At 42.8% G+C, this 277,815-nt stretch overlaps 7 protein-coding genes across 11 annotated transcripts; 5 read left to right on the plus strand and 2 right to left on the minus strand.

The window, feature by feature from the left end:
- The first annotated feature begins 15,939 nt into the window (after positions 1-15,939).
- LOC110524491 lies at positions 15,940-24,776 on the plus strand. Of its 2 annotated transcripts, XM_021604197.2 has the most exons (5): positions 15,940-16,173; positions 17,073-17,273; positions 21,005-21,225; positions 21,339-21,471; positions 23,580-24,776. In XM_021604197.2, exons 2-5 carry the CDS (start codon positions 17,206-17,208, stop codon positions 24,106-24,108), a joined length of 951 nt encoding a protein of 316 aa, XP_021459872.2. In that variant the 5' UTR covers positions 15,940-16,173; positions 17,073-17,205; the 3' UTR covers positions 24,109-24,776. The 2 variants fall into 2 exon arrangements, with proteins under 2 accessions (XP_021459872.2, XP_021459874.2); XM_021604199.2 differs by lacking the exon at positions 17,073-17,273.
- Positions 24,777-26,144: 1,368 nt separating this feature from the next.
- Positions 26,145-40,438, plus strand: echdc2 (enoyl CoA hydratase domain containing 2). The gene is given in 4 exon segments (XM_036979054.1): positions 26,145-26,269; positions 37,574-37,630; positions 37,976-38,126; positions 40,411-40,438. Coding segments are annotated over 4 exon segments (336 nt in total). The 5' UTR covers positions 26,145-26,169.
- A 486-nt stretch (positions 40,439-40,924) lies between these two features.
- Positions 40,925-51,216, minus strand: zyg11 (zyg-11 homolog (C. elegans)). The gene is made up of 18 exons (XM_021604200.2): positions 50,783-51,216; positions 49,168-49,333; positions 48,784-48,995; positions 47,083-47,400; positions 46,762-46,875; positions 46,544-46,660; positions 46,312-46,452; positions 46,003-46,179; positions 45,782-45,846; positions 45,555-45,654; positions 45,397-45,447; positions 45,071-45,232; positions 44,887-44,934; positions 44,498-44,695; positions 44,365-44,417; positions 44,172-44,269; positions 43,879-44,058; positions 40,925-43,792 (listed from the first exon to the last, which is right to left on the minus strand). Exons 1-18 carry the CDS (start codon positions 50,783-50,785, stop codon positions 43,776-43,778), a joined length of 2,220 nt encoding a protein of 739 aa, XP_021459875.1. The 5' UTR covers positions 50,786-51,216; the 3' UTR covers positions 40,925-43,775.
- An 18-nt stretch (positions 51,217-51,234) lies between these two features.
- On the plus strand, positions 51,235-52,935 carry LOC110524493 (cytochrome c oxidase assembly factor 7). The gene is made up of 3 exons (XM_021604201.2): positions 51,235-51,669; positions 51,871-52,011; positions 52,279-52,935. Exons 1-3 carry the CDS (start codon positions 51,564-51,566, stop codon positions 52,719-52,721), a joined length of 690 nt encoding a protein of 229 aa, XP_021459876.1. The 5' UTR covers positions 51,235-51,563; the 3' UTR covers positions 52,722-52,935.
- Positions 52,936-61,125: 8,190 nt separating this feature from the next.
- Positions 61,126-195,651, plus strand: ralgps2 (Ral GEF with PH domain and SH3 binding motif 2). 3 transcript variants are annotated; one of them, XM_021604204.2, is made up of 19 exons: positions 61,126-61,281; positions 98,098-98,209; positions 98,545-98,646; positions 102,461-102,511; positions 118,881-118,964; positions 122,440-122,529; positions 122,677-122,769; positions 124,045-124,171; positions 173,772-173,909; positions 174,001-174,091; positions 174,221-174,424; positions 174,597-174,748; positions 182,890-182,944; positions 183,370-183,447; positions 184,464-184,569; positions 185,693-185,785; positions 190,566-190,671; positions 191,205-191,296; positions 191,380-195,651. In XM_021604204.2, the coding sequence occupies exons 2-19, from the start codon at positions 98,162-98,164 to the stop codon at positions 191,407-191,409; spliced, it is 1,740 nt and encodes a 579-aa protein (XP_021459879.1). In that variant the 5' UTR covers positions 61,126-61,281; positions 98,098-98,161; the 3' UTR covers positions 191,410-195,651. The 3 variants fall into 3 exon arrangements, with proteins under 3 accessions (XP_021459879.1, XP_021459878.1, XP_021459880.1); XM_021604203.2 differs by having other exon boundaries at positions 61,127-61,281; positions 98,542-98,646; XM_021604205.2 differs by lacking the exon at positions 183,370-183,447 and having other exon boundaries at positions 61,128-61,281; positions 98,542-98,646.
- On the minus strand, positions 129,646-169,937 carry angptl1a (angiopoietin-like 1a). Of its 2 annotated transcripts, none has more exons than XM_021604206.2 (7): positions 169,574-169,937; positions 151,656-151,915; positions 151,247-151,575; positions 150,703-150,994; positions 132,221-132,414; positions 131,192-131,462; positions 129,646-130,980 (listed from the first exon to the last, which is right to left on the minus strand). In XM_021604206.2, exons 2-7 carry the CDS (start codon positions 151,861-151,863, stop codon positions 130,793-130,795), a joined length of 1,482 nt encoding a protein of 493 aa, XP_021459881.2. In that variant the 5' UTR covers positions 151,864-151,915; positions 169,574-169,937; the 3' UTR covers positions 129,646-130,792. The 2 variants fall into 2 exon arrangements, with proteins under 2 accessions (XP_021459881.2, XP_021459882.2); XM_021604207.2 differs by lacking the exon at positions 169,574-169,937 and adding an exon at positions 169,232-169,501.
- Positions 195,652-204,364: 8,713 nt separating the features above from the next.
- Positions 204,365-218,223, plus strand: fam20b (FAM20B glycosaminoglycan xylosylkinase). The gene is made up of 9 exons (XM_021604208.2): positions 204,365-204,511; positions 206,304-206,633; positions 206,727-206,974; positions 207,188-207,274; positions 207,390-207,499; positions 207,674-207,845; positions 207,921-208,112; positions 216,296-216,355; positions 216,487-218,223. Exons 2-9 carry the CDS (start codon positions 206,505-206,507, stop codon positions 216,716-216,718), a joined length of 1,230 nt encoding a protein of 409 aa, XP_021459883.2. The 5' UTR covers positions 204,365-204,511; positions 206,304-206,504; the 3' UTR covers positions 216,719-218,223.
- Positions 218,224-277,815: the final 59,592 nt, after the last annotated feature.

Genomic DNA, 277,815 nt, shown 5'->3' on the forward strand with positions numbered 1-277,815 from the left:
CAGGAAAATCTAGTTGCCTGCAGTAATCCTTTTGATTGCTTGTCCTCGGGTGGGCCTCAGTGGAGAAAAAGGGAAAATGGAGAGAGAGATATAGAAAAGGAGAGATGAGAGGAACCACTATAAAATTGACTTCACAATATACAGTATATGCTGTAGGAATGAAAAAGTGAAATGAATGTCCATTACGTAGCAGTGTTTTTCAACTAAATGATGTTATTTCATGAAATAGCACATTTGGTTTGTATGGTGTGAACCTGAGTATGGAGAGGAAGAGAGAGAGAGAGAGAGAGAGAGAGAGAGGGCTACCCCTTCAACTGCTAACACCACAACGGTTATTTGACAGGCTTACAGAATCTTCTTGTTACTGGTGATGTACAACCTGTACACACGCTGTCCTTACCAGTAGAAACCAGTACCCACATAGACACACACACACACACACACACACACATATACACACACACACCACTCTACTACTGTATGACTCTACACATGATTGTCTTTTGTCTACAGCAGTTCCAGCTATTTAAAACTGCAGTAACTTATATTAAGTCATATTGTATCTTTTACTATTATTAAAGGATGTTTATGAACGTGTTTTCTTTTTTTCCCTTTGTGGATTCTGTCGTTTCTTAACTTGTTGAGTGTAGGGGGCAGTATTTGGATGTTTGGATGAAAAACGTACCCAAATGAAACTGCCTATTTCTCAGGCCCAGAATCTAGAATATGCATATAATTGACAGATTATGATAGAAAACACTCTAAAGTTTCCAAAACTGTCAAAATATTGTCTGTGAGTATAACAGAACTGATATTGCAGGCGAAAACCTGAGGAAAATCCAACTAGGAAGTGCTGTTTTTCCTGAAAGCTCTCAGTTCCATTGCATGCCTTCATTCCATTTAAAGGGATATCAACCAGATTCCTTTTCCCATGGCTTCTACATGGTGTGAACAGTCTTCAGACATAGTTTCAGACTTTTATTTTGAAAAATTAGTGAGAAAGATGACATCGCAGCAGTGCATAGCTGGGTGCCAGCAGCGTTTTGCATGCGCAACAGCTTGGAGCAGACATTTTCTCTCTCTCCTATTATCGATTATATATTGTAAAAACAACCTGAGGATTGATTATAAAAAACGTTTGACATGTTTCTACGATCTTTACGGATACTATTTTCGTCTGCCTCGTCGGGACCGCTCGAGTCTGTGGATTTCTGAACATAACGCGCCAACCAAATGGAGGTATTTTGGATATAAAAATAATCTTTGTGGAACAAAAGGAACATTTATTGTGTAACTGGGAGTCTCGTGAGTGCAAACATCCGAAGATTCATTTTATTGCTTTTCTGACGTTTGTGACCAATCTACTTTGCTGCTAGCTGTTTGTAATGTTTTGTCTGCTGAAAGCTGTCCTCACATAAACGCTTGGTATGCTTTCGCCGAAAAGCTTTTTTCAAATCTGACACGCCAGGTGGATTAACAACAAGCTAAACTGTGTTTTGCTATATTGCACTTGTGATTTCATGAAAATTTAATATTTGTATTAATTTAATTTGAATTTGGCACTCTGCAATTCAGCGGATGTTGACGAAAATTATCCCGCTAACGGGATGGGTGCGTCAAGACGAATGTGAAACTACCACTATGTCAGCCCAATGTGGCAAGGAAGGGAGAGAGGGAGTGAACAGAGGGCAGAGGCATGATTGATTTAGCCTTTTAACACCCTGGTACTGGAGAGTGTTAGAAATGTGGAGGGACGGGAGGGGAGGGGGACCTGAGTGAGGGGAGGGCGGGAGGTAGGGGAGGAGAGAGAGTGAGAGAAGGGGTCTGATGAATAAGGGAGAGAGAAAATTGGAGAGAACAAGAGGCAGAAGGGATGTAGAGAGAAAGAGAGGGGGGAGGGAGAGAGAGAGAAGGGTATTGGCTGCCTTCATAAAGGTAGTGAGAGGAGCTGTTGTCCTCTGTCTCTACACATACACTCATCCCTCTCCCCATCCTTATCTCTATCTTCCCCTCTCTCTGTACTTCTCACACTCCCTGTCTTTCTTCTCCTTCTCCTGCTCTCTCGTACTCTATATGTGTCTGTATTGATACCTTTACTGCACCAAAGGGATTCTCCCTCACATTATAAACCCAGTTACCCCTTATCTCTTCTCCCTCTCCCTTGCTCTCTTTATCTCTCTCTCTCGCTTTCCTCTCTTCACCTGTCTGGCAGCATCTGTATTTTTATTATCTAGCGTCACCTGCTCCAGGATGGGTCAGACACTGCAGTGGAGCCTCCTCCATCCTCACACACACACACCCATCCAACCACACACACGTGTGGACACACACACACCCACCTGATCATGCGGACACACACACACACACACCACACAATGTGAAGTATCTGCAATCCTCTTACACACACTCTCTCCACCATTACTTCACCAGTATACACAGCCATCCTTTTTCTCTATTACGTGTGTGTGTGCGTGTGCGTGCGTGTGTGTGTGCGTGTGCGTGCGTGTGTGGGTGTGTGTGGTTGGGTGGGTGTGTGTGTGTGTGTCGTGGCCCTTTGTCAGTGTGTGATGTATCACTGAGACTGTAGGCTGTAAAGGAGGAGAGAAGACCAGACATGACAAGCCAATGCCAGAACGCCAGGCCTGGGATGTGCTGTCAGATAATCATCATGCTCTTTATGCTCCCTGACAGCTGGATGTGTCACCAGGGCAGAGACCCAAAACAATGCAGGGCTGCATCTCTATAGTCTAACATTCTTCTCCTCTCCCCTCTCCTCTAATTCCTTTACACTGGATCTGACAGAACTGAACAGCAAAATCCTGGTAAGTACACCCATCAAATTGTTTTCTTCTTGCCTGAGTTTTCAGATCAGCGCAGGTGAAGGAGAGGAGATAAGAAGAGGAGATGAGGAGAGGAGACCACTCTGGATGATGGACACCATCCCCGCTATAGATTTGGAACAGCCCATCAGTAACCTGGTAGCCATTGACCCTCCAGGACCAAGCCATTAAACCCGAGGGGAGAGGGGACCGTGGCGGGTCAGTCATACTGCAGTGAGGGCTGGCATACAGCACCACAGGGTTATCTGGAAGCCCCATAAAATATTAAAAATACAAATGCGGTAGGCTTTGTCATGTGGAGTGTGGGGGGGAGAAAGGTTGAGTTTGTTCTACTCTAACCCCATCCGATTGTCCCAGCAGGATTCTTTCTCTCCTGTCTCCTGATTTATATCTACATATCCTTCCTTCAGCAGACCCCCCATTCTGGGGAGTTACTGCACTCACACAGACCTGCATTTCACAGGTAACATACACTAGCTAGGTGTCGAGCAGTAGAATTGTGGGAGGCTACTGACAGACAGAAACCGGTACCTGTAGAATGGGGGCTGTTGAGCTGAGGAAGGTGAGCATGTCACAGATGGCATCATCATCATTACCATCATCATCATCATGGTGTTTCTCTGACCCTTATTATAGCAGCTCTGTCCTATTAAAGAGCCTGAGTCCTACTGTGACCTCCGACTCATTATCATCACAGGACACCCCCTGGGTCCCCTCTACCTCACCCTCCTCACCCCTCTGCCTCCTCCCTGCCTTACCCTTATCCCTCTGCGTCCGCCATCATGCACAAACACACGCGCACACACACTCACACACACGCATACAGACACACCTCCCCCTGCCTCCCTCTCTCAATTCTATTGCAGGTTGGCTCGTGTCGACACCTTTCCAGATTTGGATGCCTTTGATTGAGAATTCCCCACCTCAATCTCCTCAGTTCCCATACTTAGCCCTCCCAAGGGCTCTCTGGAGCTACTCTGACGCACACACACACATACATAAGCACTCTTGCACATGCACACACCTTTCTGTTTCACTGTGACCTTAATGAGGTCTAATCATGCCTCTCTCTCTCTCTCCCCCTCTCTCTCAATTCAATTCAAGGGCTTTATTGGCATGTTAACATATTATTATATTATATAATGTTAACATTGCCAAAGCAAGTGAAGTAGATAATAAACAAAAGTGAGATAAACAATAAAAATGAACAGTAAACATTACACTCACAGAAGTTCCAAAAGAATAAAGACATTTCAAATGTCATATTATGTACTGTATATACAGTGTTGTATTGATGTACAAATAGTTCAAGTACAAAAGGGAAAATAAATAAGCATAAATATGTGTTGTATTTACAATGGTGTTTATTCTTCACTGGTTGCCCTCGTGGCAACAGGTCACAAATCGTGCTGCTGTGATGGCACACTGTGGTATTTTACACAGTAGATATGGGAGTTTATCAAAATTTGATTTGTTTTTTCAAATTCTTTGAGGATCTGTGTAATCTGAGAGAGGTATGTGTCGCTAATATGGTCATACATTTGGCAGGAGGTTAGGAAATGCAGCTTAGTTTCCACCTCATTTTGTGGGCAGTGGGCACATATCCTGTCTTCTCTTGAGAGCCAGGTCTGCCTACGGTGGCCTTTCTCAATAGCAAGGCTATGCTCACTGAGTCTGTACATAGTCTTAAGTTTTCCTTAAATTTGGGTCGGTCACAGTGGTCAGGTATTCTGACACTGTGTACTCTCTGTTTAGGGCCAAATAGCATTCTAGTTTGCTCAGTTGTTTTGTTAATTCTTTCCAATGTGTCAAGCAATTATCTTTTTGTTTTCTCATGATTTTGTTGGGTCTAATTGTGCTGCTGTCCTGGGGCTCTGTAGGGTGTGTTTGTGTTTGTGAACAGAGCCCCAGGACCAGCTTGCTTAGGGGACTCTTCTCCAGGTTCATCTCTCTGTAGGTGATGGCTTTGTTATGGAAGGATAGGGAATCACTTCCTTTTAGGTATTTGTAGAATTTTACGGCTCTTTTCTGGATTTTAGCAGTGTCGTGTCTTTGGCATCATTAAATTGAAGTCTGTTATTTTATCAAATCGATTCTCTGTAATTATTATTACGTGATTAAACTAATCATGTAAATGTAATTAACTAGGAAGTTCGGGCACCAAGGAAAATGTTCAGATTACCAAGTTATAATTTTCCTAACATAACTCTTCAGATATTTTAATATCTGATCAATTAGTCTTCTAATTAATGAATTATTCCTAACCTCACGTTAGTCTCACTCCAAACATCGTAAATTGTTGGTTATCTGCATGATCCCAGCCTTCACTATGAATCATCCAAACACCAATTGTCTTAATCATTTATTTACTAACTAACTAAATAATCACAGACATGCATAAACAAACAAACAGTAGATATGGTTACAAGGAAATGATAGGGGAGGTTCCCTAGTGGGCTAAACCGATATGACGGCTTGGTGGACAAAGGGAAGTGGGTGTGGACTGAGAAGGGCGCGAAAGACAAAAAGGAGTCACCTCAGTTGATAATTATATTAATTGAAATGCTAATCCTTTGCACATGAATGCTCACTCATTCGGGAATAATTGCAATCAATATATATTTACGCTCAGTGTGTCGTCGTGATCTCTGTTGGAATCATCCGTCTTTCTGTCGGAAAGTTCATCCGAGCGTCTCTCTGCTTCCCTGAAGTCTTTCGTGGTTAGAATGGATACCTCAGAGTACCATTCAGAAATGTTCTTATAGAATAGATGTTTTGGCGGTTGTCGGTCTTCGCATCCCAGGTTGACATAATTTCTAGCGGCAGACTAGTAATTAGTATCTAAAATTTGCTCTTATTCTGTCAGGATCGATAGTCTCAGAGTTGAACCATTTCCACCCGTGTAGCCAATGTTCCACGTGGTATGGCTAAGAATTCGACAACCATTACAACCTTAGCGTAAACTGAGGTTTTTGTGGTCTCTAATCAAGCCTTTGCCCCCTCAGCTGACCGAGGTATGCACGGTCTGAAGAGGATTTCTACAGGTGGGGGTTTTATGCGTAACAGTAGAAAAGGGCTGTCCCATGAGCCAGATCATGACTGTGCTGATGGGGGCGGGCCAATGACTTAGTTCAACTTGAAAGGGAATACAATTCTCTCACATTAACAGTTTAAAATCACATTACATAATTTCACAATAGTTTCATCTTTACTCATTCATTTTATACAGTAATTAGACGCAAACCTCATAATGGAGGCTCCTGTATAAACAGAGTTATGGTAATGCTGCTGTATCGTCTTTCATGAGGTCACAAACATGAAACAAAACGGACAGGTTCTCTGCCGACCGTTTACACATTCTTCAAAACATGGATATTGTTCAGTTCTCAAGTTCTGCGATGTAGAAGAAGTTCCTTTGTTCTCTCTATGTGTCTCTTTCTGCATGGCCAGGGGGAGAGAGTCTCCTCCAGGAACTTACGACCTGAGATAACAGAACCTGGGTGTAGGAGAGGAGAGAGGAGGAAGCCACTAGCTATACCCAAAGAGGGCCACGTCATGACAACGGGTATCGGCCTAATTCTGCTCTGCATGCATTATTTGGTGTTTTACGTTGTACACAGGATATTTTTGCAGAATTCTACATGCAGAATCTCAATTTTGTGTTTGTCCCATTTTGTGAATTCTTGGTTGGTGAGCGGACCCCAGACCTCACAACCATAAAGGGCAATGGGTTCTATAACTGATTAAACATTTTTAGCCAGATCCTAATTGGTATGTCAAATTTTATGTTCCTTTTGATGTCATTGAAGGCCTTTCTTGCCTTGTCTCTCAGCTCGTTCACAGCTTTGTGGAAGTTACCTGTGGCGCTGATGTTTAAGCCGAGGTATGTATAGTTATTTGTTTGTCTGTCTCTCTCCCTCTCTCTCTCGCACACTCTCTCTCTTTCTGTGTCTTCCTCTCTCTTTTGCTATCTCTCTCTATCAAGAGATAGCTCTCTCATTCAAAATGTTCCTCAGTAGCCTACTGTATCTATGTGTCTCTTAATTCTCATCCATTTATGTTTGATTAATTAATGTCTGTCTCATGAGCTTCTACTGTTGTACTGGTTAAATACACTAGGACAACAACAATATTGCTCATTACAGATTCATTCCACAACAGAATGCATCTAAGCAAGCATTATGAAAATAAAGTGACAAAGAACTGAAGGAAGTACAGTTTTTACTCTAGTTAAATAATTACCTTTTTGTTGAAGAAAATTGTAATATGAAATCACACTGCCAGATTATAATGAGTTTTATGGCATTTTTTCACACAGATTTGAACTATTTTGCCGCATGAAAATGTCACCCCAGATACATACCATACACACAAAAAGGAATTCCTGTCACGAGTCCGACCGAGGTTGGCTTCCCTTCCCGGTCGGGTGGCGGTCGTCGTCACCGGCCTATTAGCTGCCACTGATTGTCTTTCCTCCCCCTCCTTGTATGTTTATTGGTAGCACCTGTTGGTGAATGATTAGTTGGGCTTTATTAGACAGCCGGCCCGCCTGTTTGTTGTGCGGGATTAATTATTGTGACCTTCGGTTCTGTAGTAGAGGAACCTGTTTGTTCCTGGTCGTGTATTTCAGTTGTACATTTTTCGTCCCCCGTGTTTGGGGACGTTATTGTTGTGAGCACCCTGTGGTGCGTTTGTGCATTAAAGAGCACAGCATTGCACTCTCTGTCTCCTGCGTCTGACTCCACACCCACGACACCCGGAGCGTTACAATTCCAGCCATGTCACATGAAGAGAGAGGGGGAGAAAAAGAAAGAGAGAGACAGAGGTATAGAAGAGGTCCTGAGTGAGGAGGCTTGAGCGCTGAGAGAAGAGCCTGAGAGTCTGGGTCAAAATACAAAGATGAAAAGTAAACATTGTAAATGTGCTGCTGAGCCAGAAAGTCAGTGAGCTTAGGAATATACTGCTGTGTGATGGATGAACTATTGATGCAACATGCACGTATGCATGCATGAACACACACACACACACACACACACACACACACACACACACACACACACACACACACACACACACACACACACACACACACACACACACACACACAGAGAGAGCCAGGAATAGTGTTGTAGTGTGATGGATGGGCTCTTTATCATACAGGTGTAGTTTTAGTCCTCCCAGAGGAGGCTGGATAAAGTGGCCATTTACAATGGTGAGCATAAAACACACACACTAAAATGCAGCTGGCACCTCTAAGGGTTTCACATCTGGACTCACATTATGGTGTGTGTGTGTGTGTGTGTGTGTGTGTGTGTGTGTGTGTGTGTTTGCCTAGACTGCACCGAGGGTCCTGCAGGACACTCACTGTAAAGTTTCCTCTCTGTTTCTCCCCATCCATCTCCGTCCTTCCCCCTTCTCTCTACTAGTCTCACTGACCAAACACACCTCTGGCCCATTTCCTCTCACTCTTTTGCTCTCGGTCTCTCTCTATCTATATCTCCCTTTCTTTCTCCTTCTCTTCCTCTCTATCTCTCTCTGATAAGACTACTGCAGCGGCAAACATTCTAATTATCAGTGCTCATTCAGGGCAGGTGGAGGAGAGCCCAAACATTTTGGGGGGCTTGTCTGTTTTGCATGTTATTTTGATATTAATACAAATCACATATCAGTGGCAAACAATGTAAAAAAAAATACATTATTGAGTTATTAATAAAGCCACATACAAACATGGTCTCTCTTTTGTTTTCTTGAGTAAGGCAGCTCCAACATGCAGGTGTTTCAGCCTAGCTCAGTGCTTTCTTTGGTTGTGGGGCAAGCCAGCAGAAAATACAGTGTTGCACCATGATTGGCTCAGTGTTCTGTCACTCATGGGGACACTACGTCACCGCCAACTCTAAGGGTTGACATCAAAAATTCGATCCCCTTGGGTGCTGCCGTAGAGTTACATTGGAAGTGCCCATCCAAGAAGGCTCAAGGTAATTTGCCACAGATAAAATGACGTCAAATCACGTTATATGTACAGTAGCTATGATTGGACTGATCATGTCAATATAGTACTTTCGAAATCTTAGCTAGCAGTCATCATCATGAATCAAGTCGACAATCTACTGGCAAATGTAGAATTAAAGATAAGACAAATTCAACAATGAGTGGTTTGGAAGGAATCCGTGATAGAGGCTGTATGGTCCCAAATCTGGGAATAAGGGACTCTTTTCTAAGATTAGAATTATAAGCATTCAACATTGACCATGCTGTCAATGAATTATGATTTGTGCCGCGCTCAAAACAACTGTTAACCCGGAACTGCGAAAACTTGACTTCAGTGAGTTCAAGACAACTGGGAAGTCGGGAATAAACAAGCCCCGACTGGGAAAATGTGTTTTGAACGATCATCCAGCATCTTCCTAGAGCAACGACCTGAAGGTCAATGACGCCATCATGATTCAATCTTGGTTTTTCAAAGATACTTATTTTGAAAACACCATAAATCCAGAGAATGCCAGACTTTGATGACAAAATTTGCCCACAAAGGACCGCCACGCCACCTTCCTGTTCAAGTGAGCACAGCACAACTAGATGAGTCCAAAAAGGCATTGTATGCTGCTGCATAAATTATGTAATATTCCAAGGAGATATGTATGCTGTAGCTAAGAAAGTAATACTAAGTGTATGTTGTGTAGTAAGATGTTAAAAGCCCATGTGCCTCACCCTAATCATTGGTCTATTTACTCCTCTTAATTTTGCTTACTGTTCTGACTTGGTGGTGCACATGTAGCCTGTAACCTATTTTAGAAAATTGTAATCATAGAATATTGTAAGAGCTTTCATTGTCTGCAATGCCCCCTTTATTTATCCTACGGTTCTGACTTAGTGTACAGAGAGAACACTGTAAGAATGACCAATGTTCTAAATCCTGTCGCTGTACATATCAAAAGTGATAAGCAAATAGTTATTTTGATTATGTCCGTCCTAGCTTGCTCATTAATTTCTTAATCGAAATTACACATCTCTTATTCATTTGTCATCCCCTTATGCCATAGTTTGTACATCTTAATTGTCATTAGAAACCACATTTGTTTAAGCAAGTCAGCCATATCTGCTATGTTTATATATATATATTTATATACAGTGCCTTGCGAAAGTATTCGGCCCCCTTGAACTTTGCGACCTTTTGCCACATTTCAGGCTTCAAACATAAAGATATAAAACTGTATTTTTTTGTGAAGAATCAACAACAAGTGGGACACAATCATGAAGTGGAACGACATTTATTGGAAATTTCAAACTTTTTTAACAAATCCTAAAACTGACAAATTGGGCGTGCAAAATTATTCAGCCCCCTTAAGTTAATACTTTGTAGCGCCACCTTTTTCTGCGATTACAGCTGTAAGTCGCTTGGGGTATGTCTCTATCAGTTTTGCACATCGAGAGACTGACATTTTTTCCCATTCCTCCTTGCAAAACAGCTCGAGCTCAGTGAGCTTGGATGGAGAGCATTTGTGAACAGCAGTTTTCAGTTCTTTCCACAGATTCTCGATTGGATTCAGGTCTGGACTTTGACTTGGCCATTCTAACACCTGGATATGTTTATTTTTGAACCATTCCATTGTAGATTTTGCTTTATGTTTTGGATCATTGTCTTGTTGGAAGACAAATCTCCGTCCCAGTCTCAGGTCTTTTGCAGACTCCATCAGGTTTTGTTCCAGAATGGTCCTGTATTTGAATCCATCCATCTTCCCATCAATTTTAACCATCTTCCCTGTCCCTGCTGAAGAAAAGCAGGCCCAAACCATGATGCTGCCACCACCATGTTTGACAGTGGGGATGGTGTGTTCAGGGTGATGAGCTGTGTTGCTTTTACGCCAAACATAACGTCTTGCATTGTTGCCAAAAAGTTCAATTTTGGTTTCATCTGACCAGAGCACCTTCTTCCACATGTTTGGTGTGTCTCCCAGGTGGCTTGTGGCTTTAAGAAATGGCTTTCTTCTTGCCACTCCTCCATAAAGGCCAGATTTGTGCAATATACGACTGATTGTTGTCCTATGGACAGAGTCTCCCACCTCAGCTGTAGATCTCTGCAGTTCATCCAGAGTGATCATGGGCCTCTTGGCTGCATCTCTGATCAGTCTTCTCCTTGTATGAGCTGAACGTTTAGAGGGACGGCCAGGTCTTGGTAGATTTCCAGTAGTCTGATACTCCTTCCGTTTCAATATTATCACTTGCACAGTGCTCCTTGGGATGTTTAAAGCTTGGGAAATCTTTTTGTATCCAAATCCGGCTTTAAACTTCTTCACAACAGTATCTCGGACCTGCCTGGTGTGTTCCTTGTTCTTAATGATGCTCTCTGCACTTTTAACGGACCTCTGAGACTATCACAGTGCAGGTGCATTTATACGGAGACTTGATTACACACAGGTGGATTGTATTTATCATCATTAGTCATTTAGGTCAACATTGGATCATTCAGAGATCCTCACTGAACTTCTGGAGAGAGTTTGCTGCACTGAAAGTAAAGGGGCTGAATAATTTTGCACGCCCAATTTTTCAGTTTTTGATTTGTTAAAAAAGTTTGAAATATCCAATAAATGTCGTTCCACTTCATGATTGTGTCCCACTTGTTGTTGATTCTTCACAAAAAAATACAGTTTTATATCTTTATGTTCGAAGCCTGAAATGTGGCAAAAGGTCGCAAAGTTCAAGGGGGCCGAATACTTTCGCAAGGCACTGTATTTGGCACTATATGTATATTACCCATTTTTTCTCCCCAATTTCGTGGTGTCCAATTGGTAGTAGTTACAGTCTTGTCTCATTGCTGCAACTCCCGTACGGACTCGGGTGAGGCAAAGATCGAGAGCCATGCGTCCTCCGAAACACAACCCAATCAAGTCGCACTGCTTCTTGACACAATGCACATCCATCCCGGAAACCAGCCGCACCAATGTGTCGGAGGAAACACCGTACACCTGGCGACCTGGTCAGCATGCACTGTGCCCGGCCCGCCACAGGAGTCGCTAGTGTGCGATGAGACAAGGATATCCCTTCCGGGCCAAACCCTTCCTCACCCGGAAAACACTGGGCCAATTGTGCACCACCCCATGGGCCTCCCGGTCGAGCCTGGCTCGAACCCAGTGGCCTTAGACCACTGCCTCAGACCACTGTGTCACCCGGGAGGCCCAGCTATGGTTTTTTTAAAGGCAGTAAATGAGGCTGAATGAACTGTTTCGCTGCTAGACAAGGCTCCACTGATAACCAGGTGTAGCAGTAGTAAGATGTTGGGACTGCTGTTGGGCCAGCTTTACAGTATGTGCTGTAGGCCCAAACAGTTTGTGAGCACCGTTTGTCACCGTTATAGTGCAATTAATGTATTGTTTAGTGTTGTGTTGTGTAGTGCAATTAATGTATTGTTTAGTGTTGTGTTGTGTAGTGCAATTAATGTATTGTTTAGTGTTGTGTTGTGTTGTGTAGTGCAATTAATGTATTGTTTAGTATTGTGTTGTGTAGTGCAATTAATGTATTGTTTAGTGTTGTGTGGTGTAGTGTAATTAGTGTATTGTTTAGTGTTGTGTTGTGTAGTGCAATTAATGTATTGTTTCGTGGCTTTGCTGGCATGCATCCCACTTCTTTCTTTTTTTTTTGCCCCACCAAGGTTTCCATGTTAAAATCGCCACTGCTTATTACTAATCTCATTATCATAATTCATACTAATGACTGCATATAATGCACCACCCCAGTCTACTACCGTTATTGTTGCTCACGTTCTTAAGTTTTGTTTTTGTGTCTTTTACTTTCGTTTTTTACAGCAGCTTCAAACAGCTGAAAATACAATATTTTTGGTTATGGAAAATATGTTTCGCAGCGGTTTAGATGGTACAATGATTCTCTACACTATACTATCTTATTTTGTCACATAAACTGAAATTAGGCAAACTATTAGAGCTTTAGCAACCAGGAAATTACAGAGCGATTTAATAATCTCTGTCCTCCTGATCCCTTTTACATATCTCTCTCTCTCTCTCTTTCTCTCTCTCTTTCTCTCTCTCTCTCTCTTGCTCTCTTTCTCTGTCTGAATCACATACAAAGACACACCGATCAGTGGCAGTCAGTGCCGTTTAAGATGGGGGACAACGATTTTTATTTTTATGAGCATGGTATTATTTCTATTACAGCATATTAGATGACTGTCATTCATATTCCATTCCCCCAGATCAATGTAATAGCGATAGCTTTAGGCTACTACATGATACTTACATTTAACCTATACCCATTATAAGGTTGCTACAACTTAGCCTATGAATGAAAGTTTACAAGGTATGCTAGCTAAACAGGTCAAGAGAAATTTGAATAGTCAAGGTGACAGACATGGACACATTCAATACTGCCTTATGCACGCTTGTCTGCATCTAGCTGATCTACGATGCAATCTTTAGTCAAACAGTTGCAAACTTGAGTTTCTATTGGACAAATTCAGGTATGTTTATCCCCATTTCATTCCGTTTGCTTCCATTTAAGAATTTTTTTTCAACAGAATCGGTGGAATGAATACATCTCTGATCACACGCAAACACAGTTCACTTTCATAGCAGACACAATACATATAGCATGATCCCTTTGATTGTTGCATAATTTCTTCTTGCATCTACACGCTCTCCTCCTCGCTCTCCTCCTCTCACCTTTTCCCTTCAGTGCACAACACATCAGCTGTCTGTGACCAGGTGAAAAAACCTTTCCAAGCCAAACCTTCATACCATAACCGCTACACACAGCCTGCATCATTATCACCATATTATAACGTCATAGTCAACATAGCTACTAGAACTAACGCGCTTGTAAACATGCTACAATCATGCAGTACAGTGTACAGTCAGCAAGGATTTTAGCTGTTACACTGGCGGGCCCGGTTGGCAATAAATTAGTAAAACCAAAAGCTTACCTTTACTTGGAAGACATTCAGTGTTGGATAGCCAGCTAGCTAACATATCCCTCTCTGTTTGATCAGGGTGTTTGAGTAGGCTTAACTTGCTCGCTGCATTCGCTAGCTAAGTAAGTGAAAGTGAAAATGAAAAAAAAAAGAATAAAGTTAGCTCTCTCTCTCCCACTCGCTTCTCCTTCATTTCTTAAGAAATTAATTTGTTCAAACTGTTAAACTATTGTCTTTCTCTCTCTCTCGCTTTGAGCCAACTACTCACCACATTTTATGCACTGCAGTGCTCGATTCATTCTCTGATCCTTTGATTGTGTGGACAACATGTCAGTTCCTGATGCAGAACTCTGAGGTTGGAGGATGTCTTCTGAAAGTTGTCATAATTACTGTGTAAGTCTATGGAAGGGGTGAGAACCACAACCCTCCTAGGCTTTGTATTGAAGTCAATGTAATGTACCCAAAGGAGGATGGACGGAAACAAGCTATCCTCCGGCTACACCATAGTGCTACCCTACAGAGCTCTGTTGAGGCTACTGTAGACCTTCATTGTGAAACAGTGTGTTTTAATCAATTAATTGGTGATGTGAATATATTTAGTATAGTTTCACTATTTACATTTTTCTGAAATTAACTGAGGAGGATGATCCTCCACCTCCTCCCCTGAGGAGCCTTCACTGACACACACATACACACATAACAGATAGCCCTGCCTGCGACTCCAAAACCAATGTCACCCTCGGCCTAAGACGTTGGTTTCTCCTGTGGGAGACCAGAGTTCTGATCCCGCCCTTGACACACACACACACACAGCACAGATAACAGGCAGCAGAGTGATGGTGTGTGGTTCAGAGCTGAACAGAGCAGGGTCAGGTACGGTGCTAGAGGCAGCAGCTAAAAACAGCAGTTTTACCGATCGATATGAGATAAAGAAGAGGAGAGATACAAGTCTGTGTTTCATCTTTTCCTCCATATGGGCCTCCCTCGTTCCTCCTCTCCTCCCGAGATGCTTCGCTATCGATTCGACATGAGAGCAGGGTGAGGGAGTTTGTGTGTTTGTGTGTATTTGGTTTTACTATCCTTGTGGACACAGAAGTCCCACAAGTAAAACAAGTACAATTCTGACAAATCTGGACATTTTGCCGGTCCCCACAAGGAAAAGGGCTATTTTAGGTTAGGGGTTATGTTTAGGGTTAGGGTTACAATTAAGGTTATGTTTACAATTAGGGTAAACATTAAGGTTAGGGTTAGGGAAAATAGGATTTAGAATGGGAATCAACTGTTTGGTCCACACAAGGATAGTAAAACAAGTGTGTGTGTGTGTGTGTGTGCATGTGTGTGTGTGCATGTGTGTGTGTGTGTGTGTTTGCGTGTGCGTGTGTGCGTGTGCGTGTGCGTGTGTGTGTGTGTGTAAAACAAATTAAATACTGTGGAACTTGTGTCATTCCAATAATTTTCTCTAAATAACTTACAAAACGGGTTTCCCTTCCTGGACAGTTTGACATCCCATCACTGATCACCCTAATCCATCCATAAACCCCATGGCCTGCCCTGCCTGGGTTAGAATAGAACCACAGCCTCAGCCTATCACCCAGATTACAAGGAAACCCCTCTGCAATCACAGCATCTGTCAAGAGGTCCTGATCCTTATAGCACACTGCTGTTAATACAAGGTTGCTGGTTCAAACCCTATCCTTGCTGATTGATTCCCCTACATTTCTTATAACAGATGCATCTGACCGTGATGACAGGTGATGGTTGGTTGCAGTTTAGCACACAGCCCTAATTGGGGCGGCAGGTAGCCTAGTGGTCAGAGTGTTGGGCCAGAAGCCAAAAGGTTGCTAGATTGAATCCCAAGCTGACAAGGTATAAATCTGTAGTTCTGCCCCTGAACAGGGCATTGAACCCATTGTTCCGAGGGCATCATTGTAAATAAGAATTTGTTCTTAACTGATTTGCCTAGTTAAACAAAGGTTAAACTACCCTTATTTTCCCATGCCAGCATAACGTGATATAGGCCAAGGTCAATGCCTAGCGTTGCACTAGTCTAATAGTGTTTTCAAACCACTATCAAGTATTTTGCATAAATCTCCTAACTCTGTTCCTCTCCCTCTGGTTTCCATGGTGATCTAGAGACTGACACTGGTTAAATAGCTTTGTCCCGAGACCTCGTTACGGATAGTTACATCATGGTTGGTAAAGGGTGCGGGAGAAATCCTCGTTCTCCCCGCAGAAATACTGACATTCTATCGGACATGGTTCTTTCATAAACTAGGTCTATATGTCATAAAACAAAACGCAGTTATTTTTGCAGTAATTCCGGAATATACACTACTATCGTGCATATCATCTGTTATGGATACAGAAACATTGTAATTTTCTTCTGGCACAATCTGCCCTCGAGGAAGTTATCATGTGAGTTTTACAGAGTGAAATCCTCCTTTGTTATTTTCTTTCCTTGTGGTTTTGTAACAAACGTTTTATTTCCAACAGCAACATATGTGAGTATGGTGGAGAGATATTGACAATTTTGCTGTGTGTTACACCTTACATTTTGGATCGCCTGGCTGATGGGTACATTATATACGGTACATTTTGAAGGATCCGCGCAGTGGCGCGCACTTTCTATTTGGGCAATTCCCTCTTGTAGTGTACATTTGATTTATCAAAGCCTACACCATGTATAATTGAAATAATTTCTAAATGGTAACATCGCTTTTTTATGCTTGTGCTTGATGGTGTAATGTAAGAGTTCGTACAGTGATTCTGTGTGATGTGAAAGTTTGAAGTGTAGCCTACTCCTTCCTGTAAGTGCTCTCCAGTTGTATCCTGCTCTAGCTCTCTGGTAGAACCCAGATTGAGGCGTGGGAGTCCAGCATACAATACTACAGAAGCCTGTAGAACCACTTTGTGTGTGTGTGTGTGTGTGTGTGTGTGTGTGTGTGTGCGCGCGCGCGCGTGTGTGTGTGTGTGTGTGTGTGAGTGAGAGAGAGAGAGAGAGAGAGAGGGAGAGAGAGAGAGAGAGAGAGAGAGAGACAGCCATCCATAAGCGAATTGAAAGAATATGAACATCTCCACTGCCTCTCTGCCATAATTATCACCATTTAAAATGCTAATTTCCTCTCTCCTGCAGGTGCCCAGACAGTGTATGAGACTAAATTGCTTGTCATAGCCGGTCACTCAAAGCTAATGACTGCCTCTGCTCTCTCATTACGCCTGTTGATGGTGAATTATGGCCGCTGTTGATACAAAAGGGAATTTATGCCAGGAACTCAACTCTTTCTAAGCAGATTCTCCTCCTCTTCCTTGTGCAGGGTTCATTCCAGCCCACTGGAGCTAATAGAAGCAGAGAGATGGAGATGATTGTGTCCTGCTAGAGCCTTCTTGCTAATGTAGCCTCCCTGTGTGTGAGGGTACTACTCCGTCTACTAAGAGGTTCAGACTTTTATGGCACAGGTGGTAGTGCACTTACCTCACAACCATAGTGTTGCTGGTTCAAGCTCTGAGTGTCAGAGGTGGGTTTTCTGAGATATTTTTTGATTGTTTATTTAACTTTTGTTTATTATCTATTTGACTTTCTTTGGCAATGTAAAAATATTTTTCCCATGCCAATAAAGCCCTTTGAATTGAATTGAATTGAGAGAGAGAGAGAGAGAGAGAGAGAGAGAGAGAGAGAGAGAGAGAGAGAGAGAGAGAGAGAGGGGATGTGTAGATGCTTATAGCCCATGGGTCTGGTTAGCTGCGACAGTGTGTGAGATACCCATGGTGCACTTGGGGAGAGGTAATGCAAAATACAGTGGGTGGACAGTACTGCACACACACACACAAACCCCACAAAAACCCTGAGGAAGTTGACTGCTTTGATGGGAACATCAGTCTCACCATCAGACACTGACCAAAGCAGGCTGTGCTACGTGGGCAGAATAAGCTGGGCTGTAGATACACACACACACACACTTTGATAAAACACAGGCCATGCATAAATCTCTTGCTCCTTCTTTATCTCTGTTCCACACTCACACATCTCTGCTTTCAAACTACAGCACCAAAAACACTATCTGGCGCGCGTGCTCTGTCTCTCTTTCGAGAAAGGGCCACACACACACATACACACACTTCCTGTTGGGGTGAGTCAGACCCCATGGAGAGTAATAATGGGCAATGATTACATTGAGTCAGCAGTCAACATGATCTAACAGCCCAGCATAGCAACACCACAACACAAGAAACATATATATAGAGAGTGGGTGGGGGGAGAAAGAGAGAGAGAGAGTACGAGAAGGGGAGGAGAGGGGGAGAAAGTGAGAGAACAAATACACACGCTCCGTGTTTGGAACTATGTCAGTGATGGTGATATGTCTGTGTGTTTACTTGGGTGTTACATGCAACCATACACAATATAGGAGTGTAAAGCATGTTTTAACATGATCTGACTGTAATTCATAAAAAAGAGAAGGAAAACTGCAGTGAGAAAAGGATTAAAGAGACGAATGACATGAATGAAAGAGACAGATGAAATGAATGACGCTTCCATACAGTGTATAGACTGTATTATAGACTAATTGTATAACTGACGTGTAAGAGTTGATGGAAGTGGCACATACAGTATAGTGTTAATTGGCAGGCCTGATGTTTTGCCCGTCCATAACTTACTACTGAGACCTACAGGAGCCAGGCCCCTAGTCCCTCAGTCCCCCAGGGCCTGACCAGGGATGTTACTGATGCAGCTAATGGTAAACATACAGGAAACACCATCAAGGCAGAAAAAAAAACATTCAATGCAACACCTTAGACCCATTGGACATCAGATCAATCTGGAGGGAATGCTATTTGAGTCCGAAAAGGATGTTCATATGATAGGTAAGATAAAGAAAATCTTGCAGAGAGCATAGAGAGAGGCGGCAGGGTAGCCTAGTGGTTAGAGCGTTGCAAGTTCAAACCCCCGAGCTGACAAGGTACAAATCTGTCGTTCTGCCCCTGAACAGGCAGTTAACCCACTGTTCCTAGGCCGTCATTGAAAATAAGAATTTGTTCTTAACTGACTTGCCTAGTTAAATAAAGGTAAAAAAATAAAAAATATCCAACTGACAATCTCTTAGAAAAAAAATATATGAACTATTGGAACCGCAACTTATAAATAACTGATATTGGCACAAGATGGAGGGAGTGTTGGAACATAACTAATGAAATTACAGTTAACGAAAATGTATGTTTAATCCATTATAAACTAATGTATAGAATTTATTATACAAGAGACAAATTTCAGAAATTCTACAGCACAACGGCAGAGTCATACAGTGCCTTGCGAAAGTATTCGGCCCCCTTGAACTTTGCGACCTTTTGCCACATTTCAGGCTTCAAACATAAAGATATAAAACTGTATTTTTTTGTGAAGAATCAACAACAAGTGGGACACAATCATGAAGTGGAACGACATTTATTGGATATTTCAAACTTTTTTAACAAATCATAAAACTGACAAATTGGGCGTGCAAAATTATTCAGCCCCCTTAAGTTAATACTTTGTAGCGCCACCTTTTGCTGCGATTACAGCTGTAAGTCGCTTGGGGTATGTCTCTATCAGTTTTGCACATCGAGAGACTGACATTTTTTCCCATTCCTCCTTGCAAAACAGCTCGAGCTCAGTGAGGTTGGATGGAGAGCTGACTCCATCAGGTTTTCTTCCAGAATGGTCCTGTATTTGGCTCCATCCATCTTCCCATCAATTTTAACCATCTTCCCTGTCCCTGCTGAAGAAAAGCAGGCCCAAACCATGATGCTGCCACCACCATGTTTGACAGTGGGGATGGTGTGTTCAGCTGTGTTGCTTTTACGCCAAACATAACGTTTTGAATTGTTGACAAAATGTTCAATTTTGGTTTCATCTGACCAGAGCACCTTCTTCCACATGTTTGGTGTGTCTCCCAGGTGGCTTGTGGCAAACTTTAAACTACACTTTTTATGGATATCTTTAAGAAATGGCTTTCTTCTTGCCACTCTTCCATAAAGGGCAGATTTGTGCAATATACGACTGATTGTTGTCCTATGGACAGAGTCTTCCACCTCAGCTGTAGATCTCTGCAGTTCATCCAGAGTGATCATGGGCCTCTTGGCTGCATCTCTGATCAGTCTTCTCCTTGTATGAGCTGAAAGTTTAGAGGGACGGCCAGGTCTTGGTAGATTTGCAGTGGTCTGACACTCCTTCCGTTTCAATATTATCGCTTGCACAGTGCTCCTTGGGATGTTTAAAGCTTGGGAAATCTTTTTGTATCCAAATCCGGCTTTAAACTTCTTCACAACAGTATCTCGGACCTGCCTGGTGTGTTCCTTGTTCTTCATGATGCTCTCTGCACTTTTAACGGACCTCTGAGACTATCACAGTGCAGGTGCATTTATACGGAGACTTGATTACACACAGGTGGATTGTATTTATCATCATTAGTCATTTAGGTCAACATTGGATCATTCAGAGATCCTCACTGAACTTCTGCACTGAAAGTAAAGTAAAGTAAAGGGGCTGAATAATTTTGCACGCCCAATTTTTCAGTTTTTGATTTGTTAAAAAAGTTTGAAATATCCAATAAATGTCGTTCCACTTCATGATTGTGTCCCACTTGTTGTTGATTCTTCACAAAAAAATACAGTTTATATCTTTATGTTTGAAGCCTGAAATGTGGCAAAAGGTCGCAAAGTTCAAGGGGGCCGAATACTTTCGCAAGGCACTGTATCTCAAGTGTAAAACTAACAATGACTCAATAATCCATGCCTTCTGGGAATGTTATAAAGTCTAAAAGTTATGGGCGGAGATAGAACGTTGGCTGTCATAAGTATTACAATGTAAATGTACTTTTAATCTGTCTGTCTGCATATTTCAAGACATGGCATATGAGGGTGCAGTTAGATACCCTATGGGTTGGATAATACTTGTCTTGTCAATCATCTTGAAAAATGTGTACTTTCCTCTGTCATTAACACAATGGAAAGGTCAAACGCTTTTTTATCTAAATGTTGAAGGTGCATGGGTGATGCTGGAGATGTGGGTGTGAGCATGTGGGTCTGGCCAGGTGGGTCTGGGCAAGATATAATGCAAAGAAAAAGTCTTACAAAAAATGTTAACATCGTACAAAATAAATCCTAAACTAACACCTTCAACAGATGTAGGGATGCAGGTTGTCACCCAGGTGATCTGATCTTTCAGTTGTACAGTAGCAGACAGTATCTAACTCTATGTATTTATGTATGTCAGGAGGTGTGAGAGAGCCATGCGTGGTGGTGGTGGTGGTGGTGGTGGTGGTGGTGGCAGGGGGCTGTGGCAGGGCAGCGAGGCCCAAAGGAGAGAGGAGCACAGAGCTCAGGCTCGCCTGCAGGGGGGGTTACAGAGACTGGAGCAGGCCACGAGCTACCACCTCAACACACTCACCACAGAACAACGAAGACTACACAGAGACCTGCTCAACATCAAGACCGGTGAGAGAGATGCTTGTGCGTGTGTGTACCTGTGTGTGTGCATGTGTCTGTGTCTGTGTGTGCGCGCGTGCATGTGTGCGTGTGTGAGCTGACCTGTACCTGTGTGACCCCAGGTAACCCCTGGAGGAGGAGACTTCACCCTCTGGTGTTGCAACCTGTCAACCCTGACTCCTCCCATCTCTCCATGCCCTGCAGGACTACCCTACCCACAATCCCACGGGCCACCAGAGACCCAAAGAAACACAGGTGAGCTCTTCACATCAGAGATAAACCAAACATGTTTAAATCACTGTGGGTTCCTGTCTCAGGCAGACTGTGTCAGCTCAAAGCCACACAGGGCAATTGCTTTACTTCACGAGATGAAACAGCATGAAGTTTTTGCTGTGCAGTTTGCTTATTTCTTTATGATGACAGCCTTACAGCCTACAGCCCTACCCCAGTTTATTACAGAGCTACCACAACACTGTCAACTGTACAGTGAAGCTGGGACTCTTTTTGTTAAAGGGTTAATGTAACATGTTCATAGAAGAATGAAGCTAATCTGTGGAGTGCTAGATTATATAACAGGACCTTCATAGGGCTAATCTAATCCTGGCCCAGATGGTTGAGAGAAGAACTGACAGGCTGTCAGGTTAACCTTGGCATTAGTACTTGTCCTTTCAGTTTCTTTGATAATTTCACTTTAGTTGCTGTGAAAAAGCCAAGTAATAACAAGTATAGAATGTCAGTGTTGACTAATCAAACCCCTGATAATAAATTATCTCTGGAGATGGCCAACCCTTCTTCAGGAGATCTATTTTGTTCTATCCCTGCTCTAACACACCTGATTATTCTAATCAGCTTCTCACCAGGATGTTGATTAGCCAGAGCAAAAGCCTGCACAGTGTTTAACCAGAAGGGGAAGTGCTTTCCAGGTGGAATGTTAGCCAGCCCAGCAGTTGGCCAACTGAAAACATTTTGCAACATTAACATATATTTATTTTTCCAACTCAATGAATGCACCAGAAATATCTATAGAGTTTGAACTTTAAAGAGAAGATCACATGCCATTCATGGGTTGCACAGCAAGATCAGTGAGTGGATGTGCACATTTTTCAAGATTACAGTATATCTCCCTGTTCTTCCATGCAGAAACTGTATCCATGTGTTTGCACTGTTATTGCATATCTACACATGTAAAGTTACTCATGATGTTTGTCATGGGATGGTAGTGTGTGTGTGTGTGTGTGTGTGTGTGTGTGTGTGTGTGTGTGTGTGTGTGTGTGTGTGTGTGTGTGTGTGTGTGTGTGTGTGTGTGTGTGTGTGTGTGTGTGTGTGTGTGTGTGAAGTAACTTCCCTGTATGTGGGAATAGGATATTTCTGTGTGCGTTTGTGGGGAGGATAGGGTGATGGTGTGTCTGCCTGACTGTATGCTTGAGTGTGTGGTTTCCCCCCCGCAGCAGGCTGATTGGTGGATGGGGATTTTAAGCAAGCGGACTGGTTAATTATTCTAATCAAGGGGGCAGATAACGAGACGCTTAAAACCTCACTCTGAGATACACACAAACACACACACAGCTCTCTGTCAATGTGGGTTTGACTATCACCCTCTTGAGAGAGAGAGAGAGAGAGAGAGAGAGAGAGAGAGAGAGAGAGAGAGAGAGAGGGAGAGAGAGAGAGAGAGAGAGAGAGAGAGAGAGAGAGAGAGAGAGAGAGAGAAATTAGTGTGTGTGCGTTTAAGAGACATTCACAATTATAGCTCATATCCCATATCTATGCATATTCTATTGCTTCATACCCCCTTCCCCTCTCTCCTACTGGTAGGCTGCTGGGCTTTCCCCTCTCTTACTGTTAACTAGTGTATGTGGGCGGTTTACAAACACTGTTCTATACTACTCTACATACAGATACTGCTTCTCCAGTGATGTTTGTCTGTTTTTCTCTGTGCTGTGGCTTGGCAGGGATCCATGCTGGCTCTTTTAACAGACTGATTCTAAACTCATTTTCTTTTATGATGTGCATCCCACTGCCAACTTCTAGTGGATTTATAGTCCCCTTCCTGGTTTCATTTTTTTCTTTCTCCCTTCCTCTATCTCTTTCTTTGTTGTTCAATGCAGCATTTTACTGAATCCACAAAGCAGGCCCCTTGTTTGTTTGTGTGTGTGTCTGGGTATGATTGTTTTGTTGTCCAAAAACATTTGTTATAGACAATAAACAGACACTGAGTCACAACATGGTGACACAAGGTGGATACTGATAGTTTGTTGTGTGTGTGTGCGTACGTGTGTATGCATTTGTGTGTTGTCTGACTGATTATCTCTATTTCTCTCTCCCTCTCTCTCTCCCACACTCTGTCTCCCCCCTCATTGTCTCAGGTCAGTGAAAGCTGTGTGTGGGGGAGTGTCTGGTCTGGCTCCACTCCAGGCTCGGGTCCATGACTTCCTCTGCAGCTCTGCAGACCCACAGAGACAGGGGGCAGAGAGCTCAGTGGCGCCACTCTGCCTGCCAGACCTCAAACTGCAGCCTGCAGCAGAATTGACCAGCACTGGGCTGGGAGAGAGAGGGGAAGTGGAAGGGAGGGAGGGGAGAGCTGAGAGAGAGAGAGAATATGTGAGGGGGAGAGAGGGGAGGGCAACGAGAAAGGAGGAAGAGAACGGGAGGACAGACAGAGACAGAGAGAAAGAGGAGTATTATCCTCTCCCTCCTCCCCCCTCCGATGTCCTCGCTGCTGATGGTCGGCCCAGAACGCTCCACCTCCTGCCTGATTTCAACCAATCACTGGCCGAGGCTCGTAAAGCTCGCTACATCCGTTACCGAGGTCGACCCCCCTGCGAGAGGGAGCTGTCAATCACTGAGATATTCGCCAGGGGCAACACAGGTTCCATCCACAGATTAACTCTGTAAGACAGAACAAGTGTGGCTAGTAGTGTGTGACTTTTCTTTTAACCTGGGACCTCCGCGCATTTGCTAGTCCATTAAGCAAAAGCCTTAGTATTTGCTCGGGGAGCTATAGCAAGTCTTCAGGTCTCAGGCAAGGTTACTCATCGTGCGAGCGTGGTTCAGCAAACCACTTCCGTTATATCATGGACACCTCCATAAACATTAGATCCATTCCAACCTAGTATGTTTGGACTACATTGTGTCATACTGAACAGGGCTTTGGTCGCTAATACACTTGTTCTGTGCCAAACTGACAATGCATCTTATTCAGTGTTTCTATTTTATTAGGCAAGTTAGTTAAGAACAAATTATTATTTACAATGACAGCCTATCGGGGAATAGTGGGTTAACTGCCTTGTTCAGGGGCAGAACAACTGATTTTTACCTTGGGGATTCAATCCAGCAACCTTTCGGTTACTGGCCCAACGCTCTAACCACGAGGCTACCTGCCACCCTGTGAATGTATATCTATGAATGTAGCATTTGAGATCTGCTCAATGTGAAACATAATATCTATTGTGTTAAATCATGTACCTGATTGAAATTCTCAATGTATGTAAAGTATAATGTTAAAAACTGTTGGCTCATGAATCATGACTTATCGTAATAAAATAGAGGCCATGAGGTGGTTGCATCAGTGTCTCTGTAGTGTGTGTGTGTGAGGAGAATGCCCCCTGGCGACAGCTATAGATATTGGTTTACATTTATTGCCATTCAATGACCATAAATACTTTAAAGAATAATGTAGGCCTATTTAGTATCACAATGTTATGATAAACCTATATATATATAAAAAAAGGTATGTGCTGTGGTATTATTAATCTTGTATGAAATCTATAGTTTTAAGCCATGGACAACTCAGGCTTTATGCTTAGTCGGTGTTGTGTGTCAGTAACCAAGGCGACGAGTGCGTCCAACAATGAAAAGAGAGAAAAAGAAGAGGAGGGTGACCAAACAGGTTGGAGTACGATTTAGGAGGCTCAAAGTTTCAACTTTGAACTTTTATTAGTCGTATGTACAGGGTACACATGGTATACATAGTCTAACGAAATGCTTACTTCCAGATTCCTTCTTGACAATGCCACAACAATAAGAAATACTAAAACCTAAAAATACAAACAGCTCAGTAGACTAGAATAAACATTTTAGCATAAATTTATAGTCCAATATTTCCATGTGTTTTGGGCAAGGGGGTATTAGGGGACAAGTGTTTAAATTGTGCATTATTTACCAATAATAATAAGGCTGGTAGCAGCAGAACATGGTGGGTGTAACATGAATGCATATGCATATGCGTGTGTGTGTGCGCGCACCCGTGTGTGTGATGTCTTCTGTTTCTGTGTGTCTCCCATAGGAACTGATCTGAAGGAGAGAGCTGAGATGAACCACTCTGACTCCGATCTATTTGTTCACGGACTACTCTCACTCCTGACTGAGATGGGTGGGTGGTGTGTGTGTGGGCCAGGGGCTTCCCCCAGTCTAGTTCAGCCTTCAGCCTGTTCTCATCCTAGTACATCTCACCCCCATCCTCATAATATGTAATATTATGATATGGGGGTAGTTTAGTGTTAGCACACAGTTAGGCAACACACGGCCAGGATACACTTCCACACTGCATGAGGCCTTTTGTTTGTTTTGTGTTTGGGCATGTCTTTGGTATTTTTCCTTTTTTGTACATATTTAAGTTTCGTCACCATCTGAACAAATAATAATCTGCTTGGACTGGCCGATTAAGAGGTCAAAAAGGACCTAAGGTACCTAAGGTAAGGTGGCAGTCGCTTACGCTTATTACTCACATTTATGCACATCAAATATATTATATTTATGCACAGGATGAGCCTGCAGGAAGGGTACCACCTGAGGTTGGAGGATGGCTTCCCTGTAATGCACATTGTTGAGATTGCCTGCACATCAAATATATTAACAGGCTATTTATTGGTTTCATAACAATAACTAGATCTGTCTGATCTCTACACATGGTGTTCTACTCTCTGGGTGTTACGTTGCTATGGACATTGCATTGCTATGACAGCCACTTTGCCCATGCCAACGGTTGTCATGGTGGATGGCTTCGCCCTAGGAGGGGGTCTGGAGCTGGCGCTTGCCTGTGACCTTCGCACTGCCGGTCAGTGACCTCTAACCTATCTCCATAAACCAGGCTGAAACACAGTTCCATACCGACAGGGGTGATAGTAAGCTGGTCCGGTACAGCGTCCAGGCAACTTAACGGTAAAACATGAGCCTATCACAATAATTACACAAAATGCCAAGAACTATAGACTTTAACACCATTAACATTACTTCATGTCAAAGGCATGAAAATGTGCGAATTGACTTGAAACCGAGTGGTATACGCTTCAAATTATGTTGTGGTTCGACAAGAACACTTTGCCAAGGCGGAGATGAGTGGCCCATACCGAGACGCGCACGGACAGCAGTGGACGCATCAATTTAGACTACAAGTGTACGCCTAATGACAATCGCAGAATGCCATTACAATACACGTTTAGGTGTTTTGTAATATGCTTCTTTCCCGTCATCAAATTGTGGGTGCACAGTGCACGATTTGGATGCTTGAATTATTTTGTGAGTGAAAAAAGATTCACAGGTAGTCTAGAGAGCACTTTTTTAAAGTGATTGACAATCAGATGAGAACATCATTCATTAATGGTTGTTTGTTCATCTTTACTCGTCCCACAGAGATTATAAGAAATTAATTATATATGTAATTCTCTGACTACACCTAGGCTATGAACAAAATGTTTATAGGGAGAGGCCCATACCAATAAGACATGTTATCTACCTTCACCCCTATATACCGAGATACTTTGCTCACTTCTGGCCATGTGATTTATTAGAAGAACATGGCGTTATGTGATTTACAACAATCATTTGATATTATGGGGAGAAGGGATGCATGTTATTTAGATTAGGGGAAATCAATAGCCCGATAATAAACATGATAACCTGAAAAACAAAGTACACAAACAAAACTGAAAATAGAAAAAAACAACCATTAGAGGGGTATAAATCGAAGTCTCCAGTCTACTTACATCTGCTGCTTCTGCGACAGACTATCCTTAAACCAAAGAATTGAGGTACCGTGTCGACAAGTTTTTTTATATATTTTTTTATCTGACTCGGCTAGCGATAAATAAAACGGTTATTTTGATATTTTTTTTATTTACTATTGACCGCTGATCTTGATTAATCTATAGGAAGAAATTAGTTGGTGATATGTAGTTGGCATACAAGTATTTATAGGCTACTGTAAATCATAGTCTTGATCTTGTGAATTAATGATGCACTCTGTCAATCTCTCTGCCAATTCCGGGTTGCTAAAATTCGAATAGTTCACCTAATTTCAGTTTGTGACAAAACCAGCAAGTGTAGAGAATCATTGTACCATCTAAACCACTGTAAAATATATTTTCAATAACCAAAAAATATTGTATTTGTAGTTGTTTTAAAGCTGTTGTAAACAAGTAAAAGAAGCAAAAAATAAACTTCAGCTTGGGAAGCAACTTTTTTCTTTATTTACACATTTGTACATTCAGGTCTTTTAGGTTCATATTTGTGGTGATCTGTCTAGTACAATCACAGAGATGATCAAATTAATCACAAATTCAAATCAATTAAATTAAACATTTAAGCATTAATTGTGTGTTGGTGAAGCAGCCCACTAAACAACAGACTGAACTGACCCTGACCCTGAACCCAGTAGTTTCCCCAGAATGCCTTGGGCAGCGCAGTGAACCAGAGTTCAGTGACGTGTCAGAACAAAGTGCACAATCGAATGTCTGATTCTGACTAGTAACTCTTTAAATTGTATGGCAATGGGGGACACTAGTCAAAGGTGAGAGACACCATTACACCTGTATCACTATGCATTTGTCCCATTTCAAATGTAATTTTAATTGTCTTGTGTTTGACATTCAGAACCCCCCCATCTCTGAACTAGCCTGGCTGACTCGACCCACATGACTCACAGCGCAGGGAGAGCTTTAATCACACTAGGCTGGAAATTAGGCCGTTCATGCAATATTCGCTCAGAAATTGTGCAACTGGTTTGATTGGTTCTTGCAAATGTTTATTTTCTGAGGCTGAGAATTTGAAAGGATTTGAAAATCCAACCGTTGAAATGGAAGTGAGGGGGGGGGGTGTTACTCTGGGGCTGTGCATGTGGGTGTTTGAATGAGAAAGACACAGCGGAGAGCCAACCAATAATTATTATTATTTTCTTGTCTGTATCAAGCAGCTCACTTAATGTCAGACTGAACTGTGACTCTGAACTTGTATCCATGTGTTCCCAGTAGGGCTGAGCTGACGAGTGAAGTGTCCACACCAATTTTCATTATGGGATCGGCTGAGAACCCCAGTGAATTGTGAGACTCTACCACAACTGTATCACAATGCATGACATATTATATGTTGACAGTAAAGTACCAGGGCACATATATGTAAAGCGTAGGAGTGCTGGAGTAGGATTAGCCCTCCCCCTTCTGAGACGCTAGGATCAGCACTGCTACTGCTGAGACTCTGAGTACGGGCCAAATCCTATTTCAGTGTTCTTGTTTTTGACTCACTCAGACAATTAGGTAACTCCCCATCTCTATTTTACATTTGTAAGTATTCAAGGAAATTGTCTAATAGCGGAGTGAATGTAAAATTACAACGCAATAATATTCCTTTCACAGACATTAGGTATAACATTTATTGGATATTTGATAGTCAATTCTTACATTGATAAGTGTCTTTATTGACCAGTGTTCTACCCAGCTAAACTCCCTTTTTCAGGACCCTGTCTTTCAAAGATAATTCATAAAAATCCAAATAACTTCACAGCTCTTCATCGTAAAGAGTTTAAACACTGTTTACCATGCTTGTTCAATGAACCATAAACAATTAATGAACATGCACCTGTGGAACAGTCATTAAGACACTAACAGCTCACAGACGGTAGGCAATTAAGGTCACAGTTATGAAAACTTTAAACACTAAAGAGGCTTTTCTACTGACTCTGAAAAATACCAAAAGAAAGATGCCCAGGGTCCCTGCTCATCTGCGTGAATGTGCCTTAGGCATGCTGCAAGGAGGCATGAGGACTGCAGATGTGGCGCGGGCAATTTATTAACATGTCCGTACTGTGAGACACTAAAGACAGCACTACAGGGAGACAGAACGGACAGCTGATCGTCCTCACAGTGGCAGACCACGTGTAACAACACCTGCACAGGATCGGTACATCCGAACATGACACCTGCGGGACAGGTGCAGGATGGCAACAACAACTTCCCGAGTTACACCAGGAATGCACAATCCCTCCATCAGTGCTCAGACTGTCTGCAGTAGGCTGAGAGAGGCTGGACTGAGGGCTTGTAGGCCTGTTGTAAGGCAGGTCCTCACCAGACATCACCGGCAACAACGTCACATATAGGCACAAACCCACCGTTGCTGGACCTGTCTGGTCTGGCAAATAGTGCTCTTTACTGACGAGTTGCGGTTTTGTCTCACCAGGGGTGATGGTCGGATTTGTGTTTATCGTCTAAGGAATGAGCGTTACACCGAGGCCTGAACTCTGAAGCGGGATCGATTTGGAGGTGGGGGGTCGATTTGGAGGGTCCGTCATGGTCTGGGGCGCTGTGTCACAGCATCTTCGGACTGAGCTTGTTGTCATTGCAGGCAATCTCAACGCTGTGCGTTACAGGGAAGATGTCCTCCTCCCTCGCGTGGTTCCCTTCCCGCAGGCTCATCCTGACACGACCCTCCAGCATGACAATGCCACCAGCCATACTGCTCGTTCTGTGCGTGAGTTCCTGCAACACCGGAATGTCAGTGTTCTGTCATGGCCAGCGAAGAGCCCGGATCTCAATCCCATTGAGCATGTCTAGAACCTGTTGGATCTGAGGGCTAGGGCCATTCCCCCCAGAAATGTCCGGGAACTTGCAGGTGCCTTGGTGGAAGAGTGGGGTAACATCTCACAGCAAGAACTGGCAAATCTGGTGCAGTCCATGAGGAGGAGATGCACTGCAGTACTTAATGCAGCTGGTGGCCACACCAGATACTGACTGTTACTTTTGATTTTGACCCCCCCCCCCTTTGTTCAGGGACACATTTCTGTTAGTCAAATGTCTGTGGAACTTGTTCAGTTTGTCTGTTGAATCTTGTGTAAATATTTGTATGAACATATGTTAAGTTTGCTGAAAATAAAAGCAGTTGACAGAGAGAGGACATTTCTTTTTTTGTTGAGTTTAGTTACACTTATCTAATGTATTCTAGTACAATCATTCGTGATTGAATTGGTCAAATTCTATTCACCAAGCCCAATGTTCAGCTATGAATGACGGAGTACTGTATGTGCTCAGAGTAAAGTATCAGGTCCTTATCAGTGTCACACCCTGATCTTTCACCTGTCTTTGTGCTTGTCTCCACCCCTCACCAGTTGTCTCCCATCTCCCCTCATTATCCCCTATGTATTTATACCTGTGTCCTGTCAGTTGCTAGTTTGTTTTGTTCGTCAAACCTATCAGCGTCCCCCCCCGCTCCAGTCTGTTTCTAGTTCCTGTTTTCTAGTTTTGACATTCTGCCTGTGTTATGACTTCTATGAATGGTGAGTGGAGGAGTCAAGTGCAGAGAGCAGGTAATTCCGTACGTGGATCTTTTATTCCAAAGACAGCGGAGACAAGGACATGCAAAACACAAGGGCGCATGAAACAACCCGTCCAAAATACACAGGACTAAAACTGTCTGGAAAAATATAGATCACACTAATACACCAACACCAATAAACAGAGAACAAGCCCGCACAATACCCAGCGGGCCTAGTGCCCTTAAATAGCCTACAAACAAAACTAACTCAAAACAGGTGTAACCAATTAGACCCAATTAACAGAAACAAAAGGAAAGGGAATCGATGGCAACTAATAGGCCGGCGACAACGACCGCCAAGCGCCGCCCGAACAGCAAGAGGCACCATCTTCGGCGGGATTCGTGACAGCCTGCCCTGACCCTGAGACTGCCTGTCGTTCTGTACCTTTTGGACTCTGATCTGGATTAATTACCCCTGTCGTTTTGCCTGCCCCCTGTTCTAGTAATAAACGTTTGTTACTTCAACACTGTCTTGGTCTTCCCTAAAACGTGATAATCAGTCCCATTTCAGTTGCTTTCTTTTTGATTTACTCAGGCACATCCCAATCTCTGAAAAGTTAGGAATTCTGAAGTGTTAAATAATTGTGATGCTGTCAAAACATTTAAGCCTGAGTGATATGCATTTGATTTCCAAGCTACCATCTTCTTGTTTTTATCTTCTGGTGTGTGTTGGTGGAGCAGCCCATTTAACACAAGACTGAAATGTGTTCCTGGCCTTAGCCTGACTGGTACCCATTATTAGCCCACAATATGATCTCCCTAAGGACGCAAAGGTGAGAGGTTCTACTACACCTCTATCTATGCATGATGTTCAGCGTAAAATGCCAGAGGCGATTTTAATCCCATTTCAATGGTCTTGTTTTTAACCAAAACTTCCTTCGATCTTAAATGTGAAGTGTTTTAAACAAAACAAACATTTCTTTCAATTTGCAGAACGGATTTGAGGAAAAGATCTAGAAGACTGAAAATGCTGTTCTTTGTACATTTTTACTTTGTTATTAATCTTATAGACCAGCAGATGTCACACTCATTGGCATCTTTAGGATATTTGATAGTCAAGTCACACATTGATAAGTGTCTCTTGGTGCATTTCAATCGATACGTGTTAACTCTTGTTTTACTGATGTGTTGGCTATTGATCTGTTTTTTTTCTTCTATCACTCCAGTGAGAAATTCATCGCTGATCTTTTGAGGGATGTGAAACATGTCACATCAGTTAGACATCATATCACTGAGTATAATTTCAATCTGCCTTTCCCTATTCTAAATCCAGAACGGCATCATATCCTACATAGAGTGTGGTACACCATTTTCTAACTTCTAAAACATCAGGTCTCAAATGTAAACTTTACCCTCTAGTATTAATGAATGAACACCATATTTAAGTTTGGTTTTATTTTATTTGTTGACAAGCTTGCACTAGTTCAGACCATATAGACTGAGTTTTATGTAATTGTGGTTTTGTACTGTCACATATGTTTTATATTCTATGAACGCAACATGTAAAGTGTTGGTCCCATGTTTCATGAGCTGAAATAAAATGTTCCATACCCGCACAAAGCTTATTTTGATAACTTTGTGCACACCTTTTGTTTACATCCCCGTTAGTGAGTGAGAAATGTTCACTAACAGGGATGTAAACAAATGTGTGCACAAGGTTTTATTGAAATAAGCTTTTTGTGCGTATGGAAAAATGTATTAAAGCTTTGCCAAGATAAATCATCCAACTGACAGGTGTGGCATATCAAGAAGCTGATTAAACAGCATGATTATTACATAGGTGCACTTTGTGCTGAGGACAAAAGGCCACTTTAAAATGGGCAGTTCTGTCACAACACAATGCCGCCGATGTCTCGTTTCCAGGGAGTGTGCATGCAGACTGCAGGACTGTCCACCAGAGCTGTTGACAGAGAATTGAATGTTAATTTCTCAACCACCATTGTTTTAGGGAATTTGGAATTTGGGAATTACGTCCAACCGGCCTCACAAATGCAGACCACTTGCAACCATGCAAGGACCTCCACATCCGACTTCTTCACCTGGTAGATCGTCTGAGACCAACCACCTTCAGATCCATGCCCCAACCTTTTTATTATTATTATCTTTTTTAAGGTGTCTGTGACCAACCGATCCATATCTGTATTCCCAGTCATGTGAAAACCATAGATTAGGGCCTTATGACTTCGTTGCATGAACTGTAACTTAGTAAATTCTTAAATTGTTGTGTTTTGTATTTTTGTTCTGTATATGAATGTAGGCTTGGAGTATGTGTCTGTTTTGCTCAAGACAATTTGCATATACCCCAGAATGTTATGAAGCGTGATCAGATGAATTGCAATTAATTGCAAAATCCCTCTTTGCCATACAAATGAACTGAATCCCTACCCCCCAAAAAAATCCGCTGCATTTCAGCCCTGCCACAAAAGGACCAGCTGACATGTCAGTGATTCTCTCGTTAACACAGGTGTGAGTGTTGACGAAGACAAGGCTGGAGATCACTCTGTCATGCTGATTGAGTTCAAATAACAGACTGGAAGCTTCAAAAGGAGGGTGGTGCTTGGAATCATTGTTCTTCCTCTGTCAACCATGGTTACCTGCAAGGAACACATATTTTATTTTTGTTTAGTTTTTTTGAATTTTTACCCCTTTTTCTCCCCAATGTCGTGGTGTCCAATTGTTAGTAGCTATTATCTTGTCTCATTGCTACAACTCCCGTATGAGCTCGGGAGAGACGAATGTTGAAATTCATGCATCCTCCGATACACAACCCAACCAAGCCGCACTGCTTCTTAACACAGCGCGCATCCAACCCGGATCCAGCTGCACCAATGTGTCGGAGGAAACACTGTGCACCTGGCAACCTTGGTTGGTGTGCACTGCGCCCGGCCCACCACAGGAGTCGCTGGTGCGCGATGAGACAAGGATATCCCTACCGGCCAAGCCCTCCCTAACCCGGACGACACTAGGCCAATGGTGCGTCGCCCCACGGACCTCCCGGTCGTGGCCGGTTACGACAGAGCCTGGGCGCGAACCCAGAGTCTCTGGTGGCACAGCTGGTGCACCACCCGGGAGGCCCACGTGCCGTCATCATTGCTTTGCACAAAAAGGACTTCACAGGCAAGGATATTACTGCAAGGATATTGCTGCCTGTAAGATTGCACCTAAATCAACCATTTATCGGATCATCAAGAACTTCGAGGAGAGTGGTTCAATTGTGAAGAAGGCTTCAGGGCGCCCAAGAAAGTCCAGCAAGCGCCAGGACCGTCTCCTAGTTGATTCAGCTGCGGGATCGGGGCACCACCATTACAGAGCTTGCTCAGGAATGGCAGAAGGCAGGTGTGAGTGCATCTGCACGCACAGTGAAGGCAAAGACTTTTGGAGGATGGCCTGGTGTCAAGAAGGGCAGCAAAGAAGCCACTTCTCTCCAGGAAAAACAGGAAAAATCCAGGAAAAATCCCCCTATTGTGCAAAGCAATGATGACGGCTAATGGTGATCGTAATGAAATATTAAATGTTTCAGTGTCAAGTGAATTTTGGGTAGAATCAATCCACACTGCTCTAGGCTACTGTGGACTGTGGAGTAGTGCAAGATTATATAAGGTTAGGATTCAAGTAAATGTAAATCACTTACAAATACACAAAGGGGGTAGCAGGAATTGACAGAGCCGGACACTTAAGGCAGGGAAATACCCCCTCATGATGTGTTGAGTAAACCACATTTAAAGGATGTGCCAAGTAGGACACTAGCAAAACCCTGCTTATAAGTAGGATCCTCCAGAGCAGTGGTGGTCAGTTTCTTAAATTGTTTTTAAAACTTTCACGACTTTGTCGGAGACCTATTGCTTATCTTGATCGACGCTTGTGATGATATGGTTGCTGGTCTCAGGGACATAGTTACCCTCCTTATCAGCCTTCTTCCATAGAACAAGGTAGGTTCCTAGGGAGCCACAACAAGATGTGTCAAGAGGAGAATAATGAGTCTCTGTCCACATACACCCAGTGCACTGTATTAAAAAGTAATAGGCCTATACTGGCTCCCTGCATTGTAACTGACTTAAAAAGAGGCTATTCATGTACATAATTTACCCCATAACAAGCAAGTCAAGCTGAGAGGGGCTAGCCATACAGGGTAATGAGGGGTTGTGGTAACTACACAAGATCTGTGAGAAACAACCATGTGGTTGATACCACTCCAATGACTCAATTTCAACCATTATTATGAGCTGTCCTCCCCTCAGCAGCCTCCACAATTCTAATGTACAATATATTAAATTTATATTCTGTAGCATCTGAGTTACACGCATACATATCAGTCTAAATACAGGTAACTGCCAAAATAATAGGAAAGCTTGAGTAAATGAGTGAAACAAATTATATTGAAAGCAGGTGCTTCCACACAGGTGTGGCTCCTGAGTTAATTTAGCAATTATCATCCCGTCATGCTGAAGGTTATGTTTAAAATGCTGTCATGGCAGAGGATGACAATGCCCCAATCCACAGGGCATAAGTGGTCACTGAATGGTTTGATGAGCATGAAAACAATGTAAGCCATGGGGGTCTGTCACCAGATCTCAAACCAATTGCGCACTTATTGGAGATTCTAGAGTGGCACCTGATTTTATTAGTCACTCTCACTCCGATATATTAACATGGCGTAAGTCATGGAAAAATGTGTAGAATTGCAGGAAATTGGCTTCAAAACTGCAAAAAATAATAATCCACCCTATGGCTAAATGTGTATAATTGCATCAGACTTGCTTTAAAACTGCAAAATTTTCTCTACGCCCCATGGCAAAATGTGTAGAATTGCAGGAAATTATATTTCATAGTTGATATTCTTCAAAGTAGCCACCCTTGATGACAGCTTAGCACACTCTTGGCATTCTCTCAACCAGCTTCATGAGGTAGTCACCAGGAATGCATTTTGATTAACAGGTGTGCCTTGTTAAAAGTTAATTTGTGGAATGTTTTTCCTCACGGCCAATCAGTTGTGTTGTGACAAGGTTGGGGTGGTATACAGAAGATAGCACTATTTGGTAAAGACCAAGTCCATATTACAGCAAAAACAGCTCAAATAAGCAAAAGGAATCGACAGTCCATCATTCCTTTAAGACATGAACGTCAGTCAATGCGGAAAATGTCAAGAACTTTTAAAGTTTCTTCAAGTACAGTCGCAAAACCATCAAGCGCTATGATGAAACTGGCCTCCATGAGGACCGCCACAGGAAAGGAAGACCCAGAGTTACCTCTGTTGCAGAGGATATGTTCATTAGAGTTACCAGCCTCTGAAATTGCAGCCCAAATAAACGCTTCACACAGTTCAAGTAACCGACACATCTCAATATCAATTGTTCAGAGGAGATTGCATGAATCAGGCCTTCATGGTCGAATTGCTGCAAAGAATCCACTACTAGAGGTCACAAATAAGAAGAAGAGACTTGCATGGGCCAAGAAACACGAGCAATGGACATTAGACCAGGGGAAATCTGTCCTTTGGTCTGATGAGTACAAATTTGAGATTTTTGGTTCCAACTGCCGTGTCTTTGTGAGACACAGAGTAGGTGAACAGGTGATCTCCACATGTGTAGTTCCCACCGTGAAGCATGGAGGAGGAGGTGTGATGGTGTGTGGGTGCTTTGCTGGTAATACTGTCAGTGATGTATTTAGAATTCAAGACACACTAAACCAGCATGGCTACCACAGCATTCTGCAGCGATACGCCATCCCATCTGGTTTGCGCTTAGTGGGACTATAATTTGTTTTTCAACAGGACAATGACCCACCACACCTCCAGGCTGTGTAAGGGCTATTTGACCAAGAAGGAGAGTGATGGAGTGCTGCATACCTGGCCTCCACAATCACTCTACTTCAACCCAATTGAGATGGTTTGGGGTGAGTTGAACCGCAGAGTGAAAGAAAAGCATCCAACAAGTGCTCAGCATATGTGGGAACTCCTTCAAGACAGTTGGAAAAGCAGTCCAGTTGAAGCTAGTTGAGAGAATGCCAAGAGTGTGCAAAGCTGTCATCAAGGGTGGCTACTTTGAAGAATCTAAAATATATTTAGATTTGTTTAACACTTTTTTGGTTGCTACATGATTCCATATGTGTTATTTCATAGTTTTGATGTCTTCACTATTATTCTACAATGTAGAAAATAGTAAAAATAAAGAAAAACCCTTGAATAAATAAGTGTGTCCAAACTTTTGACTGGTACTGTGTACTTAACTGAAATTTTGAAGCTTTTTTATTTTGACCTCATTTGGTTTGTTATTTAGGTGAAATGCTCGTTTATGATTTGGCATATTTTGGGCATTTTTTTGACAGTCCAATTTTTTTTCTTCATTGAGTTTTTTTCTTACTTTTTTTTATAGCACTTTTACATGATTTTATCATATGGAGTGCAGCTGTACATGCTAATGATAAGCACAAACAATCTTGATTTATTTGTACATCAATTAATTTAGTTACCAGCAATGTGCAAACTATATGTTGTATGTAAATTCTGAGAGAAATTTGCATTTTTGATAACTCTGAGTCTATTATTTTATATAATTTGTAAAACAAGCATATTTAGTTGCCATTTGTTTAACATTTTGTATACCAACGTATTTAATTGGAAATAATGTTTAATGTTTGAATGCTAAATGTATTCAAACATTTAACATGATTTCACTCTCATTTTGTGTTTTTCGCTCTGACCGACACATCAGTTAGTCTATACTCCCACCGTTGCTTAATGACAAAGCCAAGCGGACCTTCAACTGTCTTGTGTGTGTTTCAGCCTACTCTGCACAGATGGTTTTGATTGAGAAGACACAGGGGCTACTCCCAGGGGCTGGTAAGATGACCAAAGGTCAAATGCATGCACACATCACACACACTCTCCCATCACCCCCCCCCCCCCCCCCCCCCCCCCACACACACACACACACACACACACATACTCCCAGAACGAGCTCGTGGTAATGGCTGGAGCGGAATGAGTGGAACGGTATCAAATACATTAAACACATAGCTTCCATGTGCTTGATGCCATTTCATTTACACTGTTCCAGCCATTATTATGAGCCGTCCTCCCCTCAGCAGACTCTACTGATCCACACCCATAATTTAAAATCATGAAATCGTGTTTTTTTGCATGTGTTCAGCCTCATTCTCTCTCTCCCTACCTCCTCTCCTGTAGGGGGCAGTCAGCGTCCCCTCAGAGCGGTGGGCTTTGCCCTGGCTAAAGAGCTGATCTTCACTGGTAGGAGAGTGGATGGATAGAGGGCTGTGGACATCGGACTGGTCAACAGAGCTACAGAGTAGAACTCAGATGGAGACGCTGCCTTTTGGTACTACTACAGGTTAGACGCACGCATACACGGGAGATGCAGTAGAGGCTGCTGAGTGGAGGATGGCTCATAATAATGACTGGATAGTCAGTTGGCTAGCAACAAGGACAAGAAGCTGCCATGAGGGTAAACATATTCGGCTGGTTCCAGCTAGTTGTATCTTGTTCTTGATACCATGTCTTGTTTTGACTGATTTAATATCAATGCTAATATGGCAAAGAAACAACCCTTCTATAGCTAATCTCATGCTTTCTGACACATTTTGCCAAGCGGCTGAGAGAAAATATAGATGTTTTAGACTTAATTTCCTGCTAAGGCAAAATTTCAGGGGTGTGTGATACGCCAGTGCCCTTCTCCTCCTCTCCAGGCATCTGTCACTCCAAATTTCTCTCACTTCATCTCAGATGCCAGCAGTTGACAGGGGCACCTCGGCAGTCAAGTGGAGAAACAGTCTACAAATAACATATGCACACACACACAAACTAGTTATTTGCAGTCGCACGGCTTGGAGGACATATTTATGTATGTGAGAATGTTTTAGGACGAAAAACCATACTGATTGTTTTCTCCATTCCACAGTGATGAGTGATTGACGGCTATACTGAGAAAAAATATGAACGCAACATGCCGCAATTTCAAAGATTTTACAGAGTTACAGTTCATAGAAGGAAATCAGTCAAATGAAATAAATACATTTGGCCCTAATATATGGATTTCACATGACCCATGAGGCAGGGGTGCAGCCATGGGTGGGCCTGGGAGGGTATAGGCCCACCCACTGGGGAGCTTGGCCCAGCCAAACAGAATGAGTTTTAACCCACACAAATAATTTATTACTAACAGAAATACCCCCAGATTTGAACCGGGGTAACCTGCTAGTTAAAGTCTTGCCGTTTGTATGCCTTCAGAAAGTATTCTTACCCCTTGACTTATTCCACATTTTGTTGTTACAGCCTGAATTCAAAATGGATGAAATATATTTTATTTCACCAATCTACACACAATACCCAATAATGACAAAGTGAAAACATGTTTTAAGAAATGTTTGCACATTTTTGTAAAATTTAAATACATCTTATTTACATATGTATTCACACCCCTTTGCTACGACGCTCCTAATTGAGCTCTGGTGCATCCATTTTCCTTTGATCATCCTTGAGATATCACTACAACTTGGAGTCATGTGGCCAATTCAATTGTTTGGACATGTTTTAGAAAGAAACACACCTGTGCATGTCAGAGCAGAAATGAAATAAATCTCAGAGATAGAATTGTGATGAGGTATATATGTAGGGAAGGGTATAAAACCATTTCTAGAGTGTTGAAAGTTTCCAAGAGCGCAGTTGTCTCCATCATTGGGAAACCGGGCAAGAAGGACCTAGGTCAGGTAGGTGACCAAGAACCCAATGTCTACTCTGACAGAACTACTCTTTGACCTGAATGCAAAACGCCATGTCTGGAGAAAACCAGGCACAGCTCATCACCCATCTAACACCATCCATACCGTGAAGCATGGTGGTGGTAGCATCATGCTATGGGGATGCTTTTCATCGGCAGGGACTGGGAGACTGGTAAGGATAGAGGGAACAATGAATGGAGCCAAATACAGGCAAATCCTTGATGAGAACCTGCTTCAGAGTGCAAAAAGACCTTAGACTGGAGGCATAGATTTACTTTCCAACAGGACAATGACTCCAAGTATACAGCCAAACCAATGCTGGAATGGCTTCAGAACAAGAATGTGAAAGTCATTGAGTGGCCCAGCTAAAACCCAGACTTGAATTCCATTTGAAAATCTGTGGAAAGACTTGAAGATTGCTATTCACTGCTGCTCCCCATTTAATTTAAGAGTTTGAGAAAATCTTTAAGGAAGAATGGGAGAAAATCCCTAAATCCAGATGTCCCAAGCTGATACAGACATACCCAAGATGACTCAAAGCTGTAATCATCACCAAAGTATTGCCTCGGGTGTGAATACTTATGTAAATGAGATATCTGTATTTCTTTTAATACATTTGCTAAAATTTCTAAATATGTTTTCACTTTGTCATTACGGGGTATTATGTTTAGATGAGTGTAGAAAAAACATTTCATCCATTTTGAATTCAGGCTGTAACGCAAACATTTTTGGAATAAGCGGTGTGAATACTTTCTGAAGGCACTGTAGACTCAGAAAAAGGGTTCTCCCTCAGGGACAGCCGGCGAACCCTCTTAGAACTATTTCTCACAAATGGTTACGCATCATCACACGAGCATTTCTGTGGTCCTTCGTTCTCACCCCCAGTGTGGTCTCCAGGCCCCCATCGCTGTGAGGATGGCCAAGGAGGCTCTGATCAGAGGCATGGAGGTGCATCAGCTTCTCAACACAACCTTGTGTTCTAAATGGTCTTAATGATTGATCGATCAATTAATCATCAGTCACACACATCCCAGCTCTCACACCCTGTTCATTATCTCTATGTGCTAGTGGCAGTTATGTCTGTAACCTGTCTGTGTGGGTCTGTATCTCTCAGGTGGACGTCACATCAGGGATGGCCAGAGAGGATGTGCTAAGCCAGGGTAAGAGATCAACTGGTAAAATGCCCATGTGCATTGTCCGTGGTCAAACTGTAGTGGTATATCATGTCTCTTTCTCCAGCTGATCCTGACACGAGGGCATGGCTGCCTTTATAGAGAAGAGACCCCCACTCTACAATGGAGAGTAACACAGCCGTGTGTTTGTTTTTTAAACTGCAGTTGTAATATATTTTAGCATATGGATCAAGGATGGCTTTTAAAAAAGTAAAACAGACTGCCAGTTTACAGCCGATGGGGGTGTACATTCTTTATTTCAGAAACATGAAAAAATGACCCTCAGCAGCAAAATGGCATTCCCTTTAGAGCCACCCCACTCCCAGTTTCATGAAATACCCATACAGAAAGAGGAAACTGGCACATTAGGGGAATGCACAGACAAGACTAAACTTTCCCACAGCTTCAATCATAGTGAGAGGACAACTCAAATGTAATATTCTATCAGTATAAATGTAGAAAATACTGACTTTAGTTTACAGTTCAGTTTGTTCTGTGCATTTCTCTTGATGCCATAGAGAAGAGATACTTTGACCCATGCAGTGGTAGCATGCACATACAATGTGTAGGCTGATTTGAAATCAAGCATGTGGAGATTGCCAGCAGGCATGAAATGTAGTTTCAGCCGCCATTGCATAGAGAATGAAGACGAGATCAGTAGCATATATCATTATTAGTCACAACCAGGCTCATGCTCAGGAGGGTGCAATGTACAGACCGTTGCAGATTGACAATTTTGTCATTTTGACGGCAAGGAAATAACATTTTTAGTGCGGCCCTCAAAAAGCGAATGCAGCCCCGGGGCAAAATGAGTTCAACACCCCTGGGATAGGCGTCTTTTTGGGATTGCGCTACTCTCGCTGCCTCTCCCCTTAATCGCAGAATTCTCAACTCAGTTTTGCCTCCTACGTTTTCTTAAGTACCTCCTTTTGAAATAAACAACAACACATATTATATTGTTTCCAACACTTTAAACCAATCGTTAAAGACTGTACTTGAATATGGGAGATGAGAAACTACAAACACTTGTCTGGCTATAGTGGCTAGCACTTAACTCTAAGTCCTCTTGACTTCAGAGTCTGGAATGGCTCTTTGAGGTTGATGGCACAATGCGTCGATAATGAAGGGGGCTGTGATTTTACTGGTTGGTTCTCCTCTTTCTCACTCAAACACCCAGATGCACAGCCCCCGAGCGTCACCCCCTTCAACTACAACAGTTGGATTTTCAAATCCAAACGAGGTCTCAAACCCAGAGGGAAAAAAAACAAAAACATTGAGAAACCATAAAACCCGTCACACAATTTCTGAGTGAATATTGCATTAACGAACGGCCTCCTTTCCAGACCAGGGAAGTCACAGCTCTCCCTGCGCTGTGAGTCATGTGGGCCATGTCAGTACAAACACTCCCCCCTAGCATCAAACACACACTCACCTATACACTGATCCAAATACGCAAGCATGCAGACAGACCAGCAACCATGGAAGCACATAGAACTCAAGAAAATACGTTTTCTTCCTACTGTGCAAAGTTGTATATGTACTCTTGTCTTAATGTTGACCAGTATATTTATTGCCATTTTTGTCCACAAGGGAAACAACATTACTATTAACATCATTTTTATAAACCAGGAGAACTCAAATCTTGTCCTGGAGGTCCACAATCGTGCTGGTTTTCATCCTAACCCTCTAATCAGGGACTGATTCAGACCTGCAACCCCTGGTGAGTATACACTGTGGCAAAAAATGTATCCATAAATTAATTCATACATTTATAATAATCAATTAAACTACCACAGAGAAAATAACGAGGGACTGTATTGTGGACCTCCATGTCTGGATTTGAATAGTCCTGCTACAAACTGGGCGAATCAAAAGATCATTCAGACAAACTTGAGCATGCTGGGAAATCACACCATCATGTGCATATATTAGCTAATCAGCCAGAGGGGCTGGACTCTCAACCCCAGAACTGAGCTTTAAGGCTGCTACACACTTTACGCAAACGCAGCAACAGCGTCGTTTTCTAGGTACTTCTACATACTTTTGTGCGGATCCAATTTGGGAATGGCCCGTATACGACGCCCCATCGCTGTTTGCGTAGGGTATGTAGTGCCCTTTAGGGGCCGAATCCAAACTTGGTGCGCCTGCAGAACTCCAACCATGAATCGATGTCAATGGTGTTAATTGATGTCGATTAGTGTGACTCTTCCAAGATGCGTGCAGGATTCTTAAATAAGGATTCGGCCCTTTCAGAGTCCAACAGGAAAGAAACAGTTAAACCATATAGTTCAACTGGTTTTCTATTCATGCTATGGACGCTGTTAACCAACAACTCATGCTTGTCTTAAGGTTTATTTTTCTTTAGTTAAATTAATCATAATTTCCTTATCCCAACAGTAGCACACTTAGTCATACTGTTGCTTTTGAACCAAACAAGAAAATAAATAACAGCAAGGTATGTGTGCAAAGAAATGCGTAGTTTCTGTTCTCTCATTCACTTTACAGCACCACCTTGTGACAGGGTGTCTTTCCTCACCCCAGTTTAAAGGCAACCACATACTAGGTTTGGTTTACGCCAAGTAGAACTCGGCTAGGCGAAGCAAACGTCTGTGCCTCGCATACTCCCTTAAGACCTTTGCTTGAAAAATGAGAAAAGAAAATGCAATATTACCGCTTCTCCCTCTTGAAACGCCGTAGCAACATAGCCACCTGCTCAATAGTCAGAATTAATCTACGAAGAATCAAGGAATCTGTAAATCATTTTGATAAATTTGGTGCAGTATTTCTCAAGTGAAAAAACTAGGTTCACTGAATGACAAACACTTCAATGAAGAATCCCGTAGTACTGTTGACTTTGGCTTGCCTCAAGAACACATTTGGTACGCGAACAACTGGAAAAAAAACCTGCGAACTCCAATATAATCAGAAAAGTAAAAATTTGGCGCAAACTGTTTCGACTGGGAAGCATGCGACAGGCTTAATGAACATGTGTGAACACACACACACACCTCTTCCTGGACTCTTCCTGGACACCTCTTCCTGGACTTGTCTTGACATTACAGGTGGAATGGGTTCTGATCAGGGTGTATCACTCTCTGGAGGAGAAAGACAGAGCAGTTTTATTGACTTTTAACATGTTTTGAAATTACACACACCAGAAATCACTGTGTGTGTGTCTCACCTTTGTGTGTGTGGGGGGGTGTTTGTGTGGTCTGGCCGGTGCGAGCCTGGTGGCGCTGCAGGCTCTCCAGGATGCCATCAGTCAATCGCATGACATCTGCGTGTGTGTCGGGGTGTGTCTGGACCTTTTCCAGCTGCTGCAGACCTCCCTCCTCCAGCAGCATACTGCAGTACCGAGGGGCTGCAGGAGTCCAGAGAGAGTACACTCACATTGATGACGCACAGAGCAGAATATACAGAAACGTAGGACAGGTAGAAAACTATTAAGCTCTATATGGAGTGTGTGTGTTTCACCGTTCTTGCTGCAGACATGCTGCATGGCCCAGGCTGCCCACAGCTGGACTCCTGGGGTGTGGAAACACTCCAACAGGGGGAAAAAAGGGTTAAAGGACCTACAGAGGGGGGAGGAGATCATTAATACTCAGGCTGCATCTTAATAGTTTACAGTGGCTTCCTCTCCTTGTGTGTGTGTGCATGGAGGTCTTACCTGTAAGCCACCATCTCACACTCTGGGGTCTGCCACTTCAGGATGGCAGAGTGCTGGAGGAGAGACACAGAACACGAGACAATTATTACACACACACAGGTGGTATAACAACTCACAGACCTCCCCCACGTACCAGTTGTTCTAGCAGGTCAGACCTCAGTGTGATACTGAGTGTCCATGCAGCCTTTCCTCTGGAGGTGAGGTGGGCCAGTATCCCAGCAGCGAAGTAGGACACCTCCACCTCAGGGCTGTGGAGCAGGGAGCAGATGTGATCCAGAAAGCCCTGAACCATCAGCTCCTCATGCAGCTCCCCAACCTCTGCTATGTTGTTCTGGAGCGAGACAGAGCCACACAGTCAGCTCTTCCACCACTTCAAATGGGATGATTCAAACATAAAACAAATCGGTTTCATCAGTAGTTTGTCTCTGCTGAATTCACTACGTCTAGCCCCTACGACCACAAACCAGGGTTACTGACCAGCAGAATAAATACACTGTCAGTCAACGGTTCACTATGACTCACCAGCAGCCCCAACACCTTCTGCTGGATGGAAGACTCCGAGGGGAACGACTACAGAGAGAAAGACAGGGGACAATAAAGAGGCGTGAGTGAGTCAACTTGCACTTCAGGCAGTAAGAACGTCAGAGAGAGAGTGTTGTAACTAGCACTTTGATGAACAGCTCTAGGGTCTGTGAGTGTGTACTACCTCCAGAACTTTAATGAACAGCTCCAGTCCCTGGTTCTCTATAAAATGGCGGCAGGTGGTTGGTGATTCGTCGGTGAGGTTCCAGAGCGCGCTCAGTGTGAACTTGAGGGTGGCATCCACCCCGCCCTGAGTCGCCTTCTGACGCACAATGTGGAGGAGTTGCTGCAGAGAGAGAGAAAGAGGGAAAGAGAAAGGGGGGGGATAGACAGAGAGATTGTGACAATTACTGTATTTATTTTTAAACACTGCAGACAGCGATTCTTTTGATTGGGAAGGCATGTGCCAATGGCCAGCTGTGTGAATGGAGGATGTTTGAACAGTCTCACCTTCACTATGAACAGCTCTGCTCCCAGCTGGGCTGTCTGCTCTGTAGATAACTGTATAGGAAAACACACACATCAGCAAAGACCAAACCTCAAACACATTTCTAATACCATATTTGACACACACTCAGACATGTAGGCACACACACACACACCCCTACCTTGGCAGCCAGTATAGAAATGATAGCCACAGCCATCCTCTGCATGTTCTGGTCCTCATGGTTACATAGCCACTGCATCACCAGCTTAGCAGCCTCAAACCTGGATTATAGACCACACACATACACAGTACAAAGGATACATGCATTGTACATACTACGTCTCTCATGAGACACAATCTTAAAGGATGAATACATCAGTGTCAAAGTCATTCAATGTGTATATATACCTGTTGAAGGGGACCTCCTGCAGTATGCGGTCACTGCACAGAGAGAGAAGGCAATTCTTTTGCAACTGGAGAAAAAGGATCCAAGATGGTGGTTAGAGCCAAAACAAAAACCCCACTCAAGCCTGGTCCAGAAACAGCTCCTAGCCAGTCTGTGTTTACAGATGGGACGAACCTGGATATGTGTAAACAATATGGAGGAGAAGGTGAGAGTGTGTGTGTACCTGTTGGTGGTTAGGGAAGGTCCTCATGGCCTCCAGCAGTAGTTGAGTGACTGTGCCAAGCAGTCTAACAGGCATGCCCGCTGCCAGGTCCTGCTTGGTCAGGTTAAACACACACGCACTGGCTGCCAACTGGACGTTCAGGGTGGCAGGATGGTTCTTCATCCCCAGTATTACCAACTAGAGACAGAAGAATCGAGGAAGAAGAGGGAGTGACTCATTACTTTATAAAAATGTGGACACAGAGCCATGCTGTTGTAAGATGTATTTTGAGGTGAAGGGTAGAGTAGACATTACACAATGTGTGTGTACCTTGAGTATGTCAGGCCGTGGTTTCTCCATGACGTGAGTGAGACTGAACAGATGAAACAGAGCCTCTCTGACAAAGCCGTCTCTCTCACTGTAGCGAAGCAGCGACTCACAGATCTGAGTCTCATTGGCCTCTCCTGTCACCTGCCAAACAGAGGACACATACATAGCGTGGTGCTCAGTCAGTATTGCTGCTTCCTCTACAAAGACAGAGAAGAAAAACAGTGAAACCCACCTTGAGGATGCCCTCTCCATTGAGGAAGTCAGAGAAGCCAGCATCTGTAGCCAGCAGACCAACAAAGGTCATCCCTGGACGTTCCTCTACAAACGCCTTGACTGCTGCATCTGTCACCTGGCATAACACACACACACCAGGTAAACACTCTACACACTCAGCTGCAATACACACACTCACAACTCGAGCCAACTCCACTCATACTCTGTCTCCAGTACCTGTTTGCGTCCAGACACATCCAGAGAGACCAGAGCAGGCAGGATCCCAGGTTCGCCCAGCAACTGACGAGCCACGTCTGATGTGAACTGTTTATCATCACTGATGTCCAGGTGCTGCATATGTAGGTTTTCACACATCCACAAAAGCATGAGTATCAGAAATAACACTATTCGAGCACCACAAGTAAACGTCAGGGATAGCGAACAATCACAGTGCCGGAACTAGAAAAAGGTTTAAGAAACTTCACTCAGCGATATATATGTTTTTTATAGTGGAGCAAATGAATACAGAACTTGAGCATTAGAGTTGTCCCCACCCACCTGCAGTGCCTCCAGTTGTCCAATGACGGCCAATAGCTGTGCGGTGCTCATCTCCAGCCTCTTCAGCTGGTGTAGTGTTAGTGACCTCAGCCTCTCCCTGAGGCCCAGTAGAGGACTGAGGTTGGTTACTGAGGTGTTGGACAGGTCCAGGCTCTCCAGGCGGGGTAGGGAACACACGTCAGCCAGCCCAGCGTCGTAGAAGTCCACATTGGCCAGGGAGAGGGAGCGGAGCCCCTGCAGAGAGCTGAAGCGGTGATGAGATGGTTCCTCCAGAGAGGACATGGTTAGACCTGTCAGGACCAACCGCTGTAAGCTCTCCTGTGGGGAGGAAGAAGTTGGAGAGTGAGGGAGGGAGAGTGTTTGCGGTTGTCTGTCCCTGCTGGAAGCTCTCTTATCTGTGTACACTGCATTCGGAAAGTATTCAGACCACTTGACATTTTCCAAATATTTTTACGTTACAGCCTTATTCTAAAATTGATCAAATAAAATGTTTTCCTCATCAGTCTACACACAATACCCCAGAATGACAAAGCAAATGTTTACCTATTTTATATTTTAAAAATATATATAAATAATACACGTATTTAAGTAAGTTTTGAGAATCTTTGCTATGAGACTCAAAATTGAGCCCAGGAGCATTGTTTCCATTGATCATCCTTGAGATGTTTCTACAACTTGATTGGAGTCCACCTGTGGTAATTTCAATTGATTGGACATGATTTGGAAAGGCACACACCTGTCTGACCAAGAACCCGATGGTCACTCAGACAGAGCTCCAGAATTCCTGTGTGGAGATGGTTGTCCTTCTGGAAGGTTCTCCCATCTCTGCAGCACTTCACCAATCAAGCCTTTATGGTAGTGTGGTCAAACGGAAGACACTCCTCAGTAAAAGACGACAGCCCGCTTGGAGTTTGCCAAGAGGCCTCTAAAGGACTCTGATCATGAGAAACAAGATTATCTGGTCTGATGAAACAAAGATTGAACTTTTTGTCCTAAAAGCTGAGCGTCACGCCTGGAGGAAATCTGGCACCATCCCTATGGTGAAGCCTGGTGGTGGCAGCAGCATACTGTGGGGATGTTTTTCAGAGGAAGGGACTGGGAGACTAGTCAGGATCGATTAAAAGATGAACAGAGCAAAGTACAGAGATCCTTGATGAAAACCTACTCCAGAGTGCTCTGGACCTCAGACTGGGGCGAAGGTTCACCTTCCAACAGGACAACGACCCTAAGCACACAGCCAAGAGAATGCAGGAGTGGCTTCAGGACAAGTCTCTGAATGTCCTTGATTGGCCCAGCCAAAGTCCGGACTTGAATCCGATCGAACATCTCTGGAGACCTGAAAATAGCTGTGCAGCGACGCTCTCCATCCAACCTGACAGAGCTTAAGAGGAGCTTCAGAGAAGAATGGGAGAACTCCCCAAATACAGGTGTGCCAAGCTTGTAGAGTCATAACCAAAAAGACTCAAGGCTATAATCACTGCCAAAGGTGCTTCAACAATGTATTGAGTAAAGGGTCTGAATGCTCCTTTTTCACTTTATAAATGTGCAAAAACCTGTTTTTGGTTTGTCCTTATGGGGTATTGTGTGTAGTTTGCTGAGGAAAAAAAACAATTGAATCACTTTTAGAATAAGGCTGTAATGTAACCAAATGTGGAAAAAGTCAAGGGGTCTGAATACTTTCTGAATGCACTGTATGTTTACCTGGCAGTGTTTGTTGGAGGCCAGTCCCTGTAGTATGTCAGAGATGGTGAGGTCAGCGTTGACCCTGGCAGCGTCCAGCTCCAGCAGGCGGTGAGGACAGAGAGCTCTCTGGAACGCCTCGGCAGAGATACGAGCAGTCCGGATACACGCACGACGCAGCCGTAGGTACTCACAGCTACGAAACACTCCCACTGTACTGTCATTCAACAGACCTGAAAACAACACCCACACAGGGACAAATATCACCCAATGACTGGAAATAGCCCATTACTGCTCTAGACACTGAATTAAAGGCCTGTTTCGTATTTTTGTACTAATAATCAAGGTAAGGATCTGAGCTTGGATCTGTGACCACTGACTACTTCATGTTCATTGCTCACTTACCTTCAGTGGCCATCTTAGCTAACAGCTGGTCAGCTAGCTCCTGGGGGAACAGTAAAGAGTCTCTGAGACAAAGAGATCCATCGGCGTGCTTCGCACAGAACTTCTCCAGGTTCCCACTCACGTAGGACAGACACAGGTCTGTCAGAGATGCCGGGGACGCCTCGTCCTGGAACACACACAACATTAGACACTTACACTACATGACCAAAACTATATTGACAACTGCTTGTCAAACATGGGGATTAATATGGAGTTGGGATCCCCTTTGCTGCTGTAACAGCCTCTACTCTTCTGGGAAGGCTTTCCACTAGATGTTGGAGCACTACTGCAGGGACTTGCTTCCATTCAGCATTAGTGAGGTCAGGCACTGACATTGTGCAATTAGGCCTGGCTCGCAGTCGGGATTCCAATTCATCCCAAAGGTGATCGATGGGGTTGACATCACACCACACTGATCTCAACAAATCACTTCTGTATGGACCGTGCTTTGTGCACGGGGCATTGTCATGCTGAAACAGGAAAGGGCCTCTGTTGCCACAAAGTATGAAGCACAGAATCGTCTAGAATGACAATGTATGCTGTAGCATTAAGATTTCCCTTAACTGGAACCAAGAGACCTAGCCCGAACCATGAAAAACAGCCCCAGACCATTATTCCTCCTCCACCAAACTAAACAGTTGGCACTATGCATTGGGGCGGGTAGTGTTCTCCTGGTATCCATCAAACCCAGATTTGTCCGTCTGACTGCCAGATGGTGAAGTGTGATTAATCAATTCAGAGAACACGTTACCACTACTCTAGAGTCCAATGGCGGCGACCTTAACACCCCTCCAGGCAATGCTTGGCATTGCACATGGTGATCATAGGCTTGTGTGTGGCTGCTCGGCCATGGAAACCTTGAAGCAACATCTGCACAATAACTGTTCGTCATGAAGCTCCCAACTAAACGTTATTGTGCTGACATTGGACAGACGGTTTTTACTCGCTACGTGCTTCAGCACTCGGTGGTTCTGTTCTGTAAGCTTGTGTACACTGAGCCATTGTTTACAGTTGACCGGGGAAGCTCTGGCAGGGCATACATTTGACGAACTGACTAGATGAAAAGGTGGCATCCTATGAAGGTGCCACGTTGAAAGTCACTGAGCTCTTCAGTAAGGCCAATATTTGTCTATGGAGATTGCATGGCTGTGTGCTCGATGTTATACACGTGTGTCTGAAACAGCCGAATCCACTAATTTGAAGGTGTGTCTTACTTTTGTATATATAGTGTATGCCAGCACTCCCAAATGGCATACCAAGCATATGGCCAAAGTTAAAATGGTCGCCAATGAGACCTGATACCCATAACTCCCAGGAGGTAGAGTATGTCTGGAGTGGTGGGCTGTTGTCAAACCCCAAAATAACGAGCAATGATCGCTAGATAATTATCCATCCTCCTGAGCTAAAAAAAAAAAAAGAAGGTTTAACTAGTTAACGACGTAGATCAAATTTCAGCAGATATCTAACGAAGACTAGTTAGCTTGCTACTGGTATGCATTGTTCGATGCCTTGCTGATCCTTGTCGACAATGCACGACAATTGAATGCTAGACATTGATATCGAAAACAAAACTCACCATTTTCAAGAAATTGCAGGCTTGACTCCCGACCAAAGATCAATATCGCTATTGGTCTCTACCTACGCCGAGTCGTCTCGGTTTGCCTTGTTAACTTGCTACTTAGCTAGCCTAATCTTGCTGGATTATTTTTTGCAAGGTGATAACTAGCTATCTAGCGTTCTAACGTTAGCTACAAGCTAGCTAACTTGTTGGTACCGAACTAAGATAGAAAATCGATGTTCCTGGAAAACGATTAATATAGTTGTGAAAATGTTTCGACTTCATTTTCAAACCATGTCCGTTAGTTAACCTAGGCTTAAGGCTGACACTAATCTAAATTTACACACATACTTGTTTTTAACGATAGCTTTATTTTTTAAATTTAGGGTGCTAAATCAGCTTTAACATTGCAGATAGATTGTAGCTTTATTTTTGTTGACAGATCGTTAAAAAAAAATGACACAGGAAGGACATCACCGGTCGATGGGGCGGGACTACGGAAGCCCTTTCGTGTATATTACAAAACCAGGAAGAAAGTAGCAGGAATGAGCATCTCTACCTTTTTTTTATTTATTTCAAACGAAAATAGATTATAATTCACTGCATGTCCGTCACATTGTCCTCTATCAAGGTGATCTCTAAATACGTTTAAATTGTTTTTCAACGGGACCAGACGAGCTCTTTCTTAAATTGTTACCTCATCAGTTCAACACCAAGGTCACAAGGAAGTTCTGGACTTTTCAACACGTGTTGTTTTTAATAAGACAGTGTATTTTTCGGACACTGCACCGTTTGAATCATGTCTGGACTCATAAACTTTGAGGACGAAAAAGAGGTGAAGCAGTATTTGGATAACATAGGTGTGGAATTCAGCTACCAGTGTTACAGAGAGAAGGACCCTGAAGGTAAGGAGCGAAGTGCACTGTCCTATACAGTGCTGAAGGGAGTGATGTTAAGCAAATGGTCCATCATTTGCTGTCCCCTAACTGGGGGTCTGAACCACTGATTGTGCTTGGTGTTAAGGTGTCTTTATGCCTCATGTAGTACTATAACCTTCACACCGTCTAACTCATTATTGTGTCTAACCTCGTGTATTCTGCTGCCAGGGTGTCAAAGGCTTGCTGACTACATGGAGGGAGTGAAGAAAAACTTTGAGTCTACAGCCCAGGTGCTCAAACACAACTGTGAGACCTATAAACACGGTGAAAGCTGCTACAAGCTCGGGGCTTACTATATCCAAGGCAAAGGTACACAGCTACACCACTCTAAACTTAATCCTATTCACTAGCAGATCACAACAGCAAAGCCTGAAACAATTTGCGTTTCTCAACTAGCCAAGTACAATATTTAAAGATTTGATTAGAGAAAGAGTATGGCTTTGGCTTGACAAATGTTTTAAGACAAGTCATCTTATTAATTAGAAATATTAGGATGATAAAGTACTAATAGACAGAGAGACCCTGAATCCATCCCCCAAGTGGTCAAGCGCAACATGTTCTAAATCTCTCTACCAGGGGGATTTGCAGAGAATCTGAAAATGGCCTACTCCTGCTTCATGACGGCCTGCAGCAGTGGCGGTAAGAAGTCTGTGGACGCGTGTCACAACGTGGGTCTCCTCGCCCATGACGGTCGAGCCATGGAATCCGGCCCTGACCCAGGGGTGGCTAGGCAGTACTATGAGAAGGCATGTACAGGGGGGTTCGCACCCTCCTGCTTCAACCTTAGTGCCATGTATATCGAGGGCTCCCCGAAGCAGAGTAAGGACATGGGCCTGGCTCTGAGGTATGCCACAAGAGCCTGTGAGCTAGGACACGTCTGGGGTTGTGCCAACGCCAGTCGTATGTATAAACTGGGTGACGGGGCGGAGAAGGACGAGAAGAAAGCAGAGGAACTTAAGAACAGGGCGAAAGAGCTTCACTTCCAGGAGAAAGAGAGGCAGCTCAAGTTTGGGGAATGAAGGGGTTGGTCAGAGGGAAGTCGCTTCAATAAATCTTTGTTCCAAAGGGGCAGTTTGTTTTGAATGAATGTCCAGGGTCATGTGGTGCTTCCTATTGGGCTGTGTGTGTAACCTGACATGCTACATAGACATGACTGCTTAGTGCTGGCCAAAGGTTGAAGAATTCACAACATTGACAACAACTTAACCTCATTAAAATTAGTTCCCGCAAACAGCTCAGTTCATGTGGCGTCATTATAGTTAGGAATCCATGATGGAGAGTATCTCATCCTATATGGACAGTGAGAAAAGGGTGCCGTTCATAGTTGAGCGTGGCACAATGCAGCAATCTGGGAAGTAAATTGGTTTTGCCACTAGATGGAGTCAAAGTCAAGGAAAATGAGTCTGCTATGGGGTATGGCAAATCTACTTTATTGGTTAATCAGTGCTGGTGTAGGAGTTTTATTTTCTTATCTTTCATTTGCTCATGTTTTTCTAGTTTTAGAACATACATAAACAACAGCGTAAACAACATAAAGCAAACGTTATCCCTTATGTCTAGCACACCAAATACATCAGTTGTTTACGCATATGTTAACAAACCGTGATTACATTTTTTTTTTTTTTTTTTTTGAATATTGACCAAAAAATATGGACTCTTATCGGTGACGGAGTTGACAACCAATACTCAAAACAGACATTTTTGCCTCTAAAACTAAAAGCTCAATATAAACATTTGTAAAATATGGAGAATTATTCATTTAAATATCCCCAATTAAAAACAACCATTCTATCAGAGCTTTCACCACTGACAGAGTTGACAACTGTTTCATTTTTCTTAATTTGAGTTTATTTATTTTTTACAGGGACTGCACAGTAATCAACGTTCCAGTAAAAGTGCCGGTTTTAGCTAGCCGGCTAGTTTTCAACCGCAGTCTCTGGGCAGGTTATTAAAAACAATTAACAATTGAAGTGGTATACACAGAAATGTTTTCTTCGGTTGCTTTAGGAAAACCTAATTAAGTGTAACATATTTTAACCAAAATTCATATTGTATCTTTATTAGCCATATGGAGTTGACAGTTTATGGTTGTGCCATTGGTGATTCCAGTATTGTTAGTTTTTAAATCTTTCAAAAATAGAACACTTTACAGACCATGAGTGGTCTTGTTGCATGACATGTATGGTATAGCTGACCCTGCTCATTCCTGATTAATTTATGATTTTAGACAAATTTGACAGAGTTGACAGTCTTTTAGAAATATTCTATAAAGTCACAGGGAGCTATTGCAAGAAACTACAGGAGATCATTTTTCAGTTAATATCCATTATTGGAATTAACTTTATTTTTTTTAACGCTTTTTGGGATCTGTTGCCCCGGACAAGAGCATTTCCAGGGATGGAGCTGACATGGAAATTCATAATATTGAAAGTATTTTGAAAATTAAATAAAGTAATCTTTTTCCTTATAAAATGACCATAAATGTAAATTTTACGGTCAAATAATGCAACAACAAAATAACTATACAAATAAAGTTTTCCTGCCGGACAAGGATTGTTCCGACTTTCAAGAATCTCTGAGCTAATTTACTGCGATTGTACACATTTTGTCATGAGACTGAGAGAAATTTTGCAGTTTTCAAGCTAATTTCCTGTAATTCTAAACATTTATTTTATGGCAAATCAAATTATATTTGTCACATGCTTTGTAAACAACAGGTATAGACTAACAGTCAAAGTGCTTACTTTCGTACCCTTCCCAACAATGCAGAGAGAAAAAAAATAGAAAGTCAAAAAATCTAAAATAATAATTTGAGGAATAAATAGAAAAATAACACATGGAATAAATACACAATGAGTAACGATAACTTTGCTATATACTCAGGGTACCAGTATCGAGTTGATGCAGTGGTACAAAGTACAGTGCCTTCAGAAAGTATTCACACCCCTTAATGTTTTCCACATGTGTTACAGCCTGAATTTAAAAATGTATTAAATAGTTGTCACTGGCTTACTCCCACAATACCCCATAATGTCAAAGGGGAATTATAACAACAGTCTTTCCATAAAAAGTGTCTGTCCTTTATTTTTATTTTTTTACATGTACTTAACCCCTTATTTTTGGCATTAAATAGTCTCCATATATACTGTGCATTCGGAAAGTATTCAGACCCCTTGACTTGGTCCACATTTCATTACGTTACAGCCTTATTCTAAAATTGTTTTCATAGCCCCCCCCCCCCCCCCCCCCATAATGACAAAGCAAAAACAGGTTTAGACATTTTTGAAATTTTATTAAAAATAAAAAACTGATATCACATTTACATAAGTATTCAGACCCTTTATTCAGTACTATGTTGAAGCACCTTTGGCAACGATTACTCCTTGAGTCTTCTTGGGTATGACGCTACAAGCTTGGCACACCTGTATTTGGGGAGTTTCTCCCATTCTTCTCTGCAGATCCCCTCAAGCTCTTTCAGGTGGGATGGGGAGCGTTGCTGCACAGCAATTGTCAGGTCTCTCCAGAGTTGTTTGATTGGGTTCAACTCCAGCCTCTGGCTGGGCCACTCAAGGACATTCAGAGACGACCTGAAGCCACTCCTGCGTTGTCTTGGCTGTGTGCTTAGGGTCGTTGTCCTGTTGGAAGGTGAACCTTTGCCCCCGTCTGAAGTCCTGAGCGCTCTGGAGTAGGTTTTCATTGAGGATCTCTGTACTTTGCTCCATTCATCTTTCCTGACTAGTCTCCTAGTTCCTGCCCTGTAAAACTTCCACAAAGCATGATGCTGCCACCACGACTCACCGTAGGGATGGTGCCAGGTTTCTAACAGACATGGCGCTCGGCATTCAGGTCAAAGAGTTCAATCTTTGTTTCATCAGACCAGAGAATCTGGGGTCTTATGGTTCTTTAGGCACCTTTTGGCAAACTCCAAGCGGGCTGTCATGTGCCTTTTGCTGAGGAGGGTCTTCCGTCTGGCCACTCTACCATAAAGGCTTGATTGGTGGATTGCTGCAGAGATTGTTGTCCTTCGGGAAGGTTTTCCCATCTCCACAGAGAAACTCAGGAGCTCTGTCAGAGTGAACATTGGTTTCTTGGTCACCTACCTGACCAAGGCCTTTCTCCCCCGATTGCTCAGTTTGGTCAGGTGGAAACCTCTTGGAAGAGTCTTGGTTGTTCCAAACTTCTATTTCAGAATTGTGCTTCAACACAATCCTATCTCGGAGCTCTACGGACAATTCCTTCGACCTCATGGCTTGGTTTTTGCTCTGACATCCACTGTCAACTGTGGGACCTTATGTAGACAGGTGTTTGCCTTTCCATGTCCAATCAATTGAACTTACCACAGGTGGACTACAATCAAGTTGTAGAAACATCTCAATGGAAACAGGATGCACCTGAGCTCAATTTCGAGTCTCATAGCAAAGGGTCTGAATACTTACAGTTGAAGTCGGAAGTTTACACACCATAGGCAAATACATTTAAACTCAGTTTTTCACAATTCCTGACATTTAATTCCAGTAAACATTCCCTGTCTTAGGTCAGTTAGGATCACCACTTTATTTTAGGAATGTGAAATGTCAGAATAATAGTAGAGAGTGATTTATTTCAACTTTTCTTTCTTTCATCACATTCCCAGTGGGTCAGAAGTTGACATACACTCAATTAGTATTTGGTAGCATTGCCTTTAAATTGTTCAACATTTTGGCTAGCCTTCCACAAGCTTCCCACAATAAGTTGGGTGAATTTTGGCCCATTCCTACTGACAGAGCTGGTGTAACGGAGTCAGGTTTATTGGCCTCCTTGCTCGCACACGCTTTTTCAGTTCTGCCCACAAATCTTCTATATTATTGAGGCCAGGGCTTTGTGATGGCCACTCCAATACTTTGATTTTGTTGTCCTTAAGCCATTTTGCCACAACTTTGGAAGTATGCTTGGGGTCATTGTCTTGAGATGTTGCTTCAATGTATCCACATAATTTTCCTGCTTCATGATGCCATCTATTTTGTGAAGTGCACCAGTCCCTCCTGCAGCAAAGCACCCCCACAACATGATGCTGCCATCCCTGGTGCTACACAGTTGGGATGGTGTTATTCGGCTTGCAAGCCTCCCCCTTTTTCCTCCAAACATAACGATGGTCATTATGGCCAAACAATTCTATTTTTGTTTCATCAGACCAGAGGACATTTCTCCAAAAAGTATGATATTTGCCCCTATGTGCAGTTGCAAACCGTAGTCTGGCTTTTTTTAGGCGGTTTTGGAGCAGTGGTTTCTTCCTTGCTGAGCTGCCTTTCAGGTTATGTCGATATAGGACTTGTTTTTACTGTGGATATAGATCATTTTGTGCCTGTTTTCTCCAGCATCTTCACAAGGTCCTTTGCTGTTGTTCTGGGATTGATTTGCACTTTTCGCACCAAAGTACGTTCATCTCTAGGAGTCAGAACGCATCTCCTTCCTGAGTGGAATGACAGCTGCGTGGTCCCATGGTGTTTATACTTAATTACTATTATTTGTACAGATGAATGTGGTACCTTCAGGTGTTTGGAAATTGCTCCGAAGGATGAACCAGACTTGTGGAGATCTCCAATTTTTTTTTCTGAGGTCTTGGCGGATTTTCTTGTGATGTCAAGCAAAGAGACACTGAGTTTTGAATGTAACCCTTGAAGTACATCCACAGGTACACCTCCAATTGACTCAAATTATGTCAATTAGCCTATCCGAAGCTTCTAAAGCCATGACATCATTTTCTGGAATGTTTCTAGCAGTTTAAAGGCACAGTTAACTTAGTGTATGTAAACTTTTGACCCACTGGAATTGTGATACAGTGAATTATAAGTGAAATGATCTGTCTGTAAACAATTGTTGGAAAAATAACTTGTGTCATGCACAAAGTAGATGTCCTAACCGACTTGCCAAAACTATAGTTTGTTAACAAGAAATTTGTGGTGGTTGAAAAACTAGTTTTAATGACTCTAACCCAAGTGTATGTAAACTTCCGACTTGAACTGTATATGTAAGGTCCTTTAGTCAAGCAGTGAATTTCAAACACAGATTCAACCACAAAGCCCAGGGAGGTTTTCCAATGCCTTGGAAAGGGCACCAATTGGTAGATGGGTAAAAAAATGAAAAAAGCAGACATTTTAATATCCCTTTGAGCATGGGGAAGTTATTAATTAAACTTTGGGTGGTGTATCAATACACCCAGTCACTACAAAGATACAAGCATCCTTCCTACTTCAGTTGCCGAAGAGCAGGTATTCCCAAACTGGGGTTCGTGCAATGCCGTCAGAGTTAAGCCAAATAAAAACGTGATTCACATTTAAAAAAAAAAAAAAAATATATATATATATATATATATATATATATATATATATATATATATATATATATATATATATATATATATATATATATATATATATAATTTAAAAAATTCTTCACATTTTCAAGCAGTCCGTTTAGTAAGGCCTGCGTCCATAGAGACACATACCAGCTCTACTGGTAGTACTGCCACTACCAGCAGTACTACACCTGCACCTGTCGATGACACAAGTTGTTCTGCTTCCACGAGCACATCCAATGCTAGCATCAGTAATTATTAATTTGTTGTTAGCCCAGCTAGCATGAACACTGACAGTTGTGAATCTCATGCAGCCGAAGAGCTACTGCCCTCTTACCCGGGAAAGCACTGAACAACAGACAGGGATGTTGGACCATCGAAGAGGTGCAAATATGATGAGAACTGCATTGATTTGGGGTTCACTGATATTGGGAGTAGTACCTTTCCTCAGCCACTGTGTTATATGTGCAAAAGTACTATCTCACAACTTGATGAAACCTTCACTCTTGCGCAGACATTTTAGAAACAAAAACATGCCAATTTGAAAAATAAGCCACAGGAGTTTTTTGAGTGAGAATTAACACAACTTTCGAGTAGTAAGACATGTATAAAAGCAACAGATACCATTAATAAGAAGCGGCTAGAAGCTTCTTATATGGTGAGCTACCGAGTGGCTAGGACAGGCAAGCCCCACACTATTGTGGAGGACTTAATTCTTCCTGCTGCCCTGGATATGGCTGGGACAATGCTGGGGGAAAAGGCCAAAAAAACTATACAATGTCTTCATCAAACAACACTGTTTCACCACGCATCAGTGACATGGCAGGAGATGTTTTGAAACAATTACTGCTTTGCATACAAGTCAGTGAATTCTATGCACTACAACTGCATGAGTCAACAGATGTGGCGGGCCTGGTACAGCTCCTGGTATATGTCCGTTACGTTTATGGGGGTCAAATAACGAATACATCCTCTTCTGCAAACCACTGGAAACCAGGACAACAGGAGAGGATATTTTTTAAAGTACTGGGCAGCTTTGTGACATCAAATGGACTTTGGTGGTCAAGATGTGTTGGTATCTGTACTGATGGCGCAAAAGCCATGACAGGGAGGCATAGTGGAGTGGTAACACGCATGCAGTTTCTCCCGACGCCACTTGGTTACACTGCAGCATCCACCGAGTGGCTCTTGCTGCCAAGGCAATGCCTGACAGCTTGAAATATGTTTTGGATGCTACAGTGACAATGGTTAAAGGCCCCTGAACTCTCGTGTATTTTCTGCACTATGCCTTGATATGGGCAGCGACCATGTAACGCTTTTGCAACATACAGAAGTGCGCTGGTTATCTAGGGGCAAACTATTGACACACTTTTTTAAATTGAGAGACGAGCTTAAAGTTTTCTTTACTGACCATAATTTTCACTTGTCATTTAATTTAATTTTTTCTCGTCTGAATGATCTGAATCTAGGGACTCTCCGCAACTATATATAATGTGCGGGACAACATTCTGGCTATTATTAAGAAGTTGGAGCTCTTCTCTGTCTGCATTAACAAGGACAACACACAGGTCTTTCCATCATTGTATGATTTTTTGGGGGGCAAATGAACTCAAGCTTATTGACAACGTCAAATGTGATATAACGAAGCACCTGAGTGAGTTGGGTGCGCTATTACACAGGAACTTTTCTGAAATGGATTACACAAACAACCGGATTCGTTATCCCTTTCATGCCCTGCCTCCGGTCCACTTACTGATATCTGAACAAGAGATCATCAAAATTGCAACAAGCGGTTCTGTGGAAATTTGATTTAATCAGAAGCTACTGCCAGATTTCTGGATTGGGTATCCTGCCTTGGCAAATCGCACTGTTAAGACACTGATGCCATTTGCAACCACGTACCTATGTGAGAGTGGATTCTTGGCCCTCACTAGCAAGAAAACTATATACAGGCACAGACTGTGTGGAAAATTATTTAAGACGGAGACTCTCTCCAATACAACCCAAAATTGCAGTTATGAGCATCCTTTCAAGCACACCCTTCTCATTAACATGTGGTGAGTTATTCACAATTGTTGATGAACAAACAAGGTTTTAAATGTAAGATGGTTAAATAAAGAGTAAAATGATTGATTATTATATTATTATTTGTGCCCTGGTCCTAATAAGAGCTTTTTGTCACTTCCCACAAGCCGGGTTGTGACGACAACTCACACTCAGTTTTAGGTTTCAAAAACACATCGTATAGCGTGTGTGGCAGGCTTACAATGATGGCAAAAAACAACATTTGAGAGTGCGTTGACCATGGTGCTAAAGAGGGTACGCAGCTGGAGGTTGAATGCTTGAAGGGGTACGGGACTATAAAAGGTTTGGGAACCACTGCTGTAAAGGAAGGAAACCGGTCAGGGATTTCACCATGAGGTCAATGGTGACTTTAAAACAGTTACAGAGTTTAGTGGCTGTGATAGGAGAAAACCGACGATAGATCAACAACATTGTAGTTACTCCACAATAGTAACCTATTTGACTGCATGAAAAGTACAAATGTGATAAATTAACTTTATGTCCTGAATACAAAGTGTTATGTTTGGGGCAAATTCAATATAATACAGCTGAGTACCACTCTTCATTTTTTCAAGCATAGTGGTGGTTGTATCATGTTATGGGTATGCTTGTAATAGTTAAGGACTGGGGAATTTTTTGGGATAAAGAAATTAACAGAATGGAGCTCAGCACAGGCTAAATCCCAGAGGAAAACCTGGTTCAGTTTGCCTTCCACCAGACACTGGGATATTAATTTACTTTTCAGCAGGACAATAACCTAAAACGTAAGGCTAAATCTACACTTTAGCTGCTTACCAAGAAGACAGTGGATGTTCCTGAGTGGGAGAGTTTCAGTTTTGACTTAAATCTACTTGAAAATGTAGGGCAAGACCTGGAAATGGTTGTCTAGCAATTAGCAACAACCAATTTGACAGTGCTTGAACAATTTTGAAAATAATAATGGACAAATGCTTTACAATGCAGGTGTGAAAAGCTGACTTTAAAAAAGCTTGTGGCACCAGAAAAGGCGAGGGCGGGAGAACTAGCTAAACACCTCCCATTTGCCGTGTCTGCTCAACCCTCATTCAAAACAGATCACAGCTGTTGCGAAGCACACTGCCTTTAGGCGCTTCTGAAATCTGCTGCCACAACGAAACGAGTGTTTCACCCGAAAAGAGGGACCTGGCACCCATCTCAGTGTGGTGAGTGTTTGTCTGTTTTCGTAAGCTATTATAGGTCTAGCAGCTTCCCTGAATCTACATCAATTTGCGCAGAAGATTAGCTAACGTTAGCAACTGGACTAACGTAAGCTTTCTATTTTGAAGGTTAAAGTAAAGAGTTGAATAGTATTATCTGTCGCAGTAACTAACTAGCTAGTTCTCGCCCTCATTGTCTTATACAATGTTCTCGTTTGTCTTGTCACACAGTATTCAACGTTTTTGCAAAGTTAGCTAGCTAGCCTGTGACCTAACTAGTTAGCAACCGCCATCTAATCTCGTTGCAATTTGTGCTTTGTAGGTTAGCCAGTTAGCTTGTTAATAACGGTGATTTGCGCGTGTTGTTCCCGGCGTGCTGTTAGCGCTTAGCTAATGACCACTGAAACGGCCTCGTAGCTCTGCTCGGGACTCAGAACCCGCCCAGATCCGGGGAGGGTATTGGGTGGGGCGTTCATTGGGGTTTTATTCACACCCTTGGATTTAAACATAACTAGTTATCGTTTTATTTTTTATTCACTCCTGCTACGTTAGGTTACTGCTGTGGGAGGATAGTCTGAAAAGCCACAACACTTTGTTTAGGGAGATGCAAAGGCCTTTAGTTTATACACGTGTAAGAATCATCAACCTAGTCAGACAGCCGTTTCAATACGAATTGATTAATATTTAATGGCGGGTTGGCATCAACATCGTGGTGTCTGCCTCTTGTAGGATATGTCGGCATCAGTGTTTCTCTCGCTAGCTAGCGCTACAGCAATATACCAGTTAAAAAGCATGACCGTGGGTCAATATAATTGATCCCAAAGGGTGATAGTGTTCGTTGGCTAATTAATGTTATTTGTAATGCACAGTCAATGACATCTTATGTCCCACATCATTAGCTATATGAGCCATGTTTCATTGTTGCCTTAATTATATTTAATATATTGCTAGCCAATAGTCACTCTGGCTGGGCAAAGCCAAAGAGACTACATAGCAACACATTTCAGTCAAGCCTACACAGGCCATGTTAGGCCAAATTCCGTTTACCCAGTAAAAACCATGCCTTCATCTACTCGCATTTTCATCGAAAAGGACCCATGTGCACCAACGTATGAATTTCATAGTAGCATATCAAATTGGGTGTCAAATGACGGCTAAATCTATATTATTGGGAAATGAAGATGTAGATAAAAAAAATATATATATTTTTTTATAAATCCAAGATAAGTGTATCATTAGTAAAGACTTGATTTCTGGATAAACGGATGCAAAGGGGGTTTCAGAAAGTATTGACCGGAAAGCCTTTAAAGGTATCAGAAATGTATCAAAACATAATAATGTTAATGTAAAGACCCTTACCTACCATTATCAAAACTTTTACAAATATTTAGTTTATTTTAGTTTAGAAGTTGTTTATCTGATGTAAATTCAGGAAATATTGCATTGTACCTTCTAATTCCATTACAAAAACCCCACATCTTTAAGATCATTTCTAATTTCTCTCCCTCATGAGGAGGAGGATAATGAAAGTTCAGAATTAACAAGAAATGGTATACCTACCAATTAGTTAGTGATTTTACTTAATTATATGAATTAAGTGATTAAAACACATAATTCCATTACTGGTAACTAAAAAAATCTGTAACGTAATTACTGCAACTGAATTGGCTACATTGGGAAATCATAATAGTCACAAACCACAGTTGGGTCACTTGTAACTGTCCTCCCCTCCACTGGCATACTGTTATCTTCAGCAGATAACGGTTTTCTTTCTGTTGTCTGGTGGTCAAACGAGTAGTTTTAAAACAGTCTGGACAATCCCTTCTTCTCTCTCACGCTCCAATTAATGTCACCTCTTACTGACACTTATCCATGAGCCCCCTTTCCATTTGCTTTTACCAGCATCACCCACTGCGCACTGACTGATGTTGAAAAGTAGTTCACTCTGGCCGTGATGTTAAGGTTCAGACGGACCAGACTGGACCAAATCTGAACCTGTTATGTTTCACAAGTTTGGACAGCAGAGTACTGTACTGTATGCTATTGTGCTCTGCTGTGATGTCCAAACTTGTGAAATATGACATTTTCTATCCATAATTATGCATTTCTGTGTAGTACAGATCAGGAACCCATGATGTAATTCCATTACCGGGTGTAAATCCACTTCACTTAGTAAGCATTTCACCGTTAGTTTAAACATGTTGTTTTTGAAGCAGAGGACAAATACAATTTGATTTGTAGTTCAATAACCAAAAGGGATATTTTCAAACTCAAGCTGCCATGTCTGCAGAAAAAAAGGGATGTCAACAATGACATCTTTGAATCTGAATTCGGAGAAGATATATTTTTTAAAGTGTTTGAATAAAAACCTGAGTGAAATTTTACCGCAATATCGTTACCAAAGTTTTCATCTGCACAGTTCTACTAAATTAGTTTTTGTACATTTATTTGTGTGGAGGAGGGAGTGGTCATGTTAGAGTTCAGAAATCTGCATTTTAAACATTTTCACCTGCATTTTATATTGAAATTCAAGTGTTTTGTTTTTGCTTCAATAGAGTTATCAGGGCCATGCAACTATACTTTTCCTTGACAGAAAATACATTTGTGCAACACATTCGTCAGAGAAAATCTTCATTCATCCCAAGTGGCGCAGCGGTGTAAGCCACTGCATCTCAGTGCAAGATGCATCACTACAGAACCTGGTTCGATTCCAGGCTGTATCACAACAGGCCGTGATTGGGCCAATTGTGTGCTGCTGGGACTCCCAGTGTCGCCTGGGTTAGGGTTTGGCTGGGGTAAGCCGTCATTGTAAATAAGAATTTGTTCTCAACTGACTTGCCTAGTTTAAATAAAGGTTAAAAATCACCAGCTGCCACAAGTAAATGTTCCTACAATAAAAAAGCATGGTGTTTTTTCCAAGAATGATGCATGGTCATCATTTCTGTTTATCATAGAAAGAATGTAGACAGCTACATTTCCTAACTTAGTCTCTCCATTTACCAGAGAAAAGTAGACTGCACTGAGAAGAATAGTGGAGAAAAGTAGCAACACACAGCGTTCTGACCGATCTGCTGATAGAATGCCCATTCCTGAATTCTCATCAGTGGAGGAGTGAAACTGAAACACAGTATTAGTCTGAGCAGAAATTGCAATAAGTATGATTTTAGATCTGCCTTTACAAAACGCAGCAAGATATTTCTTATGCAATTTGCTTCTACGTGAAACGCGATCTGATAAAAATAATTAGGTATGTTCTTGTTTGTCTGGTTTGACACATTTTACTCATGTATATTTTACTTGTGTGAAATGTATTTCTTGCTCATCCCAAGTCCCCCTGAGACCCCATTAGAGAGTGGGGTCACAGCCAAGGTCAGCCATTATCAAAGGTGACCCTGGAGCAAGTGGGCTTGCTCATGGGCACATCAACAGATTGTTCACCTTATCTGCTCTGGGATTCGTACTAGCACCCTTTCGGTTACTGGCCCAACACTAACTGCTAGGCTACCTGCTGACTCTCGTTTACAGTGACAATGGAGTAGACAAACTGTGTGAGATGAGTAAAGGGTTTGTGTAAAGATGGAAAATGTCCTTTAGGCCGCACCATGTTAAATAGCCCACCTGCTAAAGTGTTCACTGTATATAAAAATGTAAGACGTGCAGTTAAACAGTGTTCCACTCCCTGGGCAAGGAATGAGTTGCTTTGGTCTCAGACATGAAGAATCAAAAGTTAGATTTTTATCAAGGTGATTGAGATGTTGGTTGTTTACAGAAGTGATCCCAAGTTCCCATATCTTTGAGACAATCAGAAAGGGCTTTAATATTCTCCTGTTTGTTTCTGCTCCCATTAACGCATGCGTCAAACTGAATGTCATGATAGTTTGTTAACACAACAGAGTGAGCATCTGGCAGAAGGCTAATCCACAGTTACTCTGCTGCTGCCCGCAGGACTGTTTGACAGCTGCCATTCTTTCTATCTGTAATTCTAAGTGTTGGTTTGACACAGGATTATTACAGATAAAAGCTTTGTTTTGCTGGCCAGTGCTGATCTCATGCAGAAGGTGGCTGCTATATAGTGTACACTGTGTACAGTATAGTCAGAGCAGACATAATGGTCACAGTCAGAGATTTGATCAAGCGTTAGTAAATTAAAGTTTCACCGGAATCTCTATCTTGCATCAGTGTCTCATCAATTAAACGGACTTGTTTGCTTGAATTGGCCTTTTTCCGATCACATTTTTGCACAACACCCATGTGTGTATGCGCTACAAGACTTGCGTCAGACTCAGATGTCTGCGCCCTGGTCTGTCTCAGGTTTCTGGGTTTTGTCCCTTGTCGGAGGGACTTTCTCAAGTACTTTACGTGTCCTCCTGGTCCATGTGTGTCTGTCTGTGTCTCTGTATTGGTATTTTAAGTTAAGCTGGAGGCTGGCTCGTCTATGATGGCTTTAGCCGACATCACAAATGACGCACGCTTTTCAATGGGGCAGTAGTCCATGAGTTGTTGTGATTCTGGATGGCCAGATAGCGACAAACAGTAGTTTCATCTAGTTCTTGATACCAACTGTGACTGTATTTGAGACATTGTGCAAATTTGACGAAAAAAAGTTTACATGTTGTCAACAATCTAAGCCAACCCTGTCTATCTTGCCCTCTAGTTTTGCGTGTGTTTGGTTTTTGTTGCTGAACAACCAACCCGTCTATTGGCTGGGGACGGGGCAGCCTTATGAGACTGACAAGACAGATTGCAGAGTAGGCATACAACTGACTGACTGAAGACATGAGGGGGATCTTCATCCTACTCAGTCTTTTTCCTTCTGGCCTGTGTCATTAAGTCTAACTAGACTCAATGGTCCAACAGCAGGAGGTTTCTCTCGCTATCTCTCCGCCTTCGTCTGTCTATTCCACTGACTGACGCTGCCTGTCCCTCCTGTCGCCCAAGTAACGTCTGGTGTCAGGTAAAGACAGAGAACTCACAAAGCACCTCTTGTTTTCTTATGATCCTACAATGTTCCATCATGTCACTTTAAAGCCCGTTTTGGACTACTCATATCTGTGGGAGACTGGGAGGTTGTGTGACTGGGTGTATGTGGGGTGTCTGATGGTGCTGGCTGCCTACTGAAGTGGGTGTCTGTATTGATAACGCCTGACTGAATGAAGGGGGGTGTATGTGTGCAAATGTGTGGACCGGAATGTGTCACTGTGATAGCAGAAGGTTACGTCTGTGCCCATGCCCCGTGGTCGAGGGCCCATGGGGTCCTGTACCAGTCTGTCTGCCAGCTTAGCCGTTGGGCTGTCACTCAGGAGAATGTTTATCGACTTTCACTTCCACATATCACAGTAGGGTGGAGACTAATCACGGTTTACATTGAGCAATGACAGACCAGTCTGAGCAATTAGGATAGTCTGTCGGCTTTGAAGAGCCCAGGGTACTATCTTCCTTCCTACGTCAGCAAGACAAAGGATCTGATCGTGGACTACAGGAAACGTAAGGGTGACCACACCCCCATCAATGGCGCTGTGGGTCAAGAGCTTGAAGTTCCTCGGTGTCCACATCACTAAGCAATTAACATGGTCCACACAGTTGTGAAGTGAGCACGACAGTTCCTCTTCCTTCTCAGGAGGCTGAAAAGATTTGGCATGGCCCCTCAGATCCTCAAAGTTCCACAGCTGCACCGCTGAGATCATCTTGCCTGCCTACATCACCACCTGGTACGGATACTGCAAGGCACCCGACCGCAAGGCGCTATAGAGGGTGGTAAGTACGGCTCACAACATCACTGGGGCAGAGCTCCCTGCCATCCCGGACCTCTATACCAGGCGGTGTCAGAGGAAGACCACCCAAGGCATATACTGTTCTCTCTGCTACCGCACGGCAAGCAGTACCAGTGCACCAAGTCTGGAACCAACAGAGCACTGAACAGCTTCTACTTCCAAGCCATAAGACTGCTAAATAGCTAATCAAATGTCTACCTGCTGCTGCCTTATCTATCCTGTTGGTTGCTTGGTCACTTTAACCCTACATATGTACATACTGTACAGTGCCTTCAGGAAGTATTCCCATCTCTTGACTTATTCCACATTTTTTGTTTTTACAGCATGCATTAGAAATTGGATTCAATGATATTTTGTCACTGGCTTACACGCAATACCCAATAATGTCAAAGTGGAATTATGTTTTTAGATAAGTTTACAAAATGAAAAGCTTAATATATTTTGGGATAGGGGGCAGCATTTTCACTTTTAGATAAATAGCGTGCCCAGAGTGAACTGCCTCCTACTCTGTCCCAGATGCTAATATATGCTTATTATTAGTAGTAGTATTGGATAGAGAATACTGAAGTTTCTAAAACTGTTTGAATGATGTCTGTGAGTATAACTGAACTCATATGGCAGGCGAAAACCTGAGAAAAATCCAACCAGGAAGTGGGACATTGAGGTTTGTAGTTTTTCAAAGCTTGGCCTACCAAATACACATTGAGATATGTATAAAATTGCACTTCCTACGGCTTCCACTAGATGTCAACCGTCTTTAGAAACTTGAATGAGGATTCTACTATAAAGGGGCTCATGAGACCTCAGTCAGTGTTCTGGCAGAGTGCCTTGGTCTCATGACGTGCGCTCTCGACAGATTTACCTCGCGTTCCAGTGCTTTTCTACAGACAAAGGAATTCTCCAGTTGGAACATTGATGTTTTATTGATGTTTTATTGATGTGTTATGTTAAAAACATCCTAAAGACTGATTCCATACATCGTTTGACATGTTTCTAAAGGACTGTAACATAACTTTTCGAGTTTGTCTGGACATAGTGCCTGCACATCATGAAGATGGATTACTGGGCTGAACATGTTAACAACAAGTGGCTATTTGGACATAAATTATGGACTTTATGGAGCAAGTCATTTATTGTTGAACTGGGATTCCTGGGAGTTCCTTCTGATGAAGATCATCAAAGGTAAGTGAATATTTATGGTTTTATTTCTAACTTTATTCACTCCAAAATGGTGGATATTCCTCTGGCTGTTTTGGGTTCTGAGCTCCGTTCTCAGATTATGCTTTTTAGGTACATTTCTTTTGTATTCTGATACAGCGGTTGCATTAAGGAGAAGTCAATTTTTAATTCTGTGAATAACAGTTGTATCTTTTATCAATGTTTATATGAGTATTTCTGCAAAATCACCGGATGTTTTGGAATCAAAACATTACTGCACATAACGCGCCAATGTAAACTGAGATTTTTGGATATAAATATGCACATTATTGAACAAAACATACATGTGTAACATGATGTCATCTGATGAAGATTATCAAAGGTTAGTGATTCATTTTATCTATATTTGTGCTTTTTGTGACTCCTCTCTTTGGCTGGAAAAATGCAGTGTTTTTTTTTTTTTACTTGGCTATGACCTAACAATCATATGTTGTGCTTTCACTGTAAAGCATTTTTTAAATCTGACACGATGGTTGGATTAACCTCTCTAGGGTATGTGGGACGCTAGCATCCCATCTGGCCAACATCCAGTGAGGTTCCAGAGCGCCAAATTCAATTACAGAAATGCTCATTATAAAAAAACAGAAAAGAAAACAACATATTTTACTTAGGTTTAAAGATTAACTTCTTGTTAAACCAACCACAATGTCATATTTATAAAATGCTTTTTGGTGAAAGCATACCTAGCCCAGAACATACCTAGCCCAGAACATAGCCCAGTTAACAAATTATTACAAACAGTAACCAGCCAAGCAGAAGCGTTAAACTCAGAAATAGAGAGAAATTTAATTAATATGGTGTTAATCAGAAGACATTAATTTACTCAAATATTCCTTTTGTTCGATGAATTATCTTTATATCCAAAAACCTCAGTTTTGTTAGCGCGTTTTCTTCAGTAATCCACAAGCTCAACTCGGTCAAAAACATCAGACAAAAAATCCTAATTGTATCAGTAAAGTTCATTAGAAACATTTCAAACAATGTTTATATTCAATCTTCAAGTTGTTTTTAAGCCTAAATGATCTATAATATTTCAACCGGACAATAACTTCGTCAATATAAAAGGTAAACGAGAAATGCACATGTGCCTGAAAAAACTCAGCGTCACGTAAGGGTCCACTCGTTCAGACTGGTCTTACTCCCTCATTTATAAGAATACAAGCCTGAAACAATTTCTAAAGACTGTTTACATCTAGTGTAAGGCATAGGAACTGCAAATGGAGTCCTATGTCAATGGATACTGTAATAGCATTGAATAGAAAACTACAGAACCAAAAAATAAACTACTTCCTGAATGGATTTTTCTCAGGTTGTCGCCTGCTAAGTCACTTCTGTTATACCCACAGACACTATTTTAACGGTTTTGGAAACTTTAGTGTTTTCTATCCAAATGCATATAACTGGTAGATATCATATCTTCTGGGCCCAAGTAGCAGGCCGTTTAATTTGGGCATGCTTTTCATCCAAAATTCCGAATGCTGCTACCCTAGAGTTTAACAAGATGTTTGTCTTTCATTTGCTGTATTGGACTTGTTAATGTGTGAAAGTTAAATATTTCTAAGAAATATTATTGAATTTCGCGCGCTGCCTTTTCAGCGGAATGTTGCCGAGGCTGCCCTAGAAAAGGTTAAAGGTCTTAAGTCATGTATTCGACCCCTTTTGTTATGGCAAGCCTAAATCATTTCAGGATTACACATTTGCTTAAGTCACATAATGGGTTGCATGGACTCACTCTTTGCAAAGTTTTATTTTAATGAGTATCTCATGTCTGAACCCCAGGGCCTAAAATGTATATATTATTTTGGTCCTCCAGCCCCTGTAGCATGTAGATCAAAACAAAAATACTAATATAAATTAATATATTTATTTCACACTAAATATTGTTGGAGCCATAATTACATTAAACACGTTTTAAAATAAGATGACCATGTTTTGTAATGTTTCTAAAACAAGAATGTATTAGTAAGAAGTAATGTGGTGTATTGATCAATTTTAATTACATTTTTTTGTGACCAGTCTTTTAATCAAAAATATCAGAGACCACATGTTCAGCTTCCTCTTTTAGGGTGGGAGGTTACCGTGTGTGATTTGGGATCTGACTAGGTCGTCTCATTCGCTATCAGTTGAAGGAGAAAACTCAAACTAACATTGGAAAAACAACAGAGCCTGTGAAAAAAAACAATGTAAATGGCTAAGAACCACAACAGTCTCATTTTGTAGACTACCGAGTAAATTATACCAACTTTTATGCCTGTGCATGCGCAGCGCCTCAAAGTATATCCATCAGCACTTCACTCATTACACACAGCTCCCCTGCGCGAGGTGGAATATAGGATTTGTATTTCTTTCTGCAATTAGCATCTATGAAACAAACTAGCAGAAATACTTTGAAAACAGCTGTGCTCATACTTTTGACTTTATATTTACAAATGTAATATTTTCTCTGTACAGCCTTGCAAATTGACCACCCGCCAATGTGGCTGTTGAAATGGACATTCTTAACCGCCCCCTCCTGTACTCCCTGTTCACTCATGACTGCATGGCCTGGCATGACTCCACCATTTAAGTTTGCTGATGACACAAGCCTACACCTGACCAACGATGAGACGGCATATAGGGAGGAGGTCAGAAACCTGGCTGTGTGGTGCAAGGACAACAACCTCTCCCTCAACGTGCTCAAGACAAAGGAGATGATTGTGGACTATAGGAAAAGGACAACCGAGCATTCTCATCGACAGGTCTGTAGTGGACCAGGTTGAGAGCTTCAAGTTCCTTGGCGTCCACATCACATCATTCCTATTTCGCAACAAAGCATCCTTCACTCATGCTGCCAAACATACCCTTGTAAAACAAGGTGAAAATCTGTCGTTCTGCCCCTGAACGAGACAGGTAACCCAAAGTTCCTAGGCCGTCATTGAAAATAAGAATGTGTTCTTAACTGACTTGCCTAGTTAAATAAAGACTAAATAAAGCTGTAAAAAAAGAATAGTCAAATCTGCTCCCAAAAATACCAATTTCCGATTTATGGAAACTTGAAATCGGCCCTAATTAATTGTCCATTCCGATTAATCGGTCGACCTCTATTCTCCACTATGGCCTTTTTATTGCCTTACCTCTCTACTTCATTTGCACAAACTGTATACATATTTTTATATTGTGTTATTGACTGTGCGTTTGTTTATCCCATGTGTAACCATGTATATAGCCATGCTATTTTTTTATTTTTATACTTGTCATTGCTATTCGTTATTTACTTACAACCTCATGCTAATCGCATTATCCTACGTTAGCTCAACTGTCCTGTGGACGGGACACTAATCCCAAAGAAGTTTTAACCAATTTTGGTTTTTAATTCGGGGCCGATAGACAAGTTCCTTACTTTCTTCCACTTGCCTCATTCAGTTTTTTGTGGTAATGCTGTAATTACAGTATAGGCTTAACGCCAGTCATATTTTGACAAATATATATAATGGAGGATAATTAATATTAACATCTAAAGGCTTTATTCTGTCGCACAGATGGGTGAGAAAAGCCAGTGCCTGTTGCACACCACAGCATCATTGCAATCTGAGCAGAGGCAGTCTACATTTTGAAACTATTTAACCGTAAACTTAATTGTTTAAAACCTTGCAAATTCCTACCATAGGAATGCAGAGGGAATTATTTTATAAACCCTTCCTCATATGTCATTGAAACCAGTAGGTTATTTCTCTCATGTCCTATTGGTTTTCAAATAACTTTTTTTTGTTGTCCAGCAGCCGTAGACACGATCTTATTCATATTAGCCAGTTGTTTCATCTTTATCTTCCCTTATTCTAAAATATATTTTCATTTGTCACATGAAACCTGGGCTTTTGAGAACGGCTTTTTTCGGCAATTGCATTTGGGAACATTTGCATGTATAGCCTACTGCGGTGCACACATTCACTGCCAATGTGAATAAATAATTTATGAACATTTTAAAGCTAAACCTTCAGCTCTGTTGCAGAAGCCTCATTGCTTTTAAAGGTATTGTTGATGTACAGTGGTTGTATGAGTTTGGAATCTATCATCCCACAACTCTCCCAGAGGTCTGTTTTCGGAATATTTAATTCTGACACAGAATGACAAGCTGACCAATAGATAATGTTGGGTAACTATGGGGGATAGTAGATTGACATGGGCTAATGCTCTTTCTGTTCTCTACTCATCTTGTTGCCAGAGGAAATGTGTAACTTCAATATGCGCCTCGGAATTTGATAAGGACATGCACCGTTCCATCCCTGACGTGTCGGTCTGCACTTGTAGGCCTTCTTTGGCGCTGCGACGCCTGAGGACACGATCACATGACGTGCATTGGCTAATAAGAATTGAGATCTGAGAGAGCCATGTGTGATAAGTGCTGCGGAGCAGGGCGATTGGCAGCCGGGAGAAGCAAATTATAATTATTATATTCAGTCCAAAAACATAATGGCCACTTTGGCTGCAAAGCATGGATTATTTTTTATATGGGCATTACTGCCGCCGGGAATTTCGGGACCTGGTAAGGAATCATTTCACTGTTAGTCTACACAGCATGTAACAAATAACTATTTTATTTGTGTAGAAATGAACCTTGGTTTAAACATTTATTTTCCCCAAAGAGAACCAAGCCTGGAATACTACTCCTGTGTCTTTATCATTAGAGACACTCTTGGCTTGCCCAGATTTCCCTTTTAGAGCCTCTGCTTACCCTGTGAGTGAAGTGCACCTTTTTGAAGTGAACTGGAAGCCCTTTTCTCCAGATTTTCTTTGTTGTACTACTCTACTCAGTCTCCCTGGCCTGTGTAGGAGGCGTCAGTTTATAACATAAATGTGTGCTCCATCTGTAGATATCTTCACACCCCAAAGAGCACACAGACACACAGTTGGGAGGGAACCTGACCAAGATGGTGAGTAACATGTTTTACATCCTGATGGGCACATGTCTAGCAAGGGATTCTCCAGGGACCTGTGATGCCACTGTTCACACTCAAGACCAATGGGTGGAAGTATAACAATCACTTTACTGGGCATTACTACTCACTGCACTGACCTTAGCTTGGGCTCTGAAACGCAGATGACTGCAAAAACCCGCAGTGGGAGAAAGAAACACTTGGGATTGAAAACAGTTAAGCTTACTCCTGTATTGACACTTTAATCTCCCTCCTTCTAGAACCCATGAAGGCCTTACCTTGGGTAGTAACCACCCAGCCCTCTGTCACCCTGCAGTGTGTCTGGTCCTTGTGGCTCGGCTCAGCATGGTTGGCCTGTCCGGGTGAGCTGAGCTGTTAGCTGGTTGTGTCATGGAAAGCTGTGAACTTGGTCCAGAGCCCTGAGAGAGGATCATCAGATAAAAGCTCAGCTCACTGTCTGCCCTATAGAGCCAAGGAGGACGCACGCACGTGTACACACTACGCTTTATCCTCTTCTTCCCTTGTAATATCCTCTCAGGTTTACTATGGGCCTGTGATTTTAAAGAATACAACACTTACCACCCCTTTCCCCACCTCTTTCCCCACCTCTGTTCCTTCCCACGCTTTCTCTCTGCCTGTTGGGTATAGACATGCAGTGAATGTTGATGGTGTGTCAGAAACTTGAGATGACTTGTGTGTCAGTGAGATTCATTCTGAATGGAGCGAGACGAGATGGCAGAAGTGTCTATCACAGGCATGACCACTGAGTGTGTGTGTGCTTCCTCTACAACTGAGACAGGTTTGGACATGCAGGGACCTGGATAAACATGCTCTTCCACTCTGAGGAACGTTTCTGGAAGTTTCTTTAGTATCCTTTTTTTATTCCTTTTCTATTTTGCCATATTTTTAACTGAGCTGTTTCACAAGTTCTGAACCTACAGTGCATTCAGAAAGTATTCAGACCCCTTGACTTTATCCACATTTTGTTGCAGCCTTATTTTAAAATGGATTCGAAAAAAAATATCTAAATTATTCTACATTATGACAAAGCGAAAACATTATTTTTTTGCAAATTTGATTAATAATAAACAAATTATTTACGTAAGTATTCAGACCGTTTTACTATGAGACTCGAAATTGAACTGAGGTGCATCTTGTTTCCATTGATCATCCTTGAGATGTTTCTACAACTTTATTGGAGTCCACCTGTGGTAAATTCAGTTGATTGGACATGATTTGGAAAGGCACACACCTGTCTATATAAGGTCCCACAGTTGACAGTGCATGTCAGAGCAAAAACCAGCCATAAGGTCGAAGGAATTGTCCGTAGAGTTCCGAGACAGGATTGTGTCGAGGCACAGATCTGGGGAAGGGTAGCAAAACATTTATACTGTATTGAAGGTCCCCAAGAACACAGTGGCCTCCATTCTTAAATGGAATAAGTTTGGAACCACCAAGACTCTTCCTAGAGCTGGCTGCCCGGCCAAACTGAGCAATCGGGGTGAGAAGGGCCTTGGTCAGGGAGGTGACCAAGAAACCGGTGGTCACTGACAGAGCTCCAGAGTTCCTCTGTGGATGGGAGAACCTTCCAGAGGACAACCATCTCTGCAGCACTCCACCAATCAGGCCAGACGGAAGCCTCTCAGTAAAAGGCATGTGAATGCCTGCTTGGAGTTTGCCGAAATGCACCTAAAGGACTGACCATGCGAAACGGGAATTCTAAAAACCTGTTTATGCTTTGTCATAATGGAGTATTGTGTGTAGATTGAGGGGGGAGAAATGTTTAAATAATTATAGAATAAGGCTGTAAAAAAAATGTGGAAAGAGTCGAGGGGTCTGAATACTTTCCGAATGCATTGTATATACATTTTACGGACACAGTATTAGTTGTTTTTAATCCCACCCTTGAGCTCCACTCAACCCCTCCCACCTATCTCTGAACACCATCCATTTTTTTTATTTCTGTTTGATATATTTTTCAACTTCTTTAGTTTCCTTTGTGTGGAAGGGGAGGGGAGGCTGGGAGACACAGGTGGAAACAATGCCTTGCCTATTTAAATGTAAAAAAAAAAATTCAATAGAAATGAGGGTTTGGAAGGCCATGCGTCCTGTATGTACTTGTCTTCTGTGAGGAGAAAAATACATTAATATTGTGTGCGTGTGGCCCCTGGCCATGTTGCTCTGTAGGAGAGGTGGCCCAGAGAGAGGTTTGAGCGGCTCTTTCGGGGAGGGAGAGAAAGAGCGAGGGGATGAGAGGTGTGTAGCGGTTGAAGAGATGCAACTGTTTGTTCAGGCCGCAGCTGTTGCTCCTCTTCCATTAGACAGTGTCTCCCCCCCCCCCCCCCCGCACACTCACTCACTCACTCACTCACTCTGACAGAAGCGTACAATGTAACATTGTTCTGTTCTTTGTGGGAAAGAAGAAAGGATCAATCCATCATGACTGTGTGATGGAAAAATAACAGCCCATATATACTGCCGCCCTCTGCTCTGCCTGCTTTTATTCCAATGAGAGGGGGCTCTACTGCTCTCGCTCCTCTTCCTGTTCTCCTCTTTTCTCAGAGGTTTTATACAGATCCTCTGTGTGTGTGTGTGAGAGAGCATGCATGAGCATTTGGGTGTCAGGCTTTGTTCCTTTCCAGCGTGCAATGTGCACTCTGACCCAGTGAACTCTGAGAGCAAACACGTGTGTGTGTCTGTGTTCCCCTCCACGCGTATAATAATAATAATACCCCTTTTGTACACAGACCCTAATCTCAGTCATTTACCATGCCTGCTTCTTTTTTGTGATTAGTGTATCTGAAAAAGGTGCCATGTCCTCATTGGTTATACCCACATGGGTGATTGAAAGATTAACTGTTTTGCCGGTCGTTGTGGTAATACTATGGAAGTTTAGATGCCAATCACCATATAAGTTCAATGATGAAAAAGCCGGGAAGGAGGAGAGATGACTAGAAATTATTTGGTTGACCGTTTTATGTGTGGATTAATTGTCGGAGTAGAGGACCTTGTGCATTTCAGGTAAAATAACAACTCCATGTTTATATCCCAGGACAAATTAGCTAGCAACAGCAAGCTAGCTAAATTGGACAAATTAGCTAGCAAGTGCAAGCTAACTAGCTAAATTGCCATACATTTTTTATGCTTTCTGACCTGTCCCCAAAATAATGTACCTTTTCCAACAATGCAGAGGTAAGATCAATTGAAATAGACACAAGGAATAAATACACAGTGAATACCAACTAAAACGAGTAAAAGTAAGATTGCTATATAAAGGGAGAACCAGTACTGAGTCGATGTGCAGGGGTACGAGGTAACTGAGGTAGCCATGTACATATAGGTAGGGGTAAAGTGACTAGGCAACAGGATATATATTGTGTGTGCACAGTCCGTGCAAGAGCGTTAGAGCAAAAAAAGGTTCAATGCAGGTAGTCCGGGAAGCCATTTGATAGCTATTTAGCAGTCTTGTTTTAGTAGTCTTATGGCTTGGGGCCTTTTGGGCCTTCCTCTGACACCGCCAGGTATAGAGGTCCGGGATGGCAGGAAGTTCGGCCATCTGTAGAAATTGTTGTCCTGGCACCACACTGCCAGTCCCTATAGGCTGCCTTGTCGTCGGTGATCAGTCCTACTACCATTGTCATCAACAAACTTGATGGCGTTGGAGTCCTCCTAGTCCGTTTGTGAATGTTAACCTGTTTTAAAGGTGTCACTCACATCAGCTACAGTAAGCAAGGTCACCCAGCCGTTCGCGACAACTGGTGTTCTCATGCATGGTTCAGTGTTGCTTGCCTTGAAGCAAGCATAGAAATTTGATAGCCCTGCTACATCCGTCGAGCGTCGGAGCTGGCATAGGATTTGTACTTATTCTTGTTTGGACGCTTTGCCTGTTTCACTCATCAGCGGTCATAGCGGTTTTTCTTATACGTGTCCGGATTAATGTCCCACTCCTTGAAAGTGGCACTTCTAGCCTTTTAGCTCTGTGTGGTTGCTGCCTGTTATCCATGGCTTCTGTGGGGACAACATTGTCGATGCACTTATTAATGAAGCTCGTTACTGATGTGGTTTACACAATGTTATCAGATGAATCCCGGGACATATTCCAGTCCTGCAGTTTAGTAGAAAAACCAAATAGTTGTATAGCCATGTCTTACTTCCACTACGTCTTGGAAACATAGACGTTTTACGTGTTACAGTTTTAGGACCCGTCGGCGGGAAAGTCTCGAACTGAGCTTATCCAGTTTGTTCTCCAGTGACTGCACTCTCGCAAGAAAAACCGAGGGCAGTGGCGGTCTACATGCTCATTGACCTAATCTCGTCTTGAAGCTGCCTCACTTGCCTCTTGCACCGCTGCTTCCTCTTTCGAGTCCCGTGATCAGGGTCTGGTCTGAGGTAAGCAGAATGTCCGGAGCTGCAGACTTGTTGAAGTAGAAATCTTTATCTAAATCAAGGTTAGTGATTGCTGTTCTGATGTCCAGAAGCTGTTTTCGTCATAGGAAATGACGCAGTATTGGTCAGGAGCCCGTGACACTGGAGCTATCCACCGCAGCGCTATCTCTCTGACCCAGAGTTTTGTTTAGTGAAGCAGCTTCAAAGAGGAGTTGCTACACATTGTAGAGTCTCTGTTCCACTGCTTTGTTCATACGCCTGACTAGTGTCAGTACTGTTGCATAACTATTTTGCGCATATGTCAACACTGCTAAACTAAGTAAACTCTGATAGTGCAATACATACTGCTGTATTTTCCTATTTTTAAAGACGTGCACAGAAACAAGTGCAAGTCTTAAGTTTGTTACTTAGTAGTTGTGTGTGACTAGAAGTGTAAAACATCACCCTTAGCCTTTCCAATGAATGTGTAGTTGGGACCATCTGTGGCTATTTAGCTGCTCCACTACCTCCCAACAACGTGGGATAGAAAATAAATAACAGAAGAGGGGGAGGGTGCTGAGTTTCAAAGGAGCTCAGAGGGAAGGATGAGTGGAGGGTCACACACACCGCTTATCTTTCTCCAGCTCATAAAGCAGTCCTAACCCAGCTCTTATTATAGACCCATGCAGAGATAGGGCCAGCAGGATCAGAGCTCTACATGCTTCTACAGTGCTGCGTGCTGGACAGTTTTGGTCAACATGGAAAACACACAGGAGGTTCAGCTACATCTCTCTTGTTTTCCTTTGGTCATGGGCACAGATTTGCAGATGTTATCGCAGGTGCAGCGAAATGCTTGTTTCTAGCTACAACAGTGCAGTAATAACACCTAGCAATCACATAATCCCCCCCCAAATAAATTAAGAAATATCCGAATGAGGTGTGTGTGTGGACAGTATATGAATATAAGCAGTAGTTGTTGAGGATGAACCATGACTAGAATACAGTGTATATACAGTTGAAATTGGAAGTTTACATACACCGTAGCCAAATACATTTAAACTGTTTTTCACAATTCCTGACATTTTAAATCTAGTAAAAATTCTGTCTTCGGTCAGTTAGGATCACCACTTAATTTTAAGAATGTGAAATGTCAGAATAATAGAGAATTATTTATTTCAGTGTTTTATTTCTTTCATCACATTTCCTGTGGGTCAGAAGTTTACATACACTCAATTAGTATTTGGTAGCATTGTCTTTAAATTGTTTAACTTGGGTCAAACGTTTCGGGTAGCGTTCCACGAGCTTCCCACAATAAGTTGGGTGAATATTGGCCTATTCCTCCTGACAGAGCTGGTGTAACTGAGTCAGGTTTGTAGGCCTCCTTGCTCGCACACACCTTTTCAGTTCTGCCCACAAATTTTCTATAGGATTGAGGTCAGGGCTTTGTGATGGCCACTCCAATACCTTGACTTTGTTGAACTTAAGCCATTTTGCCACAACTTTGGAAGTATGCTTGGGGGCGTTGTCCATTTGGAAGACCCATTTGTGACCAAGCCTTTAACTTCCTGACTGATGTCTTGAGATGTTGCTTCAACATATCCACATCATTTTCCTGCCTCATGATGCCATCTATGACTCAAATGATGTCAATTAGTCTTTCAGAAGCTTCTAAAGCCATGACATCATTTTCTGGAATTTTACAAGCTGTTTAAAGGCACAGTCAACTTAGTGTATGTGAACTTCTGACCCGCTGGAATTGTGATTATAAATTCAATAATCTGTCTGTAAACAATTGTTGAAAATATTACTTGTGTCATGCACAAAGTAACAAACTGTAGTTTTGTAGCAATAAATTTGTGGAGCTGTTGAAACACTTAGGTTGGAGTCATTAACTTGTTTATGTAAACTTCCGACTTCAACGGTACATATAAAGTGGGAAAAACGGTATGTGAACATAATTATAGTGACCAGTGTTCAATGACTATGTACGTAGGGCAAAGCAGTCTAATGTTCAAGGCAGGGTATTGGGCGGAGGCTGTTTTAACAGTGCAATGGCTTGGAGATGGAAGCTGTTTATCAGTCTCTTGAGCCCAACTTTGTTGCACCTGTACGGTCTCCTCTTTCTAGATGGTAGGGGGGTGAACAGGCTTTGGTCAGGTGGCTGAGGTCCTTTATGATCTTCTTGGCCTTTCTGTGACAGCAGGTGCTGTAGATATCCTGGAGGGCAAGCAGTGTGCCCCCGATGATGCATTGAGCTGACCGCACCACCACCTGTAAAGCCCTGTGGTTATGGATGGTGCAATTGCCATACCAGGTAGTGATGCAACCCGACAGGACGCTGTGCATCTCTAGAAGTCTCTACCGTTTCCTGTAGTCCACGATCAGCTCCTTTCGTTTTGTTGACGTTGAGAGGTTATTTTCCTGGCACCACTCCGCCACGGGTTTCACCGCTTCCAGTAGGTTTTTTTCGCCATTGTTGGTAATCAGGCCTATCACTGTGTCGTCAGCACACTTGATGATTTGAGGTGAACAGGGAGTACAGGAGTGGGCTGAGTGTGCACCCCTGTGGTGCCCCTGTGTTGAGAATTATCGTAGCAGAGGTGTTCAGGGCTCAACATTTTAAGGTGTGTCCAGGGCAAGTAATAATATAGATTTCAGTTGAATGAATGGCCAAGTAAAAAAACAAATCACACACACACATCAAACAATTACTCCAATCAGATTTGAATCAGATGGCACGGCTGTGCATTGTTGATGTTGCCTGTATTCCTATTTGCTCCAGCCTTTTTCAATAAATGTTATATTTACACAAAGCAAGAGAACAATGTAGACGGCGCTAAGAGTCCCGCAAAATATCTGGTCAAAAAACAAATAATGTATCGAATGGTCTGGACCAATAGCCAGTCGATTTTTCTCTCCATTTGATATGAATTTGACTTTGCTTATTAAGCCACCCTTTCAGTTTAATGCATGCTAGGTTTCTTCTACCAAAGAAAGCCTAGAACTCCCGTTTGATAAAATCTGTTTGAATGTTTTTGAATAAGGCCTAAAATATTAATGAAAGGTTAAGAACAAACAATAGCCGATATAAAAAATCTAATGAGACATTAGAACAATTATACGGCAGGAAATTATGCATAAGAATAGTTTGGAAAATAAAAATTTTCATAAGTGTTCATAAGTGTTTAATGTTCTAAAGATGCAGCTTTTAAATGTTAATAATTATGAAAGTCAGAGTCTAAGCTAATCTCAATCACAGATTTATTTTTAATGACATTTTAGGCCACAAGAAGTGAAATTGAGCAAACAATATCAAGATGGAAAAATCTGGGGTGTTTAAAGAACTGAATCTTAAACTTTTTCCTCAGCTGACAGAAATGATGCATTGTTGGTCTAGGCCTATTAACATATTCTAGCAATGTGAAACCTGCCAAGGCCTAATGAGATCGCAGGAGGAGGCAACAATCCTTATCAGTTTATAATTATCCAGTTCTGAGGACGACAGTTTCTTTGCAGCCCATGATGATTTACAACGATCACGATACACAGCCAGCGAGGTTCAATCTCCACTTTTCAGCGCACACAGAAAGCCAGATAGGCCTAGGCTACTACACATCTCTTTTGTGCCACAGCTCCAACAGAGTAGAATCGGCTATTGGCAAATATTTGTCTCCACTAAATATATTTTGTCACTAGCTAGGTTTCCGTCCAATGGCGACCAATTTTGTTTTTTTGTGTGACTATTCAAAAATGAACATAAAACCAATATGCACATTTTACCACCAGAAATGTTTCCTTCCAACTGACCAGTTGCAGCTGAAGGTTGTGCATGGTGACTTAGTGCCCATAAAAATACCTTTTGCAGTTAAATTCCCATATGCCAAAATAAAAGTTAAATATGTTTCCATCACATTCTCAACTCTACTGATGGGTCTCACAAAAAATGTTGCGTTATATAGGCAGTGTGCCCACTCTGGTATTGGCATGTACGCTCTAGCCAACAGCGATATCTGAGATGTTGTTGGCTAGAGCGCACGTATAGCCTGCAATATCATGGACAAAAGAGCAAGATTTATTTGTCATAAAAAAAGTATTTACCTTTTTATTTAACTAGGCAAGTCAGTTAAGAACAAATTCTTATTTTCAATGACTGCCTAGGAACAGTGGGTTAACTGGGGCCGAACGACAGATTTTTACCTTGTCAGCTCAGTGATTCGATCTTGCAACCTTTTAGTTACAAGTCCATTGCTCTAACCACTACCTGCCGCCCCAAGCAAGGGGCGTCAAGCTCGTCACCTTGCACTTTCACCACTCTCATAATTTATTTAATCTATAACTTAATGAACTGCATGCTTTCCTGATGAGTCATAACGGGAGGACAACACGTCATCGCTTGACTTGAAGTTTACTTCGATATGGTTATTATATAAATATTTGCACAAAAGCTTTTTCATGTTCATTTTACCGACACAAAAATAATCACACCCTATTAGCATATTTAGTTTTGTTTACCAAACATGTTTCGGTTTCCATCAGGCCTGTCATTTTTTAACCAACGTGTACTTCAAGTAGGTCTGTCCCCAACTCAACTGTTTAAAAAAAATTGTCGACCAAGAGTCTTCTGTTCTTTCGACTAATCAATTGGTCTAAATTTTAGTGTATTTTTCCATATATAGACACCCATGTTCGAATAAAATCAACTATAATATATATATATAGGCTACTTTGCCTGATGCTTTAAGCACTGCAATTAAACATCAAGACCCACAAATTACTAAAGAAGGAGCCAGAGATCAATATAGCCTAACCAGAAGAACCTGTTTCCGAGTCCTCCTGCTGCTACTGGCCTTCGCAGTTTTTGTCGTTACTCTCTTGGAGTTGCTGGTAATAGGCTACACCAGCAGTCGGCAACAATTTTCGATTTGGAGTGCCAAGTTATTGTACCATTTCTACTGATCTGTGTGCCAGTTATGATTTTCACATGCACATTTTTGTGGAACATTTAATTTATAAGTCTTCATATCTCAAACTCAATGCCATGTGGTTAATGAAAATTCGATCTAAATGAAAATGATACAAATAGTAACTTCTATTGCCATTATGTAAAAAATGCTTACATAAAGCCAACATATAAAAACATTGCAGCCCGTAGGTAGAAAATATCCAGATTATTTCAATTCTATTTTTTTAAATAAGAATCCTATAAATCACATTTGTCTATGCATGACCGGTTTGCAAGGAACTTGAAGCATATTAACTTGGATCTGGGAGCAAACTTGCAACATTGTATTCTGGGCCCTCAGTTTCTGACACCAGTGAGCTCTGGACAGACAGCTGTAGGCTATTTGCGCAAGGGATAAGAGGCAATCAGGTAGGTCATTTCAGAGCATGACATTTCTTCCCCTTTCATTCTGTGTGGTTATCAAAAGTGAAAGCTGGAAAGATGTTTCTCAATGGATGTAAAAACAGATTTTGTTTGACCTGCTTTTTGCGGCAAATAAAAATACTTTGAGAGGTTCCACAGTGATTGTTAGTTAAGACAATCAGAAATAGTATCAGATCCCCAAATGGGCACATTTTATAAGTCTACATTTGCGCACAGACCAGGTGGCCTAGGCCTAGTTCTATACGTAATTAGGTGCGTGTCCTTACTCAAGATTGACAGGAGCGCTCCAAACTAAAGACAATAATTTTAAACTCCTAAATGGAATAAAACGAACTAAAACGTTTTCCTCAAGTGTAGCCTAGGTTGTGTCCACTCCTACAATGACAACGACGGTAAGACTAATAATAAGAATACTATACTGAATTCATTAACAGAAATATTAGTAACCACACTAACATTGAATATTAGAAATGATGGTATTTAACAGTAAATGTGTTACTGGTGATACTAGTGTGCCATCCCAGCGGCCTCCGCAATGGATTAGTCCTTCATATTTCTTTTTTGGTAGGATGGTTGCTAGGGGACGAGAACATCGTCTATGGGTGGCAACCTCCTGTGTAGGTCACTCATTTTCAGTCACCCTTTGGCTGATGGTGTTACACCTCCCTTATTTTTTTTAACTTAAGCTTGAGGACAGATTTTTTATTAAAAAATATTTTTGTTATTATTTTTCTTCCCATAGGGCAAGTGGCAAAGAAAGTAAATGTCAAGCCCTGGTGTTGTTTCCTACCTTCACAACTTGGGGTCGGCCCGTCAGGAAGTCCAGGACCCAGTTGCACAAGGAGGGGTATTTACATAATACCCTGAGCTTGAGTGATGATCTTGGAGGGCACTATGGTGTTGCAAGCTGAACTCTTTCTCTTGTCCAGGTGTGCAGTTCAATGGCGATTGCGTTGTCTGTGGATCGGTTGGTGCGGTATACGTATTGTTTTCGGGTAAGATGTAGGTGATATGATCCCTAACTAGCCTCAAAGCACTGCGGGGCGATTTAGTTCAGTTACCTTCGCTTTCTTGGGTACAGGAACAATGGTGGACATCTTGAAGCAAGTGGGGACAACAGGCTGGGATATGGAGAGATTACGGACACTCAAACACTCCAGACAGCTGGTCTGCACATACTCTGATGTGTGTGCCCAAGCTGCATTGGAAGGGAGGAAATGATACCGCTTCCACAGGCTTTACCGTGCCTGTCAGTACCAGAGCCATGGCATTGTTCTAACCCAGCCTGTGAGTAGGGAGAGATGGTGTGTGTGTTTGAGAGAAAGGGAAAGTGTCTGTTACACAGAGAGAGAGTGTGTGTTTTAGACGGGTACCTGTGCTTTGTCAGGTTCCAGCACGTCGGCCCTCTAAAGGCTATTCCACCCAAAATCCCTGGCACCTTCTCCTGGGAAAAGGATGGTGTGGGTGTTACCCAGGTAGGGTGTGTGCTGTTTCACGTTCAAATAGCTACCAAGTGTAAGGCCAGGCTATGGTTAGGTTATTAGAGATAAACCTATTTTGCTCCAGCGCGAAGCCCGTTGTATCTATTCCTTGACAAAAGCACACACGTGCGGTCTGTCTGTCTTCTTGTTAGACACACCAGAGTTAAAATGTCTGTTAGCTAGCTAGTAGTGTTGAGCTATTAGTGCTTTTGAGGTCCATTCAGTTTGGGTTAGATTATTAAAAAAGAATTGCCGGTGTCGATAATTTAAAACAATAAATGAACTATGCATTATTTGGGTTGACTGTTGTAACACAATGTTTTTTTTAATACTCGTCCAATGAGGGTATTGACTGCCCATTACTGCTATTCACTTACTAACCATAATTTATTCACATTACTTTAGTTTAATACAATATTTTAGTTATATTATGTTTGTGTGCTGTTCCGATTTAACACGTTTTTCCCCGTTTAGATTATAAGCCTGAGAGAAAGAATAACATGTTTTGCTCAGGCACCTGTGAGAGGCCCATTGTAGCTGTTCCTTGACAAAAGCAGACACACCTGTTGTCTGTCTGTTAGCTAGCTAGTGAACTTAAGGTGTGTGTGTCAGCTAGCTAGTGAACCTAAGACCTGTCTGATGAGTTATCTGTATAGTTGCCAGTTTTCCCCCTGTGCTTCCTACTAGTGTTTTTTCCCCCCCACTTTTGCTCAGTGTACACATGCTGCTCTTCCTTCAGGAAGACATGCATCAAAACCTTTATTAATTTGCACAATTTCTCATTTTATTTGATAAATGACTACACATCAAAAATGACATTTGGTAGCAACTAGCTATGCTTGTATAGCTTTGAGCTGGATTTGTCTGTCTTTGCTATTTTATATTTGTTGTCGCTCGTTAGCATTGAGCCAACAGTATCTGTTTTCTCTACTTGTTTGTGCTAATTTTGTTAACCCATGGGCCTCTGACCAGAAGGCTTTCTTGCGTTTTTAGCGCCCCCTTCTGTGCTATGCCATTAATACAGTAAATCCCAGGATGAGAGAAGGATTGTATGGCCACCATGGCTATGGCTTAAAAATATAAATTTCACTGTGACCTGCTGCTCCTGACTATCAGGCAGTGACGCAGCCTGTTTCTGATTGATTAGGTAGTAGGGAGGGCCGAAGGGGTGTGTGTGTGTTGACTGAGCGATGCAGCTGAGTCTTGAGGAGACAGCAGCATGCACGTTTTACCAGTTGTAGGTAGGCTATTTGTCATTATGGAGACACGTATTTCCAACACTTTTTCCATTAAACATATTAACACACTAGAATAGATGCGTGTCTAGAAATGACTGTGACAAAGCACAGGAAAACGACTAGGAGCTCTTAGAGTGCATTGCAAATATTCCCTCGGAGGTGGATTAAACCACATTCTGTTTGTTGACTTTCCTAATGGAAAACCATATCAAGTGAAGGGTTTTACACATGCTAAATTCTTGGGTTTCGAGCACAGTGCGAGTGGAAATTTGAAATGGAAGTTATGGAGCTCCCTCGTGTGCGTCTAATAGGGAGAAGTTCACAAGGAAACTGACATTAAATGTGGATAATGATACAGTTGCATCTCTTGGCCATCAATTAGCATATTAATTCCTATGCAGGCTACTGTAGCCTACCATTTTATACAATAAATATGTTGAAGAGATGATGATATCACTGGAGGCATTGCAAATCAATTTGTGCCACTTGTGTAGCCTACCTGGAGCTGGCAAACATATTTAATAAATAGCCTTTAACTTCAGTTCATTGTTGTTGTATCCTTGCGTTATTATGCAATTATTAGTGGCTATATTTATTCAGTGAAATTGTAAGTTAATGTGACCATGATCACAATTGATATGTCGCAATGGCCGATCAGTTGTTAGACTGCATGAAATTGAAGGTAAATCAGTCAGATTATGCTACAGGTAAAAATAAAATAAAAACACTGGCTGTTGTTGACAAGCATAGGCCAATTCAGTTCATATCCATATTTGTATATTTGATTAGGTGATTTGAAATGACAACCCCATCCTCAGTAGTCTGTTCCAGCAGGCTATTGGGCAATGGAAGCACTTCTCACCTCGAAGTTGCCTCGCTGTTCATGTTGAAAAAAATGATTCGGTCAATTGGAACTAAGCAAGCTGCTACGTCATTAATCTTACATCTTGCCTAGGCTTCTGCAGGCTTTCTGACTTTACCATCAGGCCTATCAGGCGCACTATGCTACCTGCATTTAGCTAACCAAATTGAAACGTTGGTCAATTTAGTAGTTTAAAACCTCCCAAAATAACCAACATTTCGGTTAATCGCTCAGCACTACTAGTTAGTGAACCTAAGGTGTGTCGGTCTCTGTTAGACAACTTCGGTTCCCTAGTTGGCTAGCTAGTAGGGATGTGCATAAATCTGCCTTTCAAGACGATTCGATCCGTATCTAAATACATGGGCTCCGATACATACAGGAACAATACATTTCAGTTAGAAATTCGGTTTGAGTAGAGGAATGAATTGGTGCGATATGATTTGATGCACTCACATTTGTTGCATAAACACATTATTTTCTTTAAAAAATCTGCCGCTCATGAGCTGGGCCTCTGAGTTGGCTTCTGTGTGTGTGTGTTAGGGCTGCACAATTAATCAAATTCAAATCAAAATGGCAATTTTGAGATGTGCAATATCCATATCGCAAAAGGCTGATTGATATGTTCTCTTTTCTTTGACACTGTTAATACAACAAAAACTAGACGATGGTACAACCTCCAATGAGAGACGCTGGATTCTGTTCTGTTCATGCACAGAGAATGCTGACCAATCACAAGCGGGCTCTCTCACTTTGCATGTGCGCGCCAAGCGTCCCCGTTTAGTGCATAGTGTTGCCAATTTATCGACACTGACGCTTGATTTCGCAAGTTAAGTCTCCCCCAGATAATTTATGTTTGATTTAGCAACATCCTTGTTTGTGTGTGCTCGGTCTGCTGTGCTGCTCTGCAGTCTGTTGCCTCTCAGCGGCGCCGCCTCCGCTGGCTGCTGCGTGTGTGTGTGTGCACCGCCTCTCCATGCTCCTTCCCTCACCACTCTTCCTTCTAGCCTCTGGGTCCTTTCCCCGCTGCTGCTGCAGAAGCGAGTGAAGTGAATTTATTAAACCAGTTCCTTGTTGTTAAAGTTGCAATATGTAACTTCTTCACCGACCTGACCAAATTCGCATAGAAATGTGGGGTTTATAGATCTGTCATTCTCATTGAAAGCAAGTCTAAGAAGCGGTAGATATGTTCTGTGCGCTATTTCTATGCTTTCCGCGTTTAAGTTTGTGCTCCTTTTACTTTCGATTTTGCACACCAGCTTCAAACTGCTGAAAATGCAATATTTTTAGTAATTACCTTTAGTAATTTCACAGCAGTTTAGATGGTACAATGATTCTGTACATGATGGATCTTTTTCACAAACTGAAATTAGGCAAACGATAGACACAGCGAGGCTTAATGTAAGGCTACTCCCATGTAATGTCTTACCTTTGGCAGACTACTGACACGTGTCGTTTCAATAAATGTATTCAGCGGCGTCACGTGTTATTAGCATACTTGGCTGTCACAACAAATTATTTGCATGGTACTTATTCTGCCACTGTGTTACTCAACCTGCTAACACTGCCAGTAAAGCTGTTACATTATACTTAAGTCACTGTTTGTTTACCCCAAGTTTTTCAGCGGTTAACTGATGCTAGTTGAAGTTAATCTTGATCTAATTTGCTAGTCTTAGATATGTCTTGAAACTATACTGAACAAAAATATAAACAACATGCAACAATTTCAATGATTTTACTGAGTTAGAGTTCATATAAGGAAATCTGTCAATTGAAATACATTCAGTAGGCTCTAAACTATGACTGGGCAGGAGCCTGGGAGGGCACTGGGGAGTCGGGCCCAGCCAGTCAGAATTCGTTTTTTCCCCACAAAGGGGCTTTATTACAGATAGAAATACTCCTCAGTTTCATCAGCTGTTCGTGTGGCTGGTCTCAGGCGATCCTACAGATGAAGAAGCCGGATGTGGAGGTCCTGGGCTGGTGTGGTTACACGTGGTCTGCAGTTGAGGCCGGTTGGACATGTTGCCTAATTCTCTAAAATGACGTTGGAGGCACTGTCCACAAAAGGCATGGATTTTTTTATTGGGCATTACAGCCACACACAGGGGATGCTGCCGGGAAATTAGAGACATTATACATTTCTTGTCAATTTGTGAATGAGAGGTTGAAGTGTGTGCATCCTGAGCAAATAAAGCAGAACTCATGCCTTTTCACGCAACTTTTTTCAAATCATCATTAGTCGCATCATGCATTGTTAGAATGTATTAAAAATCCAAACGTATAGGCCAACATTTTTATCACAACTAAAGTTGCATAATTAACTAAATTAATTAAATTTAAGCATAAATGAGGACTTGTATCCGCATCTGCACACTCCCTCAAATCGTTTGGAGAAAATATCCTTTCCATTTTATTCATCTTTGTTCAATTGTTTTTTTCATACTATAAAAGAATGTTCTAAGCAAATCTTGTCTTCTAAATTAACTAGTGTTACCCACAGCCATACGGAATGGCCAGATCAGGGCCTAACATAAGGACAGATCAGTATGCTATTCTGTTCTTCTGAAATAGACTACATTTTCTTCATTTTTCTTTAGACCTGTCTAAAATAAGTCATGTATTTATTGTGATGGTGTAGGCATTATTACATGCATTTATTAGACAACATTTCATGACCGCCCTAGGTAGGACACACACATTCCACACTCTCTGCTTTGAACTGTCAATTGATTTCAGGAATCAGTCACTGATATGGGGTAACCACTGCTTAGTCTGTTGGTCTATGTTGAACAATGATATTACTGTATCTGACTATGAAGAGATGGTGACTGACTGATTTTGTCAACTGCAGTCCAGGAGAGGTTGTTCCTAATCTATAGCGCCATGGCTCAATATGGGATCAATGATGTGTCACACACACTCACACCTTTGTGAAATTTCAGGACGTTTTGGGGAGTAAAAATGTTTGACAATTAAGTCCTATTTTCCCTAACCCCGTAAGTTTTTTAAAATGCCATTTAAACAAATTCAGGACATGAAAAAAAGTTTTCATACCCTTTCAGGACATTGGAGTGATTTGCTAGGACATTGGGCTAGGACATCCGGATAAGGTTGGAAAACAAGTACACGCACCAGGGTTTCCGTCAAGAAAATTTGGAGCCAGACAACGTGACCGAGAAGATTTTGATTTACTGGGTATTTGAGAAATATACCAGACATCCATATGCTTTGGGTGCGAAACGCATTAGAGCGTCCAGCCACTGTGCTCTAAATCACATTTAGATTATTGTAATTCATTTTAACAGAGTAGAAATTAGTCTGTAAATATGACAGGTGTTATTGAAAAGCAAAACATTGCCTGTCTTCATACCTGTGATAAATAAATGAATATCATTTAAAAAACAAAAAAAAACATTTAGCCCAGAAGAACAAGTTGCCTATGCAGTAATAAAACTTCAAATATAATAGTTGTATATCTTCTGCGGGAGTAAAAATGGAAACGCGTGCTCACACAACTAACACGTTTCCAAGCATTATTAGCCTATGAAGTATATTTGCCTTTGAAGTTGGAGCATATCAACTGTTATAGTATTTCCATCAATGACTAAAAAGCTTTATTTTGCAATGGGTTTATTTATTTTTGTTGGTCCAAAAGCCAGCATTTACCGGCTAACGGAAACCATGACACACACACACAGAGGATCACAATGGCCTTAATAACGTCCCTGCTATTGGCATTCATGTCAGCTGAGCCTGATAGCTAGAGGCAATATGCATTTAACGTTGTGATGGGAGTGGGATGGGGTAATGCTGCTGTTATTAACCCACATTATTCTAGAGGTAAATAAATATGAATTAAGTGACTTTTTGACAGAATCCCTTTTGATTGAAACAAACCTTTCCATACATGTTTGCCCATTTTGACCAACTGGTCAAAGTGACTTTGGACCTGAATGCCAGAACTTTCTGGAGATGGAGGTCCTCAAAGTTGACCCATTTTGCATACCATGCCATGAGACATCAATGTCTTGATCACTGGAATAGTTCAACGGTTAAACGGTTTGATATCATTTAAAAGCTGACAAACAGGGTTATCAAACTATAATTTATTTCTTGATAGAAAAAATTAAAGATTTGAGACGTTTTTAGATAATTGACATAGTAAAAAAGTATTTTTTTTTTGTATAAAATAATGAAATGGTGACAACTGTAAGCTTTCTAAATGATTTAAATCGCAACTGTTTATGTAGTGATGAAGACATGGATATGGTGGGGAATGCAAAATAGGTCAACTTTGAGCATATTTTATCTCTTGAATGTTTGGGCATTCCGATCCAAAAAGTAACTTTCTGACAACTTCTACAATGGACAAATATGTATGGAAGGTTTTGTTCAAATCAAAAAGGGTGTGGTCAAAAAGTGATTGAATTCAGATGGATTTACCCCTAGTTGTAGCTTCACTTGACAGTTGACTGTCTCACTGATATGATTTAGGCTTGGAACGTTGAAGTTGGATGCTTAAGGATCCTTGATGTCCTGCGTGTCTATAGTGTAGACAGATAAAACCCTTTTAAGACTCATAAAGGAGCAGATGGAGATCTCAGCCGGTTTCCTATGAGTACGATTCAGTGACCGCTCTTCTGGCTATTGTTCCCATGCCTTATTACTTTACACATTACCTGACTGACTCTCCACAACAATCTGTACTGACTACTGCTGCTGCTGTACCACATTTCCTCCCTCTATTCCTTCTTGTCTGTCGCTGAGCTCCGGCCTCCAGTCTTCAGCAGGAGAAGCTGGGATGAGGCCAGGCTGGCTGCTCTCCTGTGACCCACAAATCAGGCCAGACTTGTGCACATGTTACACACACACACACACAGTGTGCACAACTCACACGTGACAGCCTTCTGCTCTGGGACCCTAACCTCTTCCTCTGTCTGTCTGTCCCTCTGCATCTATTAGTTTTCCCCCTCCATAGGCTGCTGGTGTCAGGATCTGTAGAAAGAACCCGGTTCTGGTCTGAGTGTTGGTGTCAGTGTTGGTTTATCATAGATGCGGCTGTGTCTGTCTCACTGGCGGAATGTGCCACTGCCAGGCTAGGAGAGGTGAGGAGAACAGACTGGCTGCACAGCCTGAGCTCTAATTATCAACTGGAGAGGGGGACCGGGAGGGGATAGGGTGCCTGTGTCTGTGTGCGCATGCATGCGGCTAAAAAAAGCCATATCTCACTACCAAGGTCAGAGCTACTGATTAGGGACCAGTGTATTTTTCGCAAATGGGCTGGAGCCAGGCTAACAGCAAGCATGCCGCCTCCTGTGTCGGTGTGTGTACATCTACGTGCTCGTGTGTGTGTGTGTGTGTACATCTACGTGCTCGTGTGTACATCTACGTGCACATCTGCGTGTGCGTAGATAAGTACGTAGATATGCGCACACACATGCGTATGTAGACACGCGCACACAAGTAGGTAGGTCTACCTGGGCAGGCGGGCGTGGGCGTGTCTACCTGGGGTTGTTTGAGTGTTGTGATGGTGTGTTAGAGCAGCACAGACTCTACTTCTCAATCTCCATCACCATCATACTTTTCATTCAACACCAGGGACTGAAACTTCACCGCCATTGTGATTTTTACCCAGCATTTGACTGGTTGTGGCTTTATGCCCTGATCATTTCCACTATCAGCTGTCAATCATCCATCTCTGTTAATGTTCTCCAGTGACCTCCTGTTACTCCCACTCAGTCAATAGGAACTCTCCCCTGGGGTTGGCCTTTTTAAACCGTCTGTCTGCCCTTGGCCAGTCTGCCCTCCCATTGGCTCTTGCCGCCTGTCTGTTGCAGATTATTAATAATCATGTTTCACTGGGATGCTGAGGTGTTTGTGAGGCAAAGTCGTCATTTGGTTTTCTGTCTGTAGAAAAGCACCATGGTTGCTAGGCAACCAAGATGCAGGCAGGTGGCGTGAGCTGCCTTGGCAAATGACTGGATTCTGCAAACTGTGTGTGTCCCCTCTAGCTGTGTTGCCATAAAACGCTCACGTAGATGAGACGGCCTACTTGATGAGGGTCTCTCTTGGGACCAGCAGCCCCCTTTTCTAATGTGAATCTGAGCTTCCTTCCCCACTCTGAGCTTCCTTCCCCCTGGCTCAGGGGGAACCAATGGCATGTTAAGTGATGGTGTGAAGAAGCTTTCACTGTGGATGGCGTGTGCTCAGACACCGTCCTGAATAACAGGACACTCACACCTCTCTTGTGCCACTAACCTGCTGTGTGACAGTGTGTATCGACCTGCTTACAGTGGCAGGCATGCAGCCACATGCTGTGTGTTTGAGTCATTATTGTGTGTGACTGGCTCAGTGGCCCCTCTCAGCTCCTGTTCAATACCCCCCCTGAGTTTGCCTAGGCTACATGTTAATGTCACCATTACTAACTGATCAGCAATGGCACTTGATGAAAATGGACTAATGTTAATGCTATTCGCTCTGGCTGTAAGACTATAAAAGAGATGTATGCTATCATGTGTTTCTCAGTGTGCTCAGCATAGTGAGCACACTGACCCACTTTGGGCCTGTGCAGTCTGCACAGTTTATAAATGCATGAGACTGGCTGGCATAGACACAACACAGTGCTGCTTTAGATGCTCAATGTTTCTACAACTAGGCTTATCTGTCTGCAGAAATGAAAGCTTATTAGAGATGCATATGATTTACTGTGATCTGTAGGATTTAGCTTAGCATTAGTGTATGAGAAAAGCCACACATTAAGGGTGTCATAGACCCAGTCCTGCACTGCTGGGGGACTGCTGGCTATACTACACTCACAGCTTTTCACTGACAGGCATGACCTCACACTGTCACATGCCTGTTCATTTACTGGATGCAGCAGCTGACCCCGATCTCTCTCACACTCACACACACACACACACACACACACACACACACACAGCTTGTCTCATAAGCAGTGGCACTGCACAGCTAACTGTCACACACCTATTTGTCTGTGGGGACTCGTGACGCATCACTGAGCCAGACTGACTGACTTAAACTATAGAATGTGATTGTTGGAGAGATGAGATTATAGGACAGCTCACATTGGGTCAGTGACTGGCCTGACCCTTTCTAGGTGGAATGAGTCAGTGAAGGTGGCAGAATGCTGTGGCTCTGCTCTTTCCTCAGATCAGTGTTTGTGCAGTCCGTCAGTGGCTGTTATTTCTCTGTGGGTGTGAGGCATCTGTTGCTCTCACGCACATGCCCCGTATTTGTAAACACACACACCCTGAGTAGAGGCAGATGACCATATGGTTTTCAGTTTCAGCTACTTTCTGTTGTAGATGAGCTCCCTGGGGCTTAGAGGACAAGATGGGCACATGAGAAGGAGGGAGGAGACCGGGCCCACTGGCTGAAGAGTTGAGGGTGAGGAGAGAAGGTTTGTTGAGTGACAGGTCAACAGGAGAGGGAGTGAGGCAAGGTCAGCATTTTAAAACGTGTATTTTTCCATATAGACACATGCACTGAGATTGTCTGATGCTTTCAAATGCACTGTTTGATTAAATAATTAACACACAAACGACGAGTGAGTCCGACCGCAATAGATTTGATTGTGTCGGGCTGAAATGACTGTGACTGACTAGCACCCGTTGTCGTCTCCTGCTGCAGCGACCACCACAGAACATCAACAGTGTTTATAGTGTTGTGTCTCTCCTCCCTGCTGCAGCGACCACCACAGAACATCAACAGTGTTTATAGTGTTGTCTCTCCTCCCTGCTGCAGCGACCACCACAGAACATTAACAGTGTTTATAGTGTTGTCTCTCTCCTCCCTGCTGCAGCGACCACCACAGAACATCAACAGTGTTTATAGTGTTGTCTCTCCTCCCTGCTGCAGCGACCACCACAGAACATCAACAGTGTTTATAGTGTTGTCTCTCCTCCCTGCTGCAGCGACCACCACAGAACATTAACAGTGTTTATAGTGTTGTCTCTCTCCTCCCTGCTGCAGCGACCACCACAGAACATCAACAGTGTTTATAGTGTTGTGTCTCTCTCCTCCCTGCTGCAGCGACCACCACAGAACATCAACAGTGTTTATAGTGTTGTGTCTCTCTCCTCCCTGCTGCAGCGACCACCACAGAACATCAACAGTGTTTATAGTGTTGTCTCTCCTCCCTGCTGCAGCGACCACCACAGAACATCAACAGTGTTTATAGTGGTGTCTCTCCTCCCTGCTGCAGCGACCACCACAGAACATCAACGGTGTTTATAGTGTTGTCTCTCCTCCCTGCTGCAGCGACCACCACAGAACATCAACAGTGTTTATAGTGTTCTCTCCTCCCTGCTGCAGCGACCACCACAGAACATCAACAGTGTTTATAGTGTTCTCTCCTCCCTGCTGCAGCGACCACCACAGAACATCAACAGTGTTTATAGTGTTGTGTCTCTCCTCCCTGCTGCAGCGACCACCACAGAACATCAACAGTGTTTATAGTGTTGTCTCTCCTCCCTGCTGCAGCGACCACCACAGAACATCAACAGTGTTTATAGTGTTGTGTCTCTCTCCTCCCTGCTGCAGCGACCACCACAGCACATCAACAGTGTTTATAGTGTTGTCTCTCCTCCCTGCTGCAGCGACCACCACAGAACATCAACAGTGTTTATAGTGTTGTGTCTCTCCTCCCTGCTGCAGCGACCACCACAGAACATCAACAGTGTTTATAGTGTTGTCTCTCCTCCCTGCTGCAGCGACCACCACAGAACATCAAGAGTGTTTATAGTGTTGTCTCTCCTCCCTGCTGCAGCGACCACCACAGAACATCAACAGTGTTTACCACACTGTCCATGTTGCTGAAGCTGCAACGTAATTACAAGTTCTGATACCAAAATCACTCATTTGTTTAGGAAAAACAATCCCTCAACTCTTGCTCTCTTTACGTGACATGTATGCATCACATGCATGTGACCAATAGGCTATAGGTCAGGCCCTATCATAATCGCATCAATAAATTGGTTATAATAAACTCAGAAAAATTACACATTGACAGAAAAATGGATGCAGAGGGCGTGACAAACTCAAAACGGGGGAATGTTCACTGGTTGCTCGGGAGGTAATGGGGAAGTCGGATGTGTGGAATAAATTTGACTAGTTGTGGAAAATACTGGAGATCAAGAAAAAGGACCAAGCACTGTGTGCATATTATGTGTGCCAAACGGGTGCTGTTAAATTATATTGTCATATTTCTGACCATTTGGAACAATGTAAACACATTTATTACAGCAAAGACTAAAAACATGGCATAAATTCCTATTTATTGTTTACGCTAATTATTCAATTTATTTTGTTTTAAAACTAAAATGCTTGATTGCATTTAAAATCATGACTGACTCATGCTGTGTGATGCCATGAACGAATGAATGATTGATTGGTACAGTAGCCTATATAACCATTGAAATATAGGCCTAAGTGAGTTACGGTATGCAGCCCGGTGGTGGTTTTTAAAGGCTGCTATCCTAAGCCTGCTAATTATGACATGACTTATGGTAATGATGATCATAATAACAATGAGATAAACAAATGGAGGGTTATTATAAATAGTTTTTCTGACAATTTGGAACAGTGTAAACAACACTAAATAAAAGTATAAATAATACCAGAGAGGCTGTTCTAATGGGGGGGGGGGGGGGGGGGGGGGTATAGCCTTTATTACAGCACAGCAAAGTATAACAGTAGACAGATTTGTGAAATAGTTTATCCGGCATGTAGTTGTGTGAGGCTTGGTGCTCACAGAATCAGTAGGCTATTAAACAAACTCAGTCTTTATTTCTGTATTTATTTATGGATGATTTATAAAGGCACTTTTGAACTTAAGCTATTGATTTTTAGACCTAATTAAGTTGGCTTCATCTCTCCTCACTTTGACAATCAAGGCAAGGGCTGTTTTCTCGTCTCGTAACTCTGCTGCTGCCTCTGCCACATTGTTCTCAACACCATTATGCTGGTTAACTTTGCTATTGTTCACACAGCGCATGGATGTTTCAGAACGGGGAACAGCAATCCAATGAGGGAGAAAGCAAGTTTTTAATCAAATAATATCATTTTTGGTAGTGTTTTCGCTCCAACCCCAGTTGTAACAAACCAGATTCAGTTTATGAACCAGCTAATTATTATAATGTGCTAGATTAGGGTTGGAGGGAAAACCTACAGGATAGTAGCTCTCCGGGAAGTGGGTTGGAGAGCCCTGGGATAGAGAACAGGGGAGGGGATTTAGAGGGACTTGTTAGGCCTGGCTGTTGAGTCAGGATGATGAGTCATTGTGTTTCCAGGGGCCCCAATCTTTCCTCTTCAACACTTCCCCTGCTACATGCCCCAACATGAGGCTTCATCCCTCTACCCCTCCTCTTCTCCATTCAGGAGCTGTCTGGTTCATCTCCGGATTGCTCAGAGGCAGGAACATCAGCTGATCCACACATTCCCAAATACAAAGCGCATTATCCAACAGTCTAACAGGCGATGCAATGTCGCTCGACCAACTGGGATCTAGGAGGGGGCGATGTGTTCATCAGAGCTCTGAGATGCTGTGTTAATGTGGACTCATCTCTGTGTGTGGCTCTACTTATCAGCAGCCAGATTAATAAATAAATATTTTTTTAGCCCTTTTCCTCTCCAATCTCGTGGTATCCAATTGGTAGTTAGTCTTGTCTCATTGCTGCAACTCCCGTACGGACTCGGGAGAGGCAACGGTCAAGAGCCATGCATCGCCCGAAAACACAACCCATCCAAACCCCACTTCTTCTTGACACAATGCCCACTTAACCCAGAAGCCAGCCGCACCAATGTGTCGGAGGAAACACCGTACACCTGGCAACCGTGTCAGCGTGCACTGCGCCTTGCTCTCCACAGGAGTCGCTAGTGCGCGATGGGACAAGGAAATCCCTGCCCGGCCAAACCCGGGTGACGCTGGGCCAGTTGTGCGCCGCCACATGGGTCTCCCGGTCGTGGCCGCCTGCGACAGAGCCTTGACTCGAACCCAGAATCTCTAGTGGCACAGCCTTAGACCACTGCACCACTTGGGAGGCCCAGCAGCCATATTTGTGTTTATGACGTGTGTTATAAAATATTTTTATGATGTCAGGAAAAGTGTATTTAATCAACCGGGTGTATTTTCTACACATTTTTCTACTCTGAGCCTTGGAGTGGTTGTTTCCCTTGCTCTGCATGGGTAACGCTGCTTCGAGGGTGGCTGTTGTCGTTGTGTTCCTGGTTCAAGCCAAGGGAGTAGCGAGGAGAGGGACGGAAGCTATACTGAATATCCAATAGTCAAAGGTTAATGAAATACAAATGGTATAGAGAGAAATAGTCATATTTATACCGTAGCAACAATCTTTCTCGTCTCTGCTCATCCTTCTCGTCTCATGTGTTTCTCTCTCGTTCTCGTCTATCTCTCTCCACATCTGAAGTGAATTTCTTACCCGTTTCATCCACAAGGTGGCACTGTTGATCCAGGGTCTGATAAATTTAGCATTAGATTTTTACATTTTAGTCATTTAGCAGACATGGGTTTACATGTAGTTTCTCCTTGTCATTGTAATTGTTTGTGTCTCCAGAGTGCGCACACTGAGGATGAGGATGAGGAGTGGTCTCCTGCACTAACAGACTGATGGTGTGGGAATGATGGACCTCCCCAATGGCCAATCAGGCATCACAACTGCCTCTGAGGTGAGACACACACCTTTTATCCCCTAAACTCCTTACATTCTAATTATAAATTTTGGCAATGAAGCCCTTTATCTACTTCCCCAGAGTTAGATGAACTCGTAGATACCGTTTTTAGTACATAAAGGAAGTAGAAAAGGCCTCTTGCCAAAATCCTGAAGTATCCCTTTAATTTCTGTGTCCGTGCAGGGCTTGAACATAAGTGCACTGTAGTGTTCCCCCAGGAGAGTGTTTGGGAAACACTACTATAAAGAGCATTGTGGGTGTCAATCAAATCCCTATTCCTTTGAGCTTTTAGTTTCCCATGTTCCCTGTCCTAACGTGCATGTCTCCAGAAGAGCAGCAGCTCAGAGTCTCTCAGTGAGAAGGGTTCTGAACTAAAGAAGAGTTTTGATGCCGTCGTCTTCGATGTCCTGAAGGTCACCCCGGAGGAGTATGCAGTAAGTAGCTACCTATCCAACATATTGTGTTTGTGTGTGTAAGGAATATGACTTATGTGACCGTGAGACACGAGGGAAGGGGAATGACAATGATGCATCTTGGACAGTCTTTTAGAAGGTGGTGTAAGTGGGTGAGTTCAGTAAGAATTGATGTGTGTTGGCAGGAGGGGACACTCGCCCTAATTTCCTCTGACATGCTCAATAGAACAAGGCCTATCTAAAAGCTACAGCTCCCAGCCTCAGATGGATCAAAACAGTCTGCCTTAATATCCTAGACAGTCAGTTTCCATGACGTCAGACAACATAAACCAGCTCACTGCGTATTATAGACGATCACTCTGTAGAGTATAACGAATGGCCTGTCATTTACCTGCTTTTCCCTGAAAAGCCAAAGCGCTGTATATTATTTATTGGAGATTTAAATCCAATGTCTGACTGTTTTTTCTGCAGGCAGTACGGTTAGAGCATTACTGCAACGCAGCTGTTTTTTGATGTGATTTAGTGCAGCAGCTCTTTATTGCTGACACAGGTCCTCTGGTTAAGTATTTAGGAAGGTTCCATACTCTATGTTCTAGGCATAACTCTAGTTTGAGCCACTCTTCTCACTGTTGGGAGTCCTCTCCCCTGCCTTGCACTACCCAGCTAGACAGACAGGGAGCACTACCCTTTCATGTTCAAAGATCAAATAGGGGGTGCTTATATTTGTCCTGTTTCACAAATGTGAGAGTGTGTAACCTGTACGAGTGTATGGTGTGAAATGGAAATGTGTTTTTTGTATATCCCACTCTACCTGAGACACCGGAGCAATGCCACGGTAGCGAAATTACGATTTAGGAGCTCTAATGCTATAATTTTATAACCAGCCAAACTGCCAAACTGTCTTAATCAGGGTAATTGTTTTAAATGTATTTCAAACAAATTTCAAAGTTTAACAAACCATACAAGTACTACTTTTATAATTTCCACTGAAAAATGTACATAAACTAATTTAGTGGAACATCTGTGCAGAATTAATCTAAAATCTCTCTCCGGGTTGTATGCGACCACGTTTTCCTAAAACTAGATATCCGCTCCGAATTAAGATTCATAGGTGTCTGCAGAAAGAATGGGGTGTCAACTATGACATGGCACCTTGAGTTTGAAAATATATATTTTGATTATTAAGGAAGTGAAGTGAATTTACACCCGATAATGGAATTACATCATGGGTCCCTCATCTGTACGATACCGAAATGCATAATTATGAATATCAATGACATTCTCAAGTTTGGATAACACAGTAGAGTACAGTACAATCCAGCAGAGTAGAGTTCAGTGCTGTAGATAATACACTTATGTGAGAACAAAAATATAAACGCAACGTGCAACAATTTAAGATTTTACTGCGTTGAAGTTCATATAAGGATATTAGTCTACTGAAATAAATAAATTAGGCCCTAATCTATGGATGACTTGGAGTACAGATGTACATCTGTTGGTCACTGACCCCCCCCCCCCCCCCCGAGGCCCATGGCTTGACAATGGGCCTCGGGATCTCGTAACGGTATCTCAGTAACTAACTGGTCGGTCAACCATTACTTGTTATTTCTGTAAACTTTTAACCTCTCATGAGAGAGAGAAATGAGAAAATATCTTAAAAATGCTAATGGAATTACAAGGGAATCTTAATCTTAAAGAATGTGAACAATTTCTCAAACTAAATAGAAGTGTTGATAATAGTTTCACTTCATAATTATTGTTTTGATGTATTTCTGATAGCCTTTGGCTTTTTCTGGTAGATGTTTTCTGAGACCCCTTTTCCATCTGTTTATCCAGAAATCCAAGTCTTTACTTAAGCCACATTTTTTTGGTATGGAAATGGTTGAAAAATGTATCTACAGTTGAAGTCGGAAGTTTACATACACTTAGGTTGGAGTCATTAAAACTTGTTTTTCAACCACTCCACAAATGTCTTGTTAACAAACTGTAGTTTTTGCAAGTCGGTTAGGACATCTACGTTGTGCATGACACAAGTAATTTTTCCATAATTGTTTACAGACAGATTATTTCACTGTGCCTTTAAACAGCTTGGAAAATTCCAGAAAATGATGTCATGGCTTAAGACGCATCTGATAGGCTAATTGACATAATTTGAGTCAATTGGAGGTGTACCTGTGGATGTATTTCAAGGCCTACCTTCACACTCAATGCCTCTTTGTTTGACATCATGAGAAAATCAAAAGAAATAGCCAAGACCGCATAAAAAAAAATTGGAGACCTCCCACAAGTTTGGTTCATCCTTGGGAGCAATTTCCAAACGTCTGAAGGTACCACGTTCATCTGTACAAACAATAGTACGCAAGTATAAACACCATGGGACCACGCAGCTGTCATACCACTCAGGAAGGAGACGCGTTCTGTCTCCTAGAGATGAACGTACTTTGGTGTGAAAAGTGCAAATCAATCCCAGATCAACAGCAAAGGACGTTGTGATGATGCTGCAGGAAACAAGTACAAAAGTATCTATATCCACAGTAAAACAAGTCCTATATCGACATAACCTGAAAGGACGCTCGGCAAGGAAGAAGCCACTGCTGCAAAACCACCATAAAAAATCCAGACTACGGTTTGCAACTGCACATGGGGACAAAGATCACACTTTTTGGAGAAATGTCCTCTAGTCTGATGAAACAAAAATAGAACTGTTTGGCCATGATGACCATAACAATGGAGGAAAAAGGGGGAGTCTTGCAGGTAGAAGAACACCATCCCAACCGTGAATCACCAGGGGTGGCAGCATCATGTTGTGGGGGTGCTTTGCTGCAGGAGGGACTGGTGCACTTCACAAAATAGATGGCATCATGAGGAAGTAAATTATGTGGATATATTGAAGCAACATCTCAAGATGTCCGTCAGGAAGTTAAAGCTTGGATGCAAATGGGTCTTCCAAATGGACTATGACCCCATCCATACTTCCAAAGCTGTGGCAAAATGGCTTAAGGACAACAAAGTCAAGGTATTGGAGTGGCCATCACAAATCCCTGACCTCAATCCTATAGAGAATTTGTGGGCAGAACTGAAAGCATGTGCGAGTAAGGAGGCCTACAAACCTGACTCCGTTACACCAGCTCTGTCAGGAGGAATGGGCCAAAATTCACCCAACTTATTGTGGGAAGCTCGTGGAATGCTACCTGACACGCTTGACCCAAGTTAAACAATTTAAAGACCTTACACTCAATTAGCATTTGGTAGCATGTAAACTTCTGACCCACTGGAAATGTGATGAAAGAAACAAAAGCTGAAATAAATCATTCTCTACTATTATTCTGACATTTTACATTCTTAAAATAAAGTGGACATCTGAACTGACCCAAGAACTGGGATTATTACTCTGAATAAATGTCAGGAATTGTGAAAAACTGAATTTAAATGTATTTGGCTAAGGTGTATGTAAACTTCCGACTTCACATGTATGCCTTCATTTCCCAAAAATGTTTTTTTTAGCATTCATTTGACACCCAATTTGATATGCCCTTATTAACTTCACGTGTTGGTGCTCGTGGGTCCTTTTCGATGAAAATGCCCTTGAGTGCCTTTCTCAATGGCAGATCGACATATTTTTGAACTAGCTGTAACCGCTATGCTACTTCTCCCCAAAATATGGGATTTCTCCTGGTTATTCTGGAAATATTGAATAAAGTTTGGAAAGCACTGCAATGATGTCTGGTCAACTCTTCATTCCAAATCTGTGGCCCAAATTACAGCTCCGCATCTCCCATTCTCCCCTCTCTCTCTGTCTTCTTTCTTTGTCTTGTCTCTCTGTCTCTTTCTCCAGGGTCAGATCACACTCATGGACGCTCCAGTGTTCAAAGCCATCCAGCCTGAGGTGCGTTACAGTACAGGACCGTCTGTTTTTTCCCTGCTTCTCCTCTTACACACTTCAAACACACACACACACAAGCATATGTTTTACTATCCTTTTGGGGAACTGTTTTCCCTAATCCTAACCTTACCCCTAAACTTAAATAGCCTTTGTCCTCGTGAGGATGTGCACAATGTTTAACTATCCTTGCGGGGACTTCTGGGGATTTCCAGTACCCATGAGGATAGTAATACATGCCCACACACATACACACACACACACACACACACACCAACTCTCTCACCCTTAAATGGCCTCTGTGAAAGCCGGTGTGTGCGTGTATGCGCTTCCTCTCTGTAGCCTTGTTAAAGGAGTTGACAGGCCTCAGGGCTAACAAGTGTTTAGGTTTGGCCACAGCCGACCAGTTGAAGCAGCAACCACACCACCACCGCTGTGGCCAGATGCAACTAGGAATCACTCTTGGTTCTGATTGGTTAGCAGTGTAGGCCTCTTCATTCCGCCTATGCTCAAGCTACATTTGGCCCTTGTTTAAGTTAGAAATTGAAGTAAGGATTTATTTCAATCCTTAAAGAGTATACCTCTTCGGGATTGGTGTCCCGTCCATGGGACGGTTCAGCTAATGTAGGCTAATGCGATTAGCATGAGGTTGTAAGTAACAAGAACATTTCTCAGGACATAGATATATCTGATATGGGCAAAAAGCTTAAATTCTTGTTAGTCTTAACTGCACTGTCCAATTAACAGTAGCTATTAGTGAAATAATACCATGCTATTGTTTGTGGGGAGTGCACAATTTTGAACATAAAGTTACAAATAAACAAATTAGGCACATTTGGGCAGTCTTGATACAACATTTTGAACAGAAATGCAATGGTTCATTGGATCAAGTTAACACTTTGCGCATGCACTGCGGCCATCTAGTGGCAAATCTAAATTGCAACTGGCCTGGAATAATACATTATGGCCTTTCTCTTGCATTTCAAAAATACAAAATAACGTTAGATTATTTTTCTTTTACCAGATCTATTGTGTTATTCTCCTACGTTACTTTCACATTTCCACAAACTTCAGTGTTTCCTTTCAAATGGTACCGAGAATATGGTACCGTCCTTGCGGATCCTTAACCTGTAGTGACACCCCATCCCGTGAACGGGACCGTTATCATCTGACACTAATTAGCATAACGCAACGGACATAAATCTTCCTAGAAAATCTTCCTATTCATGAAAATCACAAGTGAAATATATTGGAACACAGCTTAGTATTTTGTTAACCTCTAGCGTCTACCCATCCCGAATCCGGGATCGTGAATACAGACTCAAGCTCATTACCATAACGCAACGCTAACTATTCATGAAAATCGCAAATGAAATGAAATAAATATGCTAGCTCTCAAGCTTAGCCTTTTGTTAACAACACTGTCATCTCAGATTTTCAAAATATTATTTTCAACCATAGCAAAACAAGCATTTGTGTAAGAGCATTTAGCGTAGCATTTAGCGTAGCATTTAGCGTAGCATTTAGCGTAGCATTCAGCGTGCAACATTTTCACAAAAACAAGAAAAGCCTTCAAATAAAATAATTTACCTTTTGAAGAACTTCAGATGTTTTCAATGAGGACACTCAGTTAGATAGCAAATGTTCAGTTTTTCCAAAAATATTCTTTGTGTATTAGAAATCGGTGATACAGCCCGACAGGATGCTCTCGATTGCTGCTGCGCCTTCTTCACGATGCTGTCTGTGTGGGTGGACCAATTCCGTTTGTCTGTGATGTGTACGCCGAGGAACTTCAAACTTACTACCCTCTCCACCACTGTTCCATCGATGTGGATAGGGGGGTGCTCCTTCTGCTGTTTCCTGAAGTCCACAATCATCTCCTTAGTTTTGTTGACGTTGAGTGTGAGGTTATTTTCCTGACACCACACTCCAAGGGCCCTCACCTCCTCCCTGTATGCCGTCTCGTCGTTGTTGGTAATCAAGCCTACCACTGTTGTGTCGTCCGCAAACTTGATGATTGAGTTGGAGGCGTGCGTGGCCACGCAGTCGTGGGTGAACAGGGAGTACAGGAGAGGGCTCAGAACGCACCCATGTGGGGCCCCAGTGTTGAGGATCAGCGGGGTGGAAATGTTGTTGCCTACCCTCACCACCTGGGGGCGGCCCGTCAGGAAGTCCAGTACCCAGTTGCACAGGGCGGGGTCGAGACCCAGGGTCTCGAGCTTGATGACGAGCTTGGAGGGCACTATGGTGTTAAATGCTGAGCTGTAGTCGATGAACAGCATTCTCACATAGGTATTCCTCTTGTCCAGATGGGTTAGGGCAGTGTGGTTGCGATTGCGTCGACTGTGGACCTATTGGGGCGGTAAGAAAATTGGAGTGGGTCTAGGGTGTCAGGTAGGGGGGAGTAGTCTCTCTCTCAGCACTTCATGATGACGGAAGTGAGTGCTACGGGGCGGTAGTCGTTTAGCTCAGTTACCTTAGCTTTCTTGGGAACAGGAACAATGGTGGCCCTCTTGAAGCATGTGGGAACAACAGACGGGGATAGGGATTGATTGAATATGTCCGTAAACACACCAGCCAGCTGGTCTGCGCATGCTCTGAGGGCGCGGCTGGGGATGCCGTCTGGGCCTGCAGCCTTGCGAGAGTTGACACGTTTAAATGTTTTCCTCACGTCGGCTGCATTGAAGGAGAGTCCGCATGTTTCAGTTGCGGGCCGTGTCAGTGGCACTGTATTGTCCTCAAAGCGGGCAATAGCCTACGGCTATTCTTCAACATAAATGCGTAAAACTACGTCACAATGCTGTAGACACCTTGGGGAATACGTAGAAGGCGTAAGCTCGTTGATGGTACATTCACAGCTGAATAGGGAGTCATTGGAACGCAGTGTTTTCAAAACCTGGGGCACTTCCTGATTGGATTTTTCTCAGGCTTTTGCCTGCAATATCAGTTCTGTTTTACTCACAGACAATATCTTTACAGTTTTGGAAATGTTAGTGTTTTCTATCCAAAGCTGTCAATTATATGCATATTCTAGCATCTTTTCCTGACAAAATATCCCGTTTAAAACGGGATAGTTTTTTTTTCTCCAAAAATGAAAATACTACCCTCTAACTCAGAGGTTTTAAGAGGTTTTAAATCTGCAAGACTTGAACATGGTTGTTTAGCAATGATCAACAACCAGTTTGACAGAGCTTGAAGAATTTTTAAAAGAATAATGGGCAAATATTGTACAATCCAGTGTGCAAAGCTCTTAGACTTACCCAGAATGCCTCGAAGCTGTAACCACTGCCAAATGTGATTCAAACATGTATTGACTCAGGGGTGTGAATACTTATGTAAATGAGACATTTTCAATACATTCGCAAACATTTAATTTTGTCATAATGGGGTATTGTGTGTCGATGGGTTAGTGAAAAACAAATCTAATTTTGAATGTGTGGAATAAGTCAAGGGGTATGACTAGTTTCTGAAGGCACTGTACATTTACTGTTCTTTTTGACAAATCTGTTAACGAAATCTGACAATACTTTGGATACATTCAGTAACATGATAAGAATATTCCTGGAAAATGTGGAGTAGGTGCAACATAAGCCAACTAATTGGCTAGTTCGATTGAGAGGACTAACTGGTTTCCCTAAGTGGCCACAAGAATGCACTGTTCCTAAGTAATTTCAATGCACTTTTATGACTCAAAGAGGAGTCTTCCACTTTAAGGTGCTTTGTGGAGCTCTCCAAGCTGTGCTGTTGAGGAACTAGAGCAAGCGCACTTGTAGTTTTTTTGGTTTGGAAAACTACACTATCCCCACCCTCACACAGCCACTGTAGTTTGCGCAATCCAAAAAATAGTAAATTATCCATTGCAATCTGGGTCAGGTGGGCATAATTTGAAATCATATTCCATTGCCAACATGACTAGCTAACTTATAAAATACAACATTAGTGTAAGACTTTCACAATGCAATTCAGGGAAACCGATCGTAGTTTTGGTGCGCATAGAAATGCGTCATTCAGGTGTGTGTGGCGTGCCAAATTTTCTTCACAATAGACAAACCGGCTCTTTCTGTTCAGAACAACCCAGGGTATGAGGCCATGTCATCTTGTCACTGTACATCAAGCATAGTGATCATAAACATTGATTGTATAGATATGGAAATGTTAAGTGCACATTTGGACTCACAGGTGTTTGGCTAGCTTGTATGACATCAAAGCGGTATTTATTATAATCCTCAATCTCATCTTTCAAAATACATGGAGTACTCTTAATTTACAGAATTTCCCTTACTCAGGCAACCAAAAATGTGCTAAAGTTGCCCAATTAGTGTGAGGGATTGGGGCAACTTGTCACGTGAGGTGCTCAAGTTCAGTTCGGCTAACAGTCAAATCCCATAAAGCACTGTGAAGCGCAAAGCCAGAGCTCTGTCATGTATAGCATGTTACTGTACTGCCACTGCGTTCCAATTTAGGCATTTGTTAGTGCCCAAATCTGCAATTTTCAACCCATACACGAGGAAAAGGTTAAGAATATGATCATGATTAAGGTTGGTGGTCAAAATGGATTTGTTGCTAGCCTGTATGGTGGGACATGTCTGGCTGCCTGAGCCCTCCTTTGAATCACCTTCCAATGAAAGGCAGTTTTACTGTTGTCTCTGTTGGGGCCATTCCACAGCTCTGCTACCGAAGGATTTATAGAGACTAACATGCCCTTGTTTTCTGTTCTGCTTGACTGCACACAGACTGACTGACTGAGCTTTATAAGGCATTTGATGATCTCTCCTCACATTGAAACCCAATGTAGTGCTCTGGGCCCTTCGCTTTTATGAGTGCTGGAGAGGGAGATGGAAGGAGGGGAGAACAGTAGAGGGAGATGGGGAATATGAGGAAAAGAGGATGGAGGGAGAACAGAAGTGACATTAAATAAGGTGAAAGTTGGGGGGGCAGGGAAGAGGGCGACAGGGGTAAGTGGGATGGATGGAAAGGAAAGAGCAGAGTGACCCTGTGTCTGTTGGCACAGACCGAGGCTCTTACTGCTCTGTTTCTCTCTGATCGTGTGTGAAATATCTCCGTAATACAGAGGCATCGCTGAGCTGACATCAGCTGCAATTTGTACTCCTGTCACTCCTTCTACTCACATCTAGAATGGGGGAAAAAATGTGTCTGTGTCCTGTTATATCACTCAGTGGTTTATCTGAATGTATGAATATGGTGAATGGGATGTAGTTTGTCTGTCACATTAAAATACTGAGTTTATCTTTTAGTGTCCTTTTAAATGATGTCATGTTATGATACTGAAATGTATTGTCCTTCTGCTACCACTCTGGAAACAAGCCACGACTAGAGCCTGATCTCTGACTGTTTCTCACAGCGGCCAAATCCTTACTGGAGATTTTTTGGGGAACTCTCTCATTGACGGCAGTACAAATAAGTCAGTTATGCAAGTTTGGGTTGAAAATCTCATTGAAGAATTTTAATGGTACATGACATGGCACGTAGCAATGAAAGTAGGGCTGTGACGATACCAGTATCAATTTTTTTTTCTTGTCAACAATGAAACCTCCAAACTCTTTGGTCCTTGTAAAAACCTAGCGTATGTGAAATATTGTGTGCTATAGCTTGGAAAATAAATATATGTGACTCTGACATGTTTGTTTCCAACATTAGGGCTGTTTTCTGAAAGAAGTTAAATCAGCGCAGTGTTTTGTTTCCTTGCCGCAATACTAACGAGTCTTGCAATACTGGTATCGTGCCAGCCCTAAATGAAAGCTGATACTACTAATATTAATAACTTTGTCCAAACTAAGACTTGGCACACTACATGGAAGTCTGTTTTCCATGACGTGATGCCTTGAAAGTCTTATCCAGACCAGTGATGCACTAGTTTAACCGTTTAACCGTGGATCACTTATTATCTTTGGTCTGTCTCAACTGTACCTTTTTCTCACAACACCAGACCCTCTAAGACATTAATGTTGACGTCTTGCATGAACTCAGCAAATAAAGTAACGTCCTCTCATTGTCAACTGTTTATTTTCAGCAAACTTAACATGTGTAAGTATTTGTATGAACATAAGATTCAACAACTGAGACAAACTGAACAAGTTCCACAGACATGTGACTAACATAAATTGAATAATGTGTAACTGAAAAAATGGGGGGTCAAAATCAAAAGTAACAGTCAGTATCTGGTGTGGCCACCAGCTGCATTAAGTACTGCAGTGCATCTCCTCCTCATGGACGGCACCAGATTTGCCAGTTCTTGCTGTGAGATGTTACCCCACTCTTCCACCAAGGCACCTACAAGTTCCCAGACATTTCTGAGAGGGAATGGCCCTAGCCCTCACCCTCCGATCCACCAGGTCCCAGACGTGCTCAATGGTATTGAGATCTGGGTTTTTTGCTGGCCATGGCAGAACACTGACATTCCTGTCTTGCAGATAATCTCCCACAGAACGAGTTGACGGCTGATTGCATTGTCATGCTGGAGGGTCGTGTCAGGATGAGGCTGCAGGAAGGGTACCACATGAGGGAGGAGGATGTCTTCCCTGTAACGCACAGCGTTGAGATTACCTGCAATGACAACAAGCTCAGTCCGATGATGCTGTGACACACCACCCCAGACCATGACGGACCCTCCACCTCCAAATCGATGCCGCTCCAGAGTACAGGCCTCGGTGTAACGCTCATTCCTTTGACGATAAACGCAAATCCGACCATCACCCCTGGTGAGACAAAACCACGACTCGTAGTTAAGAGCACTTTTTGCCAGTCCTGTCTGGTCCAGCGACGGTGGGTGTGTGCCCATAGGCGACGTTGTTGCCTGTGACGTCTGGTGAGGACCTGCCTTACAACTGGCCTACAAGCCCTCAGTCCAGCCTCTCTCAGCCTATTGCTGACAGTCTGAGCACTGATGGAGGGATTGTGCGTTCCTGGTGTAACTCAGGCAGTTGTTGTTGCCATCCTGTACCTGTCATGCAGGTGTGATGTTTGTATGTACCGATCCTGTGCAGGTGTTGTTACATCTGGTCTGCCACTGCGAGGACGATCAGCTGTCCGTCCTGTCTCCCTTTAGCGCTGTCTTAGGCTTCTCACAGTACGGACATTGCCATTTATTGCCCTGGCCACATCTGCAGTCCTCATGCCTCCTTGCAGCATGCCTAAGGCATGTTCACGCAGATGAGCAGGGACCCTGGGCATCTTTCTTTTGGTGTTTTTCAGAGTCCGTAGAAAGGCCTCTAGTGTCCTAAGTTTTCATAACTGTGATCTTAATTTCCTATCATCTGTAAGCTGTTAGTGTCTTAACGACTGTTCCACTGGTGCATATCCATTAATTGTTTATGGTTCATTGAACAAGCATGGGAAACAGTGTTTAAACCCTTTACAATGAAGCTTTGTGAGGTTATTTGGATTTTTACGAATTATCTTTGAAAGACCGGGCCCAGAGAAAGGGACGTTTTCATTTTTTGCTGAGTTTATAATTAGTAATGAACAAATAAGTAACTTTTTCCTACCAATATTTTAAGCTGTCCTGGTCATTGGTTACGCTGTAATGATGCTTTTATAACAGTGTTTATGAATGCTATGACCCTTATTGGGAAAGCAGGCAGCAGAGCTATCTAGCCGTTATTGCTGTGTCTGCCTTTGTGGGATTACAGCAGACATGACTATTATGGTTGTGATGCAATATGCATGAACTGACATGGAACAGGTGGATGGAGGTGAGCCTGGAATGAAGGCTTCTCCCTAGAGGCAGCAGGAGATGTGGAGCTAGATGGTGCTACTCACAACCAAGCCACATAGAGAATAATGTAATGATGGACTGTTTTATCTGTAGTACTGTGTCTTCTCTTAGATGGCCATGTCTACCTGTCCAGTAGAACAGGGAATCATCCTCCATCTATTCATCATGTGTCCTGCTCTGAATGATTCATCTCACGGTGTTCTCCCCGGTATCAGTGGTAGCTGGTAGGCTATAGGAGGAAGAAGAAGAAAATGACAGCGACATCCAGGTCTGTCTCCCTCAACAGCTGCTGGAGCTGCTTTCTGGGAAATGGAAAAATGTTACAAAAATAAAGACTGGTTCATAGAGAGGGAGGAAAGGGGAGAGGGATGGAGAGAAGAGGGAAAGAAAAGTTGTTGAGCTGCTGAAACATGTAACTGAAGCAATGTCTAGTCTAGTTTACAAGTGTTGTTAAATTCAAAGTTAGTTCTAGCAGAGGCCCGTGTTTTTTGTTTTGCTTAGAGGAGTGTGACATGGGTCTGACTGGATCCTGGCTGGAGAATGGGCAATGGTACAGAGGGGAGAGGATACTCCGGTAGAGGCTGCAGACAGACCCCCTGGCTCAGGAGATGGGCGATGCCCCACTAGACAATTAAATTTACAATATCAAACAAGATAATATAAATCATAAGTCAGTTATGTATATTCTTCTGTCACCTGCAGATATCACCTCATCCTCTTGTATCTCTGTCCTCTCTCTCTCTCCCCCCCACCCTCCATCTCTCTGTAGCTCCGTCTCGCTCCATATGCTCAGTAATGGCTGTCTGTTCTGGGGCTGAAACATGAACAGAACATGAGAGGAAAATAGTAATGTTTTTTACCCTGTGGTTACATAAACAGCATTAGAAGTAAATTATGTTTTGTCAGGAAGAGATTGTTTTGGCTTGTAAGGAAGCGGCATCACTGACATTTTAATACGTACCACTGAGATGTATGCCACCACACACAGACACTCACTGGAAATAGAATACACACTCAACTTCTAGTTTAAACATGGCACACACACAGGCAGTGTGTTGCTTTTAAAAACAGAGTTTATTTGAGTAGAGCATTTCAGCTTACTGTGTGTACTATTTTACTGCTTACTGTGTGTTTACTTACTGTGTGTCCACTCATGTTGTTCCTCTCCTACCATTTTATGAGCCATGACATTACCTGTGTGGAAAAGTGAACAGGGCCTGGTTTCCCTCTAGCGATGGAACTTTCCCTCAATATGATTGAAATAGGCCTATAGCCTATTGTTTATAAACTGAGTGTACAAAACATTAAAATCAAATTTGATTTGTCACATACACATGGTTAGCAGATGTTAATACGAGGGTAGCGAAATGCTTGTGCTTCTAGTTCCGACAATGCAGTAATAACCAACAAGTAATCTAACCTAACAATTCCACAACTACTACCTTATACACAGAAGTGTAATGGGATAAAGAATATTTACATAAAGATATATAAATGAGTGATGGTACAGAACGGCATAGGCAAGATGCAGTAGATGGTATCGAGTACAGTATATACATATGAGAATATAATGTTGACATACCCTACATTACTCATAAGTGGCATTGTTTAAAGTGGCTAGTGATACATTTTTTACATCAATTTCCATTATTAAAGTGAGCTGGAGTTGAGTTAATATGTTGGCAGCAGCCACTCAATGTTAGTGGTGGCTGTTTAACAGTCTGATGGCCTTGAGATAGAAGCAGTTTTTCAGTCTCTCGGTCCCTGCTTTGATGCACCTGTACTGACCTCGCCTTCAGGATGATAGCGGGGTGAACAGGCAGTGGCTCAGGGGGTTGTTGTCCTTGATGATCTTTATGGCCTTCCTGTGACATCGGGTGGTGTAGGTGTCCTGGAGGGCAGGTAGTTTGCCCCCGGTGATTCGTTGTGCAGACCTCACTACCCTCTGGAGAGCCTTACGGTTGTGGGCGCAGCAGTTGCCATACCAGGCGGTGATACAGCCCGACAGGATGCTCTTGATTGTGCATCTGTAGAAGTTTTGAGTGCTTTTGGTGACGAGCTGAATTTCTTCAGCCTCCTGAGGTTGAAGAGGCGCTGCTGCGCCTTCTTCACAACGCTGTCTGTGTGGGTGGACCAATTCAGTTTGTCCTCTCCACTACTCTCCCTCTGCTGTTTCCTGAAGTCCACAATCATCTCCTTTTTTGTTGACGTTGAGTGTGAGGTTACTTTCCTGAAGTCCACACTCTGAGGGCCCTCACCTCCTCCATGTAGGCTGTCTCGTTGTTGTTGGTAATCAAGCCTACCACTGTAGTGTTGTCCGCAAACTTGATGATTGAGTTGGAGGCGTGCATTGCCACTCAGTCGTGGGTGAACAGGGAGTACAGGAGAGGGCTCAGAACGCACCCCTGTGGGGCCCCAGTGTTGAGGATCAGCGGGGTGGAGATGTTGTTACCTACTCTCACCACCCGGGGGCGGCCCGTCAGGAAGTCCAGTACCCAGTCGCACAGGGTGGGGTCGAGACCCAGGGTCTCGAGCTTGATGACGAGTTTGGAGGGTACTATGGTGTTAAATGCTGAGCTGTAGTCGATGAACAGCATTCTCACATAGGTATTCCTCTTGTCCAGATGGGTTAGGGCAGTGTGGTTGCGATTGCGTCGACTGTGGACCTATTGGGGCGGTAAGAAAATTGGAGTGGGTCTAGGGTGTCAGGTAGGGGAGAGTAGTCTCTCTCTCAGCACTTCATGATGACGGAAGTGAGTGCTACGGGGCGGTAGTCGTTTAGCTCCGTTACTTAGCTTTCTTGGGATTAATTGAATATGTCCGTAAACACACCAGCCAGCTGGTTTGCGCATGCTCTGAGAACGCGGCTGGGGATACCGTCTGGGTCCGCAGCCTTGCGAGGGTTAACACGTTTAAATGTTTTACTCACGTCGGCTGCATTGAAGGAGAGTCCGCAGGTTTTGGTAGCGGGCCGTGTGAGTGGCGCACTGTGTTGTCCTCAGAGCGTGCAAAGAAGTTATTTAGTCTGTCTGGGAGCAAGACTTCCTGGTCTGCGACGGGGCTGGTTTTCTTTTTGTATTCCGTGATTGACTGTAGACCCTGCCACATTCCTTGTGTCTAAGCCGTTGAATTGCAACTCTACTTTGTCTCTATACTGACGCTTAGCTTGTTTGATTGCCTTGCGGAGGGAATAGCTACACTGTTTTGATTTGGTCATGTTTCCGGTCACTTTGCCCTGGTTAAAAGCAGTGGTTTGCGCTTTCAGTATCGCGCAAATGCTGCCATCAATCCACAGTTTCTGGTTTGGGAATGTTTTAATAGTTGCTGTGGGTACGACATCGCCGATGCACTTTCTATTGAACTCTCTCACTGAATCAGCGTATTCGTCAATGTTGTTTGTCGCAATGCGGAACATAACCCAATCCACGTGATCGAAGTAGTCATGAAGTGTGGAATTAGATTGGTCGGACCAGCGTTGAACATACCCGAGCGCGAGAGCTTCTTATTTTAGTTTCTGTCTGTAGGCTGGAAGCAACAAAATGGAGTCAGTGTCAGCTTTTCTGAAAGGAGGGCGGGGGAGGGCCTTGTATGCGTTGCGGAAGTTAAAATAATAATGATCCAGGGTTTTACCAGCCCTGGTTTCGCAATCGATATGCTGATAAAATTTAGGGAGTCTTGTTTTCAGATTAGCCTTGTTAAAATCCCCAGCTACAATGAATGCAGCCTCAGGATATGTGGTGTTGTGTCTTTGGCTCTGCCGGATTAAGTGATATGACATGCTATTCTATAAAATCATTTCTCCGTAATTAATAACACCTGATTGAGCTAATCATGTAAATGTAATTAACCAAAGAGTCGGGCACCACAAAATAATATTTATAGAGCTGTTATCTTCCGAATAAACTCTTAAAGACCTAGTAATATTTTACTTCAGACTCATAATCTGAAAGTTGTAAATTCTTGGTTATCTGCAAGAACCCTGGCTAACAAATTTGAATCAGCAATGCAAAATTGTGTTTAGTTAGGTATTTATTAAATAAATAATTAATCACACAGAATTCACGTACACACAATTAATCATTAAAGGAACACGTCCCTAGTGGCGAAACAGATATGACAGCTTGTTACACAAAAGAAAAGGGGCTGGGTTTGAGTGAAAGAGCGGGAAGACTGAGGAACAAAGGGAAGAAGCTGTGCTATCGTAAATACAGTATCTTATGCATTCTAAATTACCGCCCATTTGGAAAAGGAAAATGCAATAAATATTTACTCTGAGCTGCGCTTCAGTATGTTGGTGGTAGATAGACTGTGTTGCCAAACCGAGTCCTCTGTCCTTTGAAGAATCTCTGGTGGTCACTTGGATAAGTTGTAGTAACGTCGTTGTGTGGTAGATGGAATACTCTCTGTTCCTTCCTTACCTGCGTTTGCAGCTGCGGACGCTAACTCAACGTCTAGGAGGTATCACTTCTGTCGTGAATAAGAGTTCAAAATTCATACCATTCGCAACCAAAGCTCATGCTGATGTTGGCTTCGTTCTGTAGTTATTATCTGAACCATTCTGACATAGGACCGTCGTCCTCGGAACAGGAAGTTATGTTGTCGTCAAGGCTTTATATAGGAAGGGAGAAAAGGGGTGTGTGACAGAAGTTGTAAACTGTCTCTTCACGTGGGCGTCCCATCAAATTATTTCATATTCAAACATTTAAATTGAACAACAAATCCATGTGAATCCGATAACTTGGATGTGTAGACTTTCCACTGTAGAGTTTGTCATCTTATCATTGATTAGAATGTCTCAGATGACAATTGAACTGACATCGTATTCCTTAAGTACCACCGCATATGTTCAATTGTTCGGATTACCAGAATATAATTCATTTCCCCCCACATTCTGATGTTCCCAGAATCTCTATGTTAACCAAGGGTTTTGCAAATGTAATATCAGTAGGGTGGAGAGGAAAAAGGGGGGTGAAGAGGTATTTATGACGGTCATAAACCTATCCCCCAGGCCAACGTCATGACAGTGGTTTCCAGTTTACAACAGGTCAAATAGTTTGTCCAGGGCCATCGATGTGTCTGCTTGGGGGGGAATATATACGGCTGTGATTATAGTCGAAGAGAATTCCCTTGGTAGATAATACGGTCGACATTTGATTGTGAGGAATTCTAAGTCGGGTGAACAGAAGGACTAGAATTCCTATATGTTGTTATGATCACGTCTCGTTAATCATAAGGCATACCCCCCTGCCCCTCTTCTTACCAGAAAGATGCTTGTTTCTGTTGGTGCGATGTGTGAAGATACCAGCTTGCTGCACCGACTCCAATAGCGTCTCTCCAGTGAGCCATGTTTCCGTGAAGCAAAGAACGTCAATCTCCGATGTCTCTCTGGAAGGCAACCCTTGCTCGGATTTCATCAACCTTGTTGTCAAGAGACTGGACATTGGCGAGTAGTATGGTAGGGAGTGGTGCGCAATGTGCCCGTCTCTGGAGCCTGACCAGAAGACCGCTTCGTTTGTCCCTTTTACGCCGACGTTGTTTAGGTTCACCGGCTGGGATCCGATCCATTGTCCTGGGTGGATGGCAAAACACAGGATCCGCTTCGGGAAAGTCATATTCCTGGTTGTAATGATGGTGAGTTGACGTTGCTCTTATATTCAGTAGTTCCTCCCGACTGTATGTAATGAAACCTAAGATTACCTGGGGTACCAATGTAAGAATTAACACGTAAAAAAACGAAATACTGCATAGTTTCCTAGGAACGCGAAGCGAGGCGGCCATCTGTCGGCGCAGGAACATTCTTTCCATGACGTAGGCTGACCAGATGAAAGCTATGATCCCTTACTGGTAACACTTGTTAAATCCACTTAATCAGTGTAGATGAAGGGGAGTAGACCGGTTAAAGAAGGATTGAGACTTATTGTGTATGTATGCCATTCAGAGGGTGAATGGTCAAAACAAAATATTCAAGTGCCTTTGAATGGGGTACAGTTGTAAGCTGTGGTGTAAAGTACTTCAGTAAAAATACTTGAAAGTACTACTTAAGTAGTTTTTGGGGTATCTGTACTTTAAATTACTATTTATATTTTTAACAACTTTTACTCCAGTACTTTCCAAAAGAAATATACTTTTTACACCATCCATTGTCCCTTGAATGCTTAGAAGGACAGGAAAATTGTCTAATTTACTCACTTCTCAAGAGAGCATCTGTGGTCATCTGATGCGGTGGAATCACTAAACATAAATACTTTGTTTGTAAATTGTCTGAGTGTTGGCGTGTCCCTGGCTATCAGTAAAAAAGCATCTAATGACACCCTTAATGTTCTGCGAGTGGTGTGAAGCAGCCGTTACATTACGAGCGTTTTCAAGTGCACCATTAGCGATGGTTTTGGGGAAACGGCTTGGCGATGTAACAATGCTCCTACGAAGGATATAGCGATGAACTTTTGGGAAACCGGCCCAGGACAGTAGTAAAACATGCACTATAGGCATTATAGACGCAGTGTCTCTGGGAAAATCATCTCCTACACATCACATAAAACTAGGCATGTAGGGATGCATACATATTCGCAGGATATGAGCTAACCACCATAAGACTAGCCAATAGGGGGCTGGAATGTAGGGCTTCTCAGCTGTAGCTAATGCCCCCCCTCACTCTCTCTATCCCCCTCATCCCACTCTTCTCAGCTATAGCCAATGCCCCCCCCTCACTCTCTCTAACCACCTCTCTTTTTCATCCCACTCTTCTCAGCTGTAGCTAATGCCCCCCCTCACTCTCTTTTAACCCCCTTTATCTCCCTCATCCCACTCTTCTCAGCTGTAGCTGATGCTCTTTAGGTCCACAGGGTGTGTGGCGCCTCAGGTTTTTACTGTGTTGACTGAAACAAGGCCCAGAGCAGAGAAGTGGCGGTGGTATCTCCGAGCTCAGCTCTGTTAGTGGTTTGGCAAGAGTTGATTTCGCTGTGTGTGTGTTTGTACTTGAAAATGCATGCTGTGGACTCATCCGTGTGTTAGCCAGAGCTGTGTACTTTACTGTGTGTCTGATGTAGCGATGGAAAGCTTTGAGGTGAGGGTAGGGCTGGGACCAACCAACTGCCAAGGCGACCAGTGCCTTTCAAGTAATGATCCAGAATTTGTTGTAAAAAGCTATTTTTCTGCTTTACTCTCAGTCATTGGCACCAATTCAACAATTATGGCACAGACATGACCACGTGACAATTGTAAGTAACGCAACAGCTATGTGGTAGGTTAATATCATTGATTGATTCTGACTGATTGATTCTGGTACTTGATCTCTAGGCCTTGACGATGTGGAAGCTAGCGACACCCATCTAAGAAGGTTTTTACAGAGTAGATCTTAGTCGCACAATTTTACGTCTAACTATATTTGGTGCAGTATTTCTCAATTAAAGAAATTGCATTAAAACGAGTAATCTCGTCATTACTGAAGAATCCCTGCTGTTGAACAATCACAGACAAAAGGGCGTAGACTTGTTCGGGCAGCCAAAAAGGTTGTCTGCCCGAACAACCGAAAAAACCCTAAACGAAGTCCAAAACTAATAAAAAAACATCACAATGTCATCATATATGCACAAACTCATCCGAACTCTTTCGGCTGGGAGGCATGCAGACGCCTTTAGTCAGTCTCCCAATGGCATATCCCAATGTGGGAGCCTTTATTAGGAGATGGGGAAGGAGAACACTGGAGGTGTGAATAACAAGAGCGGGATAGAGGGGTTGAGAGACAGGTAGAGGTGAGCGCATGTTTAAAGAGGAGTGTAGGTTAAATGAATGAGTCGTAAGTGACTGAGCTACTGGGCTAACACACACACACACACACACACACGCATTTGGTTCTCTCTTAGTGGTGTGGAGTCTGTCAGGGCAGCAGTGTAACAGTTTACTGAGGCCTGCTGAAAGCTGCTGTCAGGAGGCTCTGGACTCCTCACCACCTCGCTCTCTCTCTCCACTCCGACCTGCCAACTTCTACTTGTTCCCCTTCAAACACACAGGGACATTGCGTATGTTTCTTTGTGACGGCTCACTGGCCTGGTGAGGGGTGGTGGAGGAGGTTGCCTCCAGACAGCCAGTGTTAGAGGAGGTCATCTGGAGAGTAGTTCAGCTGATTAGTAGAGATTACACCACATTTTCCTACCCTTCAATCAAATTTTCCCTAATAATATCCCTGGCCCCTGATCCAGTTTGCTGTGCCCAGAGAAGTCTCTCTTCCCCTGCTGTCTGTGTGTGTGGTCTCGCCCCTTAGTGCTGGTACAGGGTCTGTCCAAGGGCACTAGTATCTGATTACTGGGATGATTGTTCACCCTCTGCTCTGAGGAAGCACAAGGTGGTGCAGAGTTTGATAGATTTGATTTGAATTTATTCGGTAGTTAAAAGTAGTATGCTGTTCAGCTGGAGGGAACGTTGGTGTTTCTATATGCCCTGTACGCCTCTCTCTGAACTGTTAAGAACAACCTGGGTTTGTCTTTTGTGGAAAACATTAACTCTTTACTACGTTCAAGACCAACTGTGAAAGTTGTTTAAATCTGTGTGTGTGTGTGACTGCTTTAGGATCTGTTGTGTGTTTTGGGTGTGTCATGTCACTCTGACACACACTATCACTTAACTGGGTGTTTGTGTGTTTAGGAGCTGTCGAGTTGTGGCTGGAACAAGAAGGAGAAGCACAGCTCTGCTCCCAATGCTGTGGCCTTCACCCGCAGATTCAACCAGGTAACACACACACACACACACACACACACACAGGCAGGCAGAAAAGCGGGGGGTGGACAGGGGGCGTAATGTACCCCTAGAGCTGAGTAATGAACCTTCAGTCTTGGCTAGCAGGTAATGGAGCGATTACATCCTCTCTTCACCACATCCCAAATCATCCCCTCTTCCCTAATCCTTTGTTTTGGAGGATGTCATGGTAACAAAACATACCTCCTGCTGACTTGTTGACTCATCTCCTATAGGGAACACACACTCAAACCCCGTCTGTCTCATTGTTTAGCCTCATCAGACTGATATGGCTAATGAAGGCTCAGAAGAGACCTTAGACTCCTTCCCTCACTCTCTCTGGTGTTCAACTGTTTGGACACATTTCTTTGTGATCTGAGAATGTGTTTGTGCATGGTTTTTTTGTGTGCGTGTGTCCCGCACTCTCAGTGCCCTGTGAAGTCATCCACAGGAAGCCCTCATGACCCACAGGCGGCCTTCACCTTTCATCCTGCTCTTTCTGCCCCTTCCCTGTCTCCAACCTCCCCAGTCTCTCCCTGCCCATTTAAGTGTCTTTAAGACCTTGTGGTCTCCGTATGAGATGTTAGAGGAATGTGTATCTGTGTAAACTTCCCCATTTCTAGGCTAGCCCAAACAGCCGTTACAGATGTTAGTTCACTGTACACCACAGGGCTGGCCGACAAGCAGCAGGCAGACGGACATCAGCGAAGGAAAGTGAGCCTTGTGAATAATGGGGCTTGGACAGGGAGAAGAGGCAGTCCCAGAGATGCTCCAGTCTTTGTACTCTTCCTTTAACTCTGTTATTGGTAGCAGTCTTTGGACAACAAGGGGAAGTCTGTTATTTCAGTCTAATACTGCTCAAGTCTAAATCAACCCTTAGCTAGCTCCATACTGCTTAGGTATGACTTCATGTTTATCTGAAAACACTGAATTAATGGAAGCAGTAAGGTAATTGTTCAACCTTGCACTCTGATAAAGGTTTTGGATTGAGTGTATAGGTTGGTATGACTGGAGAGGGGTAGCTGTTGAGTGGGATGTAGTGGGGAGTTGGGTACAGGGATGGAGAGGGGGAGCTGTTGAGAGGGATGTAGTGGGGAGTTGGGTACAGGGATGGAGAGGGGTGAAAAGGGGAAGGGGGGGTGTTAGGGTTAGAGCTAACGAAGGTTGAAGAGGGGTAGAGAAAGTTGTGGGTGGATGGTGCCTGAGAGGAGGCTGTTTCCTAAACCTAGTCCAGTTTCCCATAATGTAGGATCAGACTCTTTAGGTGGGTCACAGCCAGTACTACCGGGTGGCTACTTTAGACCGGGTCATGGTTTGAATTACACTTCAGTTTGTTTAGTGAGTCACTAGAAGTAGTTTCTGTTCAATAGATGTTTTTATTTTATTATATCGCTGTGAATGTTATTTAAGGTGACATTTGTCTTATATTAACATTGCATTTGAAAAAAGGGGGAAAAAAGAGTGAGTTTCGGGAATGTTCTCTCATGTAGCCTACCAGGACGTTTAGAATTAGTGTCATCTCTAACAAACACTCACCAGACAAGGTTGAGCTAGTGATGTTTAGGTATCTAGTCTAGACCTATACAAACGTTGAAGGCATCAGCCACTAACCTAACCCGAGCCAGGCCCAGCTGTATCCTCTTCAGCACTCCTTACCCAGGCAGTGAGAGAGGGAGCTATCGTAAACTGCTTTTGAGGGACTCAGCCATATTACAGAGCTAATCCACAGCTATCAGCTGGTGTCTCTGTTCCATACTATTTATGATGAAACAGCAGAGCTTTATAAGACCATAAACACTACAGGAAAGACAACTAAGAGCCTCTGCTTTTTCCTCTGGGCTGTAGAGTGCACACACATCGACACACGCAGAGAGACAGTGCACCTGTGTTGTAACAGCTGCCAGAAGCAACGGGGTGATTTACAGTGACATGAGGATAGTGTAGTGGCCATATTGGACATGCCTATAAACCTTCTCTGCTGGGAGTAGTATTACAAGGCTGATGCAGCTTTAGTTGGATATTATATGAGACTTTAGTGGCTTATAATATCACTGACCGCTGTGTCTGCACTGCACCTGTGGCTGAGGACAGGTGTGTCCGTGCTAGAGGGAAGAGATTGTTCAGGTGAACAGTACTGCCTCACTGTATTATGGGATTAGTTTTATTAGTGGATCTCCATTCTCTCCTCTGTCTCTCTCTGTCTGCTGGTCTTTATTTTCTCTCTCTTTCTGTTATTTACTGCAGTGTTTTAGATTCTAGCCTGTGCCTCCTGTTTACTATTCCCTTCGTCTTGACTTCCATGGAGCAAAAACACTGACTTTTCTGAAGAGGCACTCAAACCAGATGCAGGCCAGTGAATAACTTGACATTTTGAGTCAAGGTGTTTGGACATCTCCTGAGCCTGAGGGTAGTGTCGTGGTGTGACTGTCGCACCAATTGTAGGACCCTTTTGGTGTAGTTCATAGCATGCTAGGATTTAGAGTCTAGGCTGTTAGAGAAAAGTGATTTTCCTACCCTGCAACACTTCAACCACTCTAATATCTTACGTGACTGTGACCCACAGTGGGTTTCTATACAGAGCCACCTGCAGTTAGCTAATATCTCACACTGTCCCCGGTGTGTCTGGTTTTGTTAACCAGAGCAACCCCCCTCTCCCCCTTCCCATCTTCAGCACAACCCTGCACCGTACAGTAGAATCATAGTCTCACACACAACCTCTCTAAAGGTTTGGAGATGGGAAGAGAGAAAGTGAGTGGGAGGAAGAGCGTGACTCCTGGAGAGATGGAGATAAAGCCAGTGAGTGGGAGAGTAGGCAGTGTAAGCGAGTGACGGAGAGTTAGATAAGGGGAGCTATGGTTGCAGAGGTGAAGACTTCAGGGACCATTGGTATTGTGTATAGTTGATGACATTGATGTCTTTGTCTATTACACAGACAGGCTGGACCTATTTCCTTTGTCCTGTGGTTAGGTGACATCAGCACTCTAGATCTCATCTTGGATCTGCCCTGATCTCTCTCTCGAACAGTGTACAGACAGCTGTAGACTATAAAAGACTCAGGAGGCCTGATATCAGCTTATTCTTTCCCCATTACTTCTCATCTTTCTTTCCTCTCTCATGAGGGCTGTTGGACCAGATGCTGACTGATTTATTGACCTTATTTGCTTTGCTATGAGAGAAGATCTGTGCATGTGTGAGAGAGAGCTCTTGGCCAATGGCCATTGATGACTTGGTCCGATCACTTTGTTCTGTCTGGGGGTTAACACACACAGACAGACCTCATTCACTCACAACATGTCAGGAACCAAGGCAGGAACATTGTACGGTACCTGATGTTAGATCTCAGCCAGCTATCACATTTGAGTGTGTGTTTGTCTTTGTTGGGAAGTGCTCCTTAACCATCGGTCTGCTTTTTGTTCAGCACTTTGTGCTATGCATTTATTGCCGTTGGTTGATTGTTTTGTGTCTCCAGACGACTTTCTGGGTGGTGAGGGAGATCCTGCATGCTCAGACCCTGAAGATCAGAGCTGAGGTACTCAGTCTCTACATCAGAACTGCCAAGGTACACGCACTGTACTCTACTGCTTATGCTCTACAGTAGTACTTTGTGAAGGAAGAACCACAGATTCTTGATTCATATTCACGAGTGGACAATAAATATATTGTAATGTGAAAGTGTGTGTATTCATCCGTGTTCTGTTCCCAACAGAAACTGTGTGACATAAACAACCTGCATGCAGTGATGGCTGTGGTGTCAGGCCTACAAAGCGCTCCCATCTATAGACTCTCCAAGACATGGGCGGTGAGTTACTGTGTCCCTGCAGCTCAAAACAATGATCTCTAACAGCTCTCTACAACCAACTGAGATGTGTTGACGGTGTGAAGGGCAGTCGCATATGTAAATGGTCCTCCTCTATTTCACCAGTTATTACACTGTCAATACATTGCTGGAATATGTAATGGTCTTGTGTATTGGAAGCATCTGTGCAGAAACCTCAGATCAGAGAAATTTGCAAGAGGGAGCGGTCTGATTCTGATCCATCCTCAGACGGACAGAGCCTTGGAGATTAGAGCTGACATAATGACATACTGATGCGGTGATGTCATGGTGGAAATGTAATATTAATGTGAGTGATATAAACCCCAGTAGTCAGCAGTACACACAGCAGACAGCCAGAAAATCCTCTGGACCACTAGACCTGCCTGGCCAGAGAGACCGGCACACCTGCTCCTAGTCAACACACACACACTCTCTCAAACACACTGTGGATAACTTTAGGCCGTGGCCAGAGCAGAACTTATCCCTCACCCAGAGCTCCTGTGGATATCGTCAGTAGTGTTATCACGACGTCTCCTGAGATCCTGCTGAGCTGTTATGACAACTGTTGCAATGTGACTTAAGCATTACGATGATCATACCAGATGCATCGTTATTTACCAGCCATGTTTGTAAGTGTTATCCAAACAAGCACGTAGAGAGAAAGTTTGCCAAGTGCGAAAGAAAAGCAGTGCTGCTCTCGAATCAGCTTTTGCCATTCAAATCTTACCTTAACATTGGAGTTATTCCACAATACTGATGACAAATCAGCTCCAAGAGCGGTATTACCACCTATGACTGCAAATATGCTATTGAGGCGGCTTATCGTGCTTACCCGATAATAATGCACTAAATCAGATTGTGCATGTTATTGTGTTCATGTTGTCCCTCATGAAACACATTGAGGCAAAAATTAGACGGTAGTCATGTTGCAAAATATAACTCAATTGATTGAACATGAAATTGATTTCATTATGATTGAACTTGTAGACACTCGCTAGTATCATGGCAAAGTAACAAAACCCAAAGCTAATTTAACTTCTATAGGAAAACAGCCCTAATGTTGGAAGTTAACGTCATTGTTGTTATCCAGAGTCGCATCAATTTATTGTTCAATCTATAGCACATAATATTTTAAAGAACCATAAAGTTAGGTCTGCTTCGTGGTTTGCCATGGTAAAAATATTGCGATACTGGTGTTGTCACGGCCCTAGTATGTTTACAATAACTCAACTCAAACATATTTCTCTGTCTCTCTAGTTGTTGAGTCGGAAGGACAAAACAACGTTTGAGCGGTTGGAGTATCTCATGGCCAAAGAAGACAACTACAAACGTCTCCGAGACTACATACGCAGCCAGAGCATGAACTCCTGTATACCGTACCTGGGTAAGACACACACACACACTTCCTATTTTAAAGTGACGTTTTCACGAGTCCCCCATATTATGTCCCCAGCAATCACTGATAACCACAATAAGCTGCACCCACTGGTAAAAGTCATCACAATTTACAGTATACCTCTTTCCCATTTGTCACTCTACCCTTTATGTTTGTATTTCCTCTGCTCCATCCTTTTTATATTTATTTCCTCTGCTCCATCCTTTTTATGTTTATTTCCTCTGCTCCATCCTTTTTATGTTTATTTCCTCTGCTCCATCCTTTTTGTTTATTTCCTCTGCTCCATCCTTTTTGTTTATTTCCTCTGCTCCATCCTTTTTGTTTATTTCCTCTGCTCCATCCTTTTTATGTTTATTTCCTCTGCTCCATCCTTTTTGTTTATTTCCTCCATTTATGTTTCCTCTGCTCCATCCTTTTTGTTTATTTCCTCTGCTCCATCCCTTTTGTTTATTTCCTCTGCTCCATCCCTTTTATGTTTATTTTCTCTGCTCCATCCTTTTTATGTTTATTTCCTCTGCTCCATCCTTTTTGTTTGTTTCCTCTGCTCGATCCTTTTTGTTTGTTTCCTCTGCTCCATCCTTTTTATGTGTATTTCCTCTGCTCCATCCTTTTTATGTTTATTTCCTCTGCTCCATCCTTTTTGTTTGTTTCCTCTGCTCCATCTTTTTTGTTTGTTTCCTCTGCTCCATCCTTTTTGTTTATGTTTCCTCTGCTCCATCCTTTTTATGTTTGTTTCCTCTGCTCCATCCTTTTTGTTTATGTTTCCTCTGCTCCATCCTTTTTGTTTGTTTTCTCTGCTCCATCCTTTTTGTTTGTTTCCTCTGCTCCATCCTTTTTGTTTATTTCCTCTGCTCCATCCTTTTTGTTTGTTTCCTCTGCTCCATCCTTTTTGTTTGTTTCCTCTGCTCCATCCTTTTTGTTTGTTTCCTCTGCTCCATCCTTTTTGTTTGTTTCCTCTGCTCCATCCTTTTTGTTTGTTTCCTCTGCTCCATCCTTTTTGTTTGTTTCCTCTGCGCCATCCTTTTTGTTTGTTTCCTCTGCTCCATCCTTTTTGTGTTTCCTCTGCTCCATCCTTTTTATGTTTCCTCTGCTCCATCCTTTTTGTTTATTTCCTCTGCTCCATCCCTTTTGTTTATTTCCTCTGCTCCATCCCTTTTATGTTTATGTTTCCTCTGCTCCATCCTTTTTGTTTGTTTCCTCTGCTCCATCCTTTTTGTTTATGTTTCCTCTGCTCCATCCTTTTTATGTGTGTTTCCTCTGCTCCATCCTTTTTATGTTTATTTCCTCTGCTCCATCCTTTTTGTTTATGTTTCCTCTGCTCCATCCTTTTTGTTTATGTTTCCTCTGCTCCATCCTTTTTGTTTGTTTTCTCTGCTCCATCCTTTTTGTTTGTTTCCTCTGCTCCATCCTTTTTATGTTTATTTCCTCTGCTCCATCCTTTTTATGTTTATTTCCTCTGCTCCATCCTTTTTATGTTTATTTCCTCTGCTCCATCCTTTTTATGTTTATTTCCTCTGCTCCATCCTTTTTGTTTATTTCCTCTGCTCCATCCCTTTTATGTTTATTTCCTCTGCTCCATCCTTTTTGTTTATTTCCTCTGCTCCATCCTTTTTATGTTTATTTTTTCTGCTCCATCCTTTTTGTTTATTTCCTCTGCTCCATCCTTTTTGTTTATTTCCTCTGCTCCATCCTTTTTATGTTTATTTCCTCTGCTCCATCCTTTTTATGTTTATTTCCTCTGCTCCATCCTTTTTATGTTTATTTTCTCTGCTCCATCCTTTTTATGTTTATTTCCTCTGCTCCATCCCTTTTATGTTTATTTTCTCTGCTCCATCCTTTTTGTTTATTTCCTCTGCTCCATCCTTTTTATGTTTATTTCCTCTGCTCCATCCTTTTTGTTTATTTCCTCTGCTCCATCCCTTTTGTTTATTTCCTCTGCTCCATCCCTTTTATGTTTATTTTCTCTGCTCCATCCTTTTTGTTTATTTCCTCTGCTCCATCCTTTTTGTTTATTTCCTCTGCTCCATCCTTTTTGTTTATTTCCTCTGCTCCATCCCTTTTGTTTATTTCCTCTGCTCCATCCCTTTTATGTTTATTTTCTCTGCTCCATCCTTTTTATGTTTATTTCCTCTGCTCCATCCTTTTTGTTTGTTTCCTCTGCTCCATCCTTTTTGTTTGTTTCCTCTGCTCCATCCTTTTTGTGTTTCCTCTGCTCCATCCTTTTTGTTTATTTCCTCTGCTCCATCCCTTTTGTTTATTTCCTCTGCTCCATCCCTTTTATGTTTATGTTTCCTCTGCTCCATCCTTTTTGTTTGTTTCCTCTGCTCCATCCTTTTTGTTTATGTTTCCTCTGCTCCATCCTTTTTATGTGTGTTTCCTCTGCTCCATCCTTTTTATGTTTATTTCCTCTGCTCCATCCTTTTTGTTTGTTTCCTCTGCTCCATCCTTTTTGTTTATGTTTCCTCTGCTCCATCCTTTTTGTTTGTTTTCTCTGCTCCATCCTTTTTGTTTGTTTCCTCTGCTCCATCCTTTTTATGTTTATTTCCTCTGCTCCATCCTTTTTATGTTTATTTCCTCTGCTCCATCCTTTTTATGTTTATTTCCTCTGCTCCATCCTTTTTATGTTTGTTTCCTCTGCTCCATCCTTTTTATGTTTGTTTCCTCTGCTCCATCCTTTTTGTTTGTTTCCTCTGCTCCATCCTTTTTATGTTTCCTCTGCTCCATCCTTTTTGTTTGTTTCCTCTGCTCCATCCTTTCCTCTCTGGGAGCTGGCAGCACAGACTGTCTGAACACTAACAAACCCCAGGAATCCCCTATGAACTAGAGCACCATCAATCTTTCTCGCTCTCTCTCTCTCTCTCGGCCCTTCTCTCACACGGTCTCTGTCTGTGTGGTTGTTTTCCTGGATTTTATTGTAGGCCTGTTTTTTCTACCTGTGTTCTTTGAGGGCTAGATTGAAGGTTTCCTGTTTTATTAAAGCTAAAACCATACTTCACTCATGTTTTTGGTTCATGTTGTGATTCACACAGGATGAATGTGAAAGGCAGGAATCTCACTCTCTCTCTCTCTCACACACACACACACACACACACACACACACACACACACACACACACACACACACACACACACACACACACAGGTGTTAGGGGTTTCTCAGCTCTGTAAAGACAAGAAGTCAGATTGGTGCATGCTGTTTCACAGCATTATATATTTGCATGCATCTTCACACTGTGTGTGTGTGGAGAGAGATCCAGTCATGCTGGTGTCATTTCTGAGCACATGGCATTACGTTTCTCTTTATAGCCTGGCCAGCATCCCTGTCAGAGGCTTTATAGAAGAGAAGTGAGGAAAGTAATAATACAGAGAGCTAAAACAGTGTGTGTGCACAGGCACATGTGTTTCAGAGTACAGATCAATGTTTTAGGTTTTGTGTGAAAGTTGTGTAGGGTGCTAGGCTGAGCTACTCTGGCAGACTGGGGGGAAAATGATGCTGTGTATGTTGTACAGCATATCTGAAACGCATTAATACTCGGTCATTCTCTACTGCTACAATTCTACCACGTCGTTAGAGAAAGAAACTGAGGGAGAGGATGAGAGAGCGAGGGAGGCACAGTGCTGGCATAGAAGCAGCCATATCCTAAAGTGTGTGTGTGTGTGTGCAGTGATTGATTGACTTCCCTCTGATTGTTTTCATAGGCTGCGTTCACATAGGCAGCACAATTTTGATATTTTTCCCCACGTAATTTTTTTTTTTACCGATCAGCTCTTTTTCAGAGCTGATCTGAATGGTCAAAAGACAGATTAGTGAAAAGTGTGTTTGTGTGCGTGTTCCGTTTCTGTGTTCTTCAGTGGAACCCTGATCCTATGAGAGCTCTTTGTCCACCTGTGATTGTCTCATAAACAGGCAAGTAAAGTAGAGGTTTGTTCATCTGATTGTGTGCAAATCAGAGATGTGTAATAATTATAGTACAAACAGGCAAACAAGCTTGCTCTGTTAACAAGAGGTTGTTCTCATTTGAGGTAGCTGCTGTACCTTACAAAACCCCTCCAGTCAATTTAAAAAACTTTTGTACCTCTTTCCTCCAGCATCTTCAGAAGGTCCTTTGCTGCTGTTCTGGGATTGATTTGTACTTTTCACACCGAAGTACGTTCATCTCTAGGAGACAGAACGCGTCTCCTTCCTGAGCGGTATGACGGCTGCTTTGTCCCATGGTGTTTGTCCTTGCGTACTATTGTTTGTACAGATTAATGTGGTATCTTCAGGAGTTTTTATAAACTACTCCCAAGGATGAACCAAACTTGTGGAGGTCTACAATTTATTTTCTGAAGTCTTGGCTGATATCTCTTGATTTTCCCTTGATGTCAAGCAAAGAGGCACTGAGTTTGAAGGTAGGCCTTGAAATACATCCACAGGTACACCTCCAATTGACTCAAATGATGTCAATTTGCCTATCAGATGCTTCTAAAGCCATGGCATAATTTTCTGGAATTTTCCAGGCTGTTTAAAGGCACAGTTAATTTAGTGTATGCAAATGTCTGACCCATTTGAATTGTGATACAGTGAATTATAAGTGAAATAATCTCTGTAAACAATCTCTGTAAACCAAAAGTAGATGTTCTAACCGACTTGCCAAACAAAACTAGTTTGTTAACAAGAAAGTTGTGGAGTTGTTGAAAAACGAGTTTTAATGACTCCAACCTGTGTGTATGTAAACTTACGACTTCAACTGTATGTCTTTGTAAAACTGGAAATCGAGTATTTTACATGGAACGAATGTCCCCCTCCTTCCTCCTGTCTTTTTTCACCCCCCCCCCCCCTTTCTCTTCTGTGTCCTTGTCCTTTTTGTCTTCCATCTAGCCGCTATGTTCATGCCCTCGCTATGCTGATCTCTGTTAATCTTTCGTTTCCCCTCTACCTCAGTATCATCTTTCCCTATTTTCTTTCTCTCCCTCCATTTTTACATCTTTGTAGCCCAGACTACCAGCTCTCTTTTGCTCGCTCTCTGAACTACAATCAATCAAATGTACTTAAAGCCCCTTTTTACATCAGCAGATGTCAGAGTGCAATACAGAGACCCATCCAAAAAACCCAAACAGCAAGCAATGCAGATGTAGAACTACAGAAATGTGGTTCTCATTGTTCCTTCTCTCCTTGTCTTTAGAAAAGTGTTCCTGTCCTCCTTCTCTCTCCCCCTCACTTCACCTCCTCTACTCTCCACGGCTGCATTCTTTCATTATGAACTCCTCCATAGAAGACCCATCCTCCATTTTTACTACTTCTCTGTTCCTTACAGCTCATTCATACAGCGCTGTAATCAAACGTATAATGTAAATGCCAGCTGTGACCGAGCAGACTTACTAGTTTGACTGACTGTACACCATGTTCACTCAATGTCCTGGATGTTATTGTCTGTTTGCCATGGCGTGGTTGAAGGAGAGACGGACCAGGTGAGGCGTGGTGAGGACAGAGGGTATTTAGAAACCGTTTTATTTAGTATTTAACTACATGGAAAGTGATGGCAGAGCATGGCAGGTATTTACCTCCGTCAACTTGACGTTTGTCTGTGCTGATTTTTTAATTTTTTTTTATTTTTTTGAAATTATTATTATTATAATTTTTTACTGGAATAAACAGAAAGGCCATACCAGGGTTAACTTGAGCAGGGCGTGACTGACTATACTCATTATAAATACGTTGATAAATAACAGAAGGGAGAGACCATGGAGGAAACATTTGGCTTCAGCAGAATCATACGTCTTAAATTAACTCTCGCAAATAAAACCAAATATATTTACATACCAAAGCGAGCTGGGCTGTTCTCACATCACAAAGCACATTGTTACAATCCGTTTCCTCTCTGTGGGAACCCTGAAACAACAAGCCCAAACAAAGCAAGCGAGAGAGGGGGTGAGAGTTAAATGTACATGAAGACTGTACCAAGTCTTGTCAGCCTGGGGGGGGGGCGGGCATGCCTCTCAACCCTGACTGTGGAACGTTTTTAACTGATGACATCATAAGGAACTTATTCAATCTTTAGTACGCTGTGAAGAAAGGCATTCACTAGCAACAGACCCAGCTAGAGATTAGCAAAATAAAAAGGCAAAATTAACCATTTATTTTCCAGTCAACATGTGTGAAATAAGCATCTGAAATTCCTAATGTAACCACCTTCATAGCGTATTGAAGTTTGACATTGTGGAGGACCATACAGAGTATAACATAGTGACTGTTGTAGAAGGCTGTGGCAGCTAGCTCTGTGTTAGAGTTCATACTTTGTCTGTCCACTGCTGTCTTTCACAGCACTATCATATGGCTGTCTGGCCATGCTAGGAGAGGACTCCATAGAAGCACAGCTGAAACAATAGCAGAACACTGTCATCTTCCCTTCAGAGAGGCTGAAGAAGAACCAGGGTTTCCATGAAGCAGTTTGATTTGGGTCTCGACAGTTAAACAGCTTCTCTGCTCCGCTTAAAAATGTATGGAAGGAAAATAATGTGATGATGGGTAGCTTGGTGGAGAAGTTGAGACGTCACAGGGTGGGAGGGTTGGGATTAGGATGGGTCAAAGGTCATGGCATAGATAGTGGGGTGGAGACTGTTCCAGGCTCAGTCGATAGGTCGTATCATTATACGGACAGACTTGAGGGAGTACGATCCTCCTCCGTACTCAGCCCAGAAGATTCCATCCTGGAACTTACTGCGGTAAACCCCTCCGCTGTACCACACTCCATTCAGGTTGGTCTGACCACAGGCGTTGTACCACCAACCTCCCTTATGGAAGTGGGCACAGTTACCTAGCAATGGGAGAGGAGGAGAGAAAGGCTTAGTGGTACAGAATATTCTAGTGGTAGTTGTCACTTGAGCAGAGATGTTACAGAGATGGACCACAGTACAGAGAAGCTTGAGCAACAGTGTGCTTGGGAAACTGTAGCATAGCAGTGTGTTGGTGTACTAGTACAGTATTGTACTTGTATTCTAGCGTACACTGTTTTTCCCTTGTTTTACCTGAGAAAACATCCTTGTCCCTGTCCAGCGTGGTGAACATTTTCCCATTGTGGCTGCTGAGGGAGTCTCCAGCGTTTCCCTGGTAGGTGCCCAGTCTCAGGCGGTAGCCCTCACTCTCAGGCTCCAGGCGGAAGCTGCTGTACTCAGCATACACCTTCTTCCCCACCCAGTCCTCCAGCTCTACCAGCAGCCTGTAGTCCCCCTGCTTTGCCAGGTTAAAGATGTTCTCCAGACCCAGCCAGTATTCACCATCTATGTTCCCAAAGCCTTTCTGTAGGGGGAGAGACACAGCAGGTTATATTATATATGCTTTCCAGGTTCCAAGGGTTTCTAGTAAATGGTTAAAGGTTTGTGAGTTGTGTGGTGGTTGTGTAGTTTCACACCTAAAGCATTTAGAATGTTCCGGTCATCCACCAACTAGCCTAAACGGCAGCAGTTTTTCTAGTCAGGAGCAGAAGGAACCACACCTCTATCTGCAGACAGTAGATACAGTCACGCTCAGAGGACAAAAATGGTTAGTCAGTCGGTAGACTCCACTAATGTGATTTCTCGCCACATCATGTTAAAGGAAGCCAAACCTTCAGAATCAATGGAACATGTTGAATCTCAGTTGGAGACGATAATGTGTCAAAGTTCTGCCTCTGCTTTCCCAGTCAAGGTGAATTAACTGGCTGTGACAGGGGAGAAAGACTATGGGGGCTGCACAGATACCACACACACAGACGCACACATTGGCAGGGCCAGGGCTTTCTCCAGAGTGATGGAGTGTGTTAGCAGCCCAGAGTGTGTTGGCGGAATGGTGTTGCTTATGTAACAAAGGAGGGGAGATTAGGGGGACGTGGAGCTTCTTACATCAGCCACTCCCTGTCCCTGCTGGGGTCACAGCTGATTGGAGGTTTGAGGGAGAGGGCTGGACTTTACAGGCCATGGGTTAGCTCCAATGGCTCAGTGGTTAACAATAGACCGATGGATGCAGATACTTTTGTTCTCTCGGTGTGTGTCAGTGTGTGATCGTCTGCGCTACACCACCTTGTAGTTCTCCCAATTCCTGAAGAAGTTGACCGATCCATCCTTCCTTCTCTGTAACACGGTCCAGCCTCCATTGTCTAAGCTGTGTTCACACCAGGCCTGGATCAGCTGTTCATTACTCTCTGCCTTCAGCAGGTACATCCCACTGGTGCTGTGGCCCGCCTGGCGCACCTGGTAGCAGTCCTTAAACGGACCTGAGAGAAAGGAGAGGGGGGAGGGAGGAATGGGTCAGTGCCTGCGTCGTCATAGCCAATGTCTCTACTCTGTTTGTTCTTCAGTGCTGCTTCTATGACATAACATCCTCTTCACTAATCACCAAACCATATCCTGCCTCAGGTGAATAAGATGTCTTCTTTCATCACAGACACAAAATACATTATGTAGCGTCTGTACAAAACAACCTTCACACCAAATCAAAACCTACAACCTGATTTTGGACAGAATTATGGAATCACCTGAAAGGTTTACAACTACCAAATATTATTATTCCAAAACTATACAGCAAATGCTCTGGAAAACAACAGAAACCTGAACACCATCCAACCTGGACCTGAGTTAGTAATGTTTAGTCTAAAGCTATATTTTATTTCCAAAAGCCAGGAAGAAAAATAAATACTTTACTTTATAAGGACTGAATGCTAAATTAAGGCTGCCAAGCTTGATACAACTTCAATTAGCACTGACGTGAGAGGTCTCAAAGCCCTTTCCATTGTTGGGCTAGAGTCGCACAGTCTACTCCAACCAAATGGAGAAGCCTTAGAAGCTGCCTCCCGCTGTTCAGAGGTAATTAAAATACAATGCCCTGTGTATGAAAATAATGATAAGGCACGAAAAGAGCACAAAATGAAGCTCCTTATGGAATATGCTTATATCCACCCTGCTACCAGAAATATCCTGCTACCATACAGCTGTTAAACTCAAGTATTTCCCGTGACTGTGCCTCAAAACCAAATGTTTACCTGGCCCACCACTCCACTCTGGACTTGAACAGCCTTTATGACCAGGTCTACCTATACAAGGCAGCAGTGCCCCCTCCGGACCTATGCATAGAGGACCCACGCTAAGAGGGCCTACATCGACCACATAACCTCCCCCCAAGTCAACCATGTCCACATTCCATTTAGGCCCCCTCAGATCAGATCTATGGCCCTCCTGCCCACCCCATGCACACACCCTCACAAGAGGGCCTCATCATGGAAGTCACACACATATGCACAGGCCATGAGCATGCAAACTGGCCAAACCCCCACTCTTACACTAGCCCAAGCCAGATTCTCAGCCACACGACCAAACACACGACCAACAACATTGGACATTTTATGGAACACAAAGCCTTCACTATCTCATCCTGGAATATCCAAGGTCTGAGGTCGTCTGCCTTTGGCCTAAAGAGCAGGAACCTGAACTTCATCAAAGACATTGAAATACAGACAGTCATCCTACAAGAAACATGATACAGAGGAGATGGACCCATTGGTTTCCCTCCCTTGTCCCTCTCCCTCCCTTTGTCCCTACCCCCCATTGGCCCTCTCCCTCCCTCTTGGCCCTCTCCTTGGCCTACCCCCCCTTGGACCTCTCCCTCCCCCTTGTCCCTCTCCCTCCCCCTTTCGTCTTGTCCCCTTGTCCTTGTCCCTCTCCCTCCCCCTTTCGTCTTGTCCCTCTCCCTCCCCCTTTCGTCTCGTCCCCTTGTCCCTCTCCCTCCCCCTTTTGTCTTGTCCCCTTGTCCCTCTCCCTCTCCCCCTTAGCCCCCTCCATTTTTCCCTGCCATCAGGCCTTTCTCTCTGGACTCTTTCCTCTTCAGTCCTTTCAACTGCCAATAGTCCCAGCATTATTAGATTAGGAAAGTGCTGCTCTGCCTGAAGGAACTTTAGACTCACTCATGTGACACACACACACACACGCACACACACACAACACTTAGACTTTACGCTGGGGGCTATTTTAGTTGGTTATTTTGCCAGGTTTCCTTCAGATGTGACGATTGGCATTCAGGCCACTGTGTTCTTGGGGACCTTCAATGCGGCAGAAATGTTTTGGTACCATTCCCCAGATCTGTGCCTCGACACAATCCTGTCTCGGTGCTCTACAGGCTATTCCTTCGACCTTATTGCTTGGTTTTTGTTTTGACATGCACTGTCAATTGTGGGACCTTTTTTTTAGACAGGTGTGTGCCTCTCCAAATTGTGTCCAATCAATTGAATTTACCACAGTTGGACACCAATCAAGTTGTAGAAACATCTCAAGGATGATCAATGGAAACTGGATGCACCTGACCTCATTTTCGAGCAAAGACTGAATGCATATGTAAATAAGGTATTTCAGTTTTTCATTTTTAATTGGCAAAAAATTCTAAAAGCCTGTTTTCACTTTGTCATTATGGGCTATTGTGTGTAGATTGCTGAGGATTTTTGTTTATTTAATCAATTTTAGAATAATGCTGTAACGTAGCAAAATGTGGAAAAGGCAAGGGGTCTGAATACTTTCTGAAGGCACTGTATATGGAAAAATTTGTTTAAACATTTTGACCAATCGATTGGTTGAAAGAACAGGACATCTCTGTTGACCACTTTTTTTTTGTTGTTGTCCGTAACGATTTACAAGCATTCCCAAAACATGATGCACAGTACTCCGTAATGTGTTGGATTGGATTTGCATTCAAGACAAAAAGTAAATTGCTTTGCCACATTTTTTGCAGTTTTAATTTAGTGCCTTGTTGTAAAACGGGATGCATGTTTTGGATTATTTGTATTTTGTACAGGCATCCTTTTTACTCTGTCGATTAGCTTAGTATTGTGGAGTAACTGCAATGTTGTTGTTCCATTCCCCTGTCACAGCCATTAAACTCTAACTGGTTTTTTTTAAGTCACCATTGGCCTCATGGTGAAATCCCTGAGCGGTTTCCGTCCTCCAGCAACTGAGTTAGGAAGGACGCCTGTATCTTTGTAGTGACTGGGTGTATTGATACACCATCCAAAGTATAATTAATACCATGCTCTAAGGGATATTCAATGTCTGCTTTTTTTTACCCATCTACCAATAACCGGCCTTTGCGAAGCATTGGAAAACCTCCCTGGTCTTTGTGGTTGAATCTTTTTGAAATTCAGTGCTCGACTGAGGGACCTTACAATTACCTGTATGTGTGGGGTACAGAGATGAGGTAGTCGTCATAAAATCATGTTAAACACTATTATTGCACACAGAGCGAGTCCATGCAACTTAAGTCCAAGATGGCGTAGCAGTCAGGCGTCTTGTAACATTTTGCTTAATGTTTAAACCGCGTTAAAACGTTTTCAAAAGATCTTAAAATTCCATGGCAATGTACAATGTAGAATAATGGTCCTATTACGTCTGTATGACCACTAGGGTTTGTTAATGAAGCTCTATCTACTGCAACCCTTTCCAGCCATAGAACACAGCTACAGTAACATGATGATAGCTACAATTGGTAACTTTTCAGACAATAAAAAAGTGACAATTCTGCTCTGGCATAATGTTCATTATTTGTTTTCCGTAACAACAAATGTCGCTGATTTGATTAGCTGCTGTTTTTATATTGGGGGGGTGATAAGCTTTAATATTGCAGATTGTGGCTTCCGTCAACGTAATTGTCTGCATAATTTCCTATCCCCCATTTATAGAGTACCAGTACAGTTTGGACACACCTACTCATTCAATAATTTTTCTTACATTTTTACTATTTACATTGCAGAATAATAGTGTAGACTATCTATGAAATAACACACATGGAATCATGTAGTAACCAAAAAAGTATTAAACAAGTCAAATATATTTTAGATTCACCCTTTTCCTTGATGACAGCTTTGCACACACTTGGCATTGTATATTTTTCCCTAACCCTAACACCCCTCCCCTAATTAGAGTAAACTAATGAAAAACAACACTTAGGCTTCTACTTCCAGCTTATACATACTATATACATTTTACGAACACAGTATATTATACATTAGTTATCGTGTTATTTTTTGTCTCACACTTCAGCTCAACCCCTCCCATCTATCTCCGAACATCATCCAGTTTTGATTTCTATTTGCCAAATATTTTTCAACTGTGCTGTGGTGTTTCACAACAGTTCTGAACCTTTCTATTATCATAAATTCTAAAGATTGTAAATGAAAGATACATGTTTTTGCTAAGATTATATTATTGTTTGATTTGACTGACTTTTCAAATCACAGAGCAGTACTATTTGCACAGTTGGTTCCAGGTAAATGTTGCAATTCTACAGCCATTCCTGAACCTGTGACCAAAAACAAGCTACCAAATCAAAAATCTTGTGGTTTTCTTCGCAGCAAAATCTGCAGCGCTGGGATGGTTTTATCATATATATATATATATATATATATATATATATATATATATATATATATATATATATATATATATATATATATATATATATATATATATATATATATATATATATATATATATATATATATATATATATATATATATATATATATATATATATATATATGAGAGAGAGAGACTACACATACAGTTGAAGTCGGAAATTTAAATACACCTTAGCCAAGTACATTTAAACTCGGTTTTTCACAATTCCTGACATTTAATCCGAGTACAAATTCCCTGTCTTAGGTCAGTTATGATCACCATTTTAAGAATATGAAATGTCAGAATAATAGTAGAGTGCTTTTATTTCTTTCATCACATTTCCAGTGGGTCAGAAGTTTACATACACTCAATTAGTATTTGGTAGCGTTGCCTTTAAATTGTTTAACTTGGGTCAAACGTGTCGGGTAGCCTTCCACAAGCTTCCCACAATAAGTTGGGTGAATTTTGGCCCATTCCTACTGACAAAGCTGGTGTAACTGAGTCAGGTTTGTAGGCCTCCTTGCTCACACATGCTTTTTCAGTTTTGCCCACACATTTTCTATGGGATTGAGGTTGGGGCTTTGTGATGGCCACTCCAATACCTTGACTTTGTTGTCCTTAAGCCATTTTGCCACATCTTTGGAAGTATGCTTGGGGCCATTGTCCATTTGGAAGACCTATTTGCGACCAAGCTTTAACTTCCTGACTGATGTCTTGAGATGTTGCTTCAATGTATCCACATATTTCTCTCCTCATGATGCCATCAATTTTGTGAAGTGCACCAGTCCCTCCTGTAGAAAAGCACCCTCACAACATGATGCTGCCACCACAGTGCTTCACAGTTGGGATGGTGTTCTTCGGCTTGCAAGCCTCCCCCTTTATCCTCCAAACATAACGATGGTCATTATGGCCAAACAGTTCTATTTTTGTTTCATCGGACCAGAGGACATTTCTCCAGAAAGTACAATCTTTGTCCCCATGTGCAGTTGCATACCGTAGTCTGGCTTTTTTTTATGGCTGTTTCGGAGCAGTGGCTTCTTTCTTGCTGAGCTGCCTTTCAGGTTGTTGATATAGGACACAATTTACTGTGGATATAGATACTTTTGTACCTGTTTCCTCCAGCATCTTCACAAGGTCCTTTGCTGTTGTTCTGGGATTGATTTGCACTTTTCGCACCAAAGTACGTTCATCTCTAGGAGACAGAACGCGTCTCCTTCCTGAGCGGTATGACGGCTGCTTTGTCCCATGGTGTTTGTCCTTTGCGTACTATTGTTTGTACAGATGAACGTGGTACCGTCAGGTATTTGGAAATTGCTCCCAAGGATGAACCAGACATGTGGAGGTCTACAAGTCTTTATTTTTTTTTTTAGGTCTTGGCTGATTTCTTTGGATTTTCCCATGATGTCAAGAAAAGCACTGAGTTTGAAGGTAGGCTTTGAAATACATCCACAGGTACACCTCCAATTGACTCAAATTATGTCAATTAGCATTTTAGAAGCTTCTAAAGCCATGACATAATTTTCTGGAATTTTACAACCTGTTTAAAGGCAAAGTCAACTTAGTGTATGTGAACTTCTGACCCACTGGAATTACGATTATAAGTTAAAGAATCTGTCTGTAAACAATTGTTGGAAATATATTACTTGTCATGCACAGAGTAGATGTCCTAACTGACTTGCCAAAACTACAGTTTGTTACAAGAAATTTGTGGAGCTGTTGAAACACTTAGGTTGGGGTCATTAAAACTTGTTTATGTAAACTTCTGACTTCAATTGTACATATAAAGTGGGAAAAACGGTATGTGAACATAATTATAGTGACCAGTGTTCAATGACTACGTAAGGCAAAGCAGTCTCTAATGTTCAAGGCAGGGTATTGGGCGGAGGCTGTTTTAACAGTCTTATCAGTCTCTCGGTCCCAACTTTGTTGCACCTGTACGGTCTCCTTCTTCTAGATGGTAGGGGGGTGAACAGGCTTTGGTAGTGTGGCTGAGGTCCTTTATGACCTTCTTGGCCTTCCTGTGACAGCGGGTGCTGTAGAGGGCAAGCAGTGTGCCCCCGACGATGCATTGGGCTGGGGTGCAATTGCCGTACCAGGCAGTGATGCAACCCGACAGGATCCGACAATGATGCTCTCAATAATAAGTGAAATAATCTCTTTTTTTAAATTTGACCCCTTTTTTCTCCCCAATTTTTGTGGTATCCAATTGTTTTTAGTAGCTACTATCTTGTCTCATTGCTACAACTCCCGTACGGGCTCGGGAGAGACCAAGGTTGAAAGTGTCCTCCAATACACAACCCAACCAAGCCGCACTGCTTCTTAAGCCAGCCGCACCAATGTGTCGGAGGAAGCACCTGGCAACCTTGGTTAGCGCACACTGCGCCCGGCCCGCCACAGGAGTCGCTGGTGCACCTGGCAACCTTGGTTAGCGCGCACTGCGCCCGGCCCGCCAAAGGAGTCGCTGGTGCGCGATGAGACAAGGACATCCCTCCCTAACCCAGACGACGCTAGGCCAATTGTGCGTCGCCCCACGGACCTCCCGGTCGCGGCAGGTTGTGACGGTTGCGACAGAGCCTTGGCGCGAACCCAGAGTCTCTGATCGCACAGCTGGCGCTGCAGTACAGCGCCCTTAACCACTGCGCCACCCGGGAGGCCTATAAGTGAAATAATCTATAAACAGTTGTTGGAACAATGACTTGTGTCATCCACAAAGTAGATGTCGTAAACAACTTGCCAAAACTATAGTTTGTTAACCTCTTAACTTCTTGGCGCTACCCATCCCATTAGTGGGATAATTTTCATCAGCAACCTCTGAATAGCACAGTCAAATAATATTACAAAAAAATATTCATGAAATCACAAGTGCAATATTGCAAAACACAGTTTAGCCTTTTGTTAATCCACCTGTCGTCTCAGATTTTGAAATTATGCTTTACAGCGAAAGCAATCCAAGTGTTTGTGTACGTTTATCGATAGCATAGCATAACATCATGTACACTTAGCATCAGGAAGCTTGGTCACGAAATCAGAAAAGCAATCAAATTAATCGTTTACCTTTGATCTTTGGATGTTTTCACTCACGAGACTCCCAGTTACACAAATGTTCCTTTTGTTCCATAAAGATTATTTTTATACCCAAAATACTGATGTTTGTTTGTCGCGTTATGTTCAGAAATCCAGCGGTCATGACAACGCAGATGTATATTCCAAATAATATCTGTAATGTCCACAGAAACATGTCAAACGTTTTTTATAATCAATCCTCGTGTCTTTTTTAAAAATACACTGCTCAAAAAAATAAAGAGAACACTAAAATAACACATCCTAGATCTGAATGAATGAAATATTCTTATTAAATACTTTTTTCTTTACATAGTTGAATGTGCTAACAACAAAATCACACAAAAATTATCAATGGAAATCAAATGTATCAACCCATGGAGGTCTGGATTTGGAGTCACACTCAAAATTTAAAGTGGAAAACCACACTACAGGCTGATCCAACTTTGATGTAATGTCCTTAAAACAAGTCAAAATGAGGCTCAGTAGTGTGTATGGCCTCCACGTGCCTGTATGACCTCCCTACAACGCCTGGGCATGCTCCTGATGAGGTGGCGGATGGTCTCCTGAGGGATCTCCTCCCAGACCTGGACTAAAGCATCCGCCAACTCCTGGACAGTCTGTGGTGCAACGTGGCGTTGGTGGATGGAGCGAGACATGATGTCCCAGATGTGCTCAATTGGATTCAGGTCTGGGGAATAGGCGGGCCAGTCCATAGCATCAATGCCTTCCTCTTGCAGGAACTGCTGACACACTCCAGCCACATGAGGTCTAGCATTGTCTTGCATTAGGAGGAACCCAGGGCCAACCGCACCAGCATATGGTCTCACAAGGGGTCTGAGGATCTCATCTCGGTACCTAATGGCAGTCAGGCTACCTCTGGCGAGCACATGGAGGGCTGTGTGGCCCCCCAAAGAAATGCCACCCCACACCATGACTGACCCACCGCTAAACCGGTCATACTGGAGGATGTTGCAGGCAGCAGAACGTTCTCCACGGCATCTCCAGACTGTCACGTCTTGTCAGGTGCTCAGTGTGAACCTGCTTTCATCTGTGAAGAGCACAGGGCGCCAGTGGCGAATTTGCCAATCTTGGTGTTCTCTGGCAAATGCCAAACGTCCTGCACTGTGTTGAGCTGTAAGCAGAACCCCCACCTGTGGACGTCGGGCCGTTTGAGCAGACACATGCACATTTGTGGCCTGCTGGAGGTCATTTTGCAGGGCTCTGGCAGTGCTCCTCCTTGCACAAAGGCGGAGGTAGCGGTCCTGCTGCTGGGTTGTTGCCCTCCTACGGCCTCCTCCACGTCTCCTGATGTACTGGCCTGTCTCCTGGTAGCACCTCCATGCTCTGGACACTACGCTGACAGACACCGCAAACCTTCTTGCCACATCTCGCATTGATGTGCCATCCTGGATGAGCTGCACTACCTGAGCCCCTTGTGTGGATTGTAGACTCCGTCTCATGCTACCACTAGAGTGAAAGCACCGCCAGCATTTCAAAAGTGACCAAAACATCAGCCAGGAAGCTTATGAACTGAGAAGTGGTCTGTGGTCCCCACCTGCAGAACCACTCCTTTATTGGGGGTTTGACTTGGAGTTACATTGTGTTTAAGTGTTCCCTTTATTATTTTTGAGCAGTGTATATATTCGATAATATATCAACCGAGTGTGTAGGTTTTTCAATAACAGCGAGAGGAACAATGGCGGCTTTCTCAGTTGCGCAAAAACTCACTCTGAGAGCTCCCTCTGAAAAAGCATAATCTGAGAACGGCGCTCAGAACCCAAAACAGCCAGAGGAATATCCGCCGTTTTGGAGTCAACAAAGTTAGAAATAAAACCATAAATATTCACTTACCTTTGATCTTCATCAGAAGGCACCCCAGTTTTACAATAAATGACTGATTTGTTCCATAAAGTCCATAATTGATGTCCAAATAGCCATTTGTTGTTAGTGTGTTCAGCCCAGTAATCCATCTTCATGAGGCGCAGGCACTTCGTCCAGACAAAAACTCAAAGTTCCGTTAGTCCTTTAGAAACATGTCAAACGATGTATGGAATCAGTCTTTAGGATGTTTTTAACATAACACATCAATAAAACATCAATAAAACATCAATGTTCCAACTGGAGAATTCCTTTGTCTGTAGAAAAGCACTGGAACGCGTGGTAAATCTGTCGAGCGCACGTCATGAGACCAAGGCACTCTGCCAGAACACTAACTGAGGTCTCATGAGCCCCTCCTTTATAGTAGAATCCTCATTCAAGTTTCTAAAGACGGTTGCCATCTAGTGGAAGCCGTAGGAAGTGCAACTTTATACATTTCTCAATGTGTATTCGGTAGGCCAAGCTTTGAAAAACTACAAACCTCAATGTCCCACTTCCTGGTTGGATTTTTCCTCAGGTTTTCGCCTGCCATATGAGTTAAGTTATACTCACAGACATCATTCAAACAGTTTTAGAAACTTCTGAGTGTTTTCTATCCAATACTAATAATAATATGCATATATTCGCATCTGGGACAGAGTAGCCGGCAGTTCACTCTGGACCACGCTATTCATCCAAAAGTGAAAATGCTGCCCCCTATCACAAAAAGGTTATGGATATTCTTATTTTTAATGACTGCCTACCCCAGCCAAACCCAGAATACACTGGGCCAATTTTGCGCCGCCTTATGGGACTCCCATTCACAGCCGGATGTACTAGAGCCAGATTTGGGCCAGGGACTGTAGTGACGCCTCTTGCACGGACATGCAGTGCCTCAGACCACTGCGCCACTCGGGTGTGTGTGTGTGTGTGTGTGTGTGTGTGTATATATATCTATCTGCAAAAAAAGTAACTTCCCTTTTTCAGGACCCTGTCTTTCAAAGATAATTAGTAAAAATCCAAATAATTTCACAGATCTTCATTGTATAGGGTTTAAACACTGTTTCCCGTGCTTGTTCAATTAACATGGAATTGTGGAACGGTCATTAAGACACTAACCGCTTACAGACGGTAGGCAATTTAAGGTCACAGTTATGAAAACTTAGAACACTAAAGAGGATTTTCTACTGACTCTGGAAAAATACCAAAAGAAAGATGCCCAGCTTCCCTGCTCATCTGCAGGGATGCTGTAAGGAGGCATGAGGACTGCAGATGTGACCAGTGTAATAAATTGCAATATCCGTTCTGTGAGACGCCTAAGACGGCACTACAAGTGGACAGGACAGACATCTGATCGTCCTCGCAGTGGCAGACCACGTGTAAGAACACCTGCACAGTATCGGTACATCCGAACATTACAACTTCGGGACAGGTACAGGATGGCAACAACTGCCCGAGTTACCATAAGAACGCACAATCTCTTCATCAGTGTTCAGACTGTCCTCAATACGCTGAGAGAGGCTTGACTGAGGGATTGTAGGCCTGTTGTTAAAGCAGGTTGTCACCAGACATCACAGGCAACATCATCACATATGGGCACAAACCCACCGTCGCTGGATCACGCAGACTGGCAAAAAGTGCTCTTCACTGACGCGTCGTGGTTTTGTCTCACCAGGATGGTCGGATTTGCGTTTATCGTCGAAGGAATGAGCGCTACACCGAGGCCTGTACTCTGGAGCGGGATCGATTTGGAGGTGGAGGGTCCGTCATGGTCTGGGAGCAGTGTGTCACAGCATCATCGGACTGAGCTTGTCATTGCAGGCAATTTGAACGCTGTGCGTTACAGGGCACAGACGTCCTCCCTCGTGTGGTACCCATCCCGCGGGCTCATCCTGACACGACCCTCCAGCATGACAATTCCACCAGTCATACTGCTCATTCTGTGCATGATTTCCTGCAAGACAGGACTCTCAGTGTTCTGCCATGGCCAGCGAAGAGCCCGGATCTCAATCCCATTGAGCATGTCTGGGACCTGTTGGATCGGAGGGTTAGGGCTAGGGCCATTCCCCCAGAAATGTCCGGGAACTTGCATGTGCCTTGGTGGACGAGTGGGGTAACATCTCACAGCAAGAACTGGCAAATCTGGTGCAGTCCATTAACCTAATATAATACATAAATAAAATCTATTTAGTCCCAAATAAATAATGAAACATGCTCAATTTGGTTTAAATAATGCAACAACACAGTGTTGGAGTAGAAAGTAAATGTGCAATATGTGCCATTTAAAAAGCTAATGTTTAAGTTCCTTGCTGAGAACATATGAAAGCTGGTTGTTCAATATTCCGACTTATTCAATATTCCCAGTTAAGAAGTTTTAGATTGGAATTATTATTGGAATTATGACACAGGACTATTTCTCTCTCTACCATTTGTATTTCATATACCTTTGACTATTGGATGTTCTAATAGGCACTTTAGTATTGCCAGCCTAATCTCAGGAGTTGATAGGCTTGAAGTCATCAACAGCGCTGTGCTTCAATCATTGCTTTGAGCTGCTGGCAAACGCAGGTAAGTTTGAATGAATGCTTACTAGCCTGATGTTGTCTTCCACCGCTCAGACTGCTCTGTCAAATATCAAATCATAGACTTAATTATAATATAATAAACACAGAAATATGAGCCGTTGGCCATTTAATATGGTCAAATCCGGAAACTAATTTAGAAAACAAAACATTTATTCTTTCAGTGAAATACAGAACCGTTCCGTATTTTATCGAACGGGCGGCCACCCTAAGTCTAAATATTGCTGTTACATTGCACAACCTTCAATATTATGTCATAGAACAACAGTTTTCACCTGTGCTAACATAATTGCAAAAGGATTTTCTAATGATCAATTAGCCTTTTTAAAATTATACATTTGGATTAGCTAACACAACATGCCATTGGATCACAGGAGTGATGGTTGCTGATAATGGGCCTCTGTACGCCAATGTAGATATTCCATTAACAATCAGCCGTTTCCAGCTACGATAGTCATTTACAGAGTTAATTGTGTCTACATTGTAATTCTGATCAATTTGATGTTATTTTAATGGACTTTTTTTTTTTTTTTTTGCTTTACTTTCAAAAATAAGGACATTTCTAAGTGACCCCAAACTTTTGAACATGTTGATAGTGGACAATTGTTTTACTCCTCTTGACAATTTTAATACTTCCTGAGAAATATCCATTATTTACCATTTTACACCTAGGATTACTATAAATAACTAACGCATTGTGTAAGAGATTCTCCAAAACTGAAATATTACAAAGAAGGTTTTGTCGGCGTTTAAATATCCATAGTGTAGCCTTCCAGCAACTACCCTGACGGACAAATAAACATGGTGTAGGCGAGGCACTTTCAGGGGGCCACATTCCATTATGTCTGAAAAGGGTCATCAATAAAGGCTACCGATAGATAGCCTACTGTAATTTCATATTATGAGGCAAAAATTAGTAGGCTACCTGGTACTCGCAAGACTGTCCCGAAGATACCTCTGTATCCCGGTGACATCAGTGCCATGAATAGGATAGAATATTCTGCATGCAACAGACCAAAGACTGAACACACACTTGCATCATTAGCAAAGAGACCTTGCAGGCAGGCCTGCCCAAGGGGGAGAGAGAGGATGGGGTAATCTGCATCTCGCAATTTCTTGCCTTGCAAATTAACCAAAGTTGCCTGAAGTTCACCTCTTCCTCTCTGGTTTTATTTGAATTACACAAATGTCCATTTTATAGCCTATCGACTATAACACAAATGTTTTGCGATAAATGCACTGTGATTTTAAGGGTGGGGTTATGAAACGTTTTTCGGTTAGGGTTTTTTCTTAATGTTAAGTATCCCAACTTTGTTGAAACATTTTAATGCTTTAATGTTCACAGCCCTACCTATTGACCTGGCACAGTAGCTGTGGCCCTACAGTACTCCCAGCTGAAGGGTTTATATAAGACAGACGCCAGCTGGCCCACAGCAGGCCTGAGAGTTGCCCATTTAGAGACAGGTAGTGGCAGTTTGACCTCGAGATTAGTCTGACTTTCCTCGCCATTACACTTTACCCAAAGACCGACCAGAGATTCTTCTTTCCTCCGTAATCAAATGCTCCATCTGTCTTCTCAGTTTCACCTCACTATTTCCCCAGGACATAGCCCTAGCTCATTATTCTAGTGAGTGACAGTTGCAGTAAGTTCATTGTCAGCCATCTGTTTGTTTAAACCCGCTCTGCGGTCTTCAAACCACCACGGTCAAATCTCCAGTCATAATAAAATGCTCTTTCCCTATCTTTCAGAGGTATTTCCAAGAAGTATTATCACCCTGCAAATTGGTTTCATGCTGAAAATGATCTTGCTCACATTGGAGATGTGTTTTTGTGGGCACTAGTCAGGAGAGAGTTAGTTGATTCGGGTCTCTCAGCTTTCTCCAGCTGATTAGGTCTTCTGACTGTAATCTAGGCTTGTAATCTAGGATTTGAATAGGTATAGTGTACAGTGCATAGTCCCAACCCTTTGCCCAGTCTTCACATTTTGCTTCCTTAAATTATTTCTAAAAAGGGATTTTTCCTCTACACAACCTACTCAGCATTTTCAAAGTAAAAGAAAGTTAGAGGAAATTTGTTCAAAAATTTACAAAAAAAACAATTGTGGAAAAGTACCCAATTGTCCTACTTGATTAAAAGTAAAGATACCTTAATAGAAAATTACTCAAATAAAAGTGAAAGTCACCCAGTAAAATAGTGAGTAAAAGTCAAAGTATTTCACATTCCTTATATTAAGCAAAGCAGACGGCATGATTTTCTTGTTTAAAAATGTTATGGATAGCCAGGGGCACAACAACACTCAGACATCATTTACAAACAAAGTGTTTGTTTAGTGAGTCCGCCAGATCAGAGGGAATAGGGATGAATAGGGACGTTCTCTTGATTAGTGTGTGTATTTGACCATTTTCCTGTCCTAAGCTTTCTAAATGTAACATACTTTTGATTGAGGGAAAATGTATGGAGTAAAAAGTACATTATTTCCATTAGGAATGTAGTGGAGTAAAATATCTAAAAAGTACAAATACCCCCGAAAAAACATCTTAAGTAGTACTTTAAAGTATTTTTTACTTTACACCACTGTAAAAACATTAATATATTTCTTAATTGCTTATGTCTTCACACCCAGAGTTAATTTTTAGTGGAAGTACCATTGGCAGTCTTTTAGAGCTGTGAATCTTTTTGAATAATAATATACCAAGTTTTCACAACTCTTAGTATGATGTCCATTTTGTTTTTGTTCAAATTGCTCAAGCTCAGTAAATTTGGTTGGGAATCATTGATGGACAGTAATATTCAAACTTTGGCTCTGATTTGAGACGAGACCACTCAGGAACATTCAGCATTCAAATGTGTGTAATTGTTTCGATGAAAAATAAAACTCTCCCAGGGTTAAGTTTTCAGAAGTCTGAGGGCTTTTCCTTTTTACATGTGCTTTACTCCTTTCATATTGATTTTTACAAACTCCCCAGTCCCTGCCAATGACGAGCATACCCATAACATGATGCTGCCACCAAAATACTTGAAAATTCTGAGGGTTTCACTCTGTGTTGTATTGGTTTTTAATTTAGGCCAAAAAGTTAATCAAATCATATCAAACTTTATTCGGCACATGCGTCAAATACAACAGGTGTAGTAGACCTTACATGTTTACTTACAAGCCCTTAACTTTATTTATTGAACTGCATTGTTGTTTAAGAAAATATTTATTAAATAAACTACAGTAAAAAAACAAAAAATAACTAACACAATAACGAGGCTTTATACAGGGGGTACCGGTTTGTCAAGGTCATTTGTACATGTAGGTAGCGGTAAAGTGACTATGCATAGATAATAAACAGTGAGTAGCAGCAGTGTAAAAACAAATGGGTGGGTGTCAATGTAAATTGTTGGGTGGCCATTTTATTAATAGTTCAGCAGTCTTATGAGTTGGAGATAGAAGCTGTTAAGGAGCCTTTTGGTCCAAGACTTGGCACTCCTGTACCGCTTGCCATGCGGTAGCAGAGAGAACAGTCTATGACGTGGGTGACTGGAGTCTTTTTACAATTTTTTGGTCCTTCCTCTGATACTGGCTGGTATAGAGGTCCTGGGTGGCAGGGAGCTCGGCCCCAGTGATGTACTGGGCCACACGCACTGCCCTCTGTAGCGCCTTGCAGTCAGATGCCAAGCAGTTGCCATACCAAGCGGTGATGTAGCCAGTCAAAATGCTCTCGATGCTGCTGTAGAACTTTAGGAGATTCTTAGGGCCAATGCCATATCTTTTCAGCCACCTGAGGGGGAAGAGTCATTGTTGTGCCCTCTTCACAACTGTGTTGGTGTGTTTGGACAATGATAGGTGATGTGATGTGGACACCGAGTAACTTGAATCTATCGACCCGCTCCACTACAGCCCCGTCGATGTAAATGGGGGAGTGCTCAGCTCTCCTTTCCTGTAGTCTACGATCAGCTCTTTTGTCTTGCTGATGTTGAGGGAGAGGTGGTTGTCCTGCACCACTGCCAGGTCTCTGACCTCCCTAATAGGCTCTCATCGGTGATCAGGCCTACCACCATCATGTTGTCGGCAAACTTTATGATGTTGGAGTCATCCGCAGTCGTTGGTGAACAGGGAGCACAGGAGGGGACTAAGCTACTCCCCTATCTCGAGGGTCAGCGTGGTGGATGTGTTCCTTACCCTCACCACCTGGGGGAGGCCAATCAGGAAGTTCAAAATCCAGTTGGAGGGAGGTGTTTAATCCCAGGGTCCTTAGTTTAGTGATGAACTTGGAGGGCACTATGGTGTTGAATGCTGAGCTGTAGTCAATGAACAGCCTTCTCACGTGTTCCTTTTGTCCAGGCGGGAAAGGGCAGTGTGGAGTGCAATAGAGATTGCATCATCTTTTGGGGTGATATGTGAATTTGAGTGTGTCCAGGGTTTCTGGGATAATGGTGTTAATGTGAGCCATGACCAGCCTTCCAAAGCATTTCATGGCTACAGATGAGAGCTACAGGGCGAATGTCATTTAGGCAGGTTACCTTGTGTTCTTGGACATAGGGTGGTCTGCTTGAAACATTGTAGGTGTTACAGACTGGGTCAGAGAGAGGTTGAGAATGTCAGGTAAGACACTTGCCAGCTGGTCAGCGCATGCTCTGAGTACGCATCCTGGTAACCCATCCGGCCCTGCGGCCTTGTGAATGTTGACCTCTTTAAAGGTCTTACTAATGAATCAAATCAAATGTATTTATATAGCCCTTCGTACATCAGCTGATATCTCAAAGTGCTGTACAGAAACCCAGCCTAAAACCCCAAACAGCAAGCAATGCAGGTGTAGAAGCACAGTGGCTAGGAAAAACTCCCTAAAAAGGCCAAAACCTAGGGAGGAACCAGGCTATGTGGGGTGGCCAGTCCTCTTCTGGCTGTGCCGGGTGGAGATTATAACAGAACATGGCCAAGATGTTCAAATGTTCATAAAATGACCAGCATGGTCCAATAATAATAAGGCAGAACAGTTGAAACTGGAGCAGCAGCACGGCCAGGTGGACTGGGGACAGCAAGGAGTCATCATGTCAGGTAGTCCTAATTAATATTGGCTAAGAAGAGCGTGATCACACAGATGCAGGATTTTCTTATAAGCGTCCAGATCAGTGTCCTGCTCCTTGAAAGCGGCAGCTCTAGCATTTAGCTCAGTGTGGATGTTGTCTGTAATCCCTGGCTTCTGGTTGGGATATGTATGGTCACTGTGGGGACGTCGTCGTCAATGCACTTATTATTGAAGCCGGTGACTGATGTGGTAAACTCAATGCTGTCGGATGAATCTCGGAGCATACACTATATATACAAAAGTATGTAGATTCAACTTTTCAGCCACACCTGTTGCTGACAGGTGTATAGAATCGAGCACACGCCCATTCAGTCTCCATAGACAAATAGAATGGCCTTACTGAAGAGGTCAGTAACTTTCAACGTGGCACTGCCATGGGTTGCCATCATTCCAACAAGTCAATTCGCCAAATGTCTTGTTATTGTGAAGTGGAAACGTCTTGGAGCAACCGGCTCAGCCGCGAAGTGGATATATGTTGCCATAGGAGTTGTGAAAGGTTGGTAGAATCTTATTCAGAGCAGTAATGTCTGCTTAAGATGCTTCCACCAAGTATTAACACTGGAGTGTGAAGACATATATGCAAACAATACATGCTTCATTTGTATTTCTTAGTATTTTGGAAAATGTTCTGTCATTTTGCTTTCGCTTTGAAAATGTAGGTTGTGTAGATCAAGATGCAACTTTTTTTTTTTATCCTGTTTTAGATGATATCTTAAACATAAATGAAAAGACTATGCAAGGTGTGTGTGGACTTTATATATATATATATTTCATTTATTGGCCTTTTTATGTTCTGTTTTCAGTGGTGTGGGTGTCTGATCAGTGATTAACTGCAGGTAGAGCTGTCTTTATCCCCACTGTATGTATGCCTGGCTCGTACGCCAGAATATGCTTGCATCATCCAGCCAGAGGTCAGGTTATAGCCTGGCTCTGACCAGCCAGCTGTGTGAATGTGTTGTGTGTTTGCCACTGAGTGCCTGCTCAGTGTTACACTGCAGTTCTTTATCTCAGTTTGTATATCTGCCAATCCTCACAAAGGCCCATTTAAGCCAGCACTGAGTTTAGTCCAGCCATACGCCCAGAAATACATATTTACTCCCAGAGCTCAGATTAACAGATACTCTCCGGTCCCAGTGTAATTCTCTAGAACTCACTCCATATACACAAGCACGCGCGCCAGCAGTAGGTTATAGCCAGTCCAGCTGTCCCAGAGGCACTGAGAGGAATGTGTGATCTCACTGCGCTGTCTGTCCTGCCAGGGATGAACCCACTGGACCACAGCCGGCCCATTGTCCAGACCGTTTCCCCTTTCACCAGGCGTTCACCAAATTACATGCACCATTGGCCGCCGCAATTCTAATTTAGCGTCTCTGACAATTAGACATGTGAAATGTCTGCCCGGCCTACTGTGAGTTTAGCTTCTGCCTAATTCAGAAATTGCCATACCAGTACTGCTTCCAACCAACTCGACATGCTCTGGTAAATGGACACAATTATTCAGTCTTTGTCTCATTAACGCTAACCACCCCTCCCGGGGTTATTTGGTACGTACCTTCTGAGGTGAGCGTGCCCTGCGGTGGCGGCGGGTTGAGTCCAAATGGAGAGGCGGTGGGGGAGTCCATGCGTGACCCCCGTGGGAATGCCCGGTTGTTGTGATCCCTCTGTATCTCGTTGGTGAAGCGGCTGTTGACGGGGATGTTCTCTGGGACCACCTGGACCAGCGGGGGGACCACCTGCATCTCACTGCGCCCCAGGGTCCGCAGACACTGCTCCTCCAACGCAGCGATCAGCACAGATTGGTTGTTCACCACCCCCGCCATCGCTGCAAAACGCCCTTCCAGCTCCTTGTGGCAGGAGAGAGAAGTTAACATAAAAACCAGAAGTGTCTTGATATATTTCTAACAGATGTTAGCAACATTACATGTGCTATAGGCACATCTAAATATTGTCCCCAGCTATATTAAGTGAGTGCTGGCCTTCTAAAGTTCCATATTATAGCAGTGTTCTGCTTCTAGCACACTCCTTCATTCAATTTCACCTCTACATGAAAGTAACATTAACCACGTTGCGTTTCAGTTCCACCGTGGCGTTCTAACCTTGTAGCGGGAGGCTAGCTTCAGCATCTCTGAGGTGACGTTGAGAACCCGGTTCTCCAGCTGGGCCAGCTCCAGAGAGTTGTCTCTCTTCCTGATGATCTCGTGAAGCAGCTGCATGTAGAGCTGGGTCACCCTGGAGTTCATGTTCCTGCTCTCCTTCCTGAGCAGCTTCATCTCGTTCACCATGTTGCCGTCCACGTCCACCACCAGCTGCAGGGTCTCAATCTCCCTTCTCTGCTTGAACAGCACCTCTTTTACGTCAGCTATGTCCATCCGTGTCACACGCTCCTTGTCCGGCTCGGGGCCCGTTGCACTGGCACAGATGGGGCCTGATGATGGGCATTAGATTAATTCGAAGTCACGTGACAAGGTGTAAAATAGACGTCTTCACAGAAGACTAAACACTGACCTGTGATCTTCTGCTGGGGAATCAGAAAGGTGTAGGAGCACTTCTTGACGTCTTCTGTGGGAGTTCGTTTGGCCCTGAGCAGGGGATATTCCTTGGTTTCTCTAGCCTGTCTGGAGCCCCTGCACTGGCTCTGCTCCAAGAAAGAGAGGCAGAGCAGGGCACACAGGCTCCACGACACTCCCTGCTTCACCCCCACCACAACCTGCATAGTGTACTTCTACTGGCTGTCTGGATGACTCCTGGACTTCCTCTGGGCTTCTCTGCAATTGATGAAGGAACAAGAGTTGGTGTGAAGTAATGGCTTACTGTTTCCAACAATGAACAATTAGATTTTTGACAACAAAGTACCAGGAGTGCTGGTCATGTATATTTTATCCCTAAAAAGGGAAAATAGTTTTGCAGCAGAATCATTCATAACAAAGCAAGATGTGAAGACTACACGTAGCTTGCACACAGAGGGTTGGAATTCAACAAATGTTTACAGCTAATTACTAGCAGACATTCCCTCAGTCAGAAGTAATAGTCAGGCTTGCCAACGGTGGACATTTACAGTATACAACTTAAACACCAGGTTGGGGTAGACGTTATGTGAATGCCCTGGCGGAAATGGTCAATGATCGTCAATGATCCCTAAGGCAGTCGATTAGTCATGCGGCAGAATGATTCCCAATAAGATTTTTTTAGCACTAAAGCCAGAAATTTCATCCAGAACAATACTCGGACAAACAGGGTTTGTGTAATGATCTAAAACTAAGCAGTAGGAGGGCTAGCTCGTCTCACAGGGAGCTGGGGAACAAATTGCTGTTCAGTCATTCTGCAGGAGGTCTGGATGTCTGTTCTCTGTCAGAGCTGTTTCCTAAACACCCAGACTGCTGAGTCCCCTGGGCTTCCCTGGTGCTGCAGGGCTCTGAGACATACTTCCTCTCCCTGCAGATGGGGCTGTGTTAACAGGATAGTTCTTTGAGCGAGGAGAGCTCTGGCTGGCTTCTCCTTCCCGGACTGACCCCAACTCTCCACCCCGCCCCACTGCCCCCCTCTTAACCCCTGGCTGTACATCCTAAGCCTGTTCTGGCTCCTCCTGCCAGACAGGTTTTGTAAACACGCACCACGAGGCTCCAGACACGAGAACACACACACACACACACACACACACACACACACACACACAAAACACCCAGACACACTCGCACACACAGACCGTGGCACCACAAGGCTCCAGACACCAAAGCTCACAGGTATGTTAAATAGAAAATGTAATTTACCTCTGGTGTCTGATGCCCTCAGCCCTGCCCACCACTCTGCCCTAGTTCCCTGGCCCTGCTCAGAATCCTATATCCTCTCTCTGACCCCCATTGTGGTTTCTGTCTCTCTGCTGGTGTTTGATTCTCAACACCTCTCTCTCAAACACACAGCTCCATTTTACACTCTGAGTTTGGCCTATGTAAGTCCACTCAACACTACCCAACACCCCCACCCTGAAACCGGGGCTCTGTGTGGCTCCTGTATGACGCTGTTGTGGATCCTCAGACCTGGAGTCAAATCTGTCACTTAGATCAGTAGTGTGGAATAGAGGTCGACCGATTAATCGAAATGGCCGATTTCAAGTTTTCATAGCAATCAAAAATCGGTATTTTTGGTCACCGATTTGGCAGATTTTTTAATATTTTTATTTAACTAGGCAAGTCAGTTAAGAACACATTCTTATTTTCAATGACGGCCTAGGAACAGTGGGTTAACTGCCTGTTCAGGGGCAGAATGACAGATTTTTACCTTGTCAGTTCGGGGACTCAATCTTGCAACCTTACAGTTAACTACTCCAACGCTCTAACCACCTGCCTCTCATTGCACTCCACGAGGAGCCTGCCTGTTACGCGAATGCAGTAAGAAGCCAAGGTAAGTTTCTAGCTAGCGTTAAAAAAACAATCATAATCACTAGTTAATTACACATGGTTGATGATATTACTAGTTTATCTAGCGTGTCCTGCGTTGCATATAATCAATGCAACGCAGGGTGACGATTTAACAAAAGCGCATTTGCGAAAAAAGCACAATCGTTGCACGACTGTAACCATAAACCTAACTATAAACACCAATTCCTTTCTTAAACTCAATACAGAGAAGTATATATTTTTAAACCTGCATATTTAGCTAAAATAAATCCAGGTTAGCAGGCAATATTAAACAGGTGAAATTGTCACTTCTCTTGCGTTCATTGCACACACAGTCAGGGTATATACAACCGTTTGGGCCGCCTGGCTCATTGTGAACTAATTTGCCAGAATTGTACATAATTATGACATAACATTGAAGGTTGTGCAACGTAACAGCAATATTTAGACTTATGGATGCCACCCGTTAGATAAAATACGGAACGGTTCTGTATTTCACTGAAAGATTAAACGTTTTGTTTTCGAAATGATAGTTTCCGGATTCGACCATATTAATGACCAAAGGCTCGTATTTCTGTGTTTTGTTATAATTAAGTCTATGATTTGATATTTGATAGAGCAGTCTGACTGAGCGATGGTAGTCAGCAGCAGGCTCGTAAGCATTCATTCAAACAGCACTTTAGTGCGTTTTGCCAGCAGCTCTTCGTTGTGCTTCAAGCATTGCGCTGTTTATGACTTCAAGCCTATCAACTTCCGAGATCAGGCTGGTGTAACCGATGTGAAATGGCTAGCTAGTTAGCGGGGTGCGCGCTAATAGCGTTTCAATCGTCACTCGCTCTGAGACTTGGAGTAGTTGTTCCCCTTGCTCTGCAAGGGCCGCGGCTTTTGTGGAACGATGGGTAACGCTGCTTCGAGGGTGGCTGTTATCTATGTGTTCCTGGTTCGAGCCCAGGTAGGAGCGAGGAGAGGGACGGAAGCTATACTGTTACACTGGCAATACTAAAGTACCTATTAGAACATCCAATTGTCAAAGGGATATGAAATACAAATGGTATAGAGAGAAATAGTCCTATAAATACTATAACTACAACCTAAAACCTCTTACCTGGGAATATTGAAGACTCATGTTTAAATGAACCACCAGCTTTCATATGTTCTCATGTTCTGAGCAAGGAACTTAAACGTTAGCTTTCTTACATGGCACATATTGCACTTTTACTTTCTTCTCCAACACTTTGTTTTTACATTATTTAAACCAAATTGAACATGTTTCATTATTTATTTGTATTGATTTATTATATTTAAGTTAAAATAAGTGTTCATTCAGGATTGTTGTAATTGTCATTATTACAAATAAATAAGAATTGGCCGTTTAAAAAAAAAAAATCGCCATCGCCTTTTTTGGTCCTCCAATAATCGGTATCGGCGTTGAAAAATCATAGTCGGTCGACCTCTAGTGTGGATACTGTGAAAGGGAGCCTGTTTGTGTCAGTGTATGTTGGGGAGCTGAGCCAGTACTGTGTGAGAAGTGTCTGCGTAGAGTGCTTTTCTTTATTTCACTGGCTGTGTGTTAGTCCAACAGCAGATTCCCCTGACAGCGCAACCAGGTTCTGTATCCTGTATACTCACTGCCCTGTTAATGGCTTTAGCATCTTCAAGCTCTCCACACACACACACACACACACACACACACACACACACACACACACACACACACACACACACACACAAAAGGAAGGGATCACTGCCGTTACCTCACTTTCCAACCCAAAAATGTAAGGAGCAAACTGAAGGAAAGAGGAGGTTCAGCAAAATGTGAAGGACAATGGAACTCTTTCAAAAAAAGTGTATTTATTGCTGAAGGTAGTAGCACACCAGGGTTGGGGTCAGTTCCAATGAAATTCCAGGAAATTCAGAGATTTAAAAAAAAATATAGAATTCATTAGCTAGGTTTCCATCCAATTGGTGACATTTTATACATACACGCATACACACACTACCGTTCAAAGTTTGGGTTCACTTAGAAACGCCTCAAGTCCTCAACTGGCAGCGCCATTAAATAGTACCCGCAAAACACCAGCCTCAACGTCAACAGTGAAGAGGCGACTCAGGCATGCTGGCCTTCAAGGCAGAGTTGCAAAGAAAACCCATCTCTCAGACTGGCCAATAAAAATAAAAGATTAAGATGGGCAAAAGAACAGACACTGGACAGAAGGACAGCATCCCGGAGTCGCCTCTTCATTGTTGACATTGAGACTAGTGTTTTGAGGGTACTATTTAATGAAGCTGCCAGTTGAGGACTTGTGAGGCGTCGTTTTCTCAAACTAGACATTCTAATGTACTTGTCCTCTTGCTCAGTTGTGCACCCGGGCCTCCCACTACTCTTTCTATTCTGGTTAGAGCCAGTTTGAGCTGTTCTGTGAAGGGAGTAGTACACAGCGTTGTACGAGATCTTCAGTTTCTTGGCAATTTCTCACATGGAATAGCCTTCATTTCTCAGAACATGAATAGACTGACGAGTTTCAGAAGAAAGTTAGTTGTTTCTGGCTATTTTGACCCTGTAATAAAACCCACAAATGCTGACGCTCCGGATACTCAACTAGTCTAAAGAAGGCCAGTTTTACTGCTTCTTTAATCAAAACAAGTTTTCAGCTGTGCTAACATAATTCCAAAAGGGTTTTCTAATGATCAATTAGCCTTTTAAACTTATAAACTTGGATTAGCTAACACAACGTGCCATTGGAACACAGGAGTGATGGTTACTGATAATGGGCCATAAAAAAAATCTGCCGTTTCCAGCTATTCACAATGTCTACACTGTATTTCTGATCAATTTAATGTTATTTTAATGGACAAAAAAATGTGCGCTTCCTTCAAAAACAAAAATTAAGTGACCCCAAACTTTTGAACAGTAGTGTATGTTCTAAAATCCACATAAAGACAATATGTGCGTATTCCCAGCAGAGATGTTTCCATCAAATTGACTTGTTGCAGATGAATGGCTGTATATGATGATGTACAGTAGTGCACATAATACCTTTTTCAGATTAAATTCCCAGGTACCGAATAAAAAATACAAGTTAAATGGGTTTCAATCGCATTTTCAACTCCTATCTGCGTGCTTTTGGCTAGAGCGCACGTGTAGCTTACATCCCTCAAAGTCAACTCTGGACCTCGAAGTCAGTTCCACTGCTTGTTTTCATTGTTCCCCTCTAATCAGGGACTGATTTGGACCTGGCACACCAGGCAGGTTCAATTAATTATGAGCTGGAACAGAAAACCAGCAGACTCTAGACATGTTGAGTACCCCTGGCCTACATTATGAGAATATTATTATTATTATTATTATTATTTTTATTTGTCAAACTGCAGCCATGCATTGATTATCATGTCAACAGAAAAATATCCTTGATATTTATTGAAAGGAGCATCAAGCTCATCACCTTGAATTTCACAGGTTGGTGAAAGTGCATCATTCATATCTGTAGCCTGTTAAACGGCATGCTTTCTCGACTAGTCGTAGTGGAAGGACCACACGTCATCGTGTGACTTCAAGTTTACTTCAATATGATGATTATATCTATTTGCGCATAAAAACGTTTACACTGACATTTCTCGCATGATTCATTTTACAGACACAAAAAGATCCCACCTTGTCTAGTATGTTTTGTCTACATTTGGAAAGTTTTCATCAGGCCTGTGACTTTTCTTTATCCGACATGTACTTTACTCGCATAAAAAGGTTGGATGAAAAGCATACACACACACACACACACATCACTCTCTCAAGGCAGCTATACTGATCAAAAATATAAACGCAACACGTGAAGTGTTGGTCCCGTGTTTCATTTGACTAATTTCGTTATGTGAAATGTAACTCAATAAAATCTTTGAAATTGTTGCATGTTGCGTTTTATATTTTTGTAGTTTTGCAGCTCCTTCATCCATGCCCATATTGTGCCATTATCAGGCTCCCTCTGAGACACTGCAGGGGCAGAGGTGTCTGGAATGTGACAGGTAGTATTACAGGATGGACCTCATCTCGATTTTCTGTTCTCTCTTTCTCACATGCACGTTTCTCTCTCTCTCATCCATCATGCTTGCACTCTTGCTCTCTCTCCCCTGAGTGTCACTGTTTTTTTACTCCATCTGTCTCTCCCCCTCTATGCTTTAGGGTCATTTTGTCCCCCTCTGTGGTGGTTCTTAGAACTAGAACACCAGAGGAAAGACATTCCAGGTTGTGAGAGAGAGGAGTTTTACTGTACCTTTTTAACTCCATACAAACCAATACACTACCTGTCATTACATTCTGTCTCTCCCACTCTCTGTCTGTACACTAAGTAAAACACAACAGTAGATCATCCAGACCAGACCTATCAGTGGCCTGTACTCTATGTCCTAACACCTAGTGAAGGCCTACAGGAAGTGCCTGTCTGTAGCAAGGGGCAGAATGTAAACAGCTCTCTACTGAGTCAGCTGCAGACTACCTCCCAACTGGCACCTTATTGCCTATTTAGTGCCCTACTGTCAACAAGGGCTATTGTCAAAAGAAGTGCACTATAGTGCATTTGGAAAGTATTCAGACCTCGAATTTTAACACATTTAGTTACATCCTTATTCTAAAATGGATGGAAGTTTTTTGTTTTTTTTCTGTTTTTTTTTTCCCATCAATCTACACACAATAGCTCATAATGAAAATTCTCCTATTCTCTACAGATCCCCTCAAGCTCTGTCAGGTTGGATGGGGAGCTTTGCCGCAGAGCTATTTTAAGGTCTCTCCAAAGTTGTTTGATCGGGTTCAAGTCTGGGCTCCGGCTGGGCAACTCAAGGACATTCAGAGACTTGTTGTCTTGGCTGTGTGCTTAGTGTCGTTGTCCTATTGGAAGGTGAACCTTGACCCCAGTCTGAGGTCCTGATTGTTCTGGAGCAGGTTTTCATCAAGGATCTCTGGTTTCATCAGAGAATCTTGTTTCTAATGGTCAGAGTCCTTTAGGTGCATTTTGCCAAATTTCAAGGGGGATGTCATGGAAGCCATTCCTCAGTAAAAGCCCCCCCCCCCCCCCCCCCCCCCCGATTGCTCAGTTTGGCCGAGAGGCCAGCTCTAGGAAGAGTCTTGGTGGTTCCAAACTTTTTCCATTTAAGAATGATTGAGGCCCCTGTGTTCTTGGGGACCTTCAATGCTGCAGAAATATTTTGGTACCCTTCCCAAGATCTGTGCCTCGACACAATCCTGTCTCGGAGATCTACGGACAATTCCTTCGACCTCATGGCTTGGTTTTTGCTCAGGCAAGCACTGTCAACTGTGGGACCTTATATAGACAGGTGTGTGCCTTTCCAAATCATGTCCAATCAATTGCATTTACCACAGGTGGACTCCAATCAAGTTGTAGAACCACCTCAAGGATGATCAATGGAAACAGGATGCACCTGAGCTCAATTTTAAGTCTCATAGCAAAGGGTCTGAAAATCTTATGTAAATAAGGTATTTCTGTTTTTTTTTTATTTTTAATCGATTTGAAAAAAATTATAACCGGTTTCACTTTGTCATTATGAGGTATTGTGTGTAGGTTGATGAGGAAAAACATTTATTTAATACATTTTAGAATAAGGCTGTAACTTAACAAAATGTTTCTGAAAAGCTGAAGAGAAGTGTCTCTTTCAGTAAGACATCCAGGCCAGATTAAATCTCAGTCCACCCAGAGCCGATTAAACCAAATCAACTCCGACCTGCACAACACACCCAGAGACGCATAGCTGGCGAGGGAGGTAAATACAGACTGACTGTTAGATGGAGAGTTGGATCTGGAAGAAGTGGGACATGCACTACTCCTCTTCCTGGCTGTCTCCAGAACACTCCGCCCCAACAATCACCTACAGTATAGTATGGATGTAACACTGTTGTACCTCTCTTCTGACTTGCTCTCTCGCTGTCCCTTTTCTGTCCTCTCCTCCCTCTTTCTGGGTCAGTATTGAAGCTGTAGTAGATAATGGGTGGTGACAGAGGTGAGGGAAGATGGACAGACTTGGGAAAGCAGAAAACACAGCCAGTTAGAAATCTCAACCCTTTCTTTCCCTTTCTCCCCCTTCTCAACTAAATTTAATAAAAAGAGAAGTATTTTTGGCTCAGGCACCACAGTGGATGGTTCGTGTATCCCCTAACAGATGTCGCAATGTCCAACCCCAGACAAAGGAAAACTAGCTTAGTGGTGTGTGTTGTAACTGTGCCAGTATGTTCTGGAACTGCCCTGGCCTGTCTCCCTCTCCCAGCCTTACATGATGGAAACAGTGACCTCCATCAGTCTCTCTGGCTGCTCACCTTGCTAATGATTATTAATAGGCAGCTGACCTATGACTTTGGCCACAAACCTCTGCTTCTCTCTCAGCCATATACTCCCGATCACTTACACACACATGAGCTGTTAATGGAGAAGTAACGGGACAAGAGACACTCAACATCTCGCCCTTTCTCTCTGTTAGGGTATTACTGTATTAGGGCTGTCCCCATTTAGTCGACTGGTCAATTGTTTGGTCGATAGGCTGTTGGTCAACCAAGATTCTTTTAGTCCAGCAGTCGCAAATATATATTTTTTTATGGGACATGAGACGCAAGTCTCATGGTCCAAGAATAAGGGGAGTGTGGCTCCAGAATGTGCTCGCTCGCCATTTTGTGCATATTCATTGAAGTTATGAAACAATGTGTGCATTGTTTGCTGTCTCAATTCCCCATTATCGGTAATGCCCATAATTGATCATCTCTAACGTTTGTTTGGTTAAGGTCATGTCTGTTTGCGGAACTCACAACCCATGCTACACTTGTGAGAAACAAGTGAAGCTGTTCTGGCTACTGTCTGACAATCATGAATGAGAGGGATTGTGTTATCGCTGCTGCTATCAACCAGGGTTAAAGTTAACTAAATGTTAAAGTGGTAGAGACGTATTAGGGATGTGCACGGTTAGTCAAATATCCAAACTGATGTTCGTATTTGAATACTTGTGTATTCATTTAGCAAGAGCAAAAAAGTATAGAGGCCTATTTTAACCTGCTTTTTAACACTGGGAAGTATTTTTCAAAATTAAGTGGAGTGATAGTTCACTAATGAAATAAATACAAGACGGAATAAAATTATGCAATTAAAAGTTAGCAGAAGGAGTAGGCTACAACGAGCAACCAACAGGTAGGCTGTTTAATTGAATGTAGTTGGGGAGAATGCGCAGCATGTGACCTCAAAAGCCTAGCTAGCTTTATGAACTACAATCTGTTACGAACAGTGGACTAGGTTTTGTAGACTTTACCCTTTGCCAATGTTTCAGAATATTGCGTCGTTTAGGTGTGCAAGGGCGAATTCAGAGTAGTCGTTCCCTAACGGAAATATTCAAATACGCCAACAGGATCTCGCTACCTCATGCGTTGCTCTGCCCACCTCGTTGCTTGTTCTGCAAACTGATTTAATTAGCTCCCATTGGAAACGACAGGCTGTGGTCTGTTGTTTTAGTTCTACACATCTTTTGTTATATGGGATGATAAAGAACACTGGCTGCTACAAGTTAGCTAGTCTTGGATGTAGCAGAGTTGCCTTGGGGGTCTCTCTCTCCGTCTGCTCGCTACACACACTGCTCTATATAACTTCCGGCTGCAGCAATAGAGCGCCAGCCTCTCCCTCGCACATCAGTGCTCAGGTTATTAAAAACACACAATTTAATAACCACACGTATTTGGCAAAAATGAATAATACTATTTGAGTAGTGAGATTTATTTTTATTTTATATACATTCCTAAGTCATATATAGCGATATAACATACAGTTGAAGTCGGAAGTTCACATGCACTTAGGTTGAAGTCATTAACTCATTTTTCAACCACTCCCCAAATTTCTTGTTAACAAGCTATAGTTTTGGCAAGTCGGTTAGGATATCTGCTTTGTGCACAAGTAATTTTTCCAACAATTGTTTACAGACAGATTATTTCACTTATAATTCACTGTATCACAATTCCAGTGGGTCAGAAGTTTACATACACTAAGTTGACTGCCTTTAAACAACTTGGAAAATTCCAGAAAATGATGTCATGGCTTTAGAAGCTTCTGATTAGGCTAATTTATATAATTTAAGTCAATTGGAGGAGTACCTGTGGATGTATTTCAAGGCCTACCTTCAAACTCAGTGCCTATTTGCTTGACATCATGGGGAAATCAAAAGAAATCAGCCAAGACCTCAAAAAAATTGTAGACCTCCACAAGTCTGGTTCATCCTTTGGAGTAATTTCTAAATGCCTGAAGGTACCACATTAATCTGTACAAACAATAGTACGCAAGTATAAACACCTTGGGACCACGCAGCCGTCATACCGCTCAGGAAGGAGACATGTTCTGTCACCTAGAGATGAACGTACTTTGGTGCGAAAAGTGCAAATCAATCCCAGAACAACAGCAAAGGACGTTGTGAAGATGCTGGAGGAAACGGGTACAAAGTATCTATATCCACAGTAAAAGGAGTCCTATATCAATATAACCTGAAAGGCCGCTCAGCAAGGAAGAATCTGCTCCAAAACCGCCTATAAAATAGCCAGACTACGGTTTGCAACTGTACATCGGGACAAAGGTCATACTTTTTGGAGAAATGTCCTCTGGTCTGATGAAATAAAATAGAACTGTTTGGCCATAATGCCCATCGTTATTCTTGGAGGAAAAAGGGGGAGGCTTGCAATCCGAAGAACACCATCCAAACCGTGAAGCACCAGGGGTGGCAGCATCATGTTGTGGAGGTGCTTTGCTGCAGGAGGGACTGGTGCACTTCACAAAATAGATGGCATCATGAGGAGGTAAATTATGTGGACATATTGAAGCAACATCTCAAGACATCAGTCAGGAAGTTAAAGCTTGGTCTCAAATGTGTCTTCCAAATGGACAATGACCCCAAGCATACTTCCAAAGTCGTGGCAAAATGGCTTAAGGACAACAAAGTCAAGGTATTGGAGTGGCCATCACAAATCCCTGACCTCAATCCTATAGACAATTTGTGGGCAGAACTGGAAAAGCGTGTGTGAGCAAGGATGCCTTCAAATATGACTTAGTTATTACTCCAGCTCTGTCTGAAGGAATGGGCCAAAATTCACCCAACTTATTGTAAGCTTGTGGAAGGCTACCCGACACGTTTGACCCAAGTTAAAAGGCAATGCTACCAAATACTAATTGAGTGTATGTAAACTTCTGACCCACTGGGAATGTGATGAAAGAAATAAAAGCTGAAATAAATCTTTCTCTAAACTATTATTCTGACATTTCACATTCTTTAAAATAAAGTGGTGATCCTAACTGACCTAAGAGTGTGCAAAGCTGTCATCAAGGCAAAGGGTGTCTACTTCGAAGTATCTCAAATATGAAATATATTTTGATTTGTTTAACACTTTTTGGTTACTACATGATTCCATGTGTTATTTCATAGTTTTGATATCTTCACTATTATTCTACAGTATAGACGATAGTAAAAATAAAAAACCTTAAATATGTGTGTCCAAACTTTTGACTAGTACTGTGTGTATATATATATATATATATGGCTGTATGGCCTCAGTCTTTCCCCTTCATTTTGATTGAAGTCATCAGATTTGTGTACCTGTTATGCCCAGCTATGATTGATGGAGCAGGTTCCATCTATATGTCAGTGTTCTGTCTGATGGATAGCAGCACCTGGAAGAGAGGCCATATTTGGAAGCTATTTTATTAATATTTTTTCATAGACTATGCATTTCCCAGCCTGACATTTCCAGCTTCCAATGTCCCATCTGGCCTTCAGACTTTCCCAGTCCGCTTCCAAAACCCCCAAACACACAACACATCCATCTCCCGAAAGAACAGAGAGAGGAGGAGATAATAGAGGGATCAGGGAGAGGATGCTTTAGCACAGTTGTAGAAGGTTTACTGCAAACATGGCCCTGTCAGAACCCTACTGTTCACACACACACTTGGTCCCCCCCCCCCCCCTCCCTTCCTACAAAAAAGCAGTTCTCGCGATTGCTCGCTCTTGCTCCCTCTTCACACACACAAACACACCATTTGCTCTGTCTCTCACACGCACCCTCAACATGTTAGCAATTACTTGGAACAGTCAGAGGAGAGAGCAAAGGATCAACATTCCAGGCAACCTCCACACGCTAGACACCATGTCATACTTACAACTAACTGATAGAGCCAGAGATGGAAGATGTGGAGGAAGGGAGAGAGGGCAGGATTTAGGGAAAGTGGGGTTATAGTGGTCACCTCTTTCTGAGTAGGGTGATTTAAGTCATTGTGTAAACTAGTGCTGGAGGAAATGATGAGAGAGCGAGACCAAAGGGTTTATGACGTGGAAGTTCATCTAAACCACAACTGTAATTGGTCCTGTAGGATGAAGAGGAAAACCGAGGGAAGGAGAGGAAGGCGTTTTAACAATATGGTTTTGGGTCTCTGGTTGGATCTCCCAAACCCAGAATGTCTTAAGAGACTGGAGTCAATGTTTTGGTTCTTCTAGTGTGTGTGTGATTTTTTTATTTCACCTTTATTTAACCAGGTAGGCTAGTTGAGAACAAGTTCTCATTTACAACTGCGACCTGGCCAAGATAAAGCACAGCAGTTCGACACAAACAACAACACAGTTACACATGGAATAAACAAACATTCCGTCAATAATACAGCAAATAAATATATATATATATATATATATATATATATATATCTATATCAGTGAGTGCAAATGAGGTAAGATTAGGGAGGTAAGGCAATAAATAGGCCATGGTGGCGAAGTATTTACAATATAGCAATTACGACACGGGAATGGTAGATGTGCAAGTAGAGATACTGGGGTGCAAAAGAGCAAAATAAATAAATACATGCAGTATGGGGATGAGGTAGTTGGATGGGCTGTTTACAGATGGGCTATGTGCAGTGATCTGTGAGCTGCTCTGACAGCTGGTGCTTAAAGCTAGTGAGGGAGATATGGGTCTCCAGCTTCAGTGATTTTTGCAGTTCGTTCCAGTCATTGGCAGCAGAGAACTGGAAGGAAAGGCGGCCAAAGGAGGAATTGGTGTGTGTGTGAGGACTGGAACCCTAGTTGAGTTTCAGTTTCAAATGTGGGAGTCTCAGCATAGTAGGGTGTGGCCCCACTCTGCCTTCACCCCACCCCACCCCAAAATCAATCACTCTTTGTGTGTCATAAGCCCAAGGAAGTCTCACACACAGTGAGACATGTTTGTGTCTACAAGGCTTCCCTTACTCTCTCCATCCCACACACACACAGTGTCCTCTGACTCTTGGTTTGTGTGTGCCTGTGTCTTGCGTCTGTCTCCCACTGTCTTTTCTCTAACTCCTTTGCTCCTTCTCTCTCCTTTCCTACCAGAGTAGTTTTGACTCCACACACTCATCTCCCCTGTTTGATTCTCCCTTAACATTTTAACAGATCTTTGAATGAGCTCTTTTCGTCTGCTACAGTATATCACCTTCCTCTCCTCAAGCATATGTTCTTTCCACTGGTGCAGGTAACTGATAGTTATGGAGTGTTTTATTGTAGTTAATAGTGTTTTAAAGTGGAGCTGCAGATATGAAACAATCATCATATCAGTCAAAAATATAAAATTCCCAGTTTATAATTATATTGTTTAAAATTAAGTTATATTTGACCGAAAATGCCTTGACGTACAGTAAAGTATTTTTGGCCGAATAGATGGATGCAGTTCAGTGCATGATTAATATAATTCATCAATACATTTCTTGGTAGTCAAAAAATATGACTATCAGGCTGTAAATCACAGCTGGCATGGTACATTGTTTGCTGCCTGCACACTGTTCCAGTGACTCAATATTTTGAAACAAAAACGGACACCTGTAACTAAAGCTGGGAATGTCAATACAATCAAACTAGAAAGAGCAATGACCACAAATCAGTCATAACGGAGCTAATAGGCTAGCGCACATGTCGAACACCGGGCGTGCCGGCATAAATGACTCAACAGTTGAGTCTTCTACTTAATGAAATTACAACCTGATGCACTAGCATCGGTGAATTAAACTTCAATTGCGCTGCTTTCGTGTCCCGTTTGCTGCCTGCAGGGGAGGGAAAGTGTACAGAAACATGCCACAGTCTTGCAAGGCTACCAAAATGTTGAAGTCTGGCTTCGGTTTTTAAAGCTTGACGAATAACCAAAAAACAAAACCTGTAACAAAACACCATGCAAAGGAGAAAATGTAGTCCTATCACAGCAACATTTGAGCAGTAGCTTAGTCTGGCTACTCAACTACAATACGTTTTGAGTGCACCATACAGCGATGCTGCATTCAACCACACCGGTGAGCCATGCAGCGCAAAAAAAATGTAAAATAAGTTTAAATGTTACTACAACCTATAGCTAGGTTTTTGTTATTTGCAATAAATCCTGTTTGGTTAGCATCGCAGCAAGCATGGACACATTTTATTTCTCTTTTTTGTTTTAATATGTTAATGCTATATACAGTAGAGGACATTATAAAGGGATCTTTTTTCTAATAAAACAATAGCCAGTTTGGGTCTTACTTGCATGTTTTTTTTTGTAAAAACGAATTGGCTATGTCTGGCACGCAAACTCTTAGTTTTTTTCAATATGGCCCGTCTGCTGATTGACTCCACGTTTTTAGATAGCTAAATAGCTAACGTTAGTTAGCTAGCTACAGTCCTATTGATCAAACAGCCATGAAAAGGTAGGTTATCTTGCCCTCAGTTGCTTATGCACATCAGCAAGATCAACTAATGCTTGCTAGACATCCTCCCAATAGCTAGCTAGCTGCTGGGGGGATGTCATTGGAGAAGTGGGTGAGTGACCAACTTTTTCCCCTTGCGGCTTTGTAGGTGGCTACAGCTAGAGATTCAGTTGTCATTTTGGTTAGCAAGCAAGAAATGTGAATCACTTTGCTTGCTAATGCTGAACTTGAACAACTGTTATCCACAGTATTTGGCATCGATCAAATTGGCAGGTTTGCAAGTTCCCATTCAGTTGTCAAAACGTAGGTTGAGACAAGCATGCTTTGGAAGGCAAGCTGCAGAAGGACGAGCGGCTACTATTCCCTTCCATTTATCAGTGCAATTTTGACGGACAACTAGCTGAAAAAGTGTGGGAGGGTTTATGTATGGTTCCCTTGTTAGATTTTAGCTCATCTCGCTCTGGTCTGGCTAGTGTTAGTTGTTGATCTTGTTGATGTGCATAAGCAACTGAGGGAGAGAGAGCTTACCTTTTACATGGTTGTTTGACCAATAGGACTGTAAAGTTTCTAAATGTAGGAGGACACCCGAGGTATTTACAGAAGTCTATGCAGGTGTATTTTGTGGCTTTTGGCGAATGTGTTCTAATGCTCTAAAGTCGCGCTGTTGCTACTGCCTGTAAACACAGTTCAGTTAAAAGTGAATGATGGCAGGCCAAACTGCCTGTAAACACAGTCCAGTTAAAAGTGAATGATGGCAGGCCAAACTGCCTGTAAACACAGTCCAGTTAAAAGTGAATGATGGCAGGCCAAACTGCCTGTAAACACAGTCCAGTTAAAAGTGAATGATGGCAGGCCTGTGTGGCAAATGGCCTATTTGCATAATGTCCTACTGTAGTTCTGATTTGGCTATTGCTATTGAATTTTCAAATGCCTTACTATATGGAATTCTAAACATTCTAGGAACTTGAAAATGGCCACATCAAAGTGCTGGTTGTCCCCCCAAAAGAATGTTTCCAGGGGGGGATTAACAGATTTTAAGATTTCATGTTGCTTCATGGATGGAAGCTTCAGTGATGGATTACAGGCTCAGAGGACAAAGCTGTGTGTGTACCTATACTTGTGGGGACCAGAAGTCCCCATAAGAATAGTAAACAAACATTTACCAACTGGGGACATTTTGTTAGTCCCCACAAGTTCAAATGCTATTTTTTTTTAGCTCCTTTATGGTTAGGGCCTAGGGATAAGGTTAGGGAAAATAGGATTTTGAATGGGACTGAATTGTGTGTCCCCACAAGTTCAGTTATACGAGTGTGTGTTGTGGCTGGGTAAACCGCTTGTGGTCAGAGCAAGAGCCGCAAACTTGAATACCTGTTGTGTTTGTGGGCTGACCGCAGTGTGTTTTAAGTTGTTCAGATTCACATATGAATACACCTATTCCTCAAAAGTCTAAGTTTGAATCGTCTCCAACACTTGGATGTCAAGTCTCGTTTGTGCTGGGAATCATGAGCTTGTGTGTATCTGTTACTGAGGTAGGGAAGAGTGATGTTTGGAAGACAGTAGGGGTCTCGTTGGGGCCGTGTGTGGCCCCTGTGGTGTGCAGCACAGGGAGCACCCCACTGTGAGGTATAGTTTTGGTTGGCCCCATGCCTGCTGTTATGGCCAGCCAGCTCCACTAGCTGTCTGTCTGTAGTTTAACTACAGGACCTTCACAAGCCACAACCTAAAATTGTTGATAAGTATGGGTTAGGGTTGTTGTAGCCAGAGTGCTGACCCAGTTTAAGTCCCTCAACACGTGTTCCAGGTGAACTGGGAGCCAAGCACTTCTCTACACCCCCCCATCCCCCTCTCTCCCGTATCTCTATCTCTCCCGCTGTCTCTGTGTGTCAGTCAGATGAGTTAGTGCTGTGATTTACTCTGATTTATCGATCGTTGAAAAACCCTCCGCCTCACAAAACGTTTTCAGAACTTCTAGGCCTGCCCTCATTTTGTTTTTAAGATCTGCTTTAGCTGTTAGGCCAGTTCACATAGGCAGTCTTATGTGAACTGTGTTGCTGTGCTCTTACGTCCCTGTCCCCAGTCATACAGCATTAACAGATGTGTATCCAGAGTGAGCGGAGAGTTTTCCATGGATCTCACTTGACATCAGAGCATGTATAAGTGAAGACAGTTGAACCTAATTGTGAGTGGCGATATCAACGCTAGCAGACCGATATTATAAACGTTCCAAGCCCGAGTGTCAGTGTGAGGTTTAAAGTGGGTTCTATCTGATGTCTGGATGGAGGTTTGCGTTGTAGGATGATGTGGTCAGAGTAGAATTATATTGTATTATCAGTGTTTTTCTTCAAACGACACCATGAATGGAACCTTCTATTCATTCAGAAACAACCCCGTTCGCTATCGATTGTCACAAAATGCGTGCGTGTGAGAGTAACATTCAGCCACACACTGTAGAGTGTATCACCACCTCATTATGTTGACTTATTTATTTAACCCTAATCTATCCTGGTTAATTTAACAACCATTTCTCATTCTCAGGCAGAGAGGATATTAGGAAACCAAAGCTTAACAGGAACAAGGGTCCACACACACACACCACATCTCTGATCTCGCCATCTGACCTTCTCACTTACTCACACAATAGAATTATGGAAAAACTACAGCTCAACCGAGAGAAGGAAGTTACTCCAGTGAAATACAGTAAATGTCCACTGACTCATTGCTGCTCCCTATATGCTTTTTATTGATCTAGGCTAGTCAGTTAAGAACTAATTTTTATTTAAAAACCCAGACAACGCCCTATGGGACTCCCGATTGCCTGTTGTGATACAGCCTGGAATCGAACCCTGGTCTGTAGTAATGCCTCTAGCACTGTGATGCAGTGCCTTAGACCACTGTACCACTCAGGATACTTGAAAGGTAAAGTTTCTATATCCCAATAAAGGCCCAGTAGCAGTGAATGGACATTTACAGTGTAGCAGGTTACCTGTTGCTGAGCTCCTGTGTGTAGCTACTTCCCTTGACATCCACATACAGCCCGTCTGTCTCAGGCTCTCTGTTTGAGGAGTCCTTCTCACTCACTGTACAGAGTCTCGCTGTACATAAGCCTCAAGGTAAAGCTAGACCGATCTAGATACCAGTCCCCTGGAGAAACAGCGTTGCTAAACTCCCCAGATTCTTCTGCACCCAGAAAAGAACTGCTAACAGAACGTTCTAACCTCTCCTGCAGAGCAGAGCTCTCCCAGCTGCTCACATAGCTACACAACACAATGCACGGAGTGAGAAAGAGAGGGGGGGGGGCAGACTTTGAGACATGCAGCTGCTTTACCTCAGTGTGTGTTTGTAAGACCGTATCCTTCAGCAGATGTAGGTGTGTCGATAAGCAATCCTCAGTGAGACTCGGTGCTCCAGTTCAGTCCCCTCCTCAGGCTCTGCTCATCTACACTTCTCCCATCTTACACAGGTGCTAACCTCTGTCATGTGGTTAGATTTCAGGAGCTTCAGAATCCAGAAGCTTGCTGTTGGAAGCCTGCTGCCCAGCAAAGTCCCCTCACGGTGGGCTCAGTGAGGCTGGCGTTAGGGTTTAGACCTGGAGCTCTCTGTCCTTGACTAAACTACCGGTTACTTCTACTTACTGAGCTCTGGTTCCTCAAGGTTTTCACAAATGATTGGCTGGAGAGGGAAGGGAGGGAGAGAGAAGGGTTCGGAGGAGGGAGGCTGTTTTTCCACCTCCTTTTCTCCGTCTCTTTTGGTATGCCCCAGCCCACCTCTGTCACTGGTCTGAGAAAAAGAGAGGGGGATATCAGAAGAAGCTCCCCCTAAAAGTTTTTTTTTTTTTAAAGGAAAGATGTAGGTAGTTGGAGAAACTTCAGAGTTCAAGAAATCAGTTTGACTTTCTTTGTTTGGGGCAGACACACACACAGGTCCAGGTCTTCCCAGTAACCCACATCCCACTAGTACTCCAAACTCACCAGCCTCTGTCTGGCTTACTCCTCTGTGCTTATACCCCTCTGTGTGATTCAGACACCGTCCATCACTTCCTAACCCAGCCTGTAGTGATGGGGTTCATGCTGTGCCACAGTAACTCTGATGTCGTTGTCTCGGGGTTTACAGCAGCTTCCTTTAGACACTATGTAATACAGACAGCTGAGTACGAGTGGGTGTTTGTTGGTCACACTACTTTGTAGAGAGATGCGAAGGAGGCTCCAGGTGTATGGAGAGACCCTCTTCCTCACCTCCCCTATCCCTCCCGTTTCCCCCCCCTCCTCCCTCCCTCAGCCATATGAGATGTCAGAAAGAGGGAGGGGGGAGGGATAGGGGAGGTGAGGAAGAGGGTCTCTCCATACACCTGGAGCCTCCTTTGCATCTCTCTACAAAGTAGAGAGATGCAAAGTGTTAGACTAGTTGATAATTAAACCCACCAGATGGGGAGTTCTATTCATGCACCACACATTTCCAGATTGAACACTGGAATGAGAAGAGGGGGATCAGAGGAGAAGAGAGACCTTTTTCCCCCTGGGACTTAGTAACGGCTTCCTACTCTTGTCCTAGATTTGAGTCCACACACGTCACTCTTGCATGACTAACTGTAGTCATTCGTCTGACACACTATGAAATTACCAGTAATGGCGGTTAAGCCTTCGTTGTCTCTCCCGCTCTCTCTCCTTCCCTATCTCCCTCCTTTCCTCCCCTGCTCTCTCTGCTTCTAATCAGAGTTTGATGGTATGACGGCTCTATGTTCAGTGGTGCTGTGCGGGAGATAAATAGAAGGGCGATAGAAAGCAGTAGAGAGGAGAATAGAATGACAGATATATGGAGAGGGGGGATGTAGGAATACAGCGTGATGGGAGAAAGCGACAGGCAGTTAAATGGTGCTGTAAATTAATCTCAATTTCCAGAGATGGAAACCAGCTACTGCCTTTGTCTCCTAATGATAATATTTATGTAATGAGAGACTGAGAAGCTTAGAGCTGTAGTACTGTCAGGGAGATGGAGACATCAAGAAAGAGAGGGAGTTGGCTGGGCTAAGAAGAGGAGTGAAGAGCATGTCATTACACAGTGCCTACAGAAAGTATTCACACCATAACGTCCAAGTGGAATTATGTTTTTAGAAATGTTTACTAGTCAGTAAGTATTCAGCCCCTTTGTTATGGAAATCCTAAATGGCATGTACTCTGTGTGCAATAAGTGTTTAACATGATTTTTGAATGACTACCTCATCTCTGTACCCTACACATTTCAAACACATTTATTTATTTTACCAGGTAAGTTGACTGAACACATTCTCATTTACAGCAACAACCAGGGGAGAAGAGGGGGATGAATGAGCCAATTGTAAGCTGGGAATGATTAGGTGGCCAGATTGGGAATTTAGCCAGGACACCGGAGTTAACACCCCTACAATAAGTGCCATGGGATCTTTAATGACCTCAGAGTATCAGGACATCCGTCCCATCCAAAAGACGGCACCCTACACAGAGCAGTGTCCCCAATCACTGCCCTGGGGCATTGAATATTTTTTAGACCAGAGGAAAGAGTGCCTCCTACTGGCCCTCCAACACCACATCTGGTCTCCTAACCAGGACCAACCCTGCTTAGCTTCAGAAGCAAGCCAGCAGTGGGATGCAGGGTGGTAATTCTGCTGGCAATACATATTCAATCACAGACCAGGGAGGTTTTCCTAATGCCTCGCAATGAAGGCACCTATTTTTAGATGGAAAGAAAATACGCATGGTGAAGTTAATAATTACACTTTGGATGGTGTATCAATACACCCAGTCACTGCAAAGATACTTGCATCCGCATCCTTCCTAACTCAGTTGCCAGAGAAGAAGGAACCCGCTCAGGTATTTCACCATGAGGCCAATGTTGACTTTAAAACAGTTCTGGAGTTGAATGGCTGTGATTGGAGAAACTGAGGATGGATCAACAACATTGTAGTTACTCCACAGTACGAACCTAAATGACAGTGAAAAGAAGGAAGCCTGTACCAAAAATATATATATATATATGCATCCTGTTTGCAATAAGGCACTAAAGTAAAGCTGTGGCAATGAAATTAACTTTGTCCTGAATACAAAGCATTATGTTTGGGGCAAATCCAACACAACACATCACTGAGTACCACTATTCATATTTTCAAGCATGGTGGTGGCTGCATCATGTTATGGGTATGCTTGTTATTGGCAAGGACTAGGAAGTCTTTAGGATAAAAATAAACAGAATAGAGCTAAGCACAGCCAAAATCTTAAAGGAAAACCTGGTTTAGTCTGATATCCAACACACTGGGAGACATGCACCTTTCAACAGGACAATAACCTGTTGAGGACAATAACCCACTTGAGTTGCTTACCAAGATGACATACAGTATTGACTTAAACCGGCATGAAAATCTATAGCAAGGCTTACACATGACTGTATAGCCATGATCCACAACCAACTTGACAGAGCTTGAAGAGTTTAAAAAAGAATAATGTGCAAATATTGTACAATCCAGCTGTGCAAAGCTCGTAGACTTACCCAGAAAGACTCATAGCTGTAATTGCTGCTAAAGGTGATTCTAACATGTATTGACAAGGTAATCAAGATAAAATGTTATTTTTAAAATGATTTTTCTTCCACTTTTAGAATGTTTTGTGTAGATCCTTGACAAAAAAATTGAATTAAATCCATTTTATACAACTGTGGAGAAAACCGAGGTATGTGAATACTTTGTGAAGGCACTGTATACAGTATAGTTAAGACCATCGATCAACACTGATGTTTGTGTATATATGAATGACTAAATTGCCACTAAATTGTGAGTGTGTGTGTGAGTGATCAGAATGTGTGTGTGTTGACTAAGGAGTAGGGCTTAGTCAGTATGTGGTCTGGAATGACCTCTGCTCCCTGGTGTTGTTTTAAATCATACCTCGGTCAGATGGGCCGTGTCTTCAGTTGGCTGGAACAACAGAGGTCTGAGAAATGGAGAGGCAGGGAGAGAAGGAAAGATTGGTTGGTCTGCAGGGCAAGAGTTTGTCTCTGAGTCAGCAGTTTCTATTTACGTTCATGTTTGTGTGTGTTTTTGTAAGAAAGTAAATGTTGAAGTGATGTTAGTTCCCATGACAATGGCGAAGGTACATAAAGATGTCAGCCCCCGTGTACTTACCACAAATGCCTTGTTTGCTAAGTTTGCCATATTGTACATGGCTCTCGTTACACTTTTTTTGTAAAGGCGTTAGCTCACTACACACGATCTCAATTCTAGCTCCAAGATGGCGGCAATTTGAAAAAACAACTAGATTGTGCTGTTTTACTGGCACATTGAACCATGTTGCATGCCTTTGTTTAGCACTACCCACAGAGTTCTTAAACGATGATGTCATATCTGATTCCTCCATCTTTATGCACCTTCGCCATTGCATTTGTTACTCTAGTACGTGTTAGTGTTCCAGGATTCTACTTAACCTAGCATCTCTTGTGTTTAATAGTGTTTACCCATGACTGTCTACAAGTCAGGCTGTTTCCCCCTCTCTCACTCTCTGTAGGGATGTATCTGTCTGACCTGACATATATAGACTCAGCGTATCCCTCTACTGGCAGCATCCTGGAGAATGAACAGAGATCCAACCTCATGAACAACATCCTGAGGATAATATCTGACCTGCAACGCTCCTGCACCTATGGTACATGTGCACACACACACACACACACACACACACACACACACACCACTCCCTGCTCCAAACCCTAAGACTAATTTCTCTGTCTCTGTAGATATACCAGTGTTGCCTCATGTCCAGAAGTATCTCAACTCAGTCAGGTACATTGAGGAGCTACAGAAGTTTGTGGAGGATGACAACTACAAGTGAGTAGTGGCTCTGTTACATTAATGGAGTTTGATAAGGTGACATTTATTGGAGGTCATGATCAGGTGTGTTTAGTGTCTGCTTCAGGTGTGTTTAGTGTCTGCTTCAGGTGTGTGGCATGTGTTCAGGTTGTCGTTGAAGATTGAGCCAGCCACCAGCACCCCTCGCTCTACTGCCTCTAGAGAGGACCTCGTAGGTCCTGACGCTTCTACGTCTCCTCTCTGTGGCCATAAGGGCCACATTGCAGACGGAACCAAAATCCCTCCCACGCCCCCCTCCCCTAGGAACCTCCTCCCCTACGGACACAGAAAGTGTCACAGCCTGGGCTACAAGTAAGTCACCTCAACACTGCAGACTCACTTTAGCTCACTATAATATCCATTACCCCATCATCGTCTGAATTGTATGCCATAATCACCCCTATGAGCTTTTTTTAGAGGGTTTGCCAATTTTACTGCATTGGTTCATTATCATGTTTTTAATAGTTATTTTGTTTCTCTGTAGTTTTATCCATAAGATGAATACAGTGGAGTTTAAGAGCGCTACGTTCCCCAACGCTGGTTCTCGTCATCTATTGGACGACAGCGTCATGGAGAGCCACACCCCTGCAAGAGGACAAGCTGAGAGCTCAACGCTCTCCAGCGGCATCTCACTAGGTTAGACACACAACTGTGTTTTGATTCCTGTCTGTTGTTTTATTGAATATTTTAAACATACAATTTCCTTGAGTGAAGCAACTCAACAACTACATCACATTAGTCATCTAACAGCCTCCCATCCAGAGCGACACACCGAAGCAACCAGGGTCAAAACCCTGCTCATGGGCACGTCAACAGGTCTCCCAACAGCCCTCCAAGACCCCCCCCCCCCCCCCCTTCAGTTCCACAAGATCTGCCCCTCAACCATCCAAGACCCGCCCTCACATTTGCCCCCCACTGAGAAAAATAAACAAATAAATACAATAATTCCATTCCCAAGACCCCCCACCCCCCAATGCACCAACAACCAACAAAATGAACAAAAGATGTTTAAAAAGACAAAGGAAACAACAAGACATCAAATCAAGGACAACCAAAATCATAACAGCAAGGCCAACTGAATATGTATGAGTGCATGTACAGTAGGGCAAAAAAGTATTTAGTCAGCCACCAATTGTGCAAGTTCTCCCACTTAAAAAGAAGAGAGAGGCCTGTAATTTTCATCATAGGTACACTTCAACTATGACAGACAAAATTAGAAAAATCCAGAAAGTCACATTGTAGGATTTTTAATGAATTTATTTGCAAATTATGGTGGAAAATAAACTTTTGTTATTGACCAAATACTTATCTCAATACTGTTATATACCCTTTGTTGGCAATGACAGAGGTCAAGTCTTCACAAGGCTTTCACACACTGTTGCTGGTATTTTGGCCCATTCCTCCATGCATATCTCCTCTAGAGCAGTGATGTTTTGGGGCTGTTGCTGGGCAACACGGACTTTCAACACCCTCCAAAGATTTTCTATGGGGTTGAGATCTGGAGACTGGCTAGGCCACTCCAGGACCTTGAAATGCTTCATACGAAGCCACTCCTTCGTTGCCCTGGCGGTGTGTTTGGGATCATTGTCATGCTGAAAGACCCAGCCACGTTTCATCTTCAATGCCCTTGCTGATGGAAGGAGGTTTCCACTCAAAATGCCAAAAGTTATATTTTGGTTTCATCTGACCATATGACATTCTCCCAATCTTCTTCTGGATCATCCAAATGCTCTCTAGCAAACTTCAGACGGGCCTGGACATGTACTGGCTTAAGCAGGGGGACACGTCTGGCACTGCAGGATTTAAGTCCCTGGCGGCGTAGTGTGTTACTGATGGTATGCTTTGTTTCTTTGGTCCCAGCTCTCTGCAGGTCATTCACTAGGTCCCAACTGTGTGGTTCTGGGATTTTTGCTCACCGTACTTGTGATAATTTTGACCCCACGGGGTGAGATCTTGCGTGGCGCACCAGATCGAGGGAGATTATCAGTGGTCTTGTATGTCTTCCATTTCCTAATAATTGCTCCCACAGTTGATTTCTTCAAACCAAGCTGCTTACCTATTGCAGAATCAGTCTTCCCAGCCTGGTGCAGGTCTACAATTTTGTTTCTGGTGTCCTTTGACAGCTCTTTGCTCTTGACCATAGTGGAGTTTGGAGTGTGACTGTTTGAGGTTGTGGACAGGTGTCTTTTATACTGATAACAAGTTCAAACAGATGCCATTAATACAGGTAACGAGTGGAGGACAGAGGAGCCTCTTAAAGAAGTTGTTACAGGTCTGTGAGAGCCAGAAATCTTGCTTGTTTGTAGGTGACCAAATACTTATTTTCCACCATAATTTGCAAATAAATTCATAAAGAATCCTACAATGTGATTTTTTTTTCTGATTTTGTCTGTCATAGTTGAAGTGTACCTATAATGAAAATTACAGGCCTCTCATATTTTTAAGTGGGAGAACTTGCACAATTGGTGGCTGACTAAATACCTTTTTGCCCCACTATATGGCACTATTTACGTGTGTGTTTGCATTTGAAGGAGGGTGTGTGTATATTGCATGTGTACAAACACCTGCACAGCATCAGCCTCAGGCAAAACGGAATTAACTTAAACAACACTGCCCCTCAGTGTCATTCAAACATACTTTTTGTTTTATTTTGACGTAATCTTTTAAAACTTATATTTTGACTGCTATTCTATTATTCTGTTACCCTCAACTCCACTCCCACTTGTCTCCAATCCCACATCCCTTCCCTCAGCCCCTCCCACCCATCTCTGCTGACCACCCTCTTTACATTTCTATGCACCATATCTTTCAAATATGCTGTGAATTTGAACAGAATTTCAATCTGTCTAATCGAATAGAATCCACAGATTGCGAGTTGAAGATAAGTACTTTTACAACAAGAATTAGTATATTAGTAATTGACTGACCTGGTCTCTCCAGATCTCCTAACACGGAACCCAGACCGGCTGCATGCGTGCGCCATGGTGCATAAATGTATTTTGTCCCACTACACCAAATGCGATCACGACACGCAGGTTAAAATATCAAAACAAATTCTGAACCAATTACATTAATTTGGGGACAGGTCGAAAAGCATTAAACATGTATGGCAATTTATCTAGTTAACTTGCACTTGCTAGCTAATTTGTCCTGGGATATAAACATTGAGTTGTTATTTTACCTTAAATGCACAAGGTCTTCTACTCCGACAATTAATCCACACATAAAACGGCCAACCGAATAGTTTCTAGTCGTCTCTCCTCCCTCCAGGCTTTTTCATATTTGAACTTATATGGTGATTGGCATCTACACTTTTACCACGACAACCGGCAAAACATTTAGTCTTTCAATCACCCACGTGGGTATAACCAAAGAGGAGATGGCACGTGGGTACCTGCTTCTATAAACTAATGAGGAGATGGGACAGGCAGGACTTTCAGCGTGATCTGCGTCAGAAATAGAAAGGAATTCTATTTTAGCCGTTGGCAACACAGACGCTCGCGAGCAGTGTGGGTGCAATAATTGAATAACATGGATTTCTACATTTATTTTGCGATGCACGCGATGTGTCAGGTCTGGTCAACATGTAACGGTACTATTTCTAGGGTCAATTTTAGATCTATGTTATGCATTTTCAGACATTCCTGAATCTGAGACCAAAAACAGGCTACCTGAGGGCAATACCAAAATGAATGGTCTATTGATTCTGTATCCTCCCAACCAAATCTGAAGAGCTTCGATGATTGTATGCCCCAAATATTCAAAGTTTTGTTGGTGGCAAGAATTCTATATAATCATTTTAGATGAAAAGCATGAAGTCTTGAATCTTACGTAAATTTTAGATATCAACTCGTACACCCTGTACCATGGAATCGGTACATCAAAAATCTCTTCCCAACTATTTTGCAATCTGTATGGCACAGTTGTCAATATCCTGATCCTCAAATGACACTGGCATACATTCCTATATATGCTATTTTTATTCCTCTGCCAGTTTTGATCCTTTATATTGGGCAGAAATACCAGTTCCCTACCTCCACCCGCCGCCTCCAGTTTGGGGGTACAATTAGTTGTGATCTTGGATTGAGCATACCTTCCCATATAATTTTGATAACTCCATGAAAGACATAACTCTACCATTCCAATTTACAATATAATTTAAAAACAAAATACACTTTTCAAAAATCTTTCCCGTAAATACCAGTGTTTTATCAACCAGCACATTTGAGTTCAGCCGTAATATTTGTTCTATCTTTTTAGGGGGGTGAAATTCAAATTGTAGCCAGCTCTGCAATGCTGGTTGGAAAAGGAATAGGGGAGGAGATGAGAAGAAAGGAGGGTTAGTGACTTAGCAGCAGGAGCTTTCACTGCCATGACCCCTGACCTATACACCCTGACCCCAGCCCCACGGCAGCCATCACTGCCTTGGAGAATCATAAATGACTGTCTTCAGTAACGAGTTTATGCAAATTATTTGTGTTGGAGATTCAGGAAGAATTTGGGTGCATTTTTCTCCATATTCCTTCCAGTTTGCTTTATTTTTGTAATAGATTACATTAGATCGTTCTTGAATAAGTTCCTCCATTTCTTTTTGTTTTCCTCTAACTTATTTTGTATCTCTGTAGTATCGTTTTTATTGCTATCTACCTGTACGATTAGTTCGTGGATTTCCCTTGTTAGTCTTGTTTCTTTAGCCAGCAACTGCTTTTTTATTATTGATGAATATTGAATTGAATGACCTCTGAAGGTACATTTTAAAGGTATCCAAAACAATAAGGGGATTTTCTGAACCTATATTGAACTGGAAAAAATTCAGTTCAATTCAATTCTTAGTTAAAAATAAATTGTCCTCCAGTAAACTTAGATTAAACATCCCTGTCCATGTGGAAATTATGTGAAGGCCAATTAGATGATGATCCAATTGCATTCTGTCTCCTATTAATGTTTTTAACCTTTGATGCAAGAGAGAAAGAGACATAGTAGTCAAGACGACCAGCGTAATTTAGTCTCCTCCATGTATATCTCATAAGTTTTTTAGTTTTTTTAGTCTCCAAATATCCACTCTTTCTAATGTGTTCATAATATTTGTGATTTCCTTAGGGATAGCCCCCTTTTTTCCAATTTTCACCTAAATGACATACCCAAATCTAACTGCCTATAGCACAGGCCCTGAAGCAAAGATATGCATATTCTTGGTACAATTTGAAAGGAAACACTTTGAAGTTTGTGGAAATGTGAATTGAATGTAGGAGAATATAACACAATAGATCTGGTAGAAAAAAATACAAAGAAAAAAACAACCAGTGTTTTTTTACTACCATCTTTGAAATGCAAGGGAAAGGTCACAGTTATTGCCATCACTCTGGTTGTAATTCCGATAGTGTCCACAAGATGGCAGCAGTTTATGTGCAAAGTTTCAGTTAACTTGAAGTATGACTCGAGACTTTTAGTGTGGAGTCCCCAAGGTACATTTGGGCAAATCGTGAAGGAGACATTTTAGTTCATATTCCATTTTTCTGCAAGAATATCATCAAATCTGTATACAAGTATTAGTAGCCATATTATAAGTTCAACATTTGCAAAACAACCAGTTTTCATAACTTCATAACTCTGAATATTCTTATTTTTGTCCAAAATGAAAAGGCATGCTGTCGTACAAGGTTAGTTGCTACATTTTACGACATATACATGGTTTCCGGATACTCTCCGTAAAGCCCAGCTCATTGGCCGTCTAGCTAGCTTTGTTTGACCCTGATTGGTGCTTATTTGACAAAGATAGTCGTTCAAGTGATCGGCATGCCATGAAGGCATCGCCCTCTGACCAAATATGGTGTCCTATAGGATATACTACATCCCTAATAAAATATTAAAGTCTTGTTACCTTCTAGGATCTCTGAGGAATAGATATGAACGTGACTTGACTCGTTGAAACAACGTTTAGGGTGAGATTTTCAAAGATTCCTTTCTTTGCAAACTGAACGAGTGGAAATACAAAATCGATTGTGCATGCTATATGGACCTCTTTAGGATATGAAAAGGGATTTTATCTAACAAAACGACACTTATCTCTGGCACCCCTTCGGATGATAAATCAGAGCAAAATTTTAGAATCTAAGTACACATTTCACAGAGGTGAATTTATCAAACATTGTGGTGAAAACTTTTGTTGTTAGGAGCTCTCCTCAAACAATAGCATGGCATTTTTTCACAGTACTAGCTACTGTAAATTGGACAGTGCAGTTATATTAACCTTTCTGATCTCCCCATCCCGGATCCGGGTTCGTGAATACAGACTCAAGCTCATTACCATAACGCAACGTTAACTATTCATGAAAATCGCAAATGAAATGAAATAAATATGCTAGCTCTCAAGCTTAGCCTTTTGTTAACAACACTGTCATCTCAGATTTTCAAAATATGCTTCTCAACCATTGCAAAACAAGCATTTGTGTAACAGTATTGATGGCTAACGTAGCATTTAGCATTAGCATTCAGCTGGCAACATTTACACAAAAAAACAGAAAAGCATTCAAAAAAATCATTTACCTTTGAAGAACTTCAGATGTTTTCAATGAGGAGACTCTCAGATAGCAAATGTTCAGTTTTTCCTGAAAGATTATTTGTTTAGGACAAATCGCTCCGTTTTCTGCGTCACGTTTAGCTATGAAAAAACCCCTGTATCCAGGATTGTGTAAATCTATCAGCAAGCTCATTAGCATAACACAACGTTAACTATTTATGAAAATCGCAAATGAAATGAAATAAATATGCCATCTCTCAAGCTTAGCCTTTTGTAAACAACACTGTCATCTCAGATTTTCAAAATATGCTTCTCAACCATAGGAAAACAATAATTTGTGTAAAAGTAGCTAGCTAGAGTTAGCATTTCGCGTTAGCATTTAGCGTTAGCATTAGCGTTAGCATCCAGCACGCAACATTAACAAAAACATAAAAGCCTTCAAATAAAATCATTTACCTTTGAAGAACTTCTGATGTTTTCAATGAGGATACTCTCAGTTAGATAGCAGATGCTCAGTTTTTCCAAAAAGATTCCTTGTGTATTAGAAATAGCTCCGTTTTATACATCACATTTGGCTACCAAAAAAAATCCATAAATTCAGTCCTCAAAACGCAAACTTTTTTCCAAATTAACTCCATAATATCGACTGAAAACATGGCAAACGTTGTTTAGAATCAATCATCAAGGTGTTTTTCACATATCTCTTCATTGATACATCGTTCTTGGACACATGCTTTCTCCCCTGAATCAAATGGTAAAGTGGAAGCAGCTGGCAATTGCGCACCGAATTCGACGCAGGACACCAGGCGGACACTTGGAAAATGTAGTCTCTTATGGTCAATCTTCCAATGATATGCCTACAAATACGTCACAATGCTGCTAAGACCTTGGGCGAACGACAGAAAGTGTAGGCTCATTCGTTGCGCAATCACAGCCATATAAGGAGAGAATGGAAAACAGAGCTTCAGAAATTCTGCTAATTCCTGGGTGATGCATCATCTTGGTTTCGCCTGTAGAATGAGTTCTGGGGCACTTACAGACAAAATCTTTGCAGATTCTGAAACTTCAGAGTGTTTTCTTTCCAAAACTGTCAAGTATGTGTGCATAGTCGAGCATCTTTTCGTGACAAAATATCGCGCTTAAAACGGGAACGTTTTTTATCCAAAAATGAAATAGCGCCCCTAGAGCTCTTTAACAAGAATTTAAGCTTTCAGCCGATATAAGATATGTACCGACATTTGTTGTTTCTCTAAAACCTGCGATTTTGACATAACGCACTGCATGTAGTACAACTGTCCCGTTGATGGGACTCCTGTCCCGTTGATGGGACTCCTGTCCCGTTGATGGGACTCCTGTCCCGTTGATGGGACTCCTGTCCCGTTGATGGGACTTCTGTCCCGTTGATGGGACTCCTGTCCTGAAGAAGCTTTTAACGAGCACGGTGGTGACTTCCTTCACGGTCCATTACTTAACACTGTTATAGTCTCCCATCATGATCATTTGTTGCCTGTAAATTCAATAAATTGGTATAACATTTTTGTTAATTAATATCATCACACCTTTTGAGTTCCTTTGTACATGACAGAAAATTATTTCACCAACCCCATTCCTTTTTCCAAACAATTTCATCTAAGGATGTAGAGTGAGTTTCCTGTAAACAATATGTTATATTCCTTTTCTTTTAGCCATGTAAAGACTGACAATCTTATTTATAATCTGCTAAACTGGTACAATTATAACTGGCTATGCTTATTCCCTCCTTACCATAACTAGATACTATTCTCAGTCTAAATCGGCCATAATTAGCACTTGTAAAGTTACTGCCATGAGGTATTATGACAGTCAAAATTAGAGATTTCAAATGTTTGATATTTACAATTCAAGAAACAGGTTCTAGCTTTATTCGTTTTATTCCCTTGCCTGTTTGCCTGTGAGCCAATGCCACAGATGTTAGAAAATTGAGTCAAGATATTATGTGTGTGGTAAATCTGAGTAGGTTGTGTATGATATTGGATGTGATTTTAGTGAGTGTGTATGATGTCTGGATAAGAGTAAGACTATAATGTGTGATGTCCAAATAAATAATAACCCAGACAATTTGCATGGTTGCGTGTGTAACATGTAGTGCGTATAGCCTTAATATTCAGGATGATAATTGTAACTCCTATCATATCACCACCATAGTTGCATCATAATTACCTTTAACATCATTCCTGTCTGTTGACTTTGACAGTAACACGTCTCTGTCTGTCTGCAGGGAGCAGTGAAGGTTCAGAGCTCAGCGAGGAGATGTCCTGGCCAGCCTTTGAGAGGTAACAATCTGTACAGACACACACACACACGATGTGTGAAGGTCTTTGACCAAAGCTTAGCCTACAGGCAAGCAGCACTTGCTGCCTTCTGAGCCGCTCTCTCCTAGTCTCTCTCACCGGCTCCATGCTAGTGTGACAGAAGTTTTTTGGTAATGCCTATGCTTCAGCTCAGTGGGCGAACACAGTCTTGACGTATTGAGGTTCAAACACAGTAACAGGTCACAGAAGCCCTTATGTCCCACCGTCCGTTGATCTGTACCAGCACAACCGTCCTGAACCCAACCCTGACGCTTTGCCAAAACGACAACAACCTTAACCTTTACAACCTTAACATTAATCTGAACCTTTACAATGAGCCAAGCTGAGAGAACCCAACCTTAACAGTGTTCCGTGCCTCCACCCTGTGCCTGTCCCACCCTGAACAGGACTCGGTTCTATCACTCTCTGGGGCCTGTGACCCGCGTGGCCAGAATCCCCTACAGAGGAGGCCTGAGGCCCAGCAGGTACACACACACATTGCGCCCCTACTCCTCCTATACACCCTCTCAACCATCTCTCCACCCTGCCATCTGCTGCCCCCATATCCCACAGCTCCTATCTCTGCCTAGGGCCAGTGTGTGTGTGTGTGTTGGGGGGGGGGGGGGGGGAATTGGTTCTTCTATCTTCTAAGTCCCAACAAGTATAGTAAAACAAGGGAAATTCTCCCTTGTGGGGACATTTATCACGTCCCCATGAGGACAAACACTATTTTAGGCTTAGGGGTTAGGGAAAATAGGATTTTGATTGGGAATTAATTTTAGGTTCCCACGAGGATAGAAGATCATAACGTGTGTGTGTGTGTGTGTGTGGTATAATCAGGTGGTGGGCCTCTGGGTGATTCTCCGTTAAACCAGACCATTTTAGCAACACTCTTGCTCTCCCTGTATGGCATATCTCACATACATTTTAATGACTTGTTTACTGTTCAAACATTGATATGGGATCGTCAATGAATCATTATGTGGACCCTGCAGGTTTTGTTAGAGGTGACAGATTCAGAATGTTCTAGTAAGTTCCCAGTGTCATACTGCTGGGAGCTCTGCTCTGTCAGTCAGGGATGACCTGCTATACACTTCTATTCTAGCTCCATACAGTTATGATGGATTGTGTTCTCTTCTCTCTAATGCTTCACTGGTTTCCTTCTTGCTCCCACTGGCTGCCCTCTTCTTACTCTCTGTGATCACAGCCAGACAGACTCTGCACTGGAACCTTCCAGGAATATATTGAAAGGAAAATGCATCTGTGGAATTGATTCAAAGCAAACCAAATACTGCTGCTACACAGTTGATTGAATTTGCAGATAGGTCAGTTCAGATATTGATTAATGAGGAAACTTCCCTACAGATTCCGACTGGCCATACTTCAGACAAAGTGCTTTTCGTATTTCTGTGAGTGCATGTCTGTTTATGTCCTTGTCACGGAGTGTGCGCCTGTTTGTGTTTCTGTGTGTGTGTTGTAACCCTGCTGTGTTCTGCTGTAGCTCGGCAGAGTCTGAGGAGTTAGCGGTGCACCTGTACCCTGGAGCCGTCACCGTACAGGGAGTCCTACGACGCAAGACTGTCCTCAAGGAGGGCAAGAAACCCACGGTGAGAACATACACTACCACACACACAGAACATATTGTATTTACAGAAGGAACACCAACACGTGTACTGTACAGACAGAGAAGGACATATACATGCACACACACACACACAGCCAGCCATCTGTTTTGTCAGGGTTGTCCCTGTAGATGTCTGTTGATGGTGAGAGCCCAGCAGTGCTGTAGAAACACTCTCAAGACTAAGCAAAACAGTACACCTCAGAGACTAATACATACATTCAAACCACCAGCTCCCTTTTCTCTTTCTCCCTCTCTTCTGTTTCTCTGCCCTTTCACTGTGGTACCCCTGTTCTCCGTGCTCTTTCGCTGCATTCCTCCTGCTCTCTTTCGCTTCCCTCTCTCCCTGCTGTATCTCAGCTGTCTCATCTATTGCTGTCATCCTGACTGTTATTTGTATTTAATGAGCTTCTCTCTGCTGTCGCTCTGGGATGGAAACTCATCTGGACATGGTTATATGCCTGAGGCTGGCAGAGCTGACATAAGGCTACGTAAGGGTAGCATAAGGTTTACAGTAGGTGACATAAGACCTGTTTTCTTTGATATAACAACTTCTCGGCCTCTGTATGATTCCCTCTTTCTGTCTTTCTTTTGCATATGCACGCAACACACGCACAGTCAGAGCCACACTCCATTAGTCTTTTATTACTCTGTGAGCCTGTGTTTCCTCTCAGCAGGTCTCGTTTAGAGCAGATCTTTTATTCTCCAACCAACCAGGCCTGGAAAAACCTCATACTCTCTCTCTCCGTCCCGTCGTCTTTGTGTTGCTCTACATCTCACTCGCTCCATATTTACTTCTTTGTCCCTGTCTCTCTGCTGAAGCAAACAAGCGGCAACAGAATTATATCTGTAGTCAACATAACTCACAGATTTCCACTATAACATCTATTTATATTTGCGTCTGTACTGGTCTATGTAGTAGCCTAAACTCGGTCTTCAATAATGGACTACTGTTATAAGCATATCCTATTGATTTATGTGTACTGTATGTTGCCCTGAAACTACTTGTATGTATTAGGAGTATCTTTAAAGTTGTATTGTATTGATAGACTTGTGTAAGTGACTATTGCGTATGACCTATAAACCCTGACCTCTGACTGTGTGTATAGGTAGCGTCGTGGACCAAGTTCTGGGTGGCTCTGTGTGGAACTCAGCTCTACTTCTACCCTGCCAAGTCCCTAAAGGCCACAGAGAGAAAGCATGTAAGTCTCTCTCAGCCATCCCACTCTACACCTCCCTCCCTCCATCATCCAGTCTCCCTCCCTCATACCATCCCCTTCCACACTCTCTGGGTCTCCAGACCTGGCTGTTGCTGCCTCATTGTTCCAGTGTGATAAATCCAGCCAGCAAAGGGAAAGCGGGAGGGAGTGAGAAGGTGTGTGTGGACAGTATCAGTTTGACAGGGGAACAGTACTCGCATAGCAGATTTGAAACTACACAGGAGCTCAGAGGAAGGAGAGAGCGAGAGGAAGGAAAAACTAGTGGAGCGCCTGATGGAGGGATGTTGTTATGGGTCAAGGGGCTAGAGTAGTGGGAGGGGATGTTGTCATGGGTCTAGGGGCTAGCGCAGTGGGAGGGGATGTTGTCATGGGGCTAGCGCAGTGGGAGGGGATGTTGTCATGGGTCTAGGGGCTAGCGCAGTGGGAGGGGATGTTGTCATGGGTCTAGGGGCTAGTGCAGTGGGAGGGGATGTTGTCATGGGTCTAGGGGCTAGTGCAGTGGGTGGGGATGTTGTCATGGGTCTAGGGGCTAGTGCAGTGGGAGGGGATGTTGTCATGGGTCTAGGGGCTAGTGCAGTGGGAGGGGATGTTGTCATGGGGCTAGCGCAGTGGGAGGGGATGTTGTCATGGGTCTAGGGGCTAGCGCAGTGGGAGGGGATGTTGTCATGGGGCTAGCGCAGTGGGAGGGGATGTTGTCATGGGGCTAGCGCAGTGGGAGGGGATGTTGTCATGGGTCTAGGGGCTAGAGCAGTGGGAGGGGATGTTGTCATGGGGCTAGAGCAGTGGGAGGGGATGTTGTCATGGGTCTAGGGGCTAGTGCAGTGGGAGGGGATGTTGTCATGGGGCTAGCGCAGTGGGAGGGGATGTTGTCATGGGGCTAGCGCAGTGGGAGGGGATGTTGTCATGGGGCTAGCGCAGTGGGAGGGGATGTTGTCATGGGTCTAGGGGCTAGTGCAGTGGGAGGGGATGTTGTCATGGGTCTAGGGGCTAGTGCAGTGGGTGGGGATGTTGTCATGGGTCTAGGGGCTAGCGCAGTGGGAGGGGATGTTGTCATGGGTCTAGGGGCTAGCGCAGTGGGAGGGGATGTTGTCATGGGTCTAGGGGCTAGCGCAGTGGGAGGGGATGTTGTCATGGGTCTAGGGGCTAGCGCAGTGGGAGGGGATGTTGTCATGGGTCTAGGGGCTAGAGCAGTGGGAGGGGATGTTGTCATGGGTCTAGGGGCTAGCGCAGTGGGAGGGGATGTTGTCATGGGGCTAGCGCAGTGGGAGGGGATGTTGTCATGGGTCTAGGGGCTAGAGCAGTGGGTGGGCATGTTGTCATGGGGCTAGCGCAGTGGGAGGGGATGTTGTCATGGGTCTAGGGGCTAGTGCAGTGGGTGGGCATGTTGTCATGGGTCTAGGGGCTAGCACAGTGGGAGGGGATGTTGTCATGGGTCTAGGGGCTAGAGCAGTGGGAGGGGATGTTGTCATGGGTCTAGGGGCTAGTGCAGTGGGTGGGGATGTTGTCATGGGTCTAGGGGCTAGCGCAGTGGGAGGGGATGTTGTCATGGGTCTAGGGGCTAGCGCAGTGGGAGGGGATGTTGTCATGGGTCTAGGGGCTAGCGCAGTGGGAGGGGATGTTGTCATGGGTCTAGGGGCTAGCGCAGTGGGAGGGGATGTTGTCATGGGTCTAGGGGCTAGAGCAGTGGGAGGGGATGTTGTCATGGGTCTAGGGGCTAGCGCAGTGGGAGGGGATGTTGTCATGGGGCTAGCGCAGTGGGAGGGGATGTTGTCATGGGTCTAGGGGCTAGAGCAGTGGGAGGGGATGTTGTTATGGGTCAAGGGGCTAGAGTAGTGGGAGGGGATGTTGTCATGGGTCTAGGGGCTAGCGCAGTGGGATGGGATGTTGTCTAGGGGCTAGAGCAGTGGGTGGGGATGTTGTCATGGGTCTAGGGGCTAGAGCAGTGGGAGGGGATGTTGTCATGGGTCTAGGGGCTAGAGCAGTGGGAGGGCATGTTGTCATGGGTCTAGGGGCTAGAGCAGTGGGAGGGGATGTTGTCATGGGTCTAGGGGCTAGCGCAGTGGGAGGGGATGTTGTCATGGGTCTAGGGGCTAGCGCAGTGGGAGGGGATGTTGTCATGGGTCTAGGGGCTAGAGCATTGGGAGGGGATGTTGTCATGGGTCTAGGGGCTAGAGCAGTGGGAGGGCATGTTGTCATGGGTCTAGGGGCTAGCGCAGTGGTAGGGGATGTTGTCATGGGTCTAGGGGTTAGCGCAGTGGGAGGGGATGTTGTCATGGGTCTAGGGGCTAGAGAAGTTGGAGGGGATGTTGTCATGGGTCTAGGGGCTAGCGCAGTGGGATGGGATGTTGTCTAGGGGCTAGAGCAGTGGGTGTGGATGTTGTCATGGGTCTAGGGGCTAGAGCAGTGGGAGGGGATGTTGTCATGGGTCTAGGGGCTAGAGCAGTGGGAGGGCATGTTGTCATGGGTCTAGGGGCTAGAGCAGTGGGAGGGGATGTTGTCATGGGTCTAGGGGCTAGCGCAGTGGGAGGGGATGTTGTCATGGGTCTAGGGGCTAGCGCAGTGGGAGGGGATGTTGTCATGGGTCTAGGGGCTAGCGCAGTGGGTGGGGATGTTGTCATGGGTCTAGGGGCTAGAGCATTGGGAGGGGATGTTGTCATGGGTCTAGGGGCTAGAGCAGTGGGAGGGCATGTTGTCATGGGTCTAGGGGCTAGTGCAGTGGTAGGGGATGTTGTCATGGGTCTAGGGGTTAGCGCAGTGGGAGGGGATGTTGTCATGGGTCTAGGGGCTAGAGCAGTGGGAGGGGATGTTGTCATGGGTCTAGGGGCTAGAGAAGTGGGAGGGGATGTTGTCATGGGTCTAGGGGTTAGCGAAGTGGGAGGGGATGTTGTTATGGGTCTTGGGGCTAGCGCAGTGGGTGGGGATGTTGTCATGGGGCTAAGGGCTAGAGCAGTGGGAGGGGATGGAGGGATGTTGTCTAGGGGCTAGCGCAGTGGGAGGGGATGTTGTCATGGGTCTAGGGGCTAGAGCAGTGGGAGGGGATGGAGGGATGTTGTCTAGGGGCTAGCGCAGTGGGAGGGCATGTTGTCATGGGTCTAGGGGCTAGAGCAGTGGGAGGGGATGTTGTCATGGGTCTAGGGGTTAGCGCAGTGGGAGGGGATGTTGTCATGGGTCTAGGGGCTAGAGCAGTGGGAGGGGATGTTGTCATGGGTCTAGGGGCTAGAGCAGTGGGAGGGGATGTTGTCATGGGTCTAGGGGTTAGCGCAGTGGGAGGGGATGTTGTTATGGGTCTTGGGGCTAGCGCAGTGGGTGGGGATGTTGTCATGGGGCTAAGGGCTAGCACAGTGGGAGGGGATGGAGGGATGTTGTCTAGGGGCTAGCGCAGTGGGAGGGGATGGAGGGATGTCATGGGTCTTGGGGCTAGCGCAGTGGGAGGGGATGGAGGGATTTTAAGAGTGGAGCAGCATCTGGTAGCACTCATTGGATAATGAGACCAAGGATATAATCCTAGTCCTCTGTGTCACTCGCAGGGTAATGGGAACCTCGTGGCAGGGAAACACACACATACAGTGCCATCTACAAACTGAGTGCAGTCTGCAGACAACTGTTTTCAAACTCTCACAAATTTTATTTTTTTCTGTAGTGTCTTAGGTTTCAGAAAGAACACTTGTATAGGACTATAAGAATCAGCAATAATATCAGAATGCTCTCTTCTCTCCTTTTCTTCCCTCTCTTTTCTTCTCCCTCTCTCTTCCCTTCTTCTCTCTTCTCTTCTCCCTATCTTCTTCTCTTCTTTTCCCTCCCTTCTCCTTCTCTTCTTCTCCCTCCCTTCTCCTTCTCTTCTTCTCCCTCTCTTCTCCTCCCTCTCATCTCTTCTCCCTCTCCCTTCTCCTTCTTTTCTTATTCTCCCTCTCTTCTCTTCTTCTCCTTCTCCCTTTTCTTATCTTCTCCTCTCTTCTTCTCCCTCTCTCTTCTCTCCCTCTCCCTTCTCTTCTCCTCCCCTCTCTTCTCCTCTTCTTCTCTCTTTTCTTATTCTCCCTCTCTTCTCTTCTCCTCCCTCTCCCTTTTCTTATCTCCTCTTTTCTTTTCCCTCTCCCTTCTCCTCCCTCTCCCTTCTCTTCTCCCTCTCGTTTCTCTTCTTCTCCCTCTCGTTTCTCTTCTTCTCCCTCTCGTCTCTCCTCCCTCTCCCTTCTCTTTCTCTTCTTCTCCCTCTCTCTTCTCTCCCTCTCCCTTCTCTTCTCCTCCCCTCTTCTCTTCTTCTCCCTTCTTCTCCTCTTCTTCTCTCTTCTCTTCTTCTCTTCTCTCCTCCTCCCTCTCCCTTCTCTCATTCTCCCTCTCCCTTCTCTTCTCCCCTCCCATCCCTTCTCTCCTCTTCTCCCTCTCCCCTCCCTTCTCCTCCCCTCCCTTCTCCTCCCCTCCCTTCTCCTCCCCTACCTTCTCCTCCCCTCCCTTCTCTTCTCCTCCCCTCCCTTCTCTTCTCCTCCCCTCCCTTCTTCCCCCTTCTCTTCTCTTCTTCTTCCTCTTCTCTCCTCCCTCTCCCTTCTCTTCCCCTCCCTTATATTCTTCTTCTCCCTCTCCCTTCTCTTCTCCTCCCTCTCTTCTCTTCTCCCCCTCCCTTCTCTTCTTCTCTCCTTCTCTTCTTTTCCTTCTCTTCTTTTCCCTCTCTCGTCTTCTCCCTCTTCTCCTCCCTCTCTCCTCTTCTCCTCCCTCTCTCCTCTTCTCCTCCCTCTCTCCTCTTCTCTTCCCTCTCTCCTCTTCTCATCAGTTCAAGTCATCTAGCAGTAAGAGCGTGTGTGTCGTGGGGTTAATGGCCATCATGGCAGACGACCCTGAACATCCCGACATCTTCCTGCTCACAGACTCTGAACATGGTGAGACTGTGACTGTTTGACAGTTATTCAGCCAATCACATACAGACATGAATGTTCAGCCAAACTACTTATCTCCATTCCTCAGATGATCTGGATGTCCTTGGTGTAAATCCTCAACACACCCCATACATACTCTCTCTCACATGCACTATACACCCATATTGTATGCAGATGTGATCACATGAATAAACACGTGTGTACCGACAAACACACACAGGTTCCTGTCTGTCTGATCCAGCAGTATCCCTGTCTGCTATGTGTACTGCATGCCTGTCATATCTGACCGTCTGTATTTTTCTCCCTACACACACACACACACACACACACACACACACACACACACACACATATATATATATATATATATATTATCACACACACACACACACACACACAGTCTAAGTCCCTGTTCTCATATGTTCTGTATTGCGGCAGCTTCATGGCTCCTGCTGTACACAGATGGAGATGTGAGACTGAATCCCAGTTCTCTGCTACAGTGACATCTTGTGACCGTGTATTTCTGTGTTTCCTAGGTAACACCTATAAGTACCAGGCAGGGAACAAAATGAACGCCCTGCTGTGGTTCAAACACCTCAGTGCTGCCTGCCAGAGCAACAGACAACAGGTAACAGACACACATACACACACTCACCCACACATATACCCACACCAACCAGCCCTCACACTTTTCTCTCTCTCTCTCTCCAGGTCCCAGCCAATTTGATGTCCTTTGAATGATTGCTGCTGTAGAGGACAGAACGATAGAGAGAGAGAAAAGAAAGGAATAGGGGAGGAGATGAGAAGGAGGGTTAGTGACTTAGCAGCAGGAGCTTTCACTGCCATGACCCCTGACCTATACACCCTGACCCCAGCCCCACGGCAACCCCCCCACTGCCACCACTGCCTTAACTTAAGGAGCCGTGTGTGTGTATGAGTGTGTTGAAGCAGTGGTTAATTTGGCTGCGTAGATTACTGAATGGGGAACTACACCACTTCTCCTTTCTTGTTGTCTCTGTCTCTTTTCCAGTGGACTATCAACCTCGTGGAACTATGGGATGTCTCCTCTCCTCTTTCTTGGGATGGATGGACATTATTTATCCTTCATCACTCCCCGTCTTCTTGACACAGCGTGGTCTGGTGGAAGACAGTCTGCACTTTGTAGGGCAGGACTTACACAACAACACACTCACAAACAACACTGGACTAAGCCAATGGAATGGGATTTTAAACACTTTTCTTTATCACACTTTGACTCACACACACACAAGACCCCAATGGTGTCTTTACACACTTGACATGAGTTGGGCTCACAAAACTGACACTTTTCGCTCATTCACAAATGCACAAATGTACACACAAGCACACACACTCGGACAAGGGGGAGTGAGCGTGTGATTGCAGCATTGTGAACATGAAGGGCTCTGATTCTCAATCTATTCCAGCAGAATCTACTCCCACACACACGTCCTGAATGTCTCCAACTGTTTTATATTCCAGAGCCTCCCCTTCTCGGGTCTATGTATGTGAGCGCGTATGCTAGGTCACATCACCGATACCATAAACCCAGTGTCTAAGCTTTCCTCTATTCCACTGTTATGGACCCAGTTATATCTCTTTTAGAAATAGGCTTTTGGGTTACTCTCTGGACAGCCGTCTGTGCTCTGTCCACTTGTTAAGGCTCTAGATTCCCCAGAACACACACACACATTAACACTAAAGACTTGAAACTGTGAAAAGGTGAACGATAGAGCAGAGTGAAAGATGGGGGAGTGTTGAAGGGATACTTGGGGATTTTGGCAATGAGGCCATTTTATCCACTTCCCCAGAGTCCGATGAACTCATGGAAACCATTTGTATGTCTCTGTGTCCAGTATGAAAGAAGTTGGAGGTAGTTTTGCGAGACGATGCTAACTAGTGTTAGCGCAATGGCTGGAAGTCTATTGATATCTACTAGCATGCTAACAGATAGACAGAGACATATAAATGGGAAGTGGTTAAAAGGCCCTCATTGCCAAAATCCCCAAGTATCTCTTCAACACCAGACAAATGATTTTCTCAACTTCTTGTTTTGTTGTTGCTTTAACATGAGTGGGAGATTCAGGTCCTGAGCTAACCTGCTTCACAACTCTTGAGTGTGTGTTTTATACACACAGACTGCTACACACACGCACACACTGCTGCAGACACACACATGAAGCTATCTGGAGCCATTCAGAATTAATTTTAACGATTTTGTTTAGTGTTTTAGTTTCCTTGGTGTGCTGGATGTATTGGCAGTATTACTCTGTAGATGACATGCAAATGTCTAGCTTGTTTTAATTGTCTGTTACATTTCTGTTACATTTTATTTTTGGTTTCTTCACTTTTTCTGACAATTGTATACCTTTTTTTTTATTTACTTGTTTTTTATTTTATTGTTGTAGTTTTTTAATGTTTTCTCACCTATGAGTTTCTCACATAGGAGTACGGTACAGACCTACTACACTCTAAGGCAGAGTTCCCTGGCAGCCTCTAGACCTTTCCCCTGGTCCATACTCCTGGCATCTTCACAGGGGTGTGCCAATGTACCAAACACATTTTATTTCAGATTTGGGAGCAAGTGTTACAATTAGAACAAATTAAATGAATATGTTTTTGGGGAAAGGAAGAAGGATGGTGTAGTAACATATATTCTGATACTAGTCATCTCAGAAAGGACTTAAAGCTTTAATAGTGATTTATCCTACATTATAAACTGGGTGGTTCGAGCGATGAATGTTTATTTGGCTAAAGCCGCGGTATATCAGACCGTATACTGTACCATGGGTATGACAAAACATGTATTTGTATTGCTCTAGTTACGTTGGTAACCAGTTTATAATAGCAATACGGCACCTTGGGAGTTTGTGATATATGGCCAATATACCACGGCTAAGGACTGTATCCAGGCACTCCGCGTTGCGTCTTGCATAAGAACAGTCCTTTGCCGTGGTATATTGGCCATATACCACACCCCCTCGGGCCGTATTGCTTAATTCTCTCCTGTCTCTGTCTCAACTTGATAGTCAGGTTAGGTCCTGACTTGTAACAATGATTTACATCTCCCATCTGTTCCTATAGCTATGTTTATGTCTCTTTTAGTTCACATGTCTATTGTCTACTTACAATCGGAGGTCCAGCAAGTTCGCATAACATTCCTCACACCTCAAACTGACACTGTACTCTAGCAGCAAGAGACTCCATCTCCCATGGGCCTTGTGTGGCAGCTGTTGTCTCTTAGGTCCTCTAGAGGCTGAGCTAATGGGAGTAGGTAGGTAGAACTTATCCCTAACCACTGATATATAGGGCCAGACTTTTATTCACCCCCTAATGGCTTGGTGTAATCTGATCCAAGATGGGCAACTTCTACATACTCCATTTCAATGACCTACAGAGGCTCATTTCAGAGGGTCAACTCCTCAGCTCCTGGTAGTTATCCCAGCATGACCCCACACACACACATCTACAGCATCAGCTCCATTAACAGCTACGCTCCAGCAGGGCTCCACAAACGAGTGGATGAGGAAGCCAGAGAAAGAGAGGAATGAGAGGGGTAGTGTTCGTGGTACAAAGGGATGAGAGGAAAGTAATAGTATGAGTGTGTAGAACTTTTAATTTGTATATTTTTTTAATTATACCTTATTAAGATTAGATAGGCAGAGCCTCTAGGCTGTTATTTCCTCACTGTTGAGCAGTGTGTAGAGCTCTGTGGGAAGTGGTATGGCATATTCTATGTGGAGTGAGTATGAACAGAGAGTTGAATGAATCTAGTACAGATGGTGGGGTGCAGGAGCTGGACAGCGACGCAATCGGACAGAAGCTGCCCACAGAAGACCAGCAGAGGCGAAAGCAGTCTGTTTCCCCTCTGTTGTCCTCTTTTCCACTCCCATCTCTTGTTTCCTCTCACATCACTACTCACCTTCTCGTTCTCCTCTGGACATAGAGGGCTTCAATGCAAGATGAAAAGGGTGAGAGATGAAATGCAGGAAAGATATTTTCCCATGTTAGTGTCGTGTCAAACAGGGCGTGAGTGATGTTTGCATGTATACCAGTGTCATAACTAACTATTATAGGTAAAGGGTTAGGAGTGCCCTTGAGCTTTTACAATCTGTTAGGGTGGGCCTTTTGTTTCTGAGAACTTTCTGAATGTCAAAAAGGTTTGTGAGGTTTCCACATTATAACCAAAATTTACAAGGTTTCTGTGTCAATGTACAAATGCACAACCGTGTGTACTGTCTGAGTGAAGTTGCTTTTTGGATTTGTCTGCAGCTCTCATTTTTATTTTCCTTTACAGTTCAGCTGAGGTGACTGGTTTACACAGGAGGGGGGTGCTGTGGTGTTGCGTGTGTGCGCTGTAGGAATGGAGAAGTTGCCTGTAGCCATAGTTAAGCATATTCCCTCCAAATCCTAATTTGAACCATAGGGAAAATGTGTAACTGACCTTGGATCATTGTCTAGGGCGACATCTACCTACTCTACTCCATATGGCTCAGTTGGAGAGTGATGTTTATGATGTGTTGAAGACGTCACTTAGCTCTGTCCATGCCCCATGAACTGTGGGGTGTGTCCATGTGCCATCCCTCTACCACCTGTACCCTGACCCTGGTGAGGACCCACCCATGTCATGTGGCCCAGGTTTGCACTATGACCTCTGAACTGAGTGATGTGACCCGAGCCTCATCCAGACAACCAATAAACACTCTGCCCTTTTTATACTCTGTCCCTTTGGTTCGCTTTTATTTATTTAAACATGGTTTCAGCTAAATGTGGTGTATGAATGTGTGTGTAAGGCCAGGAATTCTGACCTACCACATTAACTGTTAAACCACATGAACTGTTAAATGTCCTGGACAGTGCTTGTGGTTAGAAAAGAAAATGTGTGTGTCTAAGCTGGTGTTAATACATTTTAGGTCCTGATTGACCTACAATCCTTCCTACTGAAATAAACCTACTTGAATTGTTGAACTAGTGTTATAGTTTTTCAATTGACTTGATCTCAATTTCTCTCAATTCAATTCAAATGGCTTTATTGGCATGGGAAACATGTTTACATTGCCAAAGCAAATGGAATAGACAATAAACAAAAGGGAAATAAACAAGAGAAACATAAGTAAACATTACACTCGCAAAAGTTTTAAAAGAATAGCCATTTCATATGATATATTATTGGCTACGTAAAGTGTTGTAACAATGTGAAAGTAGTTGAAGTATGAAAGGGAAAATAAACAAATAAAAATAGGTTGTATTTACAATGTTTGTGCTCCACTGGTTGCCCTTTTCTCATGGCAGCAGGCCACAAATCTGGCTGCTGTGATTGCACACTGTGGTATATGGATATGGGAGTTTATCAATGTTTGATTTGTTTTCAAATTCTTTGTGGGTCTGTGGGAAATATGTCTCTAGTGTGGTCATACATTTGGCAGGCGGTTAGGAAGTGCAGCTCAGTTTCCACCTCATTTTGTGGGCAGTGGGCACATAGCCGGTCTTCTCTTGAGTGCCAGGTCTGCCTATCGCGGCCTCTCAATAGCAAGGCCATGCTCACGGAGTTGACATAGTCAAGAATTTTCTTAATTTCGGGTGCTCTGCTGCTGTGTAATCTGTTAATTTATTCGGGATCGGTGTCCCTTCCACGGGACTGTTGAGCTAATGTAGGCTAATGCGATTAGCATGAGGTTGTAAGTAACAAGAACATTTCCCAGGACATGGACATATCTGATATTGACAGAAAGATTAAGAATAATTTAAGCTAACTCCACTGTTCAATTTACAGTAGTTGTTACAGTAAAATAATACCATGCTATTGTTTGAGGAGAGTGAACAATTATGAACAGACACATTTGGGAAGTCTTGATACAAAATTTGAACAGAAATACAATGGTTCATTGGATCAGTCTAAACCTTTCAACATTCACTTATGCCATCTAGTGGCCAAAATCTAAATTGCACATTGGCTGGAATAATACATTATGGCCTTTCTCTTACATTTCAAAGATGGCACAAAAAATAGAAAAGAAAAGTTGTTTTTTCTTTTTATCTTTTACCAGATCTACTGTGTTATATTCTACTACATTCCTTTCACATTTACATTAACTTCAAAGTGTTTCCTTTCAAATGGTACCAAGAATATGCATATCCTTGCTTCAGGGCCTAAGCTACAGGCAGTTAGATTTGGGTATGTCATTTTAGGCAAAAATTGGGGGGAAAAGGGTCTAATCCCTTAATTAAGGGCCAGATAGCGTTCCAATTTGCTCTGTTTTTTTGGTTGATTCTTTCCAGTTATCTTTTTGCTTTCTCATCATTTGGCTGGGTAGAAATGTTTTATTTTTGTTTTTGGATTAAAATGTGTTTTTCAAAATGTATATTTTTTTGTAGCCCTTTTTCTCCCTTATTTCATGATATTCAATTGGTAGTTAGTCTTGTCCCTTCGCTGCAACTTCCGTACGGACTCAGGAGAGGTGACGGTCTCGAGCCATGCGTCCTCCGAAACACAACCCTACAAAGCCGTACTGCTTCTTGACACACTGCTTGCTTAACCCAGAAGCCAGCCGTACCAATGTGCCGGAGGAAACGCCGTACCAATGTGCCGGAGGAAACACTACACCTGGTGACCGTGTCAGTGTGCATGCACCCGGCTCGCCACAGGTGTCGCTGGAGCACGATGGGACAAGGACATCCCGATGCATTGCCTTAGACTGCTGCGCCACTCGGGAGGCCCCTAAATGTGTTTCTGTCCTGGTGGTCTGTTTGTGAATAGAGCCCCAGAACCAGCTGGCTGAGGGGACTCTTCTCTAGGTTCATCTCTCTAGGTGAGGGCTTTGTGGTGGAACGTGTGGACATGACTTCCTTTTAAGTGGTTGTAGAAATGGAACAACTATTTTCTTGATTTTGATAACTAGCGGTATAATCCTAATTCTGCTCTGCATGCATTGTTTGGGGTTTTGCGTTGTACACAAAGTATATTTTTGCAGAAAGTCCCAATTGGGTGTTTGGCCTATTTTTGTGAATTATTGGTTGGTGAGTGGACCCCCGACCTCACAACCATGGAGGGCAATGGGTTTGATAACTGATTTATGTCTTTTTTTAGCCAGATCCTAATTGGGATGTTGAGTTTTGTTCCTTTTGATGGCATAGAAGGCCTGTCTCACGAAGCGCGTCACTAGTTGCAGACGAAAAGTCAAAAAGTTCCGCTACAGTCCGTAAAAACATGTCAAACGATGTATAGAATCAATCTTTAGGATGTTTTTCATTAAACTTCAATAATATTCCAACCGGAGAATTCCTTTGTCTTCAGAAAAGCAAAGGAACGCAGCTACTTCTCATGTGAATGCGCGTGACCAGCGCGTGACTGCTGGCAGACCTGACTCATTCCCCTCTCATTCAGCCCCCGTTCATAGTAGAAGCCTCAAACAAGTTTCTAAAGACGGTTGAAGCCTAAAGAGTGTAGGTATGGAAGTGCAAGATGACCAATATCTTCAATAGGGGCTAAGTTGAAAATCGACCAACCTCAGATTTCCCACTTCCTGGTTGGATTTTTTTCTCAGGTTTTTGCCTGCCATATGAGTTATGTTATACTCACAGACATAATTCAAACAGTTTTAGAAACTTCAGTGTTTTCTATCCAAATATAATAATATGCACATATTAGCAACTGGGACTGAGGAGCAGGCAGTTTACTCTGGGCACCTTATTCATCCAAGCTACTCAATACTGCCCCCAGCCATAAGAAGTTAATGCATTTAAGCCAATCAGTTGTGTTGTGACATGGTAGAGATGGTACACAGAAGATAGCCACATCTCAACATCAACTGTTTAGAGGAGACTGTGTGAATCAGGCCTTCATGGTTGAATTGCTGCAAAAAAAATACTATTATAAGAAGAGACTAGCTTGGGCCAAGAAACACGAGCAATGGACATTAGACCGGTAGAAATCTGTCCTTTGGTCAGATGAGTCCAAATTTGAGATGTTTTTCTCCAACCGCTGTGTCTTTGTGAGACGCAGAATAGGTGAGCGGATGATCTCCGCATCTGTAGTTCCCACTGTGAAGCATGGAGGAGGAGGTGTGGGGGTGCTTTGCTGGTGACACTGATTTATTTTGAATTCAAGGCACACTTCATCCGAATGGCGACCACAGCATTCTGCAGCAATGCGCCATCCCATCTGGTTTGGGCTTAGTGGGACTATAATTTGTTTTTCAACAGGACAATGTCCCAACACACCTCCAGGTTGTGTGAAGGGTATTTGACCAAGAAGGAGAGTGATGGAGTGCAGCATCAGATGACTTGGCCTCCACAATCACCCGACCTCAACCCAATTGAGATGGTTTGGGATGAGTTTGACCGCAGAGTGAAGGAAAAGCAGCCAACAAGTGCTCAGCATATGTGGGAACTCCTTCAAGACTGTTGCAGGTGAAGATGGTTGAGAGAATGCCAAGAGTGCGCAAAGCTGTCAAGGCAAAAGGTGGCTACTTTGAAGTATCTCAAAAAAAACATTAGGCTGGGTATCAGTCAATCAAGACCTGAGGAAAATAACCTCACACTCAACGTCAACAAAACTAAGGAGATGATTGTGGACTTCAGGAAACAGCAGAGGGAACACCCCCCCTATCCACATCGATGGAACAGTAGTGGAGAGGGTAGCAAGTTTTAAGTTCCTCGGCATACACATCACAGACAAACTGAATTGGTCCACTCACACAGAAAGCATTGTGAAGAAGGCGCAGCAGCGCCTCTTCAACCTCAGGAGGCTGAAGAAATTCAGCTTGTCACCAAAAGCACTCACAAACTTCTACAGATGCACAATCGAGAGCATCCTGGCGGGCTGTATCACCGCCTGGTATGGCAACTGCACCGCCGTCAACCGTAAGGCTCTCCAGAGGGTAGTGAGGTCCGCACAACGCATCACCGGGGGCAAACTACCTGCCCTCCAGGACACCTACACCACCCGATGTCACAGGAAGGCCATAAAGATCATCAAGGACATCAACCACCCGAGCCACTGCCTGTTCACCCCGCTATCATCCAGAAGGCGAGGTCAGTACAGGTGCATCAAAGCTGGGACCGAGAGACTGAAAAACAGCTTCTATCTCAAGGCCATCAGACTGTTAAACAGCCACCACTAACACTGAGTGGCTGCTGCCAACACACTGACACTGACTCAACTCCAGCCACTTTAATAATGGGAATTGATGGGAAATTATGTAAATATATCACTAGCCACTTTAAACAATGCTACCTTATATAAATGTTACTTACCCTACATTATTCATCTCATATGCATACGTATATACTGTACTCTATATCATCGACGGTATCCTTATGTAATACATGTATCACTAGCCACTTTATACTATGCCACTTTGTTTACATACTCATCTCATTTGTACATATTGTACTCGATACCATCTACTGTATCTTGCCTATGCTGCTCTGTACCATCACTCATTCATATATCCTTATGTACATATTCTTTATCCCCTTACACTGTGTACAAGACAGTAGTTTTGGAATTGTTAGTTAGATTACTTGTTATTACTGCATTGTTGGAACTAGAAGCACAAGCATTTCGCTACACTCGCATTAACATCTGCTAACCATGTGTGTGTGACAAATAAAATTTGATTTGATTTGATGAAGTGTTGATATGTGCCTTAGCCAACCACGCTACGGCACTATGGATTTCTTTTCCTTGGTTGACACAGACATGCTCACGAAAGTGATACCCCAACTGAAGCCTTCTACCTGCCTTCTCGATCCTATCCCGACCACCTTCAAAACAGTTTTTAATTGCATATCTGAAGAAGTGCAGGTTATTGTTAATCACTCCCTATTCACAGGCACTTTCCCCATTGCACTAAGAACTGCTATGGTGAAACACCTTCTCAAGAAAAGTAATCTAGATTCTTAAGCTCTTTGCAATTTTCAGCCAACCTCCCATTCTTAACCAAAATTCTGGAGAATTTGGTTTTCAAACAGCTAAATTATTGTTTTAAGTGCCAACTGTATTTTTTTTCATTTTTATTCCAAACTGGTTTTTATGCCCACCACAGCACAGAGACAGCCTTAGTTAAAGTGGTAAATGATCTTCGAGCCAAACACAGATGCCAAACAGCTCTCTGTTCTTGTACTCTTGGATTTAAGTGCTGCGTTCGACACTGTTGACCTTGATGTCCTTCTGGACAGACTGGAGAGGTGGATTGGCCTCTCCACTCCAGTTCTAAATTAGTTTAGGACCTATTTAACCAGTGGAGAGTTTTTGTCACTCTTGTTGAACATAACTCAGAAAATACATATCACATGTAGCGTTACACAAGATTTGATTTTGGTTCCGGTACTGTTCAGTATGTTCCCCTTGGCAGCGTTATCAGAAAGCACAGCATTGATTTTCACTGCTACACAGACGATACATAACTACATTTCTGTGTCGAGTATTTTAGTTCCACTAATAAATTATTAGACTGTATTAGTGATGTAAATACTTGGATGGCTCACAGCTTCCTCCAGCTAAATCAAGACATAACCAAGGTACTTATTGTTGCAGCCAAAGCACAGAGAGAGAATCTGGCCGAACATTTTAATTCATTTGAATTATCTTTATAACGATAAAATGTCAGGTAAAAAATCTAGGTGTTATTTAAGTTTCTGAACTCAATTTCAAATCTCACATTATGAATGAGACAAATTGCTTTTTACCACCTGAGGAACATCCCCACGGTGTGGTCGTTTCTCTCTCAGGCTGATACAGAGATAGTCCTCCATGCTTTTATAACAAGCAGGCTTGACTACTGTAATGCTCTCCTGTCTGGTCTACCCAAGAAAGCCATTGGTCAATTGCAAAACATCCAGAATGCTACAGCATGGGTACTGACCAAGACCAGACAGGGAGCACACATTGCATCAGTTTGAAGGTTTAAATACTATGTAAAAGTGGGATTGGGAATATTCAGTAGGACTCTCCAACCCTGTTCCTGGAAAGCTACCCTTCTGTAGGTTTTCACTCCAACCCCAGTTGTAACAAAACTGATTCAGTTTATGAACCAGGTAATTATTAGAATCAGGTGTGCTAGATTTGGGTTGGAGTAAAAACCTACAGAACTGTAGCTCTCCAGGAACAGAGTTGGAGAGCCCTGCAGTAGGGTCTGTAGAATCTGTACTGAAAAAAAGTGGTGGTCACATAGTGGTGGTCCCATATTTCATGAGCTAAAATAAAGATCCCATAAATGTTCCATACACACAAAAAGCGTTTTACAGCGCAGACTACGTATTACCACACCAGCCCAGGACCTCCACATCCTTCACGTGCGGCTACTAAAAGTGCGGCATCGTCAGAGACCAGCCACCCAGACAACTGATGAGTATTTCTGTCTGTAATCAATCCCTTTTGTGGGGAAAAACTCATTCTGATTGGCTGGGCCTGGCTCCCCAGTGGGTGGGCCTGGCACCCAGGTGGGAGGGCCTATGGCTATGCCCCTGCCCAGTCATTTGTAATCCATAGATTAGGGCCTAATGAATTTATTTCAATTAACTGATATCCTTATATTAACTGTGTGAATCATTGTATATGGAATATTGGTTTATAGAGCAAAAACTATTCTGGGTGCTGCAGTAAACGTATTGTAGGGAAAACTCAGCAGGGTCTGTAGAAATTATATATATATATATATATATATATATATATATATATATATATATATATATATATATATATATATATATATATATCATGGGGCTCTGAATAATGGAGTGTTGCTGGCCTTTAACTCCAATTCCATTGGCCACAATGTGAATCATTGTAAATGGAATACATAGCAACACTTTCTACTCCACCCATTCCATTTGTTCCAATGCAACACTGTCAGCCTATAAATTTGAATATTGACTAATAGAGAGAACTATTCTATGTGCCGAGGTAAAAGTGGGGTTGGGAACACCCAGTAGGGTCCGTAGAATCTATATTATTACATGGGGGACTGAGGTTTAAATGCCTAGCTACACTTTCTACTCCACCCTTTGTATTGTCCTAATTCAATAAACTGTAGGCCAATACAGGGCATTTGGAAAGTATTCAGACCCCTAGACTTTTTCCACATTTTGTTACGTTACAGCCTTGTTCTAAAATTGATCAATTTTTTTCCCCCCTCATCAATCTACACACAATATCCCATAATGGCAAAGCAAAAACAGGTTTTAAGACATTTTAGCAAATAACAAAAAATCTGAATTGACATTTACATATGTATTCAGACCCTTTACAAAGTACTTTGTTGAAGCACCTTTGCCATCGATTACTGCCTTGAGGCTTCTTGGGTATGACGCTACAAGCTTGGCACATCTGTATATGGGGGGATTCTCCCATTCTCTGCATATCCTCTCAAGCTCTGTCAGTTTGGATGGGGAGCATCGCTGCACAGTTTTTTTTTAGGTCTCTCCAGAGATGTTAGATCGGGTTCAAGTCCGGGCTCTGGCTGGGCCACTCAAGGACATTGAGACTTGTCCCGAAGCCATTCCTGCGTTGTCTTGGCTGTGTGCTTAGGGTTGTTGACCTGTTGGAAGGTGTACATATATATATATATATATATTCTATAGACCCTAGTGAGTAATCTCAAACCCAATTTTACTTCGGCACCTAAAATAGTTTTCTCTATAAGCCAAAATGTAATTCATACTATAGCTAGTGTATTGCATTGGTGGCATTTATTTGACCTTGGAACATGTTTTAAAACCCACATTTAATGCAAATGTCACTTAAATATAAACAAATGCGAATCATTGTTAAATACAGGTTAATGACACTTTTCTACTATTACCCTACTAAGTATTCCCTACAATACTTGTACTGCACCAGCCAGAATAGTTTTTGCTCTATACGCCAATATGTATTCCATCACAGGAGGTAGGTGGCACTTAAATTGGGGAGGACGAGTTCGTGGTAATGGCTGGAGTGGAATGGTATCAAATAGATCAAACACATGGTTTTATGCCATTCAATTGGCTCCATTCCAGACATTATTATGAGCTGTCTTCCCCTCCGCAGCCTCTACTGTATACAGTGATTTGCAATGAGGACATTTGTCTGACTTTGGGACATGTTTTAAAACCCACATTTTATGCAAATGTAACTTAAATATGAATCATTGGTTTATGTTTAGACATATGTGTCATATATCATGAATAAATACAAGTTATTGAAACTTTTCCACTATTTTCTTTTGTTTTTGTTTTTTTGGAGGGGGGGGGGGATCAGCTTAATATTGCGGAAAGAATGTTGCTTCCAATGTAATTGTCTGCATCATTTCCAATCCTCCATATTTTTTTGGTAAATATATATATCCATACACGCATGCATATATATATATATATATATATATATATATATATATATATATATATATATATATATGCATGTGTGTATGGATATATATATTTACCAAAAAAATATGGTAAATATATATATATATATACATACACATACCTATATAGACATACATACTTTTTAAAAAGAATATACCTTTATTATTATTCCCCGCAAACCCTTCCACGGATCCCCCAATTGGAGTAAACTAATAAACACTTCTGCTTCTACCTTCAATCCATACATATTATACACACTCTACAGACAGTCTACTTTACAATAGTTGTCTCATTTTTCCACTATTAAGTGGGGGACTTTTATTTGGAAAAATTCCGTGACCCGGAACAACTGTTTAAGTGTTGCTGACGAAACGCGGATTTTTTTGACAGCCTATCGATGAATAATACACAATTTCACACACAACATTGAAAACACATTGATCTCGTTTAACACCTAGTAGCCGTAATCGAAAAGGTAAGCCATTTGATCAGACTTGCTAATACGATGGCTGTTGTGAGGTAACGTTAGCTATTTCTTTGCAATCAACGGTGTTGGCAAGCTAACATTAAAGTAATCAGTAGCCTTTTAATCACATTCATAGAATGTTTGATAATGTCTGTTAGCTTGCTCGCTAGTTAGCACACGCTTGTCAGCTTTCAACGCAAGTTTTGATATGGAAAATATCGATGCAATTCGTCAGCTATCAGTACGTTAGCTACTAACTAGACAGGTTGTACTTCTAAGTAGCAGCTAACTAACGAACTTAGATAACTAACCGTTTCTTTGCTAGTTGGCTAGCTAATCGCCCAGCTAACCGGCTAGCTAACCACCCGACTCGCCGGCTAGCTAACCACCCGACTCGCCGGCTAGCTAACCACCCGACTCGCCGGCTAGCTAACCACCCGACTCGCCGGATAGCTAACCACCCGACTCGCCGGCTAGCTAACCACCCGACTCGCCGGCTAGCTAACCACCCGACTCGCCGGCTAGCTAACCACCCGATTAGCCGGCTAGCTAACTAGCCGGCTAGCTAACCAGTACTGCATTGCTGGACGAAAGCAAAACGGACTATACGGTAGCGTTAGCAGCTGTCGATGCAGATTTATTCTAAAATCAACGAAGCGTTTGCTAAATGCCAAACTAACCGTGTGGGCCTTTGCGATTTTCAAACAACTAGCTGGCCAACTACTGTTAGCGTAGAGTTTCCACAGTAGTGGGACGTGTATGTAGTTGGTCCCATGAATTACCGATTGTGTGGAATGCAACTAGAGTCATTCCTGCCTGCGTGGCCACCGGCACTGCTAGACACGGGTTGCTTATATGTATAACTTAGCCGGCTAATTCACGGGTTGTCCTCAGTTAACTACCCAGTACATACACTTTCTGGTATAGTGTGTATTTTTTTAAATTAATTCTCAAGTCGGTTTCATGTCTATTTTGGGCTCCCTAAATAACCTTTCTTTTGAAAGGACCAGAGCCATACATTTAGAATAAATACATAACTCTGGCAAGGACAAGTTGCTCACGGTATCTCAAAGGTATCTCTATTGTTATGCAGGCTCATTTGATATGTTGCAGGCAGTTTGCTTATCTGCCACAAATAGCACAACAACCTCCATCTATGGACAATCTGATCAATATCTTTGTCCTGACCATTACCAACCGATCAATACATCCATCTCAACTGACGTGGGTCTGTATGAGAGGAGCCCTGCTTTGGAGCCTTCATGTCCTGTCCTTATTCTTTTACCCCAACTCAACTCTCCTCTGTTGGGGGAGAGGACCGGCTAATATTCCAGTTTGCTTGGAGCTGTGGAGCCAGACAGACGAGGGTCACTGTCTGACAGCCCAAAGCAAGGTGTTATCCAATATCAAAACATAAAATGTTGTTTTGAAAGACAGGGAGTGATAGGCTAGATGGATCCTGTAACTGATCCTGTAACTGGTGGGAGAACAGCCAGTGGGTTAGGCAGGGTGTTATGTTGTCAGTAAAGTGATTGTTTAAAACCCCAGGTGTGGATCCAGGAATCAGTCAAGTTTGGCTGCTTATGGGTGTCTCTCTCAGCTCTGATGACACAGATTAGAGTTGTAATATGTTACGAATTGAGCCCAGTAATTATACATTCGTTTTTTATCATGCTCCTGTCAATCATGTACCAGCCTGTCCAGCATCTTGGCTCCTGCTTTTTCTGTTTGTCTGTCAACAAGTTTAAGTTTTTATATCTAATTGTTTTTCATCACTAATGTCCTCTCTGACCTCCAACAGGCCGGTTGCTGGTACAGTAGGGGCCTGGTCTAGCTGTGGGTCTTGTGGTGAGACAGAGATCCACACCTGCCCTTCAGAAGGGTGTGTGTTGGAGCTGGGAGGGGGAAGCGACTAGAGGGGGGGCAGGTGCCATGCTCTAGGGGTGAGGTGGTGAAGAGGGGGACTCACAGGTCAGGGGTGGTGTCTGAGGTTGCAGAGGAGATGAAGTTGAAGCAGCGTGTGGTTGTACTGGTTGCTGTGCTACTCCTGTTGGGGCTTGCCAAACTTTTTCTGCTGGACGGAGGAGAGGGGTCCGCAGCCAGCCGACGAGACCTCAGAGCCTTCCGCAAGGTAGGGTTGTGTTTTTGTGTCAGTGTGTATTTATTGTAGCTGGTGCCTGCGTGTAGGCTATGAATGAACGTTTCTATCCATGTGTGTTATCAGATGGAGGCAGGCCTGTCTCTCTCCCGCGGTGCCCGTTTAACACACACTCTCCAGTCTCCATGGGAGGTGGCAGGCCAGTGGGTGGGCCCAAGGGAGGTGTACCCTGAGGAGACCCCCGAGCTGGCAGCCGTCCTCACCGCGTTGGGCACTGCCAGGGTGGAGCGAGCAGACGTGGGCTACAAGGGCACCCAGCTCAAAGCTCTACTAGTACTGGACGGGGGGCAGAAAGTGGTCTTTAAACCCAAGAGGTGAGAGCGAGAAAACACACATGCACACTCCATTCTTTGGTTCTGTGCTGCTGAACAGTCCTCAGGAACTGAGTGTCCTTGTTTCATGCAGACTTCTGTCTGTCTGTTGTCTGGTTTTATGTAAGAATAGGCACTGTGCTTTTACTCTGGTTTATGTAAGAGGATAACTCTCTCCATCACTCCCTCCATCTCCCTTCCTCACTCTTTTTCTAGGTATAGTAGAGACTATATGGTAGAAGGAGAGCCATATGCAGGTTATGATAGACACAATGCAGAGGTGGCAGCTTTTCACCTGGACAGGTACGTGCACATGCGTATCGGTCTTATGCATAAATATATACATTTTACATTCGGGATTGGGAATCTGGATACTGGTGTTAGTTGTATCTGAGTGTCTGTCCTGTGTCTGCTGTAGGATCCTGGGCTTCAGGAGAGCACCCCTAGTGGTAGGGAGGTTTGTCAACCTGAGGACTGAGATCAAACCTGTCGCCACGGACCAGCTACTCAGTACCTTTCTAATGCAGGGTGAGATGCTAGCACACACACAACAGGGCTCTGTTCGGTCCCACCCATAATATGTTTGCGTCTAGGTATGCCACTCCTTAAACGTTGATAAGATAATGTTTTGTGTCTGGGTTCAAGCAGCAGTGGGCTGGATCTCTCTCTAAATGGAAATGGTTAACTTCTCTCTCTCTCTAGGTAATAATAGTTGTTTCTATGGGAAGTGTTACTACTGTAGAGAGAGTGAGCCCGCATGTGCGGAGGGAGAGAACATGGAGGGATCGTTAACTCTCTGGCTGCCAGATGTCTGGCCGCTCCAGAAACATAGACACCCCTGGGGACGCACTTACAGGGAGGGCAAACTGGCCAGGTGTGTGTATTAACGATTTGTCTGTGTATATGTTAACTGTGTGTGCTTGAGTATTCATTTTGTGTGTGTGTGTAGGTGGGAGTATGATGAGAGCTACTGTGATGCGGTAAAGAAGATGCCTCCGTACGACGCTGGTCCCAGACTGCTGGACGTCATCGACACGGCCATCTTTGATTACCTCATCGGCAACGCAGACCGACATCATTATGAGAGTTTCCAAGACGATGGAGGAGCCAGCATGCTCATTCTGCTGGATAACGCAAAGAGGTGGAACACATACACACTCTACTTATTGTAGCTAATGTTAGCACACGAACGGTATAAACACATTTAGGTACTCTAGACATGACTAAGATGACCTCTCCTTCACCTCTCTCTGTCTCCATCTCTACATCCCACACATCACTCCTCTTTTCTAGCGATGTAACGGTTCACCAAACCCACGGTTTGGTACGTATTGTGGTTACAGTTCGGTACAGCGAAAATTAACAATGTTCAACATTCACAATGTTCCCTGCATTGTCTCTTGTCTGGATTGCTCTGATTGACCTCTCAAGTTTCCACTCTGATGCTGCATGTTGCTGGTGGGAATTAACCAGTTGTGAAGTCGTAATACCAGCTGTATACCATGCTGTACCAGCATAAACTAAAAATGCAGCGATTATGCTTGGAAACAGAGTAAAAAAAAACACATTTAATAGTTTGCTTTTTATAAATAATGTTTTGTTAAATTTAACTGCTGAAAATGCTGTTATATAGGTCATTTCCTAAGTAGGTGACAGAGGTAACCATATGGGAGAAGTTGGTGATGGACAAGTTTCCCACAAGTAATTACCAGTTTGAGAGCTGTTCAAGTGGATTTTCCCCAGTCATGGTAAATTCTCACTTGGTTACGAACGCACCATGACACTGCCTCCTTCAGTGCCAGATGCGCATTTGTGACTCTCATAAAGGGGGCATGTCTTTAGCATGGTACATCTCCCACTGTGGGGTAATGTGATGGGCTGTCACTGTTAAGTGAAACAGAGGATGCATTGGTTGAAAACTTCCTGCTTTGGTTCGCTTATAAAGAGCGTAGGGCTGACCCCTTTGTTGACTGGTCGATTGTTTTTTTTAATGGTTCCCAAGACACCTGTTGGATTCATGCCTGTCACAGTGGACTAATCCATTGTGGAGGCTACAGGGATGGCACAGTCCATCACTCTAAGACATCTGATACTGACATTTTATATGGTTATATAATGTAAAACAAATAATGGTGCAACACTAATAAATCTAGTATTATTTTATAACAAATGCACTTTCTCCCGCTTTGGGTATGGTCGCTGTCCGCGGTTCCAAAACAATCTTTAGTGAGCTGTAGAATTTGTGCCTTTCCCTATGTTGCCATCTGCATAATAACTAAATGAACCAGCATATTGGGATTGAGAACAACGCTGCGGAGGCAGCAGCAGCAGAGATGAGGAAACAGCCCTTGCTTTAAGCCCTATTCAGACGGGGTTCGTTTTACTGGGGGAGATCGGGTAATGTGCACAAAACACCACATCTGTAATTTTAGTCCTGTCCGAATCTGTCAGTTATTTGTACATGGCTGGAGAGTAACAATTCCAGTCAGAATAACCTACTGTTTTTTGGCGAACGCCAAGGTCCTCTGATAATACTAGTCCCGTGCAAATTGACATCCCTGTGTTTTGAGAGAAATGTCAGTTTGACAGGTGTTGTTTACGGTTTGAGCAAGAAAACAACTGATTTGATAAATTGAACGAAGTGCTGCGTATAGCCTATATATGAAGGGCTTGTATCAACTTTCAAAGTGAAAGCTTTTGTTCATTTGTTTTGTGCGTATGAATAGAATATTGCCATATGCACCTGTAAAAAATATTGAGCCTATTTAATGTAACCCTTGCTGTTAATAGATCGCAAAGCAGCATACAACTGACCTAAATGTTTGGAAATGGTAAGTTAACTTTCACATCCATAGCCTTAAAAAACGCATCTCAAGTGCAAGAGCACTGTTTAGCTCACATCTGAAGACTGGGGGGCATTTAGGACGTCTTACTGCGGATCTCTAAAATATACGAATGATTCTCATAACACTCAATTCAAATGTTATGGCGACACTATACCAAAGAGGTTTGTTTTTAGGGAACCAAGCTCGAGTTATCAGTGTCGCCCTGTTATCGCCTGGACTTGAAATATCTTCACGGCAAGAAAATAACCTCCAAACTTCTGTCAATTTAAAGGGAAAAAACAAAGAATTACAGGGCGGGGGTTGGAAAATGTAATCCCATCCAAATCATTCTCTAGAATAAGACATTCTGGGGTAATAATTACATAACCGATGTTCTCTAGTCCCGTGTGACTAGGGCTTAGAGCAAACAAACTAAAGTCTATAATCAATCAACTGTTAAATGTGCCTGGCTTATAAATCTATATACAGTCAGTCAAAAGTTTGGACACACCTACTCATTCTGGGGTTTTTATTTATTTTTACTATATTCTACATTGTATAATAATATGGAAGACATCAAAACTATTCAGTAACACATATGGAATCATGTAGTAATGAAAAAAGTGTTAAACAAATCAAAATATATTTTGAGATTCTTCAAAGTAGCCACCCTTTGCCTTGACAGCATTGCACACTTGTGGCGTGGTGACATACTGTTACCGTTTTATTTTCAACTGTCCATCGTACAGAACTAGTTCCCGGCTGCGCCTCACGAAAGTTTAAAACAGTTCGAAGTTCGGCAATTAAGAATTACATTTTGATTACAATGTGCGCATGGGCTCAAGTTGTTTTAACAGAATAGTCAGATTTACTTGAGGCATAGGCCTACAACGCAGCGTTCACATGGCCTAACAACGCAGCGTTCACATGGCCTACAACGCAGCGTTCACATGGCCTAACAACGCAGCGTTCACATGGCCTAACAACGCAGCGTTCACATGGCCTAACAACGCAGCGTTCACATGGCCTACAACGCAGCGTTCACATGGCCTAACAACGCAGCGTTCACATGGCCTAACAACGCAGCGTTCACATGGCCTAACAACGCAGCGTTCACATGGCCTAACAACGCAGCGTTCACATGGCCTAACAACGCAGCGTTCACATGGCCTAACAACGCAGCGTTCACATGGCCTACAACGCAGCGTTCACATGGCCTAACAACGCAGCGTTCACATGGCCTAACAACGCAGCGTTCACATGGCCTACAACGCAGCGTTCACATGGCCTACAACGCAGCGTTCACATGGCCTAACAACGCAGCGTTCACATGGCCTACAACGCAGCGTTCACATGGCCTACAACGCAGCGTTCACATGGCCTACAACGCAGCGTTCACATGGCCTAACAACGCAGCGTTCACATGGCCTACAACGCAGCGTTCACATGGCCTACAACGCAGCGTTCACATGGCCTACAACGCAGCGTTCACATGGCCTACAACGCAGCGTTCACATGGCCTACAACGCAGCGTTCACATGGCCTACAACGCAGCGTTCACATGGCCTACAACGCAGCGTTCACATGGCCTAACAACGCAGCGTTCACATGGCCTAACAACGCAGCGTTCACATGGCCTAACAACGCAGCGTTCACATGGCCTAACAACGCAGCGTTCACATGGCCTAACAACGCAGCGTTCACATGGCCTAACAACGCAGCGTTCACATGGCCTACAACGCAGCGTTCACATGGCCTACAACGCAGCGTTCACATGGCCTAACAACGCAGCGTTCACATGGCCTACAACGCAGCGTTCACATGGCCTAACAACGCAGCGTTCACATGGCCTAACAACGCAGCGTTCACATGGCCTAACAACGCAGCGTTCACATGGCCTAACAACGCAGCGTTCACATGGCCTAACAACGCAGCGTTCACATGGCCTACAACGCAGCGTTCACATGGCCTACAACGCAGCGTTCACATGGCCTAACAACGCAGTGTTCACATGGCCTACAACGCAGCGTTCACATGGCCTAACAACGCAGCGTTCACATGGCCTAACAACGCAGCGTTCACATGGCCTACAACGCAGCGTTCACATGGCCTAACAACGCAGCGTTCACATGGCCTAACAACGCAGCGTTCACATGGCCTAACAACGCAGCGTTCACATGGCCTAACAACGCAGCGTTCACATGGCCTAACAACGCAGCGTTCACATGGCCTAACAACGCAGCGTTCACATGGCCTAACAACGCAGCGTTCACATGGCCTACAACGCAGCGTTCACATGGCCTAACAACGCAGCGTTCACATGGCCTACAACGCAGCGTTCACATGGCCTAACAACGCAGCGTTCACATGGCCTAACAACGCAGCGTTCACATGGCCTAACAACGCAGCGTTCACATGGCCTACAACGCAGCGTTCACATGGCCTAACAACGCAGCGTTCACATGGCCTACAACGCAGCGTTCACATGGCCTAACAACGCAGCGTTCACATGGCCTACAACGCAGCGTTCACATGGCCTACAACGCAGCGTTCACATGGCCTAACAACGCAGCGTTCACATGGCCTAACAACGCAGCGTTCACATGGCCTAACAACGCAGCGTTCACATGGCCTAACAACGCAGCGTTCACATGGCCTAACAACGCAGCGTTCACATGGCCTAACAACGCAGCGTTCACATGGCCTAACAACGCAGCGTTCACATGGCCTACAACGCAGCGTTCACATGGCCTACAACGCAGCGTTCACATGGCCTAACAACGCAGCGTTCACATGGCCTAACAACGCAGCGTTCACATGGGCCATGTAGGCCGAGTGTTTTTGTTTTGTAAATAAACTCAGCGAAAAAAGAAGCGTCCCTTTTTCAGGACCCTGTCTTTCAATGAATTCGTAACAATCTAAATAATTTCACATATCTTCATTGTAAAGGGTTTAAACACTGTTTCCCATGCTTGTTCAATGAACCATAAAAAATAAATTAACATGCACCTATGGAACGTCGTTAAGACACTAACAGCTTACAGACGGTAGGAAATTAAGGTCACAGTTATGGACACTAAAGAGGCCTTTCTACTGACTGAAAAACACCAAAAGAAAGATGCCTAGGGTCCCTGCTCATCTGCGTGAATGTGTCTTAGACATGCTGCAAGGAGGCATGAGGACTGCAGATGTGGCCAGGGCAATAAATTGCTATGTCCGTACTGTGAGATGCCTAAGACAGCGCTACAGGGAGACCGGACGGACAGCTGATCGTCCTCGCAGTGGCAGACCACGTGTAACAACACCTGCACAGGATCAGTACATCCCAACATAACACCTGCGGGACAGGTACAGGATGGCAACAACAACTTCCCGAGTTACACCAGGAACGCACAATCCCTCCATCAGTGCTCAGACTGTCTGCAGTAGGCTGAGAGAGGCTGGACTGAGGGCTTGTAGGCCTGTTGTAAGGCAGGTCCTCACAAGACATCACCAGCAACAACGTCACCTATGGGCACACACACCCACCGTCGCTGGACCAGACAGGACTGGCAAATAGTGCTCTTCACTGACGAGTCGCGGTTTTGTCTCACCAGGGGTGATGGTCGGATTTGCGTTTATCGTCGATGGAATGAGCGTTACATCGAGGCCTGTACTCTGAAGCGGGATCGATTTGGAGGTGGAGGGTACGTCATGGTCTGGGGCGGTGTGTCATAGCATCATCGGTCTAAGCTTGTTGTCATTGCAGGCAATCTCAACGCTGTGCGTTACAGGGAAGACGTCCTCCTCCCTCATGTGGTACCCATCCCGCAGGCTCATCCTGACACGACCCTCCAGCATGACAATGCCACCAACCATACTGCTCGTTCTGTGCGTGAGTTCCTGCAAGACAGGAATGTCAGTGTTCTGCCATGGCCAGCGAAGATCCCGGATCTCAATCCTATTGAGCATGTCTGGAACCTGTTGGATCTGAGGGCTAGGGCCATTCCCCCCAGAAATGTCCGGGAACTTGCAGGTGCCTTGGTGGAAGAGTGGGGTAACATCTCACAGCAAGAACTGGCAAATCTGGTGCAGTCCATGAGGAGGAGATGCACTGCAGTACGTAATGCAGCTTTTGGCCACACCAGATACTGACGGTTACTTATGATTTTGGCTCCCCCCCCAATTTCTGTTAGTCACATGTCTGTGGAACTTGTTCAGTTTGTCTGCAGTTGAATCTTATGTTCAAATATTTACACATGTTAAGTTTGCTGAAAATAAATGCAATTGACAGTGAGAGGACCAAACGGTTCAGTATGAATGTGTACCATTACACCCTTACTCTTTTTCCCTCTGATCCTGTTGATGAATCTGCTGAGCTGAGTGTGTTATGGCATTGTGTATGCAGGTGTTCAATAGGGATGTAACGATTCACCGATAAGGTGGGTTGGCATATAACGCAAACATCTATTAACCCAAAGGTTGCGTGTTTGCATCTCATCAGAAAACTTTAGCATTTTAACTAATTAGCAACTTTTCAACTAGGAAAAGGGGATACCTAGTCAGTTGTCCAACTGAAATGTGTCTTCCGCATTTAACCCAACCCAACTGTCTGTTAGTGAGCATTTCTCCTTTGCAGTAGGCTGAGACAATCCATCCACCTGACAGGTGTGGCATATAAAGAAGCTGAATAAACAGCATGATCATTACGCAGGGGCAACTTGTGCTGGGGGACAATAAAAGGCCACTAAAATGGGAAGTTTAGAGTGATCCGGGTCAACAGTATCAATGTAACAGTATAGTATCCTTCCCTCTCCTCGCCCCTACCTGGGCTCGAACCAGGGACCCACTGCACACATCGACAACAGCCACACTCAAAGCATCGTTACCCATCGCACCACAAAAGCCGCAGCCCTTTCAGAGCAAGGGGTACAACTACTCCAAGGTCTCAGAGCGAGTGACGTCACCGATTGAAACGCTATTAGCGCGCACCCCGCTAACTAGCTAGCCGTTTCACATTGGTTACATCTGTTCATAAAGAAATTAAATTATTCAGAATAGCCTACTACACCATTAAAATGCCCAGTAACAAGGCATAGCCTACCAACCTAGCCTACAGTTGGGAACGTGCTGCAAATCTGTCAGTGAACAGCATGCAGACAACAAACCTTTCCCAATATTTCAAATACTATCATGGAAATCACAGGTTGGAAAGCAAATGGATCCTGCTGAAAAGAGAAGACTATAATTTATCTGTTGTAGGCTACCATAATATCTCATCAACTTCCAAATATTGTTTTACAAAGTAAAACAGATAGGCTTTTGGCATCACCGGCGAGTGAGCTGCGCATCATTTGGGGAATCGGTGAAACTGGAACGCATTTTTAGGACAATCATTTCCTCCTCATATTGTAGCTTCCTATATGTCTCCACACACCTAGGCCAAGGATATTGATGGATTCAAGACGAGGTCGTTTTTATCGATCTCAGTTTGTCAGTGTCATTTCGATCATTTGTGTGGTATTAAAGATTCTAGTAACGTCTCCAGTCATGTAAAATGACAGAGAATTGCATGAAATCGGTTTGTATAAGGCCACATTTTTCATGGTCTGTAGGCTACTAACATTTTCCCTTGTGTGTGTGCAACTTCTGTAAGCGCTTCTACTCTACTACTCTGCCACTACGTAAATGTGATGATATGCATGCAATGCTTCTTTTAATGCGTTCCGGTACCTCAGAGCTCCCCAGGTCACCCCCCCCCCCCTCCTCTCGCGCCCAGTTTTTGTTCCTGCACCTCCCGATGTCATAATTAAGCAGTGGTTAAGTTGATTATATAATAACGAATACAGCAATCACTTTTGCTCCCCGCACTGCATGGTCAACGCGGGAGAAGAAGAGAAGCTCGCTGTGTCAATTTCCGAACAGGCTGCCATTAGATTTGAGACTGGGATGAAATCCAAAGTTGCGCTATATATTCATTGGCTATGTCATAGCTAATTGTTAAAGATAAGTATTTATACATTACTAGCTCTAACACATTTCATCTGCAAAAATGACAAATGAATTAGTGGTTGATGGTGATTTCAGATGTTTTTTTTTAAATGGGTGGGTGGATAAAAAGCTAACTTTGTCCTAACTGAAAGTGGGGTGGTATAGATGCCCAGTTTCCCTTATGGCTCAACTCAGGTGCCTATATATAACATAGACATATATATAATTTACACACACACAGAAGTCCAGCTCAGAGAGGCCCAGCTCATAAGGTTAATCAGCAACAGATTTTAATTTAGAATGGGAAATGAATGTTTTTATGCAACAAATGCATTGAATCGCATTGAACTGAATCGCATTGATTCGTTCCTCTAATCAAACCAAATCTAACCGAATAATTTCAAACCAAAATGTATCGTTCCTGTACCGGAGCCCATGTATCTAGATACTTATCGAATCGTCTTGAAAGGTAGAGATGCACATCTGTAGTGTCTAACCAATCTTGCTGTGTTTTTTTCTTGTTTTGTAGTTTTGGGAATGCAGCTCTGGACGAAAGAAGCATTTTGGCTTCTCTGTATCAATGTTGCATGTGAGTTTACACACACACAGAAAATACCAACATTTGTCAGTAATCATGAACCATTTCTCCTTTCTGCAGTGTGTTTATGAGCTGTTTTTTTCCTCTACATTCTTGCACCTCTCTCTCCCTCCATCTGTCAGGGTGCGTATGTCTACGTGGAATAGGTTGAACCTGCTGAGGGCAGGGGCTCTGAGTTCAGCCATGAGGCAGGCCCTGACCTTTGACCCCATCAACCCCGTCCTGGCCGAGCCTCACCTGGCCGCCCTGGACAGACGTCTGTCTGGTGTCATAGCAACCATCCGGCAGTGTGTGGAGTCACAGGGCCCTGACAGCACACTGATAGAGGACCGCTTGAACCTGCCACACTCCTAAAGGAGGACAGGAGAGAGGGATGGAAGAGAGGAGAGACCTGTCCCATCCCTTGTGGAGGACAAGAGAGAGGGATGGATGAGAGATGAGGGAAAGGAGAAGCTCTCACCCAAGGATCGAGAGAGAGGGTTGAGCCATGGTAGGAGCTGGAGGATAAACCCCCTCCCACACTCCCGCTCCAAGTCTCATGGCCTCCCAGAATGGGACAGGAAATGACTCCAGCAGCAGGAAGTGGTTTCCTCTACAAACTGTTTCCCTCCACACTAGAACACTTGAACCTAATGGGATCTATATCTGAGGAACTGTATCCCCAATGTCTCTCCTCTGCCTTCTGCACACACACACACCTTGTGCCAAACCCTCCCTCTCTCGTCCAGTAATAACGAGGGAACCAAAGCCATAGGACTCAACCCAGCGGCAGTCAGGATAGCAGGGGTCGCTCACACAGCCATAAAACCCACTCCATGTGGACACAACACTCCCAGAAAAATCCACTGGACTGACAGTGGAGAGGGAGACTGGTTAAATGACCAAGGGAAATTTTGTGGTCAGTCTGATTGTGACTAACAAACAGACGTGTCTGTGTCCGAAATGACACCATATTTCCTGTATAGTGCATAAGGCTCTAGCCAAAAGTAGTGCACTGTATAGGGAGGGAATTGTGTGCAATTTCAGAATCTGCCAACTGACTATGGATGTCTCATGATGCTCTATTCAATATATATTGTACTAGTTTTGGCCCCAGTTTCTCAGACCTTATTCCTATTTCTGAATTAAAAGCACTTTCAAAAGAGATTGTTCATTAAGCATGCTTTTTTTACTCCAGGATTCGACTTGATCTGGGTCTAAGAAACTGGCCAATGAGGTTTTAAAGGTTGGCTACATACTCTAGGGCTTTGGTCAAGACTAGTGCACTATTTTGGGAATAGGGTAGCCTTTGAGACATTACCAGCGTGTACATAACGAACTGTTGAATAGCATTACTGAGAGAGTATAATTATGAGAATTGTAATGTTAAATTAACCTAATTTACTGTCGTGTCTGAATGTGTGTGCCTGAATGTGTGAGCATGAGTGTAGGGCAGGAGTCGGTCACCCAAAAACGTCCCGCAATCAGTTTTTGGTCAAAAAAGACTGTAAAATCACAAGAATCCTGCAAAAAAAATGTGTAATTTAGGAAATCTGTTCCCAAATATTCTGACAAATCATAAGAGATGTTATCGTGTCAATCTAATCGAGGTATGACATTATTTTCAAATACAATCTCTTTGAGCTTAGTTGTGGTCAATTTGCAGTGTTCATTATTATGTTCAGCCCCCCCGAGCATCTGCTCCAACAAAAATCATCCGGCAGCTGTATCTAGTTGTCTATACCTGGGGTAGGGGGTGCCATACTCTGAGTATGCTACTGACGTTTTAGAGAGAATCTGGGACAGGGAGGGGGAAGATGGGAAGTTTGGGGCTTTATAGGAATGTAATGTTTTCAACATTAAAAATTAATTTTTTTAAATATTCTGTATTTCAGTGTTTTGTATAAAAACAAGTAATGGCTCCTATTCAATTGGCTTTTCTTGAAAAGGTGGTTTATACAGATATAGGATATTCAATGTATCGCACTTGTTCCTGAGAATCTTCCTACATTGCAGGAAATGCAGATTAGATTCATGATTTACTGAGATCTGTACATGCTTTGTATAGATGCTCCTATATAGAGGGTCTAAAGATGCTCAAACTATCAACTGTTACTCTTTCTATTTGCAACAACTTATAGTTTTACTGTCCCTCCCTTTAGAGGGAGCCAGATCACTACAGTAGAAACCTCTAGATACAGACATACCAGACAGGACAACCGATGCCACCACTTTTCCTCTCTTTACTATCTTGTACAAACAGTCTTGAGGTCATCTGTGGCATAGCCTGGTGGTAACAGATTAAAAGCGAGAGATGCATTTACAATCACAGATGTATGGCTAGAGGATAGAAAACAGTATGAAAGGCTGTGTGGGATGACTGTTGGTGGTAGCCTCATGACCTATAGTTTCTAATCAGACTGATCTCTGGAAGTTCCTCCTGTGACTGGCTGGCCTGAATATTGTTTGTGTCAGAGGTGTTATTAACCCTTTAATTATGGCAACCAGTCCATGTTCTGGTTATTAATGTCACAAAGGGGGTCTTTTACCGGTAAGTCTCTCCTTGTTGAGCTAACTGTAAAAACCTCACTTTATGTGTTAGAGCTGAAATGCAGCTGTCAGATACAGACATTCATACAGAGGGGAGTCCCCTGGACAACACTACTGGAGAATGGGCCTTCTCTCCAGCTCTGGGGGGAAAATGGCAAACACACACCATTGATGTGTGATAACAGCCCACTCATACCCAGAGTCAGGCCTGGTCTCCCAGTATCAGAGTGGGAGGAACATGCACATACAGTCCTCGGGTGTCTCCCCATGTGTTATTGTATGTGAATCGGCTCTAGCACAGACCTGCATCCACCCATCATTTCCACTTATACCAGTTCTCAGCTGTTTGCGTGCCAAAATAACACACGCATGCGCAGACACGCACACACTTTATTTTCCATGGAATGGTGTTTACAGAGATGCTTGGTTTCATGTTCTTTCTCTCCCTCCGCATCTTGCTCTTTTGTTTAATGCACTTTCTCAGGTTCATTATGAGTCAGCGACAGCAAAAACATGTCACACACCGATATCAGATGGGGGGATGTATGGGGTTACAGTAGGTGGGCTCTTCCAGAAAAGTTTATCCCTGTGACAAAATCTATCTCAAATGTCTCCATGTCTGTTTTATTACTGTGAGGGTGGGGGTTTTCTCTGTGATCTCCTCCCGCACTAACACTCAACTCTACCCTACATCCCAAAGTTCACTCCACTGTATACTTTTATGCTCAAGGTGGTTGTTACACTTGGTGGTTCAGTGAACTACTGGATGCTAGTGGGATGATGAGTAACCTTGCCTGAGACCTGAAGATTTGTTGTGTCTGAATGTGTTGTACCTTGAATGTGGACAGTCGATGCATTTTGTTCTACCCTGCATATCAGACCTCAGAAGTAAACGGTCATCTGGAAAAATGTGCAATATTTTTACCACCTGGGGGATTTCAGTAGAATAGTTGTTTGATAGAGCATGGCCAGACATGCAGTACCAACCTCTGTCTCTCTGACCTATATCAACCCGCTAACTGGAAGCAGATCTCTCAAGCTGTTTGATGCTTAAATCACTGACTGTTAATCAGCATCACTGATTGGGAAACATTTTTAAAAGAGATGGGAGAAGAGAGAGAAAGCATCATGGTACTGGATTGTGTGAGAGTGATTCATCTGTCACCACATCCCATCCTGGTTAAACATACCACAACTACAATTTCTGTACAGCCCCTAATGGGAGCTACTGCTTTGTGGTTTGGAGGGGTATTTACCAGAGACCGTATATATAAAGGTTGTTACAGACCTTCACACGCATGCATTCACGCACACACCACCACCACACACGCATGCGCACACACAAGTCAGTGGGTGGTTGCCCATGTGTGATTGCTGGGAACAGTAGATGAGGGCCAAAACCATGTAACTGACCAGCTTAGCTCTTGCTGTGTCAGCACACTATTATCAGAGGTCTTGGAAAACAGGCTCAGACACACCTTAGACCGGCTCAGCTCAGAGGTCCTTTGTTTAATGATCAACCTGGTTGGAGTCCAGGCATTCATTATTTGGAGTGTTTGCCATCATGAGAACACAAATGCAATCATGATGATTAAAGTCTAACACAGTAAATGTATACTGTACCTCTGAAAGACTGGTTAGATCAGGGGGAAAACAGTGGCTTAGTCTGGACTGAGGGTAAGATAGAAGCCCGGCTTTCTACTGAAGTTAAGCTAAGCAGGTGCAGGCTTGGTTAGTGCCTGGTATGGGAGCAGGGCTGGCCCGAGCCTTTTGGGGGACGTAAGCGAGATTTGGTTGCCCTGATATTCTACCCATTTTGCCATTGAGGGTAGAGAAATCTTTGCAGTTTAATTCTAATTTCCTGCAATTCTACACTTTTTGCCATGACTTGTGCCATGTTAATATATCTGAGTCATAATGACTAACAAAATCAATGGGGGTCCCCGGGAGGTCAGGGCCCCTGGGCATGCGGTTGGTATTCGGCCATGATTTTCTACAAGTTTAGATTGCTGGCTAGACTAACCAATCTAAAATTTGTTAGCTCACATTGCTCATTGAGTGACCGTCGGGGACTGACATAACAACCGAAAAATTGCTGATGAAGAACCAGATTTCGAACTTCACCTTGCGTATCCTTCTATTCTAACTCTCAACAGTAAATTGAGTTGCAATTGTATTAACTACTGCTTATGCCTGTATTAACTACTGCTTATGCCTGTATTAACTAATGCTTATGCCTGGAGCCGGCCCTGGATGGGAGGCAGGTTTTATTTAAGGTTAAGGCCTTACAACACACACATAAACAGGTAGTGTAGTATGTCAGGATGTCAGCTGACCCGTGTGGTGAAGATGGGTCTGCTGCCTCTGACAAGGTGATGTTACTGTCACAACGGAAAGAGAGAGACAGAGAAAGAGAGAGAGACAGCGAGAGCAACAAAAAAAAGGACAATGAAATGCCGCAAATGGACCCTTACAAAAACACATCCCTGGGCAACCTTGTAAGAGGAGGAGGGTGAGGAAGATAGACAAGATGTTCGGTGGATTACATGGAAACACACACACACAATAAGAGATGCTGTGTGGACTGGGTGGAAAAGAGGCCGCATCGTGACGCACGGCCCACCGCAGAGTTTCCCAGCTTCATCAGAAAGGAAAAATCAACGGCTGATCTAAAAAAATAAGTGTGTGTGTGTGTTAGTGTATGATATTTAGAACACAATGACACTACTGTGACCTTATGTGTCTGTCACCTTACACCTTAAAAAATGTTTTTATATATTTGTGTGTCAAATCTCAATCAATTATCTCTGAAACTGATATAACTTGTGTAAACATTAACAGAATATGATGCAGAGTTCACTCTTCCAGGAAATGCTGTAAAGGTCTATGTTTACTGTGGTACTGCACTGTTATTTCCTGGAGTAGCTATAAAAAGAACAGCAAGTAGCCATGCTGCAGTTTATGCTTAAAATCAATGAAACTGACAGTCTGTGGATCTGGTAGAACCTATAGATTCAAGTAAAATGTTGCTTTTTACTGAAAAAGGCCTCCGTTCTCCTAAATTGTCAGCCAGTCTAACTATGAATAACCAGTGGATCATTTCACATAGTCTTTTCTACATGTGGATCAAATTGTTTTCACACTTGCAGTTCTGGTTGGTTCCTTAAAAAACCTGTATCCAACGTAGAGAGAAATGGAGAGTCTGAATAATCTGAATCAGTTGTGTTAGTGCTGGGATGGAACAAAAGCCTTCTCCCATGCAGCTCTCCAGGACCCTGGTATGAATGTAAACTGGCCAGTAGTCACTTTTTCGCAACCTTTAACCATTAAAGGGGAAATCTGCAGTTGCTACATAGAATTTTGGTTTCATGGTATGTACCCATTGATTCTTGAAGAAAATAACTTATTAATACCTCATGAGCTTAGCTCAATTGTCGTAACCCATCAGAACTCAAATGTTCGTAAACAAGTAAATGTAAACAAACACTATATAGCCTCAAAACATGGTTAAAACTATAATTTGCATCCATAGCTCTGTCTATGAATTTGAGAGTGGTTACATTTCTCCAGCCCCATCCCTCAGCTTTTTACTGAAACAGGGGCGGGGAAACGCTTTGTTATTGTTTCAACTGCTGAATGCCCCTTTAAAGAAGAAATCCAGAGGTTGTGGGCGCCCAATGCCGCCCCACTTCTTGCTTAGTATTTTTACTTTGAACGGAAACAAGATGGTTGAGCCCTGAGCCGCTTGGTCTTCTGGGCAAGGTGTGTCTTTGAGCTAATCTCATCTACTCGAATGACCCTGGTGCCCCGGAGCTGGAGGGAAAGTGAAATCACTTGCAACCTAACGTTACAGCCACTAGAAACAAACAAAGCCGAAGAAGCCAACAAGCATCATTCTCGGTTCTGAATCAACTCGACCCCAAAACAGAAAAAGGGAGCAATAAAAAGATTGCTCATGACCAATCCAAAAACCGGAAAAACATTGGAATTAATTTTGAAAGGTGGAAGAGCGACGCCGAAATGGCCACCATTCTAATGGACTGGTAACATTAGGTAATTGTTGTGATGCGTTTTTAGCCTGCTAGCTATGTTAGCTGCTAACGTTAGTGTGTTTAATGTAAGGAATCTAATGATAGCATCATGTAGTTACACTGCATAAACCCCACAAGATGCCTAATGCCTTTATTTCAACTAGCTAATGTTAGCTAGCTATTCAAATTGTTGATGTGATCAAATCAAATTTTATTTGTCACATACACATGTTTAGCAGATGTTATTGCGGGTGTAGCGAAATGCTTGTGTTTCTAGCTCCAACAGTGCAGTAATATCTAAACAAGTAATATCTAACAATAAACACAAAAGTAAAGGAATGGAATTAAGAATATATAAATATTCAGATGAGCAATGTTAGAGCGGCATAGACTAAGATACAGTAGAATAGGACACAATACAGTATATACATATGATTAATGCAAATTATGTAAACATTATTAAAGTGACTAGTGTTCCAATTATTCAAGTGGCCAAGGATTTCAAGTCGATGTATACAGTGGTTCCTCCTTTAAAAGCGGTGTCATACTGCGGCACACCTTGCGGACTGCCGCAGCATTCTGTGGCACATCATTTAATTGTCAGTCATTTTTCCTGTTAATGCAAGTTAGTGCTAGTTTGACCACCAGAGGGCATCTTTGAGAATCATTCCATAGTCTTCCATGTTGGCATTACCAGAGACGGGGAGGGCACGCGGGAAACCGGGGTTCAATACCCTGAAGGGGAGGAAGCAGTAGGCTGTCCTTGTAAATAAGAATGTGTTCTTAACTGATTCCATATGTGTTATTTCATAGTTGTGACCTATTCACTATTATTTTACAATGTAGAAAATAGTCTAAATAAATAAAATCCTGGAATGAGTATGTGTCCAAACTTTTGACTAGTACTTGCACTATTTTTATGTTTGGAAAAATAACGTTCCCAAAGTAAACATCCTATTTCTCAGGGCCAGATGCTAGAATAGGCATATAATTGACAGATTAGGATAGAAAACACTCTAAAGTTTCCAAAACTGTCAAAATATTGTCTGTGAGTATAACAGAACTGATATTGCAGGCGAAAACCTGAGGAAAATCAAACCAGGAAGTGGCTTCTATATTGAAAGCTCCATGTTCCATAGCCTGCCTTCGCTCCATTTAAAGGGATATCAACCAGATCCTTTTCCTATCGCTTCCTCAAGGTGTCAACAGTCTTTAGATATAGTTTCAGGCTTTTATTTTGAAAAATGAGCGAGAAAGATAACATCGCGTCAGTGGATAGCTGGGTGTTCGCATGAGTTTTGCTTGCGCAACAGAGTGGGGCAGCCATTGTCTCTCCCTCTCCTATTGAAAAAGCGACAGTGCCGGTTGATATATTATCGATTATATATTTTAAAAACAACCTGAGGATTGATTATAAAAAAAAATTTGACATGTTTCTGTGGACATTACGGATACTATTTGGAATTTTCGTCTGCAGTGTCGTGACCGCTCGAGCCTGTGGATTTCTGAACATAACGTGCCAAACAAATGGAGGTATTTTGGAAATAAAAATAATCTTTATGGAACAAAAGGAACATTTATTGTGTAACTGGGAGTCTCGTGAGTGAAAACATCCGAAGATCATCAAAGATAAGCGATTCATTTTATTGCTTTTCTGATTTTCTACTTTGATGCTAGGTGTTTATAAAAGCTACTTTGATGCTAGGTGTTTATAATGTTTTGTCTAGTGATCGATAAACTCACACAAACTAAGCTGTGTTTTGCTATATTGCACTTGTGATTTCATGAATATAATTTTTTTTTGTAATTATGGGGGAATTTGGCACAATTCAGCGGTTGTTGATGAAAATGATCCCGCTAAAGGGATCCGTGTGCCAAGAAGTTAATTAATTTGATTAATATTATGGTGTTCTATTCCAAGAAAAATGAAAAGCTCTCTGGGTTTCCGTTAGAATGGAACAGAAAATATGGCACTGTACAACGTGATGGTCGGCAGTACAATACTGGGCTATTTAGCTAAAGACTCCCTGTGTCGTGGGGGCAGGGCACATGGGAAACCGGGGTTCAGTTCCCCAACGGGTAGGAAGGAGTGGGCTGTCCTTGTAAATAATAATTTGTTCTTAACTGATTCCATATGTGTTATTTCATAGTTGTGATGTCTTCACTATTATTCTACAATGTAGAAAATAGTAAAAATAAAGAAAAATTCTGGAATGAGTAGGTGTATCCAAATGTGACGATCGGGAGTAGGCTACAGCATAAGAGGATTGTTGGATTCTAAATTAATATCTAAGGGGTATAACATTTCCACACCCTAATTGTAGTGTAACTGAACTTTCAGTTGAGCGTACTAGCTCTTTGCCTTCTCTACCAGAAGTTGATGCTGTTGCTACTGTCTGTGTACACAGTAGGACAACAGCCTCTAATGTGCTGATTTGTTTGTAGATGATAATGTTAGGAGGTTGACAGCATTTTCGGCCCAGGACCACCTCAAACAATGCATCTAGCTATAAAATAATCACACAAACATGCATTTCTCAGGGAGATACTGTTGGAGGCAGTCTGATTTCGAGAGAACTTGTGCAGCCTCAGTTAAGGTAAGAAATGCTGTATGTATTTTCCGTTATGCTTAGTAATTCAATAATTATTTTGCTCGTAATCACGGAAAATAGCTAGCTATGTTTGCCTCTACATCACATATTTCCTGTCTATATAAAGCATTGATTCCTACCTAGTGTGAACTACCCACCAGAACGACTGAATGAATTTCCAGCGGTCAGTCAAGTAAACAATGGTTCATTTGCATGACATATTGGTGGACTATGGCTCGGTACATATGTTCTCATTGTAATTTACTCATTCCATCCATATTATGTAATCAAAATCAACATTTATTTGGTATATGCACAGGATACAGTGGGGTGTTTACGGGAATAAGACATTGCGTTGTACCGGGTACTATTGAAGTAACAATTTGTTTGATCTCTTCCCACAGTGCCAACAATCCCCAAAGACTCAGACTTGTCCCTCCTGTCCCACTACCAACCAAGCAAGAGTTTCTCAAGAAACATCATCATGGGGCGGCAGGGTAGCCTAGTGGCTAGAGCGTTGGACTAGTAACCAAAAGGTTTCATGTTCAAATCCCCGAGCTGACAAATCTGTCGTTCTGCCCCTGAACAGGCAGTTAACCCACTGTTCCTAGGCTGTCGTTGAAAATAAGAATTTGTTCTTAACTGACTTGCCTAGTAAAATAAAGATACATTTAATTGATCATTACCATCAATGCTCTGTTGACTACAGCTAAATGTAGAGTCATTAGCACCAAATAAATCAGAGTCAGTCACAAAAGTGTCCCTTACATACAAAGAAATCAATATACAAATACATTGAGTTAGAATCAATACCATGAAAACTTGGTTCGGAAGGCCATTGACACTTGCGCTAATAAGTGATTTCAATGCATTTCAGTGATATAGTTTTTTTCTCCCATCAGCATCAAAACTGCCGGAGTAACAGAACCATGGATGACTTGGACAACTTGCTGCACAATAAAAAATTAACACAAATCTGTTATGTAAAAATCCACGTTTTCATTTTAATTCACATTTAAAAACACTTTACAAGGTAAAGGTGACTTTTCAACTACAAAAAATTAGGACAATTACAATAACAACTGAACACTTGTAGAACTTAAATAAAACACCCATACAATACAGCTAGCTACCAACTACCATGAAAAAAGCCTACATGGTGCCGCAGTGGATCATGGGAGGCCAGTACTAGGCACACACAGCAACTTGGAATGATGACCCTGTAGCCAGGTTCCACACCTCCAGGCCACAAATGTATGTGCTGTGACTGCTTCTACCTTTTACCAGTGGTGGAAAAAGTACCCAATTGTTCTACTTGAGTAAAAGTAAAGAACTTAATAGAAAATGACTCAAGTAAAAGTGAACGAAATCCAGTAAAATACTACTTGAGTAAAAGTATTTGAAGATACTTAAGTATCAAAAGTAAAATTATACATCGTTTCACACTCCAACACTCAGACATCATTTACAAACGATGCATGTGCTTAGTGAGTCCGCCAGATCAGAGGCAGTAGGGATGACCAGGGATATTCTCTTGATAAGTGTGTGAATTGGACCATTTTCCTGTCCTGCTAAGCATTCATAATGTAACAAATACATTTGGGTGTCAAGGAAAATATATGGATTAAAAAGTACATTATTTGCTTTCAGAATATAGTGAAGTAAAAGTTAATGGTGTCAAAAATGTTAATTGTAAAGTACAGATACCCCCCAAAACTATTTAAGTACTACTTCCAAGTATTCTTACTTAAGTACTTTACACCACTGCCTTTTACCCCCTACTAGGAGGTCATCAGAGCCTGTATGCATCAATCTAAGTAACATAATAAAAAAAATCCCCATCAGAATCTGTCAGTTTAAGCTAGAGATAACTGCATGGGCTGCATCTCAATCCACCGCATCCGCCTATGGCAGCCTTCCGCATCTGCGGTGGAAGATGGCCGTGCTACAGCAGTGTTTTTCAGACCATGAGACATCCCGAAAATCGGTCTTCTCACAAAAACGTCTGTATCGTCCGAACGGTTATGACCACTCTATGAAAAGATGAGACTCACAAACACAATGGTGTTTTACGTTTTGCTCTACAATCTAATCTAATTTACTTCCCCTCTCGTTATTGTGCCTGCCCTACTAGCTAACTTTTATAGCTTTTTGTCGGGCATTTCCATCTTTGTGTTAGCTAGCTAGCTAGTTAGCTTCGGGTCTTTCCCGTTACTTCAGAAGTTATCTTGTAGCTAGCTAGCTAAGTTAGCCAGACATAACTATCGTAGCTATGATCACATAGCTCAGCAGTGCTGTAGGCTATCGGTCCTCGCTTGACTGAGTCCACCAAAGCCGAGACTGACAGTCCACCCTTGACTGTGCCAGTCAGATAGCTTCATATAGGCGGGAGTTTCCAGCCCGGTCCGTGATACCTAATTAGGCGCGAGTCTCGACCCCGAAGTATGACGGGTTAAAGTCAACGGTAAGTACAACCTTTCCTCGAAGCATCTGAAGCCGATACCAGGGGAATCGAAGCTTACACCGAGACACCCCGAAACAAAAAACATTTTTTTATACTATTTTCTTAGAACACACATCTCTCAAGTGAAGTGTTGTACACAGGATGTCATTCCACCCATGTAAATAGTTGGAAAAACAATTCCCAGCCTCAGGTAAGAACACACTTCAGTTCTTCAAAGACTGAGACAACCATCCCGTTGTTCAAAGACTTTGTGCGTGAGCTCCAATGCACCTGGAGCAAGCCAAATTACAGAACCCCTGCCATGTCAAGCATATGCACTTGCTTAGCTACAGTTCATGGTGCAGATTAGAATGGTTTTGAGCATTTACCCTGTATGGACAAATAATTTGCTTTGCTTGTTCTGCCTGCTTCTCTCGATCACAGTTCAGACCAAGAGCAGCCTAACAAACGGTGCAGAGCATCTGATCGCTTCCTACGCAGGACACATGAAAGCACTGTTTCAGCCGCTAGGGTTAGCAATTCAGGTGCGACACTGGCCTTCTATCAGAAGGAGCTGCAGAAACGCCTCTGATGCTGAGACCATGAAAGAACTGTCTACATTTACAGACCTGCTCATCCAATGCTTTCAGGGCAATGCTCAGATGTTTGGAAAATATTTGGCAACACAGTGTTGCTCGGTGCCACTTATGGTTGGCGCAGTTCAAGCACCCTGACAAAGGGAAAGTTCCACTCCTAGGCGTACCCATAGCAAATGGCCGGACATTTGGCCCAGCAGTGGCCCTCCTCCTCCAAGTGTCTAAGGAAGAAAGAGAAACACAGATGGCGCTTCAGTGCCTCATTCCAAAGCCTAGAACACATCAGCCAGCAAACCATTACTCCCGTCCCAGGGCCCCAACTGGGATGCCAAGAAACCAGGCTCAGACTCACGCTGCCCCTGCTCAGGAGTGGAGGAACAGACACTCTGAGACCTACCAAAGAGGTGGAGCGCAGCATCGCCCAAGAAGCAGAAGCGCACCAAATGCAGGCCGTGTGCCGTCTGCACCACAGCACTCAGAGCTTCAGCCCTGATGGAACTGACTCTCTGGATCTACTCAATCTATTTTTTGGTACCAAAAAAAGGGCGGAGGCCTCCATCTGAGCTCTCCCAGACCTACTGCTATATTATCTAGCAGGTGTAATATCCAAGCAGTAAAAACAGCACCATATGATGGAGTAACTCCGTTAAAGAACTCCAAAGTTAATGTCTCAATGTAGTGGAAAGCCCACCACAATACTCTGCAGGGGAAAGAACAAGAGAAAAACCCTGCAGGGTAAATAGCAGAGAACCCGCGCCTTTCGCGCGGGGAACAGCATGTTATAGAAATTCACAATACACACATGCACAACTTGCCGACTGGCTTGTTCTAAGGTAAATTACAGTTTGTGGCAGCAAGAGCCACCATACTAATGGATGCACACGGAGTCGTAGTGTAACGCTAACGAAACACAAGTAGGACAAAACACGGGCGGAAGATACAGATCAACCATGAGCAGCAATTGGAGTACTCAAGAGGAGGGGCTGGCCATTTAGCCAGCTGCTCCAGGCTGCAAACAGCCAGTGAGTATACTTCCACTCAAGACATTACACTTACCAGTGTCTTACTTACCAAGCGAACTTCAGAAAGTTTGTACCTTAAACCATACAGACATCCGCTGAGAAAATGAAAGAGAACGTGTGTTGCGGCCATGGGGTCTATATATAGGGACGGAACCCAGCCGTGACACAGGTGTACATCTGTAAATCCTCCCCTCGGATGTATCCCTCCACCGCGTAACCTTTGTTTACTTGAAGTGCAGGAGGCAAATTAGTTTACGAGTCATCGAGGAACATTTATTGGTTGACGGGAATAACCAAAGTGATGAATTATTGCGGGGGTGAAATACTTGATGAATGTGTATTGTGTGACTTAAAGTTGAAGTTATGGCACAAGTTATTGAAGTGTGTTTATGTAAAACTGTTGTTTATTATTCTAGGGCTCACGAGTGGCGTATGGGTCACGAGTGGCGTAAGGCACTGCATCTCAGTGCTAGAGGCGTCACTACAGATAGTATCACAACTGGCCAAGTCCCATAGGGCGGCACACAATTGGCTGAGTGTCATCTGGGTTTGGCCAGTGTAGGCCGTCATTGTAAATAAGAATTTGTTCTGATCTGACTTGCCTAGTTAAACAAAGATTTAATAAAAATATATATATACAGTGCCTTGCGAAAGTATTCGGCCCCCTTGAACTTTGCGACCTTTTGCCACATTGCAGGCTTCAAACATAAAGATATAAATCTGTATTTTTTTGTGAAGAATCAACAATAAGTGGGACACAATCATGAAGTGGAACGACATTTATTGGATATTTCAAACTTTTTTAACAAATCCAAAACTGAAAAATTGGGCGTGCAAAATTATTCAGCCCCCTTAAGTTAATACTTTGTAGCGCCACCTTTTGCTGCGATTACAGCTGTAAGTCGCTTGGGGTATGTCTCTATCAGTTTTGCACATCGAGAGACTGAAATTTGAGCTCAAGCTCAGTGAGGTTGGATGGAGAGCATTTGTGAACAGCAGTTTTCAGTTCTTTCCACAGATTCTCGATTTGACTTGGCCATTCTAACACCTGGATATGTTTATTTTTGAACCATTCCATTGTAGATTTTGCTTTATGTTTTGGATCATTGTCTTGCTGGAAGACAAATCTCCGTCCCAGTCTCAGGTCTTTTGCAGACTCCATCAGATTTTCTTCATCCATCCATCTTCCCATCAATTTTAACCATCTTCCCTGTCCCTGCTGAAGAAAAGCAGGCCCAAACCATGATGCTGCCACCACCATGTTTGACAGTGGGGATGGTGTGGGGATGGTGTGTTCAGGGTGATGAGCTGTGTTGCTTTTACACCAAACATAACGTTTTGCATTGTTGCCAAAAAGTTCAATTTTGGTTTCATCTGACCAGAGCACCTTCTTCCACATGTTTGGTGTGTCTCCCAGGTGGCTTGTGGCAAACTTTAAACAACACTTTTTATGGATATCTTTAAGAAATGGCTTTCTTCTTGCCACTCTTCCATAAAGGCCAGATTTGTGCAATATACGACTGATTGTTGTCCTATGGACAGAGTCTCCCACCTCAGCTGTAGATCTCTGCAGTTCATCCAGAGTGATCATGGGCCTCTTGGCTGCATCTCTGATCAGTCTTCTCCTTGTATGAGCTGAAAGTTTAGAGGGATGGCCAGGTCTTGGTAGATTTGCAGTGGTCTGATACTCCTTCCATTTCAATATTATCGCTTGCACAGTGCTCCTTGGGATGTTTAAAGCTTGGGAAATCTTTTTGTATCCAAATCCGGCTTTAAACTTCTTCACAACAGTATCTCGGACCTGCCTGGTGTGTTCCTTGTTCTTCATGATGCTCTCTGCGCTTTTAACGGACCTCTGAGACTATCACAGTGCAGGTGCATTTATACGGAGACTTGATTACACACAGGTGGATTGTATTTATCATCATTAGTCATTTAGGTCAACATTGGATCATTCAGAGATCCCCACTGAACTTCTGGAGAGAGTTTGCTGCACTGAAAGTAAAGGGGCTGAATAATTTTGCACGCCCAATTTTTCAGTTTTTGATTTGTTAAAAAAGTTTGAAATATCCAATAAATGTCGTTCCACTTCATGATTGTGTCCCACTTGTTGTTGATTATTCACAAAAAAATACAGTTTTATATCTTTATGTTTGAAGCCTGAAATGTGGCAAAAGGTCGCAAAGTTCAAGGGGGCCGAATACTTTCGCAAGGCACTGTATATGTTCATGGGAAATCACACATTTATGGTAGAAATGTTTTTTTGGGGCTATCATGATGGAACATTCCTAGCTTTAGGCAGGTAACAGATTAGCTAGAGTAGTTATAGGTTGGCTAGAGTAGAGTTATACCTGGGAGAGAGCAGGCAGGGCAGGTAACAGGTTGGCTAGAGTAGAGTTATACCTGGGAGAGAGCAGGCTGGGCAGGTAACAGGTTGGCTAGAGTAGAGTTATACCTGGGAGAGAGCAGGCTGGACAGGTAACAGGTTGGCTAGAGTCAAGTTATACCTGGGAGAGAGCAGGCTAGACAGGTAACAGGTTGGCTAGAGTAGAGTTATACCTGGGAGAGAGCAGGCAGGGCAGGTAACAGGTTGGCTAGAGTAGAGTTATACCTGAGAGAGAGCAGGCAGGGCAGGTAACAGGTTGGCTAGAGTAGAGTTATACCTGGGAGAGAGCAGGCTGGACAGGTAACACATTAGCTAGAGTAGAGTTATACCTGGGAGAGAGCAGGCTGGACAGGTAACAGGTTGGCTAGAGTAGAGTTATACCTGGGAGAGAGCAGGCTGGACAGGTAACAGGTTGGCTAGAGTAGAGTTATACCTGGGGGAGAGCAGGCTGGACAGGTAACATATTGGCTAGAGTAGAGTTATACCTGGGAGAGAGCAGGCTGGACAGGTAACAGGTTGGCTAGAGTAGAGTTATACCTGGGAGAGAGCAGGCTAGACAGGTAACAGGTTGGCTAGAGTCAAGTTATTCCTGGGGGAGAGCAGGCTGGACAGGTAACACATTGGCTAGAGTAGAGTTATACCTGGGAGAGAGCAGGCAGGGCAGGTAACAGGTTGGCTAGAGTAGAGTTATACCTGGGAGAGAGCAGGCAGGGCAGGTAACAGGTTGGCTAGAGTAGAGTTATACCTGGGAGAGAGCAGGCTGGACAGGTAACAGGTTGGCTAGAGTAGAGTTATACCTGGGGGAGAGCAGGCTGGACAGGTAACAGGTTGGCTAGAGTAGAGTTATACCTGGGAGAGAGCAGGCTGGACAGGTAACAGGTTGGCTAGAGTAGAGTTATACCTGGGAGAGAGCAGGCAGGGCAGGTAACAGGTTGGCTAGAGTAGAGTTATACCTGGGAGAGAGCAGGCTGGACAGGTAACAGGTTGGCTAGAGTAGAGTTATACCTGGGAGAGAGCAGGCAGGGCAGGTAACAGGTTGGCTAGAGTAGAGTTATACCTGGGAGAGAGCAGGCTGGACAGGTAACAGGTTGGCTAGAGTAGAGTTATACCTGGGAGAGAGCAAGCTGGACAGGTAACAGGTTGGCTAGAGTAGAGTTATACCTGGGAGAGAGCAGGCAGGGCAGGTAACAGGTTGGCTAGAGTAGAGTTATACCTGGGAGAGAGCAGGCTGGGCAGGTAACAGGTTGGCTAGAGTAGAGTTATACCTGGGAGAGAGCAGGCTGGACAGGTAACAGGTTGGCTAGAGTCAAGTTATACCTGGGAGAGAGCAGGCTGGACAGGTAACAGGTTGGCTAGAGTAGAGTTATACCTGGGAGAGAGCAGGCAGGGCAGGTAACAGGTTGGCTAGAGTAGAGTTATACCTGAGAGAGAGCAGGCAGGGCAGGTAACAGGTTGGCTAGAGTAGTGTTATACCTGGGAGAGAGCAGGCTGGACAGGTAACACATTAGCTAGAGTAGAGTTATACCTGGGAGAGAGCAGGCTGGACAGGTAACAGGTTGGCTAGAGTAGAGTTATACCTGGGAGAGAGCAGGATGGACAGGTAACAGGTTGGCTAGAGTAGAGTTATACCTGGGAGAGAGCAGGCTGGACAGGTAACAGGTTGGCTAGAGTAGAGTTATACCTGGGAGAGAGCAGGATGGACAGGTAACAGGTTGGCTAGAGTAGAGTTATACCTGGGAGAGAGCAGGCTGGGCAGGTAACATATTGGCTAGAGTAGAGTTATACCTGGGAGAGAGCAGGTTGGACAGGTAACAGGTTGGCTAGAGTAGAGTTATACCTGGGGGAGAGCAGGCTGGACAGGTAACATATTGGCTAGAGTAGAGTTATACCTGGGAGAGAGCAGGCTGGACAGGTAACAGGTTGGCTAGAGTAGAGTTATACCTGGGAGAGAGCAGGCTAGACAGGTAACAGGTTGGCTAGAGTCAAGTTATTCCTGGGGGAGAGCAGGCTGGACAGGTAACACATTGGCTAGAGTAGAGTTATTCCTGAGTTTTGTTATAGGCAGAGAGTTGTTGCCAGAATAGTTTATACTGAGAATATGTTTGATTTGTCTGTCTTTGTCAGCGACCTGTTAGTGATTTTCTGTGCAAAGTTTATGGGCCAATTAGTCCTGCACCTGTTAATATTGTAAATAAAAGCCTCTAAGAGAGGTGAGTGTCAAGTTAAGGTGAGCATCTAGAGACAGCACAGCACACGGTGTGTCCAGCTGTTGTGCTTCATGTATTACATGCATTGATCAATGAACATTGTCAGCTGCAAGGTGACCTTTCATAAAACCTGACTGGTACATGTGAACTTATCCAACTACTTTTCCATCTGTAACGCCAACACTTTTGATCTTTCCCTTTCTTTGGCAGTAGAGAGATTAATGCAGAGTTAGTGTGCTCATGAAAAAAAACCTGGTTGATGGCCGAATGAATTGACTCCAATAATACTGGTCCTAAAATGCCCCAAAAATGTAGTAACAGTTGAGGTGGAATGCCATCCGGGCCAGGTGATTTACCCTTTTTATCACCTTTCAGTGCTGACTCCAGGTCCTCTAATGAGATGGGTCGGCCTACATCCGCAGATCGCTTCTCATCCAAAACGGGCAAATCAAGATTATCTAAAAACTGTTTGCATTTGTCTGGCTCAAACTGGATAGAAGATTTCTTTAACTCTTGGTAAAAATACTGAAATGTTCCATTAATATCCTGTGGATCAGAAAGTAAGCCTTTAGAAGTGGGTTGAATATATTCTATAGAAGTACAAGATTCCCTTTGTTTACATTTTAAGGCTAGAAGCTTGCTTGGTTTGCCTCACTCTATGCATGATGAACTCAGCTCTCCTCCTTAATAAATCATTCAGTTCCAGTTTAACCAGCCTCAAATCATTGCTGACATTATTTTAGTCATTCCTTTTCAGGTTATGTTCAAGTGATAAAACATTTTTCTCCAATAACTTGATTCTGTGATTCCTGGTTTTATTGAGGTGAAAAATATGATGTGGTTAGTAGCCATCCATGTAAACTTTGGGTCCTCTACAGAGTCCTTGTTAATTTTCTAATTATTAAAAAAAATATATATATTTCACTTATTTAACCAGGTAGGCCAGTTGAGAACAAGTTCTCATTAACAACTGCGACCTGGCCAAGATAAAGCAAAGCAGTGCGACAAAAATAACAACGCAGAGTTACACAAACAAACGTACAGTCAATAACACAATAGAAAAATCTATGTACAGTGTGTGCAAATGTAGAAGAGTAGGGAGGTAAGGCAATAAATAGGCCCTAGAGGCTAAAATAATTACAATTTAGCATTAATACTGGAGTGATAGATGTGCAGATGATGATGTGCAAGTAGAGATACTGGGGTGCAAAAGAGCAAGAGGGTAAGTAATAATATGGGGGTGAGGTAGTCGGGTGTACTATTTACAGATTGGCTGTGTACAGATATCAACCACAAACAATTCGTTTTTGAAGAATGGTTGTATTAAAATGAAAACATTTTGTTTTATTCACCTTAAAGCTCACATCCACGGATAACCAGTTGATTATGATCTGAAAAGGTCGCAGGCAATATTTGTATTGGCGCGACGCACATACTTGCAAGAATAGAAAACATTCAATTCTACAGTATGATTTGTGATATGCAGAAAAAATTTTAGGATCTTTGATGCCAGAATTCTGAACTAGCCACGCATCAGAGATATTGAGATGTTCATTGCATTCAATGCTAATGGCTCCCGAGTGGCGCAGAGGTCTAAGGCACAGTGGTCCCTGGTTGGAATCCAGGCTGCATCACATCCGACCGTGATTGGGTGGCGCACAATTGGCCCAGCGTTATCCGCGTTTGGCCGGGGTATATCATTATTGTAAATAAGAATGTGTTCTTAACTGACTTACCTGTTAAATCAATTTTTAAAAATACGCTGATTATTGGGCATGTGAAAAAGTTTTCGTGGATCTATCAAGCTTGAGATTCCAAACTGCATTTGTATCTGCCCATATGACCAATTCGTACTCTGAAAGTGATAATTATTTGGTAAGCCCAGGGGAAAATCTGTCCTCAGACAGCGGGTGCATAGATAGAGACATGCTCCTTTCTTGTCATATATAGACATGCAAATGTAAACTAGGTGGCGTGAAGTGTCCTTGCTAGTCTTTTCGATAACTTAAGTTAAATTATTTTTAATCAAAATAACCGCGCCTTTGGACTTAGAGGCTCCAATAGTCGAAGCAGAAACGTTAGAAATCTGTAAATTAGAATTATATTCTCCTCGCCAATGGGATTCCTTGATAAATGCAATAGAAATATTTTTTAACGGAGCATTAAGTCTAAACATTTAGATCTCTTAATTTTCACATTCAAACCATGGATATTCAGGCATAAAGGAGACAGCTTAACCATTGTCAAAAACAATCCTGACAATTACGAGTTGAACTGAAAGTGGTTCAGATTTACATCAGATAAGCAGTGACATGTAACTGAGATAAGTATCCTCCCCCCACCCGCGCCAGACACCCCCGCTGTTTCTGAGACGCATGACATCCACACAACGCAGCTCTTGTAGGTCTCCAGAACTCGGGCCTAGTCCCTCCTAAATCAAATATTTTCCAATCAGGTTATACAAACAAAAAAAGTAGAAAGTAGAAAAATTAAAGGCAATATAACCAAGAGGATTGACACTTGTGAAGCTGTGCAACCAAACTTGAAAACAAAACCTGGCTACAGTGGTTTAGGGAAATAGGGACACAATGAAGTGATTAACTTAATCAACCTAAAAGCTAGCAACATCAACACCTACTAATCATGTTCCAACTTCAACACCCTCATTTAAATATAGTTGAAACTATAGGTAGTTGTGATTGCTGCAAATCCATGGGTTCAAACAGTGAAAACATTACCATATTTTTTATAATCCGGTACTAAATAATAATAATGAAATCAAACAAAGCGTCCAAAATAAAGTCAACAGGTTGAACCAGCCTCCAGCTCTGCTAACCAACTAATGTTAATTGTTAGCTCCAACAGAGAAGGAAAGTGTCGTCCATTGTCGGTCCCGGTACTAGGAGAAATTCCTGTCCAAAATAAAGTTAGATAAGAGTTGAGTAGTCAACTAAACGTTAGCTAGCCGGTAGCTGCATCTTTAGCTCTCAGTTGATCCCATTTCACTCTGCGTCTCCTTATCATCCTGCTGTCCGGGCCCTTCGTCGGCATCTGTAAAGGAAAGCACTCTCTTTGTGGGGAGGGGGGGGGGGGCTTGTAGACCTGTCACTGGGGAGACTTCTCCGAAATTCCTCTGCCTCTGTTGCCGAGGTGAAGGAGAGCTGCTCACCATTGACATATAAGTCGCAGGGTGGTGGGATAGATCAGAAAATAGGGTATGCACTGCGAGTACAATTCCTCCTGGGCATCTGAGAATGCTTTCCTTCACTGAATTGTGAAGGCACTGTAGTCCGCATAAAAATGTATGGTTTTCCCGGCATCTTGGACGGGCGCATTCTTCCTTGCTTCACGTGCTCCTTGTAGAATAGCGTTTCGGTCCTGGTATCTGAAAACCTTGAAGACCATGGTCTGGGGGTTGTCGTTCTTTTCATTTTGGTTGTAGACCCTTTGGGCCCTTTCCATTTGAATCGGAGTAGTACCAAGGGACGGAATCCATTTGGGAAGGATATCTTGCAGGAATGCAATTGCATCACCTCTCTCCCGGTTTGGAGCCATATGTTTCTTGACCCCAGACATTTCCTCTGACGTTTAAAACTAGAAAGTATACATTAAGTATAAATTAAGTAAATGTAGAACTAGATAACCTGAATCAAATATAGAATGAGGAAATATCAGCAGGAGCTTCAAAGTCTTCTGACCATTGCGTTTGTAGGTCACCTTCCCAAAGGTTGCAAGTTTGAATCTGGCAATATAACATTGTTTGTTGTTTTTTATATTTTTGTTTTAAACCTATCCCAAACCTTAACCCTTACCTTAACCATTCAGAGTTAATGGCTAACCTTAAGAATTTGGGATTAATGCCTGAACTTGACACTTACCTTAAAAATGTGGAGTTAATGCATATACTTAACCATAAACACTTAGAGATTTGACGGTTGGAACGTTTGAGAAAAATGGATGAACGTCTAATTCTGACATGAGACTGTGAGAGCTGGTAGCAGCAACTAGGCCCAATGAATTACCATTGGAATGATCCTCTTTAAACTGCCAGATCTGAATAAATGGGTTGGATGGATTGATTCGATAGTGCAGCAATTTAATTACAAGTTGTTCATATTGTCATGACGTTGGCCTGGGTGGTTGGTTTATGACAGTCATAAATACCTCTTCCCCCCTTTTTCCTCTCTCTACCCTACTAAGGTTACATTTGCAAAACCCCTTGGTTAACATAGATTCTGGGAACGTCAGAATGTGGGGGGAAATGAACTACAGTGCCTTGCGAAAGTATTCGGCCCCCTTGAACTTTGCGACCTTTTGCCACATTTCAGGCTTCAAACATAAAGATATAAAACTGTATTTTTTTGTGAAGAATCAACAAGTGGGACACAATCATGAAGTGGAACGACATTTATTGGATATTTCAAACCTTTTTAACAAATCAAAAACTGAAAAATTGGGCGTGCAAAACTACCCACCCCACCATTTGGAATTTCATTGAGGCATTGCAACGACAGCAGCAGAGGTAAAATGAGAATGGAGCAGTGACTTGCTGGTGCTCCACCGCCATGGCAACGACCCCGCTACCACAAGCAACAGAAGGATCTGAAGTCACTGGTTGAGAAGTACACCACTCAATGGCCGGAGACTTACCTGAAGAGATTTGCCTACACTTTCAAGTTGAAGTTTTGAATAGTCCAAAATCCATCTGAGAGAAATGAGCACCTAGTCTACTTGGACACTTCTTCGTGACACATCCATTTCTACCCTTTCAATGACTCCAAAATCCATATGAGACTAGAACAAAAAGCACATTGGAGGATTTGTTTGTAAAGTTTTTTTTCATGGCTGTCACGACAGATTTCCTCCTCTTCCTCTGAAGAGGAGGTGTAGCAAGGATCGGACCAATATGCAGCATGGTAGGTGTCCATGTTATTTAATAAGAAAACTCAACATGACCACAAATACAAACTAACACCGTGAACTGGCAACAAAACAGTCCCATGTGGCACAGACACAGGAAACAATCACCCACAAAATACCCAAAGAACATGGCTGCCTAAATATGGTTCCCAATCAGAGCCAACGATAAACACCTGCCTCTAATTGAGAACCAATCTAGGCAACCATAGACTTACATAAACACCTAGACTAGAAAACACCCCATAAACATACAAAACCCCTAGGCCAGCCAAAACACAGAAATCCCCCATGTCACACCCTGACCTAACCTAAATAATAAAGAAAACAAAGATAACTAAGGCCAGGGCGTGACAATGGCACTGCATTGTCATTTAGTCTACTCTTATTTTTTTACTTTTTTAATTTGAAATAAATGTTTTAGGCTTACTTATTTTTGATGATACATGTTTTATAGTGAATGATTGGTGTTAATGGATGGTGTCATTTTTTTTATTTTAAGTAAATGTTGTAGGCCTAAACTTTTTGGATAATAAATAAATGTTTTATAGTTAATGGTTGGTGTTAATGGATGGTGTAAAAATGTTTATTTGAAGTAAATGTTTTCGGCCTAAACTTTTTTGTTGATAAATAAATGTTTCATAGTGAATGATTGGTGTTAATAGATGGCGTAAAAACTAGATAAAACAAAAATACATTCTTTAAAACGAGAATACATTGTAGAAACTATACAGATATAGTATAGTCTGTTTTTAGCTTTCAGCCTTTATATAAACATATGAACTTATTTATATACAATATTCAGTCCATATTAACACATTTCTATAGGCCTAGGCTCCAACATCCTTCCCATATGAACACAATTATGACTTAACCAATTTCTGTGGGCTATGTATACAATATTCTGCCCATATGAACTAATGTACACTACATGACCAAAAGTATGTGTACACCTGCTCGTCGAGCATCTCATTCCAAAATCATGGGCATTAATGTGGTGTTGGTCCCTGCTTTGCTGCTAAAACAGCCATGTTATTCTCATGTTACTTTTAGTAGTTATTGTAATTCATTATTCACTGTGTATTTATTCCTAGTGTCACTATTTCTATTTTGTATTTTATTTTGTATCTTTATCTCAAGCCTATGGAACGCCGTTTGGGTCTTTGCGTGTCAAAAAAGATATACATCAAAGAACACTATCTGATATGTAAAATAACACTATTTGACTAGTCAAATAATCTTGTTGACCAATCAGGACTTGAATATGACTGCATGTCACATAATAATTTAACACATTTATACATTTTTGACGTAGTTTTTACACATTGATTGCACTATCACTCGTATTTCATGTCACAATGATTCACCGATACGTATGCTATGATGGTGGTAAAGTTTTGTCTGGCGCCCATGCTGCTGCTGCACGTGCGCAGACACACTTCCCCGAGCTCTGGACAGCGCTGATCGTAAAAAAGCTAGCTAGCTGATGGATGCAAACAATGTTCTTCCCCAAAAACATAGCAAAACGACATAATCTGTTTCAGTAGCTATAGTCATCTAAAATGCCCCTAATTTATAAGACAGTTCTTATTTGATTAATGGTGATCGAACCCACCTATGTGAAGTTAACCACAATAATGATTACCCACAGTAGTGGCTAAAGCTAGCTAGTTACCCCAGAAGTTGCTGATAACCTCTGTATCAAAGATATTTGCAAACAGTTTTGATCCTGCTCGTTTATCCTGATCTAATTGCCTTATTACCAACATGCTATTGTACAGCTTTGACAATGATCGTAATGGTGGCACTTGGCTTGCACGTGCAAAATCAGCACACACAACATTCCATACATTTCTATGATGAAATGGCGCCGGAGAAGAAGGCTGACGTTTTACGTGTCCCCAACCGATTGTGTTTTTTTGTTCGTTTATTTGCATTGTTTGTAACTTATTTTGTAACTTATTTTGTACATAATGTTACCGCTACCATCTCTTATGACCGAAAATAACTTTTGGATATCAGGACTGCGATTACTCACCACGGACTTGCAGAATCCTGTTTTTCCTTTAACGAGTCTGACGAGCGCGACATGATTGATATACTACTTTCTCGGGAAAAGGCTCAGATCCCCGTGATTTGTGTGAAGAGGAGGTGGAGAGAAAGGGGCCAGAGGGCGGGCTGCCTTCTGAGAATTCATAGGTGATCGAATAAACCTCCACTTCCTTCCATTCTGCTAGCAAACGTGCAATCTTTGGAGAATAAAATCGATGACCTACACGGAAGATTAAACTACCAGCGGGACATTCAAAACTATAATATCTTATGCTTCACGGAGTCGTGGCTGAATGATGACACCATCAACATACAGCTGGCTGGTTATACGCTGTACCGGCAGGACAGAAAAGCGGCATCTGGTAAGACAAGGGGCGGCGGACAACGTTATTTTTGAAAATAACAGCTGGTGCACAATATCTAAGGAAGTATCGAGCTATTGCTCGCCTGAGGTAGAGTATCTCATGATAAGCTGTAGACCACAGTACCCACCTAGAGAGTTTTCATCTGTATTTTTCATAGCTGTTTACATACCACCACAGACTGAGGCTGGCACTAAGACAGCATTGAATGAGCTGTATTCGGCCAAAGCAAACAAGAAAACGCTCACCCAGAGGCGGCGCTCCTATTAGCCGGGGACTTTAATGCAAGGAAACTTAAATCCATTTTAACCAAATTTCTATCACCTGAGCTCAATAAGGCTATATCCTATGGAGAACTAGAAACATTGCTAAAGCTTAGCTCTGGATGAGGAAACTGATATGTCTTTCTGGTCTCTGACACCCAAAGTCAGTAAACCTACATTTGAATCAATAAAATGTAGGTTTTCGTATTGATATAGAACAAGACAAAAACAGCAATAAATCTCCCAAGGGCTTAAAACATGCTCAAAGGCATCTGTACTTATTTGTTTTTACCATAAAGAGTTTACGTTATTCCATTATTCTGAAAAAGTGGTGGGAAAAGAATCTAAGTAATTGAAAAAGAAGACCAGAACCTATAATATGAATAATTAAGGGCTTGTGAATGTCTTCAACATATACCGTTTTGAGATGAGTCCCAGATCTCAGAACTTTTTTTGTGATGTCCTCCTCTTTCATGGCTCAATAAGTATATCACCTTACTACATACAATGATTCTTGAGTGACAAACCTGCATTTCCAGAATTACAGCAAACCCATAAAAAAAACACACAAAAAATATTCCCAAGAACAAGAAAAACAGAGAAAACTCACATGTCACTATAATTGACTGAGCTGAAACCTCTCCCTCACTTCTCTCTCTCCTACGTTACCCCTCCTACTGTAATCTACAGCATGCATAACACTTCCCCACCAAAACCATCTATGGGCTTGCTAGTTTCATGCATAGGCCTCACCATGGTCATTACAACATCAAGCCAGATTATTTTTCTGGAACATTGCAACATTTGAAAATTGTTCACCTCCTTTGAATTCAGGTGTTTACTTAAATCGTTGAAGAGAAAAGAGTGAAACACACAAGCTACAAAAGTTTTGAGCCAGGCAGATATTAAGGTAACAATGGCCTCCATTGCTAATATCTATATATAAACAGTGCCTTCGGAAAGTATTCAGACAACTTTACTTTTTCCACATTTTGTTACGTTACAGCCTTATTCTAAAATGTATTAAATAGATTATTTATCTCGTCAATCTACACACAATAACTCATGATGACAATGCAAAAACAGGTCTTTCGAAATTTTTGCTAATTTATAATAAATTAAAAAAACTGAAATATGACATTTACATAAGTATTCAGACTCTTTACTTGTTGAAACACCTTTTCAGTGATTACAGCATAGATTATTCTTGGCACACCTGTATTTGGGGAGTTTCTCCCTTTCTTCTCTGCAGATCTCCCCAAGCTCTGTCAGGTTGGATGGGAGTGTCGCTACACAGCTATTTTCAGGTCTATCCAGAGATGTTCGATTGGGTTCAAGTCTGTGCTCTGCCTGGGCCACTCAAGGACATTCAGAGACTTGTCCCGAAGCCACTCCTGCGTTGTCTTGGCTGTGTGCTTAGGGTCGTTCTCCTGTTGGACGGTGAATCTTCACCCCAGTCTGAGGACCTGTGCGCTCTGGAGCAGGTTTTCAACAAGGATCTCTTTGTACTTTGCTTCGTTTATTTTTACCTCGTTCCTGACGATTTTCCCAGTCCATACCGCTGAAAAACAACCCCACAGCATGATGCTACCACCACCATGCTTCACCGTAGGGATGGTGCCTGGTTTCCTCCAGACGTGACACTTGGTATTCAGGCCAAATAGTTACATTTTGCTTTCATCAGACCAGAGAATCTTGTTCCTCATGGTCTTGAGAGTCTTTGGTGCCTTTTGGCAGTCTCCAAGTGGGCTGTCATGTGCCTTCTGTCTGGCCACTCTACCATAAAGGCCTGACTGGTGGAGTGCTGCAGAGATGGTTGTCCTTCTGGAAAGTTCCCCCATCTCCACAGAGGAACTCTAGAGCTCTGTCAGAGTGATCATCATGGTCTTGGTCTCCTCCCTGACCAAGGCCCTTCTCCCCGGATTGCTCAGCTTGGCCGGATGGCCAGCACTAGGAAGAGTCCTTGCGTTTCCAAACTTCTTCCATTTAAGAATGATGGAGGCCACTGTGTTCTTGGGGAACTTCAATGCTGTCTAAGAGCTTTACGGACAATTCCTTCAACCTCATGGCTTTGTTTTTGCTCTGACATTCACTGTCAACTGTGGGATCTTATATAGACAGGTGTGTGCCTTTCTAAATGTCCAATCAATTGAATTTACTACAGGTGGACTACAATCATGTTGTAGAAACATCTCAAGGATGATCAATGGAAACAGGATGCACCTGAGCTCAATTTAGAATCTCTTAGCTTAGGGTCTGAATACTTACGTACATAAGGTATTTCTGATTTTTTTTTATTCTACAAACTTGTTTTCACTTTGTCATTATGGGGTATTGTGTGTAGATTGCTGATTATTTTTTATTTATTTACATGCATTTTAGAGTAATGCTGTAACGTAACAAAATGTGGAAAAAGTCAAGGGGCCTGATTACTTTCCGAAGGAACTGTATCTATGCTAATAGTTAATGCTCCAGTGTCGTGCTAAGGTTAGACAGCTTGACACGCTACGGTCTTAGAAAAAGGGTTTCAAAAGGGTTCTTTGTCTGTCCCCATAGGAGAACCCTTTTAGGTTCCAGGTAGAAACTTTTTGGATTCCTTGTAGAATTCTCTGTGAAAAGGGTTCTACATGGACCCCAAAACGGTTCTAGTTGGAATCAAAAGGATTATCCTATGGGGACAGCCAAATAATCATTTTATATTGTGGATCGCACCTGGATAGAGTCTAGTGTCGACTTTCAAGAAAGATTTTATTATCATGAGGGAACGCGCAGTACAGTCTCTGTACTTCCCCTGCTGTCATCCCACAGAGCTTAATAATTCTATATCTGTTCCTTCTAATTTAGATTCTAAGTGTAGCGAACAAGACTTTTCTTTCATCTAGTGAGAAAATCACAGCAGCTATTATTATCACTCCCTGACCTGACCTGCCCTGCCTGCCCTGCCTGCCCTGATTGCCAAACACTTGCCTTTACCTGACTGACAACTATAAAGGGTTGTTTATATAGTAGTATCACTACAACGAATGAATGAGTGTGCGTACTGTCCTAGACACCCACTCATTACAGTACAAAGCTGATAAACAATCAGCCTGGTGTTCCATCATCATGTCACTGGTTAAATGGCTGTACTATAAAAATAGAGTGTAGTTTTTGTGAAGGCTTGGCTGCTTAGACCTTGCATAGGTGTGGCACACGTCAGGCCCTGGGCAGGCAGCCATGTGTAGCCAGCAATGAAACATTGCTTCATGACAATGATGACGACACACACACATTGCATCACATCCCTGCTGCATTTGAACTTTCACTTTCTGAACCGCCCCTGCAGTGAAACAGACAGTTATGCAATTGTCTCAGGACAAAGTATCACAGAACAAACACCCGGCCTTTGGCTGACAGAAAGACCAGGGCCATGGAAAACGTGAAAACTCAGTACTGATGACAGGGTATTTGATGTGAGGCTGTGCAGAGTTTTCATATTAAATAATTTATTTGATCTTGAAGGCAATGGAAATATTAGATACAAAAATAACCATCTTATTCACAAAATATTTGATTACATTCAATTTGATTACATTTGATCTTAATAGCATTGGAAATATTCGGAACATTCCCTTTGACAGGAAAAGCACTGGGTTAAAATGATCATCTTATACACAACATATTGACATACAATCCTTTTCCACCATCTCTTTATTACATTCAATATCTTTGTAACTTTATGGTTGATCAATGCATCTTACAAACTAAATATTATAGAAAACAATCAGTTGCCTCTATACCTGTCCACGAACAGGAGATGTTACATCTATTGACAGAAAAATGAAAAACTATGCATGTAATGTACCAGCATACTTTACTGCCTGGTACTTTCAAGCAAACGTTACAATTTTAACAAACTTTTGAGGACTGGATCTCACTCTACTGAGTTTCACTGTTTATATTGGACGTAGACATTGGGTTTCAGTTTCCCAACTCCTCGAGAACCCACAACAGTACATATTATTGTTGTTGCCCTGGACAAACTCACCTGATTCAACTCATTGAGGGCTTGAAAAGTTGACACGTTGAATCAGGGCTGCTTGTCCGGGGCTACAACAAAATGTGTGCTGTTGGGGGTACTCGAGGACTGGAGTTGGGAAACACTGGTATAGACAGCACACTAACCACCTGACCCAGCTTATGTGTTATAACAAGGGTCATAACTTTCATCCAGATGTAAACTGTACTGTACTGTACTAGTCTATACAGCCGCAGTATAAAGGAGTTAAACATTTGTTCACAGGTGTTGCTCTCATGGAATGTCATTCATTGAGCACTACAGATAACTTGTGGAATGAAATCTTTAATGCTATTTTACAGTGTGGCTCAACACTTCTAGACTGTATGCTTTTCAGTCTGGTCACTGCTCGACAAGCTCGTAGACTGTGAAAGTGCTCCTTTTCAGGTTGGGTTTGCCCTCGTTGAAGACGAGGTAGACTTGATCACCTTTGATTAACTTGACCTCAGTAGCGAAGGTGACCTCAGGGCAGGTTCCGTTGATGGTGTTGAAATTATGCCTGCTAATGTGTTTCCAAAACAGGTAGACTTTCCCCTTGCCGTCTGCTCTGTTCACCTGGCCATGGATAAAATAGATGGCGTCCTTCGGTGCGGTGAAGATGTCGTACTGTACTTCGTCTGGTTTTTCTTCTGACTTTCTGCCCTCTGCAGACAGAGGAAATACACTTACATTTACCAAGCTGCACACTAGGAAAGATAATGATCAGCTCTGATTCAAGGCCTTTTGATCCTCACAGTGCAAATTCATATTGGAATAAGTGTCCATGTGTATTGGATACTCAGTTGTTCTTGTCATAACCAGAACATTGCGTCTATTGCTGTGACTACTTCTTTTTATTGCATTGAGAGACTGTTAACATACACTTGCATAAAGGATGTACATAAATACTGAGGTTGAGATTACTGTGTGATCTAAAGACCGTAGAAGAATAAAGACAGAAACATTCACCTTGAAGTTTGAAGTTCTGCTTGAATTTCTCTGTGCAATGTGATTGTCCAGTTCCTTAAAGAGTCAGATAGAGAGAACGAGATAAAGAGAGAGAGAGAGACATTGTAAAAGTTGTACACACATTTACAAATACACACACATACACTGGTCCTTACCTGTGTGACTCTCTGGGTGTAGAACCCAATGCAGAAACATGACAACCCCATGAATAAAACCATGATTACAAGCCCCATCACTGTTACACACCTGGACCAGGGACGGATGGCTGTAGGTGAGGGGGGCCCTGGAATGAACACAAGGGCTTCCATCTGTCTGTCTGTTCGTCCATCTGTAAGTTTACCTGTTAGTCTACCTGTATATCTATTATGTTGTGTGTGAGTTGTGTGTCTATTTGTCTGACTGGCAGTTTTGACTGTGTTCCTTATTGATAAAGGGAGCTCCATATTTGTGACCAATTTCTCCCACACACAGGGATAAGCCAGGGATCCCGAGTCCGGACTCCAGTACACCAGGGGCATGGGTTTGGGCCGGCCCCCAGCCAGCCAGACAGCATGGTCATAGAGACTAGAGGAGAGAACAGAGGGAACCCGGGAATTCTCCCTATCGCCCACAAACTACGCTATAATTCTCCCTCCCTCCCTCCCGCCCGCCCACGCACTACACTTTATACTCTTCTCTTTGGCCCGCCTACAAACTGGCACATGACTGGCACATGCACAAACAAAGAGGAAGGAGTATCAAAATCCTAAGACATTTGTAAATCAGTTTTTTTAAGGGGGTGCAATCACAGATAGAACCTTATGGCTCTGAAATGTCCATCTGGGTTCAACCATAAGGTTTTATCTGGCACAGAATTATTTACATTTTAATAGAAAATAACAAGACATTTTATGATGAAATAAAGAGAATACCCTTCCTTCTTTCTAATCACATCATCAAATATATTAATTCATGTTCATCACACATTTGTTAAAGTGATAGTTCCCTAAAACGACATACTGTATACACTGTATCAAATCAAATCAAATGTTATTTGTCACATGTGCAGAATACAACAGTTGTAGACCTTACTATGAAATGCTTACTTACGAGCCCTTAACCAACAATACAGCTCAAGAAATAGAGTTAAGAAAATATTTACTCAGTAAACTAAAGTAAAAAAACGAATACAAAGTAACACAATAACAAGGCTATATCCTATGGAGAACTAGAGACATTGCTAAAGCTTAGCTCTGGATGAGTAAACTCATATGTCTTTCTGGTCTCTGACACCCAAAGTCAGTAAACCTACATTTTAATCAATACAATTTAGGTTTTCGTATTGATATAGAACAAGACAAACCAGCAATAAATCTCCCAAGGGCTTAAAACATGCTCTAAGGCATCTGTACTTATTTGTTTTTACCATAAAGAGTTTACGTTATTCCATTATTCTGAAAAAGTGGTGGGAAAAAATCAAAGTAATTGAAAAAGAAGACCAGAACCTATAATATGAATAATTAAGGGCTTGTGAATGTCTTCAACATATATCGTTTTGAGATGAGTCCCAGATCTCAGAACTTTTTTTGTGATGTCCTCCTCTTTCATGGCTCAATAAGTATATCACCTTACATGCGAATATTCTTGAGTGACAAACCTGCATTTCCAGGATTACAGCAAACCCTTACATTTTTTCTTTTTTTTTCTTTCCCAAGAACAAGAAAAACAGATAAAACTCACGTCACTATAAATGACTGAGCTGAAACATCTCCCTCCCTTCTCAATTCAATTCAAGGGCTTTATTGGTATGGGAAACATGTGTTAACATTGCCAAAGCAAGTGAGGTAGATAATATATAAAGTGAATATATAAAGTGAAATAAACAATAAAAATTAACAGTAAACATTACACATACAGAAGTTTCAAAACAATAAAGACATTACAAATGTCATATTATATACCGTGCCTTGCGAAAGTATTCGGCCCCCTTGAACTTTGCGACCTTTTGCCACATTTCAGGCTTCAAACATAAAGATATAAAACTGTATTTTTTGTGAAGAATTAACAAGTGGGACACAATCATGAAGTGGAACGACATTTATTGGATATTTCAAACTTTTTTAACAAATCAAAAACTGAAAAATTGGGCGTGCAAAATTATTCAGCCCCTTTACTTTCAGTGCAGCAAACTCTCTCCAGAAGTTCAGTGAGGATCTCTGAATGATCCAATGTTGACCTAAATGACTAATGATGATAAATACAATCCACCTGTGTGTAATCAAGTCTCCGTATAAATGCACCTGCACTGTGATAGTCTCAGAGGTCCGTTAAAAGCGCAGAGAGCATCATGAAGAACAAGGAACACACCAGGCAGGTCCGAGATACTGTTGTGAAGAAGTTTAAAGCCGGATTTGGATGCAAAAAGATTTCCCAAGCTTTAAACATCCCAAGGAGCACTGTGCAAGCGATAATATTGAAATGGAAGGAGTATCAGACCACTGCAAATCTACCAAGACCTGGCCGTCCCTCTAAACTTTCAGCTCATACAAGGAGAAGACTGATCAGAGATGCAGCCAAGAGGCCCATGATCACTCTGGATGAACTGCAGAGATCTACAGCTGAGGTGGGAGACTCTGTCCATAGGACAACAATCAGTCGTATATTGCACAAATCTGGCCTTTATGGAAGAGTGGCAAGAAGAAAGCCATTTCTTAAAGATATCCATAAAAAGTGTAGTTTAAAGTTTGCCACAAGCCACCTGGGAGACACACCAAACATGTGGAAGAAGGTGCTCTGGTCAGATGAAACCAAAATTGAACTTTTTGGCAACAATGCAAGACGTTATGTTTGGCGTAAAAGCAACACAGCTCATCACCCTGAACACACCATCCCCACTGTCAAACATGGTGGTGGCAGCATCATGGTTTGGGCCTGCTTTTCTTCAGCAGGGACAGGGAAGATGGTTAAAATTGATGGGAAGATGGATGGAGCCAAATACAGGACCATTCTGGAAGAAAACCTGATGGAGTCTGCAAAAGACCTGAGACTGGGACGGAGATTTGTCTTCCAACAAGACAATGATCCAAAACATAAAGCAAAATCTACAATGGAATGGTTCAAAAATAAACATATCCAGGTGTTAGAATGGCCAAGTCAAAGTCCAGACCTGAATCCAATCGAGAATCTGTGGAAAGAACTGAAAACTGCTGTTCACAAATGCTCTCCATCCAGCCTCACTGAGCTCGAGCTGTTTTGCAAGGAGGAATGGGAAAAAATGTCAGTCTCTCGATGTGCAAAACTGATAGAGACATACCCCAAGCGACTTACAGCTGTAATCGCAGCAAAAGGTGGCGCTACAAAGTATTAACTTAAGGGGGCTGAATAATTTTGCACGCCCAATTTTTCAGTTTTGGATTTGTTAAAAAAGTTTGAAATATCCAATAAATGTCGTTCCACTTCATGATTGTGTCCCACTTGTTGTTGATTCTTCACAAAAAAATACAGTTTTATATCTTTATGTTTGAAGCCTGAAATGTGGCAAAAGGTCGCAAAGTTCAAGGGGGCCGAATACTTTCGCAAGGCACTGTATATACAGTGTTTTAACAATGTACAAATGGTTAAAGGACACAAGATAAAATAAATAAGCATAAATATGGGTTGTATTTACAATGGTGTTTGTTCTTCACTGGTTGCCCTTTTCTCGTGGCAACAGGTCACAAATCTTGCTGCTGTGATGGCACACTGTGGAATTTCACCCAGTAGATATGGGAGTTTATCAAAATTGGATTTGTTTTTGAATTCTTTGTGGATCTGTGTAATCTGAGGGAAATATGTCTCTCTAATATGGTCATACATTGGGCAGGAGGTTAGGAAGTGCAGCTCAGTTTCCACCTCATTTTGTGGACAGTGAGCACATAGCCTGTCTTCTCTTGAGAGCCATGTCTGCCTACGGCGGCCTTTCTCAATAGCAAGGCTATGCTCACTGAGTCTGTACATAGTCAAAGCTTTCCTTAATTTTGGGTCAGTCACAGTGGTCAGGTATTCTGCCGCTGTGTACACTCTGTGTAGGGCCAAATAGCATTCTAGTTTGCTCTGTTTTTTTGTTAATTCTTTCCAATGTGTCAAGTAATTATCTTTTTGTTTTCTCATGATTTGGTTGGGTCTAATTGTGCTGCTGTCCTGGGGCTCTGTAGGGTGTGTTTGTGTTTGTGAACAGAGCCCCAGGACCAGCTTGCTTAGGGGACTCTTCTCCAGGTTCATCTCTCTGTAGGTGATGGCTTTGTTATGGAAGGTTTGGGAATCGCTTCCTTTTAGGTGGTTATAGAATTTAACGGCTCTTTTCTGGATTTTGATAATTAGTGGGTATCGGCCTTATTCTGCTCTGCATGCATTATTTGGTGTTCTACGTTGTACACGGAGGATATTTTTGCAAAATTCTGCGTCTCAATTTGGTGTTTGTCCCATTTTGTGAAGTCTTGGTTTATGAGCGGACCCCAGACCTCACAACCATAAAGGGCATAATTGGTATGTTGAAATTTATGTTCCTTTTGATGGCATAGAATGCCCTTCTTGCCTTGTCTCTCAGATCGTTCACAGCTTTGTGGAAGTTACCTGTCAAATACTCATTTTATATTGTGGATCGCACCTGGATAGAGTCTAGTGTCGACTTTCAAGAAAGATTTTATTATCATGAGGGAACGCGCAGTTCAGTCTCTGTACTTCCCCTGCTGTCATCCCACAGAGCTTAATAATTCTATATCTGTTCCTTCTAATTTAGATTCTAAGTGTAGCGAACAAGACTTTTCTTTCATCTAGTGAGAAAATCACAGCAGCTATTATTATCACTCCCTGACCTGACCTGCCCTGCCTGCCCTGATTGCCAAACACTTGCCTTTACCTGACTGACAACTATAAAGGGTTGTTTATATAGTAGTATCACTACAACGAATGAATGAGTGTGCGTACTGTCCTAGACACCCACTCATTACAGTACAAAGCTGATAAACAATCAGCCTGGTGTTCCATCATCATGTCACTGGTTAAATGGCTGTACTATAAAAATAGAGTGTAGTTTTTGTGAAGGCTTGGCTGCTTAGACCTTGCATAGGTGTGGCACACGTCAGGCCCTGGGCAGGCAGCCATGTGTAGCCAGCAATGAAACATTGCTTCATGACAATGATGACGACACACACACATTGCATCACATCCCTGCTGCATTTGAACTTTCACTTTCTGAACCGCCCCTGCAGTGAAACAGACAGTTATGCAATTGTCTCAGGACAAAGTATCACAGAACAAACACCCGGCCTTTGGCTGACAGAAAGACCAGGGCCATGGAAAACGTGAAAACTCAGTACTGATGACAGGGTATTTGATGTGAGGCTGTGCAGAGTTTTCATATTAAATAATTTATTTGATCTTGAAGGCAATGGAAATATTAGATACAAAAATAACCATCTTATTCACAAAATATTTGATTACATTCAATTTGATTACATTTGATCTTAATAGCATTGGAAATATTCGGAACATTCCCTTTGACAGGAAAAGCACTGGGTTAAAATGATCATCTTATACACAACATATTGACATACAATCCTTTTCCACCATCTCTTTATTACATTCAATATCTTTGTAACTTTATGGTTGATCAATGCATCTTACAAACTAAATATTATAGAAAACAATCAGTTGCCTCTATACCTGTCCACGAACAGGAGATGTTACATCTATTGACAGAAAAATGAAAAACTATGCATGTAATGTACCAGCATACTTTACTGCCTGGTACTTTCAAGCAAACGTTACAATTTTAACAAACTTTTGAGGACTGGATCTCACTCTACTGAGTTTCACTGTTTATATTGGACGTAGACATTGGGTTTCAGTTTCCCAACTCCTCGAGAACCCACAACAGTACATATTATTGTTGTTGCCCTGGACAAACTCACCTGATTCAACTCATTGAGGGCTTGATAAGTTGACATGTTGAATCAGGGCTGCTTGTCCGGGGCTACAACAAAATGTGTGCTGTTGGGGGTACTCGAGGACTGGAGTTGGGAAACACTGGTATAGACAGCACACTAACCACCTGACCCAGCTTATGTGTTATAACAAGGGTCATAACTTTCATCCAGATGTAAACTGTACTGTACTGTACTAGTCTATACAGCCGCAGTATAAAGGAGTTAAACATTTGTTCACAGGTGTTGCTCTCATGGAATGTCATTCATTGAGCACTACAGATAACTTGTGGAATGAAATCTTTAATGCTATTTTACAGTGTGGCTCAACACTTCTAGACTGTATGCTTTTCAGTCTGGTCACTGCTCGACAAGCTCGTAGACTGTGAAAGTGCTCCTTTTCAGGTTGGGTTTGCCCTCGTTGAAGACGAGGTAGACTTGATCACCTTTGATTAACTTGACCTCAGTAGCGAAGGTGACCTCAGGGCAGGTTCCGTTGATGGTGTTGAAATTATGCCTGCTAATGTGTTTCCAAAACAGGTAGACTTTCCCCTTGCCGTCTGCTCTGTTCACCTGGCCATGGATAAAATAGATGGCGTCCTTCGGTGCGGTGAAGATGTCGTACTGTACTTCGTCTGGTTTTTCTTCTGACTTTCTGCCCTCTGCAGACAGAGGAAATACACTTACATTTACCAAGCTGCACACTAGGAAAGATAATGATCAGCTCTGATTCAAGGCCTTTTGATCCTCACAGTGCAAATTCATATTGGAATAAGTGTCCATGTGTATTGGATACTCAGTTGTTCTTGTCATAACCAGAACATTGCGTCTATTGCTGTGACTACTTCTTTTTATTGCATTGAGAGACTGTTAACATACACTTGCATAAAGGATGTACATAAATACTGAGGTTGAGATTACTGTGTGATCTAAAGACCGTAGAAGAATAAAGACAGAAACATTCACCTTGAAGTTTGAAGTTCTGCTTGAATTTCTCTGTGCAATGTGATTGTCCAGTTCCCTAAAGAGGCAGAGAGAGAGAATGAGATAAAGAGAGAGAGAGATTAGACTTTGTAAAGGTTGTACACACATATACACATACATATACACACACGTACACTGGTCCTTACCTGTGTGACTCTCTGGATGTAGAACCCAATGCAGAAACACAATAACCCCACGAATAGAACCATGATCACAAGCCCCATCACTGCTACACACCTGGACCAGGGGCGGATGGCTGTAGATGAGGGGGGCCCTGGAATGAACACAAGGGCTTCCATCTGTCTGTCTCTCTGTTTTTCCATCTGTAAGTTTACCTGTGAGTCTACCTGTATCACCATTATGTTATGTGTGAGTTGTGTGTCTATTTGTCTGACTGGCAGTTTTGACTGTGTTCCTTATTGATCGAGGGAGCTCTATATTTATAACCAATTTCTCCCACACACGGGGATAAGGCAGGGATCCCGAGTCCGGCCCCCAGCAACATGGTTTTGGGCCGTCCCCCAGCCAGACAGCATGGTCATAGAGACTGGAGGAGAGAACGTAGGGAACCCGGGAATTCTCCCTTCCACCCACGAACTACACTACAATTCTCCCTCCCTCCCTCCCGCCCGCCCACGCACTACACTTTATACTCTTCTCTTTGGCCCGCCTGCAAACTGGCATGACTGGCACATGCACAAACAAAGAGGAAGGAAGAAATGAAACTGATACTGACAGCCAGGGAGCTTACTGTTACAGGTGGTGACAAATCCATGAAAGCATATTTTTACTGCAGTGATGTTAATAAACTCATTAAGAGAACATTTGTTTTCTACTTCTCCAACACTAATATCCTGAAAACTGTATGGCAATATACACTTTCAATAAATGAAGCTGCAGTTTTTCACACACACACACACACACACACACACACACACACACACACACACACACACACACACACACACACACACACACACACACACACACACACACACACACACACATACGCACACACACTCACCTGTATAAAAGCAAGACTTGTTTTGATATAATTTTTAAAAAGCTTGAGAGGTCAGTGTAATGGGATTAGTGTGGTGTGTGAAGAATCCAATACTTTAACTTGTATGTGGTACAAATCACATTATTGTGGGAGCACCTCCTCTAAGAGTATGAATTAGGCTGTTTGAGAAGGTTTGAATTCGAAGCAACCTGCATACACATTGTTTGACGCACAAAAGACCAACATAGCTACTGTAGTCGATCAAAGCTGTGTGCTCGAAAAACTTGGTAGAGCATGAGTGGAGTAGGCATTGTGATGCTCATGTGAATTTCCGACCAATGCCTACTTCTCAATTAAACGTTGTTTTTTGTTTTTAATGCCCATGGTTTCTACATAGGAAGGTGATTATGCAACATAAACTGGGTGGTCGAGCCCTGAATGCTGATTGGCTGACATCCATGGTATATTTAAGCAATAAGGCCCGAGTAGGTGTGGTACAGTGGCTTGCGAAAGTATTTACCTCCTTGGCATTTTTCCTATTTTGTTACCTTTCAACCTGGAATTAAAATGGATTATTTGGGGGTTTGTATCATTTGATTTATACGACATGCATACCTGTCACGCCCTGGTTTGGTCAGGGTGTGATTTGGGTGGGCATTCTATATTCCTTTTTCTATGTTTTTGTATTTCTTTGTTTTGGCCGGGTATGGTTCTCAATCAGGGACAGCTGTCTTTTGTTGTCTCTGATTGGGAACCATACTTAGGTAGCTTTTTCCCACATGGTTTTTGTGGGTAGTTGTTTTCTGTTTAGTGTTTTTCACCTGACAGGACTGTTTCGCTTTCGGTTATTCACTTTGTTATTTTTGTTTAGTGTTCAGTTTAAATAAAAAGTAATGAACACTTACCATGCTGCGCTTTGTTCCGATTCCTCTTCTTCAGACGACAAAAATCGTTACAATACCACTTAGAGGATGCAAAATATTTTTTATTATGAAACAAACAAGAAATAAAACAAAAAAACTGAAAACTTGAGCGTGCATAACTACCCCCCCTATAAGCTTGACACATCTAGCCACTGGAATTTCTGCCCATTCTTCAAGGTAAAATTGCTCCAGCTCCTTCAAGTCGGATGGGTTCCGCTGGTATACCGCAATCTTTAAGTCATACTACAGATTCTCAATTGGATTGAGGTCTGGGCTTTGACTAGGCCATTCCAGGACATTTAAATGTTTCTCCTTAAACCACGTGAGTGTTGTTGTAGCAGTATGCTTGGGGTCATTGTCCTGCTGGAAGGTGAACCTCCGACCCAGTCTCAAATCTCTGGAAGACTGAAACAGGTTTCCCTCAAGAATTTCCCTGTATTAAGCGCCATCCATCATTCCTTCAATTCTGACCAGTTTCCCAGTCCCTGCCGATGAAAAACATCCCCACAGCATGACGCTGTCACCACCATGCTTCACGGTGGGGATGGTATTCTTGGGGTGATGAGACATAGCGTTTACTTTGATGGCCAAAAAGCCAAATTTTTGTCTCGTCTGACCAAAGTACCTCCTTCCATATGTTTGGGGAGTCTCTCACATGCCTTTTGGCGAACACCAAACGTGTTTGCTTATTTATTTCTTTAAGCAATGGCTTTTTTTCTGGCTACTCTTCTGTAAAGCCTAGAGTGGAAGGCTTAAAGTGGGCCTATGGACAGATTCTCCAATCTCAGCTGTGGAGCTTTGCAGCTCCTTCAGGGTTATCTTTGGTCTCTGTGTTGCCTCTCTGATTAATGCCCTCCTTGCCTGGTCTGTGAGTTTTGGTGGGCGGCCCACTCTTGGCAGGTTAGTTGTAGTGCCATATTCTTTCCATTTTTTAATAATGTGTTTAATGGTGCTCCATGGAATGTTCAAAGTTTCAGAAATGGTTCGAACCCTGAATGTTGATTGGCTGACAGTCATGGTATATCAGACCGTATACCATGGGTATGACAAAACATTTAGTTTTACTGCTCTAATTACATTGGTAACCAGTTTGTAATAGCAATAAGGCACCTCGCGGGTTTGTGATATATGGCCAATATACCATGGCCAAGGTCTGTGTCCATGCACTCTGCGTTGCGTTGTGCTAAGAACAGCCCCTAGCTATGCTATATTGGCCATATACCACACCTGTTCGTACAAAATACCATTGAGGGGGTCATAATAGTTTGTAGGCCAAACTGTTCAGACGATTTTGTGAGAAGGACTGCTTACTGTATTGATATTACATGACTTAATGGTTCATAATAGGAGATTTCTTGCAAGTGTTTGGCACATTTCAGTGATTCATTGTTTGCCACCCGTGATTTCATTGATTCAGTGATTGGCACCAGTTATTTTTGTGATTTTGTGTTTTACTAATTTATTTATTTTTACCCCCTTTTTTTCTCCCCAATTTCATGGTATCCATTTGGTAGTAGTTACAGTCTTGTCTCATCACTACAACTCCCGTATGGACTCAGGAGAGGCGAAGGTCAAGAGTCACTCTGAAACACAACCCAACCTAGCCACACTGCTTCTTGACACAATGCACATCCAAACCAGAAGCCAGCCGCACCAGTACACCTGGTCAGCGTGCACTGCACCCAGCCTGCCACAGGAGTTACAAGTGTGCGATGAGACAAGGATATCCCTTACCCCTGCCAGCCAAACCCTCTCTAACCTGGATAACGCTGGGCCAATTGTGCGTCGCCCCATGGACCTTCCGGTCGCGGCTGGCTGCGACAGAGCCTGGGCTCGAACCCAGAATCTCTGGTGGCACAGCTAGCATCGCGATGCAGTGCCTTAGACCACTGCACCACCCGGGAGGCCTTCACTAATTTAATTGACAGAGAATGTAGTAGTAGGACTTTCCTTGTGATGACAGGAAAGAGATCAGTAGTGTAAACTCTATACTGACTCATTCATCTGAGTAATTCATCCCTGCACCTATTCAGCATAAGTTGGAATGATACCAAGCACTCCCACACATGTCCAAACCCACCCTTGTCTTGTCGAAACCCAACCTTGTCTTGATTTAAATAGTTGTGGTGACTTCATAGGCTTTGTTTTCATTGGGGTTAGTACAGCTGGACACTTGGGCTAGTAACTGAATTGGGCTAGTAACTGAAAGGTCGCTAGTTTAAGTCTCTGAGCAGAAAAGGTGAAATATCAGTCAATGTGCCCTTGAGCACCCTAATAGCTTGAGGGTCGCCGTTGATAATGCCAGACCCTGGCCGTGACTCCTCTCTCTGAGGGTGTCTCAGAGAGAGTTCAGATATGCAAAACATTTGTTTTCAATTCAATATTAATAGACACTTTTACATGTGTGAATTAGGACCAATTAGGACCAATATAAGCACACACCAAATTATTACACACACACTCACACACACACAGTGAAAAGAGTTGGCCCTGGTCCTGCACATCTCTCTATTGTTCTTTTTCCGCCCATGTATCCCGACCCATGGGTTTGTCTCAATGAGAGGAGAGAGTGTGGGAATTACTCTCTCTAGCTGTGTCTGACTGTCTGTTTGTCTGTCTGTGCAGCAGGGGGATTGGATAGCTTTTCAGTGCTTCCATGATATTGCTTGCACGTATCCAATTCCTTCATCTACAAAGGGGTAAGGCCTTAGGGAAGGAGCCAGGTTTTTACAAGTATTTTATTGATTTTTATTTAAACTTTCATTTTAACAGTGAGGACATAATGCAACCTAGGTCTCTTTTTCAGATGTGCCTTGTATAAAACAACAGAAATATACACATTATAAACAACATATACACTGAATGTACGAAACATTAGGAACACCTGCTCTTTCCATGACATAGACTGACCAGGTGAAAGCTATGATCCCTTATGGATGTCACCTGTTAAATCCACTTCAATCAGTGTAGATGAAGGGGAGGAGACAGGTTAAAGACAGATTTTTAAGCCTTGAGAAATGGATTGTGTGTGTGTGCCATTTCAGATGTTGAATGTACAAGACAAAATATTGAAGTGCCTTTGAACAGGGTATGGTAGTAGGTGACAGGCGCACCGGTTTGAGTTTGTCAAGAACTGTAATGCTGCTGGGTTTTTAACGCTCAACAGTTTCCCATGTGTATGAGGAATGGTCCACCACCAAACGGACATCCAGCCATCTTGACACAACTGCGGGAAGCGTTGGAGTCAACCTGGGCCAGCATCTCTGTAAAATGCTTTGACACCTTGTAAAGTCCATTCCCTGACGAATGAGGCTGTTCTGAGGACAAAATGGGTGCAACTCAATTTTAGAAAGGTGTTCCTAATGTTTTGTACAGTCAGTATGTATATATATATATACACACATTAAAATACAAAAATACAGTCACTGGAAGCACAAATCAAACATTACAAATCACCCATGACAATAGTTACATTCCTCCACAAATAAGTCCCCATCAATACATTAAATTGTCCAAATGGCACCAGAACATTAAGATTAAATGTATTTTTTGAATTTTGTTCCAGCAATACGGTTCACTAAAACTAAAATCAGGTTTACCTAGCTCAGTGGAGAGCCTAGGAACCTCAAGAGTTAACCAATACTGTGAATGGGTTAGGCAAATCAAATTAGGGGGTCAACAAGGAACCCCATAGGAGGTGGGATTGAGGAACCTCTTTAGTTCTTGGGGGTTCTTGCTGTTACCTAACTGCCCAAATTAATTATTTAATTTAAAGGACAGCAGGTGCAGGCACTTAACTGAAAAATGTAAATATCTTCTCAATTTAAGGTAAGGTTTCTCCCTTTATGATCTAAATTTATATTATTTTATGATGATACCATCTGGGTTTTCATATTTGTGCAAATGGCTGTGTTATTTGACACTTTTTAAGAATTCTTACTGAAACAGAAAATGGACACAATTCAATGGATATGAATCAACAAAGAGGTAAGAATATGTAACAATATGTCATACTGTGTATACTTCAACAGAAAAGTTAGATAAGATGGAAATTTGTGAAGTAGGACCTTGTAAACAAAAATGGAGTAATGTAGAGATCTTCGGGTCTTTAGCAAAGTCCAGCCAACCTTTTGATACAGGATGTATTGATGAGTATCAAAACTGTCACCTGTAACAAAACAAAGGGTGCTATTGTAGATGGCATCCAAAGGTTGAAGAATAGTAGCAGCTGTACTTTGATAAATAAAATCACCATAAGAAAGAGCAGATAAAAAGGTTGACTGAATAATCTGCTTTCTACTGCTGAGAGAAAGGCATGATCTGCTTCTGTAGAAAAAGCCAAATTTAAGTCTTAGCTTCTTAACCAGCTCATATGTATGTTTTTTAAACGTCAAATTGATATCAATCCAAATGCCTAAATATTTATATGCGGTAACATATGCGATTGGAGAACCATCTAAAGAGTTAACATGTACAGTCGTGGCCAAAAGTCCTCTTGAGGATTGACCACACGCTCTCAATGGGATTAATGTCTGGGGAGTTTCCTTGCTATGTTTCCTTGCCAAAATATCAATGTATACCACTTAGTTACTTTTGCCTTATGGCAAGGTGCTCCATCATGCTGGAAATGGCATTGTTTGTCACCAAACTGTTCCTGGATGGTTGGGAGAAGTTGCTCTTGGAGGATGTGTTGGTACCATTCTTTATTCAAGGCTGTGTTCTTAGGCAAAATTGTGATTGGGGTAGAAGCAACCCCACACATGAATGGTCTCAGGATGCTTTACTGTTGGCATGACATGCTTTTTCCGGATGCCCCAAACAATCGGAAAGGGGATTCATCAGAGAAAATGACTTTACCCCAGTCCTCAGCAGTCCAATTCCTGTACCTTTTGCAGAATATCTGTCTGTCCCTGATGTTTTTCCTGGAGAGAAGTGGCTTCTTTGCTGCCCTTCTTGACACCAGGCCATCCTCCAAAAGTCTTCGCCTCACTGTGCGTGCAGATGCACTCACACCTGCCTGCTGCCATTCCTGAGCAAGCTCTGACCTGGTGGTGCCCCGATCTCGCAGCCTAATCAACTTTAGGAGACAGTCTTGGCGCTTGCTGGACTTTCTTGGGCGCCCTGAAGTCTTCTTCACAACAATTGAACCGCTCTCCTTGAAGTTCTTGATGATCCGATAAATGGTTGATTTAAGTGCAATCTTAATGGCAGCAATATCCTTGCCTGTGAAGCCCTTTTTGTGCAAAGCAATGATGACGGCACGTGTTTCCTTGCAGGTAACCATGGTTGACAGAGGAAGAACAATGATCCCAAGCACCACCCTCCTTTTGAAGCTTCCAGTCTGTTATTTGAACTCAATCAGCATGACAGAGTGATCTCCAGCCTTGTCCTCGTCAACACTCACACCTGTGTTAACGAGAGAATCGCTGACATAATGTCAGCTGGTCCTTTTATGGCAGGGCTGAAATGCAGTGGAAATGTTTTCTGGGATCCAGTTCATTTGCATGGCAAAGAGGGACTTTGGAATTAATTGCAATTCATCTGATCATTCTTCAAACAAACTGAGGCAGCAGACTTGTGAAAATGAATATTTGTGTCATTATCAAAACTTTTGGCCACGACTGTAGTTCATCTGAAACATTCTTACAAGATTTAAAAGCAGCATGCATTTCATTTTGCCCGTATTAAGCACAAGTTTTTAAATTAGCAAGGGATTCATGCATAACTATGAAATCTGACTGTAGTTTTAACACAGCCAGATCAACAGCCGGGGCAATAGCATACAGTGGGGAGAACAAGTATTTGATACACTGCCGATTTTGCAGGTTTTCCTACTTACAAAGCATGTAGAGGTCTGTAATATTTATCATAGGTACTGTGAGAGACGGAATCTAAAACAAAAATCAAAATGTTTAAGGAATTAATTTGCATTTTATTGCATGACATAAGTATTTGATCACCTACCAACCAGTAAGAATTCCGTCTCTCACAGACCTGTTAGTTTTTCTTTAAGAAGCCTACCAGTTCTCCACACATTACCCGTATTAACTGCACCTGTTTGAACTCGTTACCTGTATAAAAGACACCTGTCCACACACTCAATCAAATAGACTCCAACCTCTCCACAATGGCCAAGACCAGAGAGCTGTGTAAGGACATCAGGGATAAAATTGTAGACCTGCACAAAGCTGGGATGGGCTACAGGACAATAGGCAAGCAGCTTGGTGAGAAGGCAACAACTGTTGGCGCAATTATTAGAAAATGGAAGAAGTTCAAAATGACGGTCAATCACCCTCTGTCTGGGGCTCCATGCAAGATCTCATCTCGTGGGGCATCAATGATCATGAGGAAGGTGAGGGATCAGCCCAGAACTACACGGCAGGACCTGGTCAATGACCTGAAGAGAGCTGGGACCACAGTCTCAAAGAAAACCATTAGTAACACACTACGCCGTCATGGATTAAAATCCTGCAGCGCACGCAAGGTCCCCCTGCTCAAGCCAGCGCATGTCCAGGCCCGTCTGAAGTTTGACAATGACCATCTGGATGATCCAGAGGAGGAATGGGAGAGGGTCATGTGGTCTGATGAGACAAAAATAGAGCTTTTGGTTTAAACTCCACTCGCCGTGTTTGGAGGAAGAGGGATGAGTACAACCCCAAGAACACCATCCCAACCATGAAGCATGGAGGTGGAAACATCATTCTTTGGGGATGCTTTTCTGCAAAGGGGACAGGAAGACTGCACCTTATTGAGGGGAGGATGGATGGGGCCATGTATCGCGAGATCTTGTCCAACAACCTCCTTCCCTCAGTAAGAGCATTGAAGATGGGTCGTGGGTGGGTCATCCAGCATGACAACCACACGAAACACACAGCCAGGGCAACTAAGGAGTGGCTCCGTAAGAAGCATCTCAAGGTCCTGGAGTGGCCTAGCCAGTCTCCAGACCTGAACCCAATAGAAAATCTTTGGAGGAAGCTGAAAGTCCGTATTGCCCAGCGACAGCCCCGAAACCTGAAGGATCTGGAGAAGGTCTGTATGGAGGAGTGGGCCAAAATCCCTTCTGCAGTGTGTGCAAACCTGGTCAAGAACTACAGGAAACGTATGATCTCTGTAATTGCGAACAAAGGTTTCTGTACCAAATATTAAGTTCTGCTTTTCTGATGTATCAAATACTTATGTCATGCAATAAAATGCAAATTAATTACTTAAAAATCATACAATGTGATTTTCTGGATCTTTGTTTTAGATTCCGTCTCTGACAGTTGAAGTGTACCTATGATGAAAATTACAGACCTCTACAGGCTTTGTAAGTAGGAAAACCTGCAAAATCGGCAGTGTATCAAATACTTGTTCTCCCCACTGTACATAATAGTATCATCCGCAGATAGATTACATTTACAATATTTAACAGATTGACTTTTGAGCTATAGCAAATCTAACAGTGGAGTTCAAACAAATGGTTTTTTGGGGAATTTGTTTTTCTTCACATTTTCCGCCATCTTGCAATCATATGAGGCAATATGTGTGCTTAAGCTGCACATACAGATGTAGGATCTTAATTTGAGCCAGTTTGCTACAGCAGGAAAAATAAGACTGCAGCAACGGGAACTGTTAATTATGTGGATTGTAATTATTGGAGGGGTTAATTAACAAATATTTCGTAACAAAAATTAAGACTGTCATTTCCACTTTGAAATGACAAACTTCAGAAGCCTTTTTAAACCTCAAATAGACTACAAGTTTTAATTCCCATCATTTCAGGAAAGCTCTCTTGCAACAAGGTGTAACGGCCGTTGGTGGAAGAAGGTGAGGACCAAAGCGCAGCGTGGTACGTGTTCGTCATGTTAATTTGAAACTGAACACTAAAATGCAAAACAACAAAAAGTCAACCGAAACAGCTCTGTCAGGTGCAACACACACTAAACAGAAATGAACTACCCACAAAACCCATGTGGGCAAGAGCTACCTAAGTATGGTTCTCAATCAGAGACAACGATAGACAGCTGTCCCTGATTGAGAACCATACCCGGCCAAAAACAAAGAAATACAAAAACATAGAAAAAGGAACCTAGAACGCCCACCCTAGTCACACCCTGGCCTAACCAAAATAGAGGGTGATCAAATTAAGATCCTACATCGGTACCATTTCATCATGTACTACCATGGAACAGCCAGGATAAAACCTAGCCATGATGGCAAAAGTGTCAAATGATGAAAGATAGTGAGAACCAATTGTGAGAAGCCACACCTGGAAAATGGAAAACCACAAAACAAGAACTGTTTGGAAATTCCTTCTGACACAGGCTTGATTACCTGCAGACAGAGGAAACAGGTAGGGAACCCTGGAAAAACACACCCTCGATGCTATTAACACACATGCCTACAAACCTGCTTTATTTGAAAAGCTGACAGGTCCATGCTAGTGTTCCATTTTGCCCTCAGGCAGGAGAATCCCACACAAACACTGAAAATACAGTTTCCTGAGAGTCAGTTACTGACCCACTAGGAAGTGAAGATGAGTAGAACCAAGACTTGTTCTTGGCCATGTGACCTGCCCAGGTAAAACTCCTGGCCCTCTGAGGATCCTCTGTTCTGTTTAAAGGTAATACATTTGTGTGCCGAACATTAACTGATGCCATGTCGATGTGAAAGGATAAGACCTATGATGATGAGGAATTCTGAAACATGGTTTTCTTGAGAATAGCAAATATCAGTACCTCACAAAGCCCACTCATATATAATGTTCCAACTCAATGATTAATATCACTTTAATAATTCAAGGAGACCACTCATGTTTTAGGTTCGTGCTGGTGTATTGCCGACTGAGTCGCTCGCTTTGCATTGCCATGGAAGCCTACCACCCAAGCTTGTGGGATTTTATTTGATTAGAATTATATTGTGTAATGTCTATGTCCATAGGGTGAGATGATAGGAGAGTTTTAGTCAGAATTAAGGATCTGAGGGATCATGAGGAGAAGCTGTAAGGTGGTAGATAAACATTGATTGTACTGGAGCATGGGACATCAAATCAAATCAAACTTTATTTGTCACATGTGCCGAAAACAACAAGTGTAGACCTTACAGTGAAATGCTTACTTACAAGCCCGTAACCAACAGTGCAGTTCAAGAAGAGTTAAGAAAACATTTACAGAATAAACTAAAGTAAAAAAATAAATAATAATAATAAAATGTTTTATAAAAAGTAACACAATAACGTAACAATGATGAGGTAATATACAGGGGGTACCCGGTACCGAGTCAGTGTGCGGGGGCACAGGTTAGTTAAGGTAATTTGTACATGTAGGTTGGGGTGAAGTGACTATGCATAGATAATAAACAGCGAGTAGCAGCAGTGTACAAACAAATTGAGGGGGGCTCAATCTAATAGTCCAGTGCACATTAATGAGTGGGCTCTATGAATATCACATATCACATATTTGATATTCCCTGGGAAACTGTCTTATCAGTCATGGTAGGCATATCTCCCTTATCTAGAGGTTAGAGCCGCAGGAAAGTAACCAGAGGGTTGTCGGTTCAATTCTCAGGTCCAGTATGAAAAGGTCTGGCAGAATGTAGCATATCCCATGTGACACCCACTTGCATTGTGCCATGGAAATTGTGCAACTACAGCTGTCCAGGCTGACCTTCTCGTGTGTGTGTGTGTGTGTGTGTGTGTGTGTGTGTGTGTGTGTGTGTGTGTGTGTGTGTGTGTGTGTGTGTGTGTGTGTGTGTGTGTGTGTGTGTGTGTGTGTGTGTGTGTGTGTGTGCGTGCGTGCGTGTGTGTGTGCGCACACTGTAGAACACTCAGCTGAGACATCAGTGAAACAGAGGTTCCATCTCCTCATTTTATTTATGAAACAAAAAAGGTACACAAAGGTTTCCCATAAAAAGAGGAGAAGTGCATTAAGCTCACAACAACAACAATCCTAATAGAGTAACAGCACAGTACAGGTTAGACCAGTATGGTCTCTGTTCCACAGTCAGACTCCACCGGCAGCCAAAACCAATAAAAACATTATAGTTGCTTTCAATTTCACAGCAGTCATATGCAATACTACCTGTCTCTACACTGACTGGTGAGAGCAATGGTGACGAAACCCAACAGAGAGAGAGGGAGAAAGAGTTTAAAGTAAACAATAAGGCAAGAATGTAAACTGATACTAATTTACCAGTCAGTGATCAGGTACAGGAAATACAGTAGTACTCTGATGTGACACACATTCTGAAGACATACAACAATTCTTATCCTCACAATTTACACAGTATGACAATAAAGATAACAAATGCATAACAATATCACTGTCTACATTTCCACCACACACTATACATAAACTATGATTTATTGGCATTAAATAAAATAAATTATTACCATAAAAGTTGCATAAAACTGAAAACCCATGCAACTTATCTACTACTATAGTATCTACTATAAAGACCAATGGAATCATAATTTTCATGAAAGTTCATGACATGTCAGTTGATATCATATCAACGAAAATAAAGATTTGCATCATTTATACATTCATCATCATTCCCTGAATATCATCTTTAAAACAATTCTTACACTTTCTTGTTCAAGCATATATGTGTGTGTGTGTGTGTGTGTGTGTGTGTGTGTGTGTGTGTGTGTGTGTGTGTGTGTGTGTGTGTGTGTGCTTGTTGTCCCCAGCCCCTCAGTGTTGACATTGCATCCCCAGCATGTAGTGTAGTCCCAGGGTCAGCTTCTTCACCACCAAGTTCTTCTCCTTGCCTTTCGAGGTGAAGTGTAGAGTGGCCTTCTCTCCATTCCTGAGGTACACCGTCTGGTGGAGGAGGAGAGACTCCCTACAGTTCTCCTCTGTGGCCTGTAGGCTGAAGCTGGCCAGCTCCCTTCTCCCCATCCTCAGCTCAAGTGTCCCGTTGCCTGCCTTCCCATCCAGACCCTCACAGCTGACGTCTATGTACAGCATGTAAGGACCAATACAGCCAACTTGGATCTCACTCTTCTCGCTGAGACTCATATTATGGCCAACGTCGTTGGCCATAAAATTCACTGGTTCACTTTTTGGCATGACTGGAGAGTCTGAGAGGAAGTGAGAGAGGGGAGAGAGAGTGAGCAATCATATGGCGTATTCAGGATAACTAACCTCTTGCACAACTTTCATGTTCTAACATATTTTTCAGCTGCTATAATGCATTATTCAACTGCTATAACACCTCCTCCTACTGTTATAAATGTGTGTATAGATGATGTCCTGTTATAAGGCCTAGTGCAATGAGATACAGTGTGATGAACAGGAGATAACTCACAACTCACTCGCAATAGAGGCAAAGATATAGATCTCACTCTCACTCTTTTCCGGCCTCTCAGACCCCTGGAACTGCAGAACACACATCGTTAGGAAAAAAAACACACACGCGCACACACACACGCACGTGGTTGTCCGTCCTGCTGTCCTGTTATTAGTGTTTAGTAAGGCAGTGTGTTAGTAAGGGACATCCTTTATGTCTCCCTGACATCCTGTCAGAAAGGTCACAGAGCACTGGGGAGTCCGATGGTCTGTATTGTGGGAGAAAGCTGCCTCAATGCACTGATCTAAGGTCAGCTTAGAGTTTCACCCTTTAATGGTTATGGTTAGGATTGGGGGCGGGTAAGTTGATCCTAGATCTGTGCATAAGGGCAACTATTATCTAGATTGTTGGACAAACCAGTTAAACTCTTGGTGGTTAATGATGATTATGATACCATCCTTCTAACCACAACAGTCCACATAGATGTATACTCCTTATATTCACATATATATATAAAAACTGACAGATAAATTATGTTTAACTTGCTATGCTTGCTCGTTTGTGATTAGTTTGTGCTCTCTGCTGTGGTAGTGGTTATAACGACATCTAGCGGTGTTGTTATATTGCTAGATGTCATTATAACCCCTACCACAGCAGAGCACACAAACTAATCACAAATGAGCAAGCATAGTTTGTGGAAATTCTATTCTCCCTAACTTGAAAAGTAAGTAAATAGGCTACTGGCTTAGTTCAACACTAACAGTAGCTTATCAATAGAATGTTCTATTTGTTGGTTATGTGAGATAAAGAGAAGTGCTTTTTATTTTCCCATTGTGTCAAAAAAACAACATTAATCTGCAGTTCAATTTCAGGTGTAGCCTAAGCATTTCACCTTACGGTTACACCTGCTGTGTCCTGTAGGTCCATCCTGGTCACATAAACTAGACAAAACATAGTAAACGTAAATCCAGGACACACAAATTGGTATGATATGTAACCAATATCCTAGCTAACGTTAGCCACCTAACTAGAATTCATAACATATCACACGCTTAGCAAATTCTCAACATATTGTACGTTTTGCAAATTCGTAACATATAACTCGAATTGTAATTTGTAACATTTCATATGAAATCGGTGATGGACATCCACAAATGTATACTTACCATACGAAAAGTAACATATCATACTAAATGGAGTGTGGGATTACAACAGAATAATATGAACTGCTCTGAGACCGGGTTGGTAGACCAGGGGGTTCCCAAACGTTTTTGTGCAGGGACACATTTTTTTATAACAAATTCATCAGGAACCCCTCATAATATCAGAATAACTCCTACTTTAAAGTGTGATAAAAATAGTGTACAAGCAGTTTTACTATGACTTCTGCAGTTTATGGCCAACATTTTTGGGGAATACAAGAAGTTGAGTTGAAAAAATATATAATTGATGGATAACTGTGGATACCAACATCCCTGCAAGCTTCCCAGGCCCATGTTGTGCATCTAAGGGTTAAGAACATACATTGTGGATTAATAATACTTAAGTTGTTTTGTTTTGCACCCTCTAAACTTTTTCCACATAGGCTTAACCCTTGTCCAAAATTCGTTGAATGTGTTGTTGCTAGCAATATTAATAAAAACATTTAATTGTAAAAAATATTTTGAAATCTGGCAGCGGTACCTCCACGGACCCCACTTTGGGCACCACTTTGGGAACCCCTGGTGCAGGCTAAACGTGACTAATAAACTTTGATTTGATGTCTGTGTGCCGAGGTCTCTGGCACTTTTTGGTTATTAAAACAGATCCCAGATATAAGCCTGCATAAATAAAATCACTGTTGGCTTATAGCTATACTCACACGTCGATGCTCGAGATAGAGGCAGTAGAAGCTTAGAGTCAAACAAACTGCCACGAGCGCGCTCTGAACAGACAGGACCACCGCGAGCCTCCAGCCTCTCCCGGACCTGTGCGCCCGAACGTGAACCTCTCCATCCATTACTTGTTTGTAATGTCTTGATACACTGTATAATATTAAGTTTTAATGTGTCTTCTTTTACCTGTATTTTCCAGTCTAAACTAATATATTACATCGCATTTTATGTAGCCTATATTTATTCTATATACAATAGTGATCATCATGGCGCGGCTGTCAGAATGCTCATTGCGCGTCTCAGTTCTGTGTTTTATAAACCGGCGAGTGGGCACAAGAGAAGTGACTGGAAAACATCCCCCACAGACTAAAAAAACAACACATCAACTCTTCTCATCTGTTTCATGTTTTCAGTTTCTAAAATTGGACTGATCACTGGTGACAGTTTCAGCTCCTAAAATGACCAATACGCGCTTGTGTGTGTGTGTTTGCGCGTGTGTGAAAGTTCGAGCAAACGGAGAGATTAGCTAGGAAACTGATACTCCTGCCCTGCGCCCACATTTATGTCAGGAAAACACTGATGGAGGGTTGGATACCGACCTCTAATATTTTATATGTATATCCCAGAAAGGTAACCAATGTCAGAACCAGAACCATATAAATATATACTCTCTCTCTCTCTCTCTCTCTCTCTCTCTCTCTCTCTCTGGCGAAACTCCTTGACTAAGATTAGGACTTGATGAGGAAATCTGAAACAGGTGCCTTTCCCCCCCATCTCACTTTCTCTCCCCCTATATCTCACCTTTTCTTTCTCTCTTCTCTCTATCTCTTCTGCAAACCATATCATTCCATCCACCCAATTTCTCCCTCTCTGTTTTTTGTGAACAATTATTTGTATTATTATATTCTGTATAAGGCAATATACAAGCAGTAGCCTACACAGGGGGAGCAATATAAAACATAAAATAAAGAATAAATAAAGAGAAGAATCAAGAAGGAAAAAACAGAACACAAAACAAATACCTCATCTCTCCTCAGATCTTACCTCATCTCTCAGCCCAGCAACAGACCCAGGGTTAATATGACTGTGATAACCTACAGTGTGAGAGTGGAACAGTGGGACTACTGGAATCCTGGTCAGTTTCAAAGGTCACCTAAAGTCACAATATATTAACCTTACATTTACAATGTTATTATCAAAGCAGTTAGTTTCAGTGAAATGTCAAGTGAGGGGGAGGGCAGATAAGGGGAGAGATAAGGCTCTGGGTCTGGGCATCCTACATACAGGGGAATTCCAGACATTACAGTAAAACTGTACTGACCTGTAGATCATTATTGAGAAAGCACAGCAGAAGGGTGTTCTTTCTGAAGCTGAGGGTGCCTTGGACCTGAGCCTGCAGCAGGGTGAGTGAAACTGTAGGAGTAGGGTATTTTAAAGGAGAGGGGGTAGGAGGGGGAGAGAGAGAGAGAATGAGAGAGAGAGAGAGAGAGAGGCGGGTAGGTGGAGATGAGCCAGTGTGGTGATTCACTGGTTGACCCCAGCTCTAACAAACAAACAGCATTCAAATTCAATCAAATTATTTCTTTCCCTCTCTCTCTTTCCCTACAAGTCCATGGTACTGTTTGTTAGCACAAGGGCCTAGTCACATTGAGGGTCCTTTATTATTTGGCTGTCATTTCATGTCGATCCTTTAGCTGTCATTTTCTATCTTCGCCTAAGCTGGCTGCAGTTTCATGTTTGACAGGCATATGGCGCCAGAGACTGAGAGACCGAGGAAACATGCTGCATTTCATTATGGATCCCCATTAGCTGCTGATAAGGAAGCAGCTACTCTTCCTGGAGTCCAGCAAATTACAATACAAATTGAACAATACATTAAGGGTGTGCCCTCAGGCCACTACTCTACTACCACTTATCTACAACACAAAATCCATGTGTACGTGTGTGTATAGTGTGTATGTTATCGTGTGTGTCTCTGTATCTGTGTTGTGTCTCTTCACAGTCCCCGCTGTTCCATAAGATGTATTTTTATCTGAGTCATGGATCTATGTGGTACTGTGCACCTCCCATAGTCTGTTCTGGACTTTGGCACTGTCAAGAGGCCACAAGTGGCCTGTCTTGTGGGGTTTGGATGGGTGTCCGAGCTGTGTGCCAGTAGTTCAAACAGACAGCTTGTGCATTCAACATGTCCCTCCTTGTGGCATCTGACAACACGACTGAATATTAGTCCAGGTGCGACAAAACTAGGGCCTGTAGGACATGCCTTTTTGATATTGCTGTTAATAAAGCAGCGCTTTATTATGGATAGACTTCTCCCAATCTTAGCTACAGTTGTATCAATATGTTTTGACCATGACAGTTTACAATCCAGGGATACTCTAAGTAGTTTAGTCACCCCAACTTGCTCAATTTACACATTATTCATTACAAGATTTAATTGAGGTTTAGGGTTTTGTGAATGAATTCTCCGAAATACAGTGCTTTTAGTTTTTTAAATATTTATTCCTTGCCAAACATTCTGAGACTAACTGCAGCTCTTTGTTAAGTGTTGCAGTCATTTCACTCACTGTAGTAACTGACATGTATAGTGTTGAGTTATCTGCAGACATAGAAACACTAACTTTACTCAAAGCCAGTGGCATGTCGTTAGTAAATGTTTAAAACTAGTAAGGGGCCTAGACAGCTGCCCTGGGGAATTCCTGATTCTACCTGGATTATGTTGGTGAGGCTTCCATTAAAGAACACCCTCTTTGTTCTGTTAGAAAGATAACTATTTATCCACAATATAGCAGGGGGTGTAAAGCCATAACAAATATGTTTTCCAGCAGCAGACTATGATTGATCAATAATGTCAAAAGCCACACTGAAGTCTAACAAAACAGCCCCCACTATTTGTTTTAACCTTTATTTAACTAGGCAAGTCAGTTAAGAACAAATTCTTATTTTCAATGATGGCCTAGGAACAGTGGGTTAACTGCCTGTTCAGGGGCAGAACGACAGATTTGTACCTTGTCAGCTCGGGATTTGAACTTGCAACCCGCTACCCTGCCGCCCCACTATCTTTTTGTTACCAATTTCTCTCAGCCAATCATCAGTCATTTGTGTAAGTGCTGTGCTTGTTGAATGTCCTTCCCTATAAGCGTGCTGAAAGTCTGTTGTCAATTTGTTTACTGTAAAATATTATGGCACCGTAGGGGACGGCGCTATATGAAGAAAATGGCACCAATAGAGAGGGCTGCCTTGCTTCTAGCTCTTAGGAAACTTTGCAGTATTTTATTTTTTGATGTGTTATTTCTTACATTATTAGCCCAGAAATGTTTTGGTGTTATTACATACAGCCGGGAAGAACTATTGGATATCAGAGTGGCGGTAACTCACCAGCACTACCAGCATTACGACCAGGAATACGAGTTTCCAGAATCTGATATTTTGTTCATACCCCCCAGGAAAATTGAACTTATTCCAGAGGCCAAACCAAAACCACGCCGGCAAAGGAGAGGTACTCGGAGAGGTCTTCTAGTCCAACTTAGGAGGCGCGCACACCACCCACCGCTTCCGAGTATATTACTTGCTAATGTTTAGTCTCTGGATAATAAAATTACCGAGCTCAGGGTAAGGATTTCTTTCCAGAGAGACATCAGTGATTGTAACATACAGTGGTTCCTCCTTTAAAAGTTGCGAGCTTGCACCATGGGACTTAGAGCTACCCACCAGCTACCCTTCATTGCTCCAGACCACCACAAGGGGGAGTTAGAGCACTCATTATGCATTTGGGTCCCAAGGTAGTGAAGTAGTGAAGACATCACAAATATGAATTAACACTGGTCTCCCACGTACCCTGCATTCTCTAGTACAGACATGGTCTGCTCTCCCTTATGTAAGGAATTAGGCACTTTCCCATGTTTACTATAGTATGTATTGTAAACTGCACAGTAGCCTAATAAACAAATAAACACATTTCGTTAATAAAATAATGATTAAAAAATACTCTTTCAAAATGCAGATCTTGATTGAGTTATGGATCCATAACGAATTGCTATAGGAATAAATGTCACTGATTTACAGAAATATTGGAACAAAGTTGTCTAATGAAGGCAAAAAATTTAGAATCCTCCAATCCTGTAGCCTACTTCCGACAATCACGTTGTACAGCGCCATATTTTCCATTCCATCCTTGAGGGTTTCGTTTTTCATTTTTCTCTGAATAGAAACACCATAATATTAATAAAATTAATTAAGCCACATTTCTTAAAATCAATCCCATATATCAAATCAAATCAAATGTATGTATATAGCCCTTCTTACATCAGCTGATATATCAAAGTGCTGTACAGAAACCCAGCCTAAAACCCCAAACATATACTATGTCATTACAAAAAAGGTTTTACATTTTCTGGTAATGCCAATATGGAATACTATCAAATGCTTCTCAAATATGCCCTCTGGTGGTCAAACTAGCAATAACTTGCAGTAACAGAAATAATGTCTGAGAATTAAAGGACGTGCCACCGAATGCTGCAGCAGCACTCAAGGTGTGCCGCAGTATGACGCAACTTTTAAAAGGAGGAACCACTGTACTCTGTTTCATGGAAACATGGCTCTCTCGGGATATACTGTCTGAGTCTGTCCAGCCAGTTGGGTTCTCAGTTCATCGCTCATTCAGGAATAAATATCTCTCCGGGAAGAAGAGCGGGGTGTATGTTTCATGATTAACAACTCATGGTGGGATTGTGATAACAATCACCTCAAACCCTTTTGTTCACCCGACCTAGAATACCACACAATCAAATGCAGACCGTGTAACCTCCCAAGAGAATTCTCTTCGGTTATAGTCAAAGCCGCGTATTTTCCCCCTCAAGCCGATACCACGACGACCCTGAAAGAACTTCACTGAACTTTATGAAAACTCGAAACCACATATCCTGAGGATGCATGTTGTAGCTGGGGATTTTAATAAAGCAAATTTGAGGAAAACACTACCGAAGTTCGACCAACACATTGACTGTAGTACTTGCGCTGCTAAAACAGTCGACCTGATCATGACTCCATTTTGCGCTCCCTGGTACCGTATAGAACAGAAACATTAAGTCATGCTCTGGAATGCGGTACCCCAAAGACATCATACATCTCCTGTCAGTGTTATCTCCCAGAGGCCCACTTTCAGTTCACACAGACAAAATAGAGTTATAAGAACCCTTTATTCTGTTTCATAAAACAACCATTTGAAGCAATACAATTATTTTAAAATACAATCTCTCCCTATCCCAGTCTACTGTCCCCACATGCTTCAAGATGTCCACCATTGTTCCTATACCCGAGAAAGTAAAGTTAAGCAAAGTTCTAAAGTCTAAATGACTATCGCCCGTAGCACTCACTTCTGTCATTATGAAGTGCTTTGAGAAACTAGTCAAGGATCATATCACTTCTACCTTACCTTGCTTCGAGGCAAGCAGCACTGAAGCATGCATGAGAGCACCAGCTGTTCCGGACAAATGTGTGATCACGCTCTCCATAGCCGATGTGAGCAAGAACTTTAAACAGGTCAACATTCACAAAGCCACGGGGCCAGACAGATTTCCAGGATGTGTACTCAAAGCATGCGCTGACCAACTGGCAAGTGTCTTGCCAGCATGCGCTGACCGAGTCTGTAATATCTACATATGTCAAACAGACCACCATAGTCCCTGCTCCCAAGAAAGCGAAGGTAACCTGCCTAAATGATTACTGCCCCGTAGCACTCACATCGGTAGCCATGAAGTGTTTTGAAAGGCTGGTCATGGGTCACATCAACACCATCATGCCAAAAACCCTAGACCCACTCTAATTCGCATACCACCCTAATAGATCCACAGATGACCAATCTCAATTGCACTCCACACTGCCCTATCCCAACTGGACAAAAGGAACACCTATGTGAGAATGCTGTTCATTGACTACAGCTCAGCGTTCAACACCATAGTACCCACAGAGCTCATCACTAAGTTAAGGATCCTGGGACTAAACACTCCCCTCTGTAACTGGATCCTGGATTTCCTGACAGGCCGCACCCAGGTGCTAAGGGTAGGCAACAGCACAAGCTTTTTACTATCATTCTTTATACCATGTATCTTTGTTTCATAGTATAGTTTCTTCTTCTTTTTTTCAGTTTAGTCACATGATTTCTCAATTTGTAGTACGTTTGCCAATCGGTTGTACTTCCAGACTTATTTGCCTCATCCCTCTCATCCATACATTTGATTGATTCCTCATCAATCCAAGGGGATTGAACAGTTTATTATTTACATCATCAACATACGAATCACTACAACACTTATTGTATGGCCTCTTTTACACTATATTAGGCCCAGCCTAGATGTGGTTACTATATTGTGATCAATACATCCGATGGATTTGGATACAGCTATAAAGCAAATTTCTGCAGCATTAGTAATGATGTGATCAATACATGTTGATGATTTAATTACTGTGCTGTTTGTTCCCTCCCTACTTCCTTCACAGATCTGACAGGACTGGGTGAAGGTAATACAGTGGACACTAGATGGAGCTATAGCTTATATATACCAATCTCAAATCCATGAGTAAATTAGGTCCATGATTGTGCATTGATTTCAATCGCAGACTTGTAGGGGAGAGTGGGGTAAATTGAGCCATTTTTTACATTCAGCATCACTCTGTCAAGGGAAATATAGCACTCTTTCTAACAAAGACATCTACATATACACTACCATTCAAAAGTTTGAGGTCACTTAGAAATGTCCTTGTTTTTGAAAGAAAAACACATTTTTGTCCATTAAAATAACATAAAACTCACCAGAAATACAGTGTTGATTTTGTTAATGTTATAAATGACTATTGTAGCTGTAAACGGCAGATTTTTTAATGGAATATCTACATAGGCGTACAGAGGCCCATTATCAGAAACCATCACTCCTGTGTTCCAATAGCATGTTGTGTTAGCTAATCCAAGTTTATAATTTAAAAGGCTAATTGATCGTTAGAAAATCATTTTGCAATTATGTTAGCACTGCTGAAAACTGTTGTGCTGGTTAAAATAGCAATACAACTGGCCTTCTTTAGACTAGTTGAGTATCTGGAGCATCAGCATGTGTGGGTTCGATTACAGGGTCAAAATTACCAGAAACAAAGAACTTTCTTCTGAAACTCATCAGTCTATTCTTGTTCTGACAAATGAAGGCTATTCCATGCGAGAAATTGCCAAGAAACTAAAGATCTCGTACAACGCTGTGCACTACTCCCTTCACAGAACAGCGCAAACTGGATCTGACCAGAATAGAAAGAGGAGTATTTCTGATCAATTTTATGTTATTTTAATGGACACATTTTTTTGTTTTCTTTCAAAAGCAAGGACATTTCTAAGTGACTCCAAACTTTTGAACAGTAGTGTATTTCAGGATGTTGTGTATCCCTGGAAATAATCAGAATTCATGTAAACATTACAGTAAAAAAACAACAACATGGTATGGGGTAAATTGAGCCACACAGGTAAATTGACAGGGTAAGTTAAGCAGACTAGAAATGTTGTATTGAATGAAATATTACCACTACCTTTTTAAAACCATGTTAATATTTATTTCACAAACACAATTCAACACAATCACAATCGATTTTTTATCTTTTAATAATTTTAAGCATCTTGTAACACAGGTTTAACACCTAAAAAAAATGTGTTGTTACTACATATCCCAGCGATAATGCTTTGCATTACACCTGGGAAGAAAACACTTACATTTGCCTAACTTGCCATTGGCACAACCATTGGCTCAACTTACCCAAAAGCAAACATATATTAGCCCACACAGCTACAAGGATGCACTTTCATGCTAGGTTTAGGACCTCATATTGAAGCTTATAGAGATCCTAACGGATGTATTAAACAATCTTAAAAGTATCTACTTTGGTTTAGATACAAGTATCATGAAACCTCTAACACAATAAATTAATTTGACTTAGTGAAAATCAGTTTTGGTGAAAACCATGAAATTATGACCTCTTCCTAAATATTTGTCAAATGATTCATTTTGTGTATGATTTCCTAGAAACAATGGAGGGTCAACTTACTCCTATGGCTCAACTTACCCCACCCTCCCCTATGTCAATGGCAGCATGGCATATAAAAGTGAATTCTTTCAGCTGTTTGGTGCTAGCTATAGATCTGAAAACATGTGTTAGCTCACAGAGTTAATGCCTAGACTTTAGCTCAGAGAGCTACCATGCTCTTTAGGCATGCAGACAACCTGAATTATTAACCTGTTTGGTCACATCTTCATCTAGCCTGGTCCCAGATCTGTCTGTGCCATCATGTCAACTCCTGACCATGTCAAGGTGTGGCATGATGGCACAAACAAACTGGTACCCAGGCTCATCTACAGTACAGTGGTGTTTCTGGTATTGATTCCTGCATTGGCAACTTATACTCTGTGTATGTAATGTGTGTGTTAATGTAATAATACTAGTTACATTGGATAAAAGAGTCTATTCAACAAGCTGGTTGATACCACAGGATCAGAATTGAATGTTGTCAGATAGATTGTGTGAGTCTCTGCCTGTCTTACAGCTGATGTTAGAGTACTGTATGAGCCTGTGGTTATCCTCCACTGTGGTAATTTCCATTGTGGTTATCCTCCACTGTGGTTATCCTTGACATATAAAAATGTTCAGGCTTCATCATTTATAGACAAAAATAAGAGGCCTATCTAGGTGGGCCCATCCCGGTTAGGTATTTACCTAGGTGAGGTGCACTGTAATGAGGTGTTGAATGGGTGTGTGGACATGAAGCTAAGGTTAGGGTTAAGGTTAGGATTATGGCTAGGGTTAGAATTGAACTGGGGTCTGGACATGAAGCTAAGGTTAGGGTTAAGGTTAGGATTATGGCTAGGGTTAGAATTGAACTGGGGTCTGGACATGAAGCTAGGGTTAGGGTTATCCTTGACCTAATACGAAGTTTTCCAATATAATCAATTGCACTGAATTCCATCATGAATAGCAACATGCTCTCCTATGCCTTTGTAGTATCCTGAGTATGATGTATG

Source organism: Oncorhynchus mykiss, chromosome 5 (genome assembly GCF_013265735.2).
Source record: "Oncorhynchus mykiss isolate Arlee chromosome 5, USDA_OmykA_1.1, whole genome shotgun sequence".
NCBI classification, from domain to species: Eukaryota; Metazoa; Chordata; class Actinopteri; order Salmoniformes; family Salmonidae; genus Oncorhynchus; species Oncorhynchus mykiss.

Excerpts from the sequence above, each read along its gene's own strand:
- LOC110524491 (XM_021604197.2), top strand. The coding sequence starts at position 17,206 with ATGGCACAGGTGGTAGTGCACTTACCTCACAACCATAGTGTTGCTGGT. Across the intron at positions 21,226-21,338 it reads CCTGCTCAACATCAAGACCG|GTAACCCCTGGAGGAGGAGA; the intron begins GTGAGAGAGATG and ends GTGTGACCCCAG. Across the intron at positions 21,472-23,579 it reads AGAGACCCAAAGAAACACAG|GTCAGTGAAAGCTGTGTGTG; the intron begins GTGAGCTCTTCA and ends TCATTGTCTCAG.
- zyg11 (XM_021604200.2), bottom strand. Across the intron at positions 46,661-46,761 it reads ATGTGTCTGGACGCAAACAG|GTGACAGATGCAGCAGTCAA; the intron begins GTACTGGAGACA and ends GTGTTATGCCAG. Across the intron at positions 45,655-45,781 it reads CAGGAGGTCCCCTTCAACAG|GTTTGAGGCTGCTAAGCTGG; the intron begins GTATATATACAC and ends TCTATAATCCAG.
- LOC110524493 (XM_021604201.2), top strand. The coding sequence starts at position 51,564 with ATGTCTGGACTCATAAACTTTGAGGACGAAAAAGAGGTGAAGCAGTAT. Across the intron at positions 51,670-51,870 it reads CAGAGAGAAGGACCCTGAAG|GGTGTCAAAGGCTTGCTGAC; the intron begins GTAAGGAGCGAA and ends TTCTGCTGCCAG. Across the intron at positions 52,012-52,278 it reads TTACTATATCCAAGGCAAAG|GGGGATTTGCAGAGAATCTG; the intron begins GTACACAGCTAC and ends TCTCTCTACCAG.
- ralgps2 (XM_021604203.2), top strand. The coding sequence starts at position 98,162 with ATGATGGACCTCCCCAATGGCCAATCAGGCATCACAACTGCCTCTGAG. Across the intron at positions 98,210-98,541 it reads GCATCACAACTGCCTCTGAG|AAGAGCAGCAGCTCAGAGTC; the intron begins GTGAGACACACA and ends GCATGTCTCCAG. Across the intron at positions 185,786-190,565 it reads AGGCCACAGAGAGAAAGCAT|TTCAAGTCATCTAGCAGTAA; the intron begins GTAAGTCTCTCT and ends TCTTCTCATCAG.
- angptl1a (XM_021604206.2), bottom strand. The coding sequence starts at position 151,863 with ATGCAGGTTGTGGTGGGGGTGAAGCAGGGAGTGTCGTGGAGCCTGTGT. Across the intron at positions 132,415-150,702 it reads GGGCACGCTCACCTCAGAAG|GTCCGTTTAAGGACTGCTAC; the intron begins GTACGTACCAAA and ends CCTTTCTCTCAG. Across the intron at positions 130,981-131,191 it reads GGACAAGGATGTTTTCTCAG|GTAACTGTGCCCACTTCCAT; the intron begins GTAAAACAAGGG and ends TCCCATTGCTAG.
- fam20b (XM_021604208.2), top strand. The coding sequence starts at position 206,505 with ATGAAGTTGAAGCAGCGTGTGGTTGTACTGGTTGCTGTGCTACTCCTG. Across the intron at positions 207,275-207,389 it reads GCAGCTTTTCACCTGGACAG|GATCCTGGGCTTCAGGAGAG; the intron begins GTACGTGCACAT and ends TGTCTGCTGTAG. Across the intron at positions 208,113-216,295 it reads CTGCTGGATAACGCAAAGAG|TTTTGGGAATGCAGCTCTGG; the intron begins GTGGAACACATA and ends CTTGTTTTGTAG.